General features: G+C 42.2%; 1 protein-coding gene and 1 long non-coding RNA gene across 4 annotated transcripts; one reads left to right on the top strand and one right to left on the bottom strand.

Moving 5' to 3' along the window:
- Positions 1 to 68,197: 68,197 nt before the first annotated feature.
- Positions 68,198 to 272,805, top strand: XYLT1 (xylosyltransferase 1). 3 transcript variants are annotated; one of them, XM_075058582.1, is made up of 12 exons: positions 68,199 to 68,482; positions 121,057 to 121,095; positions 171,350 to 171,875; positions 209,589 to 209,761; positions 210,404 to 210,606; positions 235,793 to 235,873; positions 248,345 to 248,561; positions 250,703 to 250,879; positions 252,883 to 253,145; positions 256,657 to 256,852; positions 262,832 to 263,165; positions 272,107 to 272,805. In XM_075058582.1, exons 1-12 carry the CDS (start codon positions 68,252 to 68,254, stop codon positions 272,427 to 272,429), a joined length of 2,763 nt encoding a protein of 920 aa, XP_074914683.1. In that variant the 5' UTR covers positions 68,199 to 68,251; the 3' UTR covers positions 272,430 to 272,805. The 3 variants fall into 3 exon arrangements, with proteins under 3 accessions (XP_074914685.1, XP_074914683.1, XP_074914684.1); XM_075058584.1 differs by lacking the exon at positions 121,057 to 121,095 and having other exon boundaries at positions 68,198 to 68,482; positions 252,886 to 253,145; XM_075058583.1 differs by lacking the exon at positions 121,057 to 121,095 and having other exon boundaries at positions 68,200 to 68,482.
- Positions 266,078 to 272,100, bottom strand: LOC142045279 (uncharacterized). Its single transcript, XR_012654556.1, has 3 exons — positions 269,917 to 272,100; positions 267,539 to 268,491; positions 266,078 to 266,939 (listed from the first exon to the last, which is right to left on the bottom strand). It is a non-coding gene; the product is annotated as an uncharacterized LOC142045279 (long non-coding RNA).
- Positions 272,806 to 288,358: the final 15,553 nt, after the last annotated feature.

Below are 288,358 nucleotides of genomic sequence, written 5' to 3'. Positions count from 1 at the left end.
AGTCAGTTCTGCTCCGCTCTGCTAGAGAAGTCTTTGTGTGAGAGGAAAAAGCTCAGTGTGTGTCTGCTCTTCCTTTCCACTGTTGCCCTATTTCTGGTTTTTACTGCGCCGGCTAATGGTCTGGAGCATTCCTTTGTACAAAACAGCCTGCCTTTAAGTTTATTTGCAGTTTCTGTAAGCTTTCCTGAGATAAGGCAGACAAGCTGCCCTGAAAAATCTGGATCGTTGTAAATCTCTTCCCAGTAGCTATCTTATGACTTATTTTTAATACAATTTAGTGTAGTTACCCATCAGACAATAGGATGATGACTTGCTTTGGCTAAAACATGTATTGGAAAAAAACGTTTTATCCAAATCAGTCACATACAGTCCCAAAAGAGAAAGCATTCATTGTTAAACAATGTACTTAAAGCATAATTCAGGAAAAGCCTAAATGCACATGTCCTTCCCCTGTTCTTAGTTTGAAATGAAGACTTCCAAAACCTGTGTCCTGGGGACAGCCTGCCCTGTCCACGCTCAGCCTGGCTGCTCATCACACCCTCACCAGCTTTTGGGCAGAGCAGCCACAGCTCACCTCAGAGCAGGAACACTGATTCTCCCGGGTGCCACAGTTTTACTTTTTTTCTTGCTGCCAGCTGGGAGCACAGTATGAATACTGTACTAGTAATGTATCAGTTGGCTGAGATTTCCAAAGCTGGGTAGGGTGTATAAAACAGGAATAGAGGACTAGAAGGGGAGAGGGATTGAAAACTGATTTGAAGTATTCATTTAGACTTAAGCTGTAATTATAACATTTTTTATTTTTTTACTTCATCTTCACTGCTTAGCAGCTCCACTTTTTTATTGTCTCATGACTATATGGCTACACTGCTAGAGGGCCTGTAGCTCTTTGATTTTATGTCCCTTTCAAGATGTAATTCAGACAGATTTGTGAGAATCCTCACCCTATCCCCATCTCCTAGCCTCTGAGTGTGACTTCTTTGCTGATTGTACCTTTTCCCCGTTCCTTGTGCATTCTCCATTTACTTACGTTATGCTTTTTGGAGTGATTATTCATCTAGACTTGGAGCACTCCACAGTTTTTTTTTCTTGTGCCTGTGACAAAAGCTCTTGGGAATTTCACCATCCTGAATTCAAGAACTTCCAGGCCATCATGCACCCACAGACCCTGAACACATTGGCCCATATGGCTTCTAGGTTCTTTAATATATCAAAGATTGTCCTTACAGGCTTGTTTTTGTTTATTTTTCCATTTAGTTTAAACAGAATCAACTTCTTGTTACTCAATGCCAATTTATTATTCACAGTCAAATCTTCTGTCATGCCCTCATTACTTACAAAACCAGGTCTAGAATAGCAAAAGCTCTTGTTGGTTCAGTGTCTCAGCATGTGGACTTCATATATCTCACGTTAATAAAGGCCTTCAGAAATGCACAGAGAATCTGCCTCTCAGCTTCCATGAAAAGTAAATGTAGCTAAATCCTCTTTCTGCATTTGAAGGCTTTCCTGTTAGTGTTTTGTTAATGTAATTTAATCACGCATAGAAAATTAAACAGATTCTGATCTTGGCTTTACCAGCGTCTGATGTTACACCCTCTATCAGATACTTTTGCCCCTACTGACAGCCTGCATTCCCTGTCCCCACGCTAAATATTAATTCCCTCCCATAATTCTTTCGTTACCGAGCCTTCAAAACGTACAAATTGCTTTCTATCAACTTGTCAGGCATAGTCACTCTTACGAATCCATTCAGCTGACCCCTGCAAAACATACTTACTGCTTTAATCCTGATTGTCAGTGATGGGTTTACAAACTCCTGTTCCCCAGGCTTCTCCCTGGTCCTCCCCTAAAGCACAGGGGAGCAGGGGGTGTCCCTTAGGTCACTCTGAATGTTCTGATGGATACCTGTGGGAAACATTGCTGTGCTCTTCTACACAGCAGTCTCTATATCTATCAGCACTGTTCAGATCAGAGCTTTCAAAACCACGCACGTAGCATTCTCCATTTGGATCACGTTCCCCCATCTGCTTTGGATGTGTTATTCTTGAGAGAAGGTTTGGTGACTAAACATTAGCAATGTAGTGACTGCGGCGGGCGTCCATGAGTCAGTGTTAGCTTATTCCTTTGTAATGGAATAGATGTTGAATCAAAACATATTTGATGATAATAGAAATGGTAGTACAGCTATATCATAGCCATGGTTTATAATTGAAGGTTAAGATATGCTCCTTACTCATCCTTCCTGCCCACAGCATCCAATTTTGGAAGGGAAACTTGAAGGGGAGAGCACTGGAAAGCGGAATGGCTATGTGCGAAATGCCTGTCACCAAGAGGGCTGGTGCATCCCAGGGCACGTTTGGAAGAGGAGAAGGCAGAGGAGGGCGCAAGGCTGGTGGGATTTGTCAGATTGAGGACAGTTGTGTTGCTTTGCCTTGTTCCTCTGGACAAAGCAATTTCCTGGGGAGATCTTTGTGTTTATCATTACCTAATCAGACATGACTTTTTTTCACAAAGAGTTTTCTGTGCAAAAAAAACCCTACATAAAGAGGAAAAAATAGAGTCTCTCTCTTCCCCTTTTCACTTCTTTTTTCTCTTCACTTGCCCTCAAATGAAGAAAACCCACAATTCTTATGGGGGGAGAGAAGAAAAGTAAGGGCCCAGATTTACAAAGTGGTGGAAAGTTTATCAAGGAGCTTGGAGTTGAGGAAAGTTCATTTAATTCTAATGCAAGAAATGCCAAAGAATTCAGTGAAGTGGTACATGGTTGGAAATACTTGCTCTATAGCTCTGCAACTTGTGGAAGACCAACTTAGATCTGGCAGTTGAAATCATTGGCATAGTTGAGGCTGCCAAGAAAAAGTAGAAGCAGCGACTAAGCAGTGAGCTGCTGAGCTGTGGAGCTCATTTTCTGCAGCAGCGTCAGCTGCAAGAGGCATACCCCTGCGATCCACGGCGGAAACACTGCTTTTCAAAAGCGCTCAGCATCAAGCTGCAGTGATCATTAATTACAGTGGCTGCACAAGTTAATAATACTAATAATTATATTAATAATATTACTAACTGCTTGTATTACAGTAGTAATCAGAGATCATTTTCCTGGGTGGAGTATAAGTGATTAGGAGAGACTTAGCTGATGTTGTGGGTGCTGTGCTGGTAGCAGATAGCTCGACTGTCCGAATTCCTGCCCACGTGCGAGATCAGCTTCATGTCACGGCTGGTGTGGTCTGTTGAGGAGGATGTGGCAGAGCTGTTGTTTCGAGTAGATGGCAGTTGCTGTATCACCTTTCATTATACCTTCTAAATAATTGGAAGATGAAACACATTCCCTCTCGGTCCATCTCTTTCCTGAAAAGATCTTACTGAAATCTGAAACTCCTGGGCAATGCAAACCACTCACTTGTTACATCCACCAATTGTCTCAAGCAGTGAATTTTAAATAAATTAGACAGAAGGTCTTCCTGCATTGGATTAATAGTTAGGTTTTATCTGACAGCACTGATGTAAGCTCATAGCCTCACCCCTCCCCAGGTGTACCCGCCAGAGGCAGCGTGGCCCCTGCGCCAGCGCGTCTCTGATCACCACGACCTTCACGTGTCTCCCCGGGGGGGTGCCTGGGCTGAATGTCAGCCCCGCCACGGGTGACATTTGCTCGTACGCTGGAGAACAGAAAATGGAAGGGCACGTTTCACCCCGTGGCCAGTAGCGGGTGAGATGGTGTGCCTCACCCTCTGACCGGCTGGTGCAGGGTCTGCCTCTGGGCCCCAAGGGCAGCTGGACTTCAGTGCACAGTCTAACCCATACTTTCTAGTGACCCCGAGAATGAACTCTGTGTTTGCTGGAGTATGAAGCTAATTTTGTTTTGGCGCCATTCCGTCATTGCACAAGAGTGACAGCAGCCATCCTAAGCGATAAGTCTTTGTGCCAAAGGCTGAGAGTGAGACTCCCTAGCTGGGAGTGATAGCAGGCTTGCGCGGCTTTAAACTGGAGGGACTGGGGGTCCCACGAGCTGGTGGTGTCCTGCTTCTTGCGCAGCCGCGTTGCTTCAGTCAGTCCTTCCACTCGCAGCAGTGCTGGTATGGCAGCCGCGGGTTGTCCCAATGCTGTGCTTTGTCATGAGTCATCTCTGAAACTCAAGCCAGGATAAAATTTGCAGATGGCTTTTGCCCAGAGTAGTCACCGTGAGGTGAAGGGTGGTAACCTACTGCAGCGGGCTGCAACACGCCCCGCGTCTGTGTTGCTGGAGGATGGTGCCAATCGCATTGTTCTCCTGAGGGCTTAAGCTCATAGAGAAGTTGAACAAGACGGCCTAGCTTTGCTCAGGGAAAGAGATGAATTTAGCACTTCATGTTGTGATAATGATGCTGAATTCTGATATGAACAGACTGTGCCTTGCATTTTACATATTTCAATCAACTTTACTGTAAAAGCTGCTATAAAAATGAATTAAAAGACTTGCTTCACTTGGGTTAGCTCAGTGTAACTCTGTGTCATTTACTAATTCCAGGTGACTTGTGAATCCAAATGCAAGTAAAGTGTCGGCATCTAAGCGGATGTCAGGAACCTTTAGAGCGGTCAGGACACTGACCCACAGAAAGCCAGGGTGCAGAGTTGCTGTGAGCAGTGGCCTGCCTCAGCACGTAACTGTTAACCTGGCCTTTTGGCAAAACCAGCTTTTGCAGTGTGCAGGTGTGAGAGACTCTCTGTGCACTAGCTAACAGCTGTGTCCACTCCCAAACTACTGCTTCTCCCTAGATCTGCCTTTCCAGCATTACACTATTTAACTAGTAACTACACAATGTCATAGACCCCTTTAAAGCACAGTCCTCAGCTCTAAATCACTCCCAAAGCCAGTCAAAAACACCTTGTCCCCAAGCTGCTACCTGCAATGGCTGCTAGAGATGTTATACTTTCAGCCTTTGACCCTTCATCAGATTTAATTGGAGTTTTAGCTCATTGCTTACATTACTGAGCACTCAGCATGACAGTAACCCAGCACAGGCCACCTGCTAATGACCCATCAGCTGCTGGGTGTTATTAAGAATCAGCCTTGATTGCCTGAGCATCCACATCCTTAACAGCCACGTCTGCTCAGAGTCGTGCCCACAGGGCTGTCCAGGATCCTCCTCTGCACTCTGCTGCTATTCCCGTCTCACTCTCTGCCTTTTGCATTACTGTTCATGTGGTATTTACCCCCTACTCCACCACGGTGCACAGATGATTCGCTGTGCTGCTCCTTGTTTTATAAGTACATTTTCTGCCTTCCTATCTAAATTATTACCTGTCTGGAAGCCACAGTATTTTCATTTCAGCTTGTGCCCTCTTCTACACCCAGTCCCACCTTGACTCCAGAGACCCACACCTTCAGCTAGGAGAGCAAGTCCTTCATCCCTGTGCACAGGATGACTGTTGCAGCATCTAGAGCTTTCTTTGGGGAGGAAGGAGCTATGTCAGGTATGACCTGATTTTCTCAAGCAATGACCAGTTTTATTCTGTTTGCTCCCAAGTCTGATGTATAGAATTCCTTAGAAGTTTAGCTGTGGGCTAACCATTTGATCCCTGCAAAAAACAGAAAGGAAAAACTGGTTACAGTCACTCTTCTCACTTGATCTTGGTAATCCTGACTGAGGTTAATTTGTCAACAATACAATTAGGGGAAATGCAATACACCTGATCTGCATGAATGGTGCAAGAGCAAATACACAGCCTTCTGATTCAAATTAATATTGATCCCACTAATAAGAATCAGAGGACCAAAATAAATTACACAAAAGGAGTTAATCAAGACAAAAAATTTCCAAAGAGTAACCTTGTGTTAATGGAGCTGATTTTGCTGATGTCAAGTAAAGACATAGAGAAGGATAACACACCATTTGTTGGGAAAGATACTGGGCACTGCCGCCTCCTGGTCTGACTGCCCAGAACTGCTGAGGTAGGAAATTATTTCTGAGGACCCAATATATGGCTTTTAAAAACCCCTATATTTTTCCTATTTTACCTGACTCTCTGTGAAAATACCCAAAAGCCTGAGGCTGCCAACACATTTGCTGTGTCTGACTGATAGCCCTACTTCCCTTCATTTGGGGATTCTCCCCCGCTCGCAGGTGTAAGTAACCTTTGCTGGCAGCGAGCTCCGGTAACACTGCAGGCAGCGCCCGTGAGCTCTGTGCTCTTGGAGAAGGGCAGAGCAGCAACGTGTGCGGCAAGCAAACAGGTAGGGACGAACGGGAGCCGGGGACGAGGGAATCGGTTCAAAGCTTCTTGGCAACAGACAGAAATAGCAGGTAACGTTTTAAAATGTTTCCGCTCCTACACTCAGCCCTTGCTGCATGTGACGTTGCTAAACAGATGTTGTTTAACCTGTAACTTCAGCTGCTGAGCGCTGAACTTCCCTCCCCTGTGGAGGGAGGAAGGAAGGAAATGATTGCAGGAGGAGCACGTTTTGGGCACACTGGCCTGGTGGCTGGTACAGGGTCTTCTCCCAAGGACCTCAGAGTATACGTTTTGCAGTGTTGTGTCCTGCAGGTAGCAGAGAACGGCAGTGGCACTTGTAGGATTTGTGCAGTACAGCTCGTGAGCATCTTTGCTTTCTGTGGGCAGCCTCGTATGGAAACGGCACTCCCACTGCTGTCCTGGTAGGCAGGGCAGAGGAGACAGAGCTGGTTATTTCTGTTTGCCAGGTGGTATCTGCTGTGCTTTGGGAGCAGGAGTTCAGGAGACTTCTCTTCCCGAGGAATTGATCTACGGAGTGGAAGTGGGACTCAGGCAAATCTTGTCTGCTGTGGGAGAATCTGTCACGGTACAAACATTCAGTTCCACTCGTGCTGACCTATGAGTCCTAACATAGCCAGACACCAGAAGTACCCGAGATACTGTATCTCACTGCGTTCAGAGTAGATCTTCTAAGCCTGGGCTTCAAAATGGCAATGGTGGCTAATGGGCTGCTTATTTCAAACTGCTTGAAACATGGTTGGAGACTGCCTGTTGCTTCTCCAGCCCAGCAGATCAAGAATTTGTTTCCACTCCTTACATAGCTCTGTTGTCTGAAGCTCAGATGTCCACCTGAGTGTGTTCAGAGAGATCTAGCATATATCACTGGGGTTTCCCGCAGTGCAGATCAGGAATATGGCACCTCCAGTTCCACCAGTTTGATCCATGCCCTCCCTTACTGAAGCGTTATGTCATCTTCTTCCACTGCTGCTACCCCTGACAGCAACCGTGCTGAAAATTTTTCAGAAGGTGCGGTGAAAAAAAGACTCTAAACAAAGTTTGACATTCACTGAAGCTGCTTCTGGAGACTTTGAAACAGTTCAGGGAATTTGGATGTGTTGTTTTCATTCTTTCTAGTTCAGTTCAATTTTTATTATATAGACTTTATTTAAAAGTCTCGGCATCAAACATTGCTATTACTGGATGTGGAGCTGTACTGCATTGTTGTTTGTTAAATGTATTACAGACTGCTGCTTGTTCTTGAAATCTAACATTTTTTCCAGTAATTTTTCTGACTTTATAACTTCAGTCACTCAAATTTCATGTTAGATAGTACTTTCTTGCATATTTAATACATTTCAGTTTTATCTCTGCAACAGTTGCCAAAGTCTTCAGACACAACCTTCAAAAAATATAGAAAGTATAAATCTTCATTAAAAAGTTGTAAGAAGATTATTTCAGATATTTTCCCATGGTAATGATTTCCCTGTGTTTGGTAGAGTGCTTGTGTACTGTTGTGCTCTAGGATGCTGTGCACCCAAATTCAGGGGACATAAAAGAGAGCCTGAGATAGTGAGTCTATAAAATAATATGGCTTCATAATAACTGAAAAGCCACATTATCCCAAATACTCAGAAACAACTCTTTCCTATCCATTAACTGTATTGTTACTAGCAGAACATTTGCTATCAAAAAGGAATAAAAACAGTCAATATGGACATCTTAAAAATATTAGCTGGAGGAGTGCCAGGAAGTAAAGAGCAAAGTGTGCACAGATGCAGCGTGCAGATGTTCTCCACTGCATTATGTGGCCAACAGAAGTGTGCAAAGACAGTTCTGTTTATCATTGTATCAAGTCAGTAATTTGAATTTAACACTCACAAGATCTTCTGTCATGCCTCTATTCCTTCTTAATTTTCATAGAAAATCCTTCCAACATTAAAATAATTTCTTCCAGCTTTGAAGTAAAGTATGCCCAAAATCATCTTCCCACTACTTGAGATAAATGCAGAATGCCACCATGTAATAAAGAAATAAAGTTTTAAGCAGAAGAAAGCTGCTTTTCCTATGCCGAAGGTGCTCTTTGCCTATGGTGTGTGCTAGAAAAGTATCTCTCGATCAGTTCTCTTCCATCGCAAAGGCCCTGGTGCTACTGTACCTCTGTCTTCTTTTGATACATGGATAATTGATCTCTGGGGAACTGCAGTAGTGTAGTCGCCCCCAGTTACTGAGCTCAGTTGAGGCGTAAATACATAGTATTTAAAGCTTTGTGCTTTACAGAGGGGAGGAGGAGAAGGAGGACAGTCAGATTTGGTAAGCAAATGATGTCTTCTGAATTTTAAGTTCTACGAAATCATTTGGGTTGTCATTAGAGCTCAGACACTTGAGAAACTCATGCAATGAAAGCAGAGGAATGGAGATCTGATAATTCCCCTTCCCAGTAAAATCAAAATCTACCAACTGGAAAAAGACGACCAGGGTACTTTTTTAGAACTTAAGAACAAAAGAAGAAAAGAAAGGAGAAATGTCCCAGATATTTCTTGGCTTTGCAATTATGGAAATAGTCTTTCTGTTCCAGCATTTAGGCTATTGTGCCTCCAGATGAGGCCATCATGTTGATCCATGTTCAGGAGATCCCGTTGCATGAGAGGAAGGAGTGTAAAAATTGCTGACTGAAGGGGAACAGGAACACATTTAGGCTTTGATTTAAAACCAGTGGACCTCACTCTTCACTACTTGCAGCTTATGCCAGCCTTTTTTACCAGTATAAAGAAAGGGCAAAATATATTTCTCCTTTGACATGCAACCTCTTCTGATGTGGCAGCAGAAGGTGCAGGTGAGGGAGAATCAGGGTCATCAGGATAACACACAAAGCACTTGAAATTCTGGCTGTGTCTTATATCCCCCTTGTACCAGACCAGCTCAAAAAAGCCTCAATTATCGTAACACTGGGAAGTCTGGAGCCTCTGTTTTTGAGCAGGGACCTGTGACAGAGCTTTGCCTCCAGTCCTGCAGGTGCCAAGTGGCTGCAACAGGACTGGGACCCCAGTTCCCTGAACTCTGGGCCCCATTTGCTGCCAGGCCAGCTCTCTTCCCATCCGTTCTTGATTTATAGAAAACAGCAGAATAGCTTGGCTGGAAGGATGATGTATGAACGTGGCAGTATTGAACACACTGCATGAAAAAATAATCAGTTTCCAAAATTGGTAAATTGACTTAACTGAAAGCTGTGCCTGTAGAACCCCAAGAATATGGAATATTGTAATTAATTGCAATTAATAATTAATGCTAGACAGTTAATTAATTGATTGCCATTTGTACTGAATGGCAGAACGATGATCCACAATCGCAGAGGATTTTAGTTTGGCCAGCTGCTTTTTAGCTGACTCTGTTACCATCACAAGGTGTCCAACATACAACAGGCAGGGTTGCTGCATGTCAGGTACCCAGCAGAGGGTGTGGGGAGATCTCTGATAGTCAGAGAAAACTTCCTTCAGCCCACCTCCACCTTCCTCTGCACACAGAAAAAGCAAATTAACCCAAAGTCAATATGACAAGTATTTAAAATGCTAGTAATGCCTAATCATTTGGCATTATGAGGGAGGAAGGAATGGTAGAAGCAGAAATTTCTTCAAGCCTGACATGTTCATGGATGTGGACTTGGCTGGTCTAAATTCTCACACTAAATATCTCATAGAAGACTTGGCTTCAGAAAGGTGAGAAAACATTAATATTCAAAGCCAAGGCATTCAAAGGGTTCTAAAACCTTTCCTTAACCCATAAGTAAGAAAGAATGGTAACCAGTGACCTGAGTGCTCACAGCTGAAATGTCCTTAATTTCATTTGCACTCCTTTCTCTTTTTGGAATGATTTCTTTGAGAAGAGAATTTTTGCTGAAGTGAAGATTAGGCTTCCTTAATTTTATCCCTTTGTTGCGCATTCAGATGGCTGCCTGGCACGTGCCTGCATTTTGTTTACATGAGCTTGTCCAAGGGACGCTGCACCGCTGATGCTAATTAACACCCTGAATGTCACTTTCTTCCTGGTTCATGTCACTCATTATGTGACACTGCTAATGAGCAAACCAGAATTCAGGGGAGGATTTCATGCCTGAATTTTAAGCTCTAGCAAGGATGAGGTGCCTGCAGTCTGAGGCAGAATTTTTCAGATATCTGAATTTTGCTAGACTGAGTGTGTGGGACCAGCCTGAGCCTCCCCAAGCATGCACAGCTCTGGTTAAAGGAAACCCCGGGCTGTACTCTCTTCCTTGTAAGCATGTATTTGTTGACCATTGTGTATGTGCTTGGGATGCTGTGATTGCAGGGCCAAATCAGAGGCAAAGGGTGTAAGCAGGTAAGTGGGAGGTTAGCAATCAGCCACAGGAAGATTTTGCAAAAAGCGAATGTGGACGTAGGACCAGGGGAAGGAGGCATGAAGGAGACCGGGATGCCGTGGTGGGGAAGCGGGAATGCAGGGATGGAGGAGCTGGAAGGAAGTGGAGAGTGGTCGCTCTTGGGAGACAGAGATCGGGCATCCAGTTGGGGGCTGAGGACTTTGCAGAGGTATGGATAGGCCTGAGGGATATTGAAAGGGATGGAGAAAGTATAAAGGGTGAGAAGCAATAATTACTATGAAAATCTTTATAGAAGTATTTGAACCTTTTATGTATGAATCTGTGTGACAGTCTATATCAGCTATAAATATAACATATTCGTCCTGGGGCCAATAATAATGCTTTATGGAAAATAAGCTAGCACTTATTTTATTTCTTCTTCTTGCTTCTGAAGGGCAAGTATTCTTTGGTAAATTTTCCTAACAGTTTTTAGAGCTGAAATACAATTGCTCAGTAATTTGTATTAAAGTTATTGCTAAAATTCAGAATCAATTAATGAGAACAGTGTTAACTCACTGAACTTTAGAAAAGTAAAAAGGGAACACAGAAAGAAATCTGCCTTGCTGTCCTTTTCACTGAGTTTCTGTCTTTTACATCATGATGCCAAAAGGCCAAAGCAGCACTGGGGAAATACACTGTTGAAAGAGGAAGTCGTTCTTCCCTCCTTAATTAAAGAAAATGAATGATTTAAACTCACAGTTGATGGTTAGAGAACCAAAGCCAGACTCATGAACTTTCCAAACGTACTTAAGTTCCCTAAAATCTGCATCAGGGAACTGGCAAGGGCTTTGCCTGTAATTGCTCAGCTGAATTACTTGGTCTATTTGTCTTTCCTCTTTCATGTCTTTCTGGCAAATAATCTCCACCAGAAGGACCTATTTTTGCTGTTTTAGGGGCAGGGTCCTATGCTCAGCAACAGTTTCAGTGCCACATCCAGCCCATGTACTCAGTACTGGGACTGAGGTGGCACTGCAGCAGGTACACCACTGCCTCATTGGCACTGTCAGCGTGACCCTCCAGAGGTTCATCCTGTGTAGAAAAAAACTCATCTCATGGCAACAGTGTAAGAGTATTTGCTGCATTTTTCTCCCTACCTCACACAGAGAGGGTGGAAAACTTTTGCAGTACTTAATCTTGTTTTCAGCCAGCCTGTTTCACAGCTCTGTTGCCCAGCTGTTCACAAGGAGAGCACCATCAGACTATTGTCTGTGGACAGTCATTCACACCAACTGCTAGAGGTGGACTAGGCATTCTGCCTGCGGTTTATTTCTGGACTGGTAATGGGGATTGAGATGTTTGGGTTTTTTTCTCAAGGGCTTTGTACGTACCTGATGTACCTACTGCTGTCCTTTCCTGATAACATTTACATGCCAAATTTCTTGAGGAACACTTTGCTGGTGATATCCTCTCTTAGAGGCCAGCTCTTGTGTAGTTAGGGAAACCAGGCTGGACTTGGGAACTGACAGCAGATCTTGGCTGCCCAAATCCTCACTCAGAAGTAACCTTGGTGTAAGACTCTCATAGTTTGCTGCTGCCTACCGTGAGCTTATCTGAAAAGCCAACAGTAAAAATAAAAATCCATGTTTGTGTGTGACCCATGCATTGTGGTTTGCAGCAAACATAGGATGGAGCTGATCAGAGGCTCTACAGTTCTGTTTTAAAGTTAAACGTGCTGATGGAGGAGTGCTCTATAAGCACCTATTAACATGGAGGACCAAGAGGAACCCTGCGCGAGTATAGCGGGGAACTCAGATCTGCAGCTGCCCAGCCACCTCCAAACGTGCTCCTGGCACTGTCGAAGGCAGGAGTGGGGCTGGGTGCACCTTTGGTATGTCTCACTCAGCAGGGCCTTTTTAAGCTTTTCCCTGTTTTCATAACGTGTTCTTGGCACAGCTTAAACCTGCTGTTGCACTCGGACAGATGGCATTTCCAAAGAAACCACCTTGGCAGGCCTCACCTGAGTGAGCTTGACCAAGCTTGACCCTTTTTGTACAGACTCAGCACTTTGCATCAGGGTGGGCCCGTTTAGCCAAGAGCTCCCCATCAGTGTCCCCCACGTACCATGGCTGCTGTGCCACCACCCCCTCAGTGGGTATAAGAGCAAAGCCTCTGCACTGGGTGGAATGAGGTGGGCAGGTGGAAGAGAAAAGGTGTGGAGCGAAGGGCACCTCCTCTGCTCATATCCAGCCGTAGTTTCGGGAGGGTGAGCAAACACCATGACAGCCCTGGTGACAACAGGGGAAACCCTTCGTGGTCTTCTGAGCCCCAAGTGCTGTGTTAAGGGGTACTAGAGACAATTTAGGTCTTTCTGGTGGAACTATAACAAGGCATTAGAAAGCTAGCTAAAAGTATTCCCTTATATACATTTTTTATTTTATATATGTCTATATATAAAAAACCCAAATGTGTGTATGTTAGCTGTGAAGGAGTCAGTTCTGAAGTTCATAATCAACTCTTCCTTGGTGCACATGCAAGGCTCGGAGCAAGGTATATAAATGAAATCAATCTAAAAAGCAGGAGCAAATATATGGACTTCTAAACTTGTCAATGTGTTCGATATGCATTGCAAGTAACAAAAGAGAGATGCTTTAAATCAGAATTTGACTTTCCTCCCTTCCCTCTATCATAAAACATAACGAGTCTCCACAGGCACGAAGGAAGGCCCCATCTCCTTCCTTGTGATTGAGCGACGCTATAAACCACAGCGGTAGAAAGATGGCTCTGTCAGGTTTACTGGGCAAGACCTTGACAGAGTTGTTTAGGGCATATCTGCAGGACCAGACGTGAGAACAAGCTCAGCCCAAGCTAAATGTGAGTCAGCAGGGGTTGGGGAGCTGGGCTGGGCTGTGGGCACCCGCTGCTTTCTCGCTGCGGTCCGGCACTGCGCCAGCTGGGGTCGGTGGCACCGGGTTCCCTGCGGTGAAGCCATGCCATCGCTTTCCAGAGTAGGAAACTAGAAGGGGATCTAACTTGCCTCCTCCTCAAGAGGATTGTGAAAATAAATATGTGTTGGTCTGAAAGTACTGTAAAGGAACGCTAGCAGTGTTTTTATCAAGAATCAGTTAGATGAGACTTAACGATTTACTGTGCTTAAAATTACTAAGAACTGACAAGCTGCCTTTGTCTTCCAGTTAAAATTTACATCTGCTCTAAAACAAACAAACAAAATAAAAATGCCCCAAATCCAAGGAAATATCTTGTACTTCTGAGCCATCTTTTAGCTTATATGAGTTCTCCTTTAAAAAAAAATTAATCTTTTATCAAGTCCCCTGATATGCAATGGAGCTGGGTTCAGCAGGTTCAGATTTACTGACTCAAATTCACTGCTCTAGCTTTTGCTAGAGAGCAATCTGACCTGGTAAAAGTTGTGTGGTTTTGAATAAAGTTCTTGTGCAAATGCAGTTTAGACTTTAAATAAACAATAAAAATCTTCTATTTCATACATGCATATATATTTACATTAATCTGCAGCTAAGTTAACAAATGCTATTTTTGCCTTAAATACCAGGTTTGATGAAAACAGTATTTTGTGCCAAGCTGGTTATAATGACCGTGTAATTCAGAAGATATATGGGACATTAAAACTCTGTGACATCTCCTTCCCATGCTAAAGACTGTAAGAGGGATTGATGGGACCAATAAATCCATTCCCATAGGGAAGACTGTAGAAAAACCGGGAAGCAGTACAAAATATAGCCCACCTGGTAGTTTTATGGCCCTATCTGAATGCTGTAATCATTTTAAAGAGATGCTGATTAGTATCAGCAACAGGAGTTGAATTGGCAGCATCAGTAGCATCAATTTCAGCAACAGCACTGGAGGTCCTTAAGTTCCCATTTTGTGACTCGGATGCAAATGATTCATCCAGTCAGCAGGTGCTGTTCAATCTGTACTAAATATATATAACTAACAGATGAAGGAATGCAGAATTTGCACTTAAAGAAATAATTGAATGCCTCAACTGTCACCAGAATTCATTGATTTTAGACATTTTTGAGTACAGACCGAAAAGATACAGGCCCAGGTCTTCGGTGAAGTGGATGCGGCCATGCTGGTTTGTCCTAACTGGGAGTCTGGCATGGAGATGGTTCTTTCCCTTTTGTCATGAGCTTCTGCAGGTTTCCACAGCCAAACCTCTTCCTGCTAAAACCCAGTCAAGCAGCAGTGGTTGGCTCCAGCCAGATCATCAGGATTCATCTGACTGTGAGTCTGAAGGAGGAAAGGCAAAGCATTGTAATTCAGAAAAGCAGAAACACCTTTCCACGGCCAAGGATGGGTTTTGGTTTAGAAGCTGCATAAATGTGTTTCATGAACCTGAAAACCAGCATGATGCCATCAGCAAGAAGCATCAACGATTATGCTTTGCAAGCTGTTTGTGTCTTTCCATTCAGATCCTGTCATTGGGGTGTATGTGTTTTCAGTGTCCTCCTGGATGTGGTGTCTGAGGCACACAAATACACACTTGCACGCGTTTCTCATGAAGGGAGGAATTGTCCACAGGCTTGCTGTGAAATGAGGTCATTAGAGAGACAAGGACTGTGAGCAGTACTTGATGTTCAGCTGCAGATGAAAGTCACATCTTCATAAGACAGTTTGCTTTGAGAAAATTATTTTTAAATTTGGGTTTAGATATAATAAAAAAATACCTTAGTATAAACATCACATGTTGAGTTCTCCAGCCACTTCAGGTCTGGGAGGAAGGACTGTCTCCAACAAACTGTTCCCATCTGGTGTTGTCCCTTGTCCTGCAGAGAAACACTTGGCTGTCTCACAAGCAAACTTGTTGTGGTCGCACAAGTCAGGAACACAGACAGTACCTCCCCATGCCCACTGTGCCGGGGATGACAGGCTGAAGTGAGGAGTCTTGGAGCTGCTCCTGGTTAAGGGGAGGAAGAGGTTATGCAGGGGGTATGCATCTCTGCATGCTTCCATGGAAAGTTATGGTCTGTGGACTGGAGAAGGAATTGGGCACAAAGCAGCCCTAATTTCTCCCTCTCTGATCTTAGATAGGTAGCTGGGGTGTAACGTTAGGTGTTGAGGGTCCCCATGCTCTCTTTGTACTCAGTCGTGGAGGCGGTGGTGCTGATCTCCGTGCAATGTGCCTGTGCTTGTTCAAGGCACAGCTTCTCTGGGGTCCTGTCTCACTTGTACTTTGTTAGGTTTTGGGTCTTTTACACAAATGGGCAAAAATTCTTGGAAGAGCTGCCAATGGAAACTTGCATGTGTGCCTGTATTTTTGTCTGGAGCTGCTGTTCTAAAGGGAAGCTTAATGGGTTTTTGTAAGCATCCTCAGTGAAAGGTGGCTGTTACACCATTCCTTTAACAGCCGCCAGTGACAGCTGTTTGTGGTACAACTGTAATGTATTGCTACTGACCTGGTAAGGCTTTATTCTCAAAAAAACCACTTGAAAATACACAAGCAGTAGGTAGCGACATGTTCTTTATCCAAGACACCAAATAGACTCTGAAATGAGCCATTGGTGTTTCACCTTCCTGCTGATAAAGGGCCAGGAGACATACTGCATTGAGACTATTTGTCTCCAGCACATTTACGTTCAACCTGTCCATCAAGAATGTTTAATATGTCAGTTCTATAGTATATCAAAAGTAAGCTGGGTTTGTAAGAGTTGTGTAGGGCCATCTCTGAATACTGGATTTGGAATTCATAGGGCTCAGCAGGATTTGCAACAACCTGCACCTGGGACAGGCAGAGAACGTGTGGCCCTTTGACTAGACCTTCCACCCGCAGCAGGTGAAGCAAGAGAACGGCTGGTGTGCCAGTGTGCACGTGGTCCGAGCACAGTGAACCCCACTTATCTATAGGGCGTAAACCGTACTTTTTTCCTCCTCACAAATGTTTGGGGCTCCAGCTACGTTGTATCATAAATACAACTTTTGCTGTACCTATTAGCCTGGCACTTTCTTTTTTGCACTCTTTTCCATGGAACTACTTTCTACAGAATTTAATGACAAATTGGACTTACATCAGCAAAGCCTTGAGTGTGCTGGCCATTGATCTTGTGGCAGAATATATTGGCTCTGTTATTCATGGTGGTTCGGTTCCTATCACCATTTCTTTTTTTTCATTTCTTTGTCATTAATAAAAGGAGGGTGGGAAATACCTACTGTGCTCATTATCTTTTATATTCCCAGATTTTTCTGCTAATTTCCTGATATTTTAATTTCTTTCTTTCTCATTTTGGTTCATTTTCCTTTAAGGCATTGTAATTAATGGACTGTTCTAATTTCCTCTGAGACAACATTCTTAATTGCTGTAATTCTCACTTATGTCTTTTAGGCATTCCTGCTGGCATTGATTCATTTCAATTTGCATTCCCAAATGCTGCAACTATAAATACTAAGTCAATACATGTAGCTAGCTAGTCTCTTGTCCTTTTGAATGCTATACGGGTTTTTTTTGCTTTTTTGTAGCAAAACTAAGTGGTGGCTTACAGTTGTAGCATTATCTTAAAAACTGGTATATGTGTGCCTTTATTGTGTTCAGTAGGTTGTGCTTTGGGTTGATGGTGAAGTGACAGGGAGTTTTATGTGATGTGTTCTACTGTGCATGCCTGCCATTTTTTTAATTATTTTGAGAATAAGAACCTTGGGTGGTTTTTTTTAAACTAAATTATCCAAACAAATGAGGTTTCCAGGGATAGAAATTACAAGTCATGAATAGGACTTGCAAATCTGGAAAAAAAAAAAATGTGCTGGTGACACAAGATTTCTTTTATGAAGAAAAGGTGTGAATGAGATTGTCTGAAGCTGAAGGTCTCCAGCTTAATGAAGGCAGCAGGAACAGTGCGGCGAATGCCATTATGCAGAAATGTTTTGCTGTCTCTGCCTCTTTGCGCTCGTCCCGGTGCCAGCGATGACCTGTGCCCCAGGGATCGGCCTCTCGCAGCGTGGCAGGAGAAAGCAAGTTGAGGGTCTCCTGCCACTTGCTTCCTGACCCCATCTTCTGTTAGCTTTGGACTGAATAGCTTTGAGTAGATGTTTTTCCACTGTCAGCTCATTTCCTGCAGGCCACCAGAAAAGCCTCAAGGGAAATAAGTTTTAGTCACATCTGTAAATAAAATGAAACAAAGCAAAGCAGCTTTGTGTCCTGTTACCAAACCCCTGGGTCACTTGGTCCTTGTGGTTTCTCGTTTGGCCTTTCACTCTGGTACATTTACTTCTTGCAGGCACAGAACTTTAAAATGAGATGAAAATTACTCAGATATACTTTAGAATAAGTGCATCTGAATTGCTCCAAATGCAATATAAATATCCCCTACAGAGGAGTCGTATTTATAGATCAAAGAAACACAACAAATAATCCACTATTTTTTCGTGTCCCTACAAATACATTCCCATGGAAGGAAATCTGAAATGTGGTTCTGTGACCAGCCCTTGAAGCAGTTGCATTTTCTCTGTTTATAATGGAGAGTTGCAACAGGGAAAGATTGCTGGGTTGCAGTAAAGTGGAAAAGGATTGACCAGTTGTCTTCTCACAATTAAGATGATTAATCAACGAATTAGAACAAGACTTAAAAGCCTAATGTATTAAAATAATATTTATCCTGGTGATTTAAACTGCTTTAATAGATTATCTCCATTCAAATTTGTGTTCACTGTACATTGTTTACAAATAACAAGTGATAGGCAGGAGGCAGAAAGTAGATATATCTGTGCTAATGCATACAGTTACAGAGCAGCCACTGGCAAGCCTTCATTGCACCCTTTCCTACTTCCACGTGTGTTTATTTGGAAGTGTTTCATCATTTTTGAGTATTCTGATTTGTTGATTTTTTTTTTTTTTTATGGGAAGTGTGAACTATCATCACATTCAACAAAGATTCCCACTTTCCCCTGCCCCTTTTGTTTTTGTTGTAAATTTTCCATTCATTGACAAAAATTAATTCTGATTGCCTTGTTCTTTATGAAATATATAGTAAAGAGGTTTTGTTGCAACCAACTTAAACGCTAATTACAATGAAATGTGACATCGGCTGGCAGGAAAGCTCACTGGGCAGGCAGCGTTAGAGGCCAGATAAGGCAGTAATGTGCTCTGAGAACAGACTGTGTTGCTGTTACATCTTCTGTTGTCACCTTTGCTCTTAAATGATGTGCTTTTATGCTGCCCTGGGTGCTTGGCCGCAGGGCACGCTGCCAGCCCAGGGCAGACGCGTCTCGTGACTCCCCCAAGAAAGCAGAAGCAGGGAAATAGCAGAGTAAACTACAGGTCCCTTTTCCACCTCTTGCGTAATGAAAGTCTCCTCCACGGTGGGATCAGTTGTTGCCAGCCAGCAGCCTTTGAAACCCTGCTGAACACACGGTGCCTTCCAGGAGGAGTTTGCTGACAGCGGCGTCTCTGCGAGAAATAAGGCCGGTTACTCAGAGCTGCAGGTCTGGGTGCTCTCGACGGCACCACAGGGCTTGGAGGGCTTTCGAGGCTTTCCCTGTCCTTTTGCCCTAGACTGCCAGACCTGATCACCTGCCTAGGTCCTTACCAGGTGTCTTCGAGGCACTGAAATCACCGAGTGCTGGCCCCTTTGCGGCCCCGCTGCCACGGCTGGCTCCGGTGTGGTGCCCACCTCTCTGGTCCCAGCAATGCTGAGGGGCTCAGGGGTGCTGCCTGCTGGAACAAGTGCTAATTATCAAGTCCTGAGGGCAGCTTAATTAGGTGGGTTTTGTGTCTTTCTTCTTATCTCAGGAATTTGTGCTAGGTGAGCGCGAGGAGAGCAAAGGAGAAACCTGTCACGCATTTCTACACTCATTCACTTTCACACTTTCTTCATTCTTATTAGCTTGGCAGGTTGTCAGCAGGATGGAGAAAAGCCCCTAATAAGAGTGCTGGAAAATAGAATGCAAGCATCACTGCAAAGTGCACAGGCTGTGAAAGAGGAGATTCAGGGAAGAGATGAAAGCAGTCATATGAAAGGGTAAAAGTAACTTAATTTTTACTTGGCAAAAAGTATATAAAGCCAGCCACAGTGTTCAGCGAAGTCTCTGTTCACTTTCAGTCCAGTTGCAGTACTCTGGCGACTGCCCTAGAAAATTCTTGGTGGTCGCAAGAGGTTGTGATCAGGGACACGACGTCCTGCTGGAGGCCAGGCACTAGCTGCGTACCCTTGGTGTCAATACTGGGGCCGAGGAGGTTTAACATCTTCGTTCATGGTCGTCACTGACAGTGTTGAGTTAGGGTGACTCAGAAGCAAAGCCCATCAAAATCAAAGTAACTTCAGTTATAAGGATGGTTGAAGCACTATAAGGCCTGAGAAAATAGTTGCACAAGAGAGAGGAAAGGCTGGGTGGGGAGACTTCATTGACTAGATCCCCCGTCCTGGTGGGTTACAGAGCTCTGCAGACCAGACCCTGCCCCGGCAGTTTCACACCGACTCCAGACTCAGTTCACTTGTCAGTGGATCCTGCATAACCCACGTCCCACTTTGCTTGACGGTCCATGCTGCTCCCGGGGTGGGGGGAGCGATCCCAAGCCAGAGGAGCAGACAGGTTTGTGGCAGATGTACCGTCACTCCATGGTGACCGACAGGGAACATTCCCACTTGAGTTTTTGGGGGCACTGCCTTTCAGACCTGCTCTTCACCGGCTGTAACTAATTTCTTTTGCAGCTGACTGAGTGCGAGGGGACGTGGTATGCCAATGATGGCCAGCCAGAAGGCTGTTTAGTATTTCATTGACCTGCAAGCCAAATTGATTGATTCACTGGGTCATCTATTTGACCATCGATGTATACGATATTTGTAGTGTCTTTCCAAAGTGGGCTATCGCTGTACAGTGAGTTTTGTGCCCCCAGTTTGCTTACCTGCACCCCTTCAAGTCAGTATTCCCACTGAGCTGGACGTGCTGTGATGTGCTGAGAGTGGACAGGCCAGGCTTTCTCTGCAGATTTGTTTTGGTTTATATTAATAAATTGGCTCATTCTCCTTGCAACTTGGTTTAGAAAGAGATAGATGACTTAAAATGAGAGTGAATTAAAATTCAAAATGTGTTGGGAGCTTGAACAAGCTGGGCTGGATTCCAGGATGCTTCACGAAGAGACAAAGACAGGAGGAGAGGCAGCAGAAGCGGTGTGAGCAGACAAGAAAAAGTGAAGTGATAGCTGGCAAGGCACAGGGAGGGAACGATTCCCCCTTGCTGATGGGAGAAGCAATATGAAGGAGGTGCTGCTGTGCCCGTGCTCTGTGTAGAGCTAACTTGTATTTTAAATTGCTTTTAAGTTAATCAAACTAGGAGGGAAATGCTTGAAAAACATTGCCCCTTTTCCCCTTCATTCTTTCCTCCTAGAGCCCAGGCTACTTCTGTCTTTGCCATTTTCTCATTTTTCAAAACCCAAATGTTTCCACTGGCTCTGTGCAAAACGAAGGAAAATATTACTTTTTTCCCTGATTGCTTTTCCCCCCAGGCAGTCCTTCCTAGGATGAAAATCTGAGAACAGCTGTACGTCGGGAAAAAGCTGCTTTTTTCCAGACAAGCCAGATGTTAGTGAGGGCACAGAGAGCCTGCCCTCACCTGCGAGAGCGTGGCTGCAGCCCGCAGGGCTGGGAGCCCCGCCAGCCCCCGAGGGCTTGCGGCCAGGCGTGAGGAGCACGCTGCAAATGCAGACTGCTGAGTAGCAGTGGGAGGAACAATATCTGAGAAAAATAGCAATAGTCTAGTATTGCTTTGGGCAAAGCAATAGGCGGCCTGGTAAGCTGAGAGAATGACATGTTGTACCACCATTTAAAAAGTCTTTGGAGTGGTGTGTTTAGGTAATGCAGCAGTACCTCGTTGACTGGGCCACAAAGAAAAGTATCTTTTTTTTTCCAAGTATCTTTTTGATAGGGAAAAAAGTGTCAATTTTTTTTTTTTCTACTTTTGTAATTGGTTTGCATTCATTGGTTTTTTCTTACAAAGAAGATGATGAATGGGTCTTAAGTTAACACCACTTTGCTTGCAAATGAACTTAAAATAAGTCCATTTAATAAATGATAAAAAAATGCAATAGAGTTGAAGGGAGGGCCAAGTAATTAATTGATTTTTGTTTTCCAAATTAATATATAAAATAAATTTGAGCGATATAATTTTCAGCTGGCTTCATAAAAATAAATAAGCATTTTCTGCAAAGCACTATTAAAGCAGGAGGAGACATAAATAAGATGACCAACATGTGCTATGGCTGGGATTCCATTTTTGCAAAAGAACGGCATACTTAGGCAAAGCAGTTTTATGAATGCTTTTATCTTCTGAAATATCAAAGGAGATATGAAAGATTTTCTGTTCTTATGCAAAATTTTCAGTGAGGAAAGTATATGCAAAAGTTAGCCAACCTGCACTGTAAGAATTGCTCCTCCAGCACTTTTTCTTGTCTATAAAGTCACGGAATTAATTGTATTTCTCTCTGCTCTTTACATAAAGTGAACGCATACATGTATGACTAAGCTTGCCTCCTGTACACCTAGCAGCCTGGAGCCCTGTGAATTTGCATGCTGTTGTTTAGGTGGTCATACGGAATAGACCAGAAGCTAGTCTAACCCAAATGTTGAGGGTGGTTAAGTTATTATCCTTACAGGGGCACAAAGAGTTAAACCAAATGGCTGAATATTGGTGGCTGCATCCTGCGCTGTGAACTCGGACTGCATCTCTAGCAAGAGTAACCCAACTTTTCTTCCTTCTCTGAATTTAGCATCTACCTCATAAATTCTTCTGGAACTGCCTGACACAGGAGCACACTTATTTAAGGTCAGAGCTAGCTTTTTGATAGCTTCCATAATGGTGACTGCCATTCTTAAGAATATATACTGGAAGAAATATAGATCGACTGGCCTTTGCTGCCTGCCGCTGTTTATCAAAGTTCTCAGCTGTAAAAAAATGAATATCATCTTGCTCTTCCATTTGCTGCTAACACCACTGAAGCCAGGCACTGTGGGGCTGACAAACGAGTGGCTAATGGGTCTGTTTTTAACAGCTTGGCTGCTGCTGGCGTGTTAACTAAAGCCATTCGTTTGGGAAGGGAACCGTTGTCACTCACATCTCGGCAAGCACTAACTTGCTAAGAAAGCACAGGAAATCTATATTTAAATTCTATAATAGTTTGCACCAATGTAACACCATGGAGGATTACCGTGCTCTAGAAACCTGCTTCTTCACCAGCCTCTGCTGCTGCCTGGGTAGTCTCTTCACATTAAGACACACAAGTGGGAGAAGTCAAGTAGGGCTTTCTAGATTGCACTTCACCAACTAAAAATGAAATCCAGAACAAATAACTTCAGAAGCTTTTGAGAGGAGCCAAGTGTCTAAGAGAGCGATGTAATGTGCAAGAAACAGTAGAAGTTCACCATGGAAAAAATAAGTTGATGTGCTGGCAAGGAGATTTGTCTGTTCATATGCTAAAGCACAAGAGAGATCCATAAAGGTGGCCTTCAATATTTGTGTGATTTACAAAATTCAACTATCTGTGGGGATATGCCTTCCTTGGCCTTTATAAGTGGCAGCAAAGGTGATGGGTGAGACTTGTTCAGGTTGCCTGGTGTGGCTGCGGAGCGCAGGGTTTCTCCACCAGTGCAGTAGATCTCTTTGGACATACTGCTTCTTCAGCACGTTTGTTTTGGTCCTCTGTGTCCAGGCTCTTCTGGAAGAAGACAAAGATTATGGTAAAGAATGCTGATGCTGCAGAATAAGTATTTTCATGTGCTGTGCAACGTTACTTCTCTTTGGAAGACTTAGCTGTGCTGTCATAGCAAAATTCTGGATATCTGTGCCTGTCCCTGTTGTTCCAGCCAAGTGTAAAGAGCCAAACCCAAGATGTGCTGTTAATTTTTAAAGGCTGCTAAAAATGCCTAAGTGACTCATGGGTTCTTGGTTCAGTTGTCCAAAGAAGAAAGAATTGTTATGGCAAAGGTTGAGATGTACAGATAATTTAGTCATGTCTTAAATGTAGATGCAGTACCATAGTTAGACATAGCCTATAGCATTTAAGATTTACACACGATGCGCAGAGAGGCTCAGTAACACATCTCAAACTCTTTTTCTCCTAAGGAACAGTATAAGTAAGTCTGTAGAAACATCTTTGGGGGAAGTAACAAAAAATCTGCACCTCTGGTCCAAAATGCAAAGTGAATTGAAACTAAACCATCTGGGGCGTTTTGGAAAGGTTAGTTAACTTTTGAAAAAAGGTAAATATGTCCCGATACTGCTGATTTCAGGTTTGAAGTTGTCTTACCTGTAGCTTTTGACAGAAATCTACTATAAGTTATTGGCTGGATCACTTTGGTCTTCTCACTTTCATTTGTCCCCGCTTGCGTGACAACGCTTTCAAATTTGTTAAAGCCCCTGCGAATGGGCCACTGATTGCATATGTAGGTTTTTCTCAAAGTTTTTAGAAGAGCTGTCATGCAGCGAGCTCAGGTTGTAAAATTCACAGTGGCTGAAAGGTGAACTGAGAAAAATGCAAATGTAAGGAACACTTTACATCTTTCTGCTGGTTGCTTTTTATGGTATACACCTCATATTCAGCTCCTTAGCATAGAAGGTCTTATGAGGAGAAAACTGTGTCTTTCCTCTCACAGCCCTTTAGCATAACAAGACCCTCATTTTCTTCAAAGCTTCTGAGTGCAACCCAACCTAAATATTAAATAAGTTACACTGATAGTATTCCTGTGCCTCCACTTAGAGATATTACATCATCCTACACTTCGCTTGTGAATTTTCCCCCAGTTGGACATAGCGTTTGGCTAGGCAGTGAGCGCTGGAGATGATGCTGTATGCAAACTTGTCGGCTCCGCTCCCACGGCAGAGGGTGGCTTCAGCATAGGTTCTCCTTCCAAAAATACACTACAGATTGGTAAGTGTTGTAATGGCACCCTTCCTTTTTATTAACACAACCTTATCTAAGATTGAGTGAAAGCTTTTGCGAGCCTTTGGTGAAGGATTCTGTGGCGTAGGCGGTTTGCTAATGACCTCTGCTGAGTGGCAGCAGTTAACGTGGAGCAAGCCGAGCAGCTATCGGACTTGCACCCGTGTGCGGGGGTGATGCTGCACACCACGCGCAAACAGACCGAGCCAGGATGGGGTTTGTCACGAGAAGTGACAAACTGTGAAGTGTACAAAGTTGAAAGCCTGCTGGCTCCTGTCCCAGCTCTTGGCTGGGAAGAAGAAATTGGAGGAGGGAAGAGGCTGTGGCTAGCAAAGGCATTTCTGTGCAACACGGTAGGGTGTGAATCAGAAATAGCGAGGAAGGCTCTTAGCAAGCTGTTCTGTAGCTGTTTTACTTTCTCCAGCAAAGCTCCCTCGTCTAGCACCAGAGTGACTTTCCCTGGGTGGCACCACATTATGGCTTACCGTCACCAGCAGCTTCAGCTGCCCCTTCATGGCAACAGATTTCTGACCTACTGCTGTCACCTACCATCTCTCCCAGCCCGTGACATCTTGTACCCTTCTTGACTTCTCCCTCCCATCATCAAGGAAAACGGGTGATAAACCCGTCTGTGGCCTGGCCGAGGCTGTGCCGTCTCTCGCGGTGCAGCGGCTGTGCAGAGCCGCGGGGTTTGGGTTGCGGCGCGCGCGCTCGCGAGTGCTGCGTGAGGGTGCTGGCCCTCAGCCTTGCATGCCCCTGGGTGCGAGTCTGACAGCAGTACTGTCCTGCCACGGCATGCTTTGGATGAAATACTTGAAAATTAGAGGTTGTAGGAATGAAGCATCCTTCTCAGCTTCCTCATCTCCTTCACTGCTGCACTCCTTCCTTTGCTTATGTCCGAGAAGTCCTGAGATGCAGCTGGAAATCTTGACTGAAGGCTATTTGCTTGTGTCCTTGGCTGTTTGCTGGGGTGGGGATGTGCGTGGTGCAGCTTGCTGAGACCCACGCCTGTCGGAGGCTGAGCTCTGCAGTTGCCAGAGTCTTTGGTGGGAATGAGGAGGGGCTTTGCTCTTCGCTGGGGTACGTGGCAGTTGCAGGAATCAGTTCCCAGTGTGGAAGCGAGCAGTTTATTTCCTGAAGTGAAGAGTACAGGGAAGTCTCAGAGACCAAGGTCAGATCTCTACAATGACAAGAGGAGATGTCTGTCAAACTCTTAGCATCAATATGAGGTCCTCTTGTAGAGACTAGCAGATCTGTGTAAACTCCACACTTTACAAACCACTGAGGAACTTTTCTTTCCTAATCCATTGAAAATTAGGAAAGATTTCAGCCCATACCTCCATTGCACTGTTTTATTCATGCAACACCCATTGCATTAAAATCACATTAACAACACGTAAAGCCAAGTAAGAGAGAGAGGAAGAAAGAAAAATCATGGTGAAGGCTGAAACAGATTTTGCCATTATCGTGTCCCTCATTCCCCAGTCACCAAGTGGTGCTATTTGACAGCTTTTTCCTGCACCCATTTGTGCCAAGATACTTGAGGAAATATACCTTATTCTGTCCTCGCCTGTGAATTTCTTTGCCTTTATGGTTTCTTACTATCACCTTAATGTTTTCTTACTGTCGTGTTTAGCGTGTGAATAAAACCAGTGGCAGGACACATGGTGCTTAGAAAATGATATCTTGTGTGTCTGGAGTTCGAGCTTATGGCTTTCTTTCATTGCTTCAGTAGTCTAACGCATGGCTAGCGGAAGCATTTTAATCTGTTTCAGATGTTGTCTGCAATAAGGGGGAGGAGAGAAACCTTCAAATGAGCAGGGAGGCTGGTGAACAAGAGATGGCTGAATGCTGCAACACATTGTTATTCAGGGCGTGCCTTCTGAAATGCACTGGTTGGTCAGCAATTTTCATGTGTGCCAGATCTGAGGCTATGAATCACTTGATACTGGACCAGCACAGAATTACTTAACCCAGGCACTGGGCCCGATTCTGGGTTTCTTGAGCAGAACTTGTCACGATGCTAGGTTGGCATGGACAGCAGATCAGATCGCAGTCTTGGGCCTCTGTCTACAGCATGTTGCCACTGTTGGGAGACTCAAGTGTTTGTGGGATTTTTTTTTTTAATTAAATGCTTATTTAATTTATTGGCAATCACATTTCGTTTTCTTTCAGCACTGGCAGTGTGATGCTGCAGGGCACTCTGGAGGGGATGAGGGTTTGCAGGGTGACTGGGGTGAAGGACTGACCATCAGAAGTCAGGCTTTGCAGGGAGACCTGTAGGGCAGCAGGCAAGCTGGGTGCTGCAGAAAACTTTAAACCCCATTTTTTTAGAACTGAACTCTCCGTGAAACTTTGCACTCATTGTTATACCTGCTAAGTGCCACTGCTTCTGGCAGTGTGTAGATGTCACAAGAACAGAATTCAGGTAGATTTTTCTACCTGTGGTATTTTGCAGACGATTGTCAAGGAAACGTAACTTCCACTCTATTTAGGAAGTATACATTTATAACCTTAATGTAGGTAAAGCGGTGTTTTTGTTACAGAGCAGATGGGAAGACCCCAAACCTTTTGAATGTTTGTGAAACTTTCCAACCACTTACAAATTTTCTTTGAGAACTAAAGCTTATTTCTGGAGTTATCCTCCATACTTTGATGTCTTTATAAATGCTGAAAAAATGTCTCCCTGTCTGCTGTGGCTCTACATTTATAGCATGCTCACAGCAAAATCCTATTTCTGTTTGTAGTTGTAAAAACTCCCAAGCTGATCCCTAAATAGATCTGATTGCTCTGTAGTCCTTACTGCCTCAATTTGTCTTAAAAATATTGGTCTATCCTTTCTAGTCATTAAACATATGCCCCTTCTGTCTGCCACCAAAGATTTCTGTGGTGTGAGTATTCTGTGGAGAATATTTCATATTTTCCACATGGGGATTAGAACAGGCTTAATGGAGTGTAAATCTTTATATGATTTGAATAAACAGGTTTCTGCCTTTCTTCTGATAGTTAATTTTGTTCGTTAATTTTGAGCAGGTCTAGCAGACCTGCCATTGGGATTAGTGAGACCCGAGGGTCAAGAATTGCTGGAAGTGAAGGGCTAGACACAAGCTGTAGTTACAGCAGGTTTTCCAAATCTGACTGGGAATGCTGAAAGGCAGTGCTGTCCTCTTATGTAAGGAAGGTTCTGCGTGTGGAGCTGGTCCATGTCTCCGAGCTCTTTAAGAGACCTGGCTATCGTTTTTATTACCTTATGTATTATTTACCACTGGCTTGAAATACTAGTATATCAATAGGAAATTAGTTTCTCATTTTGTTAAATATTTTAAATTCTGAATGTGGGCAAAGAAGTCAAACATGCAGGGAAAAAGCAAATAATTAAAAAAAAAAATATCCAGGGTTTTTGGAGAAAAGGGATTTGTGACTTCTTATCTGCCCAATTTAAGGACAGCCTGCCATCTGCAAGCTCTGGCCCAGGGGAGGGCTGTGAAGGACCGCAGAGCGGTTCCTCTGGAGCTGGTTCACCAGCCCTCCCTGCCATGTCCACGCCAGTCCCGGGATGAGTGCTGCTGGACCAGAGCCTTTCTGGGGTAAACCAGCTTCACCAGCTTGGGTCCCCACCAGCCCCTGGCTCAGCAGAGCAGCTCGTGGGTGGTCAGTTTTTCCATGGCTGGTACTTGCACTTGTTCTGCAGTCATTTAAATTAATTATGCCATCATTTAAATGGAACCGTAAGGTAATTTTGGTAATCGATTTTGAGGTCAGAAAGATGGTTTTGTTGTGTTTTCACTTGCTGCTCTTATAGTTTCTCCTGACATCATCTGTGGTGCTGTCTTGGCATCCCAGGTTGGGTTTCCCTGCTGGAAGGATTAACGTCACATCTGCGTCACTCCTGTAGGCACGCACCGTTACTGTAATTACTCTGGTGCCATTATAAGCTGAATGTAGCGTACTTTCTCCTCTTTTGGTATTGCAAATTGACATTAATAGGCATGGTTTGGAAAATGTTACTTATGCTAAAGAAATTATTGGAACTATTCTGCTACTTAAAGCTTTCTTGGTTCTTTTCCTTGTGGTCGTTATACTTAGCTCTTTAACCCACACATAGAGCTGGGTGGTTGGGGAAAGGGTCTTTGGCAGAATGAACGGAGATCTTTGGGATTAGTGGGGAGTTTTGTGTCAGTAAGTTATTCAAAATATGCCATAAAAGAGAACAAGTTCAGGGGGAAGGAGGACATCTGTCAAATGATTTGAAGAAATTCGAAAGAGTGGAGGATACTGGTGAGAAATTAGGTGCTGTTGGTGATAAACATTTCTCTCAAAAAATGACAAATAACTGGATGTTGAGACCTGTTTCTATAAAATATTGGGTTGCGTGTCTCAAAGAGAAGAGGCATACATTTGAGGCAGGCTTTACAGATTTTGCCAGGGGAGGCATTTTTTAAAGAGCTGTCATTGTAGAGCACAGGGGCCCTCCAGAGATGTCCCCATGAGGAGAGCTCTCCTTCCTGAGCAAACCTCACACACCTGCAATGGCAGCCGTTGGGAGTACACCTTATCTTTCACACATCTGTTTATGTTACAGCATCCCATTGGTTTTTAATAGAAATACTGTGTGGAATAAAATTCATAGTTTCTTCTTTTCTAGCTTTTTAATCAGAAATTCTGGGAACGATGTTTCTGTTTGACCCTTGCAGGGTCTCTAGTTGAGGTCTGTGATGACATCCCAGGGATGTCTAGAGTTGTTCCAGTACAAGCACCTTCATGTTACCTACCCTTGTTCACACCAGCTGGCTGCCTTGTTTATAACCTTCACCTCAGCCTATTAAAGAAATAGCTGAAAAGATATCTTTTCATTTCAGAGCAACTTGCACTTATGTTTTGTCCCTCTAAGATAACTAAAGCTCAAGTGCTGTGCAGTGTTTGAACGTAATTGTTGTATACAGTTCTCCCTATGTACTTGCTCACCTCAGCAAACAAAGAATTGCACATCATTGATGTTTGTTTAGAGTTGCAAAATTTAGTCCCTAGGGTTGTATATACACTATGTTTGGGTTTTTTTTCTCTCCCAGTGCTCATATTTGTCAGATGACAGCTGGGAAATTCAAGATGCTAGTGTGTATATGAAATGAGAAACCATTTTCTGTTTGTTTAATAGACAAGGCAGCAGTTAATAGGTTAATACTATTTTCTAGCAGTCGACTTGGGTATGAAGCGCTTAGATGTGCTTCCGTGCTGTCCACTTGGAGTCTCTAACGCTACAGGGATTGGGCTGTTCTTTATGTCTAGAGAAGTTGCATTACACGATGTCATGTCTTACGCTGCATGTAAGCACATACCACCTACAGATACCAAGTGTACTCTAAGTTTGGGGGGGGGTTGCTTCATATTGATGAATAAATGGAGAGGCAGGAAGGTCCATGGAAATGGACAGCAGCCTGGGAATCTGGTACTGCTCTTCTAAAATGGGAGGCTTTGCCCTTGCTGAGAAAAGCCACCCGGCGTGGCTAGAGCTGGCCCTGAGCCCGAGGCATCCCGTTGCCAGCCTGCTTTTGCCTCTTGCTTTGTGATCTTGGGCAAGATGCAGAGATGCGGCACTGAAATGTACCCATCTGTAGAGGAAAGATAACAATACTTGTCTTCCAAACAGGGATTTTGCTAGGATTAGACAGTTAATGTTTCTGTGGGTCTTTATAATGTAAAGTGCTACATAAATGATGAGCGTCCCTGTTAAACACCAGGGACATCTGTGGTGGTGTATAAATAGCAAACAATAATAAAAATATCAACTTGGGTTAACTTCTTAAATAGTTATTTCTCCAAGCTGCCGGTAACGTCTTTTTTAAATCATTCAGAAGCAAATTAGCATGCAAATATTTCTGCCTCTGTTAACAGATGATTTTGTCAGTTTTTAGTTTAAAAGATGAACAACTCAAGATTAGAAGTCAGGGCCTGTTATTCTCTGGGTGACAATGGAAATCAGCGGACAAAAAGTATCCAAGAGATTTCTGCTTCTAGTTAAAAAACCCCATAATTTCTTAAAGGAAGTCTAAAGGGAAAATGCCGTCTAAGATCTGGTGACCTCAAAGGAGCAAATAACTAAATACAGAATAATTTTTAAAACTCACCTACACTAATCATGGGAAGGCAGTGTATCTGGTAACTCCCTTGCACATGATCTTGCCTTTTGAATTTTGCAAGGTCATACATGTTTGGTCTCACCCAAGCACACAAGTTAATGAAACCCAGCAGTGGGATGTGACTGACAGCACCATTTTTGGGTAGGCTGTGGGATTTTGAACAAACCCTAAATGAGTTCAGAGTTAGTCTGAAGCAACGTGAGTGAAGCAGATGGTTTTTGTTCCATATGAGCAAAAGAAGAATCAGATCTATTGCCTGGAATCAGAGTGCATTAATGGATCTCTCTGCTATTTCGCATGCCTTTTCCTGCTTATCTCCAGTTTTCACTCTCTTCCTCAGCGTTGTTTCTGGCTTTCAGATTATATAAACATCCTTAGTCCCTTTAAGGTATAGTCTTGTATTATACCTAAGCCTATTTAATGGCAACTGCTGTCAGAAGCGCTCCCAGCTCCACCCTTGGCTTTGCGTTCCTGCTGTCCCTTTTGCACTGGATCTTGCAGAGGTGGTTGGCCAAACTTGATGGAAAACTAACTCACTAAAAAACCTCCACAAAATCCCAAACCCTACCTTTTCCCTCTGATTAACCCAGTCATCAAACTTAACACGAGCAAGGGGACAGGAACCTGGAGCAGGGACAAACTGCTGGAGGGAATGCGAACGGCTGATTTTGACAGAAACCTACAGTTGCACCAGATTAAATGTAATGTCAAATTCCTGTGGTAGGACGCCTTGAGTGGGAAAGGTGTGATATGAGCATGTGTTCAGGCAGACAAACTTGCTGTCAAGGGAATGTGCTGCTCACACATGCTGTAGGTCTCAAGAGAGACTCAAGAATGTTTATGGACTCACCTTCTCACAGGGAGAGCATACTCGGGAGCTGCTCTCTGGGGTGACACCTCAGTGCAGGGACTGGGGACAGCCTTACCACGGCAATACGAGTATTGGTGGCAGCCCTCTCCTGCCTGGGAGTCTGTTAGGAGGACCAGCCTGCTGCCTGTGCCAAATCTGGCTGGTTTAATGTCAGTGTCACTCCTGGACGTCAGCCTCTGGCATGGCAGAGTTGACTTGCCCCTGGTTTGCTGCTCTCAGACACGTTACAGCAAAGCCAGGGAGCAGTCAGTTCAGACATCAAGATTAACATTGAGATTCACATGCACACAGAGTTCAGCTTAAGTGTGCAATCCACCCAGAGTCATAAATGTTAGTGTAAACAGATGTCTGTGATAATTAATTAAATACTGCCGGTGAATTTGTAATAGCTGAGACAGACACAAAGTGTCAGTATTCAAAGTGCAAAACAGCACCTCTAGCAGCTGAGGGAAGGCTGTTGCATTCCCATTTGGCTGTGCCCGTCGCAGCCCAAAAGCTGCTGGTGTTACACACAGGAGGAGAAAGTCTCCCTGCACCCGACTCCCATCCAGCCCCCAGACCTCTGCCCGTGTACTGGCAACACGTGAGCGGTGCCCTGCCAAGGGCCACGTCCTCCTCTGACTTGTGCGAGACCTGTGGCCAAGACAAGGTACACAAGGACCGTAGCAAGAAGGTTTAGTAACCTTACTATGGGCTCCAAATGGCCAAAGCAGAGGCCTGGGAAGTGCCATATATAACATCTTTATGCCTGTCCTTCAGATCTTCCCTTAGAGAGACAGAAGGTTGCTTCTCCTCGCCTCTGTTTTCCACAAGCTAGATGATGGCAGTCTCCCACAGGCGTTTGGGACAGTGCATTTCAAGGCTGCAGTTCAAGGCTCTCAGGTTAATTCCAAGTGACTTTTACACTTACTGGTCTAATTGCTTTCAAGTTCAAACCCTTCCACTTTGATAACAGGAGTTATGATTGACTGAATGTCAGTTTAGATATTGCTTTTAAAACTGCTGGTTTTAGATTGTACTGGTGCTGAATTCTTCTCCAAACGAAGCTGTGGCCCTGCAGCTAAAAGGCTAAAAGCGGGGTGCACGGGAGGGCTGTGGGCTGTACGATGAGGGGCCACGGGAATGGAGATGGTGTGCTGGACTGGGGTGCTGTGTCCAGCTCTCCTCCCTCCCCAGGGCACCCCTAGGATGCTCTTGGGGCCGGGGTCCACTCAGGAACTTCTGGGGTGTGTACAAGCTTGGGGACAGCGTGAGGCTGTTGGGTTAGGGGCGTCGTAGAGCTGGGACAAGCACAGAGCACCGGCAGCGCTGGACGGACCCACCAGACTGGCAAAAGAAGGGGCTACATCTGCCCTTGTGCCGTGGCACGCAGGGTGCTGTGTACAGGGGCAGCGTTACAGCTCTGGGTCAACTGCCTTAAAAAATCACGGTGATTACTATTCTTCTTTCCCCGATCAATTCCTCCTGCAATTTTAAGCTAGAATTGGCAACTAAATTTTAAGGCAGTGCACTTGGGGAATACAGGATAGAGGGGTACATGGTTTTATCTTCAGCAGCACATGTGTTAACAGGAAAGAAAGATCATCAGCTGAAGATGCTGTTGAACCAGTGTTAGTGTTAATTCTATATATGGTATAACACAAACAGCCTATAACATTTATTTTTCTCTATATGTAACACACAAACAGAGCAGCTACCTGCAGGAATGTGTCTCTATATAAATAAGGCACCTTAACTTGAAGAAGTTAAGGTGCTTTAACAGGAGAAATCAGTAAACAATTTCTTTTTGCCTATCTTGTGGGTATGCCCAACACTGCTGAGCCAAGGATGGGGCAGAGTATTATTTTTATCTAAGGGCCCTGGGGTACGTCCTGGTGCCAAGGAGCAGGAAGGGAAAGCAGAGACACATTAAATCCTGGATATGGTACAGGTTGGTCGAGATGGCTTGATCCCAGACACAGCCACACAGACCGGTAATGTGTGGCAGCTTCTGGAGTTTGTGGTGGCTGCTGGAGGAGAGGACCTGGGGCAATTAGGGATGCACTGCTGAAGCACGACTCAGCTTGGCCAACAAGCTGCTCAGAGTGGCAACATGAATCATGGTTCTTCCATTAGAATTGCCAAGAGTCCCAGAAAATGGAGAAGTTTATCGCTGAGCAGTGGGCCCAGGGAGCTCCAGTGTTCATTGCATTCAGAATATCACATCACTGAATCATTTTTGACATTGTAGCCAGCAAAGAGTGACAAGGCTGAAGCCTGAAGGCACTTTCTACTGCAGCAAATAGCACCAGCTGGCACTGCAGGAGATGTTATACTCCCCATGGAATTATTTCTGAATTCTGTAAAAATTATGTTTTCCTGTTATGTGGTGGTCAGACAGCAAAAATTGGCAAAGCCCCTCCATCTCCCTGCTCTGGAACTTGAACTGCAACCACAGGATGGGATTACAGGAGGAAGATGACTGGATAAACTCGAAGCAAGAAGGAAAGAAGCCAGCAGGAAGAGTTGTATGTCCATCTAAGATATATACAAGTGGTACATTACAGCTGAAACCAGAACAGCTGCCCTAACAAATCCTTGCCCCCTCTGGTAAAAAAAAAAAAGGCAGGAGGGGGAATATGTGTGGACAGACAGGCAATTGCTGCTGTGTTTCTAATCACTCTTGCATATTTCTGATAAAGATAATATAAGCCTAAAAGCTTAACTATCCTTTGTTAGCAAACAGATAAACAGACGATGCTTAGAGAAGTTCAGACCTGCCGAGTCCTGTATGTTCAGCACAAGGTATGCACATCTGGCCACCGGCTCCCCGTCTGCTGCCGCAACACTCTCAGCTTGCTTATTCCCCAAACAGCTCCAAAAGGTTCCTGGACCTCAGGTACCAGATGTAGATGTGATGGCCACTCAGAGATGCCAACTTATTTTGCAGAATCAATAGCAAGGGCAGCAGTCTCCAAGAAAGGTGCGCATTCCCCTATATCTGTCCTGGGAGCGGAGGAACTGAGCTCCGTGCACTGGCACCTTGAGCAAAGGTTCAGCCGCTGATTTATGCATCTCTGCCAGCTTTCCTCAAGGGGCTCCAGCACGTTGCAAGGCAAATGGTTTCAGAGTATGGGCACACAATCAAAGCAATAGTTCCTCTTGTTTAACTGAGTTATGGCTGCTCATCAGCCGAGCTTCAGTAACTCAGGGGAGGTGTGCTCACAGCCGGTGGTAAATGCAAATGCCAGCGTGCCAGAGCACAGCCATTGCAGTAGAGGAGCTGCAGTAAGTGACATGTTACGGTGGTACTTTCATTATTGGTTTTGTTTTGTTCCTTTGCTTTAACTAAGAGACAGAGGATGTTGGTTTTTTATAGATGGCAAAACTGAGAGAGGCTCAGAATAAGCCCCACAGCCTGGGAGTCCCAGCCCTCTGCATCTGACACACACCTTTGGCTGAGAGAAGTTATTCTGCTGCTCTGGAGATGTCACGACACGGAGTACAGCACACACACTCCGTGCTGGCCACAGTCAATACAGCTCCATCAGACAGCGCCTGCTCACATGAACTCCAGGGTCCAGGTTTCCAAACAAGTAGCTTGTCCTAAACAGAAGCGAAGGTGCCTCAATCCCTGCACACAACTTCAAGGCACTCCGTGGTGGATGACACAAGCAGCCAGGCAGCAGCTCTCTGTTTTCTGCTGAGGTTGGGGCATTCACCAGGGACACTGTAATGGTAAATTGTTCAACACAACAGCACCTCGGCTTTCAGTAGCGAAAAGGGAAATCCTTTGTTCCCTGTATTCTAAAAACAATGGGAAGCAGCATACTGGAGAGATGTAGGTAGCCAGTGGTCTTTCTGAAAAGTAGGCCATAAGTGGATGTATATATGTACCTCTGCCCAGAACATAAATGTACCCTTCGTCAGAAACACAGGCCCTACCTCCTCACAAGTGGAAGAGATTGCATAAGATGTTTTCATTTGCAGCGTCTTAAAAATCTGTTCTGCCTTAACCATCAGTCTTTAAAAAAAAAAAAAAAATCTGTTCATGTGAGTTGTTACAGTTTTGTTAATAAAGTTTTCTAAGGTGTAAAAAATGCTACCACTCATCTAGTAATTACTAACAGCTTGACTGACTGAAGAAGAGCCGTGCAACTGTGTCTCACAGCAAAATAAGATCCCATTTTTGTTTGGGATTCTGTGCCCTATGTGATTTCTGTAAGTGGCATGAGAGGAAGGGATGGGTGAATTTTTTCCAGTTGAAACCTCTCCGATGCCTGCAAATTGAATGGAGTTTGATGTATTTTTAATTAATAACTCCACACAGAGACACGGTTTGGGATGGTCAATGGATGAGGAGGGACCCTATTTCTGAGCTTAGCATAAATCTTTCTGTTTGCCTTTTTTTCCTGTGAGACTTAAAACTTGACTATTTTTTTGCAGGGTTTTCATGTCATTTCCTCCACCAGGATGAAATAAAATAATTTCATGCATGATAAAGAAATCCCTGGTCAGTTCCGTTCTGAGACCAGTGTCAGAAGCTTTAGAGTAAGATAAGTAAAAAGACAATGTTAACTTTTCAATATCTATTTCAAAGACTTTTTTTCCCTGCTTAATCTTCAAAGACTTTTATTTTGTCACAGCTCACATAGTTTTGATCACTAATGTATCCACAATGCCCTCTGTACAGATTGTGGGCATTAAGAGATGATGGGGGGTGGTGTCCATCCTTACTGACTTGGAGGCACAGGTTTCCTGCAAGGAAAACTGTAGTCTCCAGTATTTGCAATATTCTCTTATGCACAGGTAAAATCAACAGGAGCTTGGCATTCAGTGTAAGCCTAAAAACAATCAACAAAAAAATCCAAACAAATAATCCCCCTCCAAACCCTCAGGAGGCATTAGATTGAAAGCAAGTGGTTTGGAGATTAATTTCTTAGAAATTTCTAAATGCAGAAAAAGCTTCACGCCTTTGAATACTAATTGGATGCAAAGCTCATAATTTATGTGCGTGTTTGTGACAGGCAATGATTGCTGGAGCGATGTGCTTTGATGCTGTACGCCCAGTGGACTGGCGCTGGCCTCACAAGATGGATTTTGTGTCTGATGTCGGCTCATCCCTCATGGGCAAATGCTGCAGACTCTGACTGCAGGTCACCAGTAGCTTTAGCGCACCGTCCTGCTCCGTCTGGTGTTTTAGGAAGTCCTGTTACACCTGAGAGCAAGGAATTTCAGTGCTTCCCCAAACTATGTCTAAACCAGTTTCCCCGTCCCATGAAACTGGGCGCTGGGGGCCTTCTCAGTGCTCGAGTCCCGCACACCCCTGGGCCCTGTGCGTGGCCAGGCTGCCTGGGCGCCGGGAAGGCAGACGCTGCTGCAGGACACCCTGGGCATCACAGGAGCACCACGATGGACAAAATCACCCGACTGCTCTCTCACAGCAAGCAGAGGTCAATGATGCTCTGTCATAAGTGAGCTCAGATTCAATGTCTGTCTTTGAAAGTGAGCAAAGCCTACTCAGCCTTCCTTACAGCTATTCATCAAAACTTCAAAGTAGTAATATTTTTCCTGCAAGGTAGGGGCACAGCCTGGCATCCATTTTTCCCTTTTTACTTAAAGCAGTAAATCTTCATTTTCTTAGAGCTCTAGGAGCAATTTCTCATCTCCATATATCCCTGTTTATAAAGATGTTATTTGCGCAGACATCTCTTCAGCAAAATCTTTTATTCCTTAAGACTCAGTACCCCTGAAGCACTATATTCCCCTTTTAATGCACATCTTGTTTCCAGCCCAGCACCCTGCCTAGCCACAGGACTCTGCCTTCTGCTGTGGCTTCAGCCTTCTGTTGACAGCAGGTAATTTGCAACTCATTCCCCTCCATGCAAAAGCAAAGCTGATCATCAGCTTCTTCCAACCCATCACCTCTTACCTGAGATAAAAGGCTGTCCTTCTTCACAAGGCAGCATGGGAAGCATGTCAGAGGAGCAGCATATCCCACGGCCAGACTTGTGTTAGAGGAGAGTCTGATCCTCTCCTTCGGGACCTGTCATTCCATGTTACAGACCAGCCCAAGCAGCTACAGGGCGCTCTCATTAGTATTCACTGTATTTAATGCAGAATTGTAAAACACTGAACTCGGATGAAAACAGTCTGCCTTAAGTTATGTGGCCAACTGCAAGCTATCATAGCATGACATGCTCCCCCTGTGATGGTGGAGCAGCATTAGGCCAAATCTGAATGCTTGTGGCAATCCCATCTGGGTTTTATTCAGAAATAATTTGGTAATACTCGTGGGACTGAAGAAATGAGTATCTACTTACCCATGGCGTTTGCTGGGGGTATTTTCAGGCACACTCTGAAGAGGCTGTTGAAAGACACAGCGGGACAAAGGAGAGAGCTCGAGGTGCTGAGCACTCCTGGGGGGCTGAGTGCCCTCAGCCCAGCAGCTCTGCTGGGTCTTTGCCGACCCACTTTGATTCCACACTTGTTTTGCACTAATCTGAGTTCAAAGACTTCACCAGGAGGCTTCCAAAGTTACAAATGTAAGAAAGAGGAAAATTTGACCCTAGCCACAATCAAAGTAGAAATACCAGCACTTGCTCCTTACGGAGGAGAGGGAAAGAAAAAGGAAAAGGGGGGGGGGGAGAGCAAAGACCAAGCAGATGCTGTGTCTGTAGGCTATCTCTAATAGCTCAAGTGCTGGCAAAGCAAGGCGTGAAGACCTCGGAGCGATCAGACCTTCACAAGCTGAAGCCCAGTGCCTGTAGGCCTTGCAATAGGAGGGAGGCTTTGCTTAGCTCTAGGCTTTGCTTAGCTAACCTTTCCCCACTTAGTACTTTCTTAATTCTAGTCCAGGCACTGCATTTGTCCAGCTCGTAGACAGTGTGACACCACGTTTGCCACCACACTGTCATTCTAGCCTTCAGCACTGAGACGTCGGAAACGAAGCAGACGAGCGCCATCGGCTCCATCCCTAGCTCAGGGCAAGCCTCAGGCAGGCGCTGCGCGAGCTTTGCTCTCTCTGCTCAGTTATTATTTTGGTACCTCCAGCTTTGCAAACCCTCCTAGCACAGGCCGATTCTTAGACACGTTAAATGCCACCATACTGCGAACACATGGACAAGTTGCCTAGGGCTCAGCTATATCAGTGAATGGCACAACTTGTAATTCATCCTGTCAATAAGTGGGTGTGTTAATCAAGGGGAAAATCTGTGCAATTGGCTGATTTTGATTCCAATTAATTTCCCATTAACAGATTTACTAACTCATTAACAGAATGCCTAGTTAGAGATGATGCCAATAACTCTTTGGCACATATGGCCCTCCTGCCATCATGGGAGGGAGTGGGCTGGCTCAGTCAGAAAGGAGAACTTTGAGGATCCTGGTGCCTTTCTTAAAGTAAGGATTTTTACCTCAATTTTTTTATAGAGGGGTCTGCTTGCTGGAAGACCTGTGTCTTGGTTAAGATTGAGCTCTTTGTAAGGGCAATTTGGTCTTGTGTGAAAAGAAGCAAAGTTTCCAGTAGCATGTGTATTGTGGAGTTTGATGATTTTGATTTCTATCTGAAATTATTGTGGCTTTATGTAAATCTGAAGAATATAGTGTTCCATTTGTATCCCTTGCTTTTTTCCCTAAATGATGAGGGCTTTTCACAACATAAATACTGGGGGGGGGGGGGGGGGGGTGTGGCGGGGGGGGAATAGGGCAAGTGAAGCATATCTATCCTTTTCTATCCATCCCAAAAAACTCTAAGGGCTATGGAAAAGCATTTTGGAGCTGTTAATAATTGGGGGTATTGATTAGGTATCAGGGAGTCAAGATTCTGGCTTATGGTTCAGAAGACTTACTACTGGATCAGACCTCTAAAACATGCAGTACTCAGTGTGTCAGAGAAGGAAGGAAGTTTTAGCATACCTAGGTATTTTAAAAGTTTTCTAGTGCTTCAGGATCCTGCTGTTTTGTACCACTCTGCTACTGAAGAGTTGTTTTAAATTCAAGCTACCAAGCACACTCATTCAGTGGAGAGGAAGTTTTGGGAGCTGAGACTTGCTTGGTAGGAACTGGGCAGGATAGCGTAGCAAAGAAAATTAACTTTCATGGAATCTCTTTATAGTTCTGGGTGTTTTTTAAAAAGTCCCTTCCATAGTGTATTAGATTTCAGTTGGTAGAAAGAAGGCTGGCTTTTTTTTCTTTTTTTTTTTTTTCCCCGCAGAGGAGTTCCTCGTGCCTCCAAAGTCAGTGGGAGTGCTGCTGTGGACTACAGCTGCTGACCCATCATTTTGTTTTTCACCTTTGTGGTTTGTAGTGAGCCACTACCATTCACCTCTGCTCCTGGACAGTCTAATTTAGGCTGCTCTTGGCTTCTAGCTGTGCCATAGACCATTGAGTAAAAGAACTCTGCTATTGAAAAAGAAAACCCTTAGGACTAACCTCAGTGGAGTTAAGAATGGTATCTTCAGTTGTGGGTGCTTTATTTGGAGCATCCACCTCAAAGGAGCTTGATATCATTCCTGTCATTGAGGGTTGGTTCTGCTAAGAGTTACCATGCCTCTGTTTTCTACAGGTTTATTGTCTCTTTCTACCTGCATATCATGTTTGAGGTCTCTTGGTTTCTGCCCCTGCTGTGCTGTAGAGTGACTGGGTATCTGCAGAACATCACAAGTCAACATGCAATAACTTACATGGTCCTTCAACTTTATTATAAATGGCAGACTTTAGTTTAAATGTGATTCTCTTCCAGCATATCTCAGACTCGAATGCTTACAAGTGTAGTTTAGGACCCTCACAGTGCATGCAGCTTTACTAACAAGTGCTGTGTTAACCACCAGTCCTGGGAACAGCCACTGAAGTCAGACCTAATGGATCAGTTACACAATCATGGAATTTAAAACAGCAGTGCAAGGAAAAAAAAAAAAAAACCCAGAGCAAATGGTCTGACTTGCGGCAAGGAAAATAATTTTATTTTATAATTAAGCTACAGAGCAAGATGACAGACTTCATAAACTGAGTCCTGTTTCCCTAGACAAGCCAATTAATGTACATGGTTGGAATGATATGTGTTTTAACAAGCAGCATGAAAAATAGTGTGTTTCAAGTTGGGAAAGTCACATTCAAAGCCTTTAACATGCACAGTCAGCTAGATACAAAAAGTCAACAAATCTATCTTAACAAGCTTTTAAAATGTATTTGGAGTAATGAGGAGAAAATATAGGAAGACTTATAAACACACATGAAAGTAATTTCAGCAGTTATAGATTGCATAGCACAGTGAAAGCATTTTAGTTACTGAGCAGCAGTAAAATGTGTTGACTGTTTAATTTGTACACAGTTTTATTTTATAGCATTTTAAAAGTTGCCTTTTGGCAGAGAGAATACATAAGGATGTAGAGTTATTGTAAGGCAGATGACTGACGAGAGCTCAAGTTATCTTCAAGGTTATAACTATTGTAGGAGAATAATGTTCCCAAGGATCTGGGGTGTACATGGCTGGTGTCTGTGTCTATAATCAATTCCAGTTATGGATCCCACCAGCAAAGGCATACTTGGATTCTTGCAATTCATTAGCAGCTGTGTTTCAGATACTTTGCCAGGGCCTGATCCCAGCCTCGTGCTGGACAGCCTGCTCTTCATTTAGTGGACTTTAGATGGGGCCTTTAATGAGAAATTGTCTTTTTACAAATGTCCTGTGATCAAATAGAATAGGTTCCTCATTGCTGTTTGTGAAATGACTGTGACTTCCTGCATATTCTTTTTTATCTAACAACCACACAGGAGTCCCAGAGTCCTTATGAGGCCTAGAAACTTCATTACAGATAATTTTACAGTTGGTATCTTCAAGCATAGCTCAGTTTAAAAATAATGCACTTTGAATAGTATATAATAGTTCTTCACCCTGGCCAAGAAGTTTGGGTCCCACCCTTACATCTGAGAGGCAAGTGCTTGTGAGTCATAAGAGCAGTAGTTAGCAAGACAGTAACAAAATTGTAATAGAACAACTTGATCGTGTACGAAGTCCATGTAATGGGGGGGGCAGTAGTTGTGTCTACTGCATATTAGAAAAGGGAAAGACAATGGTAGTGCTTAACTAGCTTCAAGCCTCAAGAGAGGATGCATCCGTCTGTAATAACCAAATGGCAATATAAATGGGCAAGAGCAGAACTTGCACTGTAATAGCTGCGCGTGATGCTCTCTCTGTATGCTGCAAGGCTTATTTATGAGGAATTTTTTTCCTCCCCTACCCTGGCAATGCCTGAGAACATCTGATTTGAAGGTGGGTGAAAGGGGCAGCCTGGCTCAGGCCGAGGGCAGAGCTGAGCTCCTCCAAACCCAGCAGCCCTGGAAGCGCTGTGCTGGGCAAGTGCCGTGGTTGTCGTCTTCTGTAAGGAATGCTTGGCCACTTGGACTTGGTGTCAACTGAAACAGAGCCATCAGTGCTTCAACTTGGATCGGGGGGGTCACAAATCTCACGCTCTCATTTGTTGAAAGTGTTAAGCTGTTGTTTCTTGACCGCTCCAAGCTCAATGCACGTGATCAGCAGCACTGATACACAGTGTTGATGTTTGTACTGCTCTTGGGTGGAGTTCACATGTGACTCCCAGATGCTGTAGGCACAAGCCGAGGAGTCCTGGGTGAGCTCCGTACTATCAAACCCGTGAAAGACTCTATTCAGTTGTGTAGTTACTGCTGAGCTAATGGCGGAAAAGCTCTGCTGTACTGAAGATTAATAAGAGCTCTCAAAATAGCAGCCCCAAATTTACCTCTCTTTGTGGTTTGGTGCAATATCCTATGAATCAGTCGTGGTTAGGGCTGTTTCCATATTTTTTTTTTTCTTTTTTTTTTTTTCTTTTTTCCCCCTTTGTGAGATGAAAGACTAAGGCCCCACCCTCCTTAAGTAATAATGTTTCACCAGCAGTCCTCTCCACATGTGGATGGACCAACTGCCTTCCCTGAGCAGACAGCAAGTTTCCAGCCATCTCTAGGACAAGTTACGTAGTAGCATCTGGTTGACATTATAAAAAGGCAAATAGGCTTGTTTTTCCATCTCCCTTACATATGTTAATATCGCACAGCTGGACTCCAAAATGTGGAGAGAAGCTCTCCGCAGATGTGAGACCAGAAACTTGCCACTTTATCGCGTGCAGCCTGGCTGCCGTGGTGGGCAGGCATCAGTGCTGCCGTTCCTCCCAGGGGCTAACCTGCTGCTGCAGCTGTACGCCTGCCTTGGACCCCACAGAAAAGACTCTATATTGTTACTGATGCTGAGAATCACTGTTTGGACAGAGCAAAAGCAGCCTTTCATGAAAATTACTGAGGAGGAGTGCTGTTTCCATGCGGTTGCTCACCCCCATCACCTGGTGTCTGGGTGTGCAGTGCAGGGAACCACCTGCAAAACTGCTCAGAGGCTTCCTAGCAGCACAGGTACCCTTCCTTGTCAACGTTATGCCTCATTTGCTTTCTTCACTGCCTAACTGATATGTGAAAGAAGTACCAAACCGAACTGCTACAGCCTCCATCTGTTCTCCTTTAAGCTCTAATCCCATAAAACAGCTCTGCATGTGGTTAATGCTCAGTGTGGTCCAGTCATCTCACTGAAGTTAAAGATCTGGATGTTCAGCCACATGCAGGGATTGTATGGGAATACCAGCACAGAGAGAGTGGTGTAGGCACAACTGCCACCTTTAAAGCCAGATTCAATAAATATCCGTGCTGTGCTCTGGTCTGTTCCTCTTCCCAGCACTTAACATCTATTGACGTCTCCTGCTTATGTTCCTTTTTGAACCACAACGCACCAAGCGTGTACCTTTTGTTACACTAAAGGGACAGCAACGTGGAGGTGAGCTCAACTTTCAGGGCACACAGAAGCCTTAAATGTAACCTGACATCCCTTGATGACAGTCCCTTACATGTAACCTGAAAAAAGGAAAAGAAATCACTAGTTCAGTTTAAGTTGGTAGCTTCATTTCTCTTACTTTCTACGTGTTTCATTTATCTCTACATTCAGAATTCCTCATGCAAATTATCACTGACTCTGTTTAACTCTGCTTAACTAATTGGTACTTGTATATGCAAGATTAGTGATCAACTATATTAATACTATTGACCCCTGTTTGCCTCTTAGTGCTATCTATTTTTCCCAGGTGAATGCAATTAGAGCATAATTAATTATCAAATAGCTATGTTCCTTTTATTCTGAACACTGTAACAATTACACACTGAGATCGGCACAAAATCCTGAATACATAATTCATTGTTTTGTGCTTTCCCCATAGAATCCATGGGAGATTTGCTAGAAAATAGACACAAGTAGTTGATACATAATGTATTTAAAGACCTATAAAAGTTTCATCCTTGAGGGCCCACTGGGAATAGGATGGTTTGAGTTTAACTTTTAATTGTATAGCTGAGAAATGAAGTACAGATAAAAGGATGGTTACTGTAACTGGCACCAGACCAAAATAAATGTTGGACCTAGCTGTCCGTAGCCTTGAATACATGAATAACTTTATGCTCTTGGGTTGTTTAATTGGATTCTGTGGGACTGTGAATTTGAGTAAACTTATTCATGCATGGGTATTTTTTCAGGATCGGGCTGTTGCACATACTTTCATTGTTGAACAGAGGAAAAAATTCATAGTGACTGTAGATGAGGCCATGCATTTGACTCTGGGGGTGTTGGGTCTGCTCTCGCCCAGTGAGTGCTCTCGCCCATCCTGCACTGGTGCACAGGAATCCCACTTACCTGGGCAGGAGTGAACTCTGCAAGAGCTGAGTACTGTGGCCACAGCATCTACTAAAATTGCAACATTAGAAGAAATTATTTCTGTCCTTTTCAAGGCCAATTCTAAATGTAAATTGGCTTCTTCAGTTGAAGTAAATACAGTGATGGAATAGGAAGCCTATGTACTGGGTAAAGATACTCACCTCACTGGCCACCCAGACCGTCACAGACCAGGCGCTGCATCAGCTTTAGGTATCTTGTCCAAGCCAAGCCTGGGTGCTCGTCCTGGTGCGGGGTGCCCTGTTCCTTGCCTGCTGCTGAGCACCGAGCTCCAGCACCGCAGGGGGAGGCTGTGGCCGCAGTGATTCAGAGCAGGAGTCAGACCCTTTCTGTGCTTGCTCAAACGCCTTCAGCTTTCCCACCTCCCAGTTAGGGGTGTGACGTACTTGGGGACGCAGGGGGATGGATATTAAGTGTGAATACGGCCCTTTTACCTCAGGTGAAAAGGTTTTTGACATATTGGGATTAAAAATTAGATGCATGCTGCAATAGTTGCAGGTTTCATTTTGCCCTTCAAAAAGGCATAGAGGAGCAGACCAAAAGAAAAGCGTATGTTTGGCAAGGAAGATTGGCAAGAGTGAAGAGAGGTTGGGCGGGGTGTGCTCACAACGCAGACTCCCCGGTCACTTAGGCCCTTATAACTGTGCCTGCGTGCATTAAAGAAAATGCGACTAGATAGTTCCCTTGGGGAGTTTTCTCCCCCTTTCCCATTTGCAAAGGACCACTGGAGCACACTGGACAGGAATGCAAAATATCTTAATTTTTCTGTCTTTGTCTGGGGTAGTTTGGTTAAACTGCTTTATCCCCATGTATCCAAGCTTTTTTTGTTAGTAAAACAGGCACAGTAACATAAATGCAGGCACAGTAACATCAATATTCTTTTTATAAAGTGCTTTGAATTGATTTTTTTTTTTAATTACTGTGACAGTCTGGGATCTGAGCGCACAAACATACAAAGTCTTGTAAAGCACAGTGTTTCCCTAACACAGTGTTCTGAACTGTGAGTTTAAATTACAGAAAAAATGGGAAAAGGAGCTGTTTATGAGCTTTGGCCTGTTCTCTCCCCAGCCCTGCCCAAATGAGTTTATTAGATCCGAAGCTCGGTGACTCAGGACAGTCAAGCCCGCTCCCCAGCCTGCAGTGACCACCACCAGGCGCTTCCTGAAGGTTTAAACATGCCGGTGTCTGGGCTGGTTCTTCTTTTCGCTTCCTTGGCCCTTTCAGGTTTGGGAGCAAACCGGCTAAATGTCGGCCAGCGGCGCCTGGTTCTGGTTGAAGGGCCGGGGCCGGCTGAGGGTGCGTTCCCTGACGGGCTGCTGAGCTGCCGGCCCGCAGCGGGGCCGGGACCGAGGCCCGGGCTGTGGCCGGGGCCGGGGTCGGGGCCGGGGCCGAGGCCCGGGCTGTGGCCGAGGCCGGGGTCGGGGTCGGGGCCGGGGCCGAGGCCCGGGCTGTGGCCGGGGCCGGGGCCGGGGCCGGGCGGCCGCCAGCCCAGTCCGCCCCGCGCGGGGCTCCGCGCCGCCCCCGAAGCCGGTGCTGCGGCGCCACCTGGCGGCGCGCGGGAGCGGAGGCTCCGACGCTCCCACCCGCGCCCCGGCGCCGCGGGCACCACCGGCAGCGCGGCCACCGCCGCAGCCCGGTGCGTTGGCGGGTTGTGCTGAGCTTGGACGCTTCCCTCGCGTTCCAAGACCGTCCTGGCTGTTCCCCAGACTTGCTGGTAGCGGGTTAAATAACAGGCGGTAGCACTACGTGCTCCTAACCGTTTCTCCACCCTGCGCTCGCTGGCCGTGCCGTAGGGCTCCATCGGTTCCTCCTCCGATGAGGGCCGTCGAGAGCCAGGAATCGGTATTCAAGAGAGAGAAGTGCCCCATTACCTGATTTAATAGTTTTCCAAGAGATTTTCCAAGAGTGGTGCTCTACTAATGCTGAGCTCAGCTTTCCATGGCAGATTTTACTGGTTTGAGATGGAAAATAGCTGTTAAAAATGAGAAGGTGGAGAGGGAGGAACAAGTAAAGAAAATACCCCAAACCCTAGCGATGACAGGTTGGAATACAATTAGCTGAGCTCCTCCTGGCTGGAAAGCCCTGAAATACTGAGGGCTGCAGGAGACTTTTGGAATGATATTGCAAGAAGTTTGAAAAATAGTTTCCATATTGCCCACCAAGTTTTAATTGGCTGGGATGAATAAGCCAAGTTTTATTGGTAGAAACATATCAGAGAGTTCTGCATATAATTCTCCTTTCTCGTTATGGTACTTAAATGTTTATGCTGGAAAACATATATAATTTGAATATGAGCTGTGCAGTTCTAAAATATCTCCACATATCTGTGATGGATGCCTGACAAAAATTAGGTGAGACGATTTCTAATATCCATAAACACGTCCCAAGGCAGAGAGGATGATTCCAGATCCATCAACTGTGTGCGTGGCCTTAATGACTCTAACTTCAGTTTTCGCTTTGTCAGAATCTGAATCAAGTAGAGCAACAAGCCAGTCTGGCTTTAACTCTTCCTTCTGACCATCAAAACTATCAACGCATGAAGGTAAAGCTTCTTCCCCTAAATCAAGAGGATTTGCTATCTGGCTGTCATGTAAAAATAACTCCAGAACAATATTGGGAGACACCAGATCTCTCCTCTTTCAGCTGTATCACTTGGAAATTTCTCATTTGCTAAATTAAGGTTATTCAAGTCTTAGCTTGACCCAAGGCTCTGGATTACGTAGGGTTCCTCCCACTGGTTTTCAGTGGAATTTACATGAGAAAAGATGATGTTTCCACCCTCACTTTCATTTCTGCTTCTCATTCAGAGCTTTTCTTAGCCTTTTGCAATTCTGAGAATCGCTATTTCTCTTCATTGAGGGAAGGCTGTTGTCTTTGACAGCTGCGAAGGTATACATAGTCTGTCACTCACAATAGCAAGTCACAACAACTAAAATTCTGGCTGCATCTCTCAAAATAGGTTAGGTAGTTAGCAGAAGTGTTAACAGAGCCATTCCTTATAAATTATGATCAATTGAGCATGAATTATGAATTATAGTTCACATTTGGTGCTCAGCATGCTGCTTAAGAACACTGGTCACATGTGGTACTCTTCCATTTTCCAGAAAGAATTAAAGGATGTTTATAGAGGAGAAGGAAGTATTTTGATGTTACTGTGGCGTAAATTGGAACAGCTCCACTGTTCAGTGATTTTAGTCTGGATTTCATCCAGCATTATTCAAGGGATAATTTTACCCAATTTTTATTGCATTTCTTCCTTCAGATTTTTTGTTGTTGTTGTTGACGTCATTCTTGTTGGTTTGTGGGTTGTTTGTTGTCCCTCCACTCCCATTTCAAGCGAGTTCCTGATACTCGGCTTTGTGACTTCACCTTTGTTCCTAGTCTATATGTTGTAGGGCAGGCCAATGATGTTCTGTTTTGAGGGGAGAAATCAGGTTGTAGGCTTTTCATCTATTTTTTTGAACCAGGCAGAAAATGAGAGCTTTAAAATAAATGTTATTTTATTATATCATTAACATAATGATAGTGGGGATGAAGGAACTGTAGTGAGCACAGAAGAAAAATTAAAAATGTAATACACTGCGTTAGATGTAAATCAGGACACGTATTTATTCCACAGTTTAAAAAAAAAAAAAAAGTCTTGGTAGGCAAACATAACTACATAGTGGGACTGATGTTCTGGTGTTATGCTAGCATAAGATTTTTCTATTGAGTTTTAGACAGAAGAGTTCTGGTTAAACACAAAAAAATGTGGTCATTTAACCAAACTTGCCCCAGCTTCTGAATCTTCTAATCTCAATCCCACTCTGCTTATCCCTCCGGCACATCTCTCCATGATACCTCTTTCCTCCCTGCCCCACCTGTGACCTTCTGCTCTCAAGGAAGCTCCTTATTACATGCAAAATCCTGGTGGCAAAAACTAGATTGGTTGGGCTAGAGACAAAAGCTGATTTAAGTCCAGTGACCTTTAATGGCCAGGTCCGGGGAAGGACTTTTAGACCAGCACAAATGCTTTGACTGTGACATAGCAATATCAGTTTATTCCAGCCTGAAGAGCTGATCCAAACCCTTGTTTCAGTTGCACAGATTTACACTTCATTACACATTACAAATCACTTAAATCTTCTTTGGGATTTGTTCTTTCTTCATTTTTGTTATTATTAAAATAATAGTCAACACTTGTAGGTCCACAATGGGATGAAATGGAGCAGAGTTCTTCAAGTCAAGTCACTGATTTCTTTTGGAAATAATGCTGCCCTACACTTATTTATACAGATACATCCATGGTTCTAATTAAAATGGCTATAACTGCATGTGCAAATGTAAATGGATGTTTGCTTACAGCTGGAGGTGCTCACACACAGGTGTTGAAACTTCTTTGTGAGCTTCATGGCTCCCATGGGATATTCTCCCCTAGGATAATCATGACTCGAGTAATCAATTGCAAAGCACAAATTCTGGTAGTGAAACAAATCGCAATAATCCATTTGTTAGGTAATTGTGAAAAGCAAATTCAGAAGAAAATGTAGTTTGCTTGTAGGAAACTCCTGATCAGAGAAAGTGATTATATTTTGGAATTGGGGATTTGTTGAAAATGGTTCACCCAGTCTTAGAGACCTTACTTTCACAGGCTCTAATACTTTTGACTTTTAGGAAGATCTTGCAAAATAAGATGTTATTACTTATACTGAATAAAGCTGTGCTAGCTTCCTGGTTTTGGTGGAATGACTCATATCTGTGTAACTCAGCAGAATTTTGCCCTAAATTCTAGAAAACTGGATTGCTTTTTTTTTTTTTTTAAATATATCATATTTCAGATGCTTCTGATTTGTACTACCTTCTTTTTTTTGGTTAAATAATTACTTGCTGTACAAATCAGCACTTTCGGTGATGCAGGAATAGAGAAGAAATATTAAAAATGCAATCAAGTAAGATCTACTGTGTCCTTGTTTAAAAGAAGTTATGGATAATCAATCCCATATTTGTCCCTGGGCTTTCACATTGAGTCTCTGGGTTGGGTCAGTATGGGGACTGCAAAGCTGAAGGCCGTGATGGCAGCAGCATGGCTGTCAGTTCTCTAATTACCCCACGGGAATTACAGGTGGCATGACTGTTGTGATGCATGTTTTGAGCTGTAACTAGGTTTGTGAGCACTCTGACATTTTTGGCACCTTTATGCGCCATTAGGATCTACTTTTGACAGATATTCCTCTAGTTAATCTTTCTGGCACAAATGATCTACAGAAGCATATTCCAGAGACCCAAGCAGAAGGCATTAACAAAATAAGCATTGCTACAATTGTTAGATGAAAAAGGGTACTGTTGGTCTGGCTGTAGAGGGATGACTAGTTGGAGCTAAAGCTAATGGTGTTGGGAGGGAAGGTCTCACATTGGAAATGACTGTGGAGAACACTGGAAGACAACTGAGACAGAGAAAAACCCTGAAGATGGGTTGTTTTTTTCTTCTGGAAGTCTAAGTAAGCTACATAGCCACATCCCACTGACATTTGCTTTCCTTTGAGACTGCCATGAATAAGTCACTGCACTGGTGTAACAGGGCTGTTTCTGGGACCAAAACTAGTATCTCTGTACCATACCCTGTGTGCTGTGTAGACAGACACATCACCAAGATACATCAAGTATGATGGCCGCTTTTACCTTCTTCACAGTATCCTTGAATTCACCCAAATTAAGTTCCACCAGAGGAAGTAAAAGTTAAAGATTACTGTCTGCTTAATACATACTTTTCAATTGAGAATATTGCTAAAGTTTAGATTAAAATTTCCCATAGTAATCTAAATAAACAATTTCAAGGCTAAGAGCTTAGCTTATTCACAATGTGGACTTTTGCAACCATGCTTCATTTCCTCTAGACAACATTATTGTAACACGTTGCTGAGTGCTCCCCCCCCCATTAGCTCACTAAATTGCCCCCAGTTCCTGCAGACAGGCCTGTAACCAGAATACAAGGTCTTACCGCAATCTACCAGCCTCAATAGATGGATTCCCATTTCAAACACATTGATTTTTGTGGTGCTCACTATAGTAACGGCATTCTGCTCTCTGTGTTTTGTATCCTTGACTGATCAATGTTAGTCTTCAGCTGGAAGCCTGGATGTCTCTCTGGTATGAACTTCAGCTTTATGTTCATTTAGAGCTTACAAGCCTGAGGAGTTTCAGCCTGAAATATGACAGTGACTTATTAGCAGCTCAAAAAGGAGGTTTGTCATGAAAATAAGTAGGAAGCTGAGCAATCGCTGGATCAGGTGGATCTATTGTGTCTCCAGCCACATCTTGTATTACACTCCTCTACAGTCGTGCTGACTTTGGCAGCAAGAATGAGTATATAAATGACTGCTGTCTCCTGACCTGACATCACACCTAGCACAGCAAAAAAAGAGAAGTTTTAGCTGACTTGTATTACTCTGCATACTTAAGTACTGAATTAAAGCTGCTTCTAGTGCTTTCTGTCAGTCTTTTGGTCTGTAAATATTTTGGTCTGTAAATATTTTGCCTGGAAAAGTATCCCGTTCTCCCTCTGCGTGTAATAGGCTAAATTTTTTTAGAGGCAAATAGGTGCCAGAAGAATACAGGATGTAAACCAGAAAATGCAGAATCACAGTGAAATCTGAATGAAATGATCCTGTCAGTGAAGAATATGGCATCAAACTTCTTATTCAAGGAAGATACAAGGAAGAGTCATCTGGATGTTACCCACAGATCCTCCTAGAGACATGTCTCAACAAGCCTAGAAAACTAATGTTATTTATTATCTAAGGGTCAAGAGTACAATAGCGGGGAAACAGGACATATTACATCAAATCTAAATGTTTTAGAGGTAGTTATGGTTATTGTATACAGGTATACATTAATAGAATTCTTGAAAGGGTGGAATTGGGTTGCTCTGGAAGTTCTCAGTTAATGTTCTCAGTTCCTACAAACTGGCAACCCATACCTGTTGGTACTTAGTGCCACACTCTTAACTCGTCCTACCTCATCATGGTTTTATTAATATTTGTTTCTGTAACACTAATTTTAATAGTTGTAACTTTAAGCATATGAACTAATCTGAAATTCTTTAAAATACAACATATCACTAAAAATGGTAATCTGTCTAGAACAACCTTTTTCCTATATTCCTAAATAATAATAAAAATCACAGGGACCATTTTTGTAATTTTCTCTCAGCTTGCATAGACATGAATTAATTATGTCTTGGACCTTTTAGGGGGAATCGTTTTTTCCTAAACCTGCCTTGATTTGACCTTAAAGCTACAGATGATGAAGATTATTCCCTAAGAGTCCTTAGTGACAAGTTCTATAGGCTATTTCGATCACTGCTGCCAACCTTTCCTTAAGATACCCAGCTGCAGTGTCAGCCAGCCTATCTTGCTGACCTTGTCTGCCATGCTAAACCACCTTGTCTCAATTTTTTGTCTGAATTGGGAACAGTGATCTTAATTCTCTTCTTATTTGAATAAACATTTTCAACCTCTGGAAACTTTCAGCAGAAAGGGTGTTGTTCCCCCCCCCCCCCCAATTGTTCCTTTGGTTTTGTTTTTTCAACACCTTTCAATTTATTGACTTCACCCACTGTGGATTCTGGTCCTGGATATAGTATTCTGACAATAACTGACACAGTATAGAGTCTATATAACTTATTATTCTTTAAATGTTTGAGGCACATCAAGGTCATATAAAACTGCCTGTATTTTGGCTGGGAGGAGGAAGGAAGAAGGAGGAAGATGGCCCATGCCCACAAGACTTCTGCAGTTTCTGTGTCTACTGTATTTGTCTGAGCTTATATTGTACCTTTACTGCTGATACATTTTCTTGCAGAAGGAGGATATACTACAGTACTTCATCTTCTCTGTGCTTGTGCTGGCTCTCGGGGGAAATTTTGTCTTTTTAGTATGCAGTTCAAGCACTGTCTGAAAAGGCGTCATGGTTTGGATAATTTTTCAAACAAATTTAATACACTGATTTCCTTGGGATGAAGATCAAATACTGTTCCATCCAAGATGCACCTAAAGGGCAACTTGTTTGAGTTAAGTTTACTGAAACAGAAGTGACAGAATATCAATTTGTTTTCTAACTTCATGTCATATTTGAGAATCAAATAAGCAATTACATGAGAGTAAATTGGATTTATTTAAATATCAGATTTGCAGTCCACTTGTTTTATTTGATTGAGATAAAATAGCCCTTCATTTTACAGTAAACATGCTCAAATATTATATTTCTTCCTTGGCTTCTTCAGAGCTTGTAGTTTCTTCTCAGCCTTAAGTTGAAAACATTACTGATACATAACATGTAACTGACTTACTTAACACCAGAAGCCTTCCCTGTATTAAGGTGATGAAGGTGATGAATAGTCCCAAATCCCTCTTTCTTTGTGATGAGGTGACTTGCAAACTGGTGCTGATGTATTCGTGTCAACTTCTTCTGTCATTTGCATTTACCAAACCCCAAATTTGAATGTGAAAATAGGACTTCACATATAATGTGTTTTCTTAGTCCATGGGTGCAACCATATGTAAATATAGGTCAAAATTATATGACCAAAAAAGGGTACAATTTTATCTTTTGTTTTAGAAAATATGGCATTCTCAGATTCTTCCCAGACTTTTCCAAATGTTCAGATGCCTCCAAATAATCCAAATTGTCCTACTTAAAGGAAGCAGATTTCAGCAGTTTACCCCTTTCTGTTGTTCATCAAGGAGCTTTTACTGTAATTTGGTTTGTTACTAGATATGATTTACACAAATGTTTCTGCTCGCTAACACTATGTAAGGATCCTAGAGAGCTCAAAGGATTGCTGAAAGGAAACTTAAGTGGTTCACCTCTAGGCCTCCTGCTCAAGATTAATGGTAACAGAATTACTTCCTTCCCCTGCTTTCCCCCACAATATATTTTGCAAAATGTGTCAAATCAGACTCTTCCAATTCTATATGTTTTCTGAATCTGAATTAATTCCCATGGTGGGGAGGCAAAGATCATTTTGCTTTTGTTTTAGTTTTGTTAGTTTTGTTCATCTTTTACACAAGAATTATTTTGGATATTCTATTATAGATTACTTCTGTATAAAAAGCACATTCTTTACCTTGAATTGTAATGCCCCTCTAGGCCAAACAGAATTTTGGTGAAATACATGAAGCTCTTTGCCAAATCCATGAGCTACTGCGAGTCACTCCATTCTACACAAATCAAACTCCTGCATTTACAATAAATGCTGAAGAAACTCTAAACATGACAATTGAGGTTTTACCAGCCTGAAAATTATACCCCAACCATGATAACTGAAGTTCTGACAGCAATGAAACTGAAATTTGGCCGCCAAAAGTGTATTCAGCTGTTTGTTCTAATGGTTGTGATCACCATGAATTCTGAAAGGAATTAGCGATCTTGGTCCAGAAGTAGTCGCAGTGTGTGCAACGTGCATGAAACAGCAGGTATCTACATGCAAAACAATTGTCAGCCAAAGGAATGATCTCAGTCAGTTAAAGGCTAAATTACTCTCTGAAATGAACTACTCAAAGGAGTTGCCTAGAGAGGCCTCAGCTGAAGCCCATGAGTACTGCAGTGTCTCATACTGCCGTTGCCCACTGGAGTAGTAAATGCAGCACTTGCTCATTGGGTGCTGCTAGCCTTTTGGAAACACTGAATTCACGTCTCCTTTTTCTGATAGGTAAATCGTGCTCTTTGCAAACATTTCTTAAGCAGTGATTTGGACCTTCTTATTGCAATTGTTTCTTTAGATCTTTTCAGTAAAATCATACTGTTTATTAGTACATATGGCTGTGAAAGTATTTTTCTAGTATCCTACAATTTGCAGACAGGAAACATCAAGTTCATCTGTGTTTCCATGTGGAATTGGCAGGGCTCCTGTCCCTTTCGTTCACCTGCTAGCATATTCTGTACAATCATAGAAGATTGGATGGGAAGGGATCCTGAAAGTTGTTTTGCCCTCAGGGAAAATCAGAAATGTTTAAGCCATTCCTGACAGCTTATTCGTCTAACCTGTTTTTGTGGAGACTTCACAACCTCCTGGGAGGATCTTACCAGTGCTTAGAAAATTTTCTTAATGTCTTTATAAATCTTTTCTGTTCTATTTTTCTTGTCCTATCTTCATTTGGACTCAGAGAACAACCTATTGCCTTTCTCTTTGCAACAGTCTATACATATATTTGAAGGCCATTAGCATATTTACTAATACTTTGTCCAAGATGTGTATATATATATATTTACATTTATCTTTTCTTTTTGCATTGTAGGACGTGCAGTCAGATAGGGTGTGTCATAAAATTTACCATCTCCAGTGTTACTCTATGCTACGTTAAGGACTTAGATAAAGAGTTTGCCCATTGGCTTTTAGCAAGAGGTGGTACAAATGTACACCAGCTCAGGAACAGGCCAAGGATAAAGTTCTTATTGTTCTACCCTCTTGGGTGCCTCATTGCTTCACTCAGGAAGTAATTTGCTTGGGTTTATATGCTGTTAGCACATTACTTCCTAGATATAGGGACTGACTTATTGCAGCTTCTTTGTCGGTGGCAGCAGGAAGGATTAAAACCCAATCTTTTGCCCAGATCTGGTGACAGTAGGGAAGAGAGAGAAATGGAGATTAATTGGACTTCAGAGACTGCTCTTTGGTATGCTGGCCCAGGCAATACTCTGTTCAGAGAGTGGAGGGACTGTACACAGTGAACAAGAGACTTGTCTTGAGACTTGCCTTAATTATTACTTTTCTTGCTAGTATCTGATTTATTTAGCAAATGAAAGTTTTCTTCTTTTCCGCCTGTTTTTTCTGATGAAGCCATGGGTATGTCTCTTGACTACAGAAGGTAGGTCAGTGTCATTGGTAGGGTCTACACCTGCCTAAGGGCTTGGCTTCATCACTGTCTACAGATCTCTTCAGTAGCTGGAGCAGCTCACCTAAGCACATTATTTCATAATCTGTGTGTGTCTTTATTGCCTTCTGTTGCCTTATCCTACCACCGTTCTTTTTTTGACTTCTCACCTTTCTTATCTCTTCAGCAATATCTCAAAATTCAATCAGCTGAACTGTTCATCTATAAAAAGAAAAGCCATTTTGAGATGTTCAAAGCTATTTTGTCAACTTGAAATGTTTTCAGTATGTATTTATGTGTACTAAGTGCAAATATATTATGTGATTCTCTTTTCTAATTATTTATGGCCCTTTTGTGATATTGCACGTCAGTTTAAATTTGCACCACTGCTGAAGTTATCTGACAGTAAGCCATAATTCTGACACACAGTTACAGTGTTGTAAACAGTATCTTGTCTTACTGGTAAAGAAAGCCAACCTGGGAGGCTCTTCTAAAAGACTAACACAATAGTAGATGGGCTTATTTCCTGAGACTCTATAAAGAATACAGGGCCTTTTCTTCCAAAGGTTTTTGATAGTTCCCATGACACTTGTGTTTTGTTGTTGGGTTCTCAGTTATTGTGCTTGGTCAATGATGATGTTTCACAGATTAATCCAAAAGAGGAACCAAATGGCAATGTGAGACAAACAGCAGCAGAGCTAGAAGGGTTCCTCCTTGTTCAGGGTACTCGTTTTCATTTCTCTATAGTAAGACTAAGTGCTCTTTTTAGCCCTTTTGCGCAATTATTTAGAAACCCGGGGAGGAGTTGCTCTTTTCACTCCTTTCCACTTCCTTCCCAATCCAGCTGTGTCAGAGGACAAGGTCACCATCCTGAAATGCTCTTTAATACTGCTCTGAAGGAGAGCAGTTTGTGAGAGTGCTGTCTAATAGGCTTCTGACAGAGCCAACTGGGCAAGTTTAAACAGTTTTTAAATGGACAGTCCGAGCTATCTCAGACAAATTTGCTTGAAGAACTGTAGGAGTGTTCCTGTAAATGTATTCAGTAGAGTTATCTCCACCAGGGAGTGGTGACAAGTGGCTGGCATTGATGATCTCTCCCACTAAGACAGCTGGATGGGGAGATGATGTGTGTCTCCAGCCTGGTTCCCAGGCCAGCAGTAAGTGCCACTGGCTGTATCTTCAGAGGGAACTTGTCTGCATATGTATGTTTTATCAGTCATATGCTCTCTATCCATGCTGACTTTCCTAGTTTAGTGTTAACCTTTCCCTAAATACCTTAAACAGAAGACCCTGTTATCCTTGTAGGAATTACAGTCTTATAAATAGTAATGGGAATTTACACCTGAGTTTAGTCCAGCATAACTTTTCCTTGTATCTTGAAACTTACTGTGCATCAGCTGAATTACATTAACTTACCCTATGTGTGCTCTTAGCCTATGATAAACTTGGTGATTTCATCTCAGTCATGCAGTAATAAAAATAAACCCAACAGATTATTTAAAGGCACTCTAACTGTTTCCAAATGAATTCCCATTCATTGTTTGTAAGGAGATGACTTTGCTATTTGAACAAGCACACTGAATTTGAAAATTGGAAGTGGGAGAGAGATGGGAAGAAGCACTTAAAACTGTTCTTTTGACTACACCATGCACAGCAAAAGTGGATTAAGGACCTGTTCCTGAGTTGATGGTAGTGACTGTGATTCATACCAAATTTAAAACCTATATGAGGTCTGGTTTCATCATATTTAATTTTTAGTGAAATATTTTGTTTATAATGACACACACACCAAATAAATCATAATCCAAGCTAGTGATGATAAAGGAAACGTGAAAGAAAAATGATAAATTTGGTGGAAATGCAGTATTATGAATTTCACCTGTATTTGATCTGCAAGTATCCATTGCATCTTGTGCTTATACCTTCGGAACACTTCCTCTGCATTTCAGAGCTCATATGGTAGAAAGATTCTTTTCATCATCATCAAATCAGGCAGCACTTGAGGCTGCTTAAGCAGTGGAGTGATTACAGTCGATTGGGTGGCATAACCTTTCTGAAGGTTATTCTGACACCTACAACACTTGGTACTGTACCACGTGAAACTGAGAAAATGCCTGTGGTCATTCAGCAGGTTATTTTGCCATTTAAAATGCCAAAATTACTCTATCTGGCTAACAAGTGCCTGTGTTTCCATTTCATATACCATGTTAGCATTGCTTCAAAGAGCTCATCTTCAAAGAGACTTAAATTGGTTACATGCCTTCAACATCCATTGAAATTCAATGGCATTTGGACACCAGATTCACTTGTCCACCTTTAACTACTTTGGCCTTAATTAGCAATAACCTTTACAATACTATTTAATCAACCAGTGATTCTCCATCTAGTCTTAATTTTTTTTTTCTGATCTCTTACTGTGTGTGTGAAACAAATGGAACTAATATCAATAGACCTCTTAATCCATTAATCTAGCTAGCTTTTGTGTTATGAATATGAGCCTGGCTTTCAAACAGCTCCTTCTTTATGCTTTGCTTAGGGTTCTAATATTTGTGCTTAACGTCTTTGATGGATTAACGAGTAAAACCAAGCCTGTTGTGATATGCCTCTGGATCTATGTCTATTACAACTTTTCCTTGCGGCAAAGACAGTTCATAAGGTTTCAGAGGCACAGAGAGCAATGAAATTATTTAATGTGTATTTGGCTAGAATCTGCATTTCTTTGGAAGAAAGCTTGGCTTTTCTGTACAGTATTAGCAAATTTGCTAGTTTAGAGTGGAGGGAAGTAAGGGAGGTCCTAGCAAGCCATGGAAGACATGAGAAAAATAAGTAGGACATGAGGCCCAGGAATACTGAAGGCTCAGAGCTTGCCACAATACTGGTTTTAGGGGAATGCTCACAAGCCAAGACACTATGAATAGGCAGCAGTCTTTTGCAAAGGAAGGGTTAGAAATTTCATGCCAATATGAAGTTAAGAGATGATGCCCCTAGAGTCAGACATGATGGTAAGTACGGTACAAGCCATTGATTGCAATATCTCACTTGCATTGGTGTAAGTCAGGAGCAAGCACAGTGAAGCCCAAAGATACAGGCTGCTGTGAGAGCAGAATCAGGCATCATTTCTACATGCAGTGGGATTTATTTGCTGTTCAGGATTTACAGTCATCTCTGAGAACTGCTTCTTGCAGCCACAAAACCAAGTACATCCTACATTGAAGCACAGCAATAACAAGATTTGAATGTCATTAGGGGCTGCTCCTACACATCTTGTATTAAAGCAGCTAAGTGTTTAACCCATGAATAGAGCTCCTATTATCTTTGCTTTTGAAACCTCAGTATAGATCACTTAACCACTCTGCAAGAAATCCCATGAGACACCAACAACAGCAGGGAACAAAGTCAGGCAAAAAGGATTGTATCTGCTAGAGCTTTTTAAACACATTTTTCATATGAGTGCAGAATATTGCTCCTAATATAGATTAACCTAAGACAGATTTCTGCAGAGCATGAGGCTGTAAGAGAATTTGGCCAGATAGTTTTTCACTGAAAAGCTCTGCCAATTATGTGCAGCACAAAGGATACTAATGCACGAAAGACATAATATGCCTCCTCCTTCACAACACGGGGCTTAAAAATAAACGTTATAGATCCTATCTGCATTTTCCATCTGTGCTCAGGTAAATCCAAGTCTGAGATAAGAATCTGTTTCAGCGTAGTTCATCTAGCAAAATGAGCTACCAAATTTGTGGGTTCAGTTTCCAGGCAAGAATGTGGCCGTTTGAGAAGTTTCAGTGTTGTATAAGGTCAGTTAGAGTCTCCTCAACAGTTGTGTAAATCTGGAGGACTGGGGTTGAAGAGGTAATAGAAGTGTGAGATCTACCTGTACATAACTGATTAAGAAGAAACCTGGAGCCTCTCTGCTGGCTAACAAGCAAATTACCTTATTCACTTCAATATATTTTATAAATAGTAACTGATCATTAACAAATGTATAGTACCCTGGCTTTTTACTTATGTTTTAATGCTTAAAACAGATGTCAGATTGACAGTACGCCAAACATCTCTTTGTTTAGTCACAGAAAAGTTATGTACCAAAAATGGTGAAAAAGTCTGTTTCTTCCTCTGCCCTTAACCCAGTGACTTAGAAGGACTGACTTGAAGAGGCTCCTTCCAAAGGGACATGGGGTCAGACTCCAGCTTCATCTTTGGCATTCCTTCTGAGATTGCCAAAAGATAATTGTGATGATGGCAGTTGTGTACAAAGTGAGGTGAAGAGATTAAGGCTATGAGATGGAATCAACCTGTGCTACCAGCCAGCTGCAATCTACTCTTTTTATGAGTGTATTTGCAAGTGTTTTAGCAATAGTTTTGCAAATTAAATGTAGGACTGTATATTAAAACAATGGGCTTACACATGCATGCATAAAATCTGTGTTAAGATTTGGCTATATCCTGCTTCCTGGAGCAGCAGCAGTGCTGGAGAACAGATTTGCGATCATGACTATGCTGTGGACCTGCCCATGTAGCAAATCAGAACATTTCCAGAGTACTCTCTGCATGATCTGATTATGGACTAGACTAGCTCTCAGTCTGGATGTCACCACAGGACGTGGATACAAATACACCTCTCATGAAATGTGAAGATGTTTACTGTTAGCCAAACAAATTATAGAAGCTCATTTCCTAAACAGGCCACTGCTAAGCAAGGAGAAACAGGGATGCTCACTCTCCCTCCTGTTCTGCTCCTCTGAGGTATTCTTTTGTAGGTCTGCAATGGAGGAGAAATGAATCTCTCCTCAGATAAATTGAATAAGCTTTTGTGGAGTTGGGCAGTTCGCTTCCTAGTTCAGCTACAGGCAAAGCTCATCCAGAGACAATAACGTGTTGCATATGAATTTTCAGGAAAACACATGTCATGCCTATTAGTGAATAGCACCCTGAAAAACATTTCTGAATATGCAGGTAGGAGAACAACTATTTCAAAAACCAGCGCAAATACATAAAAAAAAAAAAAAAAAAAAAAAAAAAGAACCTAAGAAACCACTGTTGGTCAGTGGTTACATTCAATTTCAAGCCAAGTTTAGTTTCTGAATACTTTTAAACTGATTTGCATAGCATCATTCTGTAAGGACTCAACTCAGCAAAGCTCATAAGTACAGGCTTTATTTGAAGCCCTTACATATGCCACCAAATTCAAGTGCTTTTCTGGGTTGAGACCCAATTTTTTGCATTACAGGAATTTTCAGGTGCTTATTTAGGTCATAAAAGATCTGAAGTATTTTATTGTAATAGTTCTTCAGGAAAAGAAAAACCTAATGCAAAACTTTGCTTTCACTAATCATCAAGAAGTGTGTGTCCCACTATTACATGAAATTGCAACTACATATTAGAAGCCATTCTAGGGCAAAAGAGAGCCATATATTGTAACTGTCACTTTGCTGAGAATGTAGATTGTATTGAATTGGATCATTTATGTGTTGTCAAAATTTACTATATGGTTCAGAATTAATCAGAATTAAAATTCACCATAACATTTTGTTTGATCTTAAAGGTGGCTTGCACAGTATATACAAATAATTGCTATATGAGCTTCCTGAAGAATTTATTTTATACTGTAATTTAGTGTCAAAGACTTAGAGACAACAGGAGTATATTTGAATTGTTTTATGAGCACAGTGTAATCACTGTAGGGTCTACTTACTTATTTTCCCTTTCACTGAATAATATTTAGTTTCTTTTCTAAATCTTCTCTGCCTTTACAAGAGAGGTAACACTTATTAATGTCACTCCTGGGGCAAACTATTGTAATTTAAGTTCCAACCCCTAATCTGTATTCTGTGTGCCAAGGTGTTTTACCCATGGTATCTATTTGTCTATTGAAAAATGCCTATACGTGTACATGCCTGAATTTTGCACACACAAACATTTAGGTAGTTGAGTAATTCTGCAATATGGCACATGCATTACGCACCTATGGTGGGTTACGGGGGAGTGCATTATTTGAGTTCTTACATGAAGAGTAGATGTCTCCTGCACATCACATCACATCACCGCCAGAACAGTTATCCTTTGTGGCAAACACCTCTTGGCCTTTTGGAGCAGAATGTTCTCCAGGCAAACAAGTTGTCAGACATGTGCTGTACCCGCAACTTAATAATAAAATGCTTGAAAGGAACCAGTAATTTCAGCAAGAACCTGTACGATCCAAAAGGTAGAACCACAGTCATGTAAGTATCTCCATCTTATCAGGCAGATCTGAAGGAAGTAGAAGCAGCAGGACTTAGTACCTTGTGTATAATCTCCCTTAGTGAGACCACAGAGAGCAAGCAAGGCACTACCTCCAGTGGCCCTTGCTGAAGAGTCAGCACATCGACAGTGCTCTGATGCGAGATAAATATCAGTTTTCAAACCTGATGGAGCCATGATGGTGGGCACCAAACCACACCTTTTCCTTAAAGCTGGTTACAACAGTATGTGCTGTACTGTGGTGTAACTTGGCCATCTCCCTGTGTACATAATTTGTGCAGCTGCAGGCATGGAAACCAGGGAACAAACCACTGATTACATGTGAGTGCAAGTGGTCACCATGTAGTAGCCACTGCTTCAGCATGGTCAGCGCCATGGCTCTGGAAATTGCAGGCAGCTGGTATATTTTGTATGACGCTGCTGATGTGGAGAGATTGGTTTACCAGCTCTTTTTCCTCCCAGTCCTTAAGTTCATCAAAGCAGAAATCATTATGAGGGCAAACCCATATGGATGTAGATAATTTCAAGATACTTCTGCTGTCTGCTACTGCAAAACTGCTCTTAGTTAGCTAGCTTACAAGGATTTTCCTCTGGCTCCTCAGTCTCCATAGGGCTTCAGGAACCTGCCTTCTTGTCTTACAAGGATAGGAACTTGTTCCCTAGAGGAGTATGTTTGCTAGATTCTCAATGAATCTTGCATCTTTTGGTCCTATTTTTGGAGTTTTCGTCATTGTGATGGAAGATCTGGGGCTGAGATAAAAGTCACTGCTTGAACTGTTAAAAATGAGTTAATTCTCAAAGATTGTAAAGGAGGTATCACCTTTACCAAAATCTTGCATGATTTAATAACAAGTGTTTACAATGTGTTACAAATTCAGAAGCCATTAAAATGAGAAATCATATAGTGTATGACGCAGTCATCTTTGCCGTACGTGGACTAACATGTTACTCCTCCAAAAAAATGTATTTCTTTAAAGGCACATCAAGTATCTTGTCTGAGTACTTCCTCTTCTTGTAGCATCCAAATTATAGCCAAGCAGGTTCTTGCACCCACTTTTGTTAATGCCTATCTAAATACAGCAAGATTAATGATAGTTATCAAGCTTGTTTGCTTAGATTTGTATAACTGTCTTTGGTTTATAATATCCTTGATAAGCCTGTGGTGTTGACACACCAATTTCAGAGGTAAGCTGTAACACTTCTTTGCTAACTTGGCTGGTAGGAACTGCAGCAGGAAATGCAGGCTACCTGTTCTGTTCCTCTCTCCCAGGGGGAAACAGCATGTTCACACTTCACCCCCGACCCCCCCCTGCATCTTGGTCCAAGGGTTTGGAGAATTTATGCAGAAGTTCAGCAAAATTTCACTGTCACACATTGGCATATAGGACCAGCTCCACCTAGCACACTGTTTTCTGTGGGGCTACCCAGTGTGGTCAAGGAACACAAGTGCAACAGTGGAAGGCAAATGATCTGCTGAAGCTGCCAATATTGGGTTTGACATAATATCTAAACAATGTTCCCTGACATAAAAAGTTGTACTAAATCAATTACCAGAAAATGGCCCTGTTTATGAAGAACAGCCACACTGTTTTATTAGGTATTTTTTATAGCAAGCTTTCACATAGATGAACTTGCATCGTATCAGAAGCTTAAGAATAAAACTTTGTCTTTAAAATACTGTATTTTTCAGTGTTAGGTAAAACAAAAAAGTATTGAAATCTTTAAAAAGCTTGTTTCCTTTCTAGTTATTGTTTCTGCAGCAAACGATAGTGATGTCTCAATAAAAGTTTAGACACATGGAGAACATTGCAGGTGACTAGTGGAAAAAAATCTCTACATCTACTTTGCATTGGTATGTCATTGTAATAAATGTAGTCTAAAAAACTTTCTGTTGGTGTTTTCAAAAACTGGATAATCATGCAAACACAATCTACAGTGTCACTCTTTGTGAAAAAGTCTCTTTTTTTCTTCTCCGCCCCTTTGATTTTCCTTTTTGGGGTACCACCTGTTGTCTTCCATCAAGTGGAAAGACAAAAAAAAAAAAGCAAAACCCAGAATGAAAGCCCAAACCAAAGAAACCAGTTCCTTCTGCATCTAAACAAAGTGCTATTTGCAACACTCAGTGGCTGGTTCTAACTTAGATAATCCAAAGTAGGTCACTTTCATGAGTCTTCCAGACTTTCCAACTTGGTAACTCAGAAGGAGAATAATACAATTTTTAGTTAATGAGAGAACATCAGAAAAAAGAACTGCAGGAAGCTGTGAACTGCAGTATCTCCTTACTGAAGACAGAATGCCACATGGTAAGAACAGATGGGTAATCCTTCCGTGATTATCCTCGACCACTGGCTGAAAGAAAAAGCTGTCACAACACTGAGGGCTGTATATAAAGTACATGTACATGGCATTTCCCCTCATTGGTAGTAAAAGGTTATATATGCTAAGAGATTATAAAGAAAAAGGGACGCTTTAATGTGATGGTGAAGGGAATAATTCTTCCATTTTCTTTCACTTCCTGAAGTGGAGCATATGCCAAGGTCCTGAACTAAATTTAACTCTCAGAAGGAAGAAGTAATATATATTCCACGTGTTATGTATTTTATATAAATTGAACATAGAAAAGTACCTGCTTTTATTGTCTTTGACTATACTGACAGGGAAATGAAAAATAAGGATTATTTCTGTTGCTAATTTATAGATACTCTTACCATAATGAAATGTTGGTGTTAAAAAATTAGCCTTTTGCATATATGTTGACACCAGAGTTTGCATTTACAAACTATTAAGTGGCAAAATGGAACAAGAATGGATTAAGAATGGCTTGCTGGAATCTCAGGTTTTACAAAACCACCAGAACTGAAGGGATTTCTTGCACACAGTGGTCACATCTCCATTGACTTTAGTTCTGCCAATGCACGCTAAGAGAGAACCTGGCTTTTGTAACTCACTTGGAGAGTAGCTAGATGTAAAATGAGTATGTAGCAGGGAATCTTTGGGTTTTGTTTGTTTACGAAGAGATGGAATAGTGAATATTCATGGTACAGTACACCTGAGTGGTGAGGAATGTCCATGTAAACCATAAAATGACTGGAGAACACAGAGTAAGTTAATAATGGTGCTGTGTTTCCAAAAAAATCGAGACACATTTCCCTGCCCTTTAAAGTACAGCAGCGCATCAGTGTTTAAAAACAAAAAGCAATGAATTGGGAACTTGTTGCAGAGCAGATACCAAACCATAGTCTGAGATGGTGAAATTCTCGAAAGAGTAATTCCCTACCCTGTTTTGTTCTTTCAGATTTGATGCATAGACCAGTAAGACTGCCAGCCTTCTGGGTAAAAGGTGTATGTTCTCCATATGCATAAAGCTTTACTAAAATGATTAAGGGTGGTATGTTGTTCTGGCTAGATGGAAAAGAAAAAAAGAATTTACCACTTCAGGGGAGAAGCCCAAACCTCAGGAAGATACCTCTACCGCTACTGCAGATTACTTGTAAAACAGTGCTCATGCTCGTGGCCTATTTTCAATCTTTTCTATTCCAAATGTGCATCCCTTAGGTGCTATGATTTTTTTAAAAATCATAGGATTATACACAAATTTGCTAAATGTTCTGGATTCTTCACAGATTTTTCTTTTAAGATTGAGTATATTAGAGATATCTATTCTTAGACAAATCAATTCATTCCCAGATAATGCCTTTTCCCCCTTCACCCTGATAACATATATCTGAAATCTAAATTTTTATGTGATAGGGACATGACTGGTTTTAAGAAAAATGCAAATCTTCACGCTGAAAGAACTTAGTCTTTCACTGATTACAAAATGTGCTTCTAAACCACCTATGAGTCAGCCTGTGAGTTGGAGTTCAGATAAGCCTGTAGTGTTTGTTCACCAGATGGACTGTAAGCTCTTCAAAGTAGAGGAAAGGATATTGCTTATTAACATTGCTCTCCACTTATTTCTTTGTACAAAGTCTGGTTACTTGATTCAATTTTAGACTATATCTACACTGTAAGGAGGAGGAAATGTATTTTTGTAACAGGATAGGTAAATCTAGCTAAGTAGATCAGATTAAAAATTCTGCTGGAACGGAGTATGGTTCTTTTTTTACATTATTCTAAGTAGCCAAGATTGATACACACCTCCTTTCAAACACACCCAGGCTGAATCTGCATACCTATGCAGAGGTGAAAAATATTAAAGCCAATTATCTGCTAGAATTTTAGAGCAAATTAGTGAAGTCACATTACTTATCCTTGCTTAAAACACCATCACTTTGACAGTTAAGTGCAGCCATGAGAATACTTCTCTATTAAGAATCAAATCTGTTTTTTCTCCTATATACTTTGTGCTAGATACTAACAGTCTCACGTAACATGGGCAACATCAGGAATTTTCAGAGAGGTAACTCTCTCAGCTGTCTTCTGTGTAACCAGATTAAATATTCTCTGATGCAACACAGCTCATTCAAGCTGCCATTATTCATGAATGTGATAATAAGAAAAGTCCATTTTATGGTTTTAACTTTTATGTTATTTCTGGTTTCAGTTTGTTCTTAGGATTTGTACAGTTCAGTTTTTCAGTTTTTGTGATTTTTTTCATCTTCAAATTCTCAAGAAGCTCAGCTTTGCCCTTTTTGCTTTCCAGTTTGAATCAGCACAGGAAAAAAATAATTAGTTAAATGATCCTCCTCCTTAATTCTATTTGGCTGTTTTCTTTAGCAACAGAAAAAGGATGTTTTGAGCAGTTAGCAGTCATTGGTCATAGCACAGTTTTAAAAATGAGTGCCATACCTACTGCACTCTCCTTTCCAGATTTTGCATCATCTCTATAAATACAGGGAAAGGAGGATGTTGTCCGAGAGGAAGCCTGCTCCTCTCCCCACTCCACTTTTTCACTCAGTGCAGAAATGTCTCATGCTGAGGCTCCCACCCATACGCAGGGCAGACTTTACATGGAAGACTCAGATCTTTATGGCCTATAAATTATTGTGGTTTGGATACAAATCTTCTCTCCAGACGTGCTTTCAGTAGGACACACGTGAGACTGAGCATGCACTGCTGTTCCTCACTGCCTTATCAGTCACAGTAATTATATACAGAGATCAGGAAAATCCACAGACATTTTCTGGTATAAAAAATGCCCCTGAAAATCTGGAGGAAATTTTCCAGTAAGACATAAAAATTTTAAGGAACATGGATCACAATTTGGTCATAATTACTGCTGTGCTCCTTTTATAGAGAGCAACGTTGCCCTGTGCTAAAACATTGCCTGGCTTGAATGTTGCTCTTAGCCATTTTAGGGCATCCGTTTGAATGTGTCTCCCATTTCACAATGAGGTACACAGGATCAGAATCAGGCCCTGAGGTCTGTGGCTCTTCAGAGCTCTTGGTGATTTGGCCTGTTCAAAGTCTGGTTTTTCATCTCCTTGAGCGCATCCTGCCCTCTAAAAGCCCAAGGGAAGGCTGCGTGGGACAACCACATGCTAAGACCACAACTTGCTTTTGAACAGGATGGCACTTAATTCCAAGTGGAAGACACTTTTATCTGGTATTTGTCAACAGATTTGCTTGAGGGTATTTATAATGCCCAATTATTTGATGGTTTGGAATAAAAATTATCCATCAACTTCCCAAGCTGTGCGGACTCTGTCAGAATATTCAAGAACACTTTGAATCTTTTTCGGTTTTGTTCAAACAGCTCACTTTACTGAACTGTGTGTCCAGCAAATCCGATGCATGCGCAACTGGTGTGGAAGCCTGGCACTGTCAAAATTTGTTATCATGGGCTCTCTGCCCATAAAGAGCAGTTTGCCATCACCACAGATGGCAAAAATGGACACTGTCCCATTGCATGAACTGAAGGTCAGCCAGACGATGCTCAGACTTCACACAGAAAGAAGCCTTTCCGTGCTGACTTCCCTTATTATTTGCTGTTTGCCAGATGGGGGGAAACGATGCTGTCTCTAAAGGCATACCTACGCTGCAAGCAGTCAAACCACTTGGGTACCGGCAGGGCCCACAGAGACTGAAGGCCCCACAGACTGAACGCTCAGGTCTACTTTGAGCAGGGTTGGAGTAACAGCCTTTCAAAAGTAAAGACTGGTCAATAGCTACCTGATAGGGAAATTAATGAGTATAAGGGAGTTGTTGATAATCTGTAGAAGTTTGATGATTTAGCGACAAAATTTTCTTCCATTAAGGAGTGCAAGCTGTGCCGCCTTTTTGCTGTGGCCATTTTTAATGTGACCAGCTCGAACGAAAAAGCCCCATCTGAAACGCTGCGGGTCAGTTCGGGGCAAACGGGCTTCAAGTCGGTTAAAAAAAAATAAAAAAGAAACAGAAAAAGGGCCGAATACCAACCGTGACAGGGCAGGAGCGGGTGAAGGCGGCAACCGAGGGTGAGGCGGCACCCTCGCGCCTCGCGCCCGTCTCCTCACGCCCGGTTCCCGCCCGCCGGCGCGCGGCAGCTTTTCCTCAGAAGATGGCAGTCGCCGCCCGCCCCGGCCGCCCCCTTCCCTCTCCTCTCCTCTCCCGCCTTCCCGCCCGCCGTGAGGCGCGGAGCCGCCCAGCCCCGGCCCCTTCGCCTCACGCAGGGCCGGGGCTCTCCCGCCCACCCTCCCGCCGGCGGCGGCAGCAGCCCCCCGCTGCCGCCCCTCCCCCGCCCCCAGCCCACCCTCCTCCTCCTCGTCCTTCCTCTTCCTCCGCCAACCCCACCCCTCGCCCCGGGCTGGCCCGGCCGCGGGCTGCCGCGCCGCCCGGGCTCCCCGCCGGCTTCCCCCATCCCCACGCGCCGCGCACACCTCCTCCGTCCGTCCGTCCGCCCTCCTCTCTCTCCCTCCCTCCCTCCTTCCCCACCTCCGCCCTCCTCCTGCTGACGTCTGGCTCTGCCCGGCTGAAAACTCCGTGCCGCGGCGGATGCGGCGGCTCTCGGGAGCGCGGCAGCAGCGAAGATGGTGGCCGCTCCGTGCGCCCGGCGGCTGGCGCGGCGCTCCCGCTCGGCGCTGGTGGCGGCGCTCACCGTGCTGCTCCTGCAGACCCTCCTCGTCTGGAATTTCACCTCCCTCGACGCCGGCGAGGAGCAGCGCGGCGGCGCCGCCGGCCGCGAGAAGCGAGACCGCGGCGGAGAGCAGCGGGCGCACCCGCAGCGCCGCGGACCCGCCGCCCCGCACGGCAAGGCGATGGTAGGCGCGGGCGGGGGGCGGCGGGAGGGGCGGCGGCTGCGCCCCCGTCTCACGGCGTCTCGCCGCGCTTCTGCGGAGGGGGCCGCCCGGGAGGCGCGGGGAAGTTGGGGCGAGCGAGGCGCGGTCGCCCCGGGGCTCGCGTCCCGTCCCCCCACGCCCCGGCTTCGTGGGCGCCTCTCGCCGCCGCGCAGGTGCCGCGGCGCGGGTCCGGTCCCGCCGCGTGGGCTGCCACCCGCGGCCGGGGTCCTGGCTGCCGGCGCCCCCGGCACGGCCAGCGGCGGAGTGGCCGTGCGGCGGGAGCGCCCGTGGGCCGCGGCTGCAACGCCAGAAAACGCGTCGGTGGGATGCTCTCCTCTCCCCAGTGCCCCTTCGGCACTGCCTGCCTCCGCAGCGGGCATTTCGGTATCCCCGAACTTCGCTGGAGAGCCGTCTGCCCGATGCCTTCCTAAGGGTTTGTTTTACTGCTGCTTTATTTTTTCCACCTGAAAACCGCACAGGGCGCTATTCTTTATTGCACCGCTCTGTCAGGCCCAGTAGGTGACAGGCAATGAAATCTAATGTAATCGTTTCTATTAACCGCTAAAAACTCAAGGATACTGGAACTGTACCCTCTCGCCCTACCTCATACCATTTTCTTCTGCAAACTCCCCAGTTTTCATTTAAATGACTCGGGCCTGGAACCGCAGGGGATTGCAAAGCTGGCCCTATTGCCAGTTGTGTTTCTGGATTTTTTAATAGGCGCGTGAAAAAGCAAATTAATAGCGTTCGTGGTCAATTGATGCAAACCTCAGAAATGTGCGCCGGTGTGTACAACCGGTACGTAGTATTCTTCAGCTCAGGAGAAGCTTCCTTTGGTTTTCATTTAATTCCTTTAGCAGTAGGCTTATGTTAAATAAGTGTTGCCTCTTAAACTATGCATGCATATTTTTGTCTGTTTCTGTTTACATCTTGAGAAAGCAAGAGCTTGAGGCTCAGAGATGATTTACCCTCGTAAATGACTGTGGGTGTTTCGGCCACAGAAAGGCTGCCGAGAACTGTGCCCTGAGCACACGAGTGTTCTGTCACTAACATTTGGGACAACTTTTCTGAAAGGTAGTATGCACCCATCCGGTGTGTGCAGATCCTGCTGTGCTTTCTAGATGTGAAAATTAAAATTCTTGCTTACTGAGTTCAATTTTTGTCTCTACATGTAATCTTATCTTGGTACTTATGTGTTCATAAATGTAACTATTCAGGCTCCACTATTTTTCCTCCAGCACTCTGACCTCTGCCTCTTTTCCTATCTGTCTAGTCTTTTATTCTTGTGTCTTTCATTCTTCAGCTTTTTTCTCTCTTGGTCTCTCCAGTGAGGGATATCAAAGGTTGGGCGGTGCTGGTACCCGGGCAGGTGGGGGGCTTGGAGCGGGCAGGCTGCACCTGGGGCTCCAGCCCTGCTCCCCAGCTCGCTGGGCTTTCTAGGAAATAATCCTCTTCTGTGAGCTCTGGGGCAGCATCAGAGCAAGTACTGTTAGTGGTCGTCCTACAAACGTCCTGGCACAGCATCCGGTTTGCACCCGGTGCGTTGGAACAAATGCCGAGTTCGGGGCCGAGAGCTAATTGTTTCTGTGCTGGCGACACGCGGATGCAGATATGATCATTTTGATGCTGGCAGTTATGAATCATGCCTTTGTGCATACAGGTTTGATCGAAGACCTAAAGATGGAGCACTGGGGTTCCGAATAGAAAACATGTTTTAAAACAGATGCTGAGTGTACCTATTTTCCCCTCATTATCTAAATGGCTAGTGTGGATCACACTGGGCTGTCCCACAATGTCTGACATTGGTATTAAAAAAAAAAAACCCCAAACAAGGCTCAAGACAAGTGGCAGTGTGCTTGACAAAGTGCTTTGTCGAGGTGATTTAGCAATACTTCTTCAAGATGACTTTATGGTACTTGTGGCTTTGCTTAACCTACACACTGGGAAGTGGCCGCCATCCTTAAAATTACTTTGTCAGAATACAAACCCCCACACTTAAGCATCTGTCTATTGATTAAAATGTGTGCTTGGTGGAAAAGTGATAGGGAAATCGGATTTGTGCAGATATCTGCCTTAACAGCCTGGCAGCTAGCTTAAATTGGTAGGTGAAGTTCCCAAGCACTCCTGACATGCAAATGTTGATTTATCTAACCCTACCTATGTTGCCTGTCTCTGAGGCAGGCCCAGTTTTGATTTCAGACTCAGTTCATGAGGAAAATCTCTGTTTAATGGCATTGCACAATACGGAATTTGTGCGAAAGAAGATCTTTCTCCTGTTGCTTTGTTTCCATATTACAATGCAATTTCTATAATGCCTGAGCAAAGTTATTATCCTTCTCAGTCCAAGTTTCCCATAGTTTGTGTATGTTAAATTGTTTTGCAGCAGTTGGAGAAGCTGGCTGGTGTGAATACAGTAGTCCCATTATATCCAAATGTCTTTGGGTTAAGCGCATCTGAGAGACCCTCCAAGGATTTTTCAAAGATTTCTCAGTCTTGCATTTTAACCAAAAAAGAATATTAATTTTAATGTGTCTTTGATCTGTTAATGGAGTGGTGTGTTCAATATGTCTTTGAGGAGTATTTCCTTGAAAGATGCTAAATGTTTGTCTGTGACATAGTATGTGATCACATTTTTCATTTTGAAGAGTGTTTAACACATGGGCACCCTGCTAACTGCCTTTATAAGAGTCTTTATACTAAATAGTTAGGCAAATCAGGTTTTGAACACTTTGCAGAAGATAGCGCTTCTCAAACCTATGTCTGAAAGCTGCCATATGAGGTTATAGTGTTTTTATTTATCTTGTTTTTTCTTTGTCTCTGACCTATGTACAAGACTGAAATGGTGGTATGTATTTTACTTTACTGAGCTGGACATAAGTTAAGTAGCGTGAGGATTTGGTAACTTGTGTCTGTGGGAAAAGAAATGTAATTCTTTGAACCAGGTGTTTAAGAGGTGTTTAGATTTTTATTAAATACTGTCAGATACATGTAATAAACAATTTCATTTGGAAAATGAAATAACATCATACCATAGTAAAAAATATTGCCCCGTACCTGTGCATAATTGAATATGAATTGCCAGCTTGGCAGGAAGAAACAATTTGGAATTGAGCTATTTTGCAACTGAAAACATTTACTGTGCTAGATCCCCTGGCCAGCTACATCTGGAGCTTTCATTACTCATAAGCAGTTTCCTGCAGTTGTTCCATATTTAATTAAACGAGCTTGTAGATATCTTCAAAGTAGTATGAATTGTATCGGTAACGGTGATTTCAGTGGGTACTGGCAACCACGTATGATTTTTGCAGCTTGTCAGCACCCTTCATAGAAGCTTTATTCATTCAACAAAACTCAAGCATTGAAAGCATGGAAGAATTCAGGTACCTTCTGAGAATAGGTTGATTTTTATGTAAGGGTCTTTATCTTTGAAGAGCATGCAACAGCTTTTTGAGAAAATACCATAAGCATGCTGCTTAGTCTCAGGGTTTTTTAATGCAGCCTGCTAGTGATGGTGGAAGGGACTTGTTGGTGGATGTTGTGTCTGGGGAGCCCAAAAGGAAGAAGGAGGAATGCAAATCCCCGCTTCAGGGCTGCTGGTGATGAGAGGGATGTGACGGTAGAGCATCTGCTGTGGTCTTAGCTCACGCCCAGTGTTGCACTGTGAGGCAGTTGTGTGTCGCAGTGGTGTGCTCACGTTACTCAGCTGTGGCCTCTGCCTTGGAATTGGGCATTGAAGGCAATGTCTGTGGGTACGTAATGCTTCTTCATGCCTCGTGGCACCACTGGGTTTTCATTACTGCCTGTTTTACCATAAAATAAAAATGCCAGTGCATTGTTACTGTGTCAGTTGAGTGAAATATAGCTCTTGCCTGCTTGTGTGGGAGCAGAGCATTTCTTTAGTCTGAAATTTTGTGTATTCATTTTTAAAAAATGGTGTGTTTCTTTCAGCATGAAGCTGTCAAAGGAAACAAACAATAGCTCAAAATGTCTAGAACTGTAAAATGAAAAGAAACTGTTGTGTGTTTGGGGACAGTGAAGATTATGTGTTTTAACTCCAAGCAGAAGTTAAGCTAGGGAGGACAGTCCTGAGAATCACTAGTGCCTCTCCTCCTTATTTTCATTTCTGTAGTGGGAGATGTGGTATCTCTTCTTCTTCTGGGAATGTGGAGAGTGAGGCTGGGTCCACTGTTCCTCCATGGATTGGTCAGCTGAATTGGCTCAAGCAGGTTATTTTTTCTTTCCTGTTCCTTCTTGTCCTTGTTCCTTCCTTGGGTGCTGATTTTGGCTGAGGTAGAGTTAACTTTCTTCACAGTAGCTAGTATGGGGCTCTGAAAACAGTGTTGATAACACAGGGACGTTTTAGTTACTGCTGAGCAGTGCTCACACAGAGTCAAGGCCTTTTCTGCTCCTCACCCCACCCCATCCCACCAGTGACGAGACTGGCGGGGGGGGCACAAGAAGTTGGAGGGGACACAGCTGGGACAGCTGACCCCAACTGACCCAAGGGATATTCCAGACCGTGTGACGTCATGCTCGGCATATACAGCTGGGGGAAGAAGGAGGAAGGGGGGGATGTTCAGAGTTACGGCGTTTGTCTTCCCAAGTAAGTGTTAGGTGTGATGGAGCCCGGCTTTCCTGGAGATGGCTGAACACCTGCCTGCCCATGGGAAGGAGTGAATGAATTCCTTGTTTTGCTTTGGTTGCGTGTGCAGCTTTTGCTTTGCTTATTAAGCTGCCTTTATCTCAACCCACGAGTTTTCTCACTTTTACTCTTCTGATTCTCTCCCCCATCCCACGGCGGGGAGGGGGGAGCGAGCGGCTGTGCAGTGCTTAGTTACCAGCTGGGGTTAAGCCATGACGCCTTATTACCTCCTGGTGATGCATACTGAGCTCCACCAGGTTAAAGATGCAGGAAGCCAAAAGTTATTGTAATGTCTGCGTAAACTCTGTAATATCTGTTGGTTACTGAAACTAGGAAGGGCATCCAGCTGCTCCTCTACTCAGTGGAAACAGTTATAAAAACTATGATCAGTTGTAACTGAAGGCAAAGTAGCAGCAACTCCGTAATGCTGGAGAAAACTAGGGGAATTGTACAGCAAAGAAAACCTAGGAAAATTTACTCCACTTTCTGTAAAGTCTATCCATCAAATATTTCCCCCTGTCTTTTCCAAACGCTCCCCCAAAGTAAGAACGGTGCAGAATTCATCTTGTGTATCAAGCAGAAGCTTGGTGGTTTTTTTTCAGGTTTGGAAGAGTATTTGCCCCTGTAATGTTTAGATTCTGCAGGCAGATTCCCAGTGCTTTTTTACCAGAAACAAACACACAGCCTGGACCTACCCTTGGCCGAGCATCAGTGTGTTATCCATGTGGGAGGTACTTAACAAGTGAGTTTCTGCACAGTGCACAGGTTTCAGTATAGCACCTGCATTGAAGCATAGCTTTGCACTGGGGTGGTAGCAAGGTGGGCATCGAAGGAGAGAGCTTCTGCCTTGGGTAAAGAACTGAGCTACTGCTGGAAGACTCAATGTTGTCATTGGGAGTTCACTCTGCAAAGTTGCACTTAAGCATAAAACAATCTGTTAAGCTCCAGAAAACAAAAGAGTTTTCAAGAAAAAAAGAATTATTTCACCGCTAATTTATCTTTTTTGCTTAAATCGATGAATGTATAGGTTCCATATATGATGACACAACCAGACGGTACCTATTTAAACATCTTCCCTTCTAAGTAGCTTGTTGATATAGATGTGTAGCCTCAGTAATTTCATCTCTGAACACAAGAAATGAGGGGAAGAAGGTTTCCAGAAAAATTTCCAGACCTGAAAGGTGCAAGGGAGCTTAATGTGAACTAATCATTTATGTGTTAAACTTCAGTCTGGTGTGAATCAAGCTCTGGAAACTGGGTCCTCACTTGTTTTAGTACACCTGTTGGTCTCAGTGAAACAGCTTAGTTAAGGTACCTTAGATCATCAATAAAATTAATGGCATCGAGCTATTATGTGGCTAGAAATCATATATTTCTTAGAGAATGGGTCCATAGTACTGACTTGACCGTTAAGTACAGTTTTGCTAGTTAACGAGAGCTTAATCACGCTGCAGTACAGCTTTTATAACAATTGAAAAGGAGAATGGAGACAACTAATCATTTTGTAATGGGAAGGGGGGGAGACAATACATCTGCAGCTAGAAGCTGCATAATGATTTTTACAAAGCCTTAGCACTTAACAAGGCACATGTTAATAAAACAAACAAATCTTTTCAGTAACAGAGAACTAATGTATGCATTATTTAAGAAGAGTATTAGAACCAGATTAGATTGATGGACTCCTACAGCAGTTACCTCATTAAGCATCTTCTCTGTGGGGATGTGGGAAGGTATTATATGAAATGGATCTGTGTTAATTGGTTATGCTATCGGAAGTCTTTTTCAGGCCACTGGTGTATTTTTTGTTGTGTTGGTTTTTTATTCTTTAATGTATGATGGGATTTTGCAGATGTTCCCTTTGAAATGGAAGTGTTTTCATTTTTTTAGCGAGAGAAGACCAGCTGTTGTACAGGAGACATACAAATCCCATTTATTTCTTGTCAGCTATTGCAAAGTGGGTACTTTTTGGTGTAAAAGGCCCTCATTACCTGCCACATCTCAGCTGTATTGAGAAATATTTTTCAAAATATTTTTTCCCTTCAGCATTGAAAGTCCCTGATATGTGATATAGCATCTTGTTAGAACTTGATGAAGGGACAGGAGTACAATGAAAGCATGAAGTGAACTTAATTTGTAGGAACAGTCAAATTATATAACCTCAAGGATTAATTTTAATCAAATACTTCCTGATTTTTCTTTACAGTGTTAAAATTAGCTCTGGCACTTCACTGGAGCTTTTACAGCGACTCTTTAAATGGGCTACAATGTCCTGTATTTTTTTCTTCTAATTTAGGCCGATGGGGTGTCTGATTCGGGCAGATGCAGGAGCATCCCTGCACAGATACTCACAGGGTGCATGAGTGCTGGCATGTGTAACTGCTTTTATTAGTGCAGTTTATGAGTAGCAGCACTTTCAAGTGTTCCAGTCTGATTTTTAGACTTGGGAACCTCAGTCCCTCTTCATTTTTTAAGTAATGGTAGGCCTTTGATGCTGTGCCTCAGAGTATGTGTTGGGCAGGAGAGTGCTCAGTGGGAGCAGGGAAGGTCGGAGTCTTGGTTGCCTTCTCCCATCAGTAACCTCTTGACATCTGTAGCAAAGCATTTAGAGCCACATAGCTAAAAGTGACATGTAGTTTGGGGGTTTTCAGTTATTGACTATCCAGACTAGTCCTCTTTGGTCTGATAATTGTGTTTTGTTGGTTTTTATTCCTTCGGAGGAGCCGAGGCCTGGCAGGTTCCAACTTTATTTGTCCCGTTCATGTTTGGTGCAGCTGTCCCCTTTTGAGCACTTAAGCCGGGGCTGAATCTCACAAACACTGGGTTGCTAAGTTCAGGCAGTCTAAGGCCTTCTAATGAATAGAGAGAGATGAGTGCCTCCAGAAGGCAATTCAGCTTGCTTGAGGTCTGAATCTCTGCAAAAGCCTGCTCCTCTGCACTGGCGAGGGAGGGGGGCCGAGGCAGTGATGCTCAGATACCTGCTGTGCCGTTGTAGGAATCCATTCCTTCATACACCAGGTCTGTCATTTTTCTTCCGCAGTCTGCAAAGTGTGCTTAATTAACTTCCCATCTTTATGGAAGTGGTGTTGGTTTGAAGTAATCAGTCCTTGTGAAATAGTTTGAGATCTTCAGCAAAGACTGGGACCAGCTTGTCAGCTGCCATGCATTGGCATAGCTCCATTAAAGTCAGTACAGATCAGCTGAGGATTCTGGACCAATAAATGTAATTATTGTTATAATAATAGCGTCAAACAAGTAATCATTATTTTTACTCTCTCTTTTCATTTCAAAATGAGAAAATTATTTCCTCTTGGATCAGTGAAAGTAATTTACATTACGCACAATAATGGTCTACATGGAAATATAATTATTATTCATTTGTATGGCACCATCTGGGCACTAGAAGCTTTACAGACAAATGTGAGGAAAGGTCCCTGCCTTGAAGAGCTTACAGGCTGAATAGCAAGTATAGCTGCTAGCACTTAACAAGAGTCACGAGCATAACTTTTGCAGTATTACATCAGGGACCTTTTCAGCACAGGACTTCCACAAACTCTTCTTCAGTGATTTCCACTCACTGATCAGAATTTTTCTGTGATTGGCACTATACAGCCTAAGGGTAGGATGAGTCAAAGGATTGATTAGTGTGGATGGATCAAGAAAGAAATCAGCAAGAGGCTAGTGTTATAAATTGGCTGCCCAGCTGTTTTCAGGCAGGTAAAGGAGATTTCCAGGCTTTAATCGGAAGGAGAAAATGTCGATGCCTTGTGGACCTGCACCTCCTATGGATTTACTCCCAAGCTTTACATCAGATACAGGACTGAATGCTTTACTGAGTTTTGAGTACGAACTGAAGTGAAAAGACCAGACTTTCTAATTGTGTGGATATAAAAATTGAGCAACATGGAACGTTGCCTAAACTTATATATGGTGTAACCTTGCTGAGTTCATCCTTTTATGTGAAGTACCAAAAGGGTCAGTGCAGGACACTTAAATCATGTGACTTCTTATTTTTAGAGATGATTAGAGGATTCCTCCAAGGGATGAACTATTTATAGCACGTCTATAATTGGCTTCATTTTTTTGTGGTAATGAAATCAAACTTCACAATAAATGAATATCAGTTTGGTAAAAAAGGTTAGCTAAAAAAGATTTCACACTAGTGTGTGGTTGACTCTGAGGTCAGATCTTGAATGTTTCCCACATATACTTTGTTTTCAAGCTACTGCTCTATTGCTGTTCTGTTATATTATTAGAGAGTAAGTGGGATGCTTGTTTAAAACAGTTCCACAAAGCTGAACGACTAGTTCTTGGATTTGGTTGAATGAGTCATGGACACTCATTTTTACTTCATACTGCAGCCTTTGCTTGCCCTTTAGATGTGCTTTTTGGTTCAGTTATGTTGGTGGAGTCCTAGTATTTTTCTTGGAGTTGATGCTCTTTGCTGACTTCTTAATGGTGAGTTTTGGATTTCATGCTCTCTGAATTTCTGAGAGATCTTTCCTTTTGTTCTTAAAACTCAGCCTGTTTGTAGTTAGTTTTGTTCTTTATAATTGCACTCCTTGATTCAGGAGGACACATGGTTCAGTTAAAAAAATCTTCTCTGAAAGAAAAAGCGATGGAGGTCATGGCTGTATTGATTCAAGTGACACGAGTTCCCTGAAACTATATCCAGCCTGTTGACCCTTACTTGGGAGATGAACAGACAAACCTGAAAAAGACATTTCCATGGCAAATTTTTAGTTCCTCAGAAATGTACAACTGCATGTCATAGAGGCAGGTAGGGTCCTTGTGTCACGTGTTCTATCTGTAAACTTAGTGGGATGACAACTGGCCATCCTTGATGAAGAGCCCCACAGCTATCAGGGTCATTAGTTATCTTTTTAACGGGGGGACTTTTTCCTCAATGTGGCAGTGTACTTGGAGCTGTAACTAGCTAAATGGCCATCTGCTAATTATGAAAATTTGAATTGGACTTCTGTGTAGAAATGGAATGTTACCAGAGATCTGGATTGGGGTCATCTTGAACAAGCATGGGAAGAAAAAATAATCTGTTATCAAGCTCATACTACCTGGCAGAAAAAATACTCTAATGAAAAATAGCAACTTGTTGCCTGCAGAGGTCCACATTTGGGTAGCTGAAGATAAATCTAGGCACCTAATTATATTGACTTAGATGCCTATAGGCTTGCTTATGCACTTAAAACTTTCTATGGATGCCTGACACAGATGTTTAAATATGTAAATATGGATTCAGGTAGCTACCTTAAGGCATCGAAGTTCAGCAATTTGGCCTACAGTATGTAAAACCCAAGCAAACAAGCAGAAGAGGAGTAAATGTAGTAAACAAAGCTGTTAGTGTGTATACACCAGGAGAATAATAATACTTTGCACAGCTACTGTGCCTCAAATTGCTTACGTTTTGGCATTCACTTGAATTGAGTTTAGTCACTTGGTTGCATAAATAGAAACTTGGAGGTGCTGTCTGCTAGCAGCATACATGGAGCAGTACCTCAGGAATGAACTAGCTTTTTGGCAAAGTCTTCAGCACAATATTTTGATAAGTCATTGGTTCTTATTAAAATAATAATTATGGTGATAATTATAACTGTAGTTGGCTCTGACTGAGCTGCTAACTGAGTAGGGGGTGGCAGGAGGAGGATTATGAAATATTCTCATAAAACCATCTGAATCCTGCTCTTTTAGCTCTGTGCACGCAGATGAGGATGTTCGTGTCTGTGTTTCTGGCATGTCATGTGCCAGTACGTGGCAGTGCCCATGTGCTGCATGGCTCCCCATAGGAGGGAGCTGGAGATTTCTGCACAGTCTGCCTTACAGGCTGATCATCATCCTTGTGTTCGTGTTTCTAATAACAGAGATATGATCAAAATAGGTGGTAGTATTTTACAGTACAGTGATAAAATGGTGTAATAAGCTCAAGGCTGTCTGGCTTTCTCTAGTTAGTACGGTGACGTTTGCTGTGTCTGCGACTTCATAGCAAGATTATGTCATCTTGTTCCCAAAAGCCCAGGTCAGGCCCTGATAATATTGAAACCAAAGGAAAGTTACCATTAGCAGGTAGCACTCTACCTATGATGACACTTCCCTGAGCCTTTCTAATCTAATTCAGTATTAAACATTTCCACTAGCCAGGCTCCCACTGCATGACCTCCTGTGCTAAGTGACTGGAAGTGATTAATGACTATTTATTAGAAAAAGATGGCCTCAAACATGCTCATTTTCCAGACAGCGTAAACAGTGATTTCCCCTTCTCACCCCCAAGCCCCAGTTATAAAATAAGGTATTTTTCAGTTTGGTTTCTTTCAAAGTTGATTTTTTTCTCATCCCTGGATATCTAAAAAAAGCAAACAGCACTGTCCATTGCCTGACCACCTTGTGTGAAGCTGCAGTGGGCATCTAGAGTGTGAGTTTTGGGATGCTTGCTCCCCCTGCTTAGGGCTTCAGCAAAATGCCACTTGAAATGGGTAGAAGGAGATTTCAGGTTTTAAATTGCAGGACCAGTTTCTGTATGGGGAAGAACAGAAAGTTAGAGGTCAGCTGTAAAGCTCTGTGGGACCTCTGGGAGCACAACCAGTTTAAAAATTGAATAAATCTAAGTGCATTTATCATGCTTTCAGAGCACAGGAGTTTTCCAGAAGTGAATCTCCTAACGAGTGCTCATTTTTAGAGGTAGTTGATGCAGAGAAAGAGCAAGGTTTATTTGGCATTTTGGGTAAGTTCATGTAGCCTGTGACTTTGGTTCTGCAGTTGCTGTGGGATCCATTGGTTTATGCACAAATTCCACACAGTAGAATTTGACTCAGAGGTATTTTATGTTAAAGTTAGGTTATAGGATTTGTTTGCCTTTATACAGCCAAATATATAAGAAGTACTTTACTAGAGTTCAGACAAATTTGACAGTTATTTAAGGCGGTTTTGGTTTTTGTCCATTCTGGTACCATCACCAGTCTCTCAGACTGAACAATGATCTCATGCTGTCAGAATGTTACCAATAGGATATTACATTCTGTAGTTTAAGTCCTTCAGGGGATTTTCACTTTCTATCTAGTTGTACTGATGTAAATTTGCAGTAATTCTCATATCAAGGACCCATGAATGAATGTAATTGCAGAGGAAAATAAGGGTATCACAGGTCAAATGGTTCTTCAAGGACACCCTGTTTGGACAGCGTGGACATCTCAACAACTGAAGGAGCCTTCTGTTGCTTTTGAAGTGCCACTGGAATTTTGTAAATGCGTGTTCAACACTCAGGTTCTATGCTGTAGATGCTTTCTGTTTGTGAAGTGTATGTCACTTGGAAGGGATAAATGAAGGGACGCCCTTGAATTTCGTACTATCCTGGATTCAACTTCAGGTTGTGTTTCCATTTTAGTTATCAGACTTAGCCAGGCTTTGATCTGAAGTCTGCTACCTAAACAAACCTCTTCAGCGCTTTGAAGCCTTTGGTAGTCAATGAGCAAGGCGCTACTTGTTTTACTTGTTAGTAAATGTTTGTATTTTGTTGTTAGTTTTAACATAGTCTTGTGTATTAACTTCTTCCTCCTTCTTGAACAACTCACGCCTGTTTCTGGAGGTTTTCTCAGTGGTTGCAGAGGCTGGTTCAAGGTCTAGTTTGAAGTCGCTGGGAGTTACGGCGGTGACTTCAGTAGCTCAGGTGGGACTGTGTTGGTAGCACAGTTGCTTAGGAGGTGGATTAAGGTAATTGGAGAGGAAAGTATTTCAGGTCTCTATTAGACACTTGGTAAATAGTAACTCCATTATGGAACACTGTTTCTCCTTTGAATAAATTTGTTTATTTTTGTTTTCCTTGCTTGCTGTCAATGGTAAGCTGTTTTCTTCCTAACTTGTAATTGTCTGGTTTGAAAGACTGTTTCCTGTTTGCTTAAAATAAACACTGCTGCAGCATTCACCTGTTTTATGCTGCCTGCAGACAGCAAAATGTATCCTCAAATGTTTAAATCTGTTGTTATGGTTAGGATGGTAGTTTCATAGTGATGTAGAGATGCTACAGGAGTTTGAATCATCTCTTTAGTAGAGAGTTGGTGGTTTGGTGGTTTGGGGGTTTCCCCCCTCCCTGTTTACTAGGGTAAAATGTATTCAGGGCTTGATTTTGCAATTCTTCTGTGAACAGAGGCATGCATGCATACCTGTATTCCGTAGTGGTCAAATATTTGTGAGTCTCGGTGCCAATTAATGTAAACAGGAGTTGCCCATTTGGGTGATTTGGCCAACAGACTGACTGTTGCTTTTTGCAGTATCCAGTTTCAGTGAGCCCAGGACTTGGCAAGTCAACACTTTATCAAGTTTGTGATCTTTTAGTAGCCAGTCACTTTTGAAAATCTTCACGTTTAGTGTTAGTTCAGACTTTGATCATTATTCTGTGTAAGCATGATGTGTCAGAGATTATTGTACAGTGCTAATTTTGAGACACCTTTGCTGAATAAATTTCACCTTTTTCAGTGTACTTACATGTTTGCTATAGGATGAAGACATAGGTGTGAAAGAACTTGAGTAATACAGTACACTGAGAATGACACGTAGGTCTTCAGAGCCACTGAGTGTCTTCACTAGGAGCTGGAGTGCAGACTTGGATATAAAATGAGGCAACAATAGTCTTATGAATATGACTGTGTAAGAGTTTTTTTATGTAGCTTTTGCATATTCATTTAAGTTGTTAAACTGAAAAGAGCCTTAAAATAAAGGTTATTCTGTTGTCCTAAAGTGTTACATGATATTTTAAAAAAAAAAAAAAAAAAAGGAAGTATTTGATAGCGACACTTCTTTAAGTGGGTTTTATAAATACTGGTTCTGTAAAACCTAAAACTGATATAAATCTGATATGATTATTTCTGTTAAGCAGTAACTTAAAATCAAAATAATATACAACATTCTTTTAACTTTCCATTCCTGTTCTGTGTTCTGAATGGAGATAACCCATGACAGGAGAGATTGATGGGGCTGGACAGGTACAACTTGAGTTCCTGTATGTTTCTGTTGGCAGTGGTGGAATTATTTAACAATCACTGTCCATTTTTAGTGTTTTTAGGAGTGCTGAAACTTGTAATTCAAGATATTTTTTTTTTTTTTCTTTAAAGGCCCTTAGTATTCTGCTGGCCTTGTTGGGTCTCTTTCTAAGTTGTGCAATGTTAATGATTTCATCCTGTGCTGAATTACTGAAGATGCTCATGCAGGAGGACTGGACTCCGAGTTCTGCATTATGCTTGATGCATGGAAATACTATGTTGATGGAAGTTGTGTTAAATCCATCTAAGTTGCATTATGCTTTACCTCTGATACTCTCAGTCAGTTTTAAGAGGTCATACGCTTCAATAAGTGTTTACTGGTGGACTTCTTTGGGCCAGCTTTGAAAGGAGGGGGTGGGGCTTCTGAATGGGTTTAAAATGCCTGCTTTGTATTCAAGTGGATTACCTGTGTTAGAATTTAATTTAAATATTTTGATCCCTACTTAAGGAGATACCCAAATTACTCATATGTGGTGGTCTGCCTGGGATCAGCCAGTGTTAGGTTAAACCGCAAACATTTATGTGGAAGGACAGTGTTGTGTTCTGATCAGCTTGTACAGTGTGCCAGCTTTAACGCTTGCTTAGCGGTGTTTTTAATGGTTGGACTTGATCTTAAGGGTCTTTTCCAACATAAATGATTTTATGATTCTATGAGTCTAACTTTGATGAAAAATAAAACAAAACCTCAGGATCTAGAAGAAAGGTGCTGTGTCTGTCTGTGTGGCAGCAACTGGATGTAGATTCAACTCCCAGCTTTGCAGGGTGCTGCTTGTATGGCCTTCTTGTGGAGGAGGAAAATACAGGGCTGTCTGTCTCTGCTCCTCGTTAGTCAAGCAGAAGGACTAAGTCACTGGATAGTGGAACTGGTTTGTGTGAACTGGCAGACTACAAACATGCATATTAAAGCTGCACTGAGAGACAACGTTTGTCAAACATCCTTATCTGATATGTTTTTGGGAAGGCAACTATCCTTGATAGACCAGTCAACCAAAGGAGTTTGAGGGTTTAAGGGGTGTTCATAACCTGACAAGTGACATACTGGGGAATACAAAAGGGAAGGTGTATTTGATGAAAAGCATAAAATATTTTTTTGCCACAATATCTGTTGGCTGTGACTAAGGAGACTGCATAGATAAATGTACTTTGCTGTAACAAATTCTTATTCCAATACCAGTGCAAAAAGCAGCTGTTTTATACAGCTTCTGTGTGTTAGGTGTGTGCCTGCTGTACTCCTGTGCAGGTCTCCCAGAAAGACGACAAGTTCTCTTTGTTTCAGTTTCAGAGTCTTGACTTTGAGCCAAAAATAAAAATGACTGTTGATAAAACAGTTGCCAGCCCTTAACCTACGCAGGTGGGTTGTGCTAGCATCTTTCTTGCCACAAGAGAAGAGACCCTTCTGTTTCAGCTGTCTGATAGACTCTAGTTTGGTGGGAAAGGTGGTCCAGGTCTGGACAGTGATGGTAACCACTTGCCAGTTAGATTTTGTTACTAGTGCTACTGGCTGGGGTTGTGCCTGGCTCGCCTTGCAGCAGCTGTTTTTTTCAGAGCAGTTGGTGGGAGGGAACCCATTTTGTCTTCTTTCTGCTACATCTGTAATCAGGATAATTTTTCTGTGAGCTGCACAGATTTGCTGCCTAAAACCTGTGCTCAGCCTGGAGGTAGTTGGTGGAAGGCGACGTTTCCCGCATCCCAGTGTTCACTTGCTGTTAGTGGAAGCTTGTGCTGCTTCACTCATGCACATTTTATTTTTAAGGATTCAACACTGATATTTATGAAGTCCTTTGGTTTGCATATTTCAACATAAATATGAGTATCTTCTGAACATATCTAATGTATTGCAAGCCTAATATTTCTTGCAGGATTACCAATCTCCTTAAGTAGTCCTTTTGTGTGTGTATGAAGGAAAAAAAAAACCACCAAAAACAACAAACCCAAAAACCTTTGGCCATTCCAGCTGCTGAGTTGTGAGCACTAAGTCCTTGAGAAGAAGCTTTTCTATTATCCCTAATGCTCTAAAGCTAGCTGAATAAACAAAATGGGCACAGATGTTTCCTTGCTGGTGATACAGTTCATAAGACTACACTGCTAAAGGCATTACTCAGCTGCAGCTTAAACTTCTGTGTGCAGAAATCTGTTGACCAAACAGTTGAGTCTTACTCAAGAAGACTTCCTGCAAAGTTGAACAGGCTTGCTGAGTAATACTTTTTGTGTTAGCAGTTTATTAACCACTTGATGAATTACCCAGATGTGTTTAAATTCGCCCAAAAGCTGTTTTTTTACCACATGGAAATGCTGCGAGGACACTGTGATGTGCTGCTGAGGTTGTGCCTGGTTCCTGGAGGAATGGGCTGAAGTGTGTGAACAGGCATTTGCCTGCAGTTCTGGGGAGCAGCTCTTTTGCTCATACTCAAGTAAAGACAGAATCAAAGCCCGTGCTGTACAGAAACCCTTTGCAGGTCTTTTAATTCTGGCTAAACTCTGGTTATGCCAATTTTAACAGTTTTGTAAGAAAATTTCCTCAGACAACAAAAGAGAATAACTACACATTGGTTGCTGTCTGTATTTAGCAACAAAACAACCCTCTGCTGCTACACTGATCAGGCTGCCTCCCTGCCTACTCTTTTTCCAATTATTTTCCTTGTTTAGGCATTTTTTTGTGAGATTAAGTTCTCTAGGTTTATAGAACAGAGTTTGATGATGCAAGTGGGAAGGGGAGGCCAGAAACAATGCCCAGTTCTTCAGTGAACCTAAGTGATAACAGTGGATGTGCCCTGGGAGCAGAGGGTGCTTCCAAGATACCCTGATCTTAGCTTTCACAGCTCACCTAAAGATGGGGTCGTGGTTTGTATAGTAAAGCAGGTGTATGTTAAGGCTTTAAAGCAAGCCTGAGAAATCTGACCGCTTAGCACCCTGCTTGTCACTACAGGATCTGCGATTGCATTTAAAAAAAATAATTATAAAAAAGAAAGACTACTTTCTTGGCATGTGTGTGTGAGGACTTATGTTTTACTAATTATTTCAGACCATGTATTTCGGGGATTTTAGAGGTATCAGTTGCTATTGGAAGGAAGATAACTTTAGTCACCTAGCTCATGAATTGTTAGAAACAACCCATGTGGGATGATACTGTCTCAGAGCTGCTGATTTCTGTTACTACTCTGTTAACTCCTGACTCTTCTTGGTAACTCTGTTGTTGCTGTTGTCCCCAACTCCCTTTTCGTTGAAAACTTACTCCTTTATTCCCACATCAGGCTGAGCTTGCTGTTTCTGGTAGCCCAAGGCAGCGACACATGGAAACATTCAGCTGCATGTTCAATTGCTGCACTGTGGCATGGCTGCTTACCAGGGCCCACATATGTGACTGATTGTATGAGGCTGTCCAGCACTTTGCCGGAGTTGTATCAGAAATGCTGGAGGCTTGAACTTCAGCCACCCTTCATCCCACACAACACATCTGATTCACCTGCAGGACAATTCATCACTGGTGCAAAGAGGAGCTTTCTGTTTGGATTCTCCCTCAATGCACCATGGAAACTTGGTTTCATGTCCGTGTCTGGTCTCTCTCTGCTAGCACCTTTTTTGTTTCTAAAGATCAGCTTTTCCTGCTCTCCCTTTCATTTTTTATTCTTACTGATGTGCATCTCTACTTCTGTTCCTCCCTCCTTTTTCTGAACAAAGAACATTTCTTGTTTCTAAGCATTTGAGTAACATTGTTTTGTTCCCTTTTTGCAGAGATGGACCACCTTTGATCAATAGCAAAAGCAAATGGTTGTAGAAATTCTCATTGTGCACTTCTTGCATGCTCTGTAGAGTTTGTAGCTGGTACTTAGCATATTGCCTCTGGAAGCATGTTTCTGGCATGTAGCTTTTATTTGTGCAGCCAGAGACCTTGGCAAATGCTTCATGTTTGATATGAACCCACAGTCCTTTTAGATGTTGAATAATATAAATAAGGACTTATCAATAGTGATGGCAAAATAAGCAAAGGTGTGAGTTTAAACCTTGGTAGTTTACGTGATACTAAGTCCCCACGTGGGCACTTTGATTCCACACGTAGGGTGCTGTTCTGTGGGTTTGCTTTGGGATCCACTCCCAAAGCTGGTGAAGTTCACCTGATAGGTGCTTTTACCATGGTTGAAAGCCACTGCATAGGAAGGAAGTGAGGATTAATTACTCTGAGCTATCGACCCAAGTCCCGAGTGTATGACTTGTTCCAAAATACCAATATTTTTTATCATTTATTCTTTATATAAAGGAAGCAAAGAACAAGTAAAAGAAGCATTTATCTTCAAGCAAGTGGCTATTTTTAAGCATGTTCTTGAAGAGTAATTTTAAACTAGTATTTACAATAAGATATGTTATCCATGAGAGAAACTGTGGTTTTTACTCTAATTCAGAGTAAAAAAAAAAAGTAATTTTTCTATCTCCATCTAATGTGTTGCTGTAGTTTCCTCTTTGGATGACAGCTGGAGGGGTCAGAGGTGATAGGAACCAACACAAACTAGTACTGGGAGACATACCATGGCTTATGTTGGGTTAACCTGGGGTTATTTTGCTAGCTGCATCTGTAATACAGCCTTTGCTTATTTTGGCTGATTTTTAATGTGTGACTACTCATTTGCATCCCATTTTGCATTGGTGGCATATTTGTGCCATAGCTGACACTTACTTCTGTGCAGAAAGTCAGTGCAAATCCTGTGCCAAACTTATTCAAAGGTCCTCATCAAACCAAGTTAGGGGTAAAAGCAGAGCAAATACTGCAAAGGAATTTGTCATGGCTTTCCGCTCCAAGGTGAATTTTTATCCTAAAGTACATTGGAAAGTCTGCTTTGAAGTCACTGTAAGCAGAAGTGGAAATGTGAATAATGGGGGGCACATTTTTCAGTCAGTTAGAAAAATTAGGTTTGATAATAATGGTGTCTGGAGGAAAATGTATTGAAGTGGCTGTCACTGAAGTCTTGGGGTCCTAAGTAGTGTGCTTTAGGAAATAGCTGCTAAGTTCATATTCTTTTACTCAATCCAAAGGCCATCTGAGAAGGGATGAGCATGCTTCTGAGGCTGTGAAAAGTCCAAAGTGAACTCTCTGAGGAAGCAGTGTAAAACAGTCACTCTGGGGTTTTTTCCTCCATTTCCGAGGAAATTGCTTCTTTCACATGTGTATGTTCTTCATGATACCAGCTGCTTTATGAGAAACATCTTTCTGTGTTGCTTTTCAGTCCTAGTAATAGGAAAAGGCTGGTAGTTACTCATATGGATGGTAAAAGCGCCACTGGAAACAGGGTATGGAACATTTCTTACATTTTGTAAATAGTGTTGTAAAATAAATTTCAGCTTTGGGTGGGTGTGCATCTCTCAAAGTGCACTGCGGTTTGTGCCCTACAAGGGTGGCATAATAAAGTGTGGTATAATGGGAAAGTTCCAAATGGTATTTGAAAAAGCATATACAGTATTAATAGTAAAAGCAATTAAATATGGAAGCAATTTCTTAGGAAGATAGTGAATTTTCTGATGTTGAAGTCTCTTAAATAAAGAGTAGAGACTCTAGGGTAACTAGAAGTTAGTACAGATATCGCAGGGTTCTGTGGCCTCTGCCATGCTGGCCTTAGGAGGATGTGTCTGTGCATGTGGTGTGTTGGAATGTCGAAGGGGAGACAGAGGTAGTGGAGTCCAGGATTTAGGTCAAATACTGACCTTGGATACATCTGTGATTCATCCACATCACTGTGCAGGAGCTTTACCTGGTGCTAATGTTTCTATTAGCTAGGCTCAAGGACACTGTGCTACTTGGTATTTGTAATTCCTACCTTTTCAAGATCACTTAGAGTTAAATTAAGATGAGAATTTCCATTGTCCTTAAATATGTAGTGTCCATTGTGAATTCTCAACTCCTCTGAAGCTGGTAGGAAAATTCCCAATTACTTTGAAGGAGTTAAGATTTCACCTTAAGGCTTGTTTGCTCCAGCTTTTGTCCTTTGAGTTATAAACTCCTGGCACAGCTGTAAGACCTGAAATACTTAATAGTGATCGGTAGTGACTGCCTGCAGCCAGAGTCACCTGGAGCATTTCACCAATTTGACATTTGTTTTCTAAGCTCAGGCTGATGATTCCTTTAACATTCTTTTCTCAAAATCGATTTCAGTTTTGATTCACACTGCCAAAGATGACGTGACATTTATACAGTGGCAGATGCATGGACATCCGGAGGTAATGTTTAGGTTTCTTTTGCCAATGCAAAGCATTTAGGGGTTTATCTCCCTGCTTACAAAATGCACTTGTCCTAAATAAGGCAAAAGCAAATACATCTAGAATAAATGTTTTTCCCTATGCCCCATGTGTTGACAAACCAGCCAGCCTTACTCAAATATGCGTATGTACATATATGCATATACATACGTTTATATGTGCACATTGCCTATAGCCTGTTCAAAAGCCTGGGGGAGGAGATTTCTTGCAGTGTGAAAGTCAGAGATCAGAGGGTTAATGCTCTCCCTGAAAGGCAGTAGGGTGTCAGCCCATCCCTGTTACTATATAAAAGGACTGATACAGGACTTCCAAGGTGCATGAAGCAGCTTTAGACGTCTTCCCAGTGAATATTGTGTTTTGTTGCATAGAGGACACTACATCTGTGGAGAGCAAATCTTGAGGAGAAAGAACTTTAACCGATAACAAGGTGAAGTTTTTATTTGTGCACAGCCCAGGTATTTGGAGAGTATAGGTTGTGTGCAGAGTTGTGTTACTGTGACAGACTAGCTTTTTGATTCTTAACAAAATTGTTGCTATTAGTCTTCTGCAGCACATCCAAAAGCTTTTGTCACATTTGATTTCAGGTTAAAGCTGTGCAAAGCCTTCAGGGTTTTTTTTGAAGGAACATACTTAAATTTTCCTATTCTTCTAGACGAGAAGTGGTGTCTGCCTGCTTTTTTTTTTTCTTGTAACTTTTCTTCTTGGTGATTGTAACAAAAACTGCCAACTAAATTTCATTCATGTTTGCAACATGACAAAGTACTCCTTGGCACAAATTCTATATAGCTGGAACAGAAAGCACAATAAAAGAAAAATTTGGAAAGAAAAGTAGTCTGACTTTATCTAAAACAAATGTTGATAATCTGGTGACCTTTTTAACAACATAGAAGTGTGATATATTGTTACTTATTTGCAGTCTCCTTGGTTATTGAGGTTGTCAGTGGGATTCTACCCATCTCTTGCCAATTTCTCTATTTTTTTCCTTTCAGTGTTTATGTGTCATCAGGAGTTTGGAGCATAAACAGTTCAGTTTCTGTGAAGGAAAATGAAGTCTTGTTAATCTGTTGGAAGTTATCAGCAATATAGATGATAGAGGTGAAGAATTATGAGTCTGCAGCGTAGTAATGAGCAGTTCCATTCCGGAGCTGTTGACAAGACACTACTAAAGAAAGTAAGTTGTCAGGTAGTGAGGAGCAGCATCCTGCCATGATTAGACATTGCCTGAAAGATTATAAATAAATATTAAAAATAAATTATCCATTTTTATTGTTGCAAAACATATGTTGAGGATTTTCTCTGAGGTCTGAAAACCTGGAATAAGTTTGGTAGCACTACTGAGAGAGGGACTGTGTTCACCTTGGTCCTTGTAACAACTACTCTATCCTTGTGTGCATGAGCCCACTCCAGAGAAACAGTGTACCTTTAAACATCTCACCGTTGGGTATCCCACTGGTGCTGCGTGGCTTGCACCCAGCCTGGGCAACTGTGCATCCAGCAAGTTCCTTAGCCTGAAGCAGTGGCTTACTGCTGCTGGGAGACAAAGTGGGCAGAAGAAGTGTGGGAGAGGGAATGTTACTGGGGGCAAGCAGGGGGTTTGGCGGAAATCCAGGGCGGAAAGGAAGTAGTCTGTCTGTTGTAGTGAGTCTGGTAGTTTATTCATACATGCTTCTGAAAAAACTGTGGCTATTCTGACTTTACATTATCTGTAGGGACTCAAGGGGAGGCTTTTGCTTCTGTCCCTCTCTCTCTGGGTCTTGGACCTTGAGTCCCTGTCCCCTGCCAGCCATGTTCCCCAGCCCACACCCAGAAGCAGTGGGTTGCCAGCATGCTGCACTCCTGATGCAGTTGTTGGATGTGAAGGATTGCTAAGTCTCTGCTTAAAATCCAGGTTAAAAATCTAGGATTATCAAAGCTCAGGAGGAGAGCAAAACAGGTCTGACTTTCAGTTTATGTTTTGTGTTCCTGCACAGCAAACCCCCAGAAGGCCAAACAGAAATACAATCTCATTTCTTCTTGTTGGGACTACTTCTAACCTCAGCTTCAAAGGTGTCTAAGTGGAGTTGTTCCTTTATCCCTAAAGAGTCATTCTTCTAATACAGACCAGCAATTCTCTGCATCACCAAGATCATAACTTTTTTTAAAAGCTGTATTAAAAAACTCTTTGTCAAAGAAATAACTGATCCACCTTTCTTGGCTTGCTTTTTTACTCCACTTTTAAAGAGATCTCAAGAAGATTTTTCCCTGAATGTGTGAGTTGCTTCTCAGTACCAAACAGGGCATGTTGTCATGAAGAAGAGATTGAGTATCTTCTTTGTCAGGAGTGCTTGGAACATGTTATGGTTGAGGATATGTGGTAAATGGCAGAACTTGGTAACCTCAGCTGAGGTAATGACTAATCAGAAGTACCACTTCAGATGTAGGGATGCAATGCCAGTTAAAACCACACAGGAACTGATGCACAAAGTAACTTTTGTTTATTTTTTTATGTGCCTGTATTTCCAGTTGCCTGTTGGCATCTTTCTAGCTTGAAAAAATTGAAAGGGCAGATATGATAGCAAAACGTTACACACAAGGGCCTCAGAGCCTTCTCTTAGAATGTAAAATGTGCTTGCAGTTAGACAAGCACGTTATTTTATGCCCCAAATTAAGTCCTGTAGTAAACCTGGAGAAATACAAGATGACATAGCAAGTGAGGTGCTGACCTTATTAGTTTATCATCTGGCAGTTTTTCAGAAACTACCACTGTATGCATTATTTATTCACTATTTTAATAGTTCTTGCTGCCACCTTACAACTGGTAGCATCTTCTATAGCGTTTTAAACCATATTTAAAGTGTTCTATCTTAGGGTAAGATTATATACTGAATCAATCACTATTCATGATAAAGCAGCCAAAGATGGATAAATTAATAGTATGTGAAGAGTCTCTAGTTTTATAATTACAAATTAATTCATAGCCTGAATTTTTTTTGATTACTAAAGCATCGATAATTTACTAAACTTTGAATTTCTGAGTTCTAGCAATAATTTCAAATTAATGTTACAAGTTACAGTTCAGGCCCTGTAGTGAAGTTGTCCAATACCTCTGCAGTAACTTTACCGTGGTTAAATTAGAGTGATCTTTGTGCTTGATTCCTGTAGAAAGTGAACTTTACACTTAAGCCTTGTGAGGACTATATACCGATGACTTTTGTTCTGCACAATGCAAGAGTAGCTTCTCTCATTGTCCCGTGTCTCCTCCTAAGTTCAGAGGATGTTACACTTTATTACTGGGAGTGGGAGAAGCGATCAGACTCTGCTGGGAGACCTCTTGACTCTGGAGGGGTAATACTGGATACAGGGGGACGGGACTCATGAGTTTTACTCTTGCTGACCTTTTTTTGTGGCCTTCGCTGGCCTCTGTGCCTGTTTCTTTCTGCATTTAGTCTTTTGTCTCTATGGATCTTGTATGTTTTCTTTGAAGCAGGAATGTTATTTTACTATATATTCAGCACAGAGAGGCCCCACTCACAGCAGGGTTATTCAGGGGCTTTTGTGTTACACGTAATGATCAGTCTGTATTGTAAAAAAGGCAAAGTAAACAAACCGAGAGAGTAGAGTGTATGTGTTTCTGATTTGAAGGCAGGTTTGTGCATAAATATCTGTTCAACTTTAGGAAACAAGAAATGCTTAGCTATAGCACATTTCAATTTTCCTTTTTCTTTTCCCCTCTTCATCCCTGCATCTAAATTGTCCAGCAAAATGCCTCTTCCAAACCACTATTTTTCTATTTTGACACATGTAATTGGTCGTAGTACTTTTATGAAGCTATCATCAGAGGCAAACTACTTTCTTTTTATTCAATTTTTTTTTTTGTAACTTGACTGCAAGACTCTTAGAACTTTCTTGATGCCTCCCAAAGTTGTGCTTTGTGTGTTTTACCTTTGCATTCTTGTATCAGATTCTCTTCAGAGCTCTATGTCATCCTATTTGTATCCATCTTTATAGATATTCTACACTATACTGTTTACTAGGAATTTTGATTCATCTAGTACTTTTTGTCTCCCAGCAGATTGATTTACAGACATTGACTTGTACATGTTGCTGTTTGCTACCATCAGAAATGCAGAGTCATGTTAGAAACTGTGCAGCATTTTGTTGCCTAACTATGACAGTTAAACCAATCCTTGAACTGCAGGGATGGTAAACCTTTTAAAAATTGAATTGTATCTCAGAGGTCTATTACTCTGTGAGAAAATAAATTACTTCTTTGTAACATTTTCTGCTAAGATGTTCTTCCTTTAGCTTTCTGATTATTCATCAGCTTGTCAAACTCTTCCTATTGCCATTTATCCTTCTGTTTTGTATATCTCATAAGTTTTGATTGATTTGTCAAATTTTCCTAGTTTGGAAGAGAATAAGTTTGGGAGCTCTGAAACAGTTGCTACCATACCAACCTCTGAGAAAAGCTGTGGTTTTGAATACTAATTCAAAGAAAAATTGGTTGGGAATGTTATTTTTCTGTTAAATGCTGTTACATAAAATTCTCAGGGTACTCACATAAACTTCTGATTCCTATAAGCAAAGCCCCAAGCAGGTGCTTTATCTAATTCATTCGAAGTTAAAAAAAGAATTAGTGTTCTCTTTGGAGTGAACCTGCAGGAGTTTTGGAAAGTTGCTCTGTTAATGTGATTGATTTTTACTTCAAGGATAAATCTGTCCTTCAACAGCCAAGTGCAAAGGTTCACACGCCTGCATGGAATAACTAAGCGTGTGCGTGATTTCAAAGTCTTCAGGAGGCAAAGGAGCAGAGTTTGTTTCCAAACAAAAATGCCTGTTCTGTTTCTCTGGAGAGCAAGAGGGCTGGTGCGGACTCCATCAGGGAGAAAGTTCTGGTCAGCTTTATTTCAAGATTATGTCAGACAGGTTTCCATGGACAGAGGTGCGCAGCTCTTCCTCCTTTGGGGACTCCTGACGTGGTGGCTTGATCTGCATTCGGCCAGTTTTTTGCAGGTGCTGCTTGGGATGTGACACTTCAGTCATCTTGTAAAATCACAGTAATAAATATTGGCTCATTCGCAGTGTCTCAACGCCCCCCCCAGCACTGTCAAAGTTGTATCATTACAAAGTCCAGCGGTGCAGAAGAGCAGTGGAGAAGCCGATCAGTATTCCACCCACGTGGACAGACCATGCTAATGGGCTCTGAATGAGCCCAACTGCCAGGCGCTGTTGGATGGCATGGGGCTGCAAACGCTGCTACTTTTGAGTTACAGCAGTGAGTGCCTAATATCACACTCGATCGGGGTCAGGAGGCAGCTTAACGTGACATCAATCAGCAGCAGCTCTGCGGGGACAGCAGCTGAGGCAGGATGGTGTTCTCAGAGCACGTGCTGCAGGGAAGAAGGGGTGTTAAACAGTGTCCGCTGTGCTTGTGTGAGAGCGGAGAGAACAGAAGCTTTAAAAAATAAATGAATTTGCTTTTTTCTGCCAAAATATTCTAGGCGTAGCTGATGGAAAAAATAAATTAACTGGGCTTTGATAAGTACATGGTTAGCCTCTGTCTCCATCTGTATCTTTGTATTTATGGAGCATCTTAGAAAGTTTTGCTAGTCTCATTCGAGGTAAACAGGTTGTGCATCCTGCACACTTGCAGGTTTTATTTGTACTCTCCTGCACATGTACTCTGAACATTGCAAGCAGTTTCTGTGTTAAGAGTAATTAGTTGTTATAGGCTATCATTGTGTCGGTATTGATTTCTCAGTTGCAGCAGGCTTGTATGTAAGGTAATGGTCCAGAGTCCCAAATTAGGATGTACTGCTCTTGGTCCTTACTGTGTTGGTTGGAAATACTTCCAACATTTCTTACCTGCTTAAAATCTCTATTTCACACTATACAGGTTGGTGTAACAGGAGTCTTCCATGCTGCTACTTAGGTAACAAAAAGATGAACACTTAAACGTGAGTAAATGACAAAGCAGGAGTTTGATTGGGTGTAGGGGAGCTGTTCTGTGCTGGAACATTGCTGCTTCACCTGCCTGTTGAGAAAAGGATGGTTTTCTTACACAGTTTTTCACTGCAAATCTAATTCATGCCTGGCTGAAAGTCTTGTGCAAAGGGATTCTAAATGTCATGCAGAAGATTCCCTGAAGAAGTTTGACAAACAAAGCAGCTATATAGGTTATTGGATGTTTGTTACGTGTTTGTAGGCCTCTTTTTTAAAAGGGAATTTTAGAGTTGTCGTACAACTGCAGATTTTTAAGTTCTAATCCTTTGGATAAGGTAGCAGTGGTATCTTTAATGAAAACTGTGTTGGAAACAGCTAGGACTACGTGTTTCCTAGCACTTGAAATGATTGATGGAAGGAGATGAGCAGAAAAGCAAACAGCAGAGGATTATGTTTCAGGGCAGAGCTTAAGCTTTTGGGAAGAGGAAGATTTTATTTTTTCTGAAGTGCTTGTCATGGAGATGACGTTAGTATTCACTACTTTGCTACGCTCTGCCAACCCCTGCAAAACAGGTAGATACTCAAGAAGATGAGCTCACATCTGTGCTTCCTGTAAAAACCTTTCTCAGCTTTCCACTTCTAAACTTCCTATCTTAAGTAGTTTTCTCAAATCTCTACCCCTTCCTCTGTTTTCCTAATTGCTGCCTGGATGTTATCACTGTTCCTCATCCTCTAACCACTCTTAACCGCTCCCCCCCGTTCCCCCGTAAATCCTAGCAGCATGTGTGCTCTGCTGTCGCAGCTGTGGTGCTTCCTGTTTAGGGTTTCTGCGAGGAGCCCCAGCCTGGCTTTTGCTGGGTGCTCATGGCAACCCGCGACCAAGGCACAGCCATGGCTGAGCCAGTTCCTGTTTTCTCTTAGTGCTGCGCGGTGGCCACAAAACAGCACGGCTGCGGAGCCGCTGAGCTCTGGCACGTTTGTTCTTCCGTTGCTGGGGGAAGCTTGGGCCAGCAGCAGCGCACACGGTTAGGAGTGTTCAGGGGTAATGTGTCAGGCAAGTTACTGTCAGGGACCCCTGGAAAGGTGACTCTCAAAAGCCTTGCCTCTGCCTTGCAGAGGGGCAAAGTTTTCTATGGGGAAGTTTCCTAACGGTTGTTGGCAAATAGAGTGAATTCTTGAAACCAGTAATTCTTGCATAAAGTAGCTGCCTGTATTTTCAGAGGTAGTAAAGTCAGCTATGATCTATGTCTCAGCCAGCATCTTCTATAAGGAGTTTCACAGATAGACTAGATAATCAGTGTAGAACATCTGACTGTTTGTTTGTTTATTTATTAACAGAGCAGTTAACACTGGAAAATGCTGTTTTGCTGAAATAGCACACCTGGCCTGTGTGAAAACTCAATGTGAGATTTTAAATAACTGGAGACCAAAAGAGGCACTACTGCATTGCCACCCTCCTAGCCTCGTTGTGGTCCTTCACTTCTATCCCATTAGTTACAATATAGTCTGAATATACAGTACCTAGTAATAACTATACATGAATAATTTGTATATTAGATAGACAGAGAAGAATTTTTGATGTCCTTAAATGTTTCTGTGTTTTTCACTTTAAGAAATTTTATATAGAATTTTCATAGAATTAAATTTAAAATTTTCAACTTCTGTTTCATATTAAGAATTACAGTTAGCTTCAAAGCATCAAACTTGTTTTGTGCTGAAAGACCAATTTTTCTGTCCGTGTCTGCAAACAATAGCTGAGCAGATACATACTTCAACTCTAACAGTAGTGTCAGGAGTTTTGTTTTATTATTTTACTGTGTGGAAAGATGTAAGACAATGTCTGTGTTTTTACCAAATGGAAAGAATTTCATCAGGAAATGTCTCCACTCCAAATATGTTCAGGTTTTCTTTACTGCAATCAATACGGTTATTCATGGATTTCTGCTCCCAGCTCACTTGTGGCTATATTTAACATATGTCATTGTACTAGGCTACATCGTTTTAAGAAAGCTTTTTATTGTTGTACAGACATGTGTTGCAATGAGGCCAGTGTTGTATACAGCTGGAGTGCTGTATAAATCTGTCTCCTACTCCTGTAAACATGAGCAGGGTGGCTGTGTGTGTTGGGTTTTGCTGGTGGTTGATGTCTGTTTTAAATTCCTGTAGTGGCTGAAGCCAGCTCAGAAGATCATCCTCGGTGTATGTTCAGCAGCCTTGCAGCTTTGCATAAATAATTGCTCAGATGATCTGCATAGTTCGTGTAGTGCTGAAAATAATTTGCATTTGCTGATGATGAGGCCTACGGCATTATATATCTGCTTGTTGTGATGATGTGTCCTCTGTTGACAGAACAGATTTTTGTTTCAGGAATTTTGAGGCTTCCGAAATGAAATGATGGTTTAATTTTCAGTGACTACTTTCTTTTAAAGGTCAATGGTTACGCAGGCACATTTAGGAGCATCTCTGCCGGTTTTATTGACAGGGATGAACCAACGTTACATATGAAAAGCAATAATAGTTTTGTTTTTTTTTTTTACTTTCTCTCTCTCGTCTGTTACCTCCAGATGATTTTCTGTTGAAATGTGATGCTAGGTTGTAAAGTTATGAGAGTTAAAGTGAAGACTGCTCCCAAGGTGACCTTAGAGATTTTTGGGGTGCATATGTTGAACCCACTTCTTATGGGTGCCAGCTACCCATAGTTTTCAAGAACTTCAGTAAGGACTGAAGATCTCTGGCACCATCCAGAGGGCATTTGGCACTTTTTAGTTAGGTCCGAGTTGAATATTTGTTAACACTTGTAATTTTGAAGAGTCTATGATACTTAGGCATATGGATACCATTAGTTTTGAGTCAAGTTGGCTCCTTTTGGAAATCTCAGCTGTGTGTCTTTCAGTGCTAACATTGGCATGACCAGTTGCTCCTCACTTACACCATGTTCGGATCCCCTAGTTTCTCGCATGCATTTTCCCCCTTAGTAGCCTGCCAGCATTATCTGCAAGAAGCTTGATTGCTCCGTTCTACAAAAATGGCATTTAAACTAAAAAAATAAAATGTGTTATATTGTATATTTACTCAGAAAATGCTGTTGTGCGTGGGATCTGAGGTCAACGCCTAATTTACTTGGTTTAGGTTTGGGATAGGTGTATTGTAGTGCCCTGCGTTGTGTGCTTCCTGTGGCAAGGCAGGGGTATGAACATCAGCCAGCCACCCTGTGGCTGTTGTGAAGTGCTCAATGGGCATGCATTAAGAAATGCCACCAGAAGCTGCGAGCATGTTTGTGGTTTTTCAAACAGATGTTTGAGACACACATAGTTACCTCTGAAGAGAACATCAAGTACAGAAAGCTGGGGCTGGTAGACATTTGACAGGTAGTAGTGGTATAACTTAGTTCATTTCCACAATGCTGTTCTAATGTAATGCAGCTTATTAAGGTAGAGAGCATGGGCTGGCTGAAAACCAACTTTGATTAATACAGTGAAATTTCCACCCAACTCTGTGTAGGAATTAAGTTAATTTTTTGTTACTAACTTTTATCCCCCTTACAGTTGTGATGTAATAGGCCAGTGAGGAGTTATGTTTATATTCATTTCAGGTGTCATCCCTTTAGGGTAAAGCCATATTACATGATTTTGAAAAAGAAGATAAATGCAGAGATTATCACAAAAGTAATTTTCTTCATTTCAGTTGCTCTGTTGCAGACTACAGATGTCAACTTGAGAAGAAAATGGGGTTGCAACCTTTTTTGAAATGCTGTCACACCTGTTTTTGTGGTAGGCCTTTGAACTTTGAAAGGAAGAGAGCCCTCAGGTGAAGGAGGTACCTCTTCTTTGTCCCGTGATATTTTGCTGAGGTTGGGCTGTAGTATGAATCTGAAATACCTCAATTTTTTGCCATGAAATTGTTCTAGGTTGGATTAGGTTAGAGTAATCTACTTCATAATAATGCTGGAAATCTGGTAAAATGACAGATCATGAGTTTGGGTTTTTTTAATTTTATTTTTCCTTTTGAAAGAGCGTGTAGTACCAGCAGTAGCAGCAGCAGATACTTCAGAGATTGCAAGAGCAATAAGACTTTGCTTCATTGCATTCAAACCTTGCAGTAAACACTGTGGCACATTGACTCCTACTTTTCTTTGACCTCAGTACAGGTGTAATGCCTTCTAAATGTGCATGAATATGTTGCCACGTCTGATGAGGAAACTGCTGCAGAAAGGTACGCCTGAGGCCTAGCAAAGGTTTGGTGGCAGATGTAGAATAAGAAATCAAGACCTTTTGACTACCTGAATCTGCTCTCATTTGTCTGGATCCATGCTTTCTTTTCATCAAAGATGACATGTATCTTTCCACAGCATCCACAGACAATATTGCCTTTAGCAATTGCAGGAAGACGCAGCAGTTTTGAAAAATTCCCAGTTATTTACCCAAGGGAATGAAAAATGTGTTGTAGCTGCTGGCTGGCTGTTAAAATTGTGATGCAAGGGTGTGGCCAAGTGTTGGAACACTGTCAGCAACTGATTTTGTGTGTGTGCATGCATCATTCATCTTAACCAAAACTGAGTCATCTTTCATTTTCTGGGTTGCCCTGCCTTGTGTCCTAGCCTGGCAGCGATCAGTGGGGTGAGGCAGCCCTAGCCCATTGCTTGAGCTCTCCCACAGGAAAGTCTTCTGGATACAGCTGCAAAGAGGAGCAAACCTGTTTTATAGGAGCAGCTCAGTTCCTTGTGTTTTTAACTCTATCACCTAAACACTATTGTCTTAACCCTCTCCGGTCTTTTTTTTTTTTTTTTTTTAAATAAGCAGAGTTAAGTCTGAAAGTGAAAGTATGACTTTAATGCCTGAAGTGATATGGTTATTGCAATAAAGATCTCTCATTTTACTCAAATCACAGCTGGCCATGGTTTGCATAGTGGGCATAAATTAAGCTCTGCGGACAGTGCTGTGTTACCTCCCTGACATAAAAGAGTATGTCAGGCAGAAATATATATGTACACCCTACAAAAATCCCAAACGAGTCCTCTCCTGCTAAGACCTCTGTATAGGTTGGCTTAAGTTATTAATAAAATTGCTTATCCTGTTATTTACTGCTATGTAGGCAGGCAGTTGGTATAATTTTGTGAGCTACACAATCCAAATTGTTCTTGGCCACAATTTTTAATGGCAGCGTATATAAGTTTTTAAGGAGCATCTCTATGACCTTGAGCTGGCTTCATGGTTAAGATGGCTGTGGTATGCTGGTTCATCTGAGAGAAGTGGTTTTTACTTTCAGAATACTCCATGGTGGCATGCCTTGGACTTCTGCTCTTTCTGGTAGTCACACCTGACAGTTAAAAAGACTTGTAAATTATGTTGCATGCCTAATATCACTGTTTTCTCTTTTGCATCTGATTAAATGTTTTAAGCACTAGACCAAGCAGCCGCCAGTAACTCTTGGTCTGCTGACTAGACTGGGTTTTCCCGTGGTCCCTCTGGGAGATGAGCAGTGGAGCAGTGCAGAGTGCCTCTCCTTCACCCCACCGTACCATGAGCCTCCTGCATCAGTGTAGATTGCTTCCAGTAGTGTTGATCTCCCTGCACTGCTCAGGAGCAGCTGAATGTGTTTCTGATTGTCTTCCACTGCTCCTTGCAACTTGTTCTTGTTGCAAAACTTGTCCTGAGCTTTGAGCTGCTGTGAGGTTGTTTGTTTTGTTTTTTTTGCAAGACAGTCCTGTTTCTGGGCTCATCTGGAATCATATGCTGGAAGTACATTTTTACTTTGTGGCTGCATGTACGAATATAAAATCAAATGTCAGGATATGTGGCTGCAAGAGAGACCAACAGTGAGAATGAGGCAGGTTCCTGTGGTGTGGGGAGGGAAGCAGAAAAAATTCTGTTGCCCACTTGAACATGTTCCCGCCCCACCCCCCGAAAAATCTTTTTTCCTCACCAGTCTGGGAAGTGGTGTCCTCTAGCGAGCAGAGTGTTATCCAGATGATGGGGCTTTGTTCAGTTTGCAGCATGAACAGAGATTTCTGGGTGCTTTACCGAGAAGTTCAATAGTACTGCCACTGAACTTTGTTTCTGCACACAGAATATTTACTTGGACTTAAATGTTTGTGTTTATAAACTTTGAACTTAGCTTGCTATCTAGGCAAGATACTTTGAGATCTAACCATCCACTTGATGGCAATTGAGAAGGTCAGTTACATAAATAATTAGCAGAATAAAAAAGGCAAACCAACAAAACAAGTTTGTCAAATGTATTTGCTACTATCAGTCCATTATCTGGATGAAATTATAGCAGTGTCTGATGTCAGCTCAGAAATATTTAAATATACTGTCATGCAAAATTTTAGGTCTGGTATATGTTGAATATGCATCTATTTCATATTGTGAACTTGAAGGGGCTTGGCTGTTTTTGTTTGTGTGTCCATTAGAAAGTACTTGGAAAATACCATGGAGCATCTTAAAACTGTTCATGGCCTCCTGAAAATTAAAAAGCAAATACCTCAGTTGTTCCATGAAGTATAACCAAAAGAGAAGCTTTGGCTAGTATTTTGCAAGAACTGTGGACAAAGTGGTGTGTAAACGTAGGGAGACAATGCCGCAGGTCTTCAGCTGGTGTCTGGGGTGTAGCTCTCTTAGCTGCATTTTGAGCAGCTGAAGATTGGATCTCTATAACTGCTTATTTCAAGAGTCAGTCCCAGCTTTATTTGCCCAACAGGCATTACTGCATGGGATTCAGTGAAGTAATTTTTTGTCCAAGAAAAAGAAGAGCGAGGCCTTGTAACTTTCATAACTGCTTTATTTGAAACCTCATAATCATTATTCATTTAATTTGGCCAACACACTTTTTAATAATCCCAAGTGTTAACATGTCACTCTGGGCCCTTGCAGGTGAGTGCAGTTTGACAAGGAGCCCTCTCTCTCTGCCCTTGCTTCCCTGGGACGCTGCCTGAGCACAGTCTGCGCGTTGGCAGGCACGCTCAATGGGCTTCTTTCACCAAAGTGTAAAACTTGGCTGTAAGGTGGGTTTGGAAGGGCACACTGCCTTGCTGTTGCACAAAGAAAATTGTTGCTCCTCGGGGAAATAACAAAGTTAGAGCTCTGGTGCCAAATGTTATAGGATGCCGGCACAGCGAGTGTTTGCATTCTGAGAGATCTCTGCCTTGCCATTAACAAGGACTGATTGTGCAGGAGGAAGGCATTTGCTTTGCCTTCAAGACCTGTGCAGCAGTGAGCAGAATTGCCATTAGAGTTTATTCATTGCCTGATACTTTTTTGTTGTTGTTAGACACCATCAGCTGGCATACTTGGCTTTAAATTGGAAAGAATTAGTTTGTAATAGACTGCTGTAAAGTGATATAATAATCTCCCTGTTGAGTAAAAGTCTGATTTATATGACATTGTTTTCATCCCAGGATGTACATGTGAAAGGAAGGAGCATCCTAATTGCTCCTACATCCCATGCAGTAAGAAAGTGGATTTTGGAGAAGTTAATGCTAAAACCGAAGTTGCTGTGTAACTAAAGGTATTTATAAAGTGTTAAGCGTTTTACAAAAAACCCTTTTCTGGCTCCTTGGTTGGGTGATCAACTTATGTTATTGCATGTAGAGCTTTCTGTTAAAATTACATTTTTATTCTTTCATCAGAAATCCAGCTCAAGTCTTTCTTACCACCTTAATTGAGTTTTTGAAGGCACTAAGGACCTGTTTTGATGAATTCAGAGAAAGGTTTCCAAAGCTGTTGTGATGCAGAATAGGAAGGAAAATAATCCAGTCCATCCGAAGTTTTGTGAGAGCATTGGTTGGAAATCACAGTGTACCTCCAGGTAGAAAGGGTGTGGATACCTTGAATGCTCAGTTACTACAGAGTAATGCTCTGAAATGGAGACTTCCATACCTGTGGGTATAGATGGAGCAAAGGATTCTAACTTCGTAATGGTAAAGAGGCATTTTTTGCTTAGTGCTGCAGCACATCAGCATTTGAATGTATGTGTTCTGAGTGTTCAGGAAGAATAATGCTTCCTTTCTTCTGCAGTGCCTTTCTCCCCCCACTCTTGCTGAAGCACATTTCAGTGAAGTACTCATCAATTACATGTTTCAAACCTTACTTTATGGTATTTTTTTCTTCTCATCAGTGATGTTTTCTTGTCCTGCCCAGTTATGCGCAGATCTGTGCTGTAATTGTCAGGTAAAACTTCAAAAGTTCTATAATAACTTATATTATCAGCTGAGATAGGAACCTGTGATTAAACTACTGGAAGGTGTTAGTTGCTAGAATGTACCCAGGATTAATGGAGATCATTAACTTAGCAGATCTTACAACTGCAGTGTCTGTTTTAGAAAAAGTATAGAAACTGGAGAATAGAGGTATTTTACATTTTCTAGCAGCACCTGAGAGAACCACACGTTAAATCCACACATAAAATGGAGCAACTTTATTGTCTGAGTAGAATTACATCTGCTCATACTAGCTTTAACCAAAATATTTTATAAGTCAGTGTTACAAACTATAGCACAGAGTTTATAGACTGTAGTGTCCAGCACTCCACTCAAATGGTTTTTGTTGTGTTTAATGACTCAGTTTGACTCTTCTATAGATCATGTTTTGCCTTAGTAGATTTAGCATATGTGTGTCCCAGTCTGCAAACAAAAAGGGCTATACTTCCATATACTAGCAGAGAATTCTATAGGATCATGTGGGAGTGTTTTCCATTTCTTTTTTCTTTTTTTTTTTTTTGACTTCTCATGACATGAATTTGCACTTTTTTGCCCTCATTTCCAAGGTACAACATTTTATATGTACTTTGCTTTGAAATCTCCCTCTTTCACAAACGATCTGCCTGCTATGGGTGAATAAACCATAAGAAAAGGACTTACTGCCCTTGTAAACCGCTGTAACATCTATTTGTTTATGGAGTGGGAGTAACTCAGTGACTTTTCAGGTATACGCACGCACCCTTTCCATTTCCCATCATTAAATCCAACTCTGGATCTTTCATTACTTCCAGAAAACTGTGGCCAGGATTAATATGAGCCAGACTGTTACCTGATCAGAAAGTAACTCTGGAAACACACAAAGTACGTTTAGAAAGGAGACATTGGTTTATTCTGCGCAGGGTGCAAGGTGGAAGATTTCCACAAATCTAGCACACCTATTGAGGTTACCACTCTGTACTTACACACTACAGCTGAAACACCACGCCTATCTAATACATATGTTCCGCCTAACTATTGCATATTCATTATGTTGAGCAAGCAGGACGTGTTGTTCTCTTGAGCAATCATCCCAGAGTCTTCTAAACCTGCGCCTGCCTGGTATTCGGTGGTCTTCGGTGGTCCTTTGGGGAAGAATACCCCTACTCCTTTTGTCCTTTTATGCTCATGCGTCATCTGAGGACACCAGGGTCTTTGTTTCTTTTGCCACCCCTTCGTTTCTCAATGCCGAAGGAGGATGTATGTCCTTAATTAGCAAGTCTGTGACTCTGAAATGTCCGTTATCTGGTGCCTTGACTATTAACCAAACACTCCTTAAGCATCCTCTGTTGTATGCAGAATCTTAAACTAGATAAGCTTTACCTTGAGTACACATAATCTAAACAGTCCTTGATATGCAAGCATATCACGCTTCTCACGTTTTAGGGTTTAGGGTTTTTTCTTTAAGCTATCGCTGCCTTCTTATTTGTTAATCAGTCTTTTGAAGGCTTGAGGCAACAAGACCACCCCGCCTCTGCTTCTGTCCTCCTGAGGTCTGTCTGCAGGTTTTAGCTCTTAGTTACACTACTTGGAGTCATCTCACTTTAGCATTGTAACTCCTTCTCTTTAGGTTTTTATATATTACTTTTCGTCAGCTAGCAATCAAAAACTCGCAGGCTCATTTCCTTGCTTCCTTTTTCGGAAATGAGTTGTCTTTTTTAGCTGAACTTGAGGATAAGGCCCATGTGTTACTATTTAAAGATCCTGCTTACCACATGTTAAGGAAGGTCATGGAGTTTCTTAACCTTCAGTCCATTAAAACAGCTATAAAGGGCTGTGCACTAATTACATTTCTGCTTAGCTTGGTACAAGGGTACTTACTGCTTACTGACAAAGTCCTGACTTCAGGTAGCATGAGCTCCATTTCAGGTGCCCGGGACAGGTTTTCTCCTGGTCATTAAGGAATGAATGAATTCAGAGTGTGTGTTTAGATGCTTTTGAAGACATCTGTTTAAAAAAGCCAATGACTGCTATTCTGATGATCCTTTCTTTACAAACACCCTTCCCCTCTCCCCCACCCCCAAGTCAGATCTGGGACTTGCTCTTTTTTGTCCAGATTAAAAACATAGCCAACTCAGCCAGTCAAATTCTTTGTTGATCTGGCATGAGCAGTGTTAGCTCATATTAAAGCAGACTTATGGTTTATTTCCCTTGAAATTTTTCAGATTATTTTCAATCAAAATAGAAGGATTCATGAAATGTTTTCTTAAAAAAAAAAGTGTATTAGTAGTCTCTTCAAAGCAAAAAAATAAAGCCGTCGCCTTAGAAAGAACTGAACACCCTTGATTTGATTGACAGATTTTGCTGTGGAAATCTTGTATTTTAAGTCATTCAGTAGAAAACTTTGTTATCTCTGTAAAAATATAATTACTCTAGGTGTGAAATAATGTTGAAAATCTGCATTATTTTTCAAATACAGGAATCTTATAATTTATAGTTTGAGAGGTGTTTTACATACATTGCCTTTACTTAAACAAATTGTTGTTCATGGAAGCTACCAACAGAATGAGTTGAGGTATGCTTCCACTTAGATAAAACTGAATTTCCTTGCTGCAGCCTGGTAGTCGCCTGTCAGTTGCAAAATAGTTAGAATGAGAAACACCTTCCTTTGATTTTTATTTTAATTTTTTTTCTGAAGTGCTTCTTGGATAATATTGCTGTTAGCAATGTATGTTCAGTAAATTATCTGCCTTTGACAGAGCAACAGTGTTTGTTTATGCTTTAGAACAGTGATAGTATCTTCAAGAAAAGAGATCTATGTGTAGCAATTTTGAATTTTTTTGTTTGTTTGTTTGTTTTTTTTGTTTTTGCTAAGCCTGGATAATCAGTCTGTATTCATCTGCAAAAGTGCTGGGTTTGTTCCAGGAAGTAGGAAACTTTTCCTTATGTATGCTTGGGTGAGAAACCTGCCTGCAACATCCCATTTGTTTACAGTTTCCATGTTGCTTTACTTTAATGTATCATGTCAGAAACTGAAGTACATACTCTTCAGTTTTATTTACAAAAAAAAAAAAAAAAGTGATAACTTTCCCCCGTTCCAGGCTGCCAGGAAGATGTCAGGCTTATGTTCAGACTCCTCCCAATTAGCTTCAGTTGTGGTTTAAAGGCAATTCATGGTTCCCAGGACAGTAAAAAGCCCCGCATTTTTCTCTGTGAGTGTCCCACAACAGTTATGTGCAGTGCTTTGACAGTGAAAATTTCGCATGATAGCTGAGAATAAATTGTTGTGCATGTAGGTATAGAGCAGCCCCTGAGACAGTACTCATCGTAATCATAACTCACATAGTACTTTTAATCCTTACTTTCTGGTAGCTCCTAGCCTTTCAAAAACAAAAATCAGACTATAGGAATAACCCCAATGATGCTGAAATTCAGCCCAGAAAAGGGAGAATTGCTAGACACACAGCATTAAGCCCACTGGGAAATTTTCACTTGCTTGGTTGTTCTGTGGAAGGTGCTCAAGTACAAGTGAGAGTCAGTAGAAATCTTCTTTGATAGCCTTATGTGATGATTTCCTGCTTCCAGGAAATAAAATATAAGAGTTCGCTTTTTTCTTTGTGTTTTGTCCAGAGGGATGGCAGTCCAGGTAGCACAGTCAGTTATTTCTTTTCACCTGTTTTGTGTCAGAAAAAAGAGCATGCTGTGTATTAGCCTCTTCTTCCATTAAAAATAATGCTCTGTCTGGAGTTTGTGGAATATCAGTCTATGAAATTCTGTCCTCTGGGAGTTTGGGATGAACTGACTTCATCCATCCTGCCTTTAGTTCTAGTCTTGAGTTTTTCTGTGCAGCTAAGATGGGGACTTGGGATGTTGGGCAACACTCTTGAAATTTGTGTAAGTCATTCTTGCTGTACTGTCATATTTTTTTTTATTTCCACTGTAGTAATTCACTGTCCCAGATATCAGCACTGACTTGCTGGCAGAAAGTGTGCAGGACCGATTTTTGTGGCCAGAAGGCATACTGAGTGCCAGAGAAGTGAGGACTCTGTGCCTTAATGTTCAGTGATACCATCTCAGCGGATTTCTTGGCTGTGAAGGAGTTCCTCTCTGAAACAATGATGTGCTGCCTGCATCCCCTTCGTCTGTATGCTGCTATGAATGCCATGTGTTTTGTTCCACAAATTGAAAGGAAGTTCTAGTTTCACAAGGACCTTCTTGTCTTTCATTCCATAAGGAAGAAGATGTAATTTGGTTTGTTTTGTTTTTTTTCTTTACTGGGTCAGCAATTATATCATAAAAAGGATATGGCTACAGTGATTAAGATGAATTAGCCAAAATGTTTATCAAGCTACTAAGGCCATGAAATCATACAATTAGTGGTGAAGTGGTAACAGCAAGCTGGCCTTTCATTTCAATACTGTACAGATTTTTCATTCAGAGAAGTAGAATACAGAGTCAAATTCTTGAACGTATGTATAACACTACAAAAAAACCCCCAAAACCTTGGGTGACCATTGTATTTCTAAAGGTGTATAATTGCACAAGCAAATTTTGAAAAATTGGGAAATGCTGTGGGTAGTGAAATACTACTGTTCACTTTCAGAGGTGATTATGGAAACTGTTGGCCTGCATGCTGCACAGTTATAATTGTATGTGCAAATGAGCGCTGTCCAGGCTCGGTAACTTGCTGCCAGAGTGCTCAGCCCAAGACAGACTTATAAAGGAGCTTTTTTCTATGGGATGTTCTGTTTACATTGTGTTTGTATTACTCTACAAAGATATAACCCTTAAAAATGCTGCTGCTCCAGCGATGTCTGGCTATCTCTTATAAAATGTATGTTATGCAAGAGCTTTGCACCTTAAACCAGGGTACTATGAGGTTTGATTACTGTAGTTTCAGGCCAAAGGCTGAGCCCTTATGGCTAAATTAAATACCTGTTTTTGTATCGTACATGACTCTGTTACATGGAGGTAATATGCCTCTGTGTCAAAATATGTTGATATCCTCATGGCATGTCTTCTGCTCTCAGCATAACCTGAGAATATTGTAGCTCTGATATACTTAAGCAGCTATTACATTTATTTAGATGTTCTGTTACGGGATTTACAGAGAGCCTGTATTAGCCCATAAATTCAGCCTTCAACCTCCCCCAAACAAAATATTACAGAGGAAAACCTTTCAGCACTGGATCCTGGATGGAACAATAATGTACTTGTTTATATGGTTTTTCAAGCTGCATTCAGAGATGCTAAAAGTGTAGACAGATTTCAAATGATGATTTAATTGTTTACAAGTGAGTGTTTTCTGCAGCATACAAAAGAGATGAACTAATCCCAAAAGGCTTTTTGATATAACTTGAACAGATGATTTCCTGACATTGTTATATATCCTGGTTTAAGGCGATGAATAATTAGCTATTTAAGTTTTAAAAAAAAAATACCTTGAGAACTAGATGTCAGCTGAAAAGCTGTCAGTAAATTTGGAACAGCTTTGCATGTCAAGTTGATTATAGCAATGAATAAAAGGAATTACAGGAAAATGAACCATGCAGTGTGCAGTTTTTAACTTCAGTCTCCCCACAGTTTCTCCTGTCTCATTCTCCAGATTCCTAGGGTGCTTGTGATATTATCAAGCTGTGGAGTTCCCTTTCACAAAATCCTTTACTGTGGGCAACTCTTTCTTGGTGTTTACTCCACTTCATCAATGTGCAGTCACTTGAAACTTTACATTCAGGGATATCCCCCCTCCAGACCCAAGTGCCATTAATAGCATCTTTTGTCTGACTTCCTGAAATATGGAAAGCCGTTTACTACGCAGCTTCAGTTCCAGGCAGCTGCCCAGGACCAAGCAGCTCAGCTGAGGGTAGTGGGTTTTCCTCTCCTGCATGTCCAGCAAGCTGCCATGTTTATCCTCTAGTAACAGAGGTTATTTTATGTTTTCCAGAGTGGATGAGATGGGCATATTCCCTGTGCAGTTAGTAACAGAGCAGTTGCTAGGTCTGAGCTGAACAGTTTGCAGGTTTAGTGGGATGGTACCAAGTGAATTGCAGTAAAGAGGTTTGGAGCCTTTTTAACAAGGACATTAAGTTGTTTTTGAAGGTCTGAGCCCTGCCTGTCTGTGGCTGTGCATAAAAGGGTGCTATGGACCTACAAGATAACCAGGGCCTTAAAAATCTGGTTCATTTAAGCAGGTGGGATGGAATTAATGTTCTTTGAATTATTCAGCTTGAAAATAAAATTGTGCATCTGTATTAAAGTTAAGAATTTAGATGGGCTGAATCTGCTGACACCTACACATGTGGAAGCAGTACTGACTGCAGTGCAGTGAATGGAGATGCTTTGGCAGGAATTGTGAGACTCTGTATTCATGTTCTTATATGAGCAGTCATCACCGTGGCATCTGAAGGCCAGTGCAAAATGGAGCTGCTGTAGGGCCATCTCATGTCTAGATGACAGTTGCTGTTTACCAACACAGAATACCTGTTTTGATACACTGAAGTGGCAAACTGCATCTTTCTCCCATTGTCATGACTGTAGTGAGGCAAAGCAGTGCTGGAAACCTGTTCCAAGAGAGGGTGGCTCTACTGGCAGAGGCAGCTGTGCTGTTTATGAAGAGGTGGTTTATAGAACATAGATTGCAGATGGTCTGACAGCAGTGATGCACAGAAGAAAGGGGGAAAAAAAGAAAAAGAAGGAAAACCTGGAAATTAAGGATGAGGATGAGAATGTGCCCATTTCTTGCCATGCCATTTAAATGCGTGATGGGGAGCAAAGCTTGTTCAAGAATGCTTAAAATCATTGGAATTGGGCATTAATAAACATGTGTCCCTTTTTAGTACAACCATGTTGGCTTCAGCTGGTCAGTTGATCACGTGGGCATGTTTCACGTATGTTGAAAATAAATGATCATTCTGGGCTGCAGTAGTTTTCACACTGATGCAGCATAAATACAGTAGCAGTGTATACTGGTATAGTGATACCAGTGTGGTGTATACTAGTATAGTGATACGAAACCAAACTCCTACAGTGTATTACTAAGTACTTGGCTGTTTATGAGGGGCTTAATGGCATCACATGAATGGATTGGTAGCTAAATGAAGGATTGACTAAGCTAATCTCTGTGAGAATCCTCTTTAATGAGTTAATGAGGTGTTCTTATGGGCTCCCTGCACACACAGATGCTAATGAGAGTTTTTCCAAGTTATCAAGTGATGAAACTTGGATCTGCATCTAGGGTGATAATAAAAATGATGGATAAGTCCTCCTATTTGGGAAAAATATGGTTTAGTTCTGGCATGAATACTGCAGAAGGGAGCCAAAACTGCTGCTCTACCTGCATATTCTTTATCTTTACCTGTAGCATATTCATTAAACTCAAAACCTGGTGCTAAGCCCTCAGCACTTCCAAAGCTGAAAATCAGCAGCTGTACTTTAAAAAAAAAAAAATAAATTACTTATCTGTTTCATCCTTTAAAGATCAGCATTACCAGATTCTGCGTTCAAAAATTCCCCAGGAAGACCCAATTTTGGGTTTGTTGTTGTGTGTGGGTTTTTTTTTTTTTTTTTCTTTTTTTTCTCTCTCCTCTCTTAAAGATTGGAATGTAGTAAGTTTATGCAGAGGAAGTGTCTGGTCCTAAATTGATTTATCAGGGATGTTATTCCATAAAACCACAATTTTTTAAGCTATACTGGGGAAATGAGGAAAACAATTCTTGGTGGGATTTAGGGCATTGTGTTATTTTAGTGGTGGGATTGTTTGTTTTCTGGCTGTGCCTGAATGGGAGGTCTCCTTCATCCTCCTGTCAGTGGACTCCTGCATACTTGACCTCTACCAAAGGACTGAATTTCTGTGATGCATCTCATTTGACTCTTGGGAAATAGAGAAAGTTATGTTTATTTTGAGGGTGGCCAGTGGTAGGGGAGGAGATGTACAGCATGGGTCTGTGTGAGAGGGGCAAGGGTGATGAATGACAAGTGGCTGGAGCATGTCTGATATGCCTGCCAAGGATCTGGGGGCAGTATCCTGATACTGGATGTGTCCTCTTCAGCTTACGGCAGGCTTGTGTCCATCAGACACAATCTGGCTTTAATGCAATCTTCAGATTTTGTTAGCGTGCTTTTTATCCTTGTTCCAGGTCATTAATGAATTTGTTCAATACGACCTCTCCTCAGCTCAATACAGTGCCATTTATCATTATCATTTGTTTACAGTCCTGCAGCCACTTCTCAATTCCAGTCCTGTGCACTGGCCCTTCCCAAGTCTTTTTGAATTAATTTTTCAATTAGGTTTTCATGAGATACAGTATCAGACGCTGTCCTAAAATCCCCCAAAAATATGACCTCTGCTGTGTTCCTTTAATCCACTCTGTCTGTGACTCTATCAAAGAACAAATAAAGCAATTAAATTTGTCTGGCAGGCTTTATACAGAATAAAGCTATACAGGCTGCTTGTCATTCTATTACCCTGAAGATTTTTAGCTGGGTTTTCTTAATGAAGCTGACTTCCCCTTGTCTTTTTTTCTTTTCTTTTCCCTTTCCCTCCTAAAAAACCTAGGGCTGTGTTCCCAGCCACTTGCTCTCCTCAGTTTATTCTTTTGAAAGATCCTGCACATGAGAATAGCAGTATGGAGACGCTCAGGGCATGATCCAGGCTCTGTGCCAGGCTGCACCCCTCTCCAAAGGGGCCCCAAGTGATTGCAGAACAGTGCAAGATGGTGAACAGGTGAACCTAGTGCTCACAGCATTAAATGAATCCACAGTGTGGCTATCGCCGAATAGCCATGCTTTACTCAGCTTTGAGACCAGGGATTGTGTGGGTGTCTTTTTCTCAGTGCAGCGCAACATCTGGTGAAAATGTGCTTGCTTTCTTTTGTTGTTGTTGTTACTGGGGTTATGCAGGCACTACTTAAGCTGGCCTACCACTGTATCTCTTGGTACGGATTTCCAGCTCAATTACCTGTGATAGCTACAAGTGAAATGTACAACTCTTCTGCTGACTGGCTGGCATCTGTTCACACTGTAGCAGTCCCTGACTCAGCTTTGAAGCTTGTTGTGCCTGAAGTCTGTCCTCTTCGGCTGTTCATTTAAGTTTTGAACACGTTCCTTAGTGCAGGTCTTAATTTTCTTCTGGTAACTTATTTGTCTGGAAACTTTAAATGAACCTGCTCTTCGAATTCAGTCATGGCCTTCCTGCTGATTTTCTGCACCATGTCCTGTTTCAGATAATATTCAGGCAGGGTGGTTTGGGATCATTCTTGTAAGAGACAACAACTGGAGTGGTTGTCAGCTAGGACAGTTCTTTTTTCCTTTATATGCTATGCTTATACACTGAACTGAATCAGTGTCTCCCTCCATGTGCTTTTTTTATGTAGCTTTTTATAACACTTGGCTACTCTATAAATTTAGACTCCTCTAGCTCTATTAAAGTTGTGAAAATGTTGCATGAGGACATGTTTTTTTTTTTCTTTTTTTTTCTTTTGCCTTTCCATCACTAGAACTACAAATAACCCACATCCATGTGCCTGAATATAATTATACTCAAAATCATACCCAGGCTTTTACCTCCTGGGGTGCCCTCTTGAAGGCTTCCATGGCAGCATGTGCTGGAGAAGTGGTCATGAAACTGTATTTCACAGTTTCAGAGACGAGCTAGGGCATATGGGGCAGAAACATCTTTTTCAGTATCATCTGGTACACTTTGCCATCTCTAAACAAACTGTTTATATTGATCTGTTAGATTAGTATTCCTCATCCTTTTACACATTTGCATTTCATGCTGAAATTTTTTTGCTGCCTGAAACAAACTGTCCAGTTTGTTAGGACAACTGAACAACACAGCAAAGCCACTGCTTCTGCCAGGTCTTAATAAATTATTAAAGAAAGCAGGACAGTTGACCCTTGCTCTGAATCGGTCAGATGTATCATTCTTAGGCACAGATTCAAAAAGGTGGTGTCGGAGCAGCTATACTGTATTAAAGTGTCAAGGCTGAAAGATAAGCCTGCCTGGAATTAGTAGTTAAAACATTAACTGTCTTTCAGCGAGTACCTTTGAGACAGCGTGTCTGGCCTGGGTAGCTAACATACTCAAAATGTCAAAGCAGTACTTGGGCAGCAGCATCTCTGTGGCCAGACATATTGTATAGACAGCTGTGAAACCTTCCTACTGCTATCTGCATACTGCTGCAGCTGGCCCTGGCTGAGTTCAGGGGTCCGAGCTGAGCTGATAGCAGCAGATTTTTTTAGTTGGTAAAAGACACCAAAGGTAGGGATAGTACCAGCTTCATTTGTAACTGGAATTTCAGGATTTAATAGGCAGCAGATTCAGTGTGTGGCTTAAGTGTTTGGCAAGATGGTATAGATTTATTTTGGGTAATGGTTTTTATGGAGGCATTTGAGAGTTCTGGGCTATTTCTGGGCACTGACTTATTGCAGGCTAAGAAGTAGTAGGTCTTGCTGCAGTTCAGGTTCTGTAAATGACTGTAGTCTTCTGTAAAGCTCTTGCAGACAAGAAAACAGTTTTATCTTTGTGGAAAAGCAGGGAGCTAGCAGGTCTCCGATTTAACCGAGCTGCCCTTCAACTGCTGGATAACCCTGTGATTGTTCATTTGGCAGAAGACACATATGCTGTGCTCAAGTCCTGGGCAGACCCCCAGCTTTTTGGCTTTGAAGGAGCTACACCGATTTACTATACTAACCAAGGATTAGAGCAGTTTTGACCCCAGCCATTGGCTATTAAAGAGACTGCAGCTGTTTCTGGTGGGGATGTATCCAGAGTTGGTGCGCAGAGGCACTGGGCACATCAGTTTTTTGACCAGAACGTTATGTTCTAGCAGTTGGTATGTACCTCAGCACAGAGAGGGTAATCTTCACCAAACCATATATCAGGCTACTCAAGGACTAAGCAGCTGTGAGCTGATGTCTCTGTTATGCCTCAAGTCCTTCTGACTTGTTTCCAGTTAAGAAAACATGAAAGTACTGCCCTTTCCTATAGCTGCCCAGTGGCTGAGTAGAAACGACCTGGCAGCTCAGGCCTCTTCACATTTCTAGTACTGTTATCACAGGCTTAATATCCAAATGCTTTCTAATGCCTTTTCTTTCACCTGGAAGAGCTGTTGCGGTGTGGCACAGGGCAGTAAACCTATGCCACACTCAAGGAAGTGTTGATGAAGTTATTCACTATTGTGCTATTTTTATTCTCTTTAACTTGGGTTATTTTAACCCCTTTGTAATCCAGACAGAAACCCAATGCACTTAGAGAGTGGGCAGGAAAGCTGTAAGCATTCAGGGTCTCCAGTTTTGCTATTTTTTCTTGAATTTTTGTACTGCAATTGGCATCTCTCTGTGTTTTTGCTGTCTGTGCTGCTTTCCCCTTTCAGTAGGTTTCTTTCTATTTGTTTTTTCCTGTCTGTGCTCCAGCCTTGATCAATATCCTCGTCTTCTAGAGGGTTACAAGTGGTGTCAATGCATTTATATTCTTGTTCTTGTTTCTTTGTAGTACTTTTTGACCTGGGACTCTCTCCTGGATATGCTACAACTGAGGACAGTGAGAAGAGCTCAAAGTGTGCAGATTAAGAATCTGAATTAAGTGCCTGTATTGTGTACTTAATGGTGTTGACCAAGATAGTGCTTTTATGCTGTGTCTTAGATTTTAGTGGATGTCCTGGCTTAAGATGCTCTCACGCTCTTTGCAGTTTCTCAGCAAACTAGATGAGGAATGATCTTGCTTAAATATATTTTCCCCCAATGGTTTGTTTTTAGTTAGCATCAGTTCTCCAGTTTGGCCACACAAATGCTTCATTTGTTAAAATTAAGGGCTGGCAGAGGCCATGTGGGCTGATGTTGCTACTGAAGAACAGGTTCGTTAAGCTGTGTGCTAGTGAAGCTATTAGCACTGAGCACGCTAATTGCAACTCGGTGGTTTGGAGCAGCCTCTGCACATTCTGGCGTCCCGAGAGCTTGTGAGAGCTGCAGGACCACCGGCATGTTTGGCTGGGTCTGCTCCACCTCCCTTACAGGGGCATCTTGTCACTGGCACTAGTTGAGAGAGGAACCCCCGGAAGGTGTCTGCATCCTCCTTGTGCTGGCTTTGCTGCAGGAGTTCTTCCCTCTCCTGGGGCTTCGGTGTCTGTCGGTGCCACACATGGGACTGAGACCTGAGCTCAAGTCCCTATCAGACGTAGCGGGTGGTAGCTGTCAGGCAGTTGAGAAGCAGCTGTCGTCCTGCCCCGACACTGCGTGACCGGCAATGGGGCTGTGCTGTCACTGGGTGACACGAGTCCCTGCTGCTGGAGGAAGGGAGCCAGCACACGGGGCTCAGCCTGGCCCGGCTGGTTGTCCCAGGGGGTTACTTCATGCTAACTGCATCCTTCAGTGTTTCTGTTCCTCAGAAGCTGTTGTCATTGCTTGCACGCTCCATCTCTCCTCTGCTCCCTTCTGTCTCTTCAAAGGACATGATAGTGTCTGTGGCTCTTGGTCATATGAAAATCTGGGTATGTGGCTTGCAGAACAGACAGGTTGGCTGCCCCTTTTCTGCACTGTTAGTTTGTGTAACAGGAGGCTGTACACGCTTTGGGCTCAGCTTCTGCCACTGCTTGCCTAGAGCCTGCTGCACTGGCTGAAATCCTGTCTTCACTAAATATTTGTTTCCAGACCGTTGCAGCTGTAGTAGGTGTTGGAAAGATTAGTATATTCATAACACAGGAATTTCTTCCTCAGAACCACTCTTCATTCAAACAATGTTGGGGGGGGAATGGTGCAAATGTGCTAATTTCCAGCCTTGGCATTTCAATATCAGTCTTTCATTGAATAACTGTTGATGCGTAGTAGGAAACATACTCCATAGTCTTTTTCCTTTCTCCTAGCTGCCTTTTGGAGGAGGAAAAAAGTCAAATAATAGCTTTTACCCTTGTGTACTAGAGCTTCCTGGCTATGTGTTAAGACATCCAGCAGAAATAATAAAATTATGATTTATGTGGTCTGTGATGACAAGCAGAGATTTTTATGGAATTTGTGTATTTGCTTGAAAGGATCCTTTGCAGAGCAGTTACACCCAGGTTCTGGGTACATTAGTACTAGCGAGTCCTTCCCATCTTTTCCTCTTTATGCAAACACTCTTATGGAGCCTGTGAAGTGATGCTAAGACAAAAAAAAAAAAAATTCAAATCAGGCTAGTGCCATGCAGGCCTCCCTGGTAGCACTCACACTCCTTACCCTTCCCCTCAAGTCGGTGCTCGCAGACGTTGGTGCAGCTTGTGATGGTGGGCAGTGTGATGAAAATGTTCTTGCAGATCTGCTTTTTGGGTTTTATTTTCTTGGTACCTAAATGACATCCTGTTGCGCAAGCCCTCCCCCTTAGAAAGTGCCTAAGCCCGTTGGAGATGTTGCTGCCATGAGCCCTCTGCCTTGCAGTACAAGGGCATGAGCTGGGTGACGTTAAGATTGCCTGTCCCCCTGCCTGGCGGCTCCTGTCCAGGCTAGCAGTACAGGTGCTGCTGGAAGGTCTCTCTTCCCCAAATAAGTCAGCGTGTGTCTGTGAGCAAGCTGGTGGTGTAGAGGCAGCTGTTAATGTGACTTGTGTCTAAGGGCTGCAATTAAGGTTACTGAACACTTCCTGTAATAAGATGCTGGGTGTTGTTGCAGGGACATGCCGCACCCCCTCTGTCTGCAGCGAAACTGTGCGTTGGTGCCCAGGGTGCTGCTCTGGGGCACTCATGCCATTGCCATGTGTGGGACGTTATGTGACTTGTATTCCCCTTGCTAGTGGAGAGGTAAGCAGAAATGTTGGGAAATGGCAGTCCAGGAGGTCCCTGCCAATCCTGGTTTTTGTTTTTTGTTTCTGTGAACATACAAAGGTTTTGAGCCAAATTTGAGCGTAGGATAAAAACCACAGGCTGGCAGGCTAACAAACCCCTGGGTCATGAAATGAGTCAGCAGAAGAGATGAAGCGGCAGTGCCCTGGGATAGCTGTAGCCCTCAACTGCAATTTGTAAAAACAGCACTGCCCACACAGGGAGCTGCTGTTATGTGGTCCTGCCTTGCAGGCAACAGAGCTGTTGGAGAGGACGTGTGAAATGTCACTTTTAGGTGAATGTTTTGTGTCTTTGTCTGAAACTGTGGTTTCACGGGAAGAAGTATTTGGTGGTGATGCTGGCATTTGCTACTGCTACTTGCCTCCTTACCCTGTCCCCAACTGCTGATTCTTCCTTCATGTCCTCCCCTTCCTGGCTTTGCTGGCCACCCCTCTGCTGTGCCAGCACAGCTCTCCTTGCCTTGTGTCATGAGCTGGGTGAAGGAACTGATTCGGCTGTAAAATGACACAGAACAGATAAGTAAAATTAAAAAAGAACCCTTCAAGCTGTTTTGGTTCCCCTGTGCAGGTCAGGGCCCGGCTGCACAAAACCTGGGTGCAAAAACTGCTGTGGTGTGAGTGCTGCAGTTCTGGGGCAAGGGCATCTGCAACTGGCACTGCTGCTGGGGAGCCACTGCCCCATGCCAAGCCACACGCAGGTTGGTGCTACTTCCAGGGATAGAGAGAAGTGACCAGAAGCTGAGTGAAAATCAGCCCATCAAGTAAAGAAAAAGCTTTTCAAGTACCTGCCATGCTCATCAAAGCTGTAGGGAAACCAAAAACAGGCAGTCCAGAAGCAATGGAAGGGGTGAGTGGAAGGTGTGTCTGCAGGATTGGGTCCAGTGCAGCCAACAGCACTTTGCTGAGTCTAAGCACTGGGCTTTTCTGCAATCGGTTTTGGACCGTCACCAAAAATATGTGTGATTAGATTGAGGCATAGATCGAGTTACCATATTCAAACCTGATGTCTCTTGAAATGGTGGTAGAAAAACATTTTTTGTAGCGTGGGAGAGACACGTGTCTTGTGGTCAAGGTCCTAGACAGTGACTTAGGGATTTCTCTCATATTTCCTGTGTGACTTTGGAATAGTCGGTTTATTCTTCTGTACCTCAGTTCCTCTGAGTCTTCCCATCATTTAGTTTTGTTTTGAAAAGGTTGCAAATTCTGTGAAAAGAGACTACCTCTTTCCTGTATGTGAGCGAGACATTAACCCTTTATGAAAAATATGGTAACCAAACCCCAGACCAGAGTTGCTGTACTGAGTGTCACCTTTCAATAGTAAACAGAGTCTTACCCTGATCAGTCTGAACGTGATAAATGTGTCATGCTGTTTATACAGCAATGTCATACTGTTTACACTCCAATTCCACTACAGATTTCATTTGATCACAAGCACTGGAGATTAATGATCCATAGCACTTGAAAAATGGCAGCCTGAAATTTCAAATGGGATGATTGCTGACATCCCTGGGGTTTAGTTATAACAACTCTTGTGGTACTGTGGCAAGCTGCTGAAACCTGGTAGAGTTTAAGTGGAACATATACAGACCAAGCAAAACTTTGCTCGGAATGGTGCCAGTTGTTCTGCTGTTTGTTCCTAAGCGTTTCCATGTGTAGATGTGGACGAGTGATAACTTTGCTCTCTGACTCAGGCCTCTCATTAGCAGCTAATAATCAATGAGAGCAGGCAGGTTGGACAAATCAGAGAGGTTGTAACTTAAAAAAAGTGCGTACCCTCATCCCTCACACATGGGCTGTTCCTGTGCACATTACCATGCATAACTGCATCAGGCCATGCACAGGAGCTGGAGGAGAGCAGTGGGATTTACCCAAATGTGATGTATTTGTTTGGCACTAGTGATAGGTAGATAACTTTTAAGAATACACTTCTTCCTACAAGTAAGAGTGAAAGCCTTTCTTTTAAGTTGCTGACATTGAGCTCGAATTTTAAAACTTTTTTGCAGTTGAAAACTGAATTTGACTATGTTTATGCCCTCCCTCCTTCTTTACCCTCCTCAGCTTCCTTACTGCCTCACTTAAAGAGGAGAGTTGAGATGCATTCTCCATGGTTGTGTTTTGGGGACCTTCAGGTCAGCTCTGAGAGATGTGACGAGTGCAGTACCTGTAACTACATGAGTGAAGCAGAAAAGTAGAGCGGGCAGTCGGGTGCCAAGTGAAAGAAGCGGCCTCTGTGCGAGGCAGAGGTGGCATCCAGAAACAAACTGTCAAAGTCTCTTCATGTTTGTTTCACAGTCAGTGGACGCTGAGAGGCAGCTATATTGCACCATGTGAACTGCTGTTGGGAGAAAGCCCATAAAAGCCAAGCTTCATTTTTTCCTCAGATAACTCGAAGTGAACACCATGTCATGTGTATGAATGATATATGTTCTTGATGACAGGGGGAAACAGGTCCCCCTGCAGTGCTATAGTACAGGTTCCCTGCACAACGGCTACAGTACAAGTTAATACAAGTAACCATAGCCAAAATGAGGAGGAGGAAAATAGACAACAGGAAAAACTGTAGCATCACAGTTTAATAAGCCTGTGCTGATGCACCATGTTCCACATGGTGAAATAATGCCATTCAAATCCTGGTTTATATTTACAATTCTCTTTAGTCAAAAAAGTTTTTGAAAATAATTACCATAAGAAATCTGTTCTGTTCAGCAAGCATTGGACTTAATTTGTCCAGCTTTTAAATAGTCTGAAGCCTTATCTATTACAGGAATCCCCTGATCTTTCCAGGATGTTTTATACATACAGTAGCTGCTTCCTCTTATAGAAATAATGCCATTTGGAAGTGAACAGTACATGCTGAAAAAGCTTTTGTCTGCAATCAAATTGGCAGCGACTGAGGAAAATCCAGATGATCTCCCAAAGGGGAGTCTATGCAGCTGGGCCCTTCTTTGTTACAGTAGTATTTTGCTCTTTCTATTTAAACATGTTTTGTATTCTATCTGCCACACACACCTGCCAGTATTCTGATCTTCCTGCTATGATATAAATGTGAATGGGACAGTGTAGGACAATGTTGTGACCAAACTGTCATTGCTTAGAGTCCAGCTGCAAAATGGATGAGTTTATCCCCCCTAAGTCTGTAAGAGAAGAGCCGTGAGTGCTGACATAAATTGTCTTTAGAAATTTAAAGCCATCCAAGGACAAGATTCCTCTCACCTCTTCTCTCACCTTCAGGTGATTTTTTTTTTCTTTTTTTTCTTCCCCCCTCCCCCTTAGCTTAGCTGATGATGCGATATTTGGATTTCACTGAGGTATCTCAGTCTCCTTCCAGTCTTTATATCGTTTGGCCAGTTGTCAGATAATATCTACTACATGTGTATGACAATGGTACTCTGGTGTTAGAACACATTGATGAAAGATACATTTAAGTTAGCAGTGTGACAGAGGTAATCATGGACTTTTTCACTTGGGCACAGTGTGCTGCCTGGTCCATGACGTACTGAGTGGAGGAAAGATGTATTGAGGGTTTCGAGGCCAATTTCCTCCTTGACTTTTTTTTCCTGGGTTGATAGCTTGTTTCTTCATTAGTATATTTACGGTGAATTTTAAACCAAAAGCTGCTTTATAGTCATAAATAAAAGTAAAAGGAATATATAGTTTCTTGGAGGAAAGCCAGATATTTTTTCATTCTGTTCTGTGGTTTAGCCAACGTGAGAATCACAATGACCTGAGTATCTGGGGATATAAACACTCAAAACTAGTCTCAGGAGCCCAATAATCTGACAGACAAGAATTTACTCTACTAAACTAAAGCTGTCTAATTTCGGCAGATGTGATAGATTAAAGAGAAAACATCATTGAACTGGTTCCACTCTGTTAGGCTTTCCGATTAAACAGGGTGTTGTAGAAAGTGAGACCTTGCAGAGTAATACCTAGACCAGCAGGACTGAGGTTTTAAATGTCCCTTATACTTTAAAAGATATTCCTTTAAAGATTTTGCTTGAGTGCTGATCCCAGAACACTAATGATGGAGTCTCCTGTATAGATGTTATCTCTTTCTAACCTCTTAATTAACTGGCTAAATAGATGATTTTTGTGTTTAGAAGCTCTTTATTGAGGTTTGAATCCTCTGGCCAAGCCAGGTTAAGAGTTCAGATTTTGACACCAAGGAAGATGCCAGGCTGCAGAAAATGCACGGTGCACTTGCACATATAATGTGCTGAGCTGGAGAGATGTTTATCAGGATGCAATTTTAATGGAAAACAAAGCAACCAGAGTGTAACTGCAGCTGTTGGGAGGAAAAATTTTGCCAAGGACATGGCCAGTCCTTTCATCATCAAGTCCTGATCAACTTTCTGAAAAGGTTCTAATGCCTTGAAATTACAGGAGCACCAGTCAATTGTAATCCAAGAAAGAAATTTAACAGAGCATTAAATCAAAGATGCAAGGGGCTGTGTGTGGCCTTGAGTTGTTCTGTAGCTAATCTGTCTCTGATACGCTCTGGTTACTGCAACTTCTTTCACTCATCCAAATATTGTAGAGATCCTGTAATTTCTGTGTGATGGCAGGATGTCTGGAAAAGGGGGCTCTCTTAAAAAAAATAATCCTATCATCCTTGTTCAAGCAGGTGTGTTTGTTCCTAACATTCCTACTTTGGACCAGTAATGGCTCAAAACACCTTCTCTTCCACTATTCCAGAGTAATGGCTCTTTCTGTCTGCTCTTTTTGTAGATTGAACCTCCTAGTCCCTACACCAGCTTGGAGACTCAGGTTAGTACCACCCCTCTCCCACTTCTTTCTTACAAGAGGTTCTCTGAAAGAGAAGGCTGTTCTGCTGTTGGGCACCATATATATGCTATTTAACCATGTTGGTGGCCCTGGAGAAGGTCCAAAGGTAACAGCAGTAGCATTAGCTCCCAACATGACTGACTGGGCAAGAAGAGAACCAGACTCTTTACAGGAGACAGTAGGTGCAGATGGTGATTAAGGGACCTGGCATACAGTTGGGCAACAGCAGATTTTACTTGCATTTGTTAGAAGAGAGGATGCAGTCCTCAAGGCAGTGCAAGCAGCCATTCATGGGATACTCACTTCTTTTTGTATACTCAGCTTCCTAGCTTTTGTTATGATCCCCGCTGCTAGTGTGTTGCTCTAAAATACTGTTGTGCTGCTGATTTCCTCTTCAGACATTACAATGAATGGTAATGAATCTGTGGAGATGCCTGGCACCAGAAGGTCAAAGTGACAGAAGGGATTTTACAAAGTCACTGATGCTTTGATTTGTGTTTTCTAACAAGGCAGCATCATTGATTTCCATTCTTGCTGATCTTTGGGAGACAGCAAAGACAATGGTGCTTGCATACTGAAGATGAGTGTTTATTCAGAACACACATTTCAAATGTCCCTTAGTGACTGCATAAATATGTCTATCTTTGTCTTCTGATGGCCTTTTTCTGGTGAAAGCTTTTGACTGTTTTGTTGTTTGTTTCAACAAGCCTACTACATCTTTTTTGTGGACCTCACTTTGGAGCCAAGCCTCTGTGACTTGAAACTGGCAAGGAAGGATCACACAAAGATTGTTACACACAGCGGCATTATAAAGTGGTATCAAAACACAGAGTACATAATAAAGTACTAATCTGTGCATGATGTAGAACTGGAAATACACAGTGATGGTGGAGACTTATTTCATTACTGACTTGAAATAGTGTAAGAACATCGGTTTGTGTCAGTGAAGGTACTAGAGTAGAATGCACATGTGAGTATGAGCAAGAGAATTTCACACTTGGAGAAGAAAGTGAAAGGGAGATCATCAGCTCAAGCTGGTACAGCTGCAGCAGATTACTGGCTGAGGTGATACCTTCAGCCCCTGCATACCACTTCCTTGTCCTGCCCTGCCAGTCTGCATCTTCCCTGACCTGCATGTCACTTGGTCTTCCGTCCCATTTACCGCCTTGCTAAGACTATCAACAGGAGTGCCAGGTGACTCCAAGAGTTGCTGTGCTTTCAAGGGGCCTTAATATTTTTGGGGTCAGGGAGGGCATAAACGCATTGTTTAATGAATCATTAAGGTAGAAATTAAGTATATGCTCATATGTGTTGATATTTCTTTCAGCGTTACTGAAAGCCACATCCACTTTGGAATCCATTTTCCGTAGAAAGCTGCTTACTTATGACCTTGAAATAGGTGAGGAGAGCCAAAACCAATTTCTTATGGGCAATGCACTTATGTCCCAAAGTGTTCTAGACTGCTGGGAGCTGCTCAAATATATGAGCTGAGACCAGGCAGGTATCCTGGGGTGGGAAGGGACTGTCTTTCTCTGAGAGGTGGAAGTAAATCTGGGTATCGCAGCTGAAGGTCAGGGCACAACTCTGGTTTCTAGGGATATATTGCTCTTTAGGTGAAGTGGTCAAAACCATTCAGATTAGCAGTGGAAGTTGTAGTTTCATACCTGGACTAAGAAGTTAGCAGTTTGAGACTAGACCACAGTCTTAGCTGCAAGTGTGTCTGTTTTCTTTGCTGTGAAAAAGCACCGTGAGAAAAATAACATCAGCAGCTATAACATTTTGCCAACTTGAACAGGATGTTAACTAATAGGGTTAGTAAAGAATCCCCAAACTTGCAGACGTTTCCCCCTATGCTTTATTCTGTTCCTTTTTCTTGGGGACAGATGGGAGTGGAGAGTAGGGCTGTATTCATTGGAGACATGTTGAGTAGACTGGTGAGCAGCTGCTCTCCTTTAGCGGTTTCCTGCACAATCTTGGGATGAATTGGCTCGTTCGAGAGTTTCTCTACACTGCCCTCTGGTTTCCTGTCTCAGCCCTGGTTTGGTTGGTAGTTTGAATGTTGACATTTCAACCCCATGCTGTGTGTTGAAAGGGGACTGTATTCTGGAGGCCTTCTCATGAATTTTTCGTATCGCTTCCCCTCCCTTCCCTAGTCGTCCAATCAGCTGTACAACTGTTGACAATTTTACAAGTATGGCTGCAAGTAATAATCTAAAGAGAGAATGGGTACTCTTCCAACCAGTTCAGCTTCAGCAGATCTCTTTGAATTCCCCTATAAAGATATATTTTGGGTTGTGTGTAAGTGAACAGAGGGAAAGCATTTACTTGAGAGCTAAGCAAATGTTCTTAGCTGATACTTTTCAGAGAAAAAGACAGTTTCTGCAAACAAAATAATTTTTGCACAATTCCCTCATATTCTTCTCTCTTTTAGAGGCATATTAAAATACTTTGTTCAAATTGGACCTGCCACATCACACTACTCATGTTAATCAAATAGCAGTGTATTGGGGATCAGTCTGATTCATTTATACCTACCTGTGCTGGGACAGTGTGTCGAAAGATAATGCAGTCAAGCAGTTCCTGTTCTTCCTGTTCTTTTTTTGTAAGTGGGATTATATAGCTCACAAACAACTATTCTTTAGCTTTTCTCATATTAAATGGTGTGTAAGAAGCACGAATCATGTAATGTATAAATTTGGTGCATCAGATTAACAACTATTTAACCAGCTGTGTTTGAGGGAGTAGGATGTGGCAAATTTATTTGCACTGTGTTGCAAAATGATACTCATCTAGAGTGAAACCCAGTACCTTGGTCTTTATCAGAAAAAATATTTTGAAAACAAACCTTGCATTTCCTATCTCTAAATCTCACTGTGTGCTAATGCCAAAAACAGATACCCCTGAGCATCCTTGAGGTGTTTGATAAGGTCATGTCATCAGGATTCTTTTGGAGGGTTCAAGTGTGTTTGCACTATCATGCAAAGAGAAGCTGAGTGCAGTTTGGAGAGAACGAAGAAAACAGAGAATAAAAGCAGTTTTCAGCAGCTGAGATGGTTGTATTAAATCTGAAACAGCTGTGACTCTCTTTGTGACTACGTTTCTCATTATTTCAGAAGTTATCTCCATCAATGAGATTGTGGCTGTTTGCATTTCACACTTCCCATCCTTCATTTCACAAAAATACCAGGAGCCAAATGTAGTGGCTTCAGCAGCACTTAGCCCAGAGGTAAATTTTGGCCCAGTTCTTCATTCCCTCAGAGCAATGGAGTTTGTTATCATCTTTGGGTTAGAGAGGTCATTATTGGTCTCCTTCCAAAGCTGTAACTTTGTGACTGTTAAAAGCTGTGTGATTGGATGCTTTGGAGCTTTCTCAGGCTTAAATGCAGCTGATGGAGGGAATGGGGCTCTGTGTAGCAGGTAATGGGACTGAGTAATCAGTGCAACAGTTGCGGTTCTTATCTGTGCCTTCACCTGTGAGAGGTAAACCTTGCCATGTGTTTTCCTTTTGCCAGTGCTATCCCCAGCATGAGTGCGCTGCAGTGCCTGACCTGAGAGCCACTGTCTGAGGGGTGCTGGGCTAAGCCTGCAGCAGGCAAATGTGCACCCTCGTGTCTGTGTGGTAAATGGTTGGTTTTCCACCTCTTGGACGTCAGTAGCATCTCTTCTAAGCTTATGGAGAGAAAAAAAAAAAAAAAAGACAATTTTTCTTCCCAGAATATAGAATACCATTTTTCCTGTGTTGTTACAAGTCAAAATATGAACTGAATTTTGCTGTGCAGTTTCCAGAAGATGCTCTCACTAGCGTAGCTTGTTGTGTGAGAGTAGCTGGTGGCTTGCAGCCTCCGTTTAAGTGACGGGTGCAGTTCCCAGGTGCTACCGAAGTGTGAAACTTGGAGATTGCTGAAATAACATGCACGCTCGGAATCCAGACATGAGACCAGGATTTCAGCTGGAAAGTTACCTTAGCCAAGGGGGGATGCCAGTCCAGAGAGGATTACGTTGGCAAAGAGTCAGTGTGAAAGATGCTTTGAAGGCCTTTTCCTATGGAAGGCAAGTGCTCTCCTACGTTGGTAAAGTAAATACTGATGCTTGAGTACAGGCAGCAGTGTGCTTGTAATACAGAAAAAACAGACTGCTTTTTCATACCCTTCTGTAATTAGGGTGTACCCTGCCTGCAGCATAGCGGCTTGGTATCTCTTACCCATGTCAGCCTCTTGTCTCTGAGAACAGCTCAGATGCTGATTGCTCCCAGACAAAATTTGTATTCTAACAGTAGTGCCTTTAAAGAGATCGGGGAGAAGGCTGCTTGTTACTGTTCTCTCTATCATTTAATTTTTTTTAAGCGCTAGCTCTTTTTAGAATGAAAATGTGCTACCATGGAGAGCATCATGTAAGGAGCAAAAATTGTCATATTAAAAGGTATTTATTACCTTGTAATTCCTTTCTCTGAAATTGATTTCTGGCTTAATTCAATAAAAGACTCGGAACTGAAGGTTCGTGGTGTGCCACTGTGTTGTGGGTGTTGTGCTTCACGATTAAGTGGCTGCTTTGAACAGCAAAAACATACTCTTGCTGCATTTCTTGTGAGCACCTGGCAAGATGCCTTTGTCATCAGCTACGAGTCAAATAACTTCATTGCCAATAGGACTCTCTTAAGTAATCACATGCTCAGTTGTTTGACCTTTAATTATTTCTTCTGTTCAACCTAGAGATTTAAAACCATAACCCTCAGCTGTGGGTGCCAAGAGGGACTCAGGTGTGTGATCTGCCCTCGTGGCCTGTAGGCAGGAGAGAGGCCTGATGGGGTCCTGTCAGTCCTGCTTGGATCCAGAGGACAAGTATGCAGCAGCAGCCATACAAGTTGCCTAATCGTGCATCTTAAAACGTTGCAGATAAGTGAGCGTTTTACCCTTTGTGCATGGACTTGGTCAGCATCTGCCTCACTGGGGGCTGCACAGCTGATTTCACCTGAGTGCCATGAAATCAGCATTTCCCAGTAAGAGTAGATGAGAATTGCAAACTTAAAGGTACTATACCCACTACTAAAAGCAAGAATAGAAACACTCCCTGCGTTATTTAAGAGTATCGTATGGAAAAGAATCATTAAATAGTTGGGAACCTGTTTTTTAGAAGACCGTGACTAAAAATAATATGTTGCATCTTCTGTGCCTCTGGTTTTGGGTGTGTTTGGGATTACTTTCCAAGTCTTATGGTTACCTCACAAGTTAGAAACTTGGGGATTTTTCCAGTTTTAGTCAATATTCATGAAAGAAACATAAATCTAGGAATCTTGGAGCCTGTAGAGAAAGAGCATCTTGCAGTTTTTGTGACAAGTTGATTGTGATTGGTAACACCATAAACATGGAGTCTTTCATAAAAACATGTTGTGAAGATAAAATAAACTTCCAGGCTACTTGCTTTTCAAAATGCAGATAAGTATTTTTCTTCCAGCTCATTAGTTTGGGGGCCAAGGAGGGGCACACACCATTTCATAAGGTGCTGAAGTGAGTAAAGAGCTGAAATGCCTATGGGATATATGGCCACTGGGGAAAATTTCTGCAGTTTCTTGTGGTGACTGTGCTCACTTTAGTTGAGGATTTTGCATTCTGCTGTCAAAGTGAAGGAGGAACAGCATGTTTTCCTTCCTGCTGAGGAACACGAAAATACAAGTAGAATTCATGGGCTTACCTCTGAAATATTTGTGACGCAGTCCCCATAGAAACATCCAGTGCAATCAAATTGCTGAACTCTTATTGTCTGATAATCAGATGCACTGGTTTTGGCAAAGATGAGCCCAGAAACACAGTGGCTAGAAATGTCTTCGTTGTTAAATCACACAAGAAAGAGAATTCAGGTCTGTTTAGGAGAATGAGTCTTTCAAATTATCTGCTGAGTGGGTCCTTTTTGGATACAGGTGGGAAATACTTTGCAGCATCAACTGGGTATTATTTGCATTGAAAATACCTAGGTGCAGTCTCATGCAGCATTTTGGGAAGTTTTAACTTCTGTTACACACACAGTAATTGTATGTGATTTGGCTATGTACATAGAGAGAGAAAGGAAGAGCATATGGCTTTGAACTTGCATCTCTAGCCCTTGTTTTCTGCATTATTTCTATGAACAAACTGTGAGAAGTTTGGCATTGAAGACCAATGGAGTCCTTTGCAACAGCCCGTTGCATGAAGAGGGTACATACCACATGTCACTTAGATTCCTTCCTGCCAATGCTGTGAAACTTGAATTTTATATGAAACTCCTTTAAAGGAAAAAAAAAAATATATAAAGCTTTCTAACTTATGTAGGGAAAAAAAGCACCTAGCTGTCAGCTCACAGTCATCTGAGTGCTGTGTAATAATGTAATTCCTTTCTCTTGTTCTTGGGAGGACATTTGATATTTTCAGCATGTTTTCAGTCTGCTTGGTGCTTGTAAAAGCTGTCCCATGGACAACACGGAGAATGAAATCTCCTCTTTGAGAGGTACAGGCTGGGCAAACTTCCCAGACCCCAGCACATGTAGAAGGGAACTTCTGTGATGGGCAGGATGGTATTTTCGACTCTTCCCTGAACTCTGCATCCAGACCTCGCTAAGCATCCTTGCTGTCATTTAATTGAGCCTGAACTACAGCTTATATTCTCTGGATGTCAGCTGTGGGTTGGTTTTTTTTTCTGTTCCCAGAAGTATTCCTGACCTGTCCAGGGGGTTGTCTGTCCCTTTTAATACTCATCTGAGAAAATATTCTTGTTCTTTCTAAAACAGGGAAGTTTCTAATTGTCCATAAGTGCATTCATGCATGATGCAGCTTCAGGAACATGAGGTGCTCTTATGCAGTTATCCTTAATTATGAATATTTTTAACAATACACCTACCAAAGCCTTATGCTCCCAAGCTAAGATCTTAAAAAGGTATGAGAATTGTGATATTTCCCAGCAGAAGCTGATTTGCCAGTACCCTTTTAATTTCCACAGCATTCAAAATACTTACCAGCAATAGCTAATTTTTGTGAAGTGTTTAGCCTCTGATGGAAAGAGAATTGTAAATTTTAGTTATATGCTTGCCCGTTTTTATTGTATAGGGCAAACTGGCAGAAGGGAAGATACATAATTTATGTTAATTATAATCAATTGCTATCAGAAACAAACGGTTCATTATGACCCTGTCCCTGCTGTACAGTAAAGCTATTGCATGCTGTCATGCTCTGCACTTCAAATGGCATCACAGAACAGGGAAATTCTTGATTATTCCAGAATAATGGTAACTGGGCTAAAGGATAAAAGATTAATATTTGATAGCATGAGGTCTGGGTGATTGCTTAAATAAAGCTCTAATGCAGAACTGTTCTCATAGCAAATAGAGAATTGTGCCAACAAACTGAAATATTCTGAGGCTAACTGAATCCTTGGGTATCTGTTGCCATTCTTCAAGTGAAATATATCTAGAAGTTGTTCTGATAAATATATCTAGAAATAAAGAAGTACTTCACATCTCATAGATTGTAAATATAATATATGTTTGTGGCAGTTGCAGTATTGCAGTGAGGGGCTGTTAAGAGTTTTGCAGCTGTTTCCTTTCTCCTGTGCATCCCTTGCTGTAAGAACAGCAAAATAGGAGGCATTCACACATTATTTTCCAGTCAAATGTTAGGTAGGTCCCCATTCAGCACTTCTTCTAACATTTGGGAGCATGCTTAATCATAAGCATCCATTTAAATGCAGCTGACTTCAGGGAGACTTTTCCTTGAAGTCCCAATGTCTATCACGCCTTCATTTCTTACCTAAACCTAAATTTCCTTTGCAGTAGTTTAAAATACATTTTTATCTCTTGAGCCCTTTTACATACAGTGGACTGGATCCTCTGATGAGTAATTCAGACTGTGCCTCTCCTGACTGAAGTGGAGCAGTGTCAGTTTATCCTGGCTGAGGAGGTGACTTACTGTATTAATGTAAGCAGTGAGTAAAATGCAGATCAACTTGCTAGCCTGGCAGTTTGCCAGCGTGACTGGTGTGTAGCTGTGGAAGGTTGTGCAGCAGGTAGAAGAAAAAGCTACATGCAGGTGATGGATGTCTGATGTTAACCGCTTGTGCAGCATCCTCTGTGCAGCATTTCCTGGGAGACATCTGGGATGCATTTTGCTTTGGGATTGGTTTGAAATGATACTGAAATGTGGGGTCTGTTTCTGTTTTATTTAATTTTCTCTAACAGCTACAGGTAAATGCAACTGAAAAAGCTTTAGTGATGCCGCTCCCCCCACCTCCCCCGCAATTTTCTCTTCCTCTGGTTATGCTGGGATTGGACCTTGATGGTATAAATAGCTCTTGTGTAGCAAAGTGGTTTAAAGTGATAATTCCATTTTGTGGGCAGTGAAGCATAGCGCAGAAAATAAAAATGCAAAAATAATTTCTTAAAAACAATCAGATAATAATTGGATAAATATAGACATGCACAGCTGTGTTTTGTATGCAGCATTTTCCAGATCTATCTACAATAATTTTGTAGCCAGGGCAACTTTGAAGTGGCTACATCCACTTTCATGTAACACACTGAGAATTCTTTCTGTTTTTGTAATTACCTAGTCTCCAAGTACTGGAGAACACAGTACAAGGAGAACCTGCTTCTAAAACTGTTGTTCTCAATTTACAGAAGTAGGACGAATTACGCAGAAGGTTCTTTTGCTTGCATGCCTGGGCTGCTGCCCAGATTGCATGTGCACTTTTTCACATTAACCTTCCTGCTCCTATGACTGCCTTGTTTTACAGGCTTGTTGACGTAGCTTTGCAGTCCCTGCAGTTTTGCCTCATTGTCAGAGTTCACTGGTATTGCTAGAAGAGGCGTTAACTGGGTTGCAGTCTGGCCATAAAAGCGTATTAGTAGCTGGTAAATCCAATGGAGATACAGAGGTAGCATCTGTATTATGTACTCTTGTGTTTTGTCTTCTGATTGGGAAAAATGACTGCAGCTGGATAGATTGCAGTGCTGAAGCCAAAGCAAGATTTAAAAGAAAAAGACGCAAATGTTTTTATTGTCTTGACTTACAACAATGTTTGTTGCCACAGCTGATGACGATGCTGAGGTAGTGGGCTAGTGGGTCACAATCGATCGGTTGTCACTCCCAAGGGTGCTAGCTGGACATCTGTGGAAGTGATGAAATTTGTCTGAAAACACTTTTCCATGGGAAATCAGGAAGTAAGCTAATAATCTTTGATTACTTGAAATGTTCCCTATATTTGCTCTTCAGGAAAAAGAAACCAAAATTGTGACTTGCTGATCTGGACCCTTGTTAATACCAGTAGGAACTGCATGGTTCAACGTCATTTCCGTGACTGAAAATCTAGCACTGGCTGAGGCCAAGCAGGGTGTTCTGGCCATGGAAACAGCATGTCCCAGGTGTACCAGCGGCTCTCCCTCCCCTTCAGTGCTTTTTTGTGGCATCCCAGTCATGATGACAGGGTGCCCCTGGCTGTGAACCATTGTGTCCAGTCATGTAGGCAGCCCTGCACTCCTCTCTCAGTTATGTTTCGACTGCATCCAGCCACAGCAAGCTCTGCGTTAGATAAGGTTATATGAAGAGTCTGAGCATTTGGTAGCTGCGTCCAGTAATGGGCAGAGCATCTGAATTTGAGGCTTGCCTTTCAAAGCTAAAGCCAGACGCTGTGTTATTGCCTAAGCTCTGTGTATTGTGTGTGTGTGTAGAGCTGACAGCCTCAGAACAGGATTAGCAAAATCTGTCATGCAGTGAAAATACTGAGGATGTGAGATTTCTGAATCTCGCACCACCGCAGCCCTTAGGCAGAGCCGTAATGTGCCTTCTCTGGCTGTTTGGCATTCACAGCCTGTCACCCCAAAGCATTACGTCCATTCTCAGAGCAAAACAAACCCAAAGACAACACCCTGCTAAGGCTTCCTTCTTTCTGTGAAAGGTGTGGTATTTTCCCCACGAGGACTGCTTGCCCGAGAGGTGGGGAGCCCTAGAGGGACCCCCTCTTTAGGCTGGGAAGGTACAACCCCTCTGTGCTGGCTTCCCCGGGTGCCCTGGCCACGTTGCCCTGTACCACCCAAGTGGGGCGGTGGGACTTGGGAGGGTGCAAGCTGTGCTGTCCCTCCTGGGAAGGGTCAGTTCCCTGCTCCTTGTTGCAGGACTGTTTCTCTGTTTTGTATGTGCTGCTGAACTGGAGAAAAAAAATCCACAGTTTTAAGATCAAATCAAGATGAAAATAGTGGATGGGGAGCCTGTGGTGCTGGCTTCTGTTAGGTAGCAAGTGCCAGGTGCTGACATTCTTAATGGGTTAATAATTTGTATGCATTACAGCAAAGCCAAGCTTGAAGAGGAACTTCCAAGAAGGGTTGTGCAGGTTTGTTAAGTTCCTGGCTCTGCTTACAGAGTCAGCTTTAAAACAATTGTAGCCCTGAAATAGTTTTCTTCTTGCTGTTTATGTGTAATATAATTTATTATACATATTATTCCATGATTTCACAGGAACCAGAAAGAATTTTTATTATTATTTCTTTGTTCCTGTTTTGGCATTTAGTTGTACTTTATCCTATGTAGTAAATGTTACCTAACATTTGTAATTGCTTATAACGTGACTGTCTTCTAGTGTTTGAGTTTTTATACAGCAAACAAAATATTTTTAATAAATGCTGATAATAAAATCACGTTATTAGAACTGCAAGCACTTAGTGCCTTTAAAATGACACTAAGTTCATTATTTGCAAATTATCTAGATGCTAATTTGGTTGTGGCCTTCAACAGCATTTGGTTTCTTAGTAGGCAGGAAACACACAACGTTTGATCGCTGCTTCCAGTGCACCTGTCTGGCAGCTCAGCTTTGAACTTTTGTTGGCACTTTTTTCACGATGCTTGGTGGCTGGACAAAGTGTCTTACCAAGGTCAAAAAGTTAGTCTTGACTAATATTTAAAATTTAAAAAAAAAAAAAAGGGCAAAAAAGCGAAAGGTAATTTAAATAACAAATTGATGAAGCTTTATCAGTAAGTGCCAGATCAGGCTCACAGTAACCTTTCTCAAGGCCTGCTGCCTATTCCTTTGCCTGTGAAAACACAGAAATGTAGCGTAAATGGAGGTCATTGCCTTTTTATTTTTGACATCAAACTGATGACTGACAATTTTCTCATTCGTTGTTTTTTCTCCAGTCAAATAACTTTGTATTCTTCATAGCCCAGCCTTTCAAAACTGACACAGACATAAAACTGTTGATGTTTTTAATCTTATTTTTAAATTCTGATGTGGAGCGTAAGCTAAAACACACCCAGGTCTCTGCTCCAGACTTCTTGTGTGACTCTGCAGGAGTCCCTTTCTGACTCTCCTGGTCGTATGGCAGTTTGGTAGGCTGGGACAGAAAGTGCTGGCAATGTGCAAGTGCTGTTACTGTCAGTCATTTGGTCATTTGTGTGGAAGATTTAGCACGTGTATAACTTGGCCATTCATAAGGAAATTATTAAGTTCAGCATGGTGGGGTTTATTTAAAAGGTACCTGATAGATTGCAGTTTGTGCCATGCAGAAGGAGCTGCCCTGGTTGCAGCTGGGGAGGTCTGCAGGTTTTCGGCAGGTGAATGTTTGCTGGGCAGAGCTCCTCCAGGTTTCCTGCAGGAGGGCTGTGAATCCTGGCATGGCTTCAGCTCACCTGAGGCAAACCAATGGGTTTGGAAAGTCCAAAAGCTTCAGAGAAACTAAAACTCAAATTAAACTCTTGTTTGGGATCATAACTCTGCAGTAGTGACCGTGAGGAGCTCTTCTACAGGAGATGTGTACGAGTAACCTGCGTATTTGACTAAGTGACTGGCCCCCATCTCCATGGAAAGCAGAGGTTTCTGGTGTGTAGCTGTTTCTTGTGACGCCAGAAAGTGGAAGTCCAGGTCATGTCCATTGCCCGTAGGTAGCCTCAAGTGACAGCAAAATGCTGAGTAACTTCTGTGGAATTAGTGGAGCCTGTGTGGTGCCTGTGAATCTGGGGGTGTGCAGACCTCGTTCATGTTATAGACATCTATAGATTGTGTCTGAAATATATATAAACATATAATATAAATATATAAAACCCTTTTTAATATAAATTTCCCACTGTCTTGTTTTGTAGTAATATTGATATTTCTTTTAAATTCTGGTTCCAGCTTAGAAGCAACAGTTTTTCCCTGTACGTCGTACACCATGATGCACGCACCCGTTTGGAAGCTGTTCCTTTACTGTGCAGCAAAAGAAGTTAGTAAAGACCTGTTTTGTTTTATTTTTACACAGACTGATCCACAGGTCTATGCCATTTTTGACCATTACCTGAAAATTCACTCCAAAGGCCATGCTGTTAAAATGTGAGAGTGTTATTTCAAATTACTTTTACTCCAGAGTGAATTGGGAGGCTTTGGCACAGCGCCTAGTGTACACTAAGCCTGCCAGCAGAGCAAGTTAATCAAGAATTGTTGGTCCAAGGTGAATTCTTGCTCTGTTTTAGCATGCATGACTTTCCATGGTAGACAGTCCTACATCTTGAGCTAATCTGTTCAACTCCAGGATTAGGTTGTGTATTTTCAAAAGCATGATTTCCTTGAAGATGCTCCTGAAACAGCCAGCTGAACCTGTCTGCTTCCTCATTCCCAGCTGTGTTGCTGGGTGCAACCACAAACTCCAACACCAAATATTGGCATAATTCAGAAAATGTCATCCATTTGCTGTGCTGAAGTTGTTCCACGTGAGGGAGCGTGAGCCTGAGGCTCCCCAGTGGGAGAGTGGGCATTGCAAAGAGACAGTCAAGGACCTGGCGTGTCCCAGCTGGCAATTTTATTTTTTTATTGGCATCATCAACCCCCACCCTACCAAGATCTTAGCCGGTCATGAAAATATAGCATTAGCAAGCTATGGAAGGTCACCCTGGGAAATTAAAGCTGTAGAGGGTCAACAGGGCTTGCCACTTGGCTGAGAGGGAGGTTTGCTGTCTGGCAAAGACGCTCTTTTTCCAAAAGAATGTTTATTATTTCTTTAAGTGTCCGTGTCCCTCTTCAGACCTTCCTGCCCTCTCTTGTCACCCCTCCTGATGTAACTCTTGTGGCTCGGACAACATGCTTTTTTTCCTAGGTTTCATGTTCTTAATTAGGTTTTAACTTCTAGATTGGTGTTTTCCATTATCTGAATGTTTTTCAAACTGAGATTTCTTTTGCTTAATGTCTGTGTTCCCTCTGTGGCAGTTTATTTTGTTCCCTATAGGTAAATGTGCTGGCTGGTGTAGAATACTTTTCTTGATGTCCTTATTTCCATTACTGTCTGTCTTTGTGATATTGTGTGTATCTGAATAACGAAGGATTTTGACATCTGAAACAATACAGTGGGGGCTAAATTCTGTCAGTGCTCTTTGCTTGGAAAATGCAGTATTATTCTATTCAGATTCAAAATTGCAGGACTTAGGCTGAAACTAGACTTGTAGCTTGTCTTTCTAGTTATGAAACTGTTGTTTTCACTAGATATTTTGAAATCTTGAATAACTGTATATTTCCACATGGGAAAATAATTTACAGAGCTGGGTAATAACCCTTACTCAGTAAAACACAAGGTGACTTGGAAGTTAGGCAGTTGTGTCAATGTAAACACTCACATGCTTTGAATTGAAGATGTTTAAGTGTTTCCCTGAGTCTGGCCCTTGATGCAAAAACATTTGCTTATAATTTTAGTGAATTGGCTTTTGCTGTCTTAATAGACTTTTTAATTATTTATTGGCAGCGATGCTGAAAGGGAGTGAATTTCTAAGATGCATGCACTTTAAGTCAACATATGTGAATAACTGCATTTAAAATGCCTGCTTCAGCATTCATTAGGGAAGAAGGTTCCATTAGGCTGGTCACAATCACAGGAGTACAAATGCTGTGCAAAGATGTACAGTGAAATTCCTAAAAATGCTGAAGGGTGTTTGCCAGAGTGCTTAAAGACATTCAGTTGTCAGAGCTAAGTAGGGAAACCTTTTCTTAGCAGTTAAAAGTTTTAGTGATTTGAAGTGGTTTTTCACTTCACTTCAAAACAAAACCATATCTTTTGATATTTTTGTAAAAGGTGAGCAGAAGATATTAAACACAGTGCTGTGTTATGCACACAGGTACTGGAGAAGTTCCAGAGGTTCAGGCGTTCTCCCTGCTGACCTGCTGTGGGAGCAAGAGGCTGCGTGAATAACAGCAGTCACCAGCTAATACAAATTCAGAGAGGTCTTTTCTTTACCAGGCTTTGGAGCATAGTGGAAATGCACCCTAATGACAGAGAGAAGTAGCATGTGTGCTGCAAACTCCTGGTATTAAGCATCCATATACCCCCCAGAAATTCTTTGGGAAAAAAGGAAAAGTTAGAGCAGGGATTTTATTTTCTTAGTCTCCTAGTTGTCATGTTTTTGCCATAAACCTCAATCATGCAGTAGTAAAGCTCGAGTGTCTGCCCAAAGGACCAGTCTGCTTCAGCCTGAGAAATACTAAAGCGTGTATTTCACTGAGAGTCAGAGCTCTGGCTCAGAGGCTGGACAGTAGGAAGAGAAGTGGTAGGTGGTATCTCTGTAAATGCAAGTGCCAGGTAGTGTGACCAATGGCCAGAGGCAAAGTCTTACCTTACAGGTTTAATTAAAGAGTCTCAGGGAATATGCATCGTCTGAACATTATAACACTCAGCAGGAACTTTGAGTCAAAGCCAAAGGATAATAAGAATTAAACCACATTTTAACCATGTACATTACAAGGTTTTATATTCTTTGCTGGAGCTGTATAATGCATTACTGTAGTGGCGTAACTGATGTTATATATGACCTTATAAAATGTTGTGATCCTTTCAAGCATTTATTATTAAGTAATAACTGAAGTATTTTTTCCAGCTATCACACTTTCATAGTTTTTCCAAGTTTAAAATTGGTTTTGGAACATAGCCTGGAAAGAACAATTACACTAGCAGCATTATTTTTAGGAAAATTTGCATAGCTTACTTCTACATGGGTATATAAAGACCATAATGATACTAGATATAGAAGGATAGCTGTGAAGTGCTTTGCTTTTCTTTGCCAAAATTTCATTTAAGCATGAGATATCATCTAAGGGATTGAGAACAAACTTGTAATTTCAGAGAAAAATATGAAAGCTGCTTCTTGAGTTTAAAATTCTGTTACGTGTTACCAGAGACTAACAAAAGTAATGGGAAACAACAAATAGCTTAAAATAAGGAATATCTCGTGTCCATATAATAAAGTATATGTGCATCTAAACAAGAAAGTGGACAAAAAGGAATCATCACAGTCATTATCAGTCACCATTTGATCAGGTGGAGGAGAAATGGAGTCACAAAACACTTGCAGTATCTTCTTCAAGATCACACTGTGAGTCACTAGCCAGGTCACTAAGTTTATTTATTAGGCTTTTTGGTTCTCTTCTTCTGTTACTGTTATTTGACAGCCGCTTCTCCTTGCAGCATTTTGTAAGGGTGATGTCTGCTTCTTTTACTGATTACTGCTGAGGATTCCTAGGCAGTGCAGGGTGCTAAAATATTTTTGAGGTTTGTCTTAGGTAAATGAGGTTAAAGAAATGGAGCTAAATGCAAAGAATAATTCTACCTCTGTCGATGAACAGAATAAACCTCCCAGTTTGGGAGGTGTGGGTGAAATAGATGGTGAACCCTCAGTTGAGTCTCTGAGGCCTCTAGAGTTTAGGGTCTGAAAATCTTCTGCAAGCTTTGAAAACATCACCAAAATTTACTAAGCTGAGGCAGGGCTGTGGTTGTTCACGTGGGTACCTGTCTACCTGTGTAAAAAGAATTGACACTTGTATAATAGAGAGCTGTACTGGCAGACAATACAGCTGCACTGTCCTGGGCTTCTCCCCTGGTGGCAGAGGGTAAAGGAGGGTTCTCAGGAGATGCTCCCCACCTGTCACTGTGATGATATTTTCATAACAAAAGCCAGCACAATGTTTGTAATACTTAGATGCTCAGGCTGGTTGTTTCTTGGGCACCTGAGCATTTCCTCTGAGGTTTGACTGTGCTAACTGGGCTTTTTCCATAAGGACCTTTTATTATAATTTTACTTTTCTTCTAATTAACTTTGAGCCAGCCTTCCAGACTGTTCCCATGACATGTGGCTAAAGCAGGACTGCTGTATAATCTCTATGTAGAAGGCATGTGTATTTCCCCTTTCTCAGGTCTCTCTCATGATTTTTCCTAGCAGATTTTCTGCCCTGTAGCCTAAACTTTCAAATGTTTACCAAAAACTTGGAAAGGCCTTGTCTTGGAAAACTTCCCCTTCATTATATGCCTTCCCTGGATTATCTGGCAACAGCAGCCTGTCCGTTAAGCCCCTTTCTTTAACGTAAGTATTGCTGGTGCTGAGTGCAGTCTCCCTGCTTTTTATTATTGTTTGTTGTTGTTTATTAAATATATTTACTTAATATATAATGCTAAAAATAGTTTTGCTTCAGAAGCAATGTGGTGCTCTTTCTGGTTTACAGTCTTGGTGTAGTTGTGTTGTACCAACATCAACTTCGTATGAGGTACGTCCACTTAGTGGTGTCAGTAAAGATGAGTTAATACTGATGTTTCTCCACAAAGCTACATAAATACAAAATTTCTTGGCATTAGTTTCAGAATTTTAACAGGACCCCCTTATTATTTATCAAAGCATTAAGTACTTGTCCGGAGAGCACAGTAACAACCTTTCGGCAGATTTCTAAACACCAGACCAAGCTTAAGGCAAGTAATTTGGTATTTCTGCATTACCCTTCATGTCTTATTCTTTGGTTTGTTTTCCTACTGTTCTTGTGTGACTCAGAAGTATATAGGCAAATGCTAGCCAAGAGTAAACATTATTATTTTTATCATCATTATAAAGTAAAGCTGTGTAAGTCTGTCTGGGTAACTGCACTTTCACTGTAGGTGATGCTGTAGTCTGAGCATGAGAAAGGGATGCAGTGATTGCTCTTCTGTAGCTGGTGTCTTATAGCGGACAGAGTAGCAGATAATCTTGGACAAGGTTTGATTCTGCTTACGTTTTTGCCTTAACTGGGCAGCTGGAAATTTGTATTGAGCTTCTAACTGTCATAAAACAGCTGCTATTTGTGCCAGCTCTTCAGCCCTCCAGAGTCTTGCTGAAAGGGGTTTGAGCCCCATCTTACTCTTTAGTAATGACCTGAGGTGTCATTGGGTGTAATTCTGCACATTTTCCCCAAGGGAGTTACAAATTTTTGTGCCAGTGTTTAAATCTGAGCTCAGTTGCTTCTAGTGTTTACATGACATCTTGAACAACAATGCCTTTGGAAGGGACATTAATGATTTCAGTGGCTCATCAGGCCCTCCAGTAACTAGTGTCCCGTGCTCTACGCAAAAGATAGTAAGCTGTGAAACAACTGCAGTGAAGACTGTATATCCAGCTGCAGCTAAATAATTTGCTCTGCGCTGTTTCTCTGTTTATGATTCAGTTTTAAAGGCCCTTTTAAGTGAAATTGGATACACTACAAAGTGTTGGTTTCATGTGTTTTATTTGCAGTTTAATCAGCGTGATCCAGCTGCCAGTGCAGGGGAAACCGGAGCTCGATTTTTAATTATCCCTGCTTTGCCTGAGTTAGGAATTCCCAATAGTGCTGTCTGAGAAAAGATGCCAAAAACCGCATTGTTCTTTAATTAGCTGTTGTAATTGTTTCAGTCTAATCTCCATGATTAGCAGCAGCATTAAATACAGCAGTAAGAATAGGCCTGCCCTCTTTGTGCTGCCCTAGTAAACACAATATTCTTACTTCTGGTAAGGGACATAATATAAAATCAATTAGAAGCCAACTAGTGTTGATTGGAAAATGATAAAGAGCAGCTACCATGAAGTGCAGATTGCTTAGTAAAGTTGGTTTATAACCATACTGCTGGGATGGCTTTATTGCCCTGTTTTGGGGGAGTACACCGGAATAACAACCTCTGTTGCAGGGAAGGCTTTCGGGATCTCGCAGAGACTCCATCCTGTGTGAAGCCTTAATACAAGCTTCAAAATAATCTTTGCTGTCACTAAAGTTAGTGCCAGTCCAGTTTTTAGGAGAGGGTCATTCTTGCCACCATGCAAAGCAGCTGCATTGTCAAATATGAACAATTGCAGAGTATTGCTCAGAGAGATGAGTTTTTATTGTAAGTTTATCTGAGTTTTATTCTGAGGCTCAAAGATGCTATGCACTGGTACATTTGTAGTGGGGAATTCTGCTTTGCAAGGAACGTTTCTGCACAAGCATATGTGTTAGATCTGTTTCAGAATGGTTTACGATATTTAGACATGTAAAGATGCAGGAAAACTACATCATGACATAGAAGTACAACTCCCATGCCTGCTTTGATAGTGTTGAGGTACCAGCTAAAAGGTACCAGTTATTATCTTTAAGTCCCTAAATACCTTTGTAAATTTGGCTTTACATATCATTGCATGGGGGAAAAATAGGAATAATACTCTTGGAAAATGCAGACTTAAGGTAGGTCATACAGTTTAAGGTGAGCGTTTGTGAGTGTAAAAAGAGCAATTCTAGAGAAACATAATTGCTGTAGTAATGGTTGTGGTCACAGACTGTGGAAATGTGAATATTTTGGCTGGTGCTATGTTTTTGTAAAGTAATTGATACAACTTCTTATGTCTTCTGATGACATCTGTCAGAGCCACTGTGCTCAAGTGTCACCAGCAGAATTGGCAGCATAAGTTCAGGTTTTGTATGTCAGAGTGCAGGTGTGGCACAAACCTGGGAAATGTTTCATCCGGGCATACACCCAGGAAAGCTCAGGGGCTTCAAGAGTTTATTCTTGCTTAAGCCATATGAAATAAGGTGATGCTACCCTCATTAGGCGGTTAGAGAAGTCAGGTTTTGTTGCACCTAAAAAACAGATTTCCTGAGTCTAAACCCAGTGCTTTGGACAAAAGCAAACAAACAAACAAAATCAATCCAACTAAACTTCTAGAAAAGCAACAAAACTTCCAGAAAAGCAACTGTAATTATGGGTGAACTAATGAAAGAATAGAAGTGAGCTTACATCTGCATCAGATTACTTTGTGTGTATCAAGATTAGTTTACAAATGTACAAAACTATAATTTTCTTGTCAATGAAATTGAAAGGAATTGCACAATTTTTTGTTCAATGCTTTTAGTGATCTGAAGGGTTCTCCCTAATTTTTAGAAGGGTCAGATTAATACCTCCGAGCCAGTCTCTGATGCCTTGTCTGAATAGCACTGCAGAGGAGTTGATCCAGGTTTACAGCAGAAATCCAGTTCAGTTAAACCACTAACAAAATCAGGCTTTTGTACTTGTCCAGTGAGAAATAAACGCAACTAAAATCTAAATGTATTTATTAGATTATTTCATTTGAAGGTACACTGCGTAAAAGACAAAAGCTACCTATGCACTAAAACCAAATCTTTGTGATTGTGGAAGTCACTGTGCAAGTGCTTAATGTTGTGAAGCTGGGTATTACTGAAATCTGAAACTGCCCATACCAAAGCACTGATTAAATAGATTTGGCTTTATACTACTCTCTTTTTCTGCCTATAACATAGATATTGAAGGAGAGAAGAAAGATGCCATTTTTTTCTCATCTGTTTATCTATAATTTTCCAGTTTATAGACCTGATTAAAAATAGAAAAAGGAAATAACCATATTTAATCCCAGTGACCTTAAAAACGTGTAACCACATTTGCTCTATCGAAAGCAGCACTTGATAGATCCAATTTACTGCCAATTTCACTGTTTGCTTTGCAGTAACGATATTAAAATTGATCAGTTGAAGTAGGTCTGTACCTGGGAAGGACTGAAAGCTAAATACTGCACAGTGGTGACCCAATCTTCCTGTACCATTTATCATCCAGGGTTTCTTGTATTTTCTTTTCACGATAGTGCAAAACCTCAGCCTATGCCTATTTAGGAAAAACCTGTGCTTGACTTTTATGGTACTGGCTGGTTTCCATTCTGAAGGTGATAAGCTCCAACACGTGTGACCATTGCTGTTGTATCATTCTCCATTGCTGTTGACCATTTCTCTACTAAGCAGCCCATCTAAACAGTAGAACTTCACTGCTAACACAATCCAGCTACCAACAGACTTCTGCTGTTGTGTTTCATATAGGGCTTTCCATCTGTCACAGGAGGAGGCTGAACTAGGCATTAATTAGCTGACCATTTGTATTTATGCTGAGGTGTAACCCCATGAAGATTTCTTCACAATCACTGTAAATAAGCTGGGCTAGGTTTAGTGTTTCCACAGGTAAAACTAGAGGATTTTGGAATAGAGGAATTCTGAGATGGCAGTAAATGTGTGACCTGCTGCAGCAGTTGGGTTTCTGGATGCAATTTCTGCTAGTATTTAGGAACCAGTGACTGATAGGCATCGGGGAGCCAAGACATCTTCCTATCAGCTCTGTAATCCCAGTAAATGGAACCAACTTGTTTTATTTTACTGCTTCAGACACAGTGTGTTCATAGCGTTTTGAATTCTGTAAGAGATAATACAGACTTAGTAGACTGCATGCTAAATATATGAAGTTATCTGCACAAAAGCTGAGGGGGAACTGTGTTAATAATTAAGTTGCCTTCCTCCACCACCAAAAATTGCTGATTTTGCTATAAGTTGAAATGGTTGCAGCATTTCCTTAACTTCGTATTTCAGGAAATGTCTTGAAAACAACAACAAAAAATTGGGGCAGTTAGTAAGCTCAATACCACTCACACTACTGGGATGAGCTGAAAATGGGCAGAGAATTTGAAGGTACAGAAAACACAGCAGCATCAGATTTTTACATTAGTCCTTTCACCTCAGAGGTAAGCCAAAACACTCTTCTCTTGATGGAAACTACTGTTACTCCTTCTAAAGAGGGAATATTTTTAACTATCATGGCTTTCAGTCTGGCACACTTCACAGAATTTCTTTCATAAATAAACCCCTAAAATTTCTGATCAGAATTAATAGAGAGCAGCAGAGTACCGTTGTGCAGTTAAGGGATCGTTAGCTTTTATAAATACTTAATGTATCAGACACAGATATGTTATATGGTAAATATAAATGCTTTCATTGTTATAAATGTACATTGATTCTGTACATGCATATTCTGCAGAGCACTGCTAGAAACTGAAGCCAAAGCTGCCCAAAAGAAATGAAATGGAAGAGGCCAGCAGGCAGGTTTGCTGCTGGCAGGAATGGCCTGTGTTCAAGTGGATTTGAGGGAATTGCACAGATTTGGGGCAGCAGGAGGCAAATGCTGCCACATGTCCCTTCTGCCAGTAAGTGCTCTCCAGCGTTTGTCTGCCCCCCTTGAGAGACACCTTGGAAATACCTTGGAGGGGTGGACTGACACTACCTGTGGATTTTTAATATGTACATATGAAGTTAAGTAATTTTAATCTCTCTCAGGCTCACCAGCAGTGCATCTAAACAGCAGGATTGTAAAACCTTCTTGTTTTGGTGTAAAATCACCTGCAATGTCATTGCACTTGCGTAATCCTGTCTTGTGGCTGTTATTAAAGAAAATGTGTTTCTGAACTTGAATTTAAATAACTAATTATCATGCAAGCACTGATTGCATAAATGCTGCAGAGGTCTTCCTGCTGCTCTTAGCAGTGGCCGATCCTTTCTTGGGCTGAGGGGAGGAGGCACGATCCTTGCAGCAGCTGTAGCAGCCTTGACAGCCGTGCAAGGAAATTCTCATTGCCTAATCTTGTATCTAGAAACAAGTGATATGCAGTAATTGGCCACCTAAACTTTTTGCAACTGTTACTTTAAGATTTTTAGGTAGCAACAAAGCACATGAAAATTTCTATTCATTGCTTCTTGGATTGTGGTACAATTATGCCGCTGATGTGCTCATTACAGTTTGTTTCTAGTAATCCTTAGGGACTCCAGAGAGAGCTGCTTCCATTTGACTGTTAAGTTCAGGCTGTACGGACTATATCAACCAGCAGTATTTCTCTTTAGAGGTAAAACTGCATTAGAATCAGAGTACATTTATTTTGAATCTCACACATGGACATCTTGCTGTGGGACTTTCTGTGGAGCTGGTTAAAAAGGTAATAGTCTGTTTTCCATTTAAACAGGCATCACTTTGCTTGTTGTTTAGTTGTGGGCTGCCATGAGCTGAGGGTGTGGAAGAGATGATTTCATCAGCCCCAGAGCCACGTCCTTTCCCAGCCAGGGCGCACCCCACCCCTTCCAGTACAGAGGGCTCCTGCAGCTCTGAAATGCACGAATCTTTCCAAATAAATATAATTTGGCTGTAAATTGTAGGAATGTTTGTGGGGTTCTTGCTGGCAAAGTGCTCTATAGTACTTTGTTTCATAAAGTCCCCCAAAAAGGTTGGTATATGATTGAGAAAAGCCACCGCCTTCGAGAGCAAGCACGTAATCTAAAGTGACCAAGGTCCTCAAGGCTCCCAGGTAGTGCCATTGCCACATGAAGTGGTGCAAAAGCCTGTCAGACCACTCAGCAGGACCAGGAAAATTTTTACTTTTTTCTCTTTCTGTTACTATCACTGCCTGTAAAACAATTGAATGAAATAAATGGAAATCAATTGACTCCATCTGAGCATTTTTCTGGTTTAAACTCAATTCTTTACTGAGCAGTAGAGCTTCTCTGATTTACCAGCTGAAGATCTGCCCTGACAGGGGAGGCTTTGTTTGGTGTTTTTTTTTTTTCCTGCACTTTTTAAAATTTCTTAAACATAACTGAGAGTGTTGTGTGAATTTCTGAATTACTGCACGAGCAATCAAGGGATGTCGAAGGCTTCTGTGGGAAGCAGTGAACAAGCTTATTTTCAGAGAAATACACTGAGAATTACCCTGAAAGGGTTCATGGTGAGATTGTTTTCCTGCAGTTACAGGAGATGGTAACAAAACCGATGATTCTGAGACCCACACTGGCTCCTCGGAGCTGGCCTGGCGTTTTGGACTCGTTCACCTCTCAACAACACGCCGTCTGTGCGGAGGTGCTGGGCGGGCGGCTGAGCCCAGAGCTTCCTGTGGCCGCAGCCGGGCTCTGCCCTCCATGAGCCGCGGCTGGTCGCTGAAAGCACCTCTGTGCTCCCGCACAGGCCCTTTTTGTCTAGAGACTGTCCCAAGACGTCCAGGGTTTGCTCAGGGACCGCTTTGCAAGGCTATGCGGGGAGGATAACGATTGCACCACGTGGCTACCGCTGTGGGGCTGAAGCTGCAGACAAGGGTACTCTTTCAGCAGCTGTGTGACAGTCACGTTATTCTTTCAAAAAAAACAGGACTCTGAACAAAATCTCCAGGTAGATCTGTGGAAGAATTCCTTTTCTGTACTAAAAAAAAAAATAAAAAATTAGCAGTGAACATTATTTTTTAGTTGAGTCGAAAAGGATACTGTACAAAAGGAAACCTTTTTGGTCTCTGGTTTGCCACTAGTACTAAGAGATGTTTCTTTTAACTCTGAAAATATTTTCACTGATTTGTTCCGTGTTTGTATGTCAGCCATATAATGACATACCAGATCTTAAAATCATAAAATCCTGATTGCTTTCTTGCTTCCTTTGCTGTTGCATCGTGGTTTTACAGTTTTGCGTCCGTCTCAGGTGACAGACAGTTTCAGGTCAGTCTCTGCTCAAAATATCAACTACAAAGAGTATCTTGAAACAAATAAGAAGGGGTGAGGTAAAATTGGCAGACTGGTTAACTGGAGGATACAGTAATGAGTTCGTATTTTATAGCTTGCATGGACTCAGTATGAAAGTTAGGATCGTTAACTAGGGGTATAAACCTGTCATTACTCAGCATATTATCCTTTGGATGTATCACTTCATAGTGTCTTTTCTGGCCTTCTAGTAAGGGTGAAAGGCAAATACAGAAAATCCCAGATCTTTAGGAAAAAAAGTGATCTTCATTTTCCTGGTTGTCTCTATTTCACATACGGTAAGGCTGGAAGAAAAGATTTTTTTATTATTATTATTTTAATTAGAATTTTATTGATGTCTTCCTGCTAATCACAGTGGTTTGGTTTTGGGTTTTTTTGTGTTAAATCTACTTCTCATTTATCTTATTGTTTGAAAAAGCCATTAAATTAGATGTTGAGAAATTCTATAAGAGTTTAGTCTTTATAGCTTGCGTATAAGCTGTAGATTTGCTTAGGAGCTAGAATATGGGCAGAGCCCGTGGAAATGTGGCAGTGCTGAGCCACCAGGTCGCACCCAGCTCCTGGGCTCCTCCTGGCACTGCAAAAAGAGGTGGCTTTTTGGCTATTGCTCTGTAGAGGCTGTTCAGAGTAACAGTAGCACGCAAGTGTAATTTTGATTAGTCAAACATACTAATCAGGAGAAACAGCACATGAGTGATCCTTTTTCCTCCAGGTTTTCCCACATCCCTTCTACTTAAGGGATAATTCGTAGTGCTGTGATACATCTATCTCCTCCCCAGTTTTGCAGGCAACTTCATAGCCTTGACCATCATCCTTTGTGTGAGTAAATAAAGTAGAGATGGTTTAGGAGGTACATATCTCATAGACTAATGATTTAAAACTTCAACATGTATTGGGATCTACTTGGGTCCCTGACTTGATTAATTCTTTTTCTATATTAGGAAACTTCTTCACATGGAAAAAGTCCCTGTGTGGTGTTTAAAAGCATTCTTGTAATAGCTGATTTGTTAAAAACCCAGCACCTGAAAAACAAAAGACTTTCTGTCATTCAGTAGCTCTAAGTGAGCCCTTACGCTCCTTCAAATGGCAACAGGAATTCAGAGCCATGTGTACATACCATTTTACAGCTTGTCTCAGTTATTTCTCAATTTGTGTTATTCTTCTTGCATAGCAGACTACACATTTTAAATTATTCACATTCCCATCATCTCCAGAAGAAAATCTAAACAAAGGAAAAGAATTTCCCGACCGACTCAATCTCACTCTGTATTGCCATGCAGTTAGGTTCTTCAAGATGGCAAACTGCTGCATTTTCCTGTGGTAGTCCATGCCAGGAGTTTCATCGGCTTGTAAGTCCAGGTCATTCAACATGACGCTCTGAAAGCCTATGGAAATTTCTGTGGGAAACTTAAAATCAACTACACAGAGATACTTCTTCAAAAAAGAAAGTTTCTAGAGTTGGTGTCCACTTGTCAGCAATGATCTGGCATGTTGTCAGAGGCCTCTGCTCAGAGCTGTCCTGCGTGGGAGCGACGTGCACCATGTGGGAGGCACTTCCTACCCCAAAGAGCTTGTAAGACAACCAGACAAGGGTTATGGTTGGAGACAGGAATGGAGAAGTTAGTGTGCTCCTGTCCATGTGGTTTTTGTAATAGCTACTAGGAGGTTATCAGGTGAAGATAATCATCTTGATGAGGGGTGTAAGTAATTCCCGGAAAATACCTCATTTTGATACTATTTTGTTTAACCCATCTTAACCATGTAGGGAGAATAATGAGTTCCCTGTGCTTTACATGTGAGCATTATGGCACTGCATGTTTTTTGTTGTACTCCAGAATGGTGCAACTACTGAAATGTGCGGGCAGCTCCCCTGGGAGGCACGTCGGTGGGCTCCTACCAGGGCTGGGCAGGTGGCCAGTGGGTTCAGGCAGGTGGCTGCTGTAGCCGCCAGCGCTTGTTGGCTAGATAAACTGCAAAAGGCAGTGAGGAAACTTGACGTGTGGGTTGCTTGAGCCAATGAAGGACTGAGTGTGAAGGAAATAGCTGTTGAGAATGATGATCAGCAGCAATTACCGGGTTTAGCTCGGGCATGCAGAGAGCATGCAGGCTATGTCAGCAGCTGGACTGCCCGGTTGCAATAACACATATGTTACACAGTATCAACAGACACCTTCTCAACAGTTGCTAAGCGGGACAGTGAGTATTTGTATCACATGTGTTGCCTGCATAACTTTTCTGCGTGTGCTGTGACAGTTGCAGCTTTCTGATCTCCAGCGTGTTTTGGGAGCAAGCAACGTTGCCAGCTAAGTAATTAAACAGTCTCCAGTATAGTGTGACAGTTATCATTTATTTGGTGTCAGTTAGCTGTAGTCAGTTCAAACTCATCTCAAATTGTCGTCTTGAAGCCCTGACGTACAGAAAAACATGATCTCCCTGCTTTCCTTTTCTTTCCTCTTATGTTTCTACCTTCTGTCACTTCTTTATGTGTATGTGTGGCTTTCCATTTCTTCACATTGCATTGAGCAACAGTACAGACTGCAGTAATTCAGTGATGGCCATGAACTATTGAAAAGCTGCTTGGTCCCGATTTGTATGTCATCAAGTAACCAGTGTGGTTCACTTTACAAATCATTCCTTGCTGCAGATGAACAATTGGGATAGCAGGGATTGTTAGCTTCTGCTCAGTAGTCTCCAAATTAATGGTGTCATCTGAGTACAGCAGTTGTATCTTTTATTATAGCAACATGCATTTGCTTTACTGGTGGCTAAAATCAGCTGTGGACCATATGGGTAGCTTCTAAGCTCTTTTGGATTTGCTAAAGTATTGCTTAATGATCGTGTACTCAAATGTCTGGCATCACAATGTCTGTTATTTGACCTATAAAATCAGTGAAACACAAACTGTCATCTGCCAGAGCTCTGTCAGAAAGACTTCATGACTTATCTAAATTTAATGTTGGTGCACATTCTCATTTCTGTTTATATGGACTTCATGAATTGGTTGTGAAGTCTCCCTTATGTAAAATGAACGATAAGCCCAAATGAGACTTTGTTTAGATTTTCTAGAAATGGAATGTTGGTTATAGGAGTCCTGTTTTGATATTTATGTAGGATGTCTTAATTGGGAAGTCTTTTGCCCACAGCCTTCCAAACCAGTTCAGGGAGATACTTTGTTTTATTTTTTGGTGGAAATTACTTACTGCTTGTGCTAATATTGAAATGTCCAATATTTCAGTGGAGATGTGTGTGTTGTGGAGTGTTTGGGATGAAAGATGCTGTATAAGCATTAGACACTTACTGCATTTAATGAAAGCTGGCCACAGACTGCAGCAAGAACTCCTTGTTTTCTCCCTTTGAATTTGCTGAATCAGCAAATTGAATTTGCTGCCTCCTATTTTGCTTTAGGTGAGCTGTAGTTTTCCTGTGGAAAATGCCTTCTGTTTCTCTTACAGGTCTGCGCAACTCTCTCACCTGTCTCTTGTTTTTCAATTCTCACAGTACAGTAGGTCAGCCCTATTTAGTTAGATATGTACTATTTCATGATTGTTCTGCTTACATTGTCTACTTACATCTACTTACGCTATGCTGTGCTGTGCTACCATATTCATATGCCTCAGGCCTCGTTCTGGATTGACTTGTCCCTGTGTCCAGTGCAGTTTGCTGCTGCCTGAAGGAAATGCCTGTCTGGAAGTGAGCTGCTGGAAAACCAGTGTGAACTGGTAGCCTCCCAGAGCTGCTGCGCAGCTGCTGGTCTGTGCAGGCTGCACAGAGCTGGTGCCGTAACCAGCTCTCATCTAGCTATAATGTATTTGTTTTATTTGCTATTTAATGCACATACTAGTTTTAGTGGGATGAGTGTCAGCTGCATGATAATTACAGCTATCCTCACTTCAAAATTAAAAAAATGACACCAAAAGCCCTAGGCTTCCTTGGGAGCCCAGGCTTCAGCAGCAGCCATGAGTCACCATGAATTGCATGAATGTATGAGATGAAGCAAACGTGATGATTTTCCCTTTGTTCTCCAACCTTTTCTAAATAAGCAGCAGGAATTGCCTCTTTGCGCCGTAGCACCTAAAATTTCATTGGGGCATGAAAAACTTCCAATCACAAACCTTGTAATTTTTAGACATCATGTTCAAATATCGGGAAAGTGCCGCATCAGCAGCTTTACCTGTTGCCATTGCAAAACAGAGATTTTTTTTTTTTTTTTTTTTTTACATTTTAACTACTTGTTTGAATATCCAGCTTCCTTTAACTGGATCAGCAAACAGGATGCCTGTCAAAAAAGTTTTTTTCCTTCCACCCACTCCTTCGCTTATTTTGTTGTAAACTGGATTCTTCATAAGCGAGGTTGCAAATTTATGGGATTGCAGTGAAGACAAACAGGCTTTTCCTAAGCTTTGCTTAAACAGCTATTTGATACATAAGGCTGTTGATATTTGGAAAAAAAAAACCAACCAGGAAATGTGTAATATGTAAATTATATATAAAATGTAAATATATAATAAATATGCATAATAATAGCATCTGCTGTTTTTACTTTGGTTTTCAGCATATGTAGTGTATTTCACTTTCATAGTTTTATAAATATTTCCATTTTGTCTGCATTTTCATAAGGATTGTAATGGTACTTGAAAAGTAGAAGGAAGATCTCCAGTGTCAATACAAGCCCATTTGAGGGAGTGATAATTCAAGAGAGACTGGGACTGTGGTGTTGGAGATGATGAATTAAAGGAAGGCAGAAAGTTGTGAAAATGCTGTGCGCTCTTCCATGTCCAGTTTCCTGGCTGAAGGTCATTACCAACAGGACAGGCAAAGACTTGCAGGGAGTCAAAAATTTGATTGAAATGTCTAGGAAAGGAACAAGGAATCCATTTTTATTTGGGTTTTTTGTGATAACATAAACCAGATTTTAGAGGGACAGAAAGTTTTTAGATTGGAGTTGCTTTATCCTGACTTTGAATTGCTTGGTTAACTCTTCATTTTACACACATGAAAATATTTCTGTTAAATAATGTATGCAGTATGCATGCATTTTTGAATGCCCCTTTCTTGTCTTTCCAAGACCACCATCATGTATTAATCAATCACCCTCCTACATATAACTTTATTAAAGGTGATCTACATAAACATTGAGATAGTGTTACTGTGCAAGGGGTGCAACCTCAGAGCATTTTCCCTGTAATAGGAGAAAATACATGTTTCTTTGACCATTGCAAACTGCCACATCTTTCTGCTGTGGAGGTCATAAATGCCTGCTAGATCTGGCAAATCATTTGTTGCTGTACTTAGCTAGCTTTGTAGGGCCACGACATACGAGACTTACTGATTAACTTTGGTTTAGGACACTGTTAGCCTTTCCAGTGACTTCCATTTGATTTAGCCCCCGCTACCTTCAGACCAATGTCATGGCCACAATGTTGGCAGCTGCAATACCGCTTAAATCTGCTCTTCATGTCAACTGGGGGGAGTGCATGTCCTGCGGATCAACACAGCCTGCAAATTCATTTCATGTGGCCTGTAGCCTGGTTGATGGGAGGCTGTATTTTTCCAGTGGGTGTCTCCGAGGTGCACTGCAGCATGCAAGCCATGTATTTGGAAAGCCCTAGGAGCCCTCAGGAAAGCCAGGACTTGTATTCTCATGTCAGCTTTGCATGATGCAGTCTTGAAACTTGCTCCTGCACTTTGACAACAATGGAAATACAACAATGTCCTGGAGAGTTAACTGCTAGAAATGTCAAATCCGTGTTTTCATTTATACTCAAGTCACTTGCAGTTTGACTAATAAGCCTTTAGATCTAAACTACTAAACTCATTGTGAAAATGTTATTTTATCTGGAACTTTGGAAAGAATAGTAAGAAAAGAAGAAAGCAAAGTGTTGATGCCAATTTGTTGGGTCACTCAGAAAGAAGAGGTAAGATTTTGAACTCAAGGGTTATTAGGGAGAAACCTAGAAGTTTTGTTCGATGATTTTCATTGCTGACAGAACTGAAAAATACTGGTGGCTTTTTTGATCCCAGTATGCCTCTGCGTGGTTTTGTTCAGCCAGTCTTGCAGGGCAGGGATATTAAGTCATGATGAGCTCCTGAGCCATGCTGGCACTGAGGCCTTCATGTTGATGGAACTGCTGCTCCAGCAGTGCAAGAAGCAGCCTCACATAGGTGGATATAGCATGAGGGTGGATGGGGTGAGGAACTAGTGCAGTTGTCCTTTGCCTTGGTGTTCTAGTCCTCACCTGAAGCTGTGTTACAGCTTTAAGCCTGAAGAGGTTTTGGAGATTTCATCTGCTTTCACCAGCAAGCCAGCAGATTAGGAAGCCTGACTCATCTTGACAGCACTTCACAGAATCTGGCCGCTGTCCTAACTGTGAGTGGAACCTGACCCACGGCTATTTTTATGTTCCCTTATCTATTTAGAAAAGAGTCTTTTGTTCCTTGTCTGACAGGTCTGCAGATCTGCAAAGGTTGGAACCTGAGCAAGGGCAGCAATTGGAGAAAAGGTGAACTATTGAACGCCAAAGCAGAAGCTAAGAGATGTGACAAGATTAAAAGAGAAACACAAAGGGCATTGTGTCAGCCACACATCACACATGGCATCTAACAGGAGGGATGCCGAACAGGAAGGTTCGAGATTGGGTCAGAAATTATAGTCTGAAGGAGATTGAGGACTAAATAAGTGTTAAATAGACTTAATCCAGAGTTCATTTCTCTAAACTGTCCATGTTTTCTAGAGAATGATCTTAATATTTATGGCACTCCTCATTCTTTCTCATTGTTTATACCATGTATGTTCTGATGAATGTATGTAAGTTTTGTTACATTTACAGGTATTATATTATAGAAAGCTGTTTGCTTTATATTTTCCTTCCTTCTTGCCTGATTTTGTAAAATGCTCAGGATCTCGGAGGTCTGGGCCCTTCATTTAACATTTCTGAAAGCTGACTCTCTACTTCATATCCATATGTGCTGCTGTCACTCTGCAGTTGCTTGACATAAGTTATTACTGAAGATTTTTTTTTTCCCCAGTAACTCCCTTTTTTGAGTCATGCATTACTCTTGCTTTTATACATTTTGCCATTAAATCTGCTTGACCTTTTTTGCATTATCAAGAACTAAAATCTTTAGCCTCTGGCAATTGCACTGATCTTCAGTCAGTTTTTCTTAAATAAATAAAAATCTGCCAGACACTTGAGATTGTACCATCATCTGCATGAGAGGTAGGTTGAATAGTCTATTGTTGGCTTACTTGCCCAGCCAGAATTGAACTCTGAACAAAGAGACATTACACCTTGTTTTCAGAATTCCTGGGAAAAATTAGGCCTTCAAAAAAGTGCTCCTAGACAAAGTGTGGCATGGGACTTTCTAAATCTGGAAAGTTGTTGTTTCAGCCTTGTTATTTCAGTGTGCCTCTTGCTTCATATTCTTTATAATGAAAAGTGGCAGTTGTTTTACATACTGGAAAATCTTGCATGATTGGTCTCAGTTCAGTATTTGCAGGAAGAAATTAAGATTACAGTATGCACACATTAATGATGAAGTTCCCATGGCTTTTTAATAACATTTTACTTCAGATACAAAGACACTGTGTTGGTGAACAAGATCACTACAGTAAATCGTAATGATCATGATCAGATCATATTAGTATTAATAAGATCTGTAATGAAAAACTACTGCTTTGTAATAGCAATTAAAACATTCTGTGAGTAATTAAATGCTCTCCTTAAAGACTTTTTTTTGCACTTAATGAATGTCAGACTGACAGTCAAGAGGACTGGTGTTAAACAATTTCCTGCAAATACTTGTTAATTTTTTCATGTTGGATAGTTGCCTTGCAGTTGGCACACTTGGCTCTGCCCTTGCCCTGCTTATTGAGCTGTGTATCTGCATTTTTATTCCTATATGCGATGGGTACACCATTTCCTTGCTCAGATTCAATTTTTATCACACTTCATGTATGGTATTTGTCTGGTGTTTGATGTTCTTCATTTCACCATTCTCCCCTGCTTTGCCTCCCCAAATGACTAGAAGAGCAACAGAAGTAAATAGTCTTTTCTGCTTTTGTTATGAGTACTTTGTTTCAACTACTGCCCTGTTAATACAGCTTTGTTCCTGTGGTGAAGGGCCCATGAGAAATCTCTGCTCTTGTGGTGGATCCCATGTTCTTGGGAGGTGCTCCAGCTTAGATGCATCCTTCTTCAGTGAACTGAAACCTGTAAAACTTCCTTGAGATACTAAATGGAGAGGTAGTGAGATGAATCGCAGCATGGGTGCATCTCCTACTGTTTTATTGGCTTCTTTGAATTCCACCATTTTGCCCAGTCCCCACTATGTGCGCTGTTCGCCATGTGGCTTGCATGAACATAACTGTAGAGAAACTGGTGCACAGTTTGTGGTGAAAGTATTTTTGTGTAATAAAAGCAGTGATGGAAGGAACAAGGGAAGGAGAAGGCTTGTTCTCTGGCAAGCTTCTCATGCGATGTCAACCTGTTTAGTTAGTGGTCCCTTGCGAAGAAGTCTGTTATTTTGGACATACTTGGAGACAATTTCCATTTGGTAGATGTGTTCAGAGCTTCAGAAACTTCAATGCCAGCCAGTTCACCAAACATCTTTTAAAATATCTGGAAATATGTTGCAAAAAAGTATTGGTTCCTTATAGAAAGCTGCATTAAAATATGGGCATTGCATAGAATAATGAAGCATTGCAAGCAATCCAATTGTTCAGTACAGTTAATAACATACTTAATTCACTTTGCTTTCTGCCTATGCATTTTTGTTGGTGATAAGGAATATTCTAGCTTTAAATTAAAAAAGGAAAAAAACCCCTGTTTTACCACAACATTTGCTGTTTATGATTTAAAAAACAGTCCATGGTTGGCATGTTTGAAGGGACCAAGGGCTGAATGATATTGCCCGATCAGGTGTAGAAGTGTGGTTCGTCCAGGCGAGAGGCAGGCAGCTGATGTTGTGTATTGGGCTGTAGCTGCCGCTCAGGCACTGTGCACATATGGCCGGCGGTGATGCTGGCTGTTGGAGCTTTGTTGGATGTGGATTGTAGCTCATGATCTAGATTCGCTCTAAGTTCAGTCACTGACCCACCAATGAAGACTATGTTGTATTTTCTGAGCAGGACCATGCTCTAACGTGCTGGATCTGCGTGGGGATGATGTGGCTTGCCAGCAGTGAAAGGCTAACTTTCTCCTTTCTGTGGACTTCTGGGTGGGGACTGTCAGAATTTCACCTCAGTCTGTAAAACCAGCACTTACACATGGGAACGGTCTTGTTGACTGTACAGAACAGAGGAATCTGTATTTATGGGTGTTGTGTAATGTTGCAATTGTCATTCCCTCTTCCCATGGATGACAGCAGATAAGATGAATAGGGGGTTTTTTCAACCGCTGCTTCTGTCTTGCTGCAATATTGTGTGTCAGCGGGGACTTTTGGCTAACTAGCACGCACACATTTATTAACAAACAGGGAAGGAAAAAATAATTCAAGTGACTCTTTACTTATTTTTAATCACTTCTGTAAAATCACCACAAACCACTTGTTTACTGGAAGCAGCCCAGATCATGCGTTGGGTCAAAGAGTTGAGGATGATAATAATCGTGTTGGTTTTTCCAAGATATTCATTATCTTGGAGGTTTCAACACAAAGAGAAAATGTTGCCTAATAGATTCATGTGTCTGCTCTTTTTGAATTTCCTTGAGCAACTCTAGGAGCCAATAATAGCCCATGTACATTTTAGCAGTCATTCAAAGTCTTTACTTTCAGAGGAGTGTAAAATTTATTTGGGCATAAACTGAGAATCTGGGCCATAGACAGAGCCTAATGTTGTTTCTTCTTGATAAAGGCTTTTGCTGTTATAAAAGACAGCACATGAATTAAACTAAGTAAAGACGACAGCTCATTCTTGGCTTTCATTGCATGCAAAATGCATCTTTTCACATCAGTATTTACAGCAGGCTTCTGCTTGCATCAGATTTCTTCAAATCTGCTCGGCTAACATAATTTGATGCTAATAAAGAATAATAAAGGGCAACGATTCCAGATCTGCTGACAATAGTCAGTGGTCCTGCCTTTATAAGTGATAGGAACCTAGAGCTTGTTTTCCTAGAGGACCCTCCTGTATCACAAGTGCTTATCTCAGATACCGCCATGCTCTGAATTACAGTGTGGTACCTGCTGGGAAAGCTCATCTCCGGCCATTTGTTTCTTTTGTGGCAGAGGTTTTTTTCTCCTCCTTCCTGTTTGCTGTTAAGCTCATTGCCGGGCTGTGTTGGTATTCCAGCCAGCACAGTCTTGAGTAAACATTTCTGTGCCATCCTTCTTGGGGCAGGGGTGGGGGGGGTGGTGGGGGGGCTTGCCCGGCATGGGGGCAGTGGGGAGGGAAGCAGCAGAAACAAGAGGGGGGGAGCTGGTAGAACCCTGTGTCTCGGCATCTTTCCCATGCTTTTTGTCCTTAAACTCCTCCGAGTTCAAAAAGGGAATTATGTGCAATCTGTCGTCGCAAGGGGCTTTTCCAGGAAAGCGTTGAGGCGTCTGGGTTTTACAGGCTGCTTCCACGGGAAGCGATCTGCTGCCTGGCAGATGTGAGCAAGGACCCGAAGTCTGGAAACTTGCTGAATTTACTTCTTTCATAGCAGCATTATGTCACTGAGAAGCAGTGCTTAATCAGACAAAATAGGATAATAATAGGTTTTTTTGTTGGATATACAGAAAGCACCAACCAAACGGCCAAAGCCTGCAAATTGACAGTACTTTATCTGCACTCATCACAAAAGGTACACAGTGTGTTTGTCTCTCGTTGATATTGCTTCATGTAGAGCTGTTGATACATCCATCCTTACAAACCATGGATTAGAAACTGTTAGCTTCAAATCTGTAATACAGATAGTTCCCTTAGGCTGATTTCTGGCAGTGCCCTCATCTTTGCAGTTTATGCATCCTAGATAAGATTTGAGAGAGAGATTTTCTTCATTTCAAAGCCTTCAAAATATTGCTCTGCTGAAGCATTATTATTATGTTGGTAAAGGTATAGCATTATCCTTGCCAGGTGTCATGTTGATGTTTGAATGGTTGGCATAGTAAAAATACTAATGGGAAATACATGTTTTGGAAGATATACATAGCATGATGTATGCTCTGTCATCGTACTGTCTCTGCAAATGAAACGGTATTCCAGTATTCAGAAAATTCTCAAAACAAAGTTTCTTTCTAAAAGGTAGTACAGTCATATGTACACCAAGGTTGCTGTAGATTATTAAATATGCTTGTAAGAGAGAACTGTCCCATGTATAAAAGACTAAATTCTGTCCTGCACACTAGGCTTGAAATATAAAAACAAAAGGGAAGCTGTGATTGAATTTCCCATTGGCCCCATGAGAGAAAGCACCACTGAATGTGTGGAGTCACTAATGGCTTGTCACTGTAAACAGTACTGACTGAAAGGTGTCTTTGCCTTTCACCATATCACAATGCTTGTTGGGAGTTGATGAGTGCTGCAAAATCAAGAAAAAAATCCAGATGACCAAAGAGTGACTTGTTAGAAAGCCAAAGGTAGTAACTTCATCCTGCAAGTTCCACTACCCATTTAATTCCAGTTAAGTGGAAGTAATGCCACTGTTGTTGGTAGCATCATATTCCCACACTCAGCTTGTTTTGGACCAGTGCTGATGCTGTAGAAGACGACTTCTCAAAATCTAAAGTAATTTGATAAAATTCGCACAATATCTATTTGTAGACCCAAATTTAAAGTTTTCGGTCTCAACTTAGATTGTTTTGTTGCTTTAGAATAGGGGGATATTAGGAAGATACAAACCAGAATTTCTTGACAGACAAGATCTGCTTTTCATCACCATTTCTGTGTGTTGCAGTAATTCCCCCTCTCCCCCCCAAAGAAATTCTGACTACTGTTAGAAGAGGCTGATCCATTGAACCTTTAGGTATGCAGGTTACAGGTTGCTCAGGTTTGGTCTGCTGAAACTAATCATGTGATTTTTCACATATTGGTCATGGATGAGGTCTTGAGAGAGCACATTGTGCGATGTTCCTAATGCACGCACGCGCTCCTCTGCTCACGATTGAACAAGCAAATGACTTCGTAACACAGCCCAAAGTGCTATTTTGATCAAATATTTTATTAGCGCTTATTTATGGTTTCCTCAGTAGCAAGTAGATCACTCGGAGAATAAGAGGGGATATTCTGGGGAAAGTGCTGAGGGATACAAGTTGTTCATAGCCTGTATGGGGCAGGGTTTTGTGGTAGACATACAAACCATAACTCAAGTTCATTGAGTATTTAGGAATGGTAAATGCCACAGGTGGAGAGTTAGAATGGCAGATATATGTAAGTACATATTAATACAACTGAGTGAGCATGTGTTTATGGTATTACAAATGAAAAAAAAAAAAACATTTAAGCCTCAATCAAGAACACATCTTGACAGTAACACTATGGACTCTGTTGGGCTTATATGGAAGGCGGTTTTGACCCTGTAAAACAGACCAGGATCATAGGATGGATGATTGAGTATAAACTCAAAAACTTACCCAAGAGTTAGGGAAGCCTTCAAAAGAGGGACTAGAGAGCATTCAGAGCCAGGGCCTGAGGAAGGGTATTGCTTATGCTGGTGTGTTCTGCCATTGTACAGTATTTTATACCTGAGCCTGTCCCTGCAAAGGCATTGGTCTCACTGTCAGTAACGTGTGAATAGCCATGTTGCAATGGAAGACATTGCAAATTTGCTGCATGCAAGAAGTTATTGAATTATGTTTCCACCAAGAATATAAAAGTATAATAGGACTTGAATTTCCCCACGCTTTCAGAAGAAGCTGGTATACTTCCTTAAGGTCCCTGGGGTAAAGTTTCTTTTAGATCACATGAAAAACTGCTGATTGCAAATAAACCTTTGGCATAGTTGCAAGGACAGTGCTTGCCCTTAGAAAGAAGTATTTTTGTGAATGCACTAACATAATGATGTTAGTTAAAACAATGGAGTATATTGTGATTTGAGTTTCCTGCATGGCATTGTCTATGAATAGTGACTTGCTAAATTAACGTTATGCTGTGCTGTTGATCTAGTTCTGTCAGTTGAGGATGTGTATATGCTGGGATATGATCGTTGACTGTGTGTGGAGTGATTCCTTGTTTCTGACATAATTGTAAGTGGGGAGTTAGGGAAATACGATCATTGTTAAATGCAGTGTAATTACAAATCACTGTTTTGACAGCACTGTGCTTACAGCACAAGTGAAAGGCTGTTATGTGGCTAAAGAAAGTAGGGCACTATACAATCTGGTGTTTGGCTCAAATGTAGTCAGCATGTTTAATGCAGTATAGAAAAAGGGTTTGGTCTGCAAAATGAATATCCATTCAAGTAAGGGTGGAGGGCAGCTTCCTGGAAAACTTTTTGATGGCTTCTACTAATGCATATATTCTTCGTGATCTTTACTGGAGCCAATAAAAAGACAAGTTTTTGAACTTCAGGTGCATCTTTTTTTGGTGTTGGAAATCTGTATTCTGCAGCATCTTTTAACCCTAAATCTCTCTTACTGATCTTGCAGAAGAACTTTCTGTGAAGATACAAACCAGTATCTAAAAACCTCTTTTCCCAAGTTGCTTTGTTGTGGGTCTGGAAGTCTGCCCTGTGACCAAGAGGACAGAACACCTTCCAGGATTAACATCCATGCCTAAGCTTTCAATTTATAGAGAAAAGGTAATTTTTAAAATCATCTCCAGCCACTGGAGATGGCACACATCCATGAGCCTATAGGAATCATGCCAGTTTATATGGGCAGAAAATTTGGCTATTGGATGCAAACAATTATGTGGTTTTGACAGGAGAGAGAACTTCCCTGTTGCCCAGTGCAGGGCTGCTGTGAGAAATGCGCCTGCCTGCACCTGGTCACTGCTTTAACAGCACAGCAGGGACAGCCAAGACAGAGTTGCGCAGAAAGCTGTGGAGCGGCTGTGGAACAACTTGTGGGAACAGTGACCTTGAGGCAGTCCTTGGAGAAAGAAAAATAAAAGAGTCTGCCCACCCTGCCAGCTTTCTCTGTTCAGGGGAATGGGCAGGGGGGAGAAGAGTTGGTTAGAAGTAACCTGGCCTCCATGGGTTGAAATGAAATGGTAGAAGTAGAGTTTGTCTTCCACCAGCAACAAGTGGTGCCAGCTTCACTGGGTCTGTACTATAAGCAAGCATTGCAAACGTCCACCCATCCCTCCCAGTTCTTGGGGTCCACGAGTGGTGCTCTACACTTGCCTGAAAGGGTCCTTTTGGCTTGTTTTGATTAGTAGATACAGGATAATACATTTTAGCCCCAAGACCAAACTTTGTGTTGCCACGTGTCCAGCATTGGATAACCATTGCTCATCTACAGTCACCGTGCAGTAATCACGAATATTGAAGTGTTCATATTTCAGTCTCACCCAAAATGAGAGGAAGCGTGGAGGTCTTTCATTCCTGCGTGCTTGGTTCAAAGACTTCTTGTGGTGCTGGGCAGGTGAAAAAAGATGAGAATGAATCTATTTCTTCTAGTGCTGCTCATATTAATAGGCTTTGCTCTTCATGCTTGTTGTATTGTAATTCTGATTTAACAACATTTATCAGTAGAAGATCACTGCAGGGTCTTTAATGATTATAGTTGTTCAAGCTGATAGTCTGAGACTATTAAATAAGCTCCAATTACTTCCTATTTATTTGTGTTGTGTTTTCCCTCCAAGTAACAAAATGTAATTCTGAAGTTCATTATTATTCTTTGTATTGTATTCATCTAAATAGATTTTCTACCTAATTAAGGCTGAATACGTTTGTGCTAAACTGACCGTATTTTACAAGCATGTTTTCATTTGTATGTGAGGGTGTCTTTGGTTTCTACCATCCATATTTTAATTATGTTTCATTCTATAGCTGCCAGAGATCCTGTTGTGTGTCTCAGCAATTCACCCTGGGCTGCTCGAGATTGTTTAGATTGGAGTTGGAATAGGCTTCCAGATGATTTTTAGTTGGAATCTAGTTAATAACAAGTCACCAGGAAGCAATTTCAAGTGTTTACTACTGCTTTGAAAGATATTAAGTGTATATTGGCTGAATTTTGGATGAAAGAAATAGAGATGAAAGCAGAGGAATTCAGTTCACATGAGCTGTGTTATTTTTTATGGGGTGGGTCACTGAGAAGGGGAGGTAGGAAAAAAAAATTGATGAATGGGTTGGCTGGTAATGGGTATTCAGTGTGGTTATCATGTCCATATTCTGAACATTCAAATGATTAAGCTTTACTTCTATACTTATTTTGTATTACTTATTTATATACGATTTCTCTGGGGCACCTTTGTCAAATAATAAAGCAGTGCAATTTGTCGATAATTAAAACCACAGAACATCACATTTTTATTTCAGTATTAGAATAACCATCAGGAAAAACAACTATGTAGATATACCACTCTTGACCTGAAGGGCTGAACTCCTGTCCCACACCCCAGAAGATGTCATTGTGCAAGCCCAAGGCCCAGCCCCGTGTGGACACAGGTGCTGTGCTGTCCTGTGCCATCCCCTGGGGGAAGCCTTCTCTGGAAGGAGAGAGAATAGCACAAGTAGTGCCTGTTAAAAAGTTGTGGGGCATTAGTATCTGCTGCTACTCTACAAAACTCCATGTCTTTTCAAATGCTGTTTGAGGGTCCTGTTCAAGGACCACAGAGTAATAGACAGTAACATAAAAAGTCACTTAAACTACCTTTCCCTTGAGAAAGGGCTAACTTCTTTGTAAGCTCCTTCATGTCTGTACTCTTCATTGGAAGGATTTTGAGATCCATCTTCTCTTGGGAAGAAGCTGTAGGAAAATAAACCTCCAGGGTTTTCCTGAGCTTCCTCAGAAGCCACGTTTTGCACTGTCAGGCCAGTCCTCCTTCATCTCTTTCCTAGTTTGTGGTGAGTTCTGTTTAAAGATGTGGTTAAGCTGAAATGAATCCAGGAGGCTTAATAAAGCTGGTAAATGTTCCAGGACAGTTGCTCAAAGTGAACGGTCTTTTGAGGGTTGTTTCGCCCAGGAATGGAGCAATGTGTCGTGTCACGCAAGGGTGGGTTCCCTTGCCCGCATCAAGGCAGAGCTAACCACACTGCAAAGCAGAGGCAGAAACCATTGAAATATGTGTGTGTATATATATGTGCGTGCATATGTATATGTGCAGGCAAAAAAGCCTGCCTGAACTCAGTGTTGATGTTACTGTTGGTGAGTTTGACTGGAAGGGACCTTTGCCAAGAGAAGGCCTGCATGCATTAGTCTGGACTCTGTTAATGAGATCAAGCATCATTTAAAAGGGACCAATATGCGTAAAGTGGGGGCAGTTACTGGTTATAAATCAAGTTCTGTTACAGACTGAATAAATTTGTTTAGTCTGTTGTGTCTTCCAGTCCTCCTATGCAAGTACAAATTTTCCTGAGAAGTTTAAATTAGCAGAGAACAAAGTTGTCAGTTATTTAAATACTATGGATATCTGCTTTCACAGCTCCCTCTAGCAGTATTCCAAAATTTTTAATAATCAGATGAACATTTGAAATTACTGTTAATACAATATGGCTGTTCATACAGCTGCTGTGCTAAGCTGGAGCAAATGTGAAAATCTGTCTGGACTCTTGAAGAGTGCAGTATTGGTTTACTCCCTAATCTAAATCACTCAAAGTAAGTCACATGTTAGCAAGAAATAGAAAACTGTTTTGAGGAAAGCAGCCAAAGTTTTGAAGCTGTTTTCATTCTATTTGAAACCAGAACATCTTTCCTTAATGCATAAACGTTATGTATGCAAACAGGGAAAAAAAAAGCAACTTCTATTAATGATATTTTTACAGTGCTGTTTCTAATGTTTTGGAACACATTGCTGAAGTTGATGTTAAAAAAAAAAAAGTAAAAATCAATAGTAACATTTGAAAGAAAGGGAAAAATAATCCTCCAAACAATCACTTACCAATGCAGATGTTCCAATGTGGGGTCCCCTGTGTCTGTGCACTTTGTGGTGGCCCATCTGTTACTTTGCAGCCTTGAAATGCAAGTACAAAAAATATGGGCTATCAGTGCCTGTAAGTATTTGTTAGTGCTGAGTCCTGAAGGACTTGTGCTTTTTCAAGTATCAGAATCTCCCTTTTAACCAAATGATCACTTTTTGTCATAATCTTTTTATGTAACAGAAAGGTCTGTATTTGAAACAGTTACATCTTTCGTCTTTACCAGCTTGCAAGTTCAAAGTTAATAGATCTGTTTTCACCTTTTGTATCTCCCTCTTTAATGTCAGGCATAAAGTAACTTAATATATTTCTCACAAAATGTTTCTCACAAGTCTTCAGCCACTGACAATTGAAGTACAATGTACTTATTATAGCAAAATGGAAAAACGTGTGGAAGAATCGAACTACATTAACATCTGCTTTCTTTTCTCCGTCTGTGCTCTTTGGCTGTGCTTTTGTCCAAACCTGCCAAAAGTACTAGTTTTCCAAGGGTCTCGTGGCACATCAGCCACGTCTTTGACTGAAGTTCACAATTTCTTGTTCGTTTTGATGGCGCAGCAGGATGTCTGCATCCCTGCGGCTGCACGATGACTTCAAGCAGAGCAATGGTTGTTTTGTAGTTTGAAACATGTGGATGTGGCAGGACAAGTGACAATAGGGTGAGTACTGTGTCTGGAGCTGATTTTATAACAGCAGCATCCTACCCTAACTGGAAAAACACCTTCCTTGACCCAGTGGCAATCTGAGCCATTGAAATGAGTGTCTGAAGGATGTCAAAATCCGTGCTGTTGAGCACAGGAGATGGTACCTCCCATGATGCTCAGCCTCTGGACCACGGTGGGCTGCAGCACATAGGTGAGATGCCCAAAGCTCCTGCAGAGCTAGCAGCGTGTCAGCCTCACACGCTTGATCATCCTGGGGAATAGGCTCGCTTGGTCTGACAGTGGGAAGGGAGAGAGGATTTAACCCCTTCCTCTGCCTCACTCAGTAATTCTTTGCTGTAACTTTTTAAAAAATTATTATTCTGATTCTGACCATCCTTCTATATGCATCTAGCAGAAGCATGAGCATTGGACAATTCCAGGCAAATGCTCTGTAGTTTTACTTTACAGCGATGGAGAAAGATGGTTTTTCTTGGATTCTTGCAGAAAAGGAGAATGGAGTGAAGCTGCTTCCCACAACTGCCTCAGGAATCAGCTGTGGGGCTGAAGTTGCCATGGTCCTTGGTTTGGCACCCTGCAGCTGCCTGTGGAACGGGTGGTCCGAAGAAGTTTCTTTGGCCGTGTGCCAAGGGAGAGGTGTGCCCAGCTGTTCCAAACAAGGGGATGAAATTGGATTTTGAGCCCACTGGAGCATGAGGAGATTTTATGATTTCTGCTGTTGTTCTGAAGACCATAGTGTAATGTTTGTAGTTCTGCTGTGGGGAAAGGTTTTGATTTCAACTAAGAAACAGCCCTCAAATACACAAAGGTTAGAGCAGAAAAAAAAGGATTTAATCCAGAAGCAGACCTTGCTTGTAGATATGTTGTCCTCTGACTCCTCTGGCAATTGGAAGGTATCATTATTGAATAATTAACAAGCATTACAAAATAATATGTCACAGAGCTGTAATTAATATTGAACAGAAACTTGTTTTAATTATCTTCTCATAGTGCTGTTTAAATTCTTCTTGGTCACAGGACAGGTAATATAGATGGTCCTGTAAAAACTGACCAGGTCTCTTCGAGGCTTTGACATATGATGCAGACTTGAAGGTGTTCATTGCCTCCTTGAGCTGTGAGCTGGTTTGTAGCCTGCCCCAGCACAGGTTACTCCAGCGAAGTGGCAAGTGTCTGCACCAGCTCCAGGCACTTGTTTTGTCTCAGATGTGCATGGTCCTGCATGACTGCCCAGTGATAGCATATTTTCACATGTGATCAATAACTGTTAAGTATTTTATTGTGTGACAGGAGAAAAAAAAATAAACTAGTTTTTTATAGTACAGGGGTTTGATTTATACCTGGCCCTCAAGGCCAGCATGTCCAGTACTTTTGTATTTAGAGGAAGGTCTGTGAGTGCTGTTGTTGCTCAGTGTGTGCATATGCATATTTCTGGTTTGTTTTGCTGTGTCTTTAAGGTACCAAGCTTTGCTGGGGAAGAACATGAGAATATGTTCTCAGTACAAGATGACAGCAAATCCCTCCATGCTGGGGAGAAAATCGGTTGTGTCAGATAAACTGAAACTGTGAACATTTGCCATTGAGGGCTTGATTGCATATGGTCCATCCATCTGTGTAGTATTTATAGGGCTTTCTTGATACAGAAATCATACAATGAATAACTTTTCCTGAGTTAAGAGCATTTTCTTGTTGTGAGGAGATGCTCTGCATGATGCAATGAACACCTTTCACAGATAAATGGAAGCTCTTACTGTGAGCCTTTGTGAACTGATTAGGGTTTTCTTTACCTTTCCTTACCAAGCGTCTACAAAAGGAGCCATCGTAGTGGCACTGTATTTCTACAGGCATGTAGGGGGTGATGCTGGAGCAGCGCCTTCCTGCATGGTATGGGCTCTTCCCTTTGGGTTGGGTGTCTCGAGTTAGATCCCTCAGCCATGCAAAGTCTGCATGCCCTTGCTGTCTGCAGAGCTGATGCACATCAGGCCTCTGATGTTTGTGTTTCTGCTGATTTATATGCGCGTTACCTCTTTGAAAGCAGATTTGAAATTGGTCTGGTATTGGCTTTTTGCAGATTGCAAAAATGAACAGTCATACCACCTAATCCTGGCTGTTGGCAGGGGCACCCCTTCCAGGGTCAGTCTGAAACTATGCAAGTTGGTTCCTAATGGCTTTGTAAGGTATTCTAGTTTTACAGTGGGATACCTCACAGACAATGTGCTGGTGTATTAGTTTTGCCTTGGTCAATATTGTAGCCATAGTCTTTCACCTCCTGCCTTTAATATTCAGGATAGAGATCTGTACCTGAAAAATTACATGAGAATTTGACCTAGATTTTCTAAACTGGGCAAACCCAAATGCAAATTTATGCTTAAATGCACTTAACTTAGAAGCAAATATACATGACAGATGCAAGTGAAAAAAGTGTGGAGAGAGGCAGTCTGCAGGTATGTAAACTACCTGGGGTCTGGCTGAGCAGGTGTGTGTTGGACTTGCAAAGCCTTTGAGAGTGTTAACAGGCTGTCGTTAAAATCCATTTGTCATTACAGACGGCTGTAAAGTTCTTCCAAATTCTCTGCATTTGTGCTAGGTACAGTGAGTGGCAGCTGCTTTTGGGTCTGTAGTAGGTGACAACATCAATTTGTTCCATGATCTTCTCAGTCATGAAGACTCTACCTCCATCTCCACAGGAACCCAGGCTTTCTCTCCTGAGATAGATGGGACTTCAAATTCAATCAAGCTCACGATACCCGAGCCCCAGACCCTCAATCACCATAGATGTAGTGGCTAATATACTAAAGAGCATACATTTTGTGTAACAGATTTTAATAAAACACACTAAAGGTGGAGTTTGGCAAATTAAAACCTGTGCGTTCAACAAGGAGCAGAATTTGGGGCAGAATTCAAACTCTCTCATTACATGCAATGGCTCTGAGCTTAAAATGTTATTTTTGCATTAATGTTATATTATTATTTTTAGCATCAATGGCAATCAGTATGTAATTGGCAATGATCTCATGCACGCTCCTGAGTACAGACTGTTCTTTCCCAGTTTGGGAGTATTTGCTTGTTACTGCTGAATTGCAGCATGTGCACAGGCAGAAGAGGCCCCAGAGTCATTAAAACTCTCCCTGCCAGGGTTCTTACCATTGAGTACTCAGCAGTTAACCTCTCCGTGTACCTTCTGAGAACCAGAGAAAGTTAGGACTGAAAATTTCTGTTTCTTGAAATCCTTCTCTTAGGCCTGAGTTCTGTGGTAGATATCCACAGTGTCACAGCTGAGCTTTGGAATACGGTGCTACAAAGTGATGAAAAGCCTCCAAAGGTTTCTTTATAAAGGCTGTAAACAGAGTTGGCTTTTACAATGTAGGAAAAAATACTTTGACCTGATCCTGCACTTGTCTGCAAGAGTGGAATGGCTTTCATTGGTGTCGGGAGCAGGAGTGGGTCATTACTGAGCTACAAACACGACCTCCCGTGGGAAGGGTGCACCATTTTCACTGTTAGTCCCAAAGGGAGGCCGTGTCTCTCCAGTGCTGTCAGAGAAGCACATGTAGGAGTGTTTTGCCAGCAGTGTAGTGGAAGCACAGCTGAAATACGTGCTCTTGGGTGGTATGTGTTGTGCTTGAGACATATAATATTGGGTAATTTTTATAGGGTAGCCTCCCAAATGAGCTGGCTTTGGATAAAACCTCTTCTGATCTATGTCTGTTCTAAAGAGAAATACTCTATTGCAAAGACCAAAATGGTGCTTTCCATAATAACTTTTTTGTGTGTTCTGTGGATGAGATTAAGTCTATACAACAACAACAAATAGCAGTGTCAGGTCTTGGTTTGAAAATACTGCTTTCATCTTTGACTGTGGATATGTACAGGCTATATTTATAGGCTCTCCGCTTCTAATTTGGTCCTGGTATAACCTTCCCTTTTTTCAGTGTATTTAATGTGATTTGCATGCACAGAGAGAGATAAAAAGGTGCTACTAATGAATAGCTAGACAAAAGTTGAAAAAGATTATGTTTGAAACAGCGAACCTGCTGATGTACAATGCATGGTACTGTCAGAACCAGGAATGCTTGGTTTCAAGATCATCTTTCCCTGAGATGACTTTGTCCTGACTTGAATATGTTAGACATCCATGGCAAATAAAGTCTGCGATTAATCCAGCACCATGAAAATTAAATATTGCAGAGCAAGTAAAAGCCATCCTCCCGTAGCCAGCTGAAAACCAGATGTGCTGCTTTTGTTTGTACCCCTGAACTTCATAAATGAACACAATTTATTGTCAGCAGCTGCTGCTGTTTTAAGCTCAGGGTGCTGAGTTTCATTTCCCCTGCACTGCAAACGTGTACATTCTGCTGTCACGTATGGATCCTATCTTGAAATCATTATGCTGTAAAAATTACGCTCGGCTTTGATGAAAGTTATTGTGAGAGACAAATGCAGATTAAAGGTGGATGGAGATTTCTGGGTTTGTGGCATTTAACATTTGCATCAACAGGTGTGGGATCACGTGAGGCTGGAATTTGACTGTCCAACTGTGGTATTTATTACACATCCTTATTTTTCAATGTATATCTATAGCTCTTGGTTGGTACAGCTGTTCTATAGACTGTGCTTTATTTTTAGTCCTTGCTCCTCCCAAAGAGATTTCTCTGCCGACAGCACATGTCCTCCGTGGCAGGGAGGTTTTGTGGTGTTATCTGTCCCTGCGGGCAGGGAAGAGTTACAGCCAAGCTTAGTTTTGTGTCTGCCTTTGAAGCATTTAAAATTCATTTGTCTTTTCAAATTCCAGCATGTAGACTTGGAAAAGCATTTCCCAGAGGGGACCAAAGCACTTGAAGGAGGAAAACAGTTTAAAGAGGTGAACCTTTCACCAGTAAATCTGCTGTTTACTTTGCATTTTTCTCCTGAGGTTTCATCACAGCTTTCTACCACTCTCTGCAAGCGTAGTACATCGGCCGGGTGGGAACGTTCTGCCTAAACACCTGAAGCTGCAGCCTCCACTGGTCCCTAGGGAGCTGCACAGCTTGACCGGCCGCTCGTGAGTGCAGGGGTGGTAATATGGAGAGTGAAGATGCCGGCTGAAGCATCACATTAGTATCATGTCAAATGCTGTTTGAAAGAGGAATGTGGCCCAAACTTCATCCTTCGAGGCTTTTTTAAGCTACAGAGAGGTTTGGATGGGGCAGGAGGGCAGAGCATGGGTCCTTAGGACATGAGAGGTTATGTGCCTGTTGCTCTGGTTCAGGCCAGTCTCATCTGGGGTAATAAGAATTACCAAGGAAAACCAACAGCAGTGAACATCTCTCCCTTCCTTTCCCGTTTATCAACATGCCATTTGCTGTACAGATTAGGATGCAATTTTTTATTTTTTTTTTTTAGCTTAAAGAGAAAAATCATTTAGCAAGAGTCAGCCTATGAGAGGGAATGTTGCCAAGATACACAGAAATATCTTATCGTGACATCGCCTTTAGAGACCTTGGAAAGAGTTTAATGGAGAAGACAGATTCCCCCCCGCCTCCCGCCCCATCATTGCAGCCAGGTATTTTGGCCCTAAGTTGCAGCATGGTGGAAAACTCCAGTTACAGATAAAAAATGCTTTAAACTGTATTAATGATGAAAACTAATGATAGGGATGCTTTGCATTATGGTGGAGTGGTGTCCCTGGTCCTTTCTGCATACTGCTGCTGTTGAAATGCAACAAATAAAGTTCACATTTCCTCTTTCACAGTTTCCTTTGTATTTCACTACTTAACCTGTTGAAGTTTAAGGACTACTTATAAAGAATAGCTCAGGCTGTGTTTGGGTTATAAAATTTATGTTAATGGAATTAATACCGTCTTGGATGCCTCTTGTATTTAAGTTTTGTATAACTGGGGGACAAAACAGTTGAAAGAGACAGGGAAAGTCCTGGGTGACCCACTGTGGTTATGGATCACACCATCCACACAGATTTACCTCAACCCTTTTGTGTCTCTCTTAGTTATTCTCATTTATCTATCCAGATATCTGCAACTCCAGATAGCTCTCTGTGTTCCTGCTTACGTCAGAGGGCTGGTAGAATGTCCTGCTGTCAAAAAGGGAACAGTATATATGTTTTAAAGGGTAATCGCTGTGTGTTTGTTCTGATTCTTTGTGGTTAGTGTAATTTAAATTAGGCATATAGCTGTATATATATATATACACACACAACCATATATGCACAAGCGTGCAGGGCATTTTCCATTTAATTATTTGATGAGGAGAAAAGGTGAATTCTGGCACCAGCTTAGAGGAAATGCAGCAGCACAACAATTAAAGTTTCTGAGCTATTTCACATATACAAATCCAAGGGCCAAATGCATTAAAATAAAGCAAGTCAAATTTACAAGTGACATAACTAAGCTGAGGTTTTGGAGGTGGCTGAACAACAAAGAGAACATGACAACTATCAAACATCTGAAGTCTCAGAGCAGGGACAACTCGGTGGAGATGTTTGGGGTGTGATTTTAATAAGCTTTACATTTTTCTGGCTCAGTTTGCTGCTGGGTTTGAAGGGGTCTTTTTCTTTTAAGATACATTGGAGGTACAGACTAAGTGAAGGGAGCTGAGCTCTGAAAATAATTGGTTTATTTTTTTAGTTTGGTCATTCATGGGAATGGGGGCTGTCTTGAAACTATTTTTTGTTTGTTTTGTTTTCTCTTTGGTGTCCAAAGAAAAGCAATGAAGCTGGTGGAGAGTCTAGAACACAAGTCTTATGAGAAGCAGCTGGGGCAACTGGGGTTGTGGATTCTGGAGAAAAGGAGGCTGAGGGGGAGACCTTATCACTCTACAACTATGTGAAAGGAGGTTGTAACGAGGTGGATGTCAGTCTCTTCTCCCAAGTAACAAGTGATAGGACAAGAAGAAACAGCCTCAAGTTGCACCAGGGAAGATTTGGGTTGGTTATTAAGAAAAATTTCTTCACCAAAAGGGTTGTCAAGCATTGGAACTGGCTGCCCAGGGAAGTGGTTGAGTCACCATCCCTGGAGGTATTTAAAAGATGTGTAGATTTGGCACTTATGGACATGGTTTAGTGGTGGACTTGGCAGTGTTAGGCTTATGGTTGGACTTGATGATCTTAAGGGTCTTTTTCAGCCTAAATGATTCTATTATTCTTTAAAAAATGCTATTCTTTTTTCTCCTTAAAAGAAGATGACAGAAAAAAGAATTTGATTTCATGGGTGCCCTTAAAAATTAGAAACATAATTTTTTAAAAAAAGATATATTCTCTCCAAACTAGAAATATTTTGTTTGAAAAGCGTTTGGGTTTTGGCTTGGGTGTTTGGTTTTGGTTTGGTTTGGGGTTTTGTTTTTTTGTTTCTTTTTAAACATCTCTACATTGCTCTGTGTAGCTAAAGCTACTTGTGAGCTGGAGATATTCACGGAGAGAGAGTCACTTCAGTCACTCACAGAAACACATCTTCTAATGAATAAACTATTCAAACATTTCTCATTGCTGAGCTACAGAGGTCAAAGTGATACTGACTCCCTGCATGACCTTGGATAAGTCATTATCTCCCTCTCCTTCCTCTACAAAACCTGACAGTTAAATAGCTCCTTGCAGAAGAGGTGTGAGAGACAATTAGCTAATGCTGGTAAAATGTTTTGAATACAAAACGTGGTTCATAGGTGCTAAGAGTGGCTCCCGTCAATCATTGTTAGTGGATGCAGTCATTTACCAGCCTCTGATTTTTGGTTGTTAGGTCTTTAACTAGTAGAAAGAAACCAGGACAGACTCAAAAAGTCTATCAATATTTATACTCCTGTCTTCAGATGTTATAATAACAATTCCCCAATGATTTTGTCTGCTGTTGATCACTTCAATAAATGGAGATGTTCCTGTTCCATGGGTCTAAAAATTATGTCCCCCACTAGCCTGAGGACTAGTTTCTGCGGTCTGATAGCCACCCCTGGCTATCAGACAAGTTCTCATTTGATAGTACTATACACATATAAGTGGCGCTCGGTTTTGTTCTACTCTGTCACATCTTTTCTAGAGCAGATTGCCATGTTCTTTGTTGTCTCTCGGATCCTTGGGATAGTTCTCCTTTCTCTTTGGTGGTGTAAACTTGCTCTTTTGTTGATAGGCTAGGATGAGTTCCTGTGGCAGTAGGTGGAGGCGGCGGTGAAATGGTAAAGCAAAGCGTTATTCTGCATCAGACAAATATTTTGCATGGCCTATTCCTTTTCCTTTATATGATATATTTTAAACGTTGCAACACTATGATCTGTGTATTTATCAAAGTGCGCCCAGCGTGGAGAAGAGGAACGTGGTGGTTAAGAGCTGATGTCTGAACCTGCCAAGGAGCCCGAGTGTCTGCAGCTGCTCACCCTCTCACACGGGGCTCGTTGCTGCCACAGCTTCCCACGTGCAGCAAAGCTGCAATGCACCCTGTGAGAAACACTTCTTCAAAGTTTTATTATGTAGAAACTCCCCCAAAACAAAACTAGGAAGGGTTTGGTTTGTAGCAAAGTTACTTCACTGAAGGAAAGCTTGGACTGTAAAGTCACATGGTGCTTTCTGCAGAGGAATGCGGCAGTTCCTGGGGTACCGAACTGCGGTCATTAACACAAGGCATGAAGGAAGGCATTGAACGATGTGCTCTTGCTCCATTGAAACCTGTGTCAGTTTTGCCATTGATTTTTAATCCTGTCAGGGTGAAGTCTGGTTAATAATTGCTCACAAACCTGTGTAAAACCTCCCTGCTCTATCTGAGATGGGGCTCGGACTCTGGCTTGGTGATGACGGGGGTACAGGGGATGGTCGTCTGCACTGACCTGGGCAGCTCAGAGGCCTCTCTCAGCTCCGTCTTTCTGTTATGAACCCTGACGTGGGGATTTTTTTGCAGTATGCTGGATTGTAACTGATTTATGTTTTCATGTAAAAAATGCTTGTAATGCATGGGATGTGACTATTTTTAGTAAGATGAGTATAATTTTTCTCCCCATTTATAGGATGGCTATTTTTCCCACCGACCGAAAGAGAAAATGCGAACAGACAGCAATAATGAAAATTCAGTCCCCAAGGACTTTGAAAATATTGATAACAGTAACTTTGCTCCCAGGACTCAAAGGCAAAAACACCAGTCTGAGCTGGTGAAAAAACCCCTTAGCAAGCAAAAGGAGCACTTGAGAAAGAAGCTGGAAGAGGAGAAGATGAAGGAGAACTTGCTGCTGGGGAAGAACTCCAATGAGGTGGTGCAATTCAATGATCACCCCGGAAAAAACAGCAGCAGCAACAACAATTTGAAGGAGATTCACAGGTCTCCCAGACAGCATAATTTAAAAAAAAGTGGAAACAGCTCCCCTGAACTGAGATACGACCAACCACCAAAGTGTGAGGTAACAGGCAAAGAGGCAATCTCAGCCATGTCCCGGTCTAAATCTAAGCAGTGTCGGCAGGAGATCGCAGAGGTGTATTGTCAGCACAAGCATGGAAAGCTGATGCCAGAGAAGGTGACACGCTTCTGTACACTGGAGGGTAAGTTGGTAGATGGTGAAGGAGAAATAACACAGTGTCTCGGGGGAAGGATTCTATATAATTGAAATGGCCTTCTGATGTCAAAAAATAGCTTTATTTCAGGAATGTATAATGTACTTAGTCTGCAAAAACAAGGGAGGGTTTGAGTATGTTTTAAATAGGGAGTTACGTGGATGTCACGATCCTTGGTAGATTCCTACAGAATTTCTTTTCGCTTTACTTCCACCAGATTTTTATTACACTGTGTGATCTAGGTATTCAGCTGCTACTCCTGTTTCTTGTAGTTCTTAACCTACAGGCACAGAGAAGCGTAGTCAGAAGTCTTGTTATTCTGTACAGGAGTTTTGCGTGCTTTTTGGGGGTCAGGGAACAGGCATGGTGAATTTTGATGCCTTATGCTAACCGCTGAATGAGTGGCATTGCTGATATGGCTGGTTTTGTGGCACAGTGGAGTCCTAGCTAATAACCAGGACTTCTAAGCATTTTGATAATCCAGATAATTATCAGAAGTATAATAAGAAAATTTCAAAAGCATGGGAAAAAAACCCCTGATTTTGGGGCTCACTTCTATTTTTAATGTTCTTCAATGAGCAAAATAATTTCCCAAATCACTGTTGTAGAGAGTCAGTTACCTCTGCTAGCCTAAGCCAAGCTTTGATTTGTTGCTTTTGATTTCTCCATGCAGTCAGATACATGAGGTATCTCTCAGCTTGCTGTCGCTTTTGCATGTGAGCTGACCTTTTCCTACTTTTCAAGAAGAGTGCTTCATGTGCCGCCATTCATTTAGCTGTAAGCTTCCCATACAGTAAAGTGCTTTTATTTTTTAATATTTTTTAATAACAAAGCATTGATCAGTTGATCAAAGTAGGTATTGATCAAAGAACAGCATTATCCACAGCAGCACTTGTTTATACAGCAGTCTAAAGTCCCCATCCTGTAATTGGCACTTCAGCCCACGCATGTAAGGATATGTCGATGTCTTTGTCCGAGCTGAAAGTGCACAGGGACTTTCACAAAGAATAGGTCTTGCTTTGAGATGGTACAGTAAACCTGGTGAGCCATGGGCGTTGGGGGATGTTTAGTTTCTTTCATTAGGAAGATTTAGTTACATCCTCTAACCCCCATGGCTTACCTGTTTATTGCACCATCGCAAAGCAGTGGTTACTATTGGGTGGTTTCAGGGTGGGAGGGAGGAGGATCCATGTTGCTATTACCTAAATTAGGAGGCTAAACTCCACGTACAGACAGTGGAAAAAAGGAGGTGCCCCAGAGGATGTTTCCAAACAAGAGCATCTCTCTGTAATAGGAAGTTTAGGCTTTTAATTTAGATGACACATATTACGAGGGTGAATGGTCTGAGCACCCCATTTCCTACCTCAGTGCATGTGTGACTGTTTTGTTTTGGTTTTTACCATGTCTCTCTTGGTGTTTTTTCTCCCTTTCTTACCATGGTAATATTCAAAATCATTAAGCTAGGTGGGCAAACATTGGAGATAAAGAATTAATTGAGCAGGCAGAAGACTTGGTGTTCAGTGGGAAGCAGGGAGAGGGACAGCAGAGGCAGCACAAGTTGAAGGGAAGATAAAAGAACAGTAGAGAGGTAAGAATTGAGCAAACTAGACATCAGTGGCAAGCTGAGCATCAGTGAGTACCGCTCAGGTGCCCCTGAGGTCCCATTGGGGTACCACTGGTGGAATCCACTGTGATAAGCACATACTTGGTATTCTTCCCTCTTATTCTCTACTGACAGGAGAATCAGTTCTGGTCTGTGAGAAAGCTGATGGAGGTCAGCACCTTGCAGACACTTTTTGGGATTGAGGACATATCTTAGTAATGTCATCAATACCTTGTGTAGTGTAAATGCTTCACATATGGGTTGGGGCAATCCCAAGCACAAATACAGGCAGGGCAATGAGTGGATTGAGAGCAGTGCTGTGGAAAAGGACTTGGGGGTGTTGGTTGACGAGAAGCTCAATGTGACCCGGCAATGTGCACTTGCAGCCCAGAAAGCCAACCGTATCCTGGGCTGCAGCAAAAGAAGCGTGACCAGCAGGTCGAGGGAGGTGGTTCTCTCCCTCCACTCTAGTGAGACCTCACCTGGAGTACTGCATTCAGCTCTGGGGCCCCCAAGATAAGAAGGACGTGGACCTGTTGGAGCGAGTCCAGAGGAGGGCCACAAAGATGATCAGAGGGCTGGGTCACCTCTCCTATGAAGACAGGCTGAGAGAGTTGGGGTTTTTCAGCCTGGAGAAGAAAAGACTCTGGTGAGACATATAGCAGCCTTCCAGTCCTTAAAGGGGGCCTACAAGAAAGCTGGAGAGGGACTTTTTACAAGGGCATGTAGTGATAGGACAAGGGGTAATGGCTTTAAACTGAAAGAGGGTAGATTTAGATCAGATGTAAGGAAGAAATTCCTTTACTGTGGGGGTGGTGAGGCACTGGAACAGGTTGCCTGGGGAATTTGTGGATGTCCCATCGCTGGAAGTGTTCAAGGCCAGGTTGGGTGGGACTTTGAGTAATGTGGTCTAGTGGAAGGTGTCCCTGTCCATGGCAAGGGGGTTGGAACTAGATGATCTTTAAGGTCTTTTCCAACCCAAACCATTCTGTGAATCCTATACATGCAAGGGATATCCTGGAACGAGCTGGAAGATGGATTGTCATTAGTGTGGGTGCACACTGCAGCTGGGTGCAATTTTGCACACACCTAAGATTCCATCCCCTGCCTGGTAATATGTCTCCCATGGATGCAGGTTGACTTTCCAGAAGTTCTAAACAAGTACCTTTTTTAAAAACAGGCTTCTCAAGAGCTATTTATTGCTGGTTTTTTAAATACCAAATTTATCTCATATGTCCTGCAGTGAGGATAATAGCGTGGTCTTAGAACCAAGAACAGTGTCACCTTTTACAGTTGAAACCTTTCAGCACGTATGTACATTGCACATTGGTATAAATGCTTCATTTGTAATAAGACATAGTAAAAGGTCCAGGAAAACTGGGACCTACAAACATGACTAGAGAAATGGAGTTGTCCAAATATAGTTTTATTGTAAAATACATGTGAATTTAGTAACAACTCATGAGGTATGGATATATACCACATTAAAAAATTAAGTTTAAAAAGACTGTGGCTACAATTTTTAGGTTTGCAGTGCTAGAGTTTCATTTAGACTTTTATTTTAGGCAGCGATGCTTGTATAAAAAGAATAGTTGGACAATGTCTTAACTTAGCCAGATGGATACTTGTGGAAAATGTTGTCTTTTCTTTGCCTCAAGGTTATTTCCTCCTGCCCATGTTGACAGCTGAAGTTAACCACTTCAACAGCCAGATTTCCTTGGCAGAAAGTCTGGACATCCTGTGTTACATACAGGGTTGCTCTGGAGCAGATCAGGGAGCTTTTCTGTGGGGAAGTGATAAAGCAGCAGCATATTGAATTGGACATGAGTTGCTTATGCAGGAGGCACCAATGCACAAGCCATTTGGGACATCAGGTCTATGGAGGAGATCCAGACTTTGAAGTCAATTCTGAAATGTCTGAATACAGGGCTATCAAGACAGATGTGTAGGAACCCCCAAACTGAAGATGCCTGGTGCCTACCAGAAGGCCTTTATATATGTGTATATATATATAAAACTTGGTAGTTCCTTAAATTTTATAGACCTATTAAAGGTACATTGCCTGATTTTAAGTGTGCTGTGGTCTCAGATCTCTCCTCCCCACTGCAGAACATAAATACTGCAGCTGTTCACTCACAGGCTGGCTCCATCCCTCATCAAAGGTGTCTTCATCAACTCCAGAGGTCCTTTAAAGGAGTTGAACTTGGTTAGGAGATGTTTGTGAAGCACTGGCCATCAGCTTTTGGGGATATAAGACACCCCATTGTTAGGGTCACTGGTAGGCGGAGATCTGGGTAGAGGTCTTGCCACTTATGCATCAAAAAAGCTACACGCTGTTTGTCAGCAAAAGTCAGACAGCTGGGGAATGAGTCTATGTGTTCAGCATGTGAGTGCTATTCCCTTCAGTTTGGTTTGAAAAAGGTCTGTTTTCAGCAGAGCTGTGAAGTATAAATATTTATGCATTGGAGGAGCACATTCATCCATTATCCCAACATATAAACGTGTTCCCAGTGCTATGGTTTCCACTGAGATGTCATCCAGCATTTAATCCCCTTGGATCCTGTCTCAGCTGATCAAAACCACGAAGTTGCTAAGTGTAGCTATCAATCATGGACATGACTCCATCCAGCTGGATTGTCATAAGTGTTAAGTGATACATTCACTTGAGTGGTTATCAACAGGAACAGGATTCAGGTTATCAACAGGAACAAAGCTGTTTCTTTTTCCTTTTAAGTATTTTATTGTTTCCAAAGGCAACAGGCAAAAGAAGTAGAACATAACTATCTTCAATGTATAAAAGAAAGAATTGTTAAAACCAAGAGCATCATGTTTATTACCTGTTTGACATGCAGGCATTATTTCCGTGAGAACAAGAGAACAGGGGCTACAGCCCCTCTAAGGATCTTGCAGAGAGACAGCACTGCTGAAGCAGCAAAATGGGACATGGCAACTTTACCAGTTACCTGACTTGCAGAGCACATGAGCCAGCATTTCCCAGCAAGCCGGTCCTGAACGCAGGGCACAAATACTATGGAACGGGATTGGTGTCAACGGCTTTAGGTGCAGCCTTATCCAAGGTCATGGCTGAGATCAGGGCAACAGGCAACTTGCAAGTCACCCTTCACTCAGAAGGGAATGTTTGGAGTTTGTAGAGGTGTATTTTGAAGGAAAATGCAGTCAGTGAAGGTAAGAGGGGAGAAGTAGGTTCAGCACAAGGTTAGATGAGGAAGGGGCAAATCCAGTCCTCTGCAGGCTGGGGAGAGGGTACAGGGAGACATCCTTTTGAGGAGTTCATTTCTTCTCAGGAGACGTGATATGGAGATCAGCAACCTGTGGACAATGTGGCAGATTGTTTCCTTGCTGGGGCCATCTCCAGCCTGGTCCTATACAGGCCAGACTAGAGACGCTGATTCCCCTGGTGTGCCAGACTCGCTTCTGCTCACCAAAGCTGTTGGTGGACCTGGACCAGCTGCCTCCGTTCCTTGTCTGTTGACATCATAAATGGCCCTCCTCTTGTGCAGAGGTATTGGGAAGAAGCAGAAGTTTCAATGTGAATTCTTTATTCTTAAAATAAGCTTCACTCTCTACCTAGATAAACTCCTCTTTGACAAAGCACAAGTGATCTGATCTATGCCACGTTTCCCCCAGCAGAGTCCCTTACTACCATGGGCAGGAGTATAGTTTAGAATGGCCACTGTGACCCTGACTGCTGAGATTACTGCCCGGATTATTGGGCAGCAATGTGATTACAATTACACAACTCCACATTTCAACATGCATATTAAAGTTGTGACTTCTACTTGCACTCTTCCTCCTGCGGTGAAAAAAGCCCAGCTTTTGACCCGCTGGCTGGATTCTGTCCCCGAATTCTCTGTTTTCACTCCCACATGGATCGTGGTAGTTTGTAGCTCTGAATCCCTTGCCTTGCAGGGTTCCTCTTCAGTCATTGGCACCAGGTCCGTGAGTCATTGCAGGCATGGTGCCAAGTGGTATCTGCATCAGTCCTCCTCTGGGCCAGTTTCTCTAGGCTGCCATATCCCCAGGGGAGACTGGTCTAATCCTTATCATTAATTACCCAACTAAGTTTATGCTTGACACAGATCTGTGGCCCTAGATAGATGAAAAGTATGTAACAGGTTTTTTTTGAGGGGTGTTTTCGAAGATGTAGTTCTGGCAAAAGAAAAGTCCCTAGGAAAGCAGAGCCTCAAGTGAGCCTGATTTATTTCCCCTTGGCTCTTCTGTTGTCTTTTCTTAGTTTATAAATCAAACAGGTTTTCTGCTACCTTCATCCCTGTGGGGTAAACCCAACTCATAAATAAAGTAGAAAAATAATCAAGCTACCCTCATTCCACATCATTCATCAGCACTGAAAGAGTTCTTTGCAGATTAGACTGCTTTTTCCCTGGATGCTTATTGATAATGCTGCTCTGGCACATTGAAGCAAGAGTTTTCAGTTTCTTACAGGCTGCCGAGAAGAAAATTTTCCATTTCATTTTAGAAAACCCAGCCGCCTTTTGGTTTTCAAACTGAGAGAAAAGGGCTCTGGAGCTCCGTTTACTGAATAATATGCACAGATAATAGCAATCTGCATGTCTATAATGTTTTTGTCTGACTACTTCAAAGCACTCAACAGAAAGAGGTGTGATTTGCAGGAAGGGAGAGGATGAGCCACTAAGATGCCAAATACTTACAGGTTGGAGCAGAGCAGTTCTTTAAGGTGTGAAAATGAGAGAGTCCTCTATATAATTTTAAAAGAATGGGAGGTGTAACTAAGAAAATACAGAATTTCATCTGCTCAATGTGCATGTGTGTGCGCACAGTGACATAGAAACATATAGCTTTCGTTAGCTTTCACATTTTTGGCAATGCGTTTTTGGACTTACTGGGTTTGATCTAAAGATTATTGAACCCCAAATTTGTCTTTTTCTCCTGGTTTCAGGATTCCTAATGACATTGGCTGCTCCTGCTTCTTTTCTGTACATTTAATGTTAGTGTGACAAAATTACTGTGGTGAGCTATACACAGTTTAAGGAGCATGTAAGAGCCACTGCACGTGCAGCCCAGACAGCATTTTAATTTGCTGCATCACAGATGACTCCGGTTGCAATAAATTTACTGTGAGTAGACTAATTGCAAAATAACCCTAATTGAGTACTTATCAGCGAACAACATCCTGTGGAACAAAACTGCTTACAATTAATTGCATTTAAGCCATACGCTGGTATTCTGCAGAATGCTAAGATGTAATTACACCATGTACAGAGATTGCGTTCTGTTCTGGAAACCGTGTTTCCAGCACCTCTTTCATTGTAAGGGCCATTTCAAGATTCAGTACTTGCATTTTAGGCGAAATGAGTTTACGAAATAAGTGGTGTATCTGTCCTCTCCCCTTAAATGTGTAAAGCAGAATGAACTCTAATAAAATCAGTGAAGCTGTGGCACTGTAAGGAGAAAAATGGGATCTCGGGAAGAATGTATGTTGCGCTTGTGCAAGTTTGGATAGTTAAAATTAGGGTTTAAGTAACAAAAAGATACTTTATTGTTTTGGCTGAAGATTGACCCTACCTCATTGTATGGATGAGGACTGGACTATATCATTTATGTGATGAAAATGCATGTAAATGCTGGGATCCAAAGTGCACATAAGCCCCTGTCACCAGACTGGATGTGCAGGCAGGCATCCCACTGTAGGGCTGCCTGCATTGCTGTTGGATGACCAGTGCACTCGGGTCATTTGAAGGGAGTGATGAGGCAGCCTTGATATAAGAGTTGCCAAAATGCTTCTCCCTGCTCACAGCTGAGTTGTTCCCTGGGCGGAGGGCCCAAAGAATGAATTATCCTCAGAAACTGGATCTGGCCAGCGGGTCAGAAACTGGACAAGTTTCTTTGTAGAAGGAAGATCTGTGTCCATCTTGTAAGGGAGCTGGAATTGCTAGAAATGTCCTTGTGGCATCCCAAAACAGGGTGACATTGTTTTGCCACCTCCCTGCATCTCTGGGGACAGCTGCAGTGTAGAGGACAGGAGTCTGTTGTTTCTCAGGGATGGGTGAGCTTGTCGCGTTGCAGGGCTGAGGGATTCTTCTCCCAATAATAAAGCCATTATGAGCACAGGCTGGCTCTGTCAGCATTGTCTTGCATAGCTTCAGCTTTGGTTTTAGAAGAAATTCAGTGAGGGGAAAACTGTGTTGGGTGTCTGTGCCAATTAATCCTTTCATTTAAATACAGACAATTCCTGTCTAGATTATCTGCAATTTTAGAAGTGGGAGAATGAAATCAGACTGATGTTCCTCTGTTTTTTCCATGTGAAGCTACTGTCTGGTCGTGTTTTTCCACATTAGGCCTGTCTAGTCACCTGTGGATCTGGTGGCTGCAGAGCTGGTCCCTGGCAGGCCAGGGCAGCCAACTTGCAGAAAAGCGTCTTACAAGTGGTATCTTAAGGAAATGGTGAGAGCAATGCATGACACAAGGAATGGAGGGCAGAAGGGCTGGAAAATTTATGGTCAGCAGCCCTAGTTCTCACCAAGCCTCTGTTTTGGAAAATGATATCGTTTTATGGAGCATTAAAGGGGGAGCGTGGGCAAGCGTGGGAGAGGATAATGGCTAAGAATGTCCTCGCTGCAAACCTCCTGGGGAGAGAGCACAAGGGTAGCAGAAGCTCAGTGAATATTTTGATAAAGATTACTGTGTATATACAGAGATGAAAGAAAAGTACTTAAGCGATCGCTAATGCTTCCCAGTGATCCTGTGAAATGTGGACAGAGTGTCGGTGGGGAGAGTCAAAAAAAACTATGGCTAGAGAAAATTACTGCTACAATGGTATGAGCTGAAGGGTAAACAAGGGGGGGGGGGAAGAAAAAAACCCAAACCCAAAACAAAACCACCAAACCCAGCCTTTCCCTGTAGTAGGAAAATTTGAGCCATACTGGCAGTTGTCGGGTTTTTTTCATATAAAATAGGTGTTGGACCTCTGGAGTGCCCTCATTACAGTGATTTTAGTAGACAGACCTTTAAGAGGAAACATGGCATCTAATTCTCTTATTTTTATTCAATGCTGAGCAAGCAGCTGTGCAATGTGAATGCACAGTAGTACTGAACTGAGCTTGAGTTAAGGTTGCACAAGCAGCCTCAGTGTTATATTCTTTCCTAATTTGACTTTGCAACCATAACAAAACTGTGTTAGTGTTGTTATATACTAATTGTAAGCAGGCAACAGCAACTTTCAGATTTGCTTTTTGGTTTAGGCCTAAAGTGTCATCCAGGACAGAAGGAAATTGCTGGGGCTGACGTGCTAGAAATTCAGCTCTGCCTTTCTAACCATTGCACTTCTCTAAGTACCATTACGTAGCAAAGTAATAGTCTGTTTTCACAGGAATCTACAGCTGATGAACTATTGTTTTGAGAATCGGGAAGTATCATGTCCCAGAAATCCCACACTAGCTGCGTGGATTGGTTTGAAGTCAGTGGCACTGACTGTATTACTTTTAAAATAATTGGGGGGAAAAGTCTTGACATTTAATTTCCTCCTCCTGAGCTGGGGCAAAGAATTTTCCTCTTTTGTGGCTTCTTGAAACAGATGCCTTAACTATTTACAGAGTTTGTTACAGGATTAAGTATATAGTTAAAGGAATGCACCCTTTTTCAGGCAGGTTTTTGAAAGGGTACGTTTATTTGATGTATTTCAAGAGTTGCTGGGCTTTGAGACCAGTGGCTGTTTTGTAATGTCTTTCTCTGGAAATGAGGAAAAGTTGTTTAAGGGATCTACTCTGAATTAAAATGCCAACATTCTAGGCACGAGGCCAATCTTAGGGGACATTAATGCCATTTTAAGACTCCAAACCATAATTTAGTTGTTCCTGTTGCAAATATTTATTATGCAGAAGGGTGTTTTAAAACATCAGTCTTTTTTTTCTCCCTGGGTATTCATGACTTCTATAGAAAAAGTGAATGACAAGAATCTGTAGCTGAGTAACCTTGGAAGAGATTTTGAAATTGCTCAATGTATACTTAGTCTTCCAAATAAATGCTTGTCTTTGATAGTTTGAGAGCATGTTGGAAGTGAATAGCCCTGATTTCCTCCCTCGTGCTATTTTAATATCCATGATATGTCACTGATTTATCATCTAGTTGTGGCAAAGAAGTTATTCCTGATTGGCACCTTTGTAAGGAATAACAGAGTACTCCAATTCCCAGTATCTACTGCTGTCACCGTCAGGCTTAGTTGAATGCACATTAAGCTCTGAAGTATTCTATTTACAGTTTTACTATAAAATAAGATACTGCTTTTAAATTCCTGGCCCTACTGAAAGATCCATGGCAAAAGTCCATCATTTTCCCTCTCTAGTTTCCTCATCAGCCTCCAGGGAGGCCAAAGAATTTTTCAGTCCTTTCTCCTAGAGCTTGCTGAAGCTGAATCATCACTATCCTCTCTTGTGTTTGGTGCTTACCCATCTGTTGTCTTCCAGTGGATGTCACTGTAAGAATGGTGGGAGATTTAAGCCAAAAACCAGAATTATACTGCAGGAAAATCATTATCTATTAACTCAAACTTTGCGGTTTATTGAAAATAATTTGAATAGTGATTGTATGTGCTTTCATTCAAATTGTGAAATTCCTAGCATTTGTTCTGCAGGACTGAATTGCTTGTTGCCTTTTAAAACAGAATTTCTTCATATTGCTGTTCTTGTGATAACACAACAGTCTTCTACAGGCAGCGCTGCCTGGGAGAGCATTGGCTGTACTCCAGTGGCTGCATTCCCCTGCCACACCACCTTCTCTTAGGCTGCTACAACTTTCCTGGGCATTAAAAGTTTTGAAGAAAGGCCCTTCTACGTCCTAACAATGTGCTTTGTCTAGACTGAGGAGAGTGGGTGCATTTAGGTTGTCAGTGGGTGGTACATACTAAGCTCGTCGGTAAGCATATAAAGGCTTGGTTCAGACTTCATTTCAAGTTTCCTCTTCATCATTACTGCATATACACACTGGCTGTGTTTTGGAGGGACCACGTTGTTCTGCATAGGCAGTGAAATTCAGTGAAAACTTGAACTTCACAAATTTTTTTAACAGCAGTATAGATACTGCCTTTGAGTTATACCCGGAGTTTAGAGAAAAACTTGTGTCCTCATGAATCAAAAGCTTTTATTTAGACACCGTTCTCTCTTTACCTGGCATTATTCCCTGAGGAATCACTACCATGGCAAATGAAGATTCTTGTAGGAGGACACCCTTCTGACCTTTGACATGCTGATGGTTTGGGGGCCAGCTTTGTGAGTTAGAACATGTAATCTTTATGATACCATAAAGATATCACATCATCTTTGTGTGGATCAGCTTGAAGAAGCTCATCTACAGAGCTCATCTCCCAGTTTCTTGCTAATTCCTCCAGCTTGCATTTGCTTACCTTAATAACCAGTTGTCCCTGAGGTGTAGTAGTCTGGAACAGTTGTAGGTCTTGTCAGGGAGCACCACAAAAAAAAAAAGCTGTCTGTTGAAAGGATGTTTTTCTACAAATCTTGTTGGAAACCTCACTACTGAACTGAAGTTCAAGGCAGCCCTCCATGTAACTACAATATAGTTGCTTATATCATTCTCTTTGTTGCAAAGTGGTTCCTTCTCTTTTGTGGAGACTTTCTTGCCCAAACTAATGGTGAAGTGTTTTCTTGAAGTCTTGATTCATTTGCATAACTCATTAAAAGTTGTAAGAGAAACACTTTGCTAGTGAGAATGCACCTTAGTTTGTGACCAGCTGTAAATAGCAGCTTAAGCAGTCTCACTGCTTACTCACCTGTGTTTTTAATTGGAAATGAAGGTTTCCATCTAGCTGATGGATATTACTGTGCAGTTGAGTATTTTAAACTGTGCTGCTTCTAGACTGAAAGCTTCTGTGTATGCAGTGTGTTACTGTGCTGCATAATATTGTTGAGCTTGACAGTAGCATGACTGAACAGAACCATATATTTTTGTGTTCTCCACCTATTTGTGGGCTGTGATTCATTCTGGGCAATTAACTGAATAGTAGGGAGGAAAAGGGAATTTTAAAAGAGGAATTTACTGCAATATATGTTTTACCCATTTGTACTTTCTCTTTTGCATGGGACCTAGGTGTAGGTGCTGTGAAAAAATTTCACTAATATATCTATAAGTCTCTGAACAGGTTTGAGGATCTCCCCCAAAATCATTCTCTCTGTCTGAGAAAGTCATGGGTTTTGGTCACTTATTCAAAAGCATTGTAAGGAATATACTCACTTACAGAAGGGAAAGCTGGACAGGAGAACCCAACCTGGCTCCGTTCCCCACCTTGCCAGAGTAAGCAAATAGCTAAGGAGAGGTGTGTCTGAGATTAATTGTGAATAGAGCTACTGAGATTAATTGTGAATAAGACTTATACATAACACACACCGAATTTGCCAAGCCACAGCAGAGGGAGGCTATGTGGAGCTGATGTGGTTTTGTAAATAATTCTACCATTTTCTGCCAGGAGGTGAACAAACCCAAGCTTCCCATGAAGTAGTAAAAGCAAAGTGGGCTAGAGGTTTAACTGATGTATATTGCACTGACTTTGATGACCTCACTTAAACGACATCTTATTTCAGTGACTTTATTTAGTAACCTTTATCAGTGTACCTTAAAATGTCTCTATGCACTTCTATCTCCATAATTTTAAGATCACGGTGGAAAAACAAGACAATTTTGTTCCTACAGCAACAAGCAAAGATCAAGAAAAGAAAAGAGATATTCAGGGCTGGGGGTTCTTGTCTTACCAGTCAATGGAAGTGTATGGTCCAAAGCAAAGCACATCCATCCAGTATTTTGGGAACAAGAACAGTTTTATGGCAGTTCTGATTCTGAAAATGTTCTACCAGCAGATCCCTGAAAAGCAAATGGGAAAATCACTTCTGTCAGGCTCCAGAGGAATACTACGAGGAGGCTTCAGACATCTCTGGTATTCTTCACCTAGTCAGCAAAAAGGAAATCTATTCAAAATTGTCTACTTCTGGATCTTCTTAATGAGAAATCCCATTAGATTCAGCTCCATCGTTTACAATGAAAAGGCTTCAGATGAAAACATATGAACATGTGTGTTATTTCTCTCAATCATTTATGGCCATTTGTAGGCATAATTTGCCAAACATGCAGACAGGATTATCTCTGTGTTTTTCTTGATGTTTGCTTTCTATTGCTGCAGACTGCAAAAATTTAGGAAAGAAATGAGTGATATTAGGGAGCCCCAGTGCAAGCTTGAAATGGCTCAGAGAGTTCTGCTGGAATCCATCCAAGCAGAAGTCTTATTCAGAAGAAGGAGGGGAGAAAAAAGGTTCTCTTGCTGTCCCTATGATGAAAGAATTTTTTTTTTCAGTCTGTTTATTATATTATCACCTGGGGATGTGATTACTTAGAGAAGTCATTAGAGAGCCCCCAACTAAAGAGTGACAGCAAGAATATGCTCCATTATGCCATATCATAAGCCAACCATATAAGCGCTAACTAGAAAGTAAGGCCTAGAGTAGTAGTGTAGAAACTTGGGTTTCATTTGTGATGTGTCATAGGCTTGTTGGGACACCTCAGAAAACTCATGCCATGTACAGACCAGGGATAACAGATACTTAACTCCATTGCAAATATATGCAGAGGAAGAATGGTGTGTGGTGGTATTGTTGTTAGTTTGATATTTAAGTGGATTTTAAATCCTGTTTATCAAGAGACTTGGAAATAATTTTGTTATGAAATAATAACAACTTTTTCTGAGTCCCCTAAAGGAGTTTACTGAACAAAAGTATCTTTAAGGAGGAAAATGGTAACTGACTTTCTATGAAGTCACTTAAATTAAGTGCTAAATTCTATCATTCTATCCCTGAAAAACCCTGGTGTTTTGCTGAGGGGATGAGGGCAGGCAAGAGAGCAGTCCAGCTGTAGGTCCAGTCTGACTTACTGTACCTTCAACAGATTTATTAACACATCACTGGTGGTGGTTCTCCAGCTTTGTACCATAGTGATGCACAAATGTGAAGTCACAGGAAAAGTTTTCTGCTATGTTTCCCCTCCATTTTTATCTATTCGACTCAACAGCTTCGACCTGGTACAGGAACTTCTGTGTGACGGCTGCTGGTTGATGGCTACTGTAAGAGGTGTCAGTTGTGCAGTGTATCAGTTGATTGCTTTTGCATTAGAGACCTGGGAAAAGCACAATAGTAACTTTTCTCTCTCAATCTGGTAGCTATTAGGATGTCTGATATTTTTGCACCGTGTTTCAAGGTGGCTAGGAAGGGAACTGTGTTTTTAATTATCGTATATTTCAAAGACTGCCCTGTGCTGTATTAGTTTCCACAGTAAATTTCCTAAGGTAAAGTGACAAAACAGTAATTTTTCATTATGAATCAGCTATCCATGAAAGATTGGATTTAGGTCAGAATTTATTACCCTACGGAACTGAAGCCAATATTTAACATAATGTCAGCTATCTTGATATTAGAGAATTTTAATGGCTATGCAATTTTATTCGATGATAAAGTTATTTCAGTTGTGTAGTATATGTCTAGGCAATTTGATGTACAGAGCCTTGAGATGAAAATTGGATAAACATGGAAAATGGTGATTGATTGGTGGAAGGTTGCAGTAATGTCTGCCTTGATATACCTTTTATTGTTAAATTATTTATCTAATGCAATCTCCTACACTTTTAGGAGTCTTTAAGCTGGCATTAAATCGATGTTTAAATCTTCACAGTCAGAAAGGCCTCATAACTCAAACTGATAAATATCTTCTAACATATCAGGAGGAATAATGATCCATCTTAATATCTGAAAGTAGGAAAGATATTATTCTTTCTACTTCCGAAGAATCCCTGTAGAAGGACTGAGCCATAAACCGGAAGAATTAAGATTAGGAGACAGAAGGAAATGCAAGAAAGAAAAAGGATAGTAGTAGTTTGTCTGTGGAATTGAGAGCAAGTTCTGTTTGCTTTGAAAGATGAGTAAAAATTTTCACCAGGACTGAGCAGAATAGGGTGAGTTGACATGCACATGCTGGATGTCCTCAGAGGGCACACAGAAAGCCTTCCAGAGGTCTGTGGAGTGGCTCATTCCTGGAGGGAAAGAGAAGATAAGGGCCACAATTATTTTGTCTGCCAAGGTGTTATCGAGCATCTGTCTACTCCAGATGACTAAGTCTGCCTTTGACTGATTTGTGCTCAGGTTATAGAAGGTACATGGTGGATCAGTGGAATAGAAACACGTGGCCTTGGAAGAGCTGGAAACAAAACCACAGGATGGCATTTGGATTTGTCCCTTGGAGCTAGTGGGTAAGACTGATCCCATGCAAATGGCCATCAAAACAGCCCACATACTGTGAAGCCTTGGTGCACTTGTGCTCCTCCCTGCACATCTTCTCACGTATGTTCTCTTGCCTAGAGTTTGCCTATTAAAAATTTTGTATTGCATTGTCCAGAAAACAGTATAGATAATTTGGTTTTTTTCTCATCTACTAAGTGTTATATAGAAGGGTTTGGATTATTTATCTAGAAGGCAGCTAACAGCATCAGTAAGCACAGCCGAAGCTGCCCTTTTGCTGTCTATGTACCAATTTAAACACTAGAAAGAAATATTAAGCACAGTCAATAGGCAAAAAAAAAAAATCCTCATTCAGATGGTAACTAAACCTAGTCAAGAGCGAATGGGAAGTGGAAGTTCCTTTCCACCTTAAAGGCGGTGTTATTGTTGACACTAATGCTGGAATTTTCTTTGAATAGTAGGAGCCTTTTTATTTTTTTGAGGTGGAGGTGGGAAAAAATTATCCTATTTATAAACAGGATCTCCAGATGAGTTTTCATCTTCAAGCATTACAAATTTATTTCAACCTGTATCTAAAACTATCCAACTGCAATAACACAAACCTGCCCTAAATAAACCTTCAAAAATCCTGAGTTTGTCTAGAATTCAAGCAGAACATGAAAACCTTGCATCATCCCTGAATAATATATTTCAAAGCTGATGAAACATATTTCATCATTTGCATAAATCTTCAGTAGAAATAATTGTAATTTGACAATTTTCTTTTCTTTATCTCAGTTGAGAACTGGAAATCATAATTGGTAGCTGGCCGAAATTCATGTAGCTTCATTTGGATAGAGCAGTGAACCTAACCAACCCTGCAGCTTTTCTAAAATGCCACCGCAGAATCATACACTGGTTTGGGTTGGAAGAGACCTTAAAGATCATCTAGTTCCAACCCCCTTGCCATGGACAGGGACACCTTCCACTAGACCACATTACTCAAAGCCCCACTCAACCTGGCCTTGAACACTTCCAGCGATGGAACATCCACAAATTCCCCAGGCAACCTGTTCCAGTGCCTCACCACCCTCACAGTAAAGGAACTTCTTCCTTACAGCTAATCTAAATCTACCCTCTTTCAGTTTAAAGCCATTACCCCTTGTCCTATCACTACATGCCCTTGTAAAAAGTCCCTCTCCGGTTTTCTTGTAGCCCCCCTTTAGGGACTGGAAGGCTGCTATACGGTCTCACCAGAGTCTTTTCTTCTCCAGGCTGAAAAACCCCAACTCTCTCAGCCTGTCTTCATAGGAGAGGTGACCCAGCCCTCTGATCATCTTTGTGGCCCTCCTCTGGACTCGCTCCAACAGGTCCACGTCCTTCTCATCTTGGGGGCCCCAGAGCTGAACACAGTACTCCAGGTGGGGTCTCACGAGAGCAGAGTGGAGGGGGAGAACCACCTCCCTCGACCTGCTGGTCACGCTTCTTTTGCTGCAGCCCAGGATACGGTTGGCTTTCTGGGCTGCAAGCGCACATTGCCGGGTCACGTTGAGCTTCTCGTCAACCAACACCCCCAAGTCCTTCTCTGCAGGGCTGCTCTCAATCCATTCTCCACCCAGCCTGTATTTGTGCTTGGGATTGCCCCAACCCATGGGCAGGACCTTGCACTTGGCCTTGGTGAACTTCCTGAGGTTTGCACGGGCCCACCCCTCCAGCTTGTCAAGGTCCCTCGGGATGGCATCCCTTCCCTCCAGTGTGCCGACCGCACCACACAGCTTGGTGGTCTTGGCAAACTTGCTGAGGGTGCACTCAATCCCACTGTCCATGTTTCTGACAAAGATGTTCAGCAGTGCCGGTCCCAGCACCGACCCCTGAGGAACACCACTCATCACTGCTCTCCACTTGGACATTGAGCCAGTGACCGCAACCCTTTGAGCACTACCATCCACCCAATTCCTTATCCACCAAGTGGTTCATCCATCAAATCCATGTCTTTCCAATTTAGAGACAAAGATGTCATGCAGGACAGTCTCAAATGCTTTGCACAAGCCCAGGTAGATGACATCTGTTGTTCCTCCCTTATCCACCAACGCTGTAACTGCATCATAAAAGGCCACCGTATTTGTCAGGCACAGTTTGCCCTTAGTGAAGCTGTGTTGTCTGTCACCCATCACCTCCTTATTCTCCGTGTGCCTTAGCACAGTTCCCAGGAGAACCTGCTCCATGATCTTGCAGGGCACATGGGTGGGACTGACTGGCCTGTAGTTCCCTGGGTCTTCCTTTTTTGCCCTTTTTAAAAATGGGGGTTATGTTTCTCCTTTTCCAGTCAGTGGGAACTTCCCAGACTGCCACGACTTCTGTAATATCATCTTCCTTTTAAACAGCATTTGCCTATGCTGAGGCAAAACGCAGAAAATCCCACATTTCTTCACATTAATTGGATTAAGCTAGACTGGAAATTGTGTAATACTACACAGTAGGCATTTAGCATCCCTAAAACTTCAAGCTTCAAAGAGCAGTTTCCCTAGTTCAGGCTCCCTACCTGGGCTTGTTTATTGCTTTGAACATGCAGACATACTTTTATGATTCATAATCATCCATAAAGAAATTCAGCTGTTATTTAAAATGCTCTGGTGGGAAGGCTCAGTAGTTGTTAATTAATAATGCATCAGTAAAGCAACAAAAAGGCAGGTAAAGATACAGTTTGAAGTATTGGCTGGGTCTCTGCTGTCTTCAAAATTGTGTTTGTGTCTCATTTCCCCAGGGTTATGTTGTCAGTGTGCGTTGACTCTGGGTTCTCCACTTTGTACTCCAGGCACTTTCGTCAGAAAATACTGACTGATGCTTGAGTATGTCCATAACTGAAAGTAAATCAAAATGTGTGTTAGCATGCTGGTGTGGGTTAAGAGGTATAAACTGACTCTTAGCATGATTTCAGTGCCAGAAACCTGTCAGGGACTCATGAGAAGTGTCAGTAATACACTCAGTAATATCTTTGAAATGCAGAAAATTTAAGGCTAAGTGTAAAAAGGGAAAAAAAAAATTCTGTGTTGAACCACTGTTACAGATTGATAAAGAGAATTAGCAATTGAAGTGTGTACTTTGTCTATAAAGCTCATTAGTTAATTAACAGAATCGCCACTTTGTTACAGTGCTGGTGAGGATCAACACTGTGAAAGTGCAAACCTGATGTAAGTGGGGTTAGAGTTATACCAACTGAATGCTGCTGCTTTTGAAGAGAAAGGATGAACTATTTTGAGACTTCCTATACCCACTGCTGGCTTAGAGTTGAGCTCTATTTAGCAATATTTTGTTTGCATTTTACTTTCATGCTGATTACCACATTTGCAATGCATCCTATTTTTGTGTGGTAATTGGTAATCTGGAAAACTTACTTGGTGTGCAAGGTTTAATGTTAGTTCCTGCTGTCATGCTGACAATGAATTAGCTTTTTGGACTCTATCATATGTTCTCAGCAGGCACATATGTAATTAAAATAAGCACACATTGGGTTTCATATTAACACTCAAATCACCTTTGGCAAAAGGTCTCTGTGTTCTTTTGGGATTATACACTAGGGCAATGTAATTACAGTGTCAGGTGTAATTGTTATTTTTAAATGGGCCTTCATTTAACATAATATTAACCCTTTGCATACTAGTTGTCTTTTGGATTTGGAGAGTGATTTTGTTCTAATAAAAGGAGTGCCAGCAAACAGACATTCTATTTCAAATGTTGTCTTCAACTCTATGAAAGTTGTCCTGTTTAATGGCAAGCATTTGGTGTCGTAAGATATTGAATTTGTTTACGTAAAGAGTCATTCCAGAAATTAAAAGTGTTTTTACATTAAGGAAAAGATGGTACTTAATTGTTACAGTAAGGTCAGGGTGGTAAGCACACTGCTTTTTCTTTTTACTTTACCCATTCTGAAATAATATTCTGAAGTATTATGAATGATTTCCTTCTGCGGAAATTTCTTGAAGTACTGCCTTAGAGGTGTGTTTTCTCTAGGTTTCTTCTTTTAACATTGAACGTTGGTGGTAACGGTAAAAACTTCTTTCAGTTGATGATAAGCAGTACCATTAAATTGAATGTAAACGTAAAAAGGGAAAGGATTGTTAAGCATGAATAAACTAGAATGCTTAAATAATAACTTGTCTTTGATATGAAATATAATGTTTTCTGCTTGACCTGAAGAATTAGATGCAGTGTTTTCAATAAACAGTTACTTTGTGCAGTCCCTGAGTAGGCAATGCAATCTGCACACTGTGGTTTGTTTCATAGACAAGCAGGCTGGCACTGGATGTTTTGAAGTAAATGCATGTTGGCATCTGGATGATGCTCCTAGTCATATGGTTTAGTTTTAGGTAGTCCTGCGAGGAGCAGGGGCTTGGACTCGATGATCCTTATGGGTCCCTTCCAACTCAAGATGTTCTATGATTCTATAATGTGAAAAAAAGACTTTTTTCTGACTCTAGAAATAAATACTCTAACTGATTAGATACGAAGACAATTCAACTACATGCTTTAAAGCAAGATTACAGCAAAACAAGCTGAGTTGTAAAAGGAGGCATGGGCAGAATCTGCTAAGGAATCACGGCTTTGCCTGGGAAAAAAATAAGTTATATACCACTCAAAACTCTTCTAAAGTGTCCTCAACAGGCTACTTTGACCTGTATTTTTGATGGTATTAATCAGATCTACAGTATTCCAGCACTTCAAGTGAGTGTGGCAGGACCCAGAACCTCAGATTGGTAGGAAACGGTTTTGCGGAGTGAGGTCACAAGGAGAAGGATCCTCAAAAATGACTCGATTCTAGTGGGGTCCAGGTGATGGGTTCTGCCCCGTGAATCTCACAGGAAAGAGGAGAGAGTGAGTCATGTGTGTATGGGTAAACAGTTTGCCTTCTAGCAATGCTGTCTTGGGAACTAATATGAAGAGATTTTTCATCATTCTTTTTAATGTCAAAATAAAGATATTGGAAAAGAAATTATATTTGAAGGAAATTGCAGCTCAGTTGTATTTGATTCTTTTAGCTAGAATGGGGGATTGTAAAGGAAGCTCAAAGTTAATCTGTATTTATATAGATCAGGAATTGTTCAGAGCTGGAACATGAGCAAACTGAGCAGAATTTGGTTCAGACATGCTAATTCTCTTTTGATCTACTGTTGATTCTCCATTGATTTCAGATGGGTGACTCCTGCTCCATAGCAGGAGATGGACTGAAATAAATTCAGCAGATGAACTGAAAATAGTTATGTTGCTGCTACTCATTAACGAACTCCTTGCTTTCAAAAGTAGTATCTATCCTTAGCTACAATTAAAAATAATCCTTGGGGTTTTTAGCTTTTAAGCTATGAGAAGGATGAGTTCCCGATAGTCCACAGCCACACAGAAGTGTTTGCAGCAGCAGCTGCAATAGTAATTGGAGACCTTGCTATAACTGGAGACCTCAATGATTCCTGATTCTCTCGTGCTGTGATTTTGTACCTTTCTGTGCTTGAGGTACTAGCATTAGCATCGTCACTGATCCTACCCTTGCAGATAGTGAAGTACATAACTATTTTTGCAACAAACCTGTTGGGGTTTTTTTCACCTGTCTCTCTTCCCCCCTCCACCTCCTCATACTCCTCTTCCTGAGGACACTCAAAGTATTAATTATGAGAAGGACTGGCTTAACCTACTCTGTGTGCTGATTTAGTTGCTGCCACTCAGGCGCTCAGTGTCTCAGGGCTGTGGAGCACTTGCTCTTCAGTCTGGGAGTCTGCAGTTAATGGCAAACTATAACCAACTGACAGCCAGGGAGTCTTTTGGTTGTTACTGCTATGGTCAGCCAATATTTCTTATTTTCCCTGGTCTCCTTTTTGAAATAAACATGTCATTTTACAATCTGTGAGATGTTTCTTGTGTTTCACACTTTTTCATCTCCTAAATTAGTTTTGCTTAGGAGCTTTGCTGCTAGTTGATTATTTTTATGTCCTACTGTACCATAAAAGTCAAGTTGTGAGTGAATTTGTTTAATTTGGGGCTCCATCTTTTTTGAGGAGGAGGAATTTAATGCAAGCTGCTTTTTTTTTTCTGTCTTTTTTTTTTTTTTTAAAGCCTCCCCTTGTGATAGGGATGGTCAAATAGCTTGTGTACGAGTGAGCAGGTGGCAGGGGAAAAAAAACCATTATATTGGAAGCCAATGCTACTGAATTACATCTAGAACTTCAAAGCATTTTTTAGCACTTCCTTTAGCTAATTAAAATGCATAACTACTTGGACATGTGCCCTGTCTCATAGTACGCTGCACCGTTAAGTTATTCCTATAGATCCACACTAATACATGATGCTCACTTCTGCCAAACCCCCCAAATTGGTGTGGGATAGGCTGCGCCCAAGCAGAGCCTCCCTGAAGCCAAGGTCCTGCTAAAACCTTGCCAGCACATGGGCGGCAGCACTGGAAGGGCAGGATCAGTCCCAGCCGCAGTAAATGGCAAGTACCTGGTACCAAATTTAGTGCGTCTGACTGCTAATATGAAGTGGAGAGTTGGAGAATGGGGAGACAGACTCCGGGGGGCAGAGCTAAAATAATTTTAGAAATAATATCCATTATTATTTTTGTCTGTAAAAGGTCAGCATTAAATTTTTTATTTTAAACGTTGCACAGATATTCATCTTCTGCGGTATAGAGCGGACTCTTCTACAAGTTACTGTTTAAGCAGCTTCTTGACATCCAAGGGCATCGTAGCCTTGTTAAAATCGGGGAGAAATTTGTAACTCTGGTTTATAAATTATGGTATTATTGCAAGAATGTATTTCAGGTACAAATTCTCCCCAGATGCTTTTAACAACAGCCAGTAACTTATTTAGTCAATAAAACGACATTTTCTGCACATTGGGGTTTTTTAACAACAAAACTGAAATGTCTAGTGAAATACAGAAAAATCACTTTATTTCGCTTTTGTTGAACATTCTCCGTTGCCAGCGATTTGATTTTCCTTTGTTATCCTCTAGTGGTATGTTAATAGGATATTTTTATACCGTGATGGAGTAATAAAGTGAAAGTCCTTTATTTTAGCAACAAGACTATGCTGTTTCTTTCTATTCTTTGCCCATAAACATAAGTGTGAATACACATTCTTGTGAAAACCAATCCAAATAATTTTCATGAGACCATGTAAAAAATCAAGCTTAGTTAACAAGTAGTAATTTGCTCCTTGCTTGCAAAAACATTGTGTTAGGAATTGTTTTCCCTCTTGTTTCAAAGGGATGAATGTTAAAAGGCCCGTGTCCATACCCACCGGCTAAGTCTGTAGTCCACCTGCTCTTATTATTGATGTTTCTAAGTAACTGATATTCAGGTGTGAAATGGGAAGTTTAAATTATGTCTTCAGCTTCTCATGCGTATCTAATAATATAAGTTTATGAATGAAGGGGATTTTAATATCTAAAATCTCTCTTCTGTGTGGCAAGCTTGCTTTTGAAATTGCTGGGAATGTTCCCCCCGACTAATTTGTTAGGGCGTACGTGTTTGCTGCTAATGCAGCTTGCAGGACTGGAGTCAGCCTGTTCGAGGGCAGGGTTTGGGTTTAGTTGCAGTGAAGGGTGGAGAGCGGGCTGGAAAGCGGAGAAGGCATTTAGCAGCTGTCTCGTAAATGGATGTTTCACTTGCACGGAACCAATCACAATGAAGCATGGAATTCAAGATACGATTTTCAAGGCACCCTAATTGGATTAGAGGGATTGTATTAAAGATATGTTGGCTATGAAATGTTTAGAGGATTAATGCCCGGTGATTTTTCTTCTTAAACCATCTTTACTAATCCCTCTTGATCAGAAAGCATTCCAGCCAGGAAGGAGAGCCCAGCCCTACCTTTCCAGTCTCCAGGAAGAGAGACATAGGTTGTAATATGCAGTGCACAGACCAAAATTCTCTATTTTAATTAGATCCAGAGTACTTACTGTCACTAGTGCTTGTTTTTTCTAAAAATGCACATATTTACCTCATGAACATTTTCCATGTTAATGAACAATTTTGCAGTATAAGAGTGGCCTGTGCAAGAATTAACATCCCTCTATTTCTCCTGTGTTTTGACCTGTCTGTATATGTTAAAATCTAGCTAAAGTAGTGCGGTGTTATTTATTATTCAAGTATTATTGTAACTTAGCATACCACATGAGTAATATTTCGATGTCTGCCAAAGGAACCAGTGTTAATTGCTTACAGTAGAATCTATTTGCTGTTGGAAATGTCAGAATATAATTATATTGCATTTCCGTGTCTGACAAGTAATATACTAACGGAAGATTGGTCCTCTTTTTCTTCTACGTTGGGTAAAATTATTCACGCTCATCCTTTAAGTAGTACACATGGTAGCAAACTTTCCTGAAGTACAAGAACTGATCCATGATAAAAAAATTCATGTGTTACTATTCAGATGGACAAATGAGAAGTACTTTATATAGGGAGTGTGAGGTAGACAAGGTAGGGTTATGTACTTCTTTAGAAATTTAAATTACACAGAATTTGGTCATTCAATGCACATAATACAGAGAAAAGTAAAATGATTGTATAGATCAATGCCAATATTAAGGGAAGGCATGGCTCTTCGCAAAGTATTTAGTGCTCTCATTCCTGTCTAATGTTTTCTACTTCTGCTCATCAAAAGGATTTTGTCACCTGAGGAGCATTTAAGCAGTGGGTGACAAACTATGGAACTTTAAGCAGGGAGGCTGGAAATGTCCTGGTCTCGCTGGGAGTACCAGCTGAGCTGAGGCTTGTGATCTGCAGAGCTGGAAGCGAATCTGCTAACACTGGGGCTAATGTCCCCGTATCGTGCTGGTTTTGCTGACCTGAGAACAAGAAATCACAGGTGCTACAGGGGAAAGCCTGCAGAAATGGAATGGCCACGCTTCTGCAGCTCTCTTTCTTAGGAGGAGATTTACTTTGGGTCATTTGGGAAAACCATTGCTTACCAGTATCCTTTGACATAAAGGATATTTGACAATAGTTATGTAACAGCACACATGCTGAAAAACATATACTCTGAATGCAGAAACTGCATTTGTTTCTGCGGGAAGCTAGATTTTTCAGTGTGGTGTTTTAGTTTATTTTTTAACTAATTATTTTTTAACTAACATACCAGTGTATACAGTGTGTGTATACACACACAAGGCATACATCTATTTATGGTACATACACATGCATGAATCTGATGTTTCACACATCTTTTATTGTCACAGTGTGAGATTCTTAAAAGCTCTCAGCTATGTCCCAGCCTTGCAGCTTTTGAAATCCATAAAGCTTAACTCAAAGGGATGCCAAGGAAGGAAAGCCTGACAGCTTTGGAGTGAATCTGCCCAGACGTGCTATTTATCTTTTCTTTCCCTTTTGACTCTTGTGAAATTCCTATTAATTTCACTTGCAGTGCAACTAGTGTCAGCTAAAGCATAAGGCTAAACTTTTACATTTTACAACACATGGACGCAAGGCACAGGTATTCAGGTTTATTTTAGCTTTTGCTAGTGTCAGTCTTTATTCTCAGTACCTAACTAGACCTTTTCAAACTAGCTATGTTAAATACCTGTGAAAGCCTTGACTTTTTTGGTCTGTTTCCAACATTGTGTTCATAATTATCTTGGGCACAGAATAAAGGCAGACTCTGTCCTTACAATTCTGTATTCAAAAAATAGGAGACAAAGGTAATGGGAATCTCAAAGGAAGGATTAATTTCAACTTAGCAGACCAGATCCTCGTATGGTATAAATTAACTTGGTCCTGGCCTTATTATACCAATTATTATAATGATTAACTGTTCATTTCTTAAGAATATCTGGGGAAAAGATACTTTACGTAGGACTTGAAAGATGTCCGCACAGTTAAACAGAATGGGAAGACATTGATCAGGCAGGTAACAAACATGCTTTTATCTACCTATTCATGTCTTAGTAGTCTCAGCAGTACAGAAATATCTCCTGGGAGGTTATGTGACATAGAGACTTACTTTAACTATGTAATTGCTTATGTTTTCACTCCTTATTGATTATTCTTGCTGTGAGTATGACAGGAAGAGATGGAGTAAAGGTTATGGATGTGCCAGTCTCCAAACACACTACAAAAGACAGAAACAGGCACTAGAATAAGCAAAGGCTGTTTCAAATGCTAATTTGAGGCATGAGCCTTGATAGACCTCTATTGCTATTATGCTTGGGATTTGTTATGTTGATATTGTTACTTTCTTGTTTAATATATGCCTTGGTTGCTCTGTTGGATTTCAAGTTTCTGTTCCTTGAAGGATTAAACTTGCTGATGATTTGAGGCAGAAGAGAAAGTCCATACTGAAATAAGGGCATTTTCTGTGTTTTCTTCTTGTCCTACACAAGAAATCTAAAGGCTTCTCCAGCAGGGAAGGGAGCAAAGTGCTTCAGTGTAGAGAAGAGCTGACTCCGAAGCCCGTCGTTGGTTTTCGCATGAATAGCAGTGAGCCTGTCATTGGTGTCCAAGTTGGGATGTAATCCATCCGCAGCCAGAGGGCTGGCATCCTCTGGTGTGTAATTCAGGCCACTTAAATCAGTAGTCGATTGTCTAATTTAAGTGCCCTTAGGGCAAACTGCAGGACATGGGAGCACCTCTGGGCTTCCTCTGGGCTGCTATCACCTATGTCCCCAGGCAATAGCTGTACTGTGTGTCGTGGTTTAACCCCAGCCAGCAACTAAGCACCACGCAGCCGCTCACTCACTCCCCCCCACCCAGTGGGATGGGGGAGAAAATCAGGAAAAGAAGTAAAACTCCTGGGTTGAGATAAGAACGGTTTAATAGAACAGAAAAGAAGAAACTAATAATGATAATGATAACACTAACAAAATGACAGCAGTAGTAATAAAAGGATTGAAATGTACAAATGATGCGCAGGGCAATTGCTCACCACCCGCCGACCGACACTCAGCCAGTCCCCGAGCGGCGATTCCCTGCCCCCCCCTTCCCAGTTCCTAAACTAGATGGGACGTCCCATGGTATGGAATACACTGTTGGCCAGTTTGGGTCAGGTGCCCTGGCTGGGCATGAGAAGCTGAAAAATCCTTGACTATAGTCTAAACACTACTGAGCAACAACTGAAAACATCAGTGTTATCAGCATTCTTCACATACTGAACTCAAAACATAGCACTGTACCAGCTACTAGGAAGACAGTTAACTCCATCCCGGCTGAAACCAGGACACTGTGCCTGGAGGAGACTGACCTACATATGGTCCACCACTATTGCCTGAGAGAAGCCCGAGTCTATCAGCAGAAGGGAGCTTTGTAAAGGAGCCTTGTTGCCACTCTGGCTAATTCCGCCTCTATTGCCATCGCTTGAACAGCCTCTGGAGAGTCCTTCTGCCTCCACAGACTGTTTGGAGGGGCTGATGTGTTAAATTAGGCACCTAAATTATGCTGCTTCACTTGGACGGTGTGAATCTCACCACTGTCATTGATCGGAGGGCAGGGGACTGCAGGCAGCTTGATCACCAGCAGCCCTGGCGGGGGCTCTCCGGGGGGGATGTGCTGGTGGCCGGTGGCCCTAGCATGCACCAGCTAAACCAGCTGCCCAGAGAAACTGGGTACCTCCCAACGCTGCGGTGCTGTTTTTGTAGAAGCCAGAGTGCTGTTGGCGTGGCTATCACTGTGTCCAGAAAATGCAAATAGTGGATGAGGTTTTAGAAATGCTTTGGTTTGTGTTTGTGTCATCAATTTTCCTGGCAGTGATGGGATGACTTATCTCATCTGACAAATTCGTGTTCTCATCAGTTTGGGACTGTTGAAAAGAGCATCCTTAGCAACAATCAGTGGTGGGTAAGAGATCTAAACACATGCCTCATCTCAACACTTTCACTACTGTTTTTTCTTTCTGTAACCTCTGCCCCCCTGACGAGCACAAGGTTTCCCTGACAGTAGTCACTACTGGGTGGGAGCCAGCTTTTGGGCCACAAGACCTGAGTGAAGTGTCTTACCCTGCAATGAGCTTGCTGAGAGAGGAGGGTGGCTCCACACATTAAGCAAACACCTTATGTGTTAACCATAAAAGACAGGACTGCTTTTTTTCTTTTGTCTTGAGTGTATTGTCACAGAACTGGCACATTTAGGAATTACTCCTGGTTTCGGTGAATAGCTGGTTGGTTTCCACAAGTTTTGACTCTGAGCAGGGAGTCCCACTCTGAATGGGCTGCTGGTTAGTCCTGAGAGCCAAGCTGGAAAACTCTTCTTAGGGCTGTAATGGTACAGGTACCTGTAAATAGTGGTCTTTCTCTTTTTTGTGGTTTCCAAGTGTTACCTCCCAAACATATTTTGAACTAAGGTATAAAGTGCAAGAGGAGTGAATATTCTTTGCAAGGACTATTTGTGTCTGTGTTGGATCTGCTTTATATTACGTCTCTGAAGTCCAGCAATGTCACTGAGTATAGTAAAAATAACCTAATGCTCACTTAGAAGGCATTTTGTATTCACCCTAATAACACTGATCATGATGTGCTAATTGGCTGTTAATTGATATGATAAATATTATTAAGAAATTCATTCTAATTCAACATCAGTTAATTTACTCTTGCTTTTGAGTGTTATTTATTCATGAGAGTTAGTGGGAGAAGGGAGAAAATGCTTGGCTAACACACTCCAGCAAAACTACAAATAATTGAGATTTGTCTCCCAGGAACGCTACCATTTTCATAATTAGAATAGTCAGAAAAGCAAGCTTGTTGTTACTGAGATTATTGGCCTGCCTACATAAGTATCATAGTAAATTAAGTTTAGTGTGTGTTGCACGTGTAGTACAATGATATCTGATAATTAGTCGTTCATTTGCAAATCATAAAAATGGTTTCAGTAACTACTAGAGACTGACTGCAAGACAGAACAAAGTTTTTGTTTGAAATATGGCAGGCTGCTTCAAACCAAATGCTCCCTGGTTTTGTCTGAAATTTAGTGCATATAAATGTGCTGTCACAGCACACACACGTGCACGCATACCCATAACCTGAAGTTCTGTACTGAGATTGATTTTGAACAGTCCTGTGTTATCCCAACTGCTTTCATGGATTTTGTGATACAAAAGATTTCTGTCTTTGTTCTCAGGGTTCTTACATTTCTTCATTTACAATGAATCCTTCAGATCCTGTGAAAAACATCGACAAAGTTTTCAGGTGCAGAGTGTCTTTCTGTATTTGCTTAACAGATGATACCTGCCCCAATGGGTTCTTGAGTGAGTCTTGGAAGTGGTGCATGCAGCACAAATGTTAAATAGCTATAACAGAAGGATGACAAAGCTGGGATGGAAATGTTTTCTTTCAAATTCCAAAACAGAACATTGTCATCTTTTTTTTTTCCCTTGGGAAAAGATAGAAACAAATTATCTTCTTGTGATCCAGCTGTGAATATGAAACAGTTCTGCATGTGTCCTCTATCTTCCCACTTTCTTTCTTTCATGCACTTTATTTTTCTGTTCATAGAAAAGGTGGAAATCTCTCCAGCACAGGAGTTGCAGCAGAACTCAACCTAAATGTGTAATGACAGTGAGTTTCCCTTTTTATATGAAATTCTGCAGGGATGCAGAGCTGCTTATCAAACTCACTGTAGAGAAACTTGCAGGGATCTCCTGAAGGGAATTGTCCAGCTGTAAGGCGGTGGCTCTTCTCCTCTGACTGCCCTAAGTTTATACTGTCACCCTCTGAAATGATTAAAGCAGACTCAAAATGCCCACATCAGCAGCCCCTTTGTTCCAAGCTAGGTCTTCTGCTCAGCATGGAAGGAACATTACTGAAATCTGTCTCTTTAATGTTAAATGGACTAGTCATTGAGTGCTTGTAAATTATGTCTCGCTGCTTCCCACCTACCTTGCATTGATTTTTGCTTATGGGTTACTTGATCATGTGAACTTACAGGAGATCATAAATTGCTTCTGTAATTCATGGTAGAGTCTGAGAATGAAAAATACTAGAGCGGAGTTGTTGAGATAAAACATTACTGTGAAAAAACTGAATATCCACTTTTCAACAGCAGCATGATTTCTGAAATTTTATCCAAAGTGCTCAATGCTAACTCACAGATAAAAAGTAAGGGTAACAGCAATTTTAAGGAAATCTATGGAACATAACTAGCAATGTTTCATTCTGTAAACCACACGTATCCCTCTCAAATCCCTGGGGACAGCTGCACAGAAGATCTTCGCAGCTGATTTCACCTCTCCTACTTTGCTGAGCAAGTTAAAACCCACTAAAAGAAGCCACACATATGACCGGTCATGTTAATTAGCAACTTGGTTTGTTTTGCTAGAGGTGAAACCCACCCCCTCTTTGACCTGGGCAGTGGATGTGCTCAGTTCAGCTGGCGTGCAAAGGTGCTGATGCCCTGAGATGCTGAACACAATCAGCTCACGCCGCTTCTCAGAGGCGCAGGAAAGCAGGCGATGGCCTTGCAGCGTGGAGGGCATGTCTGTGATACACAGAGCTCTGTGTGGCTGGCTGGTTGTCAGTATACTTATTCACCAAAATTGCACATGCTGCTTAGCCCACTTTTTGGTGAATACCCTTATTTGCCAGAGGGGTCTTCTACATTGTGAATAGACCAGTGGGCATTTTATATATAAATAGTAATAATAATTTAAAAAAAAAATAAAAATCTGTGCTCACCTAAAATCTTTTCTTTCACTAAAGATGTCCACAAGGGCCACCATGGAAGCAAAGGAACCATTTCCTAGACTGGAGGTGAAAATTGGCATCCCAAAGTTGGGATTAATGTTGCTAAAGATCATTTTCTAGGTTCTGGCACAGGAAAAATTGCTTTTTCATCTAAGTGTGATTAACACACGCCGTGCTTCAGGAGTTACCTTGCCTGTGCAAGGTGTCTTCACTGGAGGGTGCTGCAGGAAGACAGAACATCCCCTCTCGAGTCTGACGGCAAATGAGGCATTTGCTGTAATGGATCATTGGGCCTTAACTCCAGCAAGAGTTCTGGATAAGTCCAGATAAACGTTGCTATTATCAAGCCCTCAGACAAAGACTTCTCATCAGGTCCTGATGGCTCACTGGTAAATTGCTCAGTGAAGTTTTTTGTTGTTTTTATATGACTCCAACTAATATTACTAGGTCTGTTATAAAATGTGGGTTTTCTAAATGAAGAAATATGGGGTTGGGTTTTTTTTCAGTCTTGTCACCATTTGAACAAGGCAAAAGTGTTTTTGCTCTAACCAAAACGGAAAACATTTTCAGACGAAAGCTATGCCTGGAAATTATCAACCTGCTGTGTTGTTATGAGTTGTGACCAATTGAAGAGAAGGAGTTTGTAGTGGAAATCCGAGTTCAGCAGCTACCACTCAGCTGACTGTTGCAGAAATGGTCCCGCTGAAGGGAATGGGGCTGCTCCTGTGAGTTTTAAGTAGGGACTGCAGAGCTCTGCCTCTTTGGAGTGAGTATGGCTAGTACTGCCGCTATAATGACAGGGCTTCTGATTGCATTTATGGATGTAATAGCAGTAAATAGTGTGTTGAATTACACAGCAATAACTCTTCTGATGTCCTCTATCCATTGATTCATGCTATCAAGGCAGAGTACACACGCGTGGCTGTGTGCAGATGAAGTCAGCAGCATCCAGGTATCTCCATGCAACGCTACAGGCTTGGGGAAGAGTGGTAGAAGGCTGCCGGCAGAAAAAGACCTGGGGGTGCTGGTCGACAGCCGGCTGAATATGAGCCAGCAGTGTGCCCAGGTGGCCAAGAAGGCCAATGGCATCCTGGCCTGTGTCAGAAATAGTGTGTCCTGCAGGAGCAGGGAGGTGATCGTCCCCCTGTACTGGGCACTGGTGAGGCCGCACCTCGAGTCCTGTGTTCAGTTTTGGGCCCCTCACCGCAGGAAAGACATGGAGGGGCTGGAGCGTGTCCAGAGAAGGGCAACCGAGTTGGTGAGGGGTCTGGAGCACAAGTCTTATGAGGAGCGGCTGAGGGAACTGGGGTTGTCTAGTCTGGAGAAGAGGAGGCTGAGGGGCAAGCTTACCGCTCTCTACACCTACCTGAAAGGAGGTTGTAGCGAGGTGGGTATCCATCTCTTCTCCCAAGTAACAAGTGATAGGGCAATAGGAAATAGTCTCAAGTTGTGGCAGGGGAGGTTTAGATTGGATATTAGGAAAAATTTCTTTACTGAAAGGGTTGTCAGGCATTGGAACAGGCTGCCCAGGGAAGTGGTTGAGTTACCATCCCTGGAGGTATTAAAAAAGCACATAGACATGGCACTTCAGAACATGGTTTAGTGGGCATGGTTGACAGTTGGACTCGATGATCTTAAAGGTCTTTTCCAACCGAAACAATTCTATGATTCTATTCTGTGGTCTCTGCGCAGAGGTGTTCTGTTGAATGGCCAAGACAATATCAAGCTGAGAATAGAAGTTGATGGATTGATTTACAAAAAAAAATATGGCTCACAAAATTCATTAAAAGATTGCTTCATGCTACTAGAGAAGTCTGATCTCATTAATTAGCAATAAAAGTAAAAGATTAGCAGGTTGGCTCTGAGTTACATTGGTGAATGATTGAGCATAATGTGGCACCACAACAAATACGAAAATGATTGCACTATGTTTATTATTCTGGCATTTAGTAATACTACAACAGTTGAAGATTAAATTCTTCATTATGAGTATTGATTTCTCTGGGCTCTAGAAAGTGCAAGTTGAAATTATGCTAGAACTGAGATTCTCCTGTTACCTGCAAAAACAGGTATGGGTTTTCCTGCTAACACACGTTGATGTCAGCCCTGTCAGGCTTTGAGCAGCAAGCCAGAAGGGCTACTTTCACTTTTCTCAGTAAGTTTGTGAAAGGCATTTGGTCACAGAGCAAAATGCCACGTTTCATTTTCAGTGTAGGGTAGCAAAATAAATACGCTTTGATACAAGGGCTAGAAAATGTTTGTTATGAGCAGGGTGAGCACTGCTGCTTCTGTTGAGGTTCCATGTGGCAGTTCTCTGAAGTGAGGCAGCATGAGAAGTCACTCTTCTATCCACTGTTGCCATTGCATAATGAAATGGCAAACTTTGAGGAATTTTAAGACAATCTTGCTGCTTCCAGGCCAGAGCTACTGTTTCACCTGTGCCAGATGGCCGTAAAGAGGACACTCCATTCACTCTCCCCACTCACTCATATGTGCAAAGCTATTTCCAAGACTAGAGCTGTGCTCCCAAGATGTAACTGTAACATAATATTCTTTGCACTTTTTGTTTTACCTTGTATTAATATTGTGGGCTTTTAATTACATTTTATAAAACACTAATCTGCGTAAGTTATCCTAGAAAAAGGATAGTTTCCCTAAAAAAGTTTAGTTTCCCTAAACACGTAGGGAAGTTCACTTAACAGGCAATGCCCACACTCAGAGAAGTTTTCTAGGTGAGATGGGGTGCAGCTCCAATCCCACCGAGACTGCCCCAAGCAACCGGTGCAGGAGAAGATGGGAATCCTCCCGTGTTGCCTTGACTCATTGTTCTTGGAAAGGCAGACGATGGCACATGGAGAGGTGGCAAGTGTCAGTGAAGGCTGAGCATAGGGAGTGCCGCAGAGGAAGGAAGCTGCCCGTGACTCCTCTGTACCTGGTGGGTGGGAAGGAGAAAAGTGAACAAAGGTGAAAATATTGTTAAGGGCTGTTTGGGACCAGGCAGTGAAAGGCGATCTTGGCAACTGCTTTTATTTGGACTGAAGTGACTGAGATTGGAGGCCACTTGCATTAGCACCCTGAGTGAGCTTTAGTGCATGTGGCACATGGCAATGTAGTGATGGCACTGAAGTAGCTATCAAACGCAAGTACTACCTTAAAATCCTTTTAGATTTTTGTCACTGCTGAATGGTACAATGTTAAGTGAAATCATCTGATGTTATCTTTCCTGTCTTCTGTCCTAACACCCAGAAGGGGATGCGCCTCTACGTTAGAGGCAGGTCATTAAAATGCAGGCATTAACACGATGTGCAAGCCTTCAGTATGCACAAGCTTTATAGAAATGCAGTGGCTAGAGCTATTCAGATCTCGACATTGTTCATACAGCACTGAAGTCCTACTGTATTTTTTAGTAAGCAGATACTCACATTTAGTATTTCCTGCCAATTTCATCTCATTTGCAAACTAGGCTGCTTCTTTATCAGTGGAGTAGCCTGCAAAATAGAGGGTGCTAATCAGCCATGAGCTAAAACCAGGGAAGTAACACTATAGAGCAGAAGTAGCAGATATTCTGACAGATGAAAAAATACTACATTCTTACCTTCGTGAAATTCCAGGCAGCCAAGAATAGGATTAGATTAAAGAAGCCATAATAGTATGCAGGTGGAAAATGGGACTGTAAAAACCTAAACCTAAAAGAGAAGGAAGGTAGGAGCATGTGAAAAAAGAGGTTAGAGTAGGAAAATAGCAGAGAGGAAAATAAGTCACTACAGGAATTTATTAGAGAAACCAGATGAAGTGAGGTGGCATTTCAGGTGAAAATTTGGAAGGATTTTGTTCTCAGTAATTCTAGGTAAATGATAGCGTGGGTATTGAAAGCAAGTTAGTTTGAAATAGAAGACCCACAATATGGCTATTTTAAATTCCCCTCACCTTCTACATATCATTGCAGAAAGCCACTAATTTCAGAAGAGAGGTATCCAAAAATGTAATGAAAACCACTAAAAATATTTGAGTGCATTGATGGGACATCATCAGCTTGAAATCAAAGCAGTTTAAAAGAAAAATGGGTTGTTTTAGCAATTGCCCTTCATTCCCCTGTCAGTTCTCCTTGCAAGCACATTTTCTTGCTTTCACCGTCCCTTTCTGTCCCTGTTGCTGTGCTAAAGCCCTAAGCACATGCACTGGGAAGCTCATCAGTTTTGTGGGAGAAACAGTAGAACTGAGCATAGGTAAATGGCCATAATAAATAGACTGAAAATGATAGAAGAAATGAAATTTAAGCTTTTCTCTAATCTTTTAATGCTGTTCATCCAAGTCTTATTGAATTAGTGGTGGAGGTTTTTTAAAGAAATACCATTTAAGTTGTTGGTGTCCCACTGATGAGCACTAGACTCTAACATACAGTAAGGCAAGCAAGCCCCATGGCAAGCACAGAAGCCTGCCAATTAATAGCTAAACAGCAGTAACAGCTATAAATTTGATCTAGCACATTCCAGTCAAATCTGTTATTATCTCAAACCCTTCGAGCCCTACATCGGGTGCCAAAAAGGACTGTCGTGGTTTAACTCCAGCTGGCAACTAAGGACTGCGCAGCTGCTTGCTCACTCTCCCCCACTCCCCGTGGCACAGGGGAGAGAATCAGAAGGCTAAGAGTGAGAAAACTCATTGGTTGAGATAAAGACAGTTTAATAGGTAAAGCAAAAGCCACACATGCAAGCAAAGCAAAACAAGGAATTCATTCACTCCTTCCCATGGGCAGGCAGGTGTTCAGCCATCTCCAGGAAAGCCGGGCTCCATCACACCTAACGGTGACTTGGGAAGACAAACGCCGTAACTCTGAACATCCCCCCCTTCCTCCTTCTTCCCCCAGCTTTACATGCCGAGCATGATGTCACATGGTCTGGAATATCCCTTGGATCAGTTGGGGTCAGCTGTCCCAGCTGTGTCCCCTCCAACTCCTTGTGCCCCCCCCCCCCCAGTCTCCTCACTGGTGGGGTGAGGAGCAGAAAAGGCCTTGACTCTGTGTGAGCACTGCTCAGCAGTAACTAAAACGTCCCTGTGTTATCAACACTGTTTTCAGCACAAATACAAAACATAGCCCCCTACTAGCTACTATGAAGAAAACTAACTCCATCCCAGCCAAAAACAGCACAGTCCATTTAAAGTTAAGAGAGGCTCATGGGCCTAGAAATTTCCTGATGAGTAGTCTGAATACAACTAGGGGCAATAAAGTTGCATTAATTTATGAGCAATACTACTGCAGATAGATGTTCCTTGAGGGGCTGCAGAGAGGCAAATGTCTTTTACACGGGGCAGTGAGCCTCCGGGACTTTGTAGGCTCTTCAGTGTTCAGTATCTCTGTATATTTCTGGATAGGCACATAGCTGCCTTTTAGCCCCTTATATAGTCCAGCAAAGAGCCTTATTCCAGAGACTGGGTACATGTCTTGCACATAAAACTTTGCTGGACCTCCAGGATGGAAAGAGCAGGTTCTGACTTAAAGCAAGTGTGCTAGGGAAGCACTGCTGAGGAGGTGAAACTTGAAGGGAGGGTTATGGGAGATGTTGAAACCATCATCCCATCTGGGATGTGCTGCTCCCATTGCAGCAGAATCTCTCTCTCATGGTTGTCTAAAAGGAGTGTTTCAATTACTCAAGGGCATTTCAGTACAAATAAGGGGATCAAATTGTTTAGGTAACCTGAAACTGCTCTGTCAAACTTTCAATGAGTCTGTTTTTTCTGAGTTTATGCTACTCCCTTTAATAAGGAGAAGATGCAACAACAAGGAATAGACAAAGGCCTTTTTTCTATTTCCAACTTTTGTTTTGTAATTAATACATTTTAAAAAAAAAGCTTTTGGTATTGTTTACTTTTGCCTACATATGTTTCCAGTTTCCAAAACCTGGGAAAAAGTCTTTCCCTATTGCTCACTCTCCTTTCATGCTTTGCAAATGTCTTCTTTCTTGTTCTTGTATCAAATCAAAGACATGAGCATGTTTTTTTAGTAACTGTAGGAGATGTTTTGGAAGGCGCAGTGGGCTTCGTGGCTGTACTTGGGCTGTCTGATAACTGCCCAGGTGCAGCCTCAAGTTCATCCTGCAACCTGGCGTAAGCCTGTTGTGCCCCCACCATCTGTGAAAGGAGTCTTGAGATGGTGGGTACGTGGAAGTGGGAGAAGAATGGGGGCATCCCAAAGGGCACTAGTGCAGAAACTGGGTATGACTTACCCAGATAACACTCCTCAGTGTTTTTAGGAAGAAACAGAGGATCCATGACATGTTGAAAAGAGGATGATTGAGCTAGGAGTTTCTTTCAAACCTGAGGGTTTTGTTAGCTGTTAGAAGATTCATCTCTGATACTTCCAAGTTTGCTGAGGGTCTTTTCCTGAGTCTCCTTCAAATTCAAGTCAGTTAGGAAATTCTAACCTCTAGTAGTATGAATATCTGCCCTGGACACCTGCAATCTCCTAAATGGCATCAATTTATGTCTAACTCACTTGGACACTTAATTGGCTCTCCAGGCTTTGTGGTGAAGGTAGGAAAAAACCAGCTTTTCTGATGGTGAGGGGAAAAACTAAAGGTGATAAGTAGTTCCTATAGAAGAGTGTAAAACCCAGTTCTGTTGTTTTTCTGGGAGGGCACAGGAGACACCCCTTTCAAACAAAGCAGGTTAAAGTCCTGTCCCACTGGTGGTTGCTAGCCTGGCTGTGGAGTTTTATCGAGCTAGTTATTTATTGAGAACATAGGTGTGCATTGAGTTTGAAGTATCATATTTGGCCAAAGTGTTGCATGTGGTTGAAGGCAGGTGTGTTAATGTTCTCACACATGATTGCAGTTGGTGCTTTTAGCTGGTTCAGTTCATGCATGGCCATTTCCAAACCTTTGCTTGAAGTGGGAAATGAACATTTGAGTCCTGCCCATGTTCACATGCATTTCCAAAAATTAAATACATATTTTCAGTATAATCAGAAGTTCAGACTTTTCAAGACTGTCAAATAGATTTACCTTTTAGAGGAAATAAACCAAAGTAACAACTCAGATTTTAGGACTCTGAAAAATTGTACTTTTCAGGGGTGGGTGGTAGGGGAATGGGAAGAGACTAAGTAACTGTTGAGACATTGATACTGCCTTTCATTTAAAAAAGAAAAAAGTTAAAACATGCAAGAGGAAAATTGGGGCCAGAGGGGGTTTTTTTTTTGAGCTTTGAGGCACTTTCCTTCCTTGTTCTGTTTATATTCAAAATTCCAGGTTCTTCCTAAGTCTTTTTGTTGAGAAAGGTCCTTACAAGGTCAGAGCACTGAAGAGGTTGTTTAACTGAAGAATTAATGTCAGGTTTTGGATAAAATTGTATTTTTCTTACATTGTGTTCAGGTTTTTGAGTTAAAGAGCTGTTACGCAAACCAAAACCAAAGCATTTTAAATTCCTGAGCAAAAACGTCCCTCCAGGTCTTCAGTTAATCAGTATATCCTGTCTTAACCTTACACTGTGGTGTTTGCTTTAGAAAAAGGAGATCAGAAATTCCTCCATTAAAATAAAAATGAACATAATTTTTAAATAGACTTGTAAGAGCCCCTCTCCTACACAAAGAAGTGAAGATACACAGGTTGCCATTTAAATGTTCCAGTATACATCTGCTGTTACAAATAAATGCTATCAGTTGAGATAATCCTGAGCAGCTGTTAAGTAGCAGAGTTTCACCAGCTTCTCAGCAGAGCTGTGCTGATGAGGGGAACCAGCATCTTTTGATAAATGGGGGGTTTCACTTCTGGAGGAGGAGGGAGGAAGTTGGCCTTGGCATTTTTTTTGAATACTTTGAACAGTGCTTAGAAACTTTAAGGTGATTCCTTTGAAGATGCAAATGCGCGTAGCCAGGTAGAGCTTGGTCCGACCCATAAACATTTGGATACTTATCTGTGTTCATGCAGCCTTGTCCAGGTTGAGGCACATGGGCAGGGCTGTGTGGGGAAGGCTGGCACGGCTGCTGCCCGTGGAGTGATGACCCTGTACAGTGATGGAGGAGAGGGGTACGATCTTGATGGCATGCAGGCTGGCACCCCTCATGAGTTCTCTCTTCTCCTTAGAAACTGCTTTTGAAGAAAGAGCCAAGGTGAAATGTGTACTGCTCTCTGCACCCCTGCCCTGTGGATACACTCAAGAGATGTCCTGTGTTTTGTTTTTGAACAGGAAAAGCCAACAACAATGTACAGTGGGATGAGGACTCCGTAGAATACATGCCAGCCAACCCAGTCAGGATCGCATTTGTCTTGGTTGTTCATGGCAGAGCTTCTCGGCAGCTCCAACGCATGTTTAAGGCTATTTACCATAAAGACCATTTTTATTACATTCATGTTGACAAGGTAATATATCACTGGTTATAAATTGCCTGTCTGGCCATCTGTCGGTCTACCCATCTTTGTCATCTTCATCTTCTCTTTACCTCTGCTGCATAGAGTGCATGTCACTTTTTGTCTCTCCATCTGTTATGTGTTTGGAGCCTCTTTTTTTTTTTCCTTCCTTGTTATCTTCTCTGTGTAACAGCCTTCATTTCTCCTTAAATGTCTATGACTATCTATCCGTGTCTGTCTGTTGTACATTTAGTTAACAGTAATTAATAAGTTGATGCAGACTGACAGTGGAGGCCCACTGGATGGAGAGCTGACCTGGGGTGCCTTGGGCAAGTTGCTTCACACTGTAAAAAGGAGGTAGTAACAGTCACCTCCTTTATGAAAGCCCTTCAGGATCAATTGATGAAAATTGATAAATAAGAGCTAGTTACACCAATTAGTGATTACTGTAGTAGTAATAAAAAGAACTAAACAAGAGTCTCTGTACATTTCTATATTAGCATTTAGCAAAAGAAGGTTGTGCACCGTAGTAAGTGAGGGCAAAGCAATGGCAACGCTCAGCGAGTCAAGAAGTAGAGTTGGTGGTTAGTGAACGCAGGGAGGGACAATTTTGGACAGAGTAACTTGAATGTATTACTTTTTTCTTCTGTAAAGAGATCCAATTACTTGCACCGGCAAGTGCTCCAGTTTGCCAACCAGTACCCAAATGTGAGAGTCACTTCTTGGAGAATGGCAACTATCTGGGGAGGAGCAAGTCTTCTGTCCACCTACCTGCAGACCATGAGGGACTTAATGGAGATGAATGACTGGCCATGGGATTTCTTCATTAACCTCAGTGCTGCCGACTACCCGATCAGGTACAATGAGCATTTTAAGAATGTACATGTTTTGTTCCTAAAGGAAATATGTATTGAAGGATATAAGGGATGACATGCCCATGCTGTGCTGCAAGAAGCAGAGGTTGGAGGGGCAGTTTCTTCTGTCTTACAGCAGAAGACTCCTCTTGGTGAGGCTGGTGTCTGACAGCCACGCTTTAGCCAATGAGACAATCACCTCACCCCTGTGTGTCTGCCACTTACCTAGGAGGGACTGCAGCTGTGAGCAGGCTGGCAGCACTTGTTCTTCACTTTTACTGAGGAAGCAGGGGCTGTTCTGTTTAGTTGTTATTTCCGGCAAGGGTACCCGCAAGAGGGGATGAGTAAAGTAGCAGAAGTACTGGGGCTCAGCAGATGGACCCCAGGCACAGAGAGATTCTCCCTTCCCAGGGCTCTGATCAACAGTTTGATTTGATGTCTCAGAAAGTGTTGAAGGTATGAATGTAGATTCAGTGAAGGTAATGTTCCCCTCTTCCTTTTTTTAGTACTTTTTCTGTGGAGGATAATGATAGTAGAAGTGACAAATAAGTTGATAGGAGTCAATTATATCTTCAGCACCAACTGTTGCCTGAATATCTTTATTCACATGGTGTCAGGCAAAGAACTTCACACACCACCATATGACAAGGCTCGTGATTTTAAGTGAAATTGTATTTTCTGGATTTACGTAACCCAGGCCCCACAGCTGCATTCTGTAAGGTTTACTACGTTGTGCAAAAGTAGGTAGTCTGTAAACAAAACAAACAAAAAACCCCCAACATCCAAAAAAGACCCACCCCTCCAAAAAAAACAAGTGTCCTTAAACTGTTGGGTTTAGGCTGTAAGAATTATCAAGAGGGAAAGAGGAAATTCTCCGTGTGACTTCTGTTCCTCTGTATGTTGAATTGATGAAAGGGGAAGTAACTTTCTTAGGCGATTTTCTGATGAGTGATGACATAACATGCTTTTAATACTCATAGAATATGTTAGATGCTTTCACTGCCTTTCACTGATTAGGTTTCCACAAGATCTCTCTCAAAGTATGGGTCCCTTTATGAAGCTGCTATTCAGACAGAAACCCCCACTGAAGTGAAAAATGAAAAAAAACGTGAGCGTATGCCTTAGGAAGGATTTTGTGAGAACTGACAAAAGGCCTTATTGCTAGTGCCCATTTCTAAGCACTGTCAGTGAAATGCAACACATTTTGGAGAGAAAAATTAGGGAAGGGCAAAAGAGTCAGATTGCATTGATATTGGAACGTGGGGATTTGAATTAAGAAATCACGATACTTCATGTTGCATCCGATTTAAACACTTTTGGTGTCCAACAGGAAGAGACCTTACAATTTTGACATACTGTCCTTGCTTGTAAGGGAGAGTATGTAGTTCTCTGTATATCTCTTGAGTTTTGGGAAAAGCTAGCTTGTTATTCCCTATTGTTCACTTTCCTGGTGAGGAATGCTGCACGGATGATAAAAAGTAGACTAATGCAAGACCATAAAGGAAGAGGTAGGTGATGGCACTTTGAATCAAGTAGGCTAAATTGTAGGAGAATAATTGCTGAAGGTCTAGTATAATTATAGACTAGTTCCAGCAGATGTATCCAGTTATCCTGGCATGTTAAGTCCACCCTAAACATTGTGTAATGCGGAGGCCATGACCTGTGGAGGTCTCAACTGCTCTTAGTTCCCTGTGGAACAAGTTAAACCACAAGGCCAAATGGGATCAGTCACTTATAGACATGGCCATAAACAATCACAGGATTTGTTGACTAGACTGTAGTCAGTTGGGTGTTAATGGATTCTTTATAATAATGCTCTATTATCTTGCAGTCATTCAAACTCTAAACAAGTGCCATCTTGTTTCTTCATGGGTGAAATTCTTGAAGGTTGTGCTTCTCCATTGCACCCTCTCTCAGAGCTGCATGGTGGGCTCTCAGCAGCCATGCAGGCATCTGAAGTGCTTGCTTCCCTTTCTCTCAAAGTATTCTGTTACCAGAACTGACGGCAATGTGCTTCCTCTCCACACCATGCACTTCAACAAAAAGTAAAAAGACTTTTTCAGTGCTACAACTTTAATGACAGTGACTTATAGGTACTGTTAAATTTTTTTTAATATGGAATATTACAGCTATAAACCCTGGAAAATGTTATCTCATCAGATATATATATGAGTCCATTTCATTTTCATAGTGAAGATGCTATAAATTAATATTCTTTATAATCTTCAGGAAGGCATTACCTTTCTGCATACCCCATAGAGAGCTGATTGTTTTTCCAGGAAATAGTAAATAGGGTGTTTGAGAGGTTTTTCCTTCTTTCAGACCTCATGCCATGACTTGTCACATAACAGGCTAGGGGCAGTTTACACTTCTCTGACTGGTTAGTCATATTGCAGTGGTTTTTGCTAGGTTTCCCCGCATAAGTACATACGAATTTTGTGGATTAATAGTTTTTATCCAGAGCTGCTTCACATTAAGCTTTCGCTTCCCATCTGTCATTCCATCTGTAACACTGAAAACTTTACTACTTCTCTTCTGATAATAAAAGCTAATCCAGCCTTACAAGTCAGAAAAACACATTCAGTGTGTGGGGTTAATACTATATGATGAAGCTTAAATCTGTCCAGGGAGCAGTCTGGTATGTTCACAGGCTCCATTACTATTGCTAGGAGCCCTTCATCCTTCAGAAGAGACGTCCACAAGCAGATGTCAAGGATCATACATACATACAATGGCAGGGGAAAAAAAAATATTAGAACCATTCATTTTGGGACGGAAACAATTAAAAATGTGTAAAATAAAACATGTGCAAGCCAGGAAAATTCAGATAGCCCTATTATTCTCCCTCTTGCCTTACTGTTTCGTTTGTGGAGTGTGTAGGTCCAGCACCTAGCACAAAGGAGGTCCTAATCCATGTACTTCTAGTTGTTACTACAGTAGAAATCACTGGCAAACAGAGTCTGGATATAAAGGCACCTCCAGCAAAAATACTGTGTTTCCCTTTAGTCGTGAGGCAGTATGCTATTTATTGGCCTAAGTGAAATGATGTGGTGCATTATCCAACCTTGACTCCATTCAGCTCCACTGAACGTCTCAGCAGGAAAACAAGGGATGAAATGACTAAAGACAAACCTCTACAAGCGACTCTGAGGTGGGAGGTTGTGTGATTGCCTCTCTTTTTGCTCTGGGGTTGTGAATAAAAAAGGGACACATGCCTTCAGGGTTCTCAAGAAATCATCTCTCTCAGTCATTGCATTCTTAAAGAAATCAAAGAAACCAGCAGCTTCCTTCCTTTTCCTTTTAACTTTTTTAATTTTAGTGGCATTTTTTCATGATTTAAAGTCTTTTCTTCCAAGAGCCTCTTTCAAAACTCTGTGACAAAGCTACTGATGTCTTTAACCTCTTACTTTACATGGGTATCTATTTGCATTATTTATTGTCTCTGAGAAACCACATCAGGTAGTCAACCTTATGTTCAGGGACTGAAATTTCACTCCCAACAAGGTGAACTATGGTAGAGCATCTATTGATGCTGAATGTTTAATGTGCATTGCAGGAGTCCTTGGATAACGTGCCAGGTGAAGTGTTGCACCACTTAAATTAAGAAGTTTAATGAGATCATTTAACAGTGAATGTCATGTCAGTGCTTACCTGGCCACAAAGCTTGTATAAAGAATAAACATAATGAAACATTTGAACTATTTATAATTTACAGTAAATCACTGATCCTCAATCACCCAAGGGATCACCAAATCTTATTGCCAGCTAATGCTTGGTCTTAATAAAGGTCAAGTAAAATTATTAGCAGAAGCTTGGGGAGTGCTTCAGAATAGTAAGAAAATAGCGTGGCTTATTGTCGGAGCCAGGAATGCAGATACAACTACATTTTCAATTATGAGCAATCAGGTATAACAAAGGAGTTCAAAAGAAACCCAGTGAAACTACTTGTGTTTTGCTGTTTGGCACTATTTTAGGATAAAGGTTGCATAGCTGTATTTTCCATAAAAGCCTGTGTTGTGAAGACTCGGTCAAATGAGACCCATTCAATAGAGGTTTTGGTCTGCAGCTTGAATGAAATGTGTATCATAATACAAATAGCACCTGGGGAAGGGTGGCCACAGACTCCAGGAAGTAAATGGGATGATATGACTGGGACTGGTCCTTTAAACAGGTGACAATTTGGTGTAATTTATGGAGATCATCTTTGTCAGCCAGAACCACACTCAGAAATTCAGAAAAATGAGCTAGCAAAGAACTATTGACTGACCTGCTCTTGTGTCATTGTGTTGTCCTCTGATGGTCAAGGTAACGTTGTTAATGCTAAATAGCAATATTCATCTACCGATTTAAATGCTCCTTTAGAAACTTGAGGGATGCCCTTTGAAGTAGATGAACCTTTTTCTCAGGTCAATGTTTCCAGCCCAATCAGCCAGCAGCAGACAGGCAGTCTGACTCTCAGTCCTGCATTTCCTCCAGCAGACCCGCATTCCTGACTCTTTAGGACAGTTGTTAGCAAAGATAACCACCCAAAATCAACAGTTTTATTTGAACTCCTGCCAAATCCAAATGTGGTAGACAGCCTAGTAGTGATAAAGCTGTCCTTTTGCTCATCTGTCATCTTCACAGCTTTCATCTCTAATAACTACGTGGCTAGGTCCTGCACTGGGGCTATAGCGGGGATGCTGCCTTTTGATAGCAAGAAAGGAAACTGAAGACAAAATGGCTGTGAGAAAAATTAATTATTTGAAATCCTTCTCTTCTACGAACAGCCAGATGAAGTATTGGTTAATACAAAACCAAAGTGATGACTTCTGAATGAGGTCCCTGGGCAGCAAAGTGGTGAAAGAAAAGGCAGCAAAGAAAAGGTGGGAGTGGAGGGAATAGGTCTTCAGGTTTTCATTCTGGTGGCAGCTGGAAATAATTATAACCAACAGGTTTTAGAAAGAAGTTTAACCTTCGGGAAAAATGCATTAGCACTTTTTCAAGTTATTTTTCAGGTGCCAGAACTACCTGAGAGAACAGCAATTTCCTTGTGTGAACCACTGGCCCAGATTCATCCCATGCAAAACATGGGTGACTACCACTCTATATAAACTACATCAGGGATGATTTTTGCTCTGTCAAATTTACTGTGACCTGCCCAGATTTCACCTGGGCAGTTGACCAAATAACAGAACCTTTGAAGCAGGTTACTGGGAGAAAAAGGTGAGGGAATACAGTTTGCATGGAGTGAGTAAACCAGACTCGAGCTCTTCACCTGCTTTTACAAAACTCAGATTTTGCAATGTGCAGGCTTGAAATGCAGTATTGGAAATGCACGTACAGCACTCTAGCTTTGTGAGAAATGTCTGAGACCCAGTTGTGCCCTCATGATGGTTAGAAATCCCAAAGCCAGAAGGGCTGATGGAAGCTGTGTAATGGCAAATAGGATAGCCAAAAACATTGGCTCAAAAGGCAGTTCCACACTCTCTCTCTTTCTCTCTCTCTCGACTTCTCATCAGTTTGGCTCGACTTGATTTAACAATTCTGTGACTCACTGAGATTCAGACATCAGAGCTGTCTCTTACAGATATTTCCTTCCTGGCAGTACATAAGCTGGTGCTGGACATGAAAGCCTGTATAAAGGATACCGACTTTCCAGGGCTGAATCTGACCTTACACCCCATACAAAGCCACCTGTTGCAATCCTGCTCTGAAATGCAGGCGTTGCCCCTAGAATAATGTACCAGGCACTAGGCAAATAATACAGCATTCTTTAAAGTGCCCTTTTGAATGTTATCCTGAACTGAAGCACTGCACTGGGAGTACAGTGCAGGTAGCTTCTGCAGTACAACATCTGTTAAAATGCCAGCGCCCGAGGTTTTTATCTCAGTGTTGTCACTGACATTGTATGCAGTTTTGTTTGCTCAGAATATCTTTAGCTGGCAAGCCAGATGTCAATCCACTCTTAATGCTTCACAGGGAATCTTTTTTCCTGTTCAAAAAGGAACTTTATCAGTGTTTTTCTTGAATCTGCATTCTCTGAGAATTTCAGATGTGCTTCTTTCTTAAATCCCTCAAATAACCTTTTCTCCTCCTCTTTCCTGACTTTGCCAGCACATTTGCTTGAGATTTATATCTATTTTGAAGGTTATCTTTTTGGTTTGCTATCCCACTTCTCTGGTTTACTGTTAAATTACAAGTGGTTGGCAAAGCAGTGGTTTTGCGCATGGTCACAAATGGGTGGGGTGAAATGTTGAAATTATTGTGGCTTAAAACTTTTCTTTCCATCTGAGGTTAACAGTATTTTCTTCAACCTGGCAAATGTTAGTGACGGGAGACCCACCCTTTCTCTGTGAAGCCACAGCAGCTGAGGTTACTCTTTCTCCACCTCGCCTCCTGGGTTTAAGGCTATAAAACAGCTTTTGCTTTTGGAGAATTGTGACTTCTGCAGCTCTTAGTAACTTTTTTGGATATTTAGTACTTCTGAAATGTTCTCCATAGCAGCCTCAGTCTGGCAACAGAAATAAACACAGCCCAAATTGGAGACTGGTTTGGCTATCCAGGCATCTCTGCAGTGCATGCAGATTAAAGATGCATCAATAAAGCACATTTTTAGAATAGCGGTATTACTCAAAGTACCCTTGTACTTGGCAGCATGTTATCTTGTTGATTATGGTGCTAAACATTCAGCCCTTCATCTTTTCCTATATGAACTGAAGCATCTGGGCCAGCGTCTGAGACCACTCAGAGGACTGCCTGGCAGATGAAAGCCCCAGATGGCAAGCTTTACAGTTTGATGGGCATTGGAGCATCTGAGCACTTGCTGGGCTGCCTGGCTGGTATCTTCTTCTCTTCTGTCTTGGCTCGGGGGCTGCTCACAGGGAGGTTCTCCAGCGAAGAGCCAAAGGGTTTTCATCTGCTCGCCATTTGCTTTCTGGATGCAATTTATTTTTCACTTATTTATGACTGAGAAAACAGTCTATCTCCTAAAAGAGAGTTAAATATGAGTCTTCACGGGCTACCATGCAGCCTGATATATAAACAATATAACAGTACAAATGTTGTGATAATGTGCACCATAGGTTCCTAGGCAGCACAGTTATGTCTTTTGTCTTCAGGATGCTAGAATAATATTTAGAGTAGTATTTTTGTAAAGGTAACTGATGTGTTGGGGCTGAGGAAGGCATTGAGCAGTATGAGGGATCTTGCCAGCTCAGCTATTTCACCTTCAGAGCTCCAGAGCTATTTATGAAACCTGTTTTTCATTTACAGCTTGTCTTTCTGGACAAATAGTCTGGGATAGCCAAGTGAAAAAAAGGGGCCTTTGTGCAGAATGGCTCTTGTACTTTAAATCCATGGTTAGGCAATATTCCCCAGTAGCTGTCCCATACTGGCAAGCCCTTCCCATGGTACTCAGCTGCTCATTGCATTCCTGGACAAGAAGCTCCAGTGGGGTTTGAGAGTGTAGTGGGATGTTGGTTGTTAGGGAAATCTGAGGTGTGACTTTCTCTCCTGCGCGCTCTCCTGCAGCTTTTCTGTAAGTGGCTTTTACTCTGGATTTGTGAGGTGGGCAACAGAAGCTGCAGAGAAACAGGTCCTTGTGGTGTTTACCTGGGTTCTATGAGCAGAAACTCTTTAATCTCTGTTCAGCTGGGTTTTGGGGTAGTTTGGGGTTTTTTAGAAGGTTCAATAAAATCACTATCAAATTCCAAAAGCTAAAACTGCTTGAAAGAGGGAAACATTCCTATTATATAGCATTGCATTTTAAACGTGCTCTCCCTTTGTGACATCTCTGAATTCTCTCAGGAAATTAAAAATCTGTTGCAATTGCCATTAAGACACTTTTTTGTTTAGATTTCAGGATGCCACTTACAATAAAACAGCTGCAAAATAATATCTGGTGGCAGTTCAAAGTGAAGATGAAACCAGAACATGTGCTATTATACCTTTCCCAAGCCACTCTTAAATAGTTGTGAACAAAAAGGCCATTAAAGGGTGAGCAGAAACGTTGTTCTGATTCAGTCTTTTAGTGGTGATATTGAAATAGAAAGGAGAGGAATAGGTGAACTCCTTTTCTCCACAATAGGGCTAAAAATGTAAGAGTTGAGTGGTATTTGATGTTAAAGATTTTTCAACCAATTTATACGTAAATTCTGGTCTTGTCTTGATATTAAATTATGTACTTTGACTTTTATTCAGGATTACTGCATGTGAGTGAGTTGAAGGGCTGATTTGAATGAAATACTTTGCAATAGAGTTAAAGCTGCTTTGGAACAACAGATATTTTTTTTAAAAGCACTTCTGTATAAATAAAACGCAGTAGTAATCCACTGTTGTTACAGAGCAAGGGTGGCAGGAGTGTACAGTCCCAACTGCCTCTTCTCTTTACTCTGATCCTGTGGAAACTCCTTTTTCCGTAGAATCGCAAGGCAAGCTAAGAGCCAGCTGACTACCAGCTGCCTCACTCCCTCAGATTTATGGGGACCGCTGATGGGAAATACTGTATTAACTTGTACAGAGGCATCCAGCGTTGCTCTGTCTGCCTGCTGCTGTCACTCAGTGAAGTCCCCAAGACCACGCCATGTGCTGATGCTCCAGTCCACAGGCTCTGGGAGCTATGGCATGGAGAAGGGTGGTTGCAGGACAGAGGTGGGAAGCAGGAGGCTGAGGTCTTCCAGTGTGGTCCCTTATATGGGAATTGCTTAAGAGGCTCCTCCGCCTTCATTCTCTTCTGCAGGGAACAAACCCCACTTCATCAGTCTATAAACACTGCAGAGGAAGCCCGGCTCAGCTCTCAGACCTCTGTAGACCAAAAGCAATACCTTTGTGCATGTTCAGTGCTGAAGAGATTGGGTGGATCAGAAGACAGTAGGACACCTCTGTGCATGCTTTGTCCCTGGTGCCAACTAGTCAAAACTTTAGATCTTGAGATATTGTGAAAGCTTTGACCTGGTGGTGCAGAAATTCAGGACCTGCATTTTGCTATGCAATCCCAAGTAGAATTAGTGGTTACTTGGCTTTTACAGTTGCACCTTATTACAGTTGAATACTTCGTTTCTGCTTGTCCTGCACAGCACTATTCGTTGCAATGCATTTATATGATAATTCTGAATCTCTCTCTATATAAATAGTGGTGCTGAATACCATTAACTATGTTTGTGACTGCGCTTCTGTAGTTCCAGACTGATTGGAGGGAATGAGGCCCTAAATGGTTTGTTGTAGCACGCATTCTATTCTGCCACAGGCTGTTTAATTATATCCATCATTCAGCATTACTTGATGAACCAGGTGTAGGCACAAGCATCCCTAACCTTTCTTTCATCAGGATAACTGCACTCTTTGCCACATTAGGAACTGGTCTGGGGCCAAGTCTTCCAAATACAGAGTCAATCTCTGTTTAAAAGTTTGCTGCCCCGAAGTAATTTCTAGCAAGTAATCTTGCAACAATGCATTCTTGGGACAGCTGAAGACTAAAAGGGTCTATAAATCCAAATTGGTTATTTGTGTCACATTATGGCTTTAAATAATTGGAGCAGCCTTGGAGGATGTTTTAGCATTGACTCACATCATTGTATTCTGAAGATGGGATGTGCCATGCCAGTGAGGTACAAGGTAGCTGCCAGATGGTTTCTGTGGCAAAGGCTTGCAAGAATGATGGCTATGCATGCTCTGTGAGGGTCGATGTCATTGCTAAACCTTCATATAGGTTGTATTGTGTAGGCACCAAAACTGTTCCTGCAGGGGTCAAGTCACGTTGCTGGTGACAGCTACAGTACCTGAAGGCTGAAACACCCTGATCTTTCTTCTGTGTGTGAAACTGGTACATGTGGTGTGTCAAGAGATACCAGTGCTGGGTATCATCACGAAGGGCCTGGAGGACCTCCAGGTTTCTGAACCATTGCAACCCAGAAGGGGGGAGGCAGCCAGGATGTTGCTCCAGGTCATCTCCTGTCCACTAGGAGGTAAGGCTTGGCAGGGTCGGGAGATCAGCTGGTGACAGACTGCCTAACTTAAATTCACATGCCTTTTTTATAGTCTTTTCTTGAGTTGGAATGAACCACTGGTTCTCTTCTGATCTCGTGACTAAATAAGGCTGTGTTGGTTGCAGCTCTGTTGAGCACAGCAGTGAGTGGGAACACCAGCCTCCCACTCTCCCAATTGTCTTCTCATCAGCCCCAGTTACATCAGTAAATGGATCTATATGTTCCCTTTGCAGTCTTCTCGCTCAGACCTCTCTGCCAGATGTTTGTGCCCCTCATTCCAGCACTGCATTCTCCACTGACTTGCTCCGAAAGAATCCCAGTGAAGAGCAGGGCAGGTCATCAGCTGGCACAAATTGTCAAAATAAGATTATTGCTCAACCCAAATAAAGGTAACAAAATGTGACCTTCTGATGTTAAAACCAATTAAGTTTCCTTCCATCAACTCTCAGCTCATTATCCCTTTCACCCCCCAGGCCCTGTTCTTCCATCTTTTCAGGCTTGGTGCAGAATTAATGTTAAATCCCATTAGCCTGACCCCATTTTCCCTATTTTGCCTTCTGCTCCTTTGAATTGATGCACTCCGACAGGTTGATTCAGCAGCTCAGGGATCAAAGGGAGTGGCAGGCCCATGAGGAGCTTCGGGAAGGGCCTGGTTTACTCTAATTCACTTTACTTTTAAATGAGGTTTGTGAAAGGGCCTCAGCAGCAGTGTCTCACCGGGAGGACGAAGAGCTCTTGGCTGCATCCCTGGTGCAGAGAGCACCGCATGGCCCCTCTGCTAGTGGGGTCCCACTGTTCATTTCTTGGGATAACTCTAGTTAGGAGATTGAAGGCCATCATTAGATGAGTTTATATTCCCTCTTGCCTTTTCCTTGGAAAGTGTGGGATGGAAAAAAAAAAAAGTTTTTTTACCCAGATACATCTTTCCCACTGCATCAGAAGGACCATCTGCTCTCAGAACCACGTGAGACTATGTTGACCACTTTTTGTCTAGGTTTACACTGCAAATTAAACAGGGAGATGGCAAGACCCAACACCAATGTCGAGAGACTAAGCTATACATTGCAGCCTCTCAGAAGGGGCTTTCCTGCTCCCTTTTCCAGCAGTGGGACAGTGGTCTCAGGTTTCCTGCTGCTTGCAAGCTTAGCCTGAGCACTTTCCATTTCTTTATTGACATGAAGCGTTGGGTAGCCGCTGTGTTCTGTGGCAGCAGGGAATGTACCTGGTGCGCTTTGCAGAAGACGCTGGACCTTTGCATTTGGGAGCGCGCCTGCCATGCTTTCCCCTGCGCGGAGCTGGGAGGTGGCCCTGCAAAGAGGGGCTGTGGTGGGGTGGCTTCAGCGGTGAGCTGAGTGTGCGGCGAGGAACGTTTTCCGTCAAGTCCTGCGGTGAACTGCTCTTTGGTGTTTTGCCAGGCATGTGCTGATTTTGAAAGTGATATGGGCAAGATATGATTGAAAGGCTCTCGTTTCCTGATATGACAAATGGGTGAGGGTGGAGCAGTGGGGTGAATCCTGGCCCATGGGGAGCACACAATCAGAGCAAGAGCAAGTTAGGTTTCAGAAACTGAGAAATGACGAAAATTTAACATTTAAGCTGGAAAAGTGGCACCTTAACGACCGCATCCAGAAAAGCAAAGATTTCTCATGAGTCTTAGGTTGCAAGACTGTTGCAGCTGATTGAGGAACACACAGCCCACAATGATGGACTTTAAATCTGAGGTAGATCTGCTGGGTAGATCCATCCCTGGCACGCAGCCTGGCCTAGCCTGATACCTGGACACGTTACCCTTCTGCATGTGAAAACGAGGATCCTAGCCCCAGGGTGAGATGTCTCAGGAGGGGAGTGCTGTGCACACAGCTGCATTTCTTCACAGGTGCTGGAGGGTCTCCACTGGCAGGACAGCAGGGTCTCACCCCCAGACTGACAGACTCCACGATTTGCAGGCAAAGCTCTGCAATGATGAGCAGGGTGGAGAAGGCAGAGGTGTTAATACTGCTTGTTACTGAGTTTACTTCACATAAAACATTCTCAAGGTCTCTTTCTTCCCACTTTCTTGGAAGAAAGTGAGCATTTTTTATTATAATTACTCAGCCTAATGAGCAAGTCATTTTTCTTACTGACTTGTACAAATAAAATTTCAGATGGATGTGGGAATGTACAAATCAGATGAAGTGAACGGTTGCTTTAAATCTATGGCCATATTTAATTTTAATTTCTTCTCTTCTACACAAAACTCTTGGTAATTTAATTTTAGAGATGCTGAAAAAATGCTGAATATAAAATATGCCATGTAAAATATACACGGTATAAACAAACAAAGATCCCATTCAGCCCCATATCTAGGTTTTTTTCTTTTAACCAAAGTCTCACTAATTTGAGTGATGGACTTGATCATTTCTGCAGCTCACTCGCTTATTTAATCAGTGATTATTGTTTTTGTCAAAATGGGATGTATCGTGTAGGCAGATGAGGTTCTACATGAATATGCAATGGCAGACAAACACTGAAAAAATGGAAAGCAGGGAGCATCGTTCTGTACTAAATAAAATCCCAGTGCTTTGATAAACCTAAAAATCTATCATGTTTAGTTTTAATAATTAAATAACCCTGGGTATTAGCAGCTGGTTAGGCAAGTATTTCAGTACTGTTTGGGGTTTTTTAGATGCTTTTCAGCAAATATATTAAGTGGGCTCAGGGTTTTTTTGAGATAGGATAGCCATGTCTGTCTTAACTCTTTGTAGTGCTGCATCCTTACAAATGATACCCTAGCATCGGCAGGAGAATGGGTCATGTTTTGGTCCATCAAGAGTTCGTGTGTTAGCTTGTTAAATGTGGTAGTTTTCTATATTGATTTCTGTATCGATGCAGTTGATTAGTAATGGAATAGCTTGTTATTGTAATAATAGGTAAAGGCAACTTGTGCAAAGTAAGTTATTTGGCAAATACATTTCAGCAGCTGTTAGAAGTCATGTAGTAACTGACAGCAATTACATTTTCTGCCAGTCTGACACATTAATGAATGGGCCTTATGGAAAAACAAGGTTGCTCAGGAACTCTTCTTATGGAGAATTACCTACTACGAAATGCGTAAGCAAGGAAAAACAGAGCAGATCTCAGAGTGATAGGAAGACAGTGCTAATTTTTGTCTATTAACGTGCTAACAACATATCTTCACAGCCTGATCAGTCTAGCCTCTAAACTGGGAAACACCACAAAACTTTTGTTACAATTTCCCATAGCCCATTCCAAGAACGCAGAGCCAGGTTTATGGTCTGGCTTACGCTAGCGTAAACTGAGTGCACTGCACTGATTTTGAAGCATTGAGGATATGAAAACAGAATGAAATGCAGCCTTTTGCATAGGGCTTTATCAGCTGGAAAGAAGATAGAAAAAAATATTTTTTCATTGATTAAAGGAATTGAAAAAGGGAACTTACGTCACTGTTGAGAGTACTAAGAATGTTAGTATTTTAAGGAACAAAATAATGGTTGATTTATATACTGCTTTCTTCCAACATGTACCTGGTAGAATAATGGGCAGAAAGTGCATTTACCAATGTTTCTGTCATTCCACAAGTTATTTTTTCTGGTGGGAGAAAACCCTTATTGTCATAAAAGTTGTTAAATAGGAATACGCTGAAAGGAGAGAAAATAACACCCAAGATGTTGGGGGTGTTTTCCTTGTGGGGTTAAAATTAAGTAAATAACATCATTAAATTTAGACATTCTGGGCATGAATCCTCTTTAAACATGCATCTTAATGTAAATAGCAACGTGGCTTAAAGCTGTGTAGCTAACCTGTTCAGGTACACTGCTGCTTCCTGCTCATTGTCTATCAAAATGATCATTTATGTCAACACTCAACTTCCTTATAGATGGAAATGTAAAATATGATAGACCTTTGACAGTGTAATATTAAAATAGCCTTTCTGCACTGAATTTTCAGCGGATAGTGTGTGTTCATTAGCTTAGCATGTGTTCCATTAGCTTTGCACTCTGCATTCAATCACTTCATACAGTCTTAATAGAAAAAGGTTAAAAACATTCAGACTTGGACTCATTGATGTCAGCCACCTGACTGGTGCAGTTTTATCATGAAAATCGCAATTCTTTCCATTTATTCTAACCACAGCTACCTTGGAAAATTGCTGACTAAAGTGTCAATGGCAGCTATTAGTGGAAGGTCAGCTAGAGTGGGTAGGAACATTGGCCTCATCGTACTTTGTCTGAACCCATCTGGCTGCGTGTGACAAGTTATCCATGAAGTTCTTCACAATGTGTGCAAGCTCACCTGCCCCTGCTTGCACTGATACTTCTCCTCCCTTTGTACCATTAATATGGGAAGAATTAATTTTGGACCAGAGCAATGACTGTTGTTGGCTTGTCTTCTGAAAGTCTGCCATGTGGCGTGGAGAGTAAATATGGACAGGAACAAGTAATTGATTGTGCTGCTCAGGGGAGAGCAGAATTGAGCTGAGCAGCGTTACTGCCAAGGATCCTGGTCCGGCTCTGGAGCGGCAGCTGTGCCCCTCCATGGGCCCCCCCTCGGGCCAGAGCCAGCACCCCCACTCTACCGCTGGAGGATGCTGCATCCTATCTGCAAAGGCAGAAGAGACCCAAAACAGATACGTGGCTTATCCCTTACATGCCTGTTAACCACAGCAGGGGTGATAATATTTAACCGTTGGGTCTACCAGAGAACAAAAATTAAAGCAGAAGGTTGTATGGTAGGCAATTTTTTTCAGTTTGCACATTTGTGTTGGTGGGATCAAAAGCCAAAAAAGTCTGGAAACAAACTATAAATGTGTTAGAGCCAAGATAAACAGACTAAAATATGGCTAGACAAATTGCTCTACTCCAGGCAGACAGAGACTGAAGTGGGGAGCAGGCAAACATGGCAGCTCTCTCTCTTAAATAGCTTTCACAACTTAATTCTCTTTTTTTTAATGCCTATGAACAGAAACTTCTGCTTGTGAACATGAAATGCACCAATGCCAGAATGAAATCTGCTTACTCAAGATTGGCACCTTAGTTTAGGAGAGCCAACTCATGTTTGGAGCTGAGATAATGCTGAGTAAGCATCGAAACTTAGGGTTACTTATCCAAAAATGCTAAGCATTTTGGATCAGGCTATAATTTGAAGTGTCTAAACCCCATATTGCTGTATTTTCTCTTCACCAGTCTGCATTATTGTAATTTCCAAATACGAATAATGGGAATGCCAGCAAGGCTTGATAAACAGTTTTTGCCAGCACTGATAAAAATGAGCTTTCTTCCATACCTGCAGTTCAACTGAACTGACATATCTTGTGAATGCAGTGGGAAAGGAATTTTGCTTTACTACAATATATACCTTTAACAAGTTTTCTAGCTCTTATCTAAGTTAGACACACGTCTCTGCCTTTACTTAAAAATATTTGTTGGAAATACACAATTATAGGCATTTTTAGCAAAGGCTATCTGTCAAGCACTCAAGCTCTGGGCTAGCAAGATGAAAAAAAAAGATACTAGTAGTGATGTGCTGAGCATTCATAAACTGAAGTAGAGAAATAAATAGAAAATTGTTTCACGTATCAGGGTGAAACAATTCCTTCCTTTCTAGCAAAATGCCTCAGAGTTGAATGCATCAACACCAGGTTATTTAGGGAATAATTCATCCTGTGTGTAACTGATTTTCTTTGATTATTTTCATGTGTACCAGGTTCTGTGCAGTTGCATATTTGGAAGGAGCTTTGGAAGCTTTTGTTATTCAAGTGTTTCTTCAGTGCATTCATTGTTGATAGTATACATATAATCTAGGCTTAGCGATTGCATAAAATTAAGAGTAATGAAAGGAAAACTACTTCAAATAATGCATTTCATAATTTTGTGGTAAAATACATAGGTTGCTTTAAAATTGGGAAAAAAAGAGCTGCATATGACACAGTATTACGGGATAGCGTTCTTATTTCTTCACGTTTTATTGCAGCAGTAGAGATGCTCAGAAAATGTCATTGTCACAGACAGTTGAGTTCCTAAAATCAGTTCAGAGGTACTCCTGGGACTGAAGGGATTTTTTTAAAAATGTTTCGTAATTATCAATGGGTTAAATCTCAAACCATCGGTGAGTTGTGTGATATGTCTGTGGTAGAGATGGGCAAACTGGGATGCAACTGGATTGACCTCCCTGCAAAAGTCTCCTTAATAAGTGTACCTGTGCACCTAAGAGGTCTAAGATTAGTTAAAGGACAGCTCTCGGCTCTTAATTTTGTGTGTAATCATTATGCATGCTGCTTCCTAACATACGGAGATGTAGACCCTTAGCCATAAAGTAATTTATGAGAATATAGTGTGAAAGTCGTATCGTTTCAGAAGAGCTACAAGTGTGCTACAGTTAAGCAGATGCTGTTAAGTGCTTTACCAGATCAGAGACACAGTGATTGCGCCATAGTATGGTGTGTTTGATAAGATTCTGGATAATTTAAATGCTCGTGTTGAAATTGCACTATAAAATAATTGGAAATTGAGTAGATTACTTTATGCCTAGCAAATAGCTAAAGAAAGTAAAAAGCAACAAGTCAGAAAGTTTTAATGAGTGCATATGGTGAGTATTTTATTATCATAAAAGCTGTAGGGTTTATTAGCTGATACAGGGCTGGAGTTTTTCATTAGCCAAAGGCATTTCAGGGTTTCATGGGATATGGCTGGAAAACATTCCAAACAAATGAATATTCTATTTTAAAAGAATAATGAGACGTTGAGGGTTTTTATAAACTCTGAAGTTTGCTAAACCAATATCTCTAATTAGATGAAGAAACTCTCTGTAGAGGCTTTGCATCAACGGCTGTGCACATAGCAAATGTTTTAAGCATTTACATATCAAATACTCCTGGCAGTGTTTTGGCTGCAGTCCAGAGCTGTAGATAGTTTTAATCACATTTGTTCATTAATCCTTGGTGGAATTCTCTTATATGGTCTCTTTAGGATTTTCATTTAAGCGTGTGCTGCTGCCTGTCAGTAGTGGGCTTATTTATTTATTTTATAAATGCCATCTGAAGCCTTGAATTTATAGAAAATAGGTTGTGGAGTGGCTCAGGAAGCAAACGATGGAGTATATTCTTTTTCTCTCAGTAGATCTCCTTTGTACCCAAGCATTTATGTGCTCTCACTAGAAAGAGGTTTATTCAGCAGTGTGACATTTAAAGAAGACTTTCACTCTTTTGTGACTATGTTAGTTCTTTTCTTTTCCACAGGAAACAGACAATGGTTGAATGGGAAGCAGTAATTGAAAGTACAGCAAAGATTATTGTATTGCTAATAAAATGTCTTGAGAGTCATACAACACTGGCAGAGCTGCACTGAGAGTAGCTGCATCCCGTGTGATGACTGATCAGTGCCTGGAGCATCAAAATGCAGAAAGCTAATGCTTTGAAATACACGGGTGCGACTTCCCAGCCCAGACGACAGCGCTGTTGCTGGAGCAGAACTCTAATCTCTCAAGTACTCGAGCGAGCCGAGCTGCTAAGGCAATAGTTTTCTTCCATTATCTTGTTCCTCTGTTAAACCTGACTTGAAAGACAAAACAAACCATTTAAGACAACACTGTTGTAAAAGCAGAGGTATTAACAGTCACCTAGAGCTTTCCACATGCAGTTGGCCTCTGAAATCGTATCTGTCGTTCTCATTTTTATGGTATGTTTTATGAATGACTGCTGTTACGGGAATTGGCTTCTCTGAAAAATGCCTGCCATGCTAATATTTGTTCTGTGATAGATAGTGAGGGCTAAATATAGCCTTCCCCTTTCTTTGCATTTTTACGTGGCATAGTCTTTTTTTTCTTGCTACAGCCAGGGTCAGGCTCCTCTGAGCCTCCCCTTGCACTAAACTGCCTTCGGGGAGAGAGGCGGAGTTGGGAGCGTGAGAGGGTCAGGCTGCAAATCCAGGGTCCGAAAGCTGAACCCCGCAGGGAGAGGTTTTTCTGTATTGTTGTGCTGCATTTGTGCGGTTGATGATCTTGCTGTAAGCATGTCCTTCAGGAAGAGGTCTGGTAGGTTTTTGCTTTTTTCTGCTGAATCATTCCACTGTTGTATCCCTTTGTTAGGTTACCCATGCACACACCCCCACACGTGTGCTAGCTGGCATGGTGGAAGGGCCAGTATGGATCAGGGTCCCTTACTGGAGTAGGAAGATCCCACCCAGCTTTACTGCCAAGTGCTGCCGTGTCCCCAGCAGATGCGGGAGCGAAGCTTTCAGGGCGCGCTGGACGCCATACAGGTGTACGTGGGAATTTGCAATAACTCTTCCTCCTTCCTCCCCACCTCCTCTGCGCCTCGCAGTGATGCAAGGCTGCTGGCAGCTGCAGGAGCTGGTGAGCCGGTCTGAGCACATGCGCTTCTTGCGTAAGTGGGAGAGGGCAGCAGGGTGGGATAGCCTCAGGCTGGGAATAGTTGGAGAAGGAACTCTCCTGCCACAGTGGTCTTGGCAGCGATGGCATGTGCTAATACTTTACGATAATGTGTTAAGTAAGATTAAATTAATCATTTATTGAAATCAATGAGCTTAATCATAATTATTAGAATTTATTGAGAAGAAGGTAGCAAAATCGAAAGCACTCAGCTCTTCCAGGCTCTTGTGTGCACATCTGCATGTTTAACTGTGGAGTAATATCATGCTTAAGTCTGAGTAGATGAGTTTGCCCCATAATTCCAGTTTTCTTCTCTGAAGTCTTTTTCTTCTCTAGGAACCTTCTAGAAATAGTTTCTTGGCCAAGAGCCGCTGGGGGTGCCGTATATCTGGGCTCTGTCGGGCTGTGCCCTCCTCGCACAGTCACAGTGATCCTGGGAAAGGAAACTGTGGAGAGGAGTCAGGCGGGTACGGCTGGAAATACCAAAGCTTTGGGCACTGAGAGAACTTGTAACAGTTTTGACTTCTCTCTTCTGACTATATATTTGCCTTCATCATCCTTGCTTCAGAGGCCTTTCATGGCTGCTTCAAACCGCATTAGCCTCCTTGCCCTACTCTCCCAAACGCTCCCCTTTATGTTTGTTACTCTGTTTTTTTGTCTGTTCAGCTGCTTTCATGATAGTCGCCTACCTCTCCAGCACCCCATACCGTGCTAGAACTACCGCTGTGTTTGCTGACACCACTGTTCACCATTCACCACGGCAAGGGCTAACCCCCTCCCTGCACTCACGTCCCTCTTTGTTGCACCTATAGGGTCTTGTGCAGCAGCTAGCAGGCTTGCCTTTAGATAATGCTAAATTAATCACGATTAATAATTTTACTCATTTTCAGTGTGCTGTCTCCTCACAAGTGGGTATGTTGTTCTGTACTAACCTAGACTGTTTAAATTGCACCGAAAGCAAGCGTATGGCCCAGTGTGGAGGTGTGCATCAGTGTCTGGTGAGACCTGCTGCCTGAATTCAGGAGCTGCCCTCAGAGCCCAGGTGTCACAGCACAATGTCCTCACAGTCACTGCAGTGCAGCTGTTTCAGTTCAGCACTTCAGTATTGTTCTTCTAGGGAATACAGCCTTTTTCTATGCAAAATGTGGTAAACATCTGAAAAAAATCCCAGAGCTGTGGCTGCAGAATCATTGTCAGCAATGCTGTAGGTGCCGGTGTGTGCTTATTTGCAAAGACTCCCAGGTTCGCTGGTGGCTGGTCACTGCAGCTGACAACTATTATGCACTTACCTAATGGTGGCAGGATGGTTTGCTGGGGGAAAGCTGGGCAACCTGTAGAAGCTCTGATCCTGCTGTTGCCTGTTGTGTGTCAGTAGGCAGGGTAACAAAAAGTTCCTTTTGCCCCATGTATGTAGCAATAAAAAAGGTGCTAATATTTTTTTTACTTGTCAGATCAGAAAATGCATAAGAAAAAAACTCTTCCACACATTAAGATTACAACAGTGACACAAGTACTAAAGGCAAAAATCGCATTCAAATCCGGTAAGTGCTTGGGGAGAGAAACTGCTAAGAGGCCAAGATATTGTTGCTTCCAGCAGGCTTTGCCCTTTACTTCTGGAGAATTGTCGAACCAGGACTGAGCGGGTCTGTTCTAAACAATTTTAAAGCCACATTTTAATTGTCTTGCTCTAGCCTTTCATATTCCAGCATTGTAATTTAAAAGTAACCACTTCTGTGATTAAAGTGAGTTACAGCTGCCTGGAAGGGGTAGCAGAATCCACTTCTCAGTGCTGATGCTTGCATGTAAGAGCAGGCATACAGGAAAAGAGAAGAAAAGAAAATAATGCCAGAAGATAATGATTTAAAATGGAATGTAGTCTGGGTTCAGCTTAACAGCTGTCCCTAGTCCATGCTTGTGCACGTAATTCAGGATAAGTTCATGACAGACTTTTAAGTTTCGACAATGTGGGGTATTCCTGGTGAATGAAATGCTGAGAATGACCTGGCAAGAGCTGGTGCAGTAAAAGCCATCCTTTCCCAGGCACTGCTAATGAAGCAGGGCTGAAGAGAATGAAGTTGCTTATAGAAGTCTAAAGCTCAGCGAGACCATAGGAGAGATTTCCATGGATTTCATTAGATTTTGTCTCAAATCTTGAGCCAGTAACAAAACAATTCTCCAGTACGAGAGCTGCTTTCCAAGCAGAAACACTGTATATAGGCATGATGTCTAAAAATATTTATTTAGCCTTACCTTTCTGATAGATCAGAAATTAAGTGACTAGGAGACAGAGAGATGATCTATACTTTGTATGCAGATACACTGCAGCCCCTAGCGCTTTTCATGAAGTCTGAAACAAAATTGCACAGTCTGGTCCTTGATAAAGGAAATAGTTTATAAACCCGCTCCAGGGATTTACCTGAAATGAGGACATTTTTTGAAGACCTCACTGGTGAGTTCACTTGAAGCAGATGGCAAGCTGAACCTTCCTACCTGTGACCTCGGCTGCTGAAGCAGAAGAGAAACCAAAAGAGATTTTTGGCAGCGCTGCCTCTGCCACAGCATCGTTGTGGGTGAGCTCTGGAGTTGGGGCTGGGTTTCAGTTAAGTTGGTGGCTTCTTGGGTTGCGGCAGTCTGTGATCCCCAGGAAGTTTTTCTTACTGTCACTGCTCCCTGTTTTAATCAGTAGGGTCTCGTCTGCCTGCAGAGCCACAGCCTGCTCTGTGCCTGGACAGCCCCGAGGTTCCCAGTCCAGGCTGTGGGGAGGAAGCCCCAGGGTCTACACTGGGACAGGCAGACCAACACTAGCATCTCTGAAATACCCCTCTGGAGAGGGGCACTGGGCTCTCGCCACGCAGGGGGCAGCCCCTGCAATACCAAAACAGCAGAGTGCAAACCCAGAATCCAACAGAGCACTTGTTCTTTGCTTCATCTGATTCCTACACAGAATCAAACTATCTTGTTTCCGTACCTGTGTGCTGCCAAAAGTTTCTGAACTTTTGATCTAACTTAGCCAAATTGTTGTGCAATTGTGTGAGTTTTGACTATATGAATAGTCCCATTGAAGTGACTGCTGTTCCTTACATCCTTCAAGTCACCCATGCGTTAAAGTACCTTGCTGAATCAAGGACATTTATATTGGCCTTCACTACCTTCCAAAAGTAACAATTGCTTGTTTTCCTTTTCTCAGATTCTCCAAAGACTTTCTTAATCTATTTTCACAGCTGTAAACTAAGGGGATCTCTGCTCTTTGCTTAGTTTAGTCACCAGGACTTGGAGGGTTTGCTTAAAACCAGCAAGCCCAGCACTGCCTTTTGTTCTCTGCAGTGTTCAGCCATGGTTGTGCAAGGGACACACTCATACCGCTTCCTGGGCAGACCTGCCAGCATGTTCAGACAATACAAACAGAAAGTCAGTGTTTCTCTTTCCAGTTTTCCATTTCGGTCCCTGGTGTATATGCCATATTCTGAAATTATTGCAATGCTCAGCATGTATATGTGCTTACTGAGTGCCTGGTTAGCCTGGTTGTGCCCTGGGACACCTCAGTCCCAGGCCAGGGGTTCCTCATGAGTAAACATTGGTAGCAGACCTTGCTTTGTTTTGGCAATATCTTCCAAGTTCCCTTCTTACTATAGGACTCACTTTTCTCTTCCTGAGACCTCTAACTCTAATCTTGACCCTAACCCCGGGCTGAGTCCCAGTCCAGGGGCTCAGCCACATCCCCAGGTTGAGCAGTGCTGAGGGTTGAGTCACGGGCAGCCTTGGAGCTGCTTTCACAGCCTCCAGAGCCCCCCGCCTGCCCGGCCGAGTGCCCGTCCTCTGAGCCCGACCCTGTGGGAGGCTTGGCTGAGTTTTGCTGTGCGGCATCTCAGCAGGCAGACATGGAGCACGGCTCCTGCTACCTCTATCCACCCTTGCTGCATGAGGGAAGCAGCAGGACCTTATTGAGGTGACCTCAGTAAAGTTCTGGTGGAGATGGACCCCCCGTCCCAGCTAGCAGACCTGCCCTTACTTAACACCAAATCTACATCAGTGAAGTCAAAAATGCTTTGTTTGCCCATCAGTCTTCTTCACTTGTCATCTTCTCATGGAAGGCTTCCCACACGCACAAGCTTTCTCCACACTTTGCGTTCACTGGAGGATTAGTTTCCCATTTCTCTCTGCATGCTGCACACCTGAAAACTGCACATTTTCTCTCAGCCTCTCTATTCTTACATCGTCCTCGCTCCCTGCTAACAGCACAGGTAACCAGCTGACTAATCCTTCTCCCTGGTGCCTTACCGTCCGAGTGAGTTTAATAACAAAAGGAAATAAAGGTGGAAGCTGTGTGGATGCATCCATCAGCTCCAGTCTCATGCACCAACTGTGGAAAGGCTTTTTCCTCTATCTGTATTCATGCTGTGTTGCACACTGGGGAAACTGATAGGAATGTAATATGTATATTAGTGTGTTTTAATCAGTAGCGTGAACTACTCTCCCTATCCCCGTGACTTTTTTATTTCCTTCTTGGGAAGGAAATACTAGAAATATGTTGCACTTGTTACTTTCTGTTATACCGTGATGGTTAGTGAAAGATTTTGTGCCAGATTTATGCTCAGTGAATTATCCCTGAAATTTGTGGAGCTATAGCAGAATTTAATTTGGCAGTGTGGAGTTGATGTTGCTCCCAGTGATGTCTTCAGCTGAAAATCTCAGCTTTCCATTGCCTTACTTAGAGAAAAAATAGGCCCATGTCTGTAGTATTTCTCAGAAGGAGTGCCAGAGGCACTGCGATGGTGTAGAGACTCTGCTGCAGCCATACGTGAAGAAGTGTGGTAGCAATCTGTGCCAGAGGCATTTAGGAAATACACCCCTGAAGGCAAAGTTTTCTGAAAGGTGAGGAGGATTTTAGCAACTGCATTAGCATCTATGGCATGTTCAATACCTTTGATTTTCTTTTTAATGTCATGTGGTGGAATAATTTGGAGGTGATGTGCAGCATCCTCATGATACTGGGGCCAGAAGAAGCAGTTTGAATGAAAGCTTAATAGAAATTCAGTGTGCTCCCATGCTGAGCAGAGAATTGGTTGACCGCATAAATCTAAATGTCAAATAACTGGAAAGTTTTACCAAATGGAAATGTGATGTTTTATTTCCATGTTGTCAACACGTGAAAAGAAGCATACTTAATTGACAAAGAGTAAAACTCTGTATAAGTTCTTTTTAAAAAAAATGTTAAAAGTTGGGCCAAGATGCCACCAGTGTTTTCAAGAAGTGGGAAAATGTCAATTGCTAATTATTTTGAGAACTAAACATCATGTGGGCATTTATAAGCATTATCTAAAAAGTGAGAAGTATCGAAAAGTTAGTATGGCAACCCCAAGTCCAATTACACTTGGTAGAGCACTGCTGAATAGCGAAATACAGGTTGGTGAGCGATCTAGAAATGATGATGTTTTATTGAGTGGTGTGGATTGTTACTTTGGTTGATTTGATTTTTATCCTGTAAGGAAATTAAAGCTCAAGCACTTCCAAACTTGGTTATATTTCTAAAGATCATCTTTGCATGCCAGCTTTTGCCTAGAAACTCACCCGAAGATGTCAGCCATTGAAACCATTTCATGTGGAAGCATTGCTAAGTAAATTCACTAAATGCCTATTCATCCCAGTAAGATGGAGAATCACTGGAGCAGCAAATGTGAAAATCTGCACAGCTTACTCTACAGAAAGCAGTTTTCTGAGGTTGCCAAATTGAGATGCAGAGTCTGACCCTGGGAGGTATTACAGCTCACATGAGTGAGCATAGAAGGAGGGTCTCAGGCTCCTACAGCCTGGTTGTTCAGGCTGGTTGATAGGCAGATGTTTCATTTGGTCCAGGTAAAATCAATGAGATTATGAAGATAGTTTACTAGGCTGATAACATTTCCAAGTTGCTGCAGCCTGACCCCAGAAGTTAAATGCATTTTATACACGACTCTTAACTTTGTTTTCTGTGGCTTATAATAATGAAATGTTTTCAAGATACAGTACTATTGACAGCTGTTTTATCTTTAGGTTTTCTGCCATCAAGTCCATTACAGACCATTGCTTAAAGGGTGTTGTATCTATGATGTTGTGGGTTTGAATGCAACTCGGGAGATGAATATCTTTTTAATGTGATTTATTCAGTTTTCCTAAATATGCTGACCTAGATAAATAGAGAATGTTTTTGCTCCATTGTTAAAGAAATAACAGACCACAAAAGCTGTCAAGCGTAAATACATTCTTGGACATGTCAGCTGAAATTTTGAAAATACTGGTGTCAGATTGCCAGTCATACTAATTGGAATTAACCTTCTAAATTCCTTTGTTCCTATTAATTATATCGGCATTTTGACATCCAAATTCTCTTGCTTTATGCATTCCAGCCATGGCCTGTTCTCTATTACAAGGATGAAAACAAATAAAATGCCAATAGATACTTAACCAAATTCCCTAGGAAAGGTCTGGCAAAGCATGTAAAATGGGACTATCAATGCAGTCATCTCACAGCAGGATTTTCAGACTTAAAAAGTGCTGAGCAGTATTACTTAGTATATACTCTGTTACAATGCTTAAAACATCTGCCACAAGTTGATAGGAAATTCGTTAAGATGTAATAAAGCTGTGCTTCTTTCCAAGTACGCTTTCCTGATTAGGGGGAGGCAGTGAAGTTTAGCAGCAGGATGGACATTTTTTCAGCAACTGCCTCCTTCAAAGAGACTGTGGATGGTCCCCAAAAGAGAACAATAAGTATGTAAATGAGAACAATAAGTATATAAATTACTCTAGACATAGTAGTTTTTGCAGTGTAATTTGTGAATCTTTTGTTCTTTCTCTTGCAGGACAAATGACCAGCTAGTAGCATTCCTGTCCAGATATCGTGATATGAACTTCTTGAAATCACACGGGAGGGACAACGCAAGGTAAGCTGGCCCATTCCTCAGCTTATTTTAACCATGGCACTGAGAGCTTTTGCATAGTGATGGTTTTCCAGCCTTATCTGAGTAAAGAAATCCCTAGTCCAGGTAAGAGAAGTGAATGAGGACGAAATCCTCTCCTGAGGACAGTTTTTTATTGGTCTGGAATGGCTCCTCCCCAGAGCCAGTTTGCAAAGATGCTTTTGTGAGGAGGGAGACATTAAGCAGACTGATGCTTGTTCCCTCCTTGGGGCTTGGCACAGATCGATGTTTTGGGAGCAAGTGGTAATTGCCCCACGTAACAGCACTTCCCTGCCCCAGTCGGTACCAGCCACACTGGTGACCAAGACCTACGCTAGCTGGGGTCTGCAGCAAAGCCTTAGGTAAGCAGAGCATCTCTGCCAGGTGTGGGAGCCTGTACCAGCCTGCACATGCTAGTGAGGGCGAGGATGGTGGCTGGAGGGTTATCATGATCTGCTCCAGTTTTGAAGTCCTTAGATCACTGTCCCTCTTCATCCACCTTGCACAGGTCTTGGCGAGAAAAGAATGTGCTGTTTCCCACAACGCATCAGTAATACTTAACAGCTTTGTGGTTTGGGGGAGCAGCAGTGACCAAACACCATGTTTCCAAAGATTTAAACAACCTCTGCAGGTGGAAGATCTTTCCCATCTGATTGCAGTAGTCCTCTTTTCCTCGTTATTGCTAGTTTTGTACTGTAACAGCAGTCTTGCAACAGTTCCAGCAACTCCATGTGCTGAGTCCCAGTGGCTTTGCACCTAAAAGTATTGTTTTATTCTGCTTGGGTCACCAGATCATCTCTTTATTCTGTAAAATGTCAAGCGTACTGTAAGGCTGGGTTTAGATAGTGTACATAGAGAATGTGACACACTGAGTCACATGTTCAGCGCAGTGGGTGGGTAGAATAATTCACAGGTCTCTCACTTCTTGGCTGCTCCTGCTCATGTCACTAGATTTATCAATTCTGTCATGTTACTGTTTAATGAAGTCCTCATGAGCATTCATCTTGTGCATGCAGAAATTCTATAGCAGGTAGTAAAAAATAATACTGTGAGGAATAATATTGAAATCCAAGTCAACAGTTTTCACAGGAGAGTCTCTCTGGTTTGGGAAATGCAGAGTGTCAGAGTGATTGGCAGGCTCAGGTCTAGCTGGCAATAGTGATCGACAGCAGCCTTGAAGTAGAAAAGGGAAGAGAAACGGCCAGGGAAAAGCAGTTGGTCTCTTATGCCTTTTCGCTCCTCTGGTGTGCCTGATTCTTCTCAAATTCCCTGAGCTGGCTAAGGAAAATAACTAATGAATCATGATATGCCTGCATCAAGCTGGTTCGAACATGCCAACCTCAGCTGGGTTAGAAGAATTTAGATCAATTAAACATACTAATCTGGTATTAATTTAATAATAAAATGAGCTAATGTGCCACTTGTACTCCTCTCACAGGAATAACAACCCATTTATTAGTTCAGTGGTTCCCTTTGACTATATAAACAACTAAATACCTTTTAGCCTGTTACAACATGTCGCCGTGCTTTATTTTTTCTCCTGGATTTCTACCATAAATCCTCTGTGCATCAGGGAGCATAATGTGGGACACGAGTGCAGATTTGCCGTCCCTGTCTGCCGTGGTTGTGTAGTCCCTGAGTCCCGTAAGTGCTCCCACTGCTGACCACTGGATGAATGGATCCTTTCACATCATCCCTGGGCAGCTCCCCAAAATTTCTATCAGGGAGATAGAGTGGCTCCCCTCCTCCTGCGTAGCCCAGATAACTGTAGAAACAGGACTCAAGCCAGCAGCTGGGGAAGCCTCTGAGTGATATTGGCATTGGTAAAAATTAATTCCATTGGTATCAAAAGCTGATCAAAAAGCAGTTAGCCATCTGTTTGTGTTGCGGGTGAATTTCCAGCTCTACATCCACCTGTTGAGAGAGAAATTGTATCTGATGTGAAGTCTTGTCTAAACGGGTAAACGTACCGTCTGCGCTGCCCATTTGACGCGCAATTTCCAATTGACTTTCATTTTATGCCCAAGAGGTGTAAGCTGTGGTCATGCTGGTGAGGTTTATCCCTGTAGTTAGAATGGGGAAATCCTCTGGGCTGAAATACCTTGTATAAGCACGGGCAGGTGAGGTGAGGCCGAAGGCCCATCTAGGCTGCCGTCCCGTGTCCTGCTGCCTACAGCCGATGTCCCCAGAGAAGCAGAAGAGGAGGTGGGTGGTGGTGTTTCCTTACAATATTCTCCCAGCCTCCTGTGACCTTTGCTTCGGGAATTTCCACGGTCAAACTTGGTGACTGGCTCATTTAAGAGTAAGGGATGATGATTTTTTTCTGTTGATTTTTCCAGTTACTTTTTAAATTTTGCCATTTGCTTTGCCTTATCACAACCCTGTGGAAAAGAAATAACTCATGGGGGGAATGGTATGGCCAAGAGCTTAGCAAGGTCTAGAAGAGAAGGAACACCCTCAAGGTTTGGCAACAAAAATTTTTAAAAAAAAAAGTTTACAGCTTTTGGAAAGGATTTGGGACACAGGCCTGTCTCCAAGTTATTGGGCAATAGGAAAAAAACTCCCTTGGGACATCCTATCTCAAAACAAACTGGAACAGGATTTTTTATTTAAAATAGCTAGTTGAAGCCATGATAAGGGAGAGGACACTGGACTGACTAGACTGACTGCCACCCCATGTACAACAATAATTTTGCTGTTCCAAGGTGTTTTTCTCAAAACATGTGAACTAATAATAGAGGTGGTCAGCGTTTAAATACCACTGAAAGCAATGTATAACCCTTGCTTCTAATTTTTATTTTAATTTGTGGATGAATAATGGCTCCTAAACATTAAGATTTTCAACTTTTTTAGTCTGTTTTGTAAACAGCTGGAAACTCTGAATTTTAAGTCATTGTAGTCTTTGGATCATACAACGGAGAGAGAAAGATTAGACGTGCCATCTTAAAACTGAAATCCTTACACAGCTCAATTACAATGTACTTTGTATTCAAGGCATGTTCAAAATCAGTACATGTTTTACTGCCAAATAAGGAGAGAAACCAGGCTTCCTTTTATAGAGTGAAGTTTTCTTTTAGTTATGCCAAAGTCATTAAAAAGTGCATCGCTCTGATTTTCCTTTAGTGGCTTCAGAAAAGGGAATGGACGTGAAAATGGCTCCTTAACTCAGCTGGAGAAGCATTATTTCCTTAGAGAGCCGGATGTATAAAATGAAATTGCGTACAGTGGCTGGAGTCGTTACATAGTACTTAGCGGGCAACACTTAAATTTTCTCTTCTTTTCAGTGTCTTAGACTATTAAAAGCAAAAGAATAACCTGGTAGTTGTATAAGCTATTACAATTTGGAACACCCGAAAGATTTGGTTTTTTGGCAGGAGCAGCACCTGGCTGATGTATTATAAAATATAAAGACAGTCAAATGTGACATCTTCAATGACAGGCAGGAAAAGGGGGTTTTTTAATAGAACCTTTGCCACAGTAGTCATTTGGGAAACAGTGTAAACATGCTGTGAAGGCTGGATGCTGTTACATCTTAGAGGAATCTGGAACTCATAGGCGGAATACAAACAGCTAAAGAAAAGGCCATTAAAAGTTTGTTATGTATCCGAGCTCTTTTCTTGTGCTGTTTTTTTCTCCTCATTAATGCTATTCTTCACAGTTGTGTTGTCCCTTTTCTGGCTCCTGGGTTCCAGATACTTTTAGAGGTGTTGCTGAACTGTATGGCTTTTAGTAAGGAGCATTGCAAGCCCATCCCCATTCTCAGAGGCTGGAGAGACCTTAAATCCCAAAGGGCTAGAGCACATTCCCAAAATCTCCACCTCTTTCAGCCCAGTTCTGCTGATGTGTATCTGTTTTGTCACCTTTTCAGACATACCTTTTTTCCACTGTGACACATGCTGTTCATTGGTGTTCTGTACACTGGGTTGATGGTGGTTTGGCGGTCAGTTAGAAAATGGATCACACGGTAAATGGTATTATGTATTGCATTGATGAATTGCCCAGTAAGTACCCAAATACTTGGAAAAAGACCTGGTATATTATCCCAGCTGTTGGAATAGTTTAACCACTTAGCTCCCAGCAGCACTTACCTTGCTGCTCATGTGAAATATTTGGTGGTTCATTTGGCTCAAATTTCCCTCAGCCATACTTTTTCTTGTTAATTTTTTTTAAACACTTAAGTATTCTGAAGCACATGGACTAAGAAGATCTATTTTTTGCTTATAAGTAGTCAGCCCAACAGTTGCATGTGAACTGTAGCGACTGAAATAGCAACATGCATCTTCTGTACAAAGAGTCTGCACTTAAAAATTTTAGACATTACAGCTAACTTTCAGATGTTCCTTATTGCTTTATGCTAAGCGTTAGGGGAGCCATAAAGCCTTTACTGCTTCAGCTTGACAATTTGCCTCCTTGTAGGGCTTTTATTTCTGCTCCGTTTTAGAAAACAATGCTAAGTTGTCAATGCAGAGACAAACAAAAATAAGCTGAAGATGCTAGGAGGATGCAGTAAAAACAGACATATGTCTTGACATGGGACAAAGCAGGATGTTTTTTGGTCTAGGTAGAGTAGACAAGCAAGATCATCCACCAGTTCAGGAAGGTGCAATAAGTGAGAAGGTTTGAAGTAGCCATAATCTATGGGGCAGAGCGGGAATTAGGAAGGAGGTGGAAATTGTGGTACTGGTAAAGTAATCAGAAATCTTATTGCCATCTAAGAACGTTGAGCTGCACACTTCATTTTCAGTGGTATAAATAGTAACATTTGTGTCCTTTCATCCAACGTCCTGAGACATTTTATAAAAGACTTATGGCAGGGAACACCCTTTTAAGTTGGACAGATACTGTTGGTCCTGTTTTACCTACAAGTCAATAGCCTGGTAGCTTGAAAATCTGTGTAGAAGTGACTCACACTTGCCCTCAATCATTTGGAAAGTTTGAATCACCATTTCCTTTCCTTTCTTCCGTTGTCTAGTATGCAGATGTCTAGTATGCAGATCCCGAGATGGTAAGCGCAGTAGAAACACCGGGTGAGATGCTGTTGTAGTGGACACCGGGGGTCCTCTGCATTGCGCGTCCCTTTGCGTTGCCTGTGGGCACTGCAGCAGCCGTGATCTGCTGGCCCCCGTGGAAGCGGTAGCGCGTGCTGTACCTGCTCCAGCAGCAGCATCACGTAGATGAGATGGCTTCAAGCTCAGCCGCTCAGGCCCAGCAGCGTTCCCAGGTCGGAGGCTGCTCAGTCATGTGGGTGTTGGGAAGAAGCGGAGGTGAGGGACGAGAAATCTTCTGGAGAAGACATTTATTGGAGACAAACAGATGGCAAAATGTCAGATTTCATATCATTGAGTCTGTCTGTGGTGAATTCATGCTACATCTATGCACACTATCATTTGCAGTTTTCTCCGTTTTGCTTATTTTATATAAAAAGAAACAAAATCCCTTGAGTTGTGGCCTCCCTGATCGTGAGAGGAAGCCATTACATTTTTGTCCTTGTAAAAGCTGTTCCAGTGTTTCTTAAAAGATACTGTAAGTGAAGAGTGGTGGAAAGAAACCCACAGGAAAGTCTTTGAAAGTCCCCCTGCAGCCTTGTACTCACAAGGGACTGTATAGAACTGTTGTCAAAACAAGGCAATTCCTAGTAGAGTCATTACTGCAAAAAATAGACTCGCAAGTTTCCTACAACTAAAAACAATTTCAGAGGTTTTTTATTTTTGGGACACTTGAAGAGTTGCTCCCTGACCTGCAACATTAAAATATTGAGAAGCATTAAGGCTTTTTAAGATGTCCTCTGAAAGAGAGATTTCCAGAAGATGGAAAGTAAGGTTTTTTAAAACCAGTGGAAGTTAATGCTTAGGAAAAGGTGGATGAGAAGAAAGAATCATGAGGAATTGCTTCTAAATATAATGCAAAGATGTGATATGACTAAAGCATTAAATGGATATACTAAGAAAATTACATATGAAAAAAGCAGAAAGAAATTATGTATGTAGAGTATGAGGCACCTATTGTAAAGCTTGAAAAATCTAACTATGTCCATGTAGAGACAGAATAATATCCAGATAAAATGCGTGTATTCATCAGCGTTCAATGGCATCTTGTGTGGAATACCCTAAATGCCATGGATGTTTGGTTTCCATAAAATGCCATTGATTGAGAAGGGCCACGTTTAACATAGTATTTCAAGGTGGACTTGTAACTTGAAAGAGCCAGTTCAAAATACAGTACCATTTTTGCTACACTGTAAATGATCTAAACCTTATATTGTCCAACGTTTGTGGCAGCAGACCAGTTGCCTGCCCCAGATTTACTTGCACACTGAGCATAAAACTGCTCAAACGTACTTAGGAGACAGCTGGTGACGTGGACCCTCAGAAAATCTTTCCAGTAGAGCTGCTTGGTTTCATGATGACTTGCAGGCCAGCTCCTAGACACCCACGGAAACTGCAGGAACAAATGTCACCAACGGCATCTCTCAGTGCTGGCTGATTTTTCGCGGCCGTGTCACCTGCGTTTTCCGCTCTGAATTCAATCCCTGTCCTCCTGAGGTCAGCGCCCGGGCTGTCCTCACCCGGGGCAGCTGGTGGTCCCGCGGTGGGGGGCTGGCAGCCCCTCCAGTCACACGCCCGTCGCGCTCCGCTGCTCCACAAGGTCTGGTGCCCTCCGCGGTTGTAGGGCATGTAGAGATAGGAATGACGAACACTAATCGTATTTTAAAAGTGAGATTTCCCTATGTTCCTTGTTAACTTCCGAGCATTTAGCCAGTGAAAGCATTTCAGTTTGTGTGCTTACTTACAGGTTTGGCTCTTGCATGTGAAATAAGCCCAATCTCGCTATAGCAAATCCAGTCAAGAGAGAAATTCTTTATGATATTGTTGATGTTCATTTGTGCTTTGGCATTAAAGCTTAGGGGATTGTTAGGATAGTATTGTGTTTATAATATTTTCCTCAGAGTGAGGGAATTAAAGAAAGATCGGAATTCTGCTTTTTACCTCGTAATGTGCATTCAGGATGCTGCAGTTTAAACACATTGGAAAGCAGGTTACAATTTTGTTTCTCCCTCTCTTCCGTTGTTTTTATCTATACTGAGAGTTTTTTCACAGCCTTGTGAAACAGCAGGAATTGTGCATTCTGCACTTTCTGCATGCTGCCTGTCATACTGGGAGGAAATCTTCCTCACCTTGACAGACTAAGTAGGTGCTATTCCTTTCTGACATTGTTCCCCCTGTCAAGCTTCAGCTCCATTTCGGGAGTGGGGGGTCAGCCCTGGAGGCTTTTGGCACAACAACAAGAGGTCTTGGGAAACATACTGCAAGATCATATCTGCAGTATGGGAAACATTCTGCAAGATCAGATGTTTATCTGATACAGACATTGTGCTGAAATAGCCAATTATTAATTATTTCAGATTTTTTAACTACTGGGTAACCCTTGATAGAATAGAGCTACTCATGGAAATGGGGTGAAGTCAAGGTTGTGTCGCAGTCAACTGGAAATTCATCGCATACTCAATGGAGGCCAGGATTTCTGGCCTGCAGCGGGCAGGGAATGAAACTGCTCTGTGCAGGTTTGGGTTTTATGAACTTGCTTATTACAAAGAATTATTCAGTGACTGGTTTATGGAGATATATTGTAGCCTAGAGATTGCTCACAAATTACTTGTTGCAATTGTTACACTCAAGATTGTCAAATTACTGTTCTGCGCTTTCTACTTGGTCACTTAAATTGCAAGTTATTGTTTTATGCTTCCCGACTGATTGACTCTGGTAAGTGTTTCCAAGGTGGCTGTGCAAACACTGCTGGCAAGAGCCTCTCATATTTCTCATCCGTAAAAATATTTACTTGACTTTTCCCACCAAAATTGGCTGACTTCTTCAAATCTTTGTGTAAAGATAGTTGAAAGAGGAGCAGATGGAGTCAAAGCAATGTGCAGAGTTTGTCCGCATCCATTAAGGAGAGCATGGACGTGGTGCTAGTGGAGCTCCAGCTCCCAAGCTCTGCAGACCCTTGCTTTGACATTGACTTTCAACTTGTGATGAGTTGTTTCGCTGACACATTGTTAACTTTTATTCATAGATCTTATCTTTGTATACTGAGTAATAATGATGAGGTCCTGGTGGGTGCACCTGGTTAACAGTGAAATGTCGATAGGAGGTTTTGTAGGCAAGAGGCCAGAAACAGGAAACATTCAGGAAAAAAGCTTTTCACCTCAAGAAATACATTCTTTCCAGACAAAAACCTTTTAGTGACGAATTAGAAGTAATGTTTAGCAATCTGGTAGCCTCTGATGCTTAAGAAAGTTTTATTCATTCATAGACTTCGGAAAACAGCGAACTCTCTGTCTTATGTACGCGTAAGTGTGAGCGTTCAAGAGAGGGGGCCTCTCAGAGTTGCTGTGGTATGCCGTGTCACTTGGAGAAAACTATCCAAAAGGGTGATATTTGATTGTGATATTTTTGCTGATATGAAGTAACTGTGCAACAATATTCATTAGTAGTTAAAACATATCGTAAGAAGAGCTGAGCTATGTGTTTATATTCATGTTGAAGGAGCGTGTGCTAAACATCTTACAAATGCTTTACGTGTTATACAATCCTAGAGTCTCATCTCAAATGCAATTATAAATATTTAAATACACTACAAAGTAAGAGGAGTTCTCTGAGCTGGATTGCAATCATGAGCTGTCTGGACAGTTAACTATCTGTACTCAGTGTTACAGACCATGTGCTGCAGGCAGTAGGTTTTTTAACAAAGTAAAAAAATAACCACCCAGAGGCGTGTAAACCCTGAGGCTGCATCCATGCATAGTCAGGGCGCAAACGGCACCTTTCACATGTGTAGCTGCCTGACTGCTGAGCTCAGCTGGCAAGATGCGTTCATACTATGCTATGCTTGCTGCTTACTTGCAAGTGTAATCCAGGTTCCTCAAAATTGGAGGCTCTTTAGGAAGAGTTAAAATTGATTAAGGGTAAGTATAAAATGTCTTAGATGGGGTGTTCTATGAAATAAGGTAAAATGGCATGCTTTCTCTTAACCCCAGTCTTATTTTAATTTTATTTTCTACTGGTTGACTCTCTTTTCTTGTCATCGTTATTTTCCTCCTGTTGTTTGTCTTAGATCAGGAGAAAGGTCAAGTGTCTTTATCTGATGGCGATCTCCATAGTATTTGGCTAACCATACTGTGGTGCAATTGTGTGTCGTTATCCTGGCAAGTACCTTTGCAGTTGTCAGAGGTGTGCCAGTCCTACCTGAAATTCAGGGTGCCTGGAAGAACCTAAATTTTTCCATGTAGACTAAGATTAATGAAATGCTATTATTAATCCATTTTTTCTACTTTAATCTGGGCGTCATCTGCTAGATGTCTTGTGAAACCCAAGAGAGAAAGACTTGAGGAAGAAATCACCATTTTTTGTATTTCATTACTCTCTCTGAAGCTTGGCATGCCTTCATAAAATACACTGGTTTGGTATTACATTGAGCATAACCAGAAACTAATGAAATACAGCATAAGTCTAGAAACAAATCAGTAGGGTCATGCTTTTGCCCTCCATCTTCTATCTTTCTTTTCAGAGGTGGCTGCTGCAAGCATTGTTGGATGGCTAGTCAAGAATCTTTATGAACTGTTTGTAGTGTTTGAGGGGTTTTGATTTCTTGAAAAGGCCTACGTCGCATACAAATAACACCTTTCCCTTTCCCTCAGGCAGTATCCAATATGCTTATAGTAAGTTTTTGCCTCCTGAGTGCCAAAATCGCTATTGCTGGAGTAGCTAGGAGCATCTGTCATCCTAGAAGAGAATCTAGAGAGAAAAAAAAAAAGCCTCATCCATCTTTTCCAGTTTGGTTGCAGTTCAGTTCTCTGTGTGCCAGCAGTACAGCCTCGGCTTGCTAGGGCGACCCACTGCCTCCTCAGGCAGGATCGTCTAGCTTCCAGAAGATCTAAAATATACTCGGTCCCCTTGGCTCCCAAGGAACATTTACGGATAGCAAGCAATTTCCCAATGAAGAGCTGTGTCTTCAAAACCCCTTGTATAAATTATTGCTTCATAGATAAAAGGAAATTATTTGCTATGCTAATGTGTTATTTGGTTTAGGTGTAATGACTGTGTGTGAAGCAGGTCCAGTAAAGGCGAACCTTCTGAAAAATGCCTGCTTCCTATTTGGTTGTTACTGATATTTAAAACCTGATGTGATCTTTCTAGGAAGGTTTCAAGAAGCATTAGCAAAAGGGTCCTCTCTTTGCAGGTCTCCAAAGGTGTTGCTGCTCTTCAGTTGGGCAGCGCTGCCTTGCTGGAGGATGAATGGTTGGAAAGTACATTTAGTTTTCTTCTAATAACCTTGTTGTATAAGATTTTAGGACTGAGATTTGTTGTGAAAACACTTGTGCTCCCAAGAATTGTCTTATTTCACTCCATACACCGAGATTTGCTTGTCCAAGCCATTAGCTCAAAAAAGCCACAGAACTGTGTATGTATACCAAAAAGGAGCCTGTCAACCATTTTGGGTAACGTTGAAGCTGTGAGCCTAGATTTGTTGGGACCTTCTCATCTTGAGTGTGGCCATGCTCTTCTATTGCTGATTTCAGATAATAAGGCTGAAGTTGTGTAACTGGGCTTTCTGGTATTAGTTAACTGTAAGCCCTATCATGTAATAAAGGCTGAGGGAGTTGGTAAGTAGAGGAGTTTTTTAAATGGTCGGGTAGGGTTTTTTTATTTGGGGGTTTCTATTGCAGTCAAGGAAACTTCTATTTGAAAATGAGAATAAAGGGTGATAAATTGGTAGAGATAGCAGTTGAAAGAAATTATTTAATGGAAAAGAACTTTACGTTCCTATTTAAATATGGTCGATAAAATTCTATTATTTTCTTAAAATAATTAACTCAAATGAGCATTTAGTTTTGAGGGAAATAAATAAATGACCAAACTTTCAGGCACATTAATATTTGATTTGGAGATAACTGCATAAATATTGAATTTGAAGATTACATTCCAGAGCACTGCATTAAAATTGCAAGGCTTTTCTATTATCCTTCATAATGGAACATGAAATTAGAAACTTGTTCATGGAAAGAAAAATTTCTCCACTCTCATCTACACATTTTCTGCACTGTTGTGTTAACAGAGGAGCTCCACTTCTCATACTGTGAGAAGAGACATAGCTATCAGTAGGACATAGACCCTGAAGTCATTTACGGTCCTTTTGAAAATTAATATGCACCATTTCGTAATTGCGTCTCAGTTCTTTGAGAGAAAACTTTAACCAGAGAGTTAGCCTACGGGGTTAACGCTCAAGTTACCAGATGCAGGAGTCCAGAAAGCTGGTGTTCCTTAACTTTTATTTCTTTTCCCCTTCCTTTAGTTGCCTGTGTTTGAGGACCACTAAAATGTCTTCTTGACTTCCTAATCCTAAAACATTTCTAAGAACCCTGGTGTTAGCTCTATGCCATTTAGGAAGGAAGCACAGGTCTTACGGTGTCCTCCTCAGTGTAGGTGCCGCAGCTTTTGTTAGCCTGCAGTTCTTGCATCCGGTGAGATCTGTGGTTTTGCGGATGTTAGTTGCTATAACAGTCTGGTAAGCTAGCATTTATTATCACTCAGAACATGCAGCATGTATTCAACACAGCAACTCAGCGTTGTTAACAGCGCTCAGCCCCCCTTGTGAAGGCGTGTGCTAATTCATGGCTGCCCTGCTTCCCTTTCTGGGAAGTAATTCTGAAAATGGAATAACAAATAGAAACCTGGATCAGCCAGTCCCAAAACATGTGTGGGCATCCAGTCCAAAGTGTTTTCAAACATAGATTGATTTTCCAACTCTTTTTTTCTTTTATATTGGTCTCAAATAATTCATTTCCATAACTTTACAGTTCTGCGGTTGCTCCTCTTATTCATGGTTCAGCAATAACAAAACATTGTTCCCCATAGACTTGAAAATGGAGCACACATTCTACAGCAAAGAGCAATACAATTGTATTTCTTCCTAATTAACAATACTCCAATAGAAAAATTCGTGGAATAATAACATAGGAGAAAATTGGTCATTTTACCTTTATGTACGGTTTGCTGTTTTTCAAAAACTGTGCATTTATTTGGAGACAGAAGCCTATCACACGGATTCTGTTTAGTTCCTGTTCATGTTATGGTTCTTCTGCAGTGGTTTGTTAAGAGTTAATGAACGTTATGGATTTTCCTGCCATGCAGCTCTGTAACTTGCACAGTTCTGTCTTAGGACAGCAGAAGGTGTAAATGATGTTTAAAAGCAATCTGTTGATCTTTGCCTCTATAACTGAACGTATAACTGATTAATGATTTATTAAACCTCTCTACATTATTTATGAGTAGAACAGAAATATAAACAAGTGACCTTTTTATCCTTTTTTGTTTGAGAAAGTAGCTACTTTATTTATAGAGCTAGTGATGATAACAAAATACAAATTAACTTTTAATGACTGCTTTTGTATTCCCTCAGGTTTATCAGAAAACAAGGACTGGATCGACTTTTCCTAGAATGTGATACCCACATGTGGCGCCTGGGGGACCGGAGGATCCCAGAAGGAATCGCAGTCGATGGAGGGTCGGACTGGTTTCTCCTGAACAGGAAGTTTGTGGAGTATGTCACTTTTTCTAATGATGATCTGGTAACAAAGATGAAGAGATTTTACTCTTACACGTTACTTCCTGCTGAGGTATGTGAATTCAAAGCAATCCCTCTCTGTGTTCAAAACTGCAACATTTGTGTTTGTCCCAAAGGTCACCGAAGTCAGAGGGGCTTCCACTTGATTTCGGTGGGCTTTGGATCATCCCACAGTGGGTTATGAGAATTTTACTCCCATGACGAGTAAGTCCTTTAGTGTTAGAACAACTTTTGCAGTTGTTTAGTTGCTTTGTTTGTTTGTGGGACTTTTTTGCAAGGAGTGGCTTTGTTTTATACTTTTAAGCCTATTAATCTATTGCCGAACAACCAAAAGTCCAGCTGCCCTTTGCTCGCAAATTGTTCCTCCACAAAGCCTTTGAAGGCTATTAGAAATGGCGAATTGTCTTCATAAGTAGCTTTCCTCGCTATTATCCAGCCCTTTTCTTTAAAAATAAAAACCCTACAAACAAAGGTTTATTGTTCCGTTCAAAACTCAGCTAGAAGGCATAGTCACAAATCATTTAGATCACTCGGGAATCGCTCTGGCCACAAGTGATGCAGAAGGGGAGTGCGCACCAGGATGGGTCTTCGTCTAGCATGCGGCAGTGTGTCAGGGAGATGTGCATTATCTACAAATAGAGCACAAAGCCTGGCGGGTTGTCAGGCTGTGCTGCACCTGCCTCAGCAGGTACCTTGCTCCCCTGGTTTGTCGGGCTCTGCTCCCAGGCATAGCATGCAGCCATCCCAAGCAAGACCTGATGCTCTGCTCATAGCATGCAGCCATCCCAAGGCAAGACCCGATGACTGTCTTTGGAACAATAACTTACTTCCTTGCTAGTGGCCCCTGAACATTTTGAGGGATTTATGAGACTGATCTTGCAAATCTAGGCTTATTAGTTTGCAGTGGAACACAGCAATTGTCATCTTTTGATAGGGGTTTATTATTCCACACACATGTTGAATAATCTTGCTTTAATCCCATTTCTGTTAAAAATCACCTTTTGTCTCAACTCTGATAACCTTTTCATCCATTATCTATGAGAAATTTCTGTATCATTATAAAAGGACACAGGGCAACGTGTAATTGGGTAGGGTTTTTTTTTCCTCTCGCTTGACTGAGAATGGATGCCTTTATGGGTTTAACCAAACAGTTCAAGCATAAAATCCATATTCACTGGGCTGTCATTTAACATTAAAAAGGGTAGGGGGATTATTTGGGGGCCAGCCGTGCTAATGTTGTGCTGGGTATTTATAGGTCTTACTATTGCTGATTTTAAAGAGAAGTCACTACTCCAAAAATCATCTTTTACAGGGCTAAATGTGATCATATTCCATAGCTTCTTCCTACAAGGTTTTCTTTGCAAGATACATATCTGGTTTCTTAAAATTGCGCTGCCTTCACTGACCTGTTAACCTGCTATATGAGTCCCCATTACACATGATTTATGTAATAGCTGATATTATGATGATATTATTAGGCTAGCCCAATAGGAATTCCTTGCTGCCTTGAGTCAGCAAATAAAGACTTATGATTTCAGATGTAATTGCAGGAGGCAGAATGCCCTTCTGGTGCCTGGGTTGAACTGTATATTTCAGAACAAGGCCATTCAACTAGCAATGCATTTTGGAGTGCTGGAGATAGAGACACCCACAGAAGAGCTGTCTGAGACTGTATTTTTTTCATAGTAACCGGGGTGATGGTGAAGGTTTGAGAATTGTCTTAGGAAACAACTTGAGCTATATCATTAACACATTGCTCAGGAAAATAGTCCTAAATCTATTAGACCAGAGAGTAGCTTACAGAAGAGAAATAAGGGGAATTGCTCATACAGCTGAAATAAAAATAAAAATTCTGGCACTGGTTGCCTTTTCCTGAGTCCTCTGGACTCCCAATGCCCAAAGTTGGTCGTTGCAGAAGTGCAACTATTCTGTGCCAGGTTATTGTAGCAAGGCCGCAACTGTATGTTATTACAGTTTGGCTGGGTCTATAGCATGTTGTGATTTTTTCATGCTCTATGGAATGCATACATGTAGAGTGCTTTTCATATATGGCAGAACAATAGAGCTTGTTAATTTTGTCATTTTGAAAGAAAATAAGTCACCTGCATTAGGTTCAGGCCCATGGGCTGAAGTGAAGGAGAAAATGGAAGCCTGAAGAGCTGAATGCACTGATCTGCTCTGTCTTTCCTGCAGTCCTTCTTTCACACTGTTCTGGAAAATAGCCCGTACTGTGACTCCATGGTGGACAACAACTTGCGCATCACAAACTGGAACCGTAAACTCGGTTGCAAGTGTCAGTACAAGCACATTGTTGACTGGTGTGGCTGTTCACCTAATGACTTCAAACCAGCAGACTTCCACCGATTCCAGGTAACAGAAGCAGACCCTGATACCCGCGGAGAAGCTCTTCCCCCTCTGCTGGGGTGCGGAGAGCGGTCTGGCTGCATGGCTGCGGCAGGGAGTGGGAAGGGAAGCTTTTACTTCATCAAGCAAGGTGGAGAAAGAGGTGTGAGGAATCTCTGCTCTTAATTTCAGGAGAATAAAAGATTGGTTCTACTGTGTTTTGGCCCTTGAGACTTACCACTGTGTGGTAAGGTCACAAAGCAGCTCTTTGGACTACTTGGCATTGGTAGGTCTGCTGTGCTAGAAAGCAGGGAAGCTTGACACATCTCTCACTGTACCAATATTACTTGGTAACTCTTGTGAATTTATTGCAAAGGTTTTTTTCCAAAGTTCCAGATCAGATGCTTTCATGATTTCATGAAGGTCCTGGCTTTCACTGTTAAGCAGTGGTTTTCATCATTGAAAAAAGCTTAAAAGTTGACTAGAGTGCCCGCTAGAGGCTTATGTAGCACAAGGCAAATCAATTTTCGTGATTATATTCATCAGCAGGATTATGTTTAAGTTTATCTTGTGGTTTTGGGGACCAGAGTCATGTGGTTTCAATCACCCAGGCTTGGCAGCACTGCCTTAAAAAGTTAAATCGGTTACTTTGTGATGCAGTTTCCTCAAGGCAGACATGAGAGCAAATCCTTGTGCTCAAGGGTGCGCTCGGTCTCAAGACTGTATCTGGCCTGTGTATCTTCTATTAAGAATGAACAACCGCTTGTTTCAAGGTCACCAGATTTGCAATTCCATCCCTGCAGCTCCTCGGGGTTCCCTGCATAAAGCATGTTTGTTCAGGCTTTGTGTGGGATGGGGAATGTGTTACCCTACAGCACAAAAATGATGACTGCTCCGAAACAGAGATCTTTTCTTTATTGTAATGTGCTGCCTACCAGGCGCGGTTGAAGTCTGTGACACAGGCACTCACAAAAAGAGCAAATGGGACATTATCTAAGAGGGGCTCTGCTGCCCCAAACATCAATCCCAGGAAAGTCTCCAGCACAGAATAAATGGCAAGTCTTAAAAAACTCCTGCCAGTCTACAGAGGCTGACCTGCTCCAGGCTGGGAAAACAACCCACAACGACATTTCAGAAAACAATCAGGTAAACTGAGCTGCAAGGGAAAGTTCAAAATTAGAATAGATGTAAAGGCAACTTCTGACACTTGCCTGATGAGAGAGCCCCTCAGATGAACACATGGCACCAGAAGGCTTGCTCGCAGTTCCCACAGAGGCACAAAGCAAGCTGCAGAGGAGGAGATCAGAGAGCCCACAGCATGCACCATCTCAGAGTAAAACTGAGCATCCTCAAAAGAATTTTTCAACCATCTGGGGCACTTTTGAACTCCTCGGCCCCTCAGAACCCATGCTCAAATATGAGCAAGGCAGAACAAAGGCTTTTTAAAAGCCAATGGTAGTTGAGTAGCACATAAACAGGTAATATACCCAAGATTGTGTCAAGTGCAGAGCAAAAAATCTGTACGGGACCAGTCAGAAGCTGAGAAACCTCAGCCACAGATGGCACCTCTCCCAGAGTCCTCTTACCACCTCGTAGCAGCAAATCCATACATGCAAAGTACTGCTCTGCCTCTTCTGAGCCCCTGTGCCACAGGATGCTTTGCTCCCTGCCTGACCACTAATAACACGCGCCAGCGCTGCGCCGTCTCCAGGCTAACACAGGGGCTTAGAGAGCGTTTCCCACCCCTCCCAGCACCTGGGAGAGCTTTCCAGAGCCAGGCAGCGGGTGGGGGGGGCTGTTGGTATGAAGGGATTAGCACACTAACATTTTCATTGAGTAATTACATAGTTTTTATCTGAATCTTAACGACACTCTTAAGGACAAACGGTCACAAAGGTGGCCTTCTAAGTCACCTTTGCCCAAGGGGCAAACCAGTTCACGTCCTCAACTCAAACCCATTGCTAAGGACAAAGTGTCATGGCTGAAAATGGGAACTCACTCCAGTGTCTTTTCCTTTCCTATCACCACAGCAGACTGCCAGGCCAACTTTCTTTGCCCGCAAATTTGAAGCTGTAGTGAATCAAGAGATAATTGGCCAGTTGGACTACTACTTGTACGGCAACTACCCATCCGGCACACCCGGCCTCCGGTCGTACTGGGAGAATGTGTACGATGAGCCTGACGGCGTGCACACCCTCAGCGACGTCGCCCTCACCATGTACCATGCATTCTCCCGCTTGGGCCTGCGGAGAGCTGAGACTTCTTTCCACGCTGCCGGAGACAACAGCTGCCGGTTAGTCTGAGTCTGTCTTTCTTCTTCTGGGTGTTTCAGGGGACGCAGACTGGACTGCCGAGCACTGGTTCAGCCACTTGGCTGGGCTGGCTGGAGCGTACCGTCACAAACAGGGCTCAGCAGCTGCAAGCGTACAGCGCTTATTTCCAGGAGTATTTATGCCCATAATAAAGCATTGGTTATTCAGGGTTGACATTATGTGACCTGTTCGCTGCACTTTTAAGGAGCTCCTCTCCAGCTTGATGAAGACTGACAGGATCCAGTTGGGCAGAGCTACCCCCACTGCTGTGTTTTCTTGATTAATTTCAGCAAGTGTATTATACCTGCAGCTCCTAAACCCTCCATGTGATTGCAGCAGAGGTCATGTTCACCTCTAATATGCTTACCAAAAGCAGAGGACAGGATTTCAGAATTAATCTGAACACAGGCAGGTTAATGGTCCTTGCTTGTTTGTTCCCCTGGGTGCATTCATGGAGTACAGAGAACTACTTGCTCAAGCTCAGTTTGCCTGCTTGGTACAGCTGGCTGTGCCAAAAGTGTTGCAACTGGTGGCATCCATTAGCATCAAATAAATAAAATGTATGTATGTATAACTATATATATATATAAAAAACTATATATATATATCAAATAGAAGTCCTTATTTTTTAAAGGGAACCCCCCCCTATATTCCAGATTCCTTTTTCACCTACAAGCCTAGCAAAGAAGAATTCAGTCTAAAAAGGATTTGAAGGAAGAATTCCTGGAGTTAGACTTGCACAGAAAAGGCTCTTTTCATGGTAGATGTTTGCTGCCTGCAAACACATCTGAAGCCATTTACGTTCAAAGCAGAGAGGGTTCGTCTTTTAAAGGCTTACTTTACAGTCTCTTTAATTCCTTCTTCAGAATGTATTTTTTGGACCTTGCCTTTTTTTTTCCTAATAGAAAACACATACAGCTTAAGTCAGCAAATACTGAAGACGCTCCTTGTGCTTTGACGGATGGACTTTGCCCTCCTTGTGTTCTCAAGAGGGAACCAAATGCGCCTTGACCTTCCTACTCGGTCACAGAATTGCTGAGCAATGTCCCATTTAGAAAGATGTGGCAATAAGTGATCCAGATTCCTATTACAGCTTTGCCAGTAAAGGTTACCAGTGCAAAGCAATAAAAGATCAATAACAATTAGATAGAAATAATCACTAGTAACATGCTTTCCTTATATGAAATAAAGGCAGACCTAAAGAAGTCCTGGGTCATTTGTCCTGCAGGGTGAAGCCAGCAGAGAGGATGGGAGCTATGTATAACCAGTACTGAAATAATTTGACTATTACTTTTGTGCTTATTCCTTTTGTCAGTGTTCTGATGATGATTTATATCAATAATCAATTTCATTTCTGGGGAGCTTTTCATTGCACAGGAGCTCAAGGTGCTTTTCAAGCTTGCTCAGATTATAGATAGGGAGCCATGTCATCCACCGCTGATTGCAGCTGTCTCTGGGATAAAGCTCCTTTACAGTAGGCTGGAGCCTCACGAAACAGTGCAGGGAGGAATTGCAAACAGTGATATGGAGTGGAGGCTTCATTTTCATACCTACCTGAGCCCCCTCAAAACACTGTGAGTCAGCGTGCAATTTAAATCACAGAAGGGTGGATAATCCTCAGGTTTATGATTCACCTCTCTTCTCTCTTGATACTATGTTGTCTTTCTAGGTGTATGCATATATACGCTTCCTCTTTCCCTCTCGTGATTTTGCATGTCTCTAATGCAGTAATGGCAGGGATACATTTGGGCTGAGCACCTCGACACTATTCCCTTTGCTGTTAGGGCTAACAGCAGCACAAAGTTAGCTGGTATTGCAGTCGCCGCCCCAGCTCATTTCACACTGCTGCAGGCGCTCTGAGGAAAGCCTCTGCTGCTTCAGATCACATTTGGAGTCAATCCCATGCTGCCACCCGCAGCGGCCCAGGAGACTTTTATAAGAGAAGCTGCCTCGCACACTTTTCTAACAAGGGCTAGCTCACAGCCTCAGAAAGCCGTGCCCCCTGCAGACTGCTCTGGTACCAAATTAGACTGCGTATCAGCATCTTCAGTGGAAGCAACATTAATGTGTGATCGAGATTTAATTTATTTCTCTCCGACTCTAGGCATTTTTAGTCATTGCTGCCAAGAGACAATTTACTCAGACTATTTCAAGGATATTGTAAATATTTGCTGCTGCACACATATAAACCAGGAGGCCTTAGTACTCGGAACAGAAGTCAGATTGTTGCTGGTATTGGCTGCGTAGCTTTGCTGTGTTTTTGCTCAGTCCATCAGTGCTGGCCCTGTTTGTAACCCGTCTTGTTATGTTTATTTCTAAAGCTCTAGAGACTTCCTTCTGGGTGTTGCTGGTTTCATGTGATGGAAAGTCCTTCTTGGTTAGCTCCTCTTAGTGCTTATGTCTTGAGATGTAATAACTAGTGTGAGGAGTCAGACTTAGCTGACTTGGCTGGGAGGGTGTGATGCTGGTTGCTTTTACATGTGTTGCAAACGCACTTGTTTCACAGTTAATGTCAGTGCTGTAAAGTAGCAAAATATTTGATTTCAGAGTTATGAATAACACGTTTTTAATTATTTATGCATCCATATGTACACAAACATCATTACGGATGTTGCTGAGACAATAGCAGACAATTGACCGTAAAGTTTTATTATTTGAAACCACGACTACGATATCTTTAAATCCGAACTGTAACTGAAGGCTTCCAAATCTCCCGATGAGAGGTTTTTCCTGTTTGTTTGACCTTTTTTCAGTTTATTTTTAATTATGAGTAAAAAAGACACAGCAAAAGCAACCTCAAATCTTTAAGGAATGTGAAGTTTATTTGCTAAACTAAAGGAGACCTAAAATGGGGCTGGGGTCCTGGTGTCCTTCGCTGCAGTGGCACGCTACAGAGCACTGCCCTTGGAGAATCGGTTGGGGATCAGATTTATATGCGGGGAACGGAATGGGGCATCAGCTCGCCTGTGCCCGGCCTCGCAGCACCCTCTGGTGTCCCCAGCCTGCTGCTGTCCCACAGCAAGCGAGGGAGGCACTGCCCTTGCCAGGCATCTGTAGGGACTAACCCTGCCGAAGGCAAAAAAAAGAAGGCCACCTGATTTGGAGCAATAGACGCATTTCTTGAACATCGTTTATCCTAGCGAACGGTGCTGCAGCCTAACAAAGTGTATTTCTGGGTGGCACTTTTTACCCAGAAGAGGTGGTAAGGGAGGGGAGTTTTCTGGCATGCAGAGGTATCTCCTAAAGAGCTTAGAGCTGCGAGTAAGTTCTAAATGAGCATATATTCTTAGTAACATTTTTTTATGTTTCAGGGTAATTGGAACAGCCTAAGAATATTTGATAATGAGTCATGAACACATTTGAAATCTCTTAATGTACAGTGGTGAATTTTCTAGTTGAAATGAATGCTTTTTAAGCCATTAGCTCCAAGTAAATGGAGATTTCATGTCTCTCTTGTGTAACTGATGAGCGTGTGCGTGTGCTGTTTTACAGATACTACCCCATGGGCCATCCAGTTTCCGTCCACCTTTACTTCCTTGCTGACCGTTTCCAAGGCTTCCTAATCAGACACCACGCAACCAATCTGGCTGTCAGTAAACTGGAAACTCTGGAAACGTGGGTGATGCCCAAGAAAGTCTTTAAGATCGCAAGTCCACCAAGCGATTTTGGAAGGTTGCAGTTCTCAGAGGTAAGTATTTGTAGCCACCTATGCACAATATCACGAGCCTCTGGAGGGATTGCATGCTAATTCAGCAGCCTTTGGAAACTGTATTTCCATGTAATTTTTAGGTGAGAGTGGCTCTCTAGCATAATGCACATCCTCTTCATTGAAGGAGATACTGTTGTCAGTTCAGATCTGTGGTCAACCCTCACTTCTTACGTTACTCTGAGTGTCCTCACTCTTGTTCTGAGAACAGATGGAAGGTATTTGCCATTGTAACAGGGGGTCAGTAACTTAAAAGTTTTGTGACTGATTGTTGTGAGTGCTGTGAGAGATACCTGGGAAAAACGCCATGTTTCTGCAGCTCCGGATGTGAATGGGGATGTGGTAAGCATTCCTCTCAAGAGTATGCTGAAAAAAAACTCACAAAATTAGTGATAGTCAGGCACCGATGCCACATGTGAGCAGAATATTGATGTTGTAACACAAAAGAGAAAATTCTCACAGCGGTGGCTGAGGTTTCCCCACAAATCCTGTTATTTCTTCTAGGAATTTGTCTCGGGATCTGACACAGAGTGTAAAAAAAGTACCCTAAAATATATCAAGAAAGTTGACCACTAATAGAACCTGACATCTGTGTTCTGTTTTAAAGATATAACTGTCTGAGTAGTTAATTTCATGATTTTTCTTGTTAAGCCACAAATTTCAATTAAGGTATAAAATTGATTGAACAAATGTGTTCTAGTCATTATGGCTAAGTCCATAAATTACTATCTTCTTGGGCAATTAAGACATGCCTAGGTAGGATTCAGTGTTTTGGTGTGCATGGCAAATCCATGACACTAATGTGCCATTAAAGAGATGGATGGAAAGTGTGTTTCATTTATCAATGTGTCTGATGGTAGGCTTGCCATTTCATGCAGTGATAAATGGTCATACAAGCTTTAATTCTTGTGATTTGTAGGAGTATTTCTGCTGTTTATTTGGTACTTTTAATCTGACTTTCATCCTGATGCCTGCTCTGGGTCTTTCTTTTGAAAGCAACCGAGCTGGCAGCAAGAAGAGTTTTTTTCTAATTCTGTGATGAAAAGAAATATATCGATCTCTGTATTCTGGAACTCAGAAATACTTAGAAAGACTACGTCTGACCTCTGACAACTGCAGTTGACAGAAGGAAACAAACCTGGGACCAGAATTTACTCGCTAGCCACTTGCCAGGTCCCCCCTGGCCCCAGTGCACCTTTTTTTCCCCAAAACTAGCCCTGCGGCAAGCATGAACCTGACTGATGATGTCCTGCAGCAGCAGTGCCCGGTGTCAGCCTCCCCTGACAGGGGAGGTGGTGGCATGCGGGTGGCCTCTTCGCTGCGCTGTGCCCACAGCTCTTTGGAGTGTGTCGCCCTGCAGGGAGGATCCCCGGATCCCACGGGACTAATGAGCTGCTCTTCACGGCCTCATAGACCACAGCTGGTCTGTAAGCAGCCCTGTAGGAACTGCTGCTGCAGTGAAGCTGAGTGAGTGCAAAGCATGGGAAGGATTTAATCAGTGGTGAGCTTTTTCCAGGCTAAGGAAACATTTTCTTCTATTTGAAATGCACAAAAAGAGTTTTAGTGGCTGCTTACTTGTTTTCATTATTTCTTCTTGCCTAAACTCTTTAATTATCCTCTCCTTTCATAGATGATTCATATTTTAAAAGACCAGCAGGTACAAAGTAAATAATTTAATCATTTCTTAATTGTTTACTTTACTTTCTGCCTTCCCTTGGCCTGCAGGCATCTCTGCCTCTGAGCCAAATTATTCTCTGTTACCCTGGTATAAATCCAGCATTAACCTCTTCAGCTTTAGTGTGGCTGGAAACCCTCTGATCTGTTACTGCTTATTAAAATGCCACTTCTTTGTCAAAGTCCAGCAAGTGTAAGACAAACTTCGCAGTTCAGCTAAGATGAGGGCATCAGTGTTCACAGGTTAAGCACCAGAAAAGAAAATTAAGATTTGTGCTTATTGGGACACATAAGTGCTGGTTCTTCAATAACTTTCACCCCATGATCTGGCAGAAATTTAAAACTGAATGGGGCCTTTTTAGCTGGCAGCTTTCTTCCCTCTCCCAGCTCACACCGGCAGGGCCAGCAGGAAGAGCACAAATATGCTGCATCGAATTGTGCTCCCAGGTATATTTGTGACCCTGATGCACGACTGAAATTGCAGCGGAGATGACAGGATCTCTCCAGTCAGCTCTTCTGCGCTCTGCTCTTTTGCTTTGCTGCTCAGACTTTGCTTCCCAAGTAGCAGATTTTGCCATACACCACATAAAGACAAGTGGAAAAAAATCAGCAGTCTGGACTGCCTAACGACCAGTGGGGTTAATGATAGCATTGCAATGGCGCACAGCTCCTGTACTCAGTCTTGGGCTGAGTAAAATAAAATAAACTTACAGGAAATCCAAGAGAGACGATTTCCAAGCATGAAACACCCACACCTTCTAAAATTGGCTTGTGCACAATGTACACAGTATGTATCCTACCAGCCTGGGTTCATGACAACTTTACATGGAGGGTAGAAGATTGATTTGCTGTACAGTACTAAAAGTCTCAGCTCACCGTATATCAGTTGAAAACTAAGTTCATTTCTGGTCTTGTTAAGACTTGTGATTCATCACAGAGAATAAAATAAACTAGGTGGCAGGCAATTAGTGTGCATTGTGTGAACCTAATGGTCCTGTTTGTAGTGAGCAATGAGACACAAACCCATAATCAAGACATAATTTATCTTGGGAAAATTTTATCTTGGGACTGAACAGAGATAGAAACAGCGGTTTTAAGCCAATGAGAGAGTTCCAGCTTTCCAAACATACCCTGTGCACAGTGCCTGCTCTTGAAACCCAAAATCATGGTGATTAAAATAATGATGTGGAAAATGTCAGTTTCTGTGCCACATCCCTTCATAATTTATCAGATATTCATTACTGCTTGATTCCATCCCATGCTTGGTGTATTCCATTTGAAAGTGAAAGCCTACTTGCAATGTTTTAAGGGGCTATGAAAAATATTGTAGGACTGTAGTATGTCTTGGCCTGTAAAATCAGACATCTCAGTACTGGGAACTCAGCTGTGCAGAGTTCAAGGGAAGATGTATAAACCTCTAACTAGTGCTTTAAGTAAAATTCCCTTTAAAATACTGTGCTTCTGAAACCAGCTTGTACTGTAAACTGTGCAGCATGGAAAAGTATGTCCCCCAGCTGAAAACTGGACATAAAGGGCAGATGCTGTAAATAGATGTGTGCAGCTCCCTTCCCTTCCCTTCGGTGCCTGTGGTACGCAGCCCGAAGCGGTGTCAGCACCTTGTCTGGTCTGAGCCCCGGCTCGGGGGCACGCGGGGGGTTGCAGGGTGCCCAGGTGCCTTCCTTTTGCCTTGCTGAGGGCCTGATCTGTTGCACCCTGACAGTGGTGTTGTGACAGGCTCTTAGGGGGAGCAATTGCCACCAGCATGTCCCTTCCTCCCCCTCTTCTCCTGCCCTTTGGCTGTAACTTTTGGTTTACATTAGGGAACCCAGTAAGATGTCTGCAGAAAGCTTAAAAACCAGCCAACAATTTTGTTGCAGTTTTTCCCCAAAAGCAACCTTGGCTCTTCTACAGTCCACTCTAATAAACCTTTGCACATGTGAACACTTCTCAACATCTTTTGCGCAGCCTGGTGTTTGAGCAGTGTCACCTGGAGGCTGGAGCCTGGGCACTGTAACTTTCTGATTTCTTTTCCCAGGGATGAGAGACTAAAGAGGTGGAAATAGTTGGATGTCAGGGAGGAATGTTTAATTTTTGAGGATGAAGTAAGCTTTCTTCAAGGAGTTCTTCAGTAAGAAATATCAAATGTGGTGGAAAGAGCTTCCTTATAGGCTTTTCCTTGCCCAGGAGGGTATAGATTTGTTTCACATGTTGTGGCTTTATTATTTCCAGGTCCCTTGAGCTCCGGTAGGTGTGACATGGCTGCGCTCGGTGAGGGTTGGCGGAGTAGATAATAAGATCTGGTCAGGAAATTTTCTTTCTCAGCTTATTTCCATACATATTCAGTCAGTCATGTCAGGAGAGTACGCACTGACAGCTCCTCGAGGCAGTCGATGCTTGGGTCTGATATCTGGGCTACACTGTCTGGTTTGATTAGCTGGTGTGCTAGGTGAAATACCTCTGAAATACCAGCGATTCCGCTGTGTTGATTGCAGAGTAGCGGAAGGCTCATTTTGTCTCATATTCTGCAGTGTCATAGTCCGGTAGGAGGAATTTGTATGATGACAGATGGATTTAGGACAGTAGGTTTTTATTCTACTGGCCTTGTAGCTTTTTGCTTGCAGTCCTCCTGTAATTTGTCTTCCAACCACAGTGATTTATTTAGAAGGCATTGGGGACTGGACAGTTTCCAGTATAGGTATCAGTGGTAGTAGGCATCAGGTAATTGTTATGTTTTACGGATTTAGGGGGATTTTGGCATTATATTGGAACCACTTATTCTTTTATGAAATAAGATGAAATCCAGAAGAAAAATCTCTGAAGCAAATGAGCTACAATTATTTGTTATGCTTTCCGGAAAGCAGATTCTGACCATACCCATGTGAGGTGAAGATTAGGGACAAGGACAGCTCTGTGTGGGGGAAATCTTCAGTATCCACATATGCTGAAAGAGGGGATCCTGTCTGTGTGTGCATGGGCCTCTGGAGACTGCTTGAGAGAATCCCATGGTTTCTGTGTAGGGAACAAATCAACTCCTAGGTCATCTACACTGTTTGTTTGGAGATTTAAGGCCAAAGAAGACCTGAAGGACTATGAGGGCATTCAGTACCAGGCTGGCCAAAACATTTATATGTCTCTCCAAGGAATGACATCAGATGTCTGCTTGCCAAAAGGAGCCAAGGGGTCCCCCTGTTCTTCACTTCAAATGGGGTCCCTCAAATCTTTTTGTGTTTGATATTGATCACCTTTGATTTGAGATCATGGGAACAGGACCTCAGGGGACAAACAAGGTGGGCACTTCCTCCAAAAGCAAATTTGCAGCCTTCAATACTGTGGTCCACCAGGTTGGCTTCTTGAGAATTGGCAGAAGTGGTTTGTTAACGGTCAGCCTCATAAACACGTGCTAGATTTAGTGTTGGGACAGTAAAAAGCCTTTCAGTTGGCCTAAGAAGGCCAGTTACTGTATTTTCACACTATCTGTTCAAAGATGCTTATTTTCAGTAGTGTACAAGTATTAATGGCAACAGCCTGTAAGTTTGTATCAACCTGTGGCTTATGGGTGAACCATTAAAATTCATACAAAGAGCATTGAAATATGAAAGCTGCTAGGAAAAAGAAAGGTCCATTAAATATTTACACTAGATTGTGAATCAGCTGCTTTACTGTTAGTTAGTGAATAAATAAAAAACAATGTCACTATTATGACAGTAAGAAAAGAGTTTACCAGAAATAACTTCCCACATCAGGCAAGAAGGGAGTGCAAGGAAGACAGCATCTCATGGTTAGAGATTGTAGTAAAGGACCTGATATGACTTGCCCTAAAGTCAGCAAAAGCCTCTTCCTTGGTCTTAGCAGTAACTGGGTAGGTCTCTACTGCAGGGTCTGTCTCTGAAATGTATAATACATTTTCATGTCCCAGGAGATGATGGGTCATATTTTTTTCTATGTATAGCCTTTGTTCAGTCACTAGGCTTGGTCCTTTACTGGCTGCTTCCACGTGGAGGAAAAGGAGAGCTGCTATAGCCTGTTATGTCACTCTTAAAATAAATAAAACCTTTATATCAATCAAAAGTGGACAGTTGGACCAAAAAAACAAACCTTGCATTCAAGGTTGTCTCACAATTTGTGTACACATTATGATCTTAGGTTGTGTTGCCATCAACCTTTTTATGTATGCATAATTCATGTCATTAGAGAAATATGATTTGTGTGTCTTGAGCCCTTATTTGATGTAAGGGTCTTAGATGCTTACAGAGATGACGTTAGCAGCGATGTGGTCTTTGATTTCAGATTGGCACCGAATGGGACGCCAAGGAAAGGCTTTTCCGGAATTTCGGAGGACTCCTCGGGCCGACAGATGAGCCAGTTGGCATGCAGAAATGGGGAAAAGGCCCCAACGTCACCGTTACTGTCATTTGGGTGGATCCTGTTAATGTAATTGCAGCAACGTATGACATTCTTATTGAATCCAGTGCCGAATTTACTCACTACAAACCACCTTTGAATTTGCCCCTGCGACCTGGTGTCTGGACAATAAAAATTCTGCACCACTGGGTACAAGTAGCTGAAACCAAATTCCTTGTTACTCCTCTCACCTTCTCTAATCGGCAGCCTATCAAACAAGGTAAGTTCTATTACTTGGTACAGGAATAATACAGTTACTGTGTCTGTATTCACTCTAAAGGCTGCTGTTAAAAATGAAGTAGCACTGTATTGGTAAAGGCGAAAAGAAAAGAATTCTATAGATACTAAATCAGAAGAAATTGTTGCACTAAGACAAGCGGAAGTGTCTGTATGCAGTCTGTAAAACACAGCCACTTTGAACAAAAGGCTATTTATATCTTTAAAGTATGCACAGTTCAGAATCCAGAGAACTTCAGACTCTCAGTAATCTAACAGCTATCATAAAAGCCATCATTTAGAAACAGAAAGAAAAATGGACCTTTCTCTGCTGCTTTTCATTCATATTTACTCATCAAGAGTTACAGATGTTTGTTATAAAACTGTAACAAAGTCTATGTGTTTAATGATAAACACATTAATACACAAAATGCTGAACTAGACGAAATTACCCTAGGCCAGAGCTCACCTGACATATTGTCAGGTCCAGGCATTCACTCTTGCCTGATACCTGCCAAAACCTGCTCAGTACATACCAAACAGTTGTGTTACAGAAATATCTATGGATACAGCAATCCCAGTAAGTACACTGTCAGACCTACGCTGACATTTTTAGAAAGCAACTAATTTCTTCCCTGCCACAGCAGCCCTGAGCCATCCGAATACAGAGGTCATTCTCGGGCTGGCAGCGTCTACAGGCTCCAGCAGCAGTTTGCAGTGGCCTGGGCATTGTTTGAGCATTAGGGTCTTCAGCCAGTGCCGGGGGCACTGGGCTGGGAGAAGAGAGAATGCTTTGTAGCCATACCTGTTTCCTTATTCAGTAAGATCAAAACAAGTTTGTTGCTATGAATATCTTTACCGTTCCTCTTAATGTGCTCAAGTGCCTCCATCTGCCCAGTATTAATATTCATAACTTTAGACATCTTAAATTTGCTAGATACATGAATGATCCTATTAAGTTTTCAGAAGTTCTTCTTCCTGACAAGGCAGCAAATAAACTGAGTCAGGCATTTACCTTCCAGCATAATGTGCTGCTTCTGTAATGCAAACACCACCAGACAACTGCTGAGAGCTAATGTGGCCCTTATCTTGCTCAACAGGAGCTTGATTCTACATATTTCTCAGCAGAAGAGCTAAGTTACTGATTTCTTCTAACATTTGGTGGCATCGTTTCTTAAGCAGAAACTAAACTACCAACAACCTGCTGCTGTTATTAGCTAATAGGCAATGATAAATTGTGAAGAAACAATGTGTGGAAGGAATACATTTTTAAAGTTTGAGGCAACCTACTTCTAAATGCAGCTGTTGCTGATCGTCTCCTGGAAATTAATTAATTCCATATTCTTTGGTAATTAAACAGTTAAGGCATAAATTGGATGGAAAATGTGTCATGTAGCCAGCAACCTTGCTGCTTTTCCCTATAACGTGAGAGTCCTGTGGACAGTTAAGCATGTCTCAGACTTCAGCCATGACCCCACACTTTATGGTGTAAAGGCAAAACTCCCTTTGGTCCAAACTCTGAATCTGAAATAATTCCACTGAAATTATGGAGTTATGCTGTATTGCTCATTGATACACGGGGAGAAGATCTGGCTCATATTTTTTGTTCAAGAGCCCTGTTCATTCATATGGTAACTAGAACCTACTATTGGAATGAAGTATAAAGCTTGGGAACAGTATTATCTAGGAAAAAAGCCTCAGGAGTGATTTGCTACTGATGGTGTGATGTATAATCTCCAGATGTCTGAGGCATGAAGGTAAAGAAGAAAATTAATTACAGGGGCAGATAGTGACACTCCACTGTAGTTAGAATTGTATTTACAATGCAAATTCCTGTTTGGGTTTTTTAAGGCTTTCTGTCTCAGTGACACTATTGTGCGCTGTGCAGGCAATTGTCATTTAGCTTTGATTTCCAGCTTTTGTCAGTTTGTCACCACTTTATTATTTAAATATATTTTTCTCTGCCAAATAAAGGCATTGTGAGAATATGACAGAAGAATTAGAACTTCTAAAAGAACAATTTCTGTTACTGTTGTAAACAATGCGAAAGCTGCCAAAAGTCTTCTAAAATGAAGGAATAGTATTATTGTCTTAACCCTGAAAATAAAACATACATCAGACTTAGCCAGGAGTTGTCAGCAGAATAGGGGAATATGTTTTATTAGGGATTTCTTTAAAATTTTGTTCTTCCAACCACCCTCCTTCACACCCACCACACACACCCCAAAAAAAAGAGGGAAAAATAAGCTATAGCTCTTGTCAGAAGGATTACTCTGGAAAGCAATTTGCTACTCCAGAAGCTTTTTGAATGACTGATACATTTTATACCACTTTGCATGTCATTTGCTTGATAATGATTCAGCCCCCTATGTCTCATATACTCCAGACATAGAAACTGGAGTCCACGTAGTTACATACAGGAAAATCTGTCCATGGTCTTGTGTGTAATTTGTTTGTGTCATTCTAAAAATTGTTTGCACAAATCTGGCAGCAGCACAGCAGCCACTAAAATCTTGTATCTTGAGAGCATGGACATGACAACAATCACTATATTTCCTAATTCCTTGTCTACACATCACTTCAGCGTGGAGTACAACAAGGAAAAGTTGCTTTTGGCTTCCCAGCATCATGAAGGGAGCCATTTGCTCCTCTTTTGAATAATCAAAGCAAAACCTGTTCATTCCTGTATCATGACTCAAAATTCATGATTACAATTCAGAATACAGTTCAAGGCCAAGTGCAAGGTCCTGCCCATGGGTTGGGGCAATCCCAAGCACAAATACAGGCTGGGCGATGAGTGGATTGAGAGCAACCCTGCGGAAAGGACTTGAGATGATCAGAGGGCTGGGTCACCTCTCCTATGAAGACAGGCTGAGAGAGTTGGGGTTTTTCAGCCTGGAGAAGAGAAGGCTCTGGTGAGACCGTATAGCAGCCTTCCAGTCCCTAAAGGGGGGCTACAAGAAAACCGGAGAGGGACTATTTACAAGGGCATGTAGTGATAGGACAAGGGGTAATGGCTTTAAACTGAAAGAGGGTAGATTTAGGTCAGATGTAAGGAAGAAGTTCCTTTACTGTGAGGGTGGTGAGGCACTGGAACAGGTTGTCTGGGGAATTTGTGGATGTCCCATTGCTGGAAGTGTTCAAGGCCAGGTTGAGTGGGGCTTTGAGTAATGTGGTCTAGTGGAAGGTGTCCCTGTCCATGGCAAGGGGGTTGGAACTAGATGATCTTTAAGATCTTTTCCAACCCAAACCAGTCTGTGATTCTCTGGTTCTGTGAAAAATAAAAAAATCATGGCACAGCCACCAGCAAAGATGTTTTGTTTAGCCATTTATAAAAACAACATATGCAGCTAGTTTATTCATTTTTCTATTCCCATTTATTTATTAATTTTGGCCTAAAGTCTGTGCATGCAAGTAAAACCGTAAAGGAAAATCAAAAGCAGGTGTTTGATATTGTGTTGAGATATGCATAACTGACAATGTAAATTGTTTTAAAAACACAGATTTATTGACCTTTTCAAAATGGAGATCAAATCTTACATGGAATTACTGAGTATGCTGGGAGGTTTGTGTGTTTCCACTGTAAACGAGGTTTCCAAAGCTGTTTCAGTGGGAAGTCTAGAATCTAATGTTTTTTATCCTTTCTTGCTCCTCTTGCCCCTCTGTGTCGTGGTTTAACCATCCAAATCTGTGTCTGTTTTCTCTAGTTTGAGTTGTGTCATTGATCAGGTCTGCCTTCAGTAGATCTTCTGGCTTGAGAGTGCCTTCAAGTGTTTGCCTGGTTGGAGAAAGAAAAAAAGAAAAGAAAGGGAAGATTAAGTGAATTTGTGAGATAAATCATTCGGAGAAATCAGGTTCACTTGCTCCACCAGTGTCTCCTTCCCCCTACATCCTGCACAGCCAGATTCTGTTTTATTCTTCTTCTAAATGGTGATTTTGAGTTTCTCACCATATGGCTGAGTGTGTTAAAGCCGAGTACTCTGTGCTCATTGTAAGGACACGGGAGGGCTGCCAAGGACCAGCAGGATGCCCTGGGATTAAATTGTGCCAAGACAGAGAGGGAATGTAACGTGGAGGAGACAAAACAGGGAGAAGATCAGTAGAAAGAAGATCACTAGCGGTGATAACAGACAGAAATGGGGGTTTCTTGCTGCCTGCTTTAGGCAGCCTGGATTTAAGCACGGTTTGGAGACTCGAAGCCAGATGTCCAGGTCCCCTGTGTAGGGACTGGAGAGGCAGAGCCAAACAACAGGTATAATTCAGAGCATTTAGCCAGCAGTTCACAGACTACAATCCAAGCTACCAAGTAGATTTCAATTCCTAAGAAAACAGAGAATTCAGTAGAGGTTGGCTCTGCATCCACATCATCCCACTTACCCGCACTTCTGCGCTTTACAAAGTCCGTGTGAAGCAGTCATGCCAAGTGTGATCACACATGTCTCCCAGGGGCACTGAGAGGGGCAGAGAAAAAGCCAAAGCAATTTCTTTTTTAAATTTGAGTTTATATTCATGGCAAAGTTTCCACAGCGATCTCCCAGCTGGAGTGACTATAATGAGTTGTCACGCGTTTAATGTATAGTACCTGTTTCATTAAAGCTAAATAGGTTACTGTGAGCCGGTGGGCAGATTTACTTCTGGGGCAGAAAAAGCCCCAAACCTCAAGCTGATACTAAACACTGGATTGAAAATAAATAAATAAGTAAAACCATTCTTCCTTCAAACAAGGAGGGCAGTGAAGAAGAGCATCCTCCTTCTTTGCCTTAAGAGAGACCTTTCATGTTTGGTTCCTAGCTTGATCAAATGCCCCAGACATGGGGCTGGCTTCTGATCTCTGCTGCTCCAGGGTCAGGGAGCCTTAAACGCCAGCTCCTGGTCCCTGTGCCCTCTAACTGCAGCCACTTCTTTCAAAGGCTTGACAGCATTAGCAGACATACTGCGATGCATGCATGCATCTCAAAGGCCTTTTAACCTAATCCATATTTATAGATCATCTTAATTAAGTATATACTGGGAAACCTTTGTTTTGCCATTGGTTGTTTGCAGTGGCTCAATCAATTCTAATTGCATCTATACGGATTATAAAGTGGGTGGCAACTTGTGTCAGAGCTGCTGTGATTTCTTTAAATTAACCAGAATTAACATGACGTGTTCTTGATAAATGCAATAATAGCAGCACACAAGTGCATGACTGCAGAAGAGTAGACATGCCCTGGAATCCTCATTCCAAGAAAAACCCTGAAGACAGGGATTTGCTTTGAAATTCAGTTCAGATCCAGTTGACAAGGAGTCGATTAGCTTCACAATGAGCAAATGCAGCACTGTCTTGTTTGCTGCAAGAGAAAACAAACAAAATGTCAATAAAAAATTACCTCTTTGCCAGAGGGTTTCAACACAATTCAAGTAAAGAAATAAAGCTGTACATTCTGTGTTGCTTTAAAAAAACCACAGGTCTAGCGCCTTAATGTGTACCAAGGTAACCACATTTTTCATTCCTTAGCCCACTCTGTCTAAACTCATTTGCTTTTTCTGCAAAATGAAGAACAAACCCACACAAAAATGCTGAAATCCAAGGCTATGTGGCTGACTGTAGGCTGTGTATTTAGTCCAAAGAAGTTATATCAAGAAAAGTCTGTTGAGAAATGAAGTGCCCTCCCAGAGTGAAAAGCAAACAAAAATCGGGGGACAAAAATAACTCATTTTTTTAAAGCCATAATTTAGAGTCAATGGAGTATATTTTGCATTGATACATGTCCTCCTGAAGTCAAAGGGCTATTTGGATGTGTTTGCTGGCAAAGAAATCTGGCTTAATGTCTGCAATTCAGCTAATTTTGAACTGGTTGCTCTAAGTGTACAGATTTAAATGTCTAAACACACATCTCGTAGGGGCAAGCCTTACGTTCTTTGTTTTTTCATGAGCAAGGACTGAAGTGTCAGTGCTTTAAAAGCATGCCCAGTAGCTCCAGCCTCCTTTTACACAGTATTTCAGGGCTTGGGATCCACACTGTCCCTCTCCTATCCCAGCACACTAAGTTATAGAGTCATGTCTCTTGTAGAGACATGGCGCTCTGTCGTTCTTCCTTTAAGGCAAAGAGGAATAGCCTACATCTGCCAGAGCTTGGATGAGCAGCATCCTCCTTACTTTCTTGTGTGAACTTTTTAACAAAGACTTGGAGGATCCAGGAGAGGGTTCTGGTTGAATCCTCAGCTTTTTCTATAGATTGAGATGCGTAGCTCTGCACTCAGATTGCTGTTACCCAGCTCTTCATAGGACGTGCAGACACCTAACTTGGGGTGTTCGTTCTGTTGTGGGGCTAGACAATCCCCTACCAGTACCATGTCAGGGTTGCATCATGTGTCACCTCAGAGAAGCACGTTTTCACTGTACACAGTAGTAGCCCTTAACACACTGAAAAACATAGTGGTGCCCTTAACACACTGAAGAACATAGTGGTTTGTTCCATTTAATACTGTCCTCAGCAGTCTTTTTTTCTCCTATCTGCTGATGTTTGTGTGTGGCTTTTTAAAAAAGTTTCTCTTCAGTCCCACTATACGCTACTACTGTTGTACCTGCCAGCGCAGCCAGTTTGGGAGCAGAGCGTGGCAGTCAGTCAGTGCTGCCGCACAAAACCGCGGTGTGCTGGTGTGAAAAGCACAGCGTGTCCGACACAATTACAGCAATACCAGAGTGGAGAAATGTAAATGTGTTGAAGATGCTGAGGTTATCACCTTTACTTTAGCAAAAGCAGCCTACTGACCTTAAGGAACAAGGGTCACAGATAAAGATGATCCGCTGCATTGCCAAGCACTGGGTCCTACAGTTTCTGTAGATTTCATTCCTTCCAGTCCTGATAATCCACCAAGTCCTGAAGCCTGGAACAAGTGCGAGGCTGAGCCAGAGAGAAGAGCAAGTTCCATTTCATCCTGTTATTTGTCTGAAAAAAGATCTCTCTTGTTCCATGCACTAAACACATGCACAACAGACTTTAATTCAACAAGCTTTCTGAATTGCCTGTTTCAATCAGATGATCCTGCTAGTAATGCCAACTCTTATTTGTTTGGGGATTTTTATTTAGAATGTTCCTATTTAATTAATATGTTGACAAACAGTCTTCCATATTTAATTGCTTCCAAAGGAGGAAATTTAATCATGTGTACTTGTTCTGTTTCTTAAACTGCAGTGCTTTGGCAGAGCACACTTCTGACATATGTGTGCATGGAATAAACTCATTTTGACTAGAGGTTATTGTGGATATCTACCACGTAAAATAAAAAGAGGGGGTTAGATAAACGCAGGAACAGTTAAGTGATGTATAATGATGATGGGGATGTGCCGAACTAATTTAATAGGGTATTTGAAGTAATGGACTAACACAGTATTTAACATTAAAGACTTCGCAAATGTAACAGTAAAGTTCCAATTAAATGCCCCTTTTCCCTCTAAATAAATGTACTGATTTATTGCCAGTGCCTGAGATACTGTCCTCTGCATGGAAGAAAGGACTCAGTGTCAGGCTGCAGTGCAAGCAGCAAGGACATGTGGAAAGAATTGTAGCCGTGAATATGTAATTCCTGGCCTCTAAACGCTATCTGAGCGCGGTGGCTTTCCTACCCTAGGGCACCCTGAATGGGCCCATTTTGTGTTCTAGACAGTGTGTATGTTGGCAGAGCTAAACAGATCCTCTGTGCTGCCGGAGCGAGGATGCTAGGGAAGTCAGCTGAGAACAGAAAGAAATGGCTGAAAATTTACTCCCAAGAAGCACTCAGCATTTTTGGAGGGTCCCATTCTGATTTTATGATCAGCACCTTGGTGTGTTCACAGAACTTAAGCAATCAGCCAGCCTTAGACAAGGGTGGTCTGACCCACAGTGTCCAATTCACGGTCTTTGAAGGCATTCTTACAGCCTGACAATGATTTTTTACTGCAATATTACAGATTTGTGGCAATGTACTGCATTTTTCTGAGGTAGAAGAGTTACTGTAAGGAAAGCAACCACAGTGCAAAGAAAAGCGTCATTAGGAAATGGTCGTGATCCATTATTCGGTACAAGAGCTTGAAATATAATTGTAATGAGAGAATACTTTCCCAGCGAGACTGGAGCACTTCCAGGGATGATGCTGAGGGTACACATGTTTCATCGTGGGTCCGGTCTGTCCAAGGCCATGGTGTTGTGCTTCCAGTGCCAGGAGTGGCACCACCAGTTTTTGGAGGCAGATTGAGCTAACAAATGTTATGACTTCACAGCACGGCAAAGTTCATCAGTTTAGGAAGAAAAACAGGCTGAGATCTTGGCTCTTCCTCCTAGACAAATCAATGATAGCACTTGAAGGTCTGACGAGGGTCGGCAGCCTTCTCACACCAAGCGTCCTTGAACTGTTTCCTGATTTCAAAGCACAGCATTCTCTGAGTGTCCACAGGGGTAACTTCAGCTGCACGGGGCTTATCTCCCAGGCTTCTTCTGCCGTGAAAGAGGCATAATTAGCTTCTGAATGCAAAACGGGTTTCTCCTGAGGAGGAGCTGCACATTGATCAGGCTCCAGGTACAGGCAGGAGCTCGTAGCTGGGACGCCCTCGCGGCTGGGCCTGCCTTTTTGTTGTGCTGTGCAAACAGCTCTGTCGTGCCTGGGCGTCCTACAGCTCTGGGGACGCCGGTTGTACGTGATGGTAATAAGGACGACGCTACTTTCAGCCTCGGTGCTTCACCCTGCTAACGCAGCGCTTGCAGGGTTAGCAGCACGGTGAGCGGAGCTCGTAGCGGTGAGCGTGAGGAGCTGCAGAGCTGAGCACAGCCCGTTGTCCTTGGGATGCAGCGTGTCCTCAGTGCTGGGGGAGTGGACTGTAGCACACCACTAACTTTTGCTTTTTGTTTGCTGTACCCTTAGATCCTGAAGGTTTGGGTTGGGTTTTCTTAAGGCACTAACTTTGGGGTTTATTTCTGCATTTCCAGAGGAAGCCGTGAAGTATCACAGCGGGCCTCCAAAGAACGCGTACATGGAGCAGAGCTTCCAGGGCTTGAACCCCGTCCTGAACATCCCCATCAGTGCCGCCCGCGTGGAGCAGGCCAAGAGGAATGCGGGGCTCGTGGGCGCCCGGCTGGAAGCCTGGGTGGACTCTCTGGTTGGCAGCGTCTGGTCGGCCATGGACATCTGCAGTGCCGGCCCCACCGCCTGCCCAGTCATGCAGGGCTGCGCTCAGACAGCCTGGAGCTCCCTGAGCCCGGACCCCAAATCTGAGCTGGGCCCCGTCAAACCCGATGGTCGCTTGAGGTAGCATCTGGTATGCTCTCCTCCGGCATAGGTTTTTAAAAGGGAATTTAACCTTGCTCATATGTGAACTTCGCACCAGAGTTCAGAAACCTAAGGGAACATTATAGTTTTTTGTTACTTATTGCAATATAATTCATTTAAAAAAAAAAAAAAAAGTTCTGACAAGGCCTTTGGCACTGCCCTCTCCATCAGCTCTGTCAGGAGCAGCTCTGGTCATCCCGCAGCCTCTGCTGTCCCGTGCGTCCCCAGCTGTACCACATGTACTGCACAAGCTGCCTCTGCGGGTTTCCAAACAGTAGCAGCAAGCCCTGGAGAGGGCAGTGAAGGAGCAGCTGCTAAAAGTGTTTTTTAAAAATAAATTTGTCTGTACCTCTGCTGTTTCATAGGCTTTCATTATTTTGCTACCATGAATAAATCACAGCAAAATTCCCTTCTGCTTAGGCTTCCTGGGGAGGTTGGTTACTCCAGGCTAGAGCCTGTATGGCCGCATTACCTCACAGAACGTGAAATAATTATGGTACACCCTCATTTTTTTTTTTTAATAACACAGCTGGACTCAGCTAATGTCTGTTGTTATCCTAGTTAGAGAAAACGAGCAAAAGCAGAAACTTCCAGATTATTTTCAGAGATTTTTTAGACTCATTTCATGATAAACTCTAAATGGAACCAGTGTTTTGCTATATTAGTCTTCTATGTCTCATGCAGTCAGGTTCAGGGTCTGAGTGCTAGGAGTGTTAGTTTAAAGAGCAAGGAGGCATTTTGGATTTCAGCCCTTTCAAATCTGCAGGTTTTTTTCTAAACCCACCAGCACCTAAGCATTTTCGCAGACTTCCAGTACAGCAATTGTGTATGTGTAGGTTGGGGGTGGATTGTGATGTGTCTGCTCACACCCTTTGCTGATTTTGCTTATGAGCCAAGCTGAGTTTTTTTCTCAGGCAGTGGGATTGCATGGAACCAGTATAATGGTAAAATTAGGACTTCAATCTGCAGCAACACATTTCTTCCCTAGTTTGAGTAGTGGCTAGTAAGTCTTAACACTAATTCCCTCCCTTAATCTCCTATCTGCCAGCTCTTCATGAAGAGGAGTCTTTCCAGGCTTGTGCAGGGCATCTGGAAGGCTGTGCAGGACATGGGTTCCTGACCAAAGCCACGAGCTGAATGTGAAGGAGAGCAATGCCATGTTTCTCAGTGCTTTTACTTTATTCTGTCAACAAACTGCCCTTGCCTGTCTTCAGAGTTTCTAGCAGGCTGCATCCTGTTTTAAATAGGTATGTTTCGCATCATTTTAACCTGCATTTTCTACAGTAGGGAAAAAATTCATTTACATTCCAAGAACTTTTAAAAATACAGGTTTTATATGCAGATTCATCTCCAACTAATGCATTTTACATTAGCATAAAACATGCACTTTGTTGTTGTTGCTGTGGTAATCTCTTGTTAACAACATAACCCAAAAAGGCTATTAAAAGCTATTGGGTTAATTAGGGGAAAAAATCCTATTGATGTAATAAAATAAGGTATCTCTTTACCCTTCTGTGTGTATGGCTAACTTTCTGCTGATGAGAGTTAAGCGTCCACATCAGTAGGGAAATAGACCCTTAAATCATTCTGTAATCACATCTCACAGAAAGGTTGAATTCCCTTTTAAACAACAGTTGCAAGATGACCATAACACACAGATCCCAGTGGCTTGTAGTATCTCTCCCTGTAGTACCAGTTTAAAGCTATTTGCAGTTTGCTTTGGACTTGAAATTGCAGTGTCAGCTGTGCTGGCATTAAGGCAGACCATTGAAATGTTTATCTGGCACAAAAATGGATGCATAGAAGGAACAATTTAGGTATTTATTATTTATGTTTTAGTCAATGACTAATTAGTAGGTGCTGCTTTTGCAGCTTGAAGATTATGTTATCTTACTAACTGAAGCTGCCTTTATTAAGAAAAGGCCTTCCTCCCCTCACACCTCCCTTTCTTTTTTTGTCTTCATTTTGACAGTCAGGAGAGCTGTAGTTTTAGGAAAGCTTGTAGCAATGAGAGCTGGTTGAAATATTTCAGTCAAGATGATGTTCCAGCTTTTCAACCAGCTCTAGGGGCAAGCGTGTTTAAAAGCAGGGTTGCCAACAGGTTTATATAATAGAAACACAGCGCTATTACTTATTCAGTAGGGGTTTTTTAACAGTGCTTGTTTTTAATCTAACATTCCTTCGTAAAGTTCAAATTTTGTGGGGACCTCCAGTCCTCACTGTGAAATCCAGGGCTTTACTCACACTGATGCAGTGGCAACTGCATAGTTCAAGCCCTGCAGATTAAATGAAGAACATCATATATAGGGCACACAATAAAATTCATTAACAATCCTAGTCAGTGATTGTTCTCAGTAAGACTACGAGGGTAGTCGCAAAGTCTTCAGTCTGTCTTGCACATAAGCATATGTATAAGGGTGCACCCACACACATGCATGCAGATAACTTGGTTTTTAAATTTGATACTTTTTTTATTCTTAAGCAGGAATGGTTTTAAGTGCTTTGTTGGTAAGTTTTCATTATTAACTAGACCAAGCAGAAGGTGGCAACAATCCTTTCTTTTGTGATTAGAAGAAAATCTGCCACTTCTCATTTAAAACGTAAGGTGCAAATTATTTTGCTTTAGAAGAAAAAAGGGAAAGAAAACAAATGGTTAGTGATATATCTATTTATATTATGTGCTAGGTTTAAAATATTTCAAAACAAAATTTATGTGTTTATTTTCTGAAAGACAAAAAGCATCTACACAAAGTTTTGTAGCAAGCTGGCAATCCCAGTGCTGCTGTTAAAACATACAATGTAAAACTGAAGAGGCTGATCCTGCAGTCCTTTCTCAGGCAAAACTTCCACGAAGTGCTAATGCTGAGTAAGGACTTCAGAGTCAAGTCCAGCATAAATAAAACGTGTGACAGTATGCTGCGAGTAAATACTGTATGTGTTTGAAGTCATCAAAGGCTGAGCTGCCGTGCTTGGAACATCTTCTGGGGGCAGTGTCAAGTTTTGGACCTAAATGACAACCTCTACTATAGCTGTTAATACACAGACACAGATAAATAAGTTATACATGGGACACTGTGTCTGACTTACAAAGTCCTGTAGTTGTGAAGAAAAACCGTGGAAAGCAAGACTCTTTGCATCAGGGATCAGAGCTTGCTCCAAGCTGATGCTGTAGTAGTGCTGCTAAGACCAGCGTCCTGCTTAGTGGCTTTTCTGGTTCTGAAGTGGCAGGCACTTGGAGCCTGTGATGAATATTATATATTGTTAGAAGAGAATAACTTCACAGATCTTACATTTGGTGAAAAGGAGAATTCAGAGCAGGGACCCGCAGTTTGTACCAAACAAGCAAGTTGCGCATCTTCCTTTGAATGTGCAAGTGTTATTTTTCCAAACACACTGGCTAGTCCTTGCTGAATAGGACTCCAACTGAAAGCCAATTTTGATCAAAATCCCTTTCTGCGGGAGAGGGGTGTATTTCCATATGCACACATTTGTCCTCTGTGTGTAATGCTTTGCTCGTTTAAATTCCCTGCCCGTTCTGCATGATAGCCATGTAACACTTCTGTGATCAATCAGTATTACACAGAAAGGGATGTGGCAAAATGCAGAACATCTACATACGTGATTTAATGAATTATGTCCAAAGTCAGTCTTGGCATTATGCAAACCTGTTTATATGGTAATGCTAAACCTTGGGGCTAATAGAAATAGCTCAAATGACAGTTTATTTTCAGATTTGTCCAATTCTTTCTTCGATGACATTTGGACATTGAGTAGTAATATTTGTATTTTCATTTTCTGATATTCAAGGGTTTTTTTAGAATTGAAATTATGTCTTCATTTTTTTGTGCTCTTCATTTTTTGTGTTCTCTGCAAGCAGAGAATTGTAACAATGCCTTCATGGTAGCAAGTGTTAACACAAGAAAGTCCCTCTATATCTCTGTTGTTAAGCCTTCGTTATTGCTAAGCCTAGAGATACAGGAATGTGCATTCGTGTGTTACAAATTGACTTTCCTAGGTATTGGCTTCAGTGCACAATGCATGTACAGTTGTTTAATGACATATTAACAATGATCCTGCAGCACCTTCAAAAGGACCAACTAATGTGGATTCACCTTCTGTCCATCTCCTACAGCACTTATTGCAATACTAATGAAGTCTCCATCACTCTTAGCTATGATTATAGTGAACAGAGTAGTGAAGTCAGTGGATCAGAACTGGGATATTCTAAACGTGACCAAAGGGGGAGATGAAGGGTAAAGAAGATGCTGAAACTTTGCAAAAGTTTGACACAATTGTGCTGCAACAAAACTTTGAATAAACTGGGCACCTTCTGCACAGCAAGGCTGAGAAATGCTGATACCGTGAGATCTCAGCTTTGACTTCCCAGATAAAAAGAAAACAAGATCCAGACTTTTATTGTGGCCAGGCAACGAGCACCAACTTTCTGTTGATTTCTCTAGTTCTCTTTCATCCCAGCTGTCAGAGAACTGCCAGCTTGCCACTGGCTATCACAGCCTCCTCGTTGTCTTCCCAGATCCCAAAGCTTCAGGAGTTGGCCACGTGAAACCTTGGCCAACTCCACTGCTTTCCATTGAGCAGGAAGTTTTGTATTTCTGTGAGCCAAATCCCTTAGGCTTCTTCAAAAACCCTAGCTGCAAATCAGAAAAGTTTGCTTTTCAGAGCAGCCTTCAGTCAGCTCAGTACTAACACACATGAAGGACTTGGTAAAAGTGATAGCAGTTATCTTTTTGATTTTCAGGCTTGGGTATTTAGTATGTGTAATAGTAGGTTTGGTTATTTCAGCAACAGAGTAAGACTGACCTGGTAGAAAGTGGCTAGCGGCATTTCCCACTGGCCTTTGTTTCAATCTGCTTGTGAAAAGATAATGATGATCCATACGTGCTTTTATTTCAACCATTCAAGGCCTCCAAGATAGTCTTAAGGATTTTTGGGACGTTACCTTAAACCCATATTAAATGACAATTGAAAACACCATGTAAAAAAGTCTTTCCAGACCAAACCCTCAGGCTTCTGCCAGGACGGCTCCATGCCTACAGAGAGGGTAGGAGCGATGTAGCATTGGAGGGGACAGGACACTGCCCTTTTCGGGTCCCAGCAGGAGTTACTGAGAGCAGGAATACCCACGGCAGAGCCCCTGCTGAGGGCAGTGGCTGCTGCAGCCAGGCACAGAGGAGCCAAACGGATGCGAATTAGGCTTAAGGGCAGCGAGGAAGAATTTGTAGGGAAATAACCTTTTTTCCTGTAGACTCTTCAAGAGCAAGCAAATGCTCTGATTTGTAACTCCCTTCGAAGGTGTACAGTAGAAGAGACTGGCCTTTGAAAACCTTCTCCACCACCATCACAGTAAGGAGAAGAGGAATCAGGCTGAGAGCATTTAAAATTGAGGCAACAAGATCTTACAGCCCATGTTACCCAGAACCACGGTAGCATTAGGCTGTCTCCGGTTAAGTGTGGTGTTGGCAGCGATTAACCCTCATGATGTGATACTGCAGGTACCATGTTGATTTTGTTCCTTTATACTAACAGTAGCGTGTAGATCACTCTGCTCTTTGCTTCTGCCTTGGTTACCTTCTTTTGCTCATGGGTGCTATCACAGCTGCTACCTCACTGTGTCTGCAAACATGTTTACCTGATAACAACAAAAAAAGGTACCAGAAATCTCCTTGAACTGAATGTACAATCTATGCAAATTCTCTTTCTACTTTGTTAAAACCTAGAAGCATTATTTGTAACCTTGCCAAATAAACAGCAAGATACTGTACAGGTGCCTCTGATAACAGAGTGACAATTCTAGGCGCAGTTCATTGCGCTGCATTTGTATATTGTAATGACTTGTCTTTGGTTCTGTTGTAATTAACACCCTCGACTGAGAAGACAGCAATCTCTTGCTAGGGGAGCACCTTCAGTTTGCTGGGAATATTCTGGAGGAGGATGTCTGTGGCATTTCCTTTTATTTTCCTGCTTACATCCAAAAGAAGGCACAGACTGGCTGGCCAAAATTAGGATGTTGTTTCAGATTTTCCTTGGGTGAATCCTATCAGCTTTGGATTGCTCGGTGTCTGTTCCAATTGTGGCATCCAGTGTGTTGCCCCTTAAAGAAAGCCTTACTTTCATCCTTTCTCAATGTGGCCTTAAACTGTGTTAGGAAGTTTGGTGTTGTCTGTGTCTTGCTCACTTTTTCCATTTGTTGTGGTATGAATAAAAGGCACCTTGAGTTTTCTATTACAGCTCAGTTGTGTTGCTGTCAGCTTACGCTTCACAAATACAATAGAAATTGCTTACAAATGCAGTCTTTAAGGGAAGAAAATGACCTTCCCTTTGGGCAAAAGGAAGGCTCAAACGTTCATATAAACCTTAGGAAATTATGAGCTCTGTCTTTTGCAACTCACTGTAGATAAGGAAGGTTGATTTAATTACCTACAAACTACGGACTTAATAACTTTTAATTTATCTTCAGACTATAACAGGACAGACTGCTCTCAAATGCAGAAGACAAATTCTGGAGTAATTTCACTCATTTTGACATGATGTAGTAGCATTCCTTTCAGATTTGTACCGGTAGCTGTCAGAAGATACGTCCTCTTAATGGTATGGTCTTAAAATCTGAAGAATATCACCATATGGGGCCAGATTTTGAGTGATGTTTGGGAATCTAACAGTACACTTAGAAGATAGAGGAGTCTGGTTGTATTGTGTAAGTCATAAATGCGTTTCCAAAAATCTGGCTTTCGGAGCTTCATCCAAAGGTTGTCAAAGTCAGCAGAAACCAGGGACTTCTGCTAAGGCTTGTAAATGTTGGATTTCTTTAATGCTTTTCTCCATGAGAACTGTCGTGTTCCAGTAGCACCAATATTCCCGGCAGGCTGCAGTGCTTTTAGGAATCCCAAATCCTATCCTGTTTTGGTATTCAGATGTGGATACAACCTGAAGGCAACTGAAAAGGGTTTACACAGAAAACAAGATTTGTGAAACAAAAAGGATTAATTTGAGTTAATGAAATTATTTTTCTGACTTTGTCATTTTGGTTTTGTTTGGGGTTGATTGGATTTTTGTATTGCCTAACATAGTCCATAATAAGTTATTCCTATTCTGTCATTTTCAAAGACTGGTGGTAATATAGTTTTAACAAATAACTATTTTGTTATAGATCATAATATGCATAAAATTGTACAGAAATATTTTGTAAGCTATTGAATAAGAAAAAAGAAAACCATGTATATACAGCGAAGTTTAAAAAAAAATTGGAAATTCAAATGGAACACACTGAAAGATGTAGATATTTTGCTATTTATTTAAAGGAGTATTTTATGAGATATTGAAATGTCTTAAATTGACCGGTAATCAAAGTTCAAAGTCAGAATGCTTTTCTTGTAGTAGAATGTGATTTTCAGCAATTATTGCACTACCCGTTTTTGCACCCTTTTGTCTTTCATTTAGCAGAAAACAATGTGCCTTAGCTGTATTCTTTGTCAATGGGAGTTTGGTTTTTTTGTCCAACAAAGCAAATTTTTTTGCAGAAAAAGAAATGGATGTATTAAATACTGTATTATACCAAAAACACTGCAGTTGTATATAAATGCTTTCTGTCATACTGTGTTTTCAGATGCAGAATTTTAAAATAAAAAAAAAAGGCTGTCTTTAGGAATAGTTGTGCACCTTGTATTATTTTCAGCCCCAGCAATGTACATCTTTATTTAAAAGCACTTTGCTGCTTGGTGATATTTAGGAGGAAAAATGGGACCGAGCGCTACTGATCTGTGATCCCAGTGCTGATGCCAGTACGCTCTCTGGTCAGTCATTTCTCAGGCTCCATTTCCCAGCCATAGCAATTACGGGGGAAACCTTCACGGACACTTTTCGGAAATAAACTTCTGTTGGTCAAGATGATTACTCGCAGGCGTGCAGTGCTAATTGCAGCCTGGCAAGGGGTGCTGCTGCCAGCAGCGGTGTTGGGAGATGGGTCGCACTCTGCAGGGCTCCCAGTGTTGCTGCACTGTGGGATCCAGAGACACACCCAAGCTTTTTAGGCCAAGTTCTCCTAGTTTTCAAACTCAGATGACTGCTTTTGAGCCAGATTCTCCCTACCTTTTCCAAAGATATCAAGGAATGGCAGGCAGAGGGGGCAGAAGGGATTAACAAGGGGCCTGACTTCAGTCTCTTTGCTGAAGGGCACTAAGTACGAGGGGTGTTGGAGCAGTTTCCTCCACGCATCCCCAAAGTGTGTCTCATCCCGAAGAGAAAGGACTTAGTCATGGGCTTACGATTAAGCAGCTGGCTGCAGAAATAGGAATTAATGTTACAAGGACAGCAAAATATGCGTCCTTTGCCTTTAATGAAAGGATGAGCTCAGAAAGACACATTTCTTCCATAGTTCCCCCAGTGAGTTACGGACCCAAACCAGCCATTGCCTCATGTTCACCCAGTATGAACACTTACATTTATTTTCTTACCCACAGGCTCCACTCTGAGCACTGATTTCTTAGAGGTGCTTCCATAGATGCAATGGGGAAAAACAGTTAAATTCTTCTGCAAGTGGGTGATTGGTATCTTTAGCACCGTCATGATGTATTGCAGGTCTGTCTCCTAATGCTGTTTTTTGATGTGGGATGCTTGGAAAAAAAAACTCCTTGACGACCTTCCAAAAGTCTTTGACACCACCAGGAGTCTGTCTGACTTTTTCATGCACCCCCAAGCAGTGCTGCAGGTTCTCTTGGCAGCCAGAACTGCTTTTTGATCTTGTGTTTTCTTTTCACCTGCTGTTCAGGAATTCCACTTTTTTGGCACTTAGATGCAATGAGGTCTGTTTAAACAGAGGAGGGAACACAGTTCTAATATTTTAGTCCTGGCACAAAGAAAAGATTTTCTGTGGAGGGGAAAAAGGGAAATAAAAAAAAGACTGCTCTCAGTTTTGAAGCCTGGTTTTATTTACAGATGGTGTAAGTATGCTGCTTTTTTGCTGGATTATGCCTCATCCAGCTGCTAATACTCAATGTCATATGAAAAAAAAAGCTTAACCTTTGTTTTAATTATCTCCAAATGTGTTATTGGCCACTACTTTAAAGAAAGGGAAAAAAAAAACCATCAAGCTACCAGGTGCTCAAGTGTTTTGTTTTCTTTGTGGACTTCAGCTAGAATCTGCACGCTCTCTGAGGCTACACACAAAAATCCCGATGCATCATGGAAAGGTCTGTCTGAGCTGTCTACAGCGTCATGCTGGTTTGAAAGACTATGTATCTCTGGCTACTTGAGATAGCGTCATCACATTTTTGCATCTGCCATGCCTAATCTGTCTTGATTGTAATTAATATTTATAGAGTGCAGAACATGGTTAATTCATGGTAATGACACAAAACTTTCTGCAGAGCAGTTTGCCAATAGGAAGGCACAGTAAACAAAGCGCAACAGGATAATTGCCTTGACAATAGGGATTTCATTTCAGTGCCCGGGTATTTGATACTTCTTCATCCGTTACTAAAGAATCTGTAGCCTATTTTCTAAAAATCAGAAACTGTTAGTAATCTGAGGCTTCACAAATATGAACAGCTGTAAATGTTTGCTGTCTATTAATGATTAAAAAGCGGGAGAATCATGAGGTTCTATAGTTAAAACCAGACACGGGTGGCAATTTTTCATTCTTTCATAAAAGATGATCTTGGCTATTCTGGTGCCAAATCAGCACTTCGGCATGGTTTATTTCTCCACCTGGCTGCCCTTGGCTGGAAGCCCTCACCTGCAGGGCTGTGAAATAGGGCACAGCCGAGACACTGACCGCTAATCCTGCCCGGCTGAGGAAGGGCTGAACCTGAAGGTGGGGGATGCTGAGGCGAACAGGTTCAGACACCGAGTGGCCTGGCATCAATTGCCAAACACCAGTTCGTTCTGGGCAGCTCTCAGTCAAAGCGGTTTCATGCCAGGATCCTAATTTCATGGGAAAGGAGTTTCAGGTTAATTTATTAATAGTGTTAACACGATCCAAAGGGATGCTGCGTTTTGTAGATTTAAGCCTGATTCAGCCTCTAGTTGTGACTCTCTTCTAGAAAAGGCCAGATCGGACTTTTCTCTTCAGCTTCAGATAAAGCATAATGTAAATGTACACGTTTGCTGTGCACCAGTAACTACCCCGTCCTGGGGAAGCGTTTGGATCCACGGCATTTGTGAATCTACAAGCAAAGCTGTCCGCTGAGCAGCATGACAGATCAGATGCTATGGCCCCTGCTGGCTCTTCTTGAATGGAAACAAAAAGGTGTTTGAAATGTAGCAGGAATATGACATGGGTTTGGGTGCCCAGATATTTAAGGCGTAAAACAGACATTTGTGCCTTATCTGCCAACGTAAGTTGTAAGAAAGATGTAAACCGCTTTTCCTTTGTTGCCATGAAACATCCATCATGTTCTTCTGTGCTGGTTTCGGGCTGCCAGTGGTCCCTTCACCCCTGAATTAATACCTCTACCAAAACATGCCGTGCAGCTCTCCAAAGCCGTCAGCTGCCCAGTCAGCCGCATCGCTGCGTCCGCAGCCCGACGCAATCCCTGCAGATGTCCGTCGTCTCGGGCACGGTAGCCTCTGGCAGAGCACAGGGCAGCACCGGAGGAGCGGAGCCTCCCAGCCTCACTAGCCAAATGGAACTTCATAAAACACTTGTCCACCAGTGCTGCAGAGTTCCAGTAGCGGCAGCTCACATTAATTATAGACCATTTATAAAATATACATTTGACTTCAGGAAGACACAGGCCAAATGTAATATGTGTACGTGAATATACATATATAGATAAAAATACATATGTATGTCTGTGTGTATGTATATGTAAAATCAGAACTGCAAAATAATTCTGGTCGGCAGGACGCTGGGGAGGTCATCTGAGCCAATGCCCAGCTTGAAGCCATGCCAGCTTAGACTAAAATACGGGCCATATACTCTCTTCCGTCTAAGACCATGCCCGTGTCCCACCACCAGCGCCCTGCCTGTCCCCAGCCCGCCCCGGGATGGGGCTGGGGCTGCAGCCTCACACCAGCACCGCACGATGCTCTGTGAAGGTGGAAGCACCTTTCCAAGCGCCTCTGATTGACCTCACTGCCTCAAAACCACCTGCACAGCCACCGCAGCCCTTCGCAAGGCTCTGGGCTGTTTTCGGGCTGCCCCAAGCCTACCGGTCCATCCTCTTGGTCTTTGACAGCCACAGCAGCCGGGAGAAGAGCAATGCAGTGCCACGGAGCTCTGCAGCTGCGGTCAGAGGGTGCCGGGGCTGCAGGAGGGCAGCTCGGACACTGAACTCGCAGGGCTGACAGCTGCTGAAGAAACTCGTTTCAAGCAGGTTTTCCTTCTTGTTGTTGTTTTGGTTTGGGGTTTTTTTGCAGGGAGGGGTTGTTGGGGTTTTTTTGTGGTTGGGTTTTGTTTCAGCTTCACAGCCTGGGCACTGGGTCAGTCTGCTGGGGGTCCAAGCAGTCCCTTGGGTTTACATGCTTCTCCCAGTCACTGCAAGAGCCTCCCAGACAGCTCTGAAAAGGTCAATAATAATTAACAAAAGATAGGTTGTATTCAGTCCCTGTGTGTCTGGATGTTGTCAAGACTTGAGACGCTGCAGCCCCATGCTATATGAGCCGCTTTTAGGCTCTATTTGTATTTCCACTGCCTATAAGTTATTCTAGAGCTGGTAGCATGGCTGCGGTGGAGCATCCTCTTCCCAAGGCGTTTTAGTATTGCACAATGTATAGCAATCAAGTAGGAGCAGTATTTCACTTGTACAAAGGAGTTAAAATAATTTACTCCTCTTAGTCTGCTTCTGTAATTTTTTTTTCTAACTAGGACTTGCATAATAATAAAAGAGATTTGACTAGAAACATAAAGTACATTTTAATGCGATCTCATTTATGAAAGTCTATCACTGGATACATATGGGAAAGAAATGAAAGTATTCTTATAACAGATTAATAGCCAAGATCAAATATTTCACTTGCTAATAGAGTCCGCCTATATGTGCTTTTAATTCCTCACTAAATTTAAATTTAAAAGGGCTTTTTTTTGCGCACTGAAAGCAAGCCACTGCCTGCCATGTCATCCCTGATTTTCCATTACTGCTCACTGATGGTTTGCATTCATTAGCAGACAACGACTCCAGCCCTGGCCTTCAGAGGAAGAAATGACTTTTTGCCTCCAGGAAAAAAGAAAAAGTGATGTGAGCTCATTTCCAGCAGCCTGGCCACAGCCGGACCGGCCAAGCCAGGGGGCTCGGGGACAGGCAGGTGTCCCTGGGGACCGACAGCGCAGGGGACCACCCTGGCCCTGGGCTGCGCCCGTCACGGAGCGGGGATGCAGCCGTGCCTTGCTCACGCGTGTGGAGGTCCCGCATGGCGTCGCACACGTGAAGGCGTTTGCTGCCGCACGATGCAACCTCCACGGCTCCTACCAGCTACCTCTTCAAAAATCTTGCTCCCAAATGCTCTTCCTTAAGACAGCTTTGCAAAGAGTAACATATGAAAGTGAGGATGAAGGCTGGTTTGGCAGGAGAGCGGCACAGCGCCGGCTCTGCGGTGCTCCCAGCCGCTTTGTGCGTCCGCCAGGCAGCCCCGGTGGTGCGGAGGGCAGCGTCCCGACCCGGAATGGGAGAAGGGCTTTGCGAGGCCTGTTTCCAGGCTGTGTTCTCCAGTGCAGCCTGCCAGCAAAATGTTTAAGTGGTTGATATACTGAACCAAGGTAACGGGCTGGGGAAAGTGTAACGGGGACCTGCAGTGTGGGGAGCAGTACTGCAGAGACCTTACACCTTCCAGACAATTCATGCAATGTCTGAATGCATTTAAAAGCATGCACTTTCTTTCCAAAAATTGCCTGCTTGCAAGCTTTTCTCTCTGATTTAGTCCTTCTCTCCATAGAGCCGACAAGTCCTTAACCTGAGGTCCGCTGGACCACCTCCCGTTCCCCCAGTCTCTCTTTTCGGGTGCCAACGCTCGGCTACTTCCTGAGTCTGAGTGGCACCGCAGTCCCTTTCTTTTACATGGGCAGATAAGTAAGTGCTGAATTAATTTGTTCATTTGTTTAATTAATTAACATAAATTAAACTGGTATTGATATAAGAATGCATTAAGAATTAGCATAGACTGTATACTTTTTATTTAGTATGTCTTAGCGTGTCTGTGACTCAATACCAAAGTGAACCAAATGCTGTGTATCCATTCAGTGAAATGACACTGATTTGTATCACCTGGCTCTTGATCCAGCCTCAAAAGCAAAAAATTTTTTTTTTTTTTTTCCCCAACATTGACTGGCCTTGAAGATGTTATAAAACAAACCAAGAAATACCAACAGGAGACTAACACAGCAGCAACGCTCTGGGTTTATTTTTAGCTTAGCTCTCCGCCTGGTGTGGCTCGGCTCATGCCCGATGTGCGTCACACAGAACTGAAGGAATTTGAAAGTGGCACTGCCATAATTGAACCCAGAATCCCCCAAGCACCCCCTTTCTCGTCCTTATTAACGGCAGATAGAGAGGCTGCCTCTGCTGGGAAAGGGGCAGCAGAACACGCTCTCTTCAACCCACAGAGGAGATTTTTTTTGGGGGGTGAAACCCTTAAACCACCTATGTTTGAAGTGCTGCCTGCCTCACACTACTCCCTGGGCATGGAAAATGAGAAGCAATGGCCAGTTTAACACACTGAACAACATATTTACCCTTAAAACAGGGGCGGCTGCAGAGCTGAGCCGGGAGCTGGTCCCACTGCGGGGAGCTTTGCAGCCCACCAGCCCTTCCCAAATGACCTCCACACCGTCACGACACTTGGCTGCTTAGTGTCTCTGGGCTGATTAATTATAAAAAATGGGGCAAGATGAGAAATAGTGAGGCAGTGATCTGATTCTGCATCTGCACTTTAATTTTGGTATGTGAGCATCCCCGTGCACGTATGTGAAATGCATTTTAGAAACTCAGCGTTAGTGATTTTCATTTGGGGGCTCTGGAGCAAGGCTGGGACTGCTGGTGGGAAACGGTGGCGTTTCCTTTCTGGGCTCCAAGTGCCTCAAGTCCGGGTGCCCAGAGAGCCCAGGCAATGCCACGTGTGAGGCAATGACCGCGCTTGAAAGTCTGAATTAGTCATGGTAAATAAATAACTTCAAAACAAGAGCTGGCTAAGAACTACAGTTTGCGCTACAGCAATATTTTTAAGTCTTAAGGATTTCCTTTTCTCCACTTCAATCTGGATAAAAAGTGTCATTGACCCCAAATACTGTTGCTCTCACACAAGCAGGCTGCTTTTCTTTCTGCATTTGCCTAATGCTTTGGCTCGATTGCTGACAACCCTTGACTTCCTTTTCTCACTCTAATTCTTTAAGGATTCTTGATAGATTGAGCTGAATCAACAACAAAAAGTACTATCTATTTAAAATATGTTGAAATAACCCCTAAATTGTTGTGAAAAGAAAAGCTGAGCCTGGCCCTTTTCCATGTCCTTATTACATCACAGTATAGTTTGTGTCTTCTGACAACTTCATCCACGTTTTCTAGTGCGGCTCTGCAGAAACCTGAGCATTATCTAGTAGCTCCCACAGAAAATCACCAATTATCACAAAAACCCCGGTGGGCAGCCCCTGTGCTCTGCAGAAAGCCCGGCAGGTCCCACACACCCTAGAGCCTTGGTCTCACTGGGTCTGGATGAGGATGAATGAGCAGTTTGGATCCGCCTGGCACTGTCACAGCTGAGGGAAAGACGGGCGAGATTTATTCCTCCTGTGAGGAGATGTGGGGAGCACAGCCCCTGGGAAGTGGAGTGGAAGACTTGGAGCACTTCTTTTGTCTCAGCTCACCCCTGCAATTTGTTGCTGAGAGTCCATGAAGTGGTGGCCGTTGCAACACATCAAAATCCATGTGTTATCCAGCACTAGGGCTACGTGTAGACATGCAGATGCTGCATGCGCTAAACACGCCTGCAGCATGTGCTGGGGGCGATACGGGGATTTCTGCTGCCACTCAAAATCATTGGGACTGATTCAGATGAGTTACATTGCGAGTATGTTTAAAGGAATTTTTTTCTGACATGCTGGAAGAACCGCAGTGCCATGGGGGAGATCCCGTCCGTGCAAGGGGGTAGCATCAGCACGGGGCCAACGGAGGGCTCCAGACCAAGCCTTGAAGGTCTTTTCTAGAGTGTTAAAAAATAAGGAGGGGTGAGGGAATATGAGACACAATTGCTTAAAGACAAATAAAACCAGCGCAAGTGCATGCTAAAAGCAGAGCATAGTCTGTAAGTCTGGGGGATTTTTGTTTTGCTTTATTTTTCTCTAATTCCTTTTTTTTTTTCTCTGGGGGCTCAGGGGCAGAAGGTGATGTAGGGCGGATAGGGCTTTGGTGGGTGAAGGTTTAGACCCCCTCTCGTGCAGGTGCTGTTAGCTGAATGACTTTGAATGGCATGAAATTCTCCATGTGACATTTCTGATCATGTTAGGACAAACCCTTTCACTTACCTCAGCCCCGCAGAGTATTTCAGCGATGTGTAACAACAGGGAATCACATTTTCTTCTGGATTTCGGCAATGTTGGGGCTAGAATTACCTGGAGTCCTGGGTTTTAACACATGCCTTTTAGCAAAATACCAGTCAATACTCGGATGAGAAAACTCCCTCCTGAGAAAGGTTTCAACAGGAGCTTGGGAGTTTTGCTTACTGTATGACTTTACTGTAAAAAAATACATCTGAATGACAGTGCTGTCACCTCCAAACATAACTGGGAAATCGGCTGCAGCATCAGGACAGCAATGCTGACAAATATTTCTGAAGGGTGCACACCACTCTTTGCTAGCTGGGGACCCCAAGCTGCGCTCCTAAAGCCAGAGCCCAGGGCTGGCACACCGGCCAGCGGGGCTGAGCCCCATAACCATCCTCCTCGGTCTGCCGGGACCCTGTGCCTTG

Source organism: Buteo buteo, chromosome 27, assembly GCF_964188355.1.
Source record: "Buteo buteo chromosome 27, bButBut1.hap1.1, whole genome shotgun sequence".
Lineage (NCBI taxonomy): Eukaryota > Metazoa > Chordata > Aves > Accipitriformes > Accipitridae > Buteo > Buteo buteo.
The sequence above is the reverse complement of the archived record's forward strand: the minus strand, read 5'-3'. Positions and strand labels throughout refer to the sequence as shown.

What these genes read in the sequence shown, in the direction of transcription:
- XYLT1 (XM_075058582.1), top strand. Translation starts at nt 68,252, where the DNA reads ATGGTGGCCGCTCCGTGCGCCCGGCGGCTGGCGCGGCGCTCCCGCTCG. An exon ending in GAAGGTTGCAGTTCTCAGAG is followed by an intron (nt 256,853 to 262,831) that starts GTAAGTATTTGT and finishes CTTTGATTTCAG; the next exon opens with ATTGGCACCGAATGGGACGC. An exon ending in TCGGCAGCCTATCAAACAAG is followed by an intron (nt 263,166 to 272,106) that starts GTAAGTTCTATT and finishes CTGCATTTCCAG; the next exon opens with AGGAAGCCGTGAAGTATCAC.